The sequence below is a fragment of the Haemorhous mexicanus genome, chromosome 4 (assembly GCF_027477595.1).
Source record: "Haemorhous mexicanus isolate bHaeMex1 chromosome 4, bHaeMex1.pri, whole genome shotgun sequence".
NCBI lineage: Eukaryota > Metazoa > Chordata > Aves > Passeriformes > Fringillidae > Haemorhous > Haemorhous mexicanus.
In genome coordinates this window covers 1003878-1248853 of record NC_082344.1, presented here as the reverse complement: position 1 = coordinate 1248853, position 244976 = coordinate 1003878, and the positions used below count along the sequence as shown (strand labels likewise).

The 244976-nt window shown below is 46.1% G+C and overlaps 5 protein-coding genes and 1 long non-coding RNA gene across 22 annotated transcripts; 2 read left to right on the top strand and 4 right to left on the bottom strand.

Annotated features, from left to right (window-relative positions):
- Nucleotides 1-52640: 52640 nt before the first annotated feature.
- Nucleotides 52641-56839, bottom strand: LOC132325961 (cytochrome c oxidase assembly protein COX18, mitochondrial). Of its 5 annotated transcripts, none has more exons than XM_059843514.1 (6): nucleotides 56557-56839; nucleotides 55350-55450; nucleotides 54976-55139; nucleotides 54025-54137; nucleotides 53633-53743; nucleotides 52641-52950 (listed from the first exon to the last, which is right to left on the bottom strand). In XM_059843514.1, the coding sequence occupies exons 1-6, from the start codon at nucleotides 56830-56832 to the stop codon at nucleotides 52768-52770; spliced, it is 948 nt and encodes a 315-aa protein (XP_059699497.1). In that variant the 5' UTR covers nucleotides 56833-56839; the 3' UTR covers nucleotides 52641-52767. The 5 variants fall into 5 exon arrangements, with proteins under 5 accessions (XP_059699497.1, XP_059699501.1, XP_059699499.1 ...); XM_059843518.1 differs by having other exon boundaries at nucleotides 55350-55454; nucleotides 56729-56744; XM_059843516.1 differs by having other exon boundaries at nucleotides 54976-55185; nucleotides 56557-56695.
- A 1694-nt stretch (nucleotides 56840-58533) lies between these two features.
- ANKRD17 (ankyrin repeat domain 17) lies at nucleotides 58534-127458 on the bottom strand. 8 transcript variants are annotated; one of them, XM_059843502.1, is made up of 35 exons: nucleotides 126956-127458; nucleotides 92688-92841; nucleotides 91994-92150; nucleotides 90565-90712; nucleotides 90142-90289; nucleotides 88817-89050; nucleotides 87902-87996; nucleotides 84719-84956; nucleotides 84370-84561; nucleotides 83902-84011; nucleotides 83108-83195; nucleotides 82467-82594; nucleotides 81900-82043; nucleotides 81238-81340; nucleotides 78958-79713; nucleotides 73567-73715; nucleotides 72368-72479; nucleotides 72092-72237; nucleotides 70958-71100; nucleotides 70307-70520; nucleotides 69778-69953; nucleotides 69372-69534; nucleotides 68545-68640; nucleotides 68239-68355; nucleotides 67591-67762; nucleotides 66909-67356; nucleotides 66668-66823; nucleotides 66305-66454; nucleotides 64170-65821; nucleotides 63067-63264; nucleotides 62223-62471; nucleotides 60670-60795; nucleotides 60307-60482; nucleotides 60030-60194; nucleotides 58534-59130 (listed from the first exon to the last, which is right to left on the bottom strand). In XM_059843502.1, exons 1-35 carry the CDS (start codon nucleotides 127322-127324, stop codon nucleotides 59071-59073), a joined length of 7932 nt encoding a protein of 2643 aa, XP_059699485.1. In that variant the 5' UTR covers nucleotides 127325-127458; the 3' UTR covers nucleotides 58534-59070. The 8 variants fall into 8 exon arrangements, with proteins under 8 accessions (XP_059699485.1, XP_059699486.1, XP_059699489.1 ...); XM_059843503.1 differs by having other exon boundaries at nucleotides 73567-73712; XM_059843506.1 differs by lacking the exon at nucleotides 126956-127458 and adding an exon at nucleotides 110916-110993.
- Nucleotides 127459-132142: 4684 nt separating this feature from the next.
- On the bottom strand, nucleotides 132143-140778 carry LOC132325960 (uncharacterized). The gene is made up of 2 exons (XR_009486095.1): nucleotides 140084-140778; nucleotides 132143-132576 (listed from the first exon to the last, which is right to left on the bottom strand). It is a non-coding gene; the product is annotated as an uncharacterized LOC132325960 (long non-coding RNA).
- Nucleotides 140779-142792: 2014 nt separating this feature from the next.
- Nucleotides 142793-152843, top strand: ALB (albumin). The gene is made up of 15 exons (XM_059843510.1): nucleotides 142793-142945; nucleotides 143674-143734; nucleotides 144536-144668; nucleotides 145504-145718; nucleotides 146325-146457; nucleotides 146630-146727; nucleotides 147482-147611; nucleotides 148421-148635; nucleotides 148760-148892; nucleotides 149692-149789; nucleotides 149906-150044; nucleotides 150694-150917; nucleotides 151376-151508; nucleotides 152397-152453; nucleotides 152667-152843. Exons 1-14 carry the CDS (start codon nucleotides 142861-142863, stop codon nucleotides 152445-152447), a joined length of 1848 nt encoding a protein of 615 aa, XP_059699493.1. The 5' UTR covers nucleotides 142793-142860; the 3' UTR covers nucleotides 152448-152453; nucleotides 152667-152843.
- A 4975-nt stretch (nucleotides 152844-157818) lies between these two features.
- Nucleotides 157819-180292, bottom strand: G3BP2 (G3BP stress granule assembly factor 2). 3 transcript variants are annotated; one of them, XM_059843511.1, is made up of 12 exons: nucleotides 180138-180292; nucleotides 172642-172760; nucleotides 170400-170481; nucleotides 169191-169364; nucleotides 168159-168249; nucleotides 167133-167235; nucleotides 165436-165616; nucleotides 164380-164478; nucleotides 160519-160621; nucleotides 160130-160258; nucleotides 159826-159944; nucleotides 157819-159154 (listed from the first exon to the last, which is right to left on the bottom strand). In XM_059843511.1, the coding sequence occupies exons 2-12, from the start codon at nucleotides 172734-172736 to the stop codon at nucleotides 158882-158884; spliced, it is 1449 nt and encodes a 482-aa protein (XP_059699494.1). In that variant the 5' UTR covers nucleotides 172737-172760; nucleotides 180138-180292; the 3' UTR covers nucleotides 157819-158881. The 3 variants fall into 3 exon arrangements, with proteins under 3 accessions (XP_059699494.1, XP_059699495.1, XP_059699496.1); XM_059843512.1 differs by lacking the exon at nucleotides 164380-164478; XM_059843513.1 differs by lacking the exon at nucleotides 169191-169364.
- Nucleotides 180293-182395: 2103 nt separating this feature from the next.
- On the top strand, nucleotides 182396-206292 carry USO1 (USO1 vesicle transport factor). 4 transcript variants are annotated; one of them, XM_059843498.1, is made up of 25 exons: nucleotides 182396-182540; nucleotides 182776-182862; nucleotides 182983-183047; nucleotides 187048-187127; nucleotides 190247-190347; nucleotides 191249-191351; nucleotides 191506-191561; nucleotides 191789-191909; nucleotides 193176-193354; nucleotides 193792-193932; nucleotides 194718-194806; nucleotides 195314-195468; nucleotides 195700-195905; nucleotides 196740-196760; nucleotides 198430-198540; nucleotides 199181-199299; nucleotides 199484-199665; nucleotides 200362-200483; nucleotides 201423-201561; nucleotides 202064-202227; nucleotides 202447-202536; nucleotides 203261-203347; nucleotides 204702-204800; nucleotides 205249-205464; nucleotides 205847-206292. In XM_059843498.1, the coding sequence occupies exons 1-25, from the start codon at nucleotides 182475-182477 to the stop codon at nucleotides 205952-205954; spliced, it is 2907 nt and encodes a 968-aa protein (XP_059699481.1). In that variant the 5' UTR covers nucleotides 182396-182474; the 3' UTR covers nucleotides 205955-206292. The 4 variants fall into 4 exon arrangements, with proteins under 4 accessions (XP_059699481.1, XP_059699480.1, XP_059699483.1 ...); XM_059843497.1 differs by having other exon boundaries at nucleotides 195694-195905; XM_059843500.1 differs by lacking the exon at nucleotides 196740-196760.
- The last annotated feature ends 38684 nt before the right edge of the window (nucleotides 206293-244976 follow it).

Here is a 244976-nt window from a genome sequence, read left to right as displayed (position 1 = left end):
GTTACCTGATCTGGTACATAGTCTCCATGAAGTCCACATCCTCTCACAGCAGAGGTGTCTGCAACAAAACAGTTTCAGAGTCAGGCTTAATTGGAGCAAGAATTGAAACTGAGAAAATGTAAAGGATATTGCCTCTGTGGAACCATGAGAAGTTATTGATCAGGAGTTCTTGCCATGCTTTTTAATCCAAGCTTCAAATATTCATTTTTTGAGACAAGCCCCTTGTAAAGCCCCTCAACTAAAACATCTAGCAGGAACATGTATAGTGTAACTTAACTACAACACCTAGGAATAATAGCTATCATCCAGACCAATCCCAGTCTTCCCTGGTCCTGTCCACACATGGCATGCTTTAATGCCCAGTTTTGCACTGACATTTCCTGATACTGAGCAATCATTACACTTTATTGAGTTCCTGATCCACATATGCATTTGATGACCTTTTTAATAGGAGCCAGTTTGGAAAGCACCAGTTCTGTTCTTTCTGCTGAAATATGGCAGATCTGACGCCCTCGAATGACTGAGATCTCGTGCCTCAGGCTCTGCTCCTCCGTGGAGCCTGCCTGGATGGAAACTGAACACAAGGATGGAATCCCCTGTGAGGGAGGTGACTGGAGACCCAGATCCTGCTCTGGGACACACCAGAAACACGTGACCATGACCTTCTCAGGTTTCCAGCCTCACTGGCAGGGAGAATTTACGAGATCCAAACTTTATGTTCTGAAGCATTGTGGCTGCAATGCAGAAACCCACCTCCTCCAGCTGCCCCAGCCACAGCTCCAGCCGTGCATCCCAAAGGTCCCAGAGCCTTTCTGGCTGCCATAGCAACGCTCAGATTTGAGCCTTGCTTGCCACCCAGTGACTTGGCATTTGATTTCCAAACCTGCACTGAAAGCTTTTCTTGGCATGACCTGTGTAAGCAGAAGATCCAGTACCAAGGTGTCAAAGATTGCCAGACTGTGAGTGAAACCCAAGCACTCCATAAAAGACAATGCCTCTCGTTTCTCCTTCACGGTGCATTAAAACTGGGAATATTAAACTGCACAACCATATTTAATTGTTTTAAAGCCACTATTAATCTAGCAGTTTGTTAAATGAAGAAATATAGCACACCTATTATTTTTAACAAGGCAGAGCAAGATTTATGGCCAAGATTTAACCACAAGAGACAGGAAACTGGAGAGAATAATGTGAGATGTGAAAATTATAGTTGAAAAACACATGGTGAAAAATCAAAATTAAAAGAAGCAGTGTTTGTGAATTTTGTATAACTAGCACATGCCATAAAATTGTTCCTGCTCCGAGGTGAGGAGCTTTAAAACAATGTGTGCCAAATAAAATGCAATTAAACCCACTCTGAATCTTCAATAAAATGATAACCCTGTTCCATGTCAAGGTTAACGGTTGGATCAAAGGTCTTTTGCAACCCCAACAATTCTGGGATTCTATGTTAATTTCCAGCTGGCTTCACCAGCTCAACACTATTCCTTTGTAACTTAAAAAGTGCTTTGGTTTTATTCAGATTCTTAGAGAAGTTTTTGGGGAGGGGGATGACTGCAGAGAAAGAAAGGGAATATATTTTCAGTGGTTGCTTTTCTGTCACTGATTCACACAAAACACATTTCCATACGGAGGGAGGGAGGGAGGGAGGGAGGGAAGGAGGTTGCACACTTCAGCACTCCCTTACCTCTCAAATGCAATGAAAATCAACTTGCTTGGCATGATTCCCTACACCCAGAAAAGGCAAGAGCTGCACCACAGAAATGAAAAATGAAAAGTAAAAATCAGTAATATCCTGTTGAAAATCACTTCCCTAAGCAAGTCAATGGGAATGGCTGATTCAGCTCCAACTCACAGCTCCTTACTCTAAGGAGCTCCGATGTTACCTGATTACCCCACAAAACACTCCAAATCCATCCTGTCAGTAGCTTTTGTCACTTGTATTTCCTTGAATTTCTTCCAGCAGGTCATTCCACGACACAAGAACAAGCACAGCAGTGGACGGCTGCCAGCAGCGCCTTTGGCCAGCACTTGAATAAGCACTGCAGCTGGATCCCAAGGGATAACACTGCTCCTGGAAGCTGCCAGCTGCTCCCAGGGCACACTGAGCAGGACAGGGCAAGGGGCAGACTGCATCCAGCCTAACCATAACCCTAGACATCAGCCTGGCATTTTATTGTATCGGTGTCTATGAAGAGAAGACACAAACGGTTGATGCCACTGTCCTTCCACTAAATGCTTCTTGGCATTATAGCTGCACCCCTGCAAAGGATGCCAGGACAGAGACCCCTGGCTCTCTTAGCCCTCCTGAAAATCCTGGCCAGGAGCTGTGCACACACATCCTTCCAATTCACACGCTTCCTGAGAAAGTGTACAGGCAGTCAGGAATTACACTTTGCCTTCAATTTGCTGGGACATTTCCAAATCACTTCCATTTCCAGAAGGAATTAAAACAGGTGCTTTGTCTCTGCAAAGCAGCTTAGGCTGAAGTCCTGATACCACTTGCTGCTCTCACATGGGGTCACGGTCATTAAATATTTGAGCCAAAACAACAGTAAGTTGAGAGGAGAGAGTGGCAAGTTTAGCAGACAAACTCCTGCCTCCCCTGAGTCCCCTTCTCAGCTCCCTCCCGAGGGGGCTCCAGCTGCTTTAAGGGCTCAGCAGAACCACGAGGCACAATCCCAAACACTGTTTAAAAACCAGGAGCTTAAATGAAAATGAGAACTGAGCTTCTGACCTTACCTAGGGTCATCTCAGCACGTCACGGCCGGGGTTATTTCCAGGGCAGCATGAGAGAGCTTTCACTGCAGCAGCTTCAATAGGACTTGGCCTGTGGATTAATGGATGACTTTGGCTTCTCTTTCTTACCAGCCTTTACAATTCAGGAGAACACACAGAGGATTTCTTCTGCAGCAGCTGAGTAAAAAGACAAAAGTGAGCTAACCTCCTGACCTGCAAAATAACCTCATGGAGGAATCCATTCAACAGAGCAGCTCACTGTTCCTGGGAAAAGGAAAAGCAGAGGAAACAATACCTTGGATGCTGCTTAAGAGGGGAAACAACCACAGTAATATTTTTGCTCAACTTCTAGGCAACTTTTAAGAAAAGCAGAAGCAGCAGGGACTGCCAGTGCTATGCATCAAAGAAGGAGGAGAAGGGAGACCTTGTGCAGATGGAACATGCACGTGTTTGGCTTCAAGTGTATAAATGCACCTAGAAATGCCAGGGCAGTTAAAGGAGGCTGCTCTGAGAGCTCCAGTTCCAAGGTGTGACAGCACCTTGGCATTAGCCAGGGCTGAGCTACAGCACAGGGGCTGCAGCTCCAGAAACCACTGGGACAGTGCAGGATGGCCAAACCTCCCGATCTGCATTTAAAAAAGGACTACAACACTACATATGGTAGTGTTTTAGGATTTCATTTACACTCCAACCTGTTTGCAACAAATTGCAGGATAATACCTGAAATTCACCTCAAGTTCGTGGTGTAGTTACACACAGGTAAGCATGCACATGAAACCATGAGGGGAAATACGTATAAAGATATTTTTCTTTGTTGTTTCCTGCTTCTTTTCTGTGGGTTAGTCAAGGTCATCAGGGTTTATGACCTCAAACATAGCAGACAAGCATACATGCATACCATGTTGCTATAAAGAGGCGTGATTAAAATCCATTTTAAAAGTTAAGCACTGAATTTCAAAGCTGAAGACAGCTTCTCTTGAAATTCCTCACTTTAATGGGGGTGATTTATGTCCTAGCTCCCCCCTCTTTTGGTGGTTTAACACTGCACTTTCGCTTTTGTATGATAACTATATGGAGAAATACTTAAAAAATACAGTTATTTATCAATTTATGTGGTTTGCATACCTTTATCCAGATTGGAATATTCAGTATTAATGGCCCCTGGCTCGAGGAGGTGCCATACAGCTGTCCCAGCAACACAACATTTCACTTTAAAAAACAAATAAAAACTGCCAAGCATCTGATAACTAAGAAACACTCAGGTTTTCTTCTGTCCAATATAGTTTCTGATAGGACACACACTGTCAAGATCAGCATAACGAAGGCATTTCAATCTCTCCTCTTTCCATTTCAGTTCCCAAATGAAATCATGGCACATTTTGCAAAGTCTAACCAGTAATACCATTCTTCCCTTGATGCCAAAGCCTTGTACCTCAGGGTTATGACTTCCTAGGCTTGACCTGCATTTCTGCCCAGCAGCTTCATTTAAGCTCAGTTTTAATTCAGAGAGCTGCCACAACAGGTAGAAGCAAGACACAGCAGTTTTAAATTGTCTGGTCTCAGCAGCCTCTTCTCTTCTCACATTCTTATTTCTCCACCCAGCAGGGAAAAGCAGGAGAGAAGAATGGGAAGAAAGGCAAGTGCCCAAGCAGTAATGGAGCCTGATCCTCACAGGTTGCTATTGCATGCTTGTGAGCCCTTGCTGGGACTTCTCCTTGTACAAGGGCTTCTCCTTGGGCCTCAACTTGTGTGCCAAGTCACACATTGGTAGGGGCTCTGACCCCTGTGAGAATGGAACTGATGGGGCAGAGTTCAGCCAATGAACTCAGCAGCTATGCAGGAACAAATATGAGCCCAGGGGCCCAAGCATTCTGCTGCTTTCAGGGACTTGGAGTAATCATCACCCAAGTATAATTAAAGCATAGTCCTCACCCAAGTATAATTAAAGCATTGTCCTTACCTGCATTTTTAACTGTTCCAGCTTTAATTTGGAATCTTTGCTCTCCCATGGTCTTTCTGCACCTTCCCCTCTGCCTCTCACTCTGTACAGCTGGTTTTGACTTCAGGCCAAGGTACAAAACTCAAGTGTAGAACTTCCCATTTGAGGCTGAATGCATTATCTGAGGCAATTCAAGCCAAATTTAAAATATCAGTAACTGCTATCACCTCTTTGCTTCACTCCCTGCCAGCATCCTTTACCTGGTTATCCCATGTCAGAGCCTGAGGAAGAGTCCCATGTCCTTCAGTGAAATACCCAAATAATTGGAATTTGTAACCTTGGATTCTTATTAGCAAAGAACTGCATAATAAAGAAAAAAATATCTACTTGAATTTCAAATGAAGAAAGGACTTGGCCTATCACTATTCAGTGTAAAGTAAAATAGCTCTCATTTAATGATTCTCCTAGAGTGCCAGGTAGCATGAAACTTTTTCTAGTCTCTTAATTTACTACTTGCTGCCTTGCTGCTTTGTGGAAGAGACACTTGATACCAGAGTCTTTTCACAGGCTTCATTTTACACACAACTGAAACTTGAATTCAGCACAGGAGAAAGAGGGAATTCAGACCCTGGGCAAAGTGAGTGGCAGCTTACAGCTTGTGGGTTCCACATTCAAACCAGAAACACTCTGTAATTCAGCTCTGGGACATGGGCTGATCCTTTTTCCCTTCCTGCTTACACTTAGCTCTTTTTTCTCCAGTGTAACAGCAGCAGAGTGGACTTTGCTGAAGGGAATTGTCCAGCCTCAGCTGCTGGAGCAGGTGCAGGTGAGCCAACCAGGGTGGTGCAAAAAAACCCAGAGGTGGTGGAGAAAAGGAGCAAGAAGATAAGGACTATCAGCCAGCCAGCTAAGGGGAGCAGAGAGCAGAACACAGGTGTGTCACTTCACCTGGCAGGAGGTGAGGCTAGGTGCTCACTCCACCAGGAAAGGAACAGAAGTTGCCACTTCTGAGTGCTAGACACTGCTCCCTGATGTGTCCTTCCAATCCACAGAAGAGCAGAGATCTTAGCTGGAAACACCACAGGAGCAGGTGATGGAAAACTTCCTTGTGGGTACCAAATAGCAAATCAAGTGCCTTTCAGTCATCCTCAGACCCAGAGCAAACTAGGAAGTTCCCTGTGAAGGATGAAGCCATCCTTCAGTCCCATGGGACATGGTGTTTGTAATTGCCCTACAAGAAATACAGGAGCAGACTTTCCATTTTCCTTAATAAAAGCAAATTACTTCCCAAACTTTAATTTGGGAATTGAAATTCCTCACAATTGCTCGCACATCACAACCTGATCATTTAAATCTTCTTCAAACCTTCTAGGGAAAGCTGAAAAAACAACCACACAGAATACTAAAACTTGACTGAAATCTCAGCACCTTTTGGTCATTCTCAGGAATTTTTAGCTTGCTTTGGGCTGGCAACAGGCAAATGTTCTAGTGACACCACTTTTATCTTCTGCAGTAGATTAACTTCTTGTCCTTTGCAGGTTTTGCTGAATCTAACAGCTGACAGACAAATCAATAAAAAGTGCAGAATTGTATCTATTTTTCTTTACAGCCCCTAAAAGGTCTGTATTACACTTGATTTAAGCAGCAAAACCACTCATCAGCTCAGGTCATTTAAAAGGTTTTTAAGTGCTGGACCAAGTTTATAGGAAAGCTTTCCTATGCTGCAATCTGGCTGTAACTCCTGAGTTCAGGAATGGCATGTGGGGATGATTTAGGGTTACCTTTCTCCATTGCCTGTGCCAGCAGCGAGCCGTCCCCTCTGATAAGGGGCAGAGTGGAAAGAAATTGGTAACTCCTTAAAATCACCCCAGTGGGAGCTGCCAGAGGTCAGGAATCCCAGCCCTGCTGCTACTGAAGCCCTTCATTTACTGTCCAGTGTTATATGTGTGAAGTGATTGAGTGGTTGCTCTGTTCTGCCTGCTAGGTCACCTTTCTATATTTATCACATCACCGTATAAAACACCACAGTGAACCTCAAGGATGGGAGGCTCCACATAAAATTAAACCCTACCTTAAATCTTCCTGAAAAAGCAGCCCACTCCCCAGTTCTGAAAAGAGAACTGCTTTGCCTCTCTCTGCTCAAAAATTCCAGTAGGAAAAGACATCTCAAAGGCTCAAAGAGAGCTCTGAGGACACGAAAGAAAGGGAAACCAGCATTGAAAATATCCTGAAACATTCTGGGCTGACAATCACATTTGTACAATAAAATATCTGTCCTTTTTTTGCCCAAAATATCCTCTGGAATAGCTGGAGGATAAGAGGTGCCTTTATACTGAGTCACTGGAAGGAAAAGTGAGTCCCCTTGGTGGGTCCAGCCCAAGGGCCATTGCAGGCGACGGAGGCTGTGAACTGCCTGGGCTTTGACTTGACTTGTTCCTCTGATGCTCCTAAGTGCTGACAGCACAGGATGCTTTATTCCCACTTTTATTTATGCTATAATATCACTCCCAGCCTTTCTTCTTTGCATTTCTTTCATCCCAGCTTCCACTGATGTGCCCCATCTGTGCTGGGACTGCCCATCCTGCCTGAGTCAACAGCACGACACTGCTCTTCTCCAGGCTCCTTTTCCAAACAGAAGCATGTTTAGATTCATCCCACTCTATCTATTCCAAAGCACTCCCATTTTTACACAGTGATCCAGAAAAAAGGAGAGATCCTTAGAAGAAACTGGTGTAGCTCCTTAGAGGCCATGGGGTCACTACCAGGCACCAAGGGGTTGGTACATGCAAGAGAGAAGGGAGTTTTAGCCTAAAATACAGACTAAAATAAAGGATATTGCTGCAGCAAGAAGAAACAGAAGGAAGAGGCACTGAGTGAAAAGTAGGAAAGAAGAGTCTTCAGACAGTTAAAAACCACAGAGCCCAAGCTACTGCCTCTGGAAAATGTTCTACTGGTCTGTGAAAATCCTTATCAAAGGACCCTTGGTCTTCTTGGTCTGACTGATAAGCTAAGCAACCTTTCACTTCTTGTTTAAAAGAATCTCAATTTAAAGTAAGCTCCTTTCCTGCCAAGGAACCTACTTTCAGGTTCCTTGCCAGGAAAGACTGCCCACTTTTACACAATACCACTGACACTTGGTTATTTTGCACGGGGGAAGCCTTTTTTCCCTTTAAGACATTCCAATTAACCTCTTTCCAACTGCTGCCAACATTAAATCAAAAGTTAGGGGGGAAAGGTCATTCAAGATTTATCTAAGAATCAAGGGAGTGAAGATCTGTCACTACAGGCTGTATCCTGAGGCTCTTCCTCTTTACAAATGTTACCATTTATTAGAAAACAACATACAGTCTACTAAGATCTCCTGAAAATTTATTAAATTGACTCTAAATGATGGAAAATTGCAAATAATTGCATTTTTTCTTGCTAATTTACTATGGAGAGAAGACTTTTTAAATTACTTTTTGTGTGTGTGTACATATGTGCTTCCTTAATGTGTTTTTGCTGTCCAATTCTAATAAAATTTGGCAAATAGGTAGAGATCTTCAAGATGCAGTTTCCTTGTTAAGAAGACTTTGTTCCTGCAAATTCTGCAGTCTAAGCAGTAGGTTAAAGAGAAGACTCCAAGTGGCCTAAAAGAAAAGTTGCAATATCAGCCTCACAGGGAATAAAAAATCCTTCAAAATACATCAAGGAAATACCCAAATTACTTCTTCCCTTCTAAAATTTAAGTCCTTACATTTTACTGAAGCAATGTCATCACATGTGCAGGAATAGTTCCTAAGAGAAAAATACAAAGATTTGGTTTTGATTGCACAGGTAGATGTTGAGTAATGATTCTGAATTAAATGCCAGAAGTGCTCAGTGTGATGTAGCTAGACCAGATTATCCCTGACATACTTGTCAGAACATTTCCTTAAGTCCTGTGCTACAGTAGAACACTGAAGCACACGAAGAACCTGAAATGTCTATACTCCCATGTAAGTGCTCCTATTTTTTTAGCTTCTCAGGTGCTTCACAGGGAGATTTGTGTGCAAATAAATTGAATTCAAAATGTAAATAAGCAGAAAATGGGAAAAATTAATGATTTAACTGTTAACCATTTTTAAAGACACTGCCTTAAAGATACAAAGGGTTTGATATCAAACAAAACAAACAGAATTCAAGGTTTGTGTCCAGCATCTGACACCTGCCAGATCTGAAAGCAGAGAGCTAGACCTGCAAACAACACTGATAAACCCAGGATCCACGAGGTTGCACAGGTGCTTCAGGACTGAACTACCTGCGCTGAAGAGAAAAATGCCCATCAAAGTCTTACTGATTTTATACCCTGTCCTAGAGATTTCCTAATTAATCTGGGGCTCCAAACTGATCAGATCCTTTTTAATAATGCCTTGGACATTTCTTCAGCTCCTTTTCTGAGTTTTAACACTGGTTAAAATTATTTCATATAATTGAAATCAAGTTTAGGGTTACAATCAAGCAAGAAGAAGCAGAAAGAAAAACTAAATCTAAGCCTGCGTGTCCAGAAGTGGCACATTTTAATATTCTACTGCCTAAAGTTCTGAGAAAATGTACAGCTACCTTCCCAGAAAATGAGTTTACATCATGTAAGAGCAAAGCTGGCTTGCTCTTTCTGCACCAGTACAATATGCTCTGCCCTTTCAAACAGGATACTCAGTGTATAATCCCAGTGTTGGGTGAAGTCCGAGCCTTGAAAAAGGTTTTACCACAAGAAATTTGGTGCTAAGACTGTGACTGGAAAATCCTGAGTTGAAAACACTGGTTCTTGTGCAGTGGCTAATGGCTGTGACTGAAGGAGTCTTGGTAGGCCTGATTTTGGAAGATGAAACTTTACAGTTTCCCATTTAAATGGACACAGAAAGATACTGGGCCGGTACTGTCTTTAAAATAAATACACAGAAATCAGAATCTGACTTTATTATCCAATAGTCTCTACTTCTCACCAAACTAAAGGTTATTTGAAGTACATGATTTCAAATGGGGAGGTGATGCAGCTGTTTCTGCCCTTTGGAGCCATACAGGCACTCAATTATCAGGGCACATGGAGCCACAGACAGGCTGGAACAGTGCCAATACAGCAGTGGTGGTGGCTGGAATTAGTTTGGAATTAGATAGGGAGAGTTCTCTAAAGCTGGAAGAAGCAAACAGAAAAAAAAAGCAGTATCTTGTCAAAGTGTTAAGAATCCTGTAGCTCAGGTTACTTATTTCACTGAAGGAGGCAAAACCCTTGCAGTCAGAGGCCTGGCTCCCTCCTCAGTGCTGCAGTCCCAAATCAGTAACTCCCTCTCTCCCTGCTCCTCTCTCATCTTCCTTCTAGTTAGCTCAGCAGCCCAGGGGTTCCAAGGATGACCTGCAGACATGCTTCCCACACCCCAGACTGGGAAACCACCAAGTGTCTGGATGCTTGAGTGAGACACTGAGATTCTTACCTGCTGCCTTGTTCCTGTCTCTCCAGCCACCACAGAGCCATTCCTTTGGAATTCACCAGCCCAGGAGTCCTTCCTGCCATGGTGGGAGTCGATGCCTGGCAGCACTTCTGTGCCTCTTGACTCACACAATGATTTTGGCTCATTTTCCATCATCTCCTTCAGCTACAGAGGAAAGAAGCAAATTGTTAAAGAGCAAGAACAGCTGTAAAAAAACGCCACTCAATGATCTAAGCTGTGAAATCTGTGTTCTAGGAAGAGGAAACATGCATGTTTCCAGACACATAAAAGCTCCAGCACATGCAGCACGAGAGAGAAAATTAACTCATGCTCATCAGAAATCTTCTTTGACAGCTCAAAGGTACTTGGATGACATTTAACCATATGTGAAGAAGGTGATTCTTCATCCCGCAAGCCCAGCTGATGACTCTGTGCAAGGTTCTCTATGAAAAGACAAGAGACAGCCCTGCAAAATTTACAGGGAAAAGACACAAAAAGAAAGAAAATGTAAGTGGAAGTGCACAGAATTTAAGTTTCATCCAATGCTGGGCCATTTGCATAACAGCCCAAATCTCACTTCACATCTGTTTGGTTTTCCAGTTCCTGCTCCTTTTTTTTTTTTTTTTTTTTTAAGAGAACAGTCATTGGAAGTTTAATCAGCACAGGCTGCTGAATAAAAGCAAATGACATCCAGGTCAAGTTACACTTCCAGAAAAACACAGGCAGCTCATTGCTCTGCAGCCACTTCCAGTGGCTTGGCAGGGTGGGTCTGGGAAGAACAGAGCTGTCACCAGCACAAGCAGCACTGGGTGACACCTCACATTTATGTAGCTGACTCCCCAAGTGATCTAATAAACTCCAGAGTGAGAGGACTTCTGATGCATCCTGCTCTTTCTGACATCAGAGCTCCAGCTGCCAGCAGGGATGAGGAGAACAATGACATAGGGGACATCACTGCTCAGCTCTGCAGAGGAAAACAGCTTCTTCCCAACTGAAAAGGCTGGTGACAAATCTCTCAAACCTTGCACATACTTCAGAAGAATCATTTGTTTGAGAAAGTGGCCTTCAAATAACACATGGATTTACACAAACTGAAATCATCCAGCATTCCAGGCAGCTGCCTCGGGCCATCTTCAAGGTGCTGGGGATGACCTGGACTTGCATTTGCCAAGGCCCTTTGTAATCCCTCGCCAGGTTTCATCTGTTATCATCCCACCCTGCTCTCCTGGCCATCCTGTGGTCACCTGGCCATCTGTTTTCACAGTGAACAGGATGAAGCCCCTTTCCAGGGTGACCAAAGAGCTCCACACACAGAAAACACTACTCCTAAGCCCTCCAGAGTGCTCTGCCTGCTCGCCCTCACAAATCCAGATGTGGCTCTCGGAGTTGAGCCTCGCTGTGCACAGCAGCTCTCTGTTACTGTTTTAGCTGTGGTTCACTGTTTGGAACTGGGAAGGGATCACTCTGAGGAATGCAGTTTAAACGAAGCCTCTGCATTTTAAGTGGATGTTTCTGTTTGGAAAGCAAAGCTTCAGGAAACAAGGCAAGGCAGAGAATGGAGAAGAACTTCTCAGAGGGCTGCATCGCTTAGGCTGCAGGAAGGAGCAGCACATCTGAGATCAGCCAAACCAGAGTCAATAGGAAACCTCTCTGAGCTGACCAGACATTGTGGTCTGGTCCTGGAGCCAGGGGATAACCCCGAGGGCTGGGAATGCATCATCCAAACTCTGACCCCAGCAAGATATAATGATTTGAACAATGCAAATTGGAAGATTTCATCTTCCAATTAGATAGTTTTGCGTGGATGGGGATTCATAGTTCATTACATATTCATAATGAGAGGCTTGGCTTCTCAAAGGCACAATAATTATCAGCCTCAGGCAGCTTTTGTGTTGAGAAATGCTATTTAACTCACTTGACAGCTGCTGCAGTCATTCACAAACAGACATTATTACATTCCTCTGCACCTTCGCTCCTCCCTGTACATCCCTTCATTCAATCCCTTCCAGAGACACCCATTTTTAGGACAGCATTTCCAGCATGACATAGAATTGAAGAAATTTCTCCATTAACTCCTTATGGTTTAATAAACAAATAACTTCTGTATAAAACAGCCTTGACAGAAAACGCAACAAACTTATTTTTCTAGAAATGTCAGACCCAGAGGAAAAAAAAGAATTACTATCATTATTAAAGCTACTGGGCATGAACAATATTGTTTATTAGTAAAAACTGCACAGCAAAAGGAATGTAACTGCATAAAAGGTCTTCTACCTGATCCCAGAGTCAGACACAACACCTGGCTAATGCACAGAAAGCTTTCTGTAGCTACCAGTGCTGTTTTCTTCAGCAAGGACTGAGTACCCAGATACCCTCAGCTGGCATGGGTGGAATTCAAGGGAAAACCTGGATTCATTTATGCCTTAGGAAGAGTTGGATGCTCCCTGAAGACTCCAGCAACTAAGAGGTGAAAATGACTTCTGAGATGAGTGCTTTGCAAGCGGCCACCCAGGAGAAAAAACAAAGCAGCAGCAAGAAGGAATGCTATTCTGCACAGAATGAGCAAATCAAGAAGTAAAACACACCTTCCTAATTTTGGAAATAGGAAATGAGGTCTCCATGTTAAATCCAGAGTTGAAAAATGGCTCTATGCAGCAATCCTACATGGAAAGTCATTTGAACTTGCAAGAGGGTGCCTGGTTTCAAAGGCATTAGTTACCTTTGCAGCTCTTTATGGGGCTCAGGATCACAGTAACTCACCAGCTGGATGCCATCAGCACCTGCAGTACGTCAAGCAGCACAAAGCAGAGGGGCAAAAACCCACTGCATTTTGTAAGGAAGGAGGTGCCAGAAGACTTGCACACATGGCCAGGGTTCTGGTGCATGGGGAATCAGCTCCAGGGCACCACTCCAGCCCAGAGGAGCCCTGCCAGTAACACATCACCATTCCAAACTGCTTATCAGTGTCAGAAAATGGAAAAAGAACTGGAGATGAAGCTTATGTACCACACTGTAACAACACCTTCTCATTTTGAGGGGAACCAACAGCAAGGAGCACCTGAGAACAGCAGCTTTCAGCAAGATGAAGAAAGGGACTGGTTTGATTTACAGCTGTATCACTTATGGCCACATCTGGCAGCACAAGGCCAGGAATTTCATGGGGAAGGAAATGCCACTTGATGCTTTCACAACTAAAGCAGACAATGCAGAGATGGTTTACACAAAGTGACTATTTTTTGTTGGGAACATTCACCTAAAACCTTGGGCCAGGAACAGCGGGGAGAACATGTTCAAAATGACAGTTCTGATTGCTTTGGACCTTCATTTCCTTGCTCTGCATCCTCCTGAATGGCTCACAGCAGAGACTAAGGTATCAACTTGAATTCCCATTGCTCACCTGTAGGAAATTATTACAGGAAGAAAAGCAAGTCTTTTCTGTCAGAAATAAGAATGAGAATTTTTATCTATCTAAAAATATCTTACACATGCTAAGCAAAGCCAAAACAGTTTCTGCTGTTAGTTAAGCATTTTGTCTAAATTATATTCTGAACACACAGCTGGCAGAGACAGCACTTGGCTGCTCTCTGTCCTGGTTACAAGGCAAGGGAAGCCAGACAGACACGGGTCCTTAAATTCTGGCAGGTTCTGGGAGAATTCCAGATCCACTGAAGCAGTTTGAGCTGCTAGGACAGAATTCATGCTTCTCATTAGGGTAATTCACTCTAATAGGCCTCCGAAGGCTTTCCATTTCTGGCAACGTTCTTTTAATGAGGCTCAAGCTGGATCTGTATATCTTACATGGTAAAATATTTTAAATAAACACCCCATAGAGAAATCCTGGTGATCTTCAGAAAAAATGAGCTAAAACAACCAGCTGAAAAAGCTGAACTAATACTAATAAAAAAAGGGAACCACTTCAGATGAAGGAGAAATGTTGTGCTAAGGAAAGTTCCTTTGGCATCCTGGCAAAGTATTATCTATTTCAGCTGGATGTTCCTCCTGGGACGACACAGAGCTGTGCTGAAATGATATAACTGTGGATTTTACTCTGGATGGATCAAGGATAATTGCTCACTCTGAGATCTACACAGACAATTGGGCCACTGCTCTCACACAGAAGATCTCACCAGCTTGAGGAAAGCAAAGCTGCAAGTTTCAAAGCTGAAACTACAGCACTAAAAATCATTCCAGTATTAACACCTCAATTTTCCTACTTCCCTAGGAAGGGAGTGTAAAAGCAAAGAATGGCAAGGGAAACAGAAATAGCAAAGCAGAGACTGAAATATGAAAAAGGCAGAGATACTCACTTAGAAGTTAAGAGCCTGGATACAAAATGAAAAAAAAGTCCATACAAAAATAAAATAAGGAGAGGCAGCTGGTATTTCCCAAAGTTCTCCCACTGAAATTACTTAAAAGGGAATATATTCAAATGTCTGAACAGCCCCTAGAGCTGGGATTTCCTTAACTCTGGCTTCATTTCCCTTAAGCAAAGGTATTATCTCAGCAACTCCACACCAAAATAAAATAGAGATGGCAGAAACAATTTAAGTGCTCCTGTACCACAATGAAGACTCTGAAACATGAGCTACTTCTCTCAGAGTCTACTTGGGACTATATCAGACTACTGCAAGGTTGGACTGTAAATGGCCATAGTGGGCTTTCCTCACTCTCCTTACATTGGAAAAGGCCTGCTTGCTCTTAGAGATACATTAAGTTGTGTTTAGCTGCCACTTACCCAGTGTAAATGGACTATTTAATGCAAAATTCATACCTCACACAGACACACAGATAGATCAACCTGATGGTTTCAGTGCAGCAAACTCCACTAAGTTCTGGATACCTCTGGATGTTTTTCAAATCCCCTGACCTTCTCCACATGCACTGAGCTCAATTTTACCACCCCTGCATTGGCAAATGAGTGTTCCAAAGGCAGAGAGCAGCAACAACACCCGCTTCACTAGAGACTGAGGTGGGGCAGGGCTGCTGAGGCAGCTTCTCTGCTCCTGCCTCTTCCCTGACACCAGACACAGCCATTGATTTGCTCTCCTCTCTGGTGCCAGCTGTGACTTTTTCTCTTAGCTCAAAAGAGAAGTTGTCCTTCCCCATCCTAGTCCTGTCCCCCCAGCATCAGGTCAGAACAAAGGGAAGAAGTAGTGCCAGTCTCAAAAATCTGTTCTCCTCCCAAGGAAGGCACAAAGAGAAAATGGATGTTTTCTGCTGGGGAAGGACACAAGACAGGCCAGAGTGGACTGTCTTGGGAAGGACTGAGGATGGAAAGGGGTGAAGACTGAAGTGCTCTTACTGTCCCACAGGACATGAACACTCTGCAATGTAGCATGGAAAGGGGTTTCTGCCCCAGGGTAACTCATCCCTGTGCCTCTCCCACAAACACCCCATGTCCCACCCCCAGCTCCCATCCCACTAATAACACAAAGTCACTTGTATTCTAAACTTTGCAGCCTTGATTAACACTGACTCTGGCTCCCAGAACTGATTTTGCCAGTCCTCTGCTCATGCTGGCTGCCAGGGAAATGGAGCAGTACATCCTCCAGCCAAGGAATGCACCACCCTCATCCACACACCACACAAGTAACCAAGGCATTCCCTGCAGAGGAGTCTGAGCTGACCCCCACATCACAGTGGTGCAGACAGGGCCAGTAACCACCCCAAAATCCCACGAGAAACCCTAACCTCAGCATTTCCTTTCATTACACCATGCTGAAGTCAGCTCCTCAACATCCCACAGATGTTGAGTCAGCATCTGTTCAAAGCCCCTTGTAGGTTCTCAGGTATGCCTTTATTCTCATCACCTGTGAAAGGATCAAAGAACCAGAAAGGAAGCATTTGATCACTCTATACCTTATCACTTGCAGGCCATTTCTTTATCTTTCCCAGACTAGGCAGGTAAACTCAAGGTAATCCTTTCCTTCACTCCTCTCCCCAGGTGTTTGAATCCTGCAGCCCAGGAACACAGAACAGCAGTAGCCTCTTCAGGTCTCACTAGTTTTTTTTTTCATTTTCTAACTCATTTTGTCACTCTTGGGCCCCTTGGTGATGCCCTAGGGCTGAATTTGGACTTCAGCTGCAGCAATCACCAGAGCCTGCATAGGGACAGAGACAGGGAAATATTATTTCTCTATTAGTATGGTAATGACTCTGTCCTGATTGCTGTGAGCACCAAATGATTTCCCTCCCAGTCTGAGAGATGGAAGAGAACTGACACATTATTTTTCTGCACAATAATGCTGTCATCAGCCTTAAATTTGGGCTGCTTCTGAAAGGAGTTCTTACTCTGCAAAAATGAAGCACAGAGCTGCTGCTGCTTCTCTCTGTTAATTAGCATCAACTGGTTTCTGAAAAAATACCATGCCATAAATAGAGCTAAGATGGTGCTTTGCTGAGGCTTCCCTTCAGAATCCATCTGTTTAATCAAGGCACAGGCAGGAAGGCTGAAGGGCCTGTGGGGAGCTGATCACCTGAGACAGTGCCAAAAATCTCCATCAGTTGCAGCAGTTTAAGGGAAGGCTTTACAATACTCTGAGATGTAGTGCTCCTTAATGGAATTCCATTCCCCAAGAGGCTCAAGGCTGCCTGGTACTCTTTTTTCATACCACTGCTGGCTTTTAGCAGGTTTAATCCTGCTTCTGTGAAGGACAAGACTCTGAGGGATTTCTAACACTAAAGACAGAGATAAATTAAGAAATTACAATGAACAATTACTATGCTGAGCATTTTAAGAAAAAAAACAGATTACTCACTCTGGCTTATTCTGAGGTAAGAGATGAAACTTGCCATAGATTTGTAAGGTCACTCACTACCAGCATCACCTGAACCAAGAAATACCCTTTATCCTTTAGGGACTTAGTTAAAGTAATTATACTGATTGATTTTTAATCCATTTTTCTAATCAGTGGATTAATTCTGCTAGAATGTATTTCAGCTTTTATTATGATTCTGCAAAATGCTTTCATTTGCGATTTGGGAAGAATTTAGAATAGGTAATGAATTTAAGTACAGTAAAAAGAAAAAAAAAATATTACAAGAAAGAGCAAAGCAGGCCACAGGGACACATAGAGCAGTTTCCCTGCTGACTTTTGTAGGGAAATGCTATTAAAATTGATAACTGATCACACACTGTGTGTGTGTGCTGCCTTTGAACAAATTTGAGCACATTTTAACAGAAATGCTATGATCTGCAGTGACCTGCTGGGATACAAATCAAACCTATGGCTGCTGGCTCTGGGCCAAGTAAATTCAAACCATGTGACAAGGCCTCTTCTACATTTTATTCCTTTTTTTTTTTTTAAATCCCAGGTTTCTTTAAGAGAAAAATCCTTTGCACATCTCCCAGGTACAGCTTGCCTTAGGGTAAGAAATGTGCTGTGACACTTAGCTGGTGTAAATCAAGGCAAATTCATTGATTAATGTAGTGATGCTGTTTAATATTATTTATCTTTTCACTATGATTTGAGAAGAAATCATTTGGGTTCTTGCTTTAGGTCTGTTACAGCCTCATTTTTACAATAATAGAAGAACCCAGTATTTCCAACATTTCCAGCATTTTCCACTTAGCCTGTTACAAGGCCATGACTGAACTAACACCACAGCAGAGAGCCCAAGAATCATTGCTGAAATACACTGTGACTTCAGCACAGGCTAGGATTCTGCATGGGTGCTTGGAGTAAATCCCTCCTGGCAGCTCCTGCAGTACTTGGTGCTGTTCCCAACATCTCCATTCCTGGGCTGATGTAATTAGAGGGCACACAACTGGCTTAAGCTCCTACAAGTGAGTGCAAATGCTTCAGTTAAAGATCAGCCTTGGACTCTTAAAAAAAACAATAAATCAATTAGCAAAACGTTTTACCTTTTCACCTGGACTCACAGGTGACAGTCTCAATCTGGAATTACCATTCCTAGTTGGATCTCACTTCTTCTTTGTGTACTTACATCCAACAGTTTCCCTCAGCTATAGGAGGAACAACAAGGAGTCCAATCCCTGGGATCCTGTTAGGGTCAGTCAGCTGTCACTTCCTCAGAAGCTTTTCCAAGGAATGAGGGCACAGAAAGCTGGCCCTCCAGGAGAATTCTCTGCAAAGAGAAACCTGCTTCAGCTGCTCCCAAGACCCCGCAGAAATCTCAGGAGAGCTGGAATAAACTTGGAGGTCCCCAAGATTTCTAGGGGCTGCTTCTGCGACAGGAGGAATACAGTATGTCAGGAGTTTTATCCCACAAAATGGGAGCCAGAACTGCCTGACTCATCACAAAACAGGCTTTACCAGTGAAAAGCCATGAGTAAGTGGGGAGAGTTTTTCTGGAAGTCTGCATTTCTTCCCATCCAGCCAGACAGCTGAGCTAGGACTTTCAGAATAATACTGAAGTTAACTTCACCACACAAAGAGAAGATAATAATTACCTGATTATTACAGTAATGCATGCAAGGGTGGTTATTACATCTTTTAAATCCAAGTCCTCAAACCTTGACTAGCTCCAGGTGGAAATTTGAGAAGCAGCAACTTTTCATCTCATCCCAGTCAGACCCTTATTCTGATCCCAATCCCAGTCTCTACCTTATGCTTATAAACACTGTTTCTTAAGGCAGCAGAGAAGTCATCTTCCTCTGCAAAGTTTGTGGTTTTCATCTTCTCACCCATTCTGCAGCTTTCTTGCAGCGACTTCTGGATCTGCATTTGATTTGAAATGAATTAGAAAATGTACAATAATTAAGTTGCATTATTAAAAAATGCTGTTTCACAGCTTGTACGAGATCTCCTTGTTTCTGAGTTAGCATCAGGAGAACACGAAAAAAACCTCCTAAGAAAACCCCAAACCTTAATTTTAACAGCTACTGGCTTGTCATAGCTCTTCTCAAAACAGCCTTGGATTGATTGGCCACCATTAAAATATCTGCCCTTAAGGTTTGTTCCTGTAACTGACAAAGCTGAAGAGGGGGTGAGAAGATGCTTCAAAAGTCTTACTGAAAATTAAAGAAAATCTTCAACAGTTCCTAACACCCATCTTAGCACACGACATATCATCTTCCTCTTGTACTGACAAGTAATATATGTTAAAACTCAGAATGAAGTAAAGGTATTCAAGGTCTATCCAGGGAAAATGTTTTTTAAGAAATGAACAAAAACTAAAGTTATTTAAGAAATGAAAAAAAAACTAAGTGTCTGAGCAAGAAGCAGATTTCCAGGGTGTCCAGAGTCAGCCTAGCACTGATCCTGCTGACTCCAAGCACAGAAATATGAGGCTGAGGGGGAATGCTTTGGAAATCCCACCACAGCATGCAAATGTTGCGGGAGAAACATGTAACGGATGTCTGTCAAAAGCAGAATGAAGGAATGCATTCTGCATTTCAAGGCTTGAAGGAAAGAGCTTTTATGGGCTGAAAATAAAAGAACAGAAAGTAAATTTGGCTAACCAAATTGGAGAGAGGGGTGGATTTTTGTTTGTTTGTAACTGGCATGGTTTTTCAAGGAAGGAATCTGGAGAATATTAACAGTTATGCCTAAATCTATTCTGGAAGCATTTTTGTCATTTTAGAGCCAAAACCAGCCTCTTGCCAAAACCTGTAAACTGCTTTTTAAAAAAGTAAAAGAACAAGAAAAAAAAGAAAAAAACACCTTTGAAAAGGAATTTGCAATTCTCATGGCAGGCAATCATCAGCTCCAATTAGTCCCTGGCAGGGGAATGTGAGCAAGAGCGATAGACTCGGTGCATCCAAAAATGTTTAGTCTAGACTAAACCTCGCTGGAATTCTCTGCAGAGCAGACCTCAGCCCCCTGGATCCCTGACAGCCATCTCCACTGGCCACAAACAACAACACAGCAGGGATCCTGTTCCAGGCTTCCCTCCCACCACTCCTTATCTACTCCCAGAGCTGCTCCCCTCGCAGATCCACAGGCACTCAGGTAAAAAGCTGTTGATGGCTGCAAGTATTTGAAGCCTGGTTAATGAACATAGGTAATGCTTCCCCCATACCCCTAATCATCAGTACAGTGAGCATGTGAGCCAAACCCAAAATAATAAACCCAGAAAAACATGTTCCTCTGCCTGACAGCAGCCAGAAGCCACTCTTGCCAAAGAGAAAAGAGTCTGGAGCTGCTCTTTCTAAAATGTTGTCAGCACTATTAATTCTGAAATATGCTCTGACAACGTGGAACGTGGCCCATCTGCCACAGCTCCTCGTGTGTATGTAATGATTAGTGAGAGGCAGGAGTACAAACTCAGTGTTTCATCTCCAAACCCAGATTCCCTGTGCAGAGGATTCAGCCAGGAGTTCTGAATTTCATCCTTCCCCAAACTCAATCCTAAGTGGCATCTTCAGCAGAAAAAAAGTCACCAACTAACTCCTTTGTCACCAGCCCCATCACAACGAAGTGAGGCTGGAGTATTACTTGTCTTTCTTTGCACTGGAAATTGGTCACTGGTGTCAGCAGAGATAATCTGGTACTTCCCTGGAATCCATTCCTTCAGCAAAGCAAAAAAAGGGATGCTATGTCAAGTGTGAACGCCTGGCAGCCTTTTTTAACATGTACTGCTTGAATGGCAATTCAGAGCCAGCTCCAAGTTTTCCACCACTTCTTCTCATCATTCTAAGTCCAATTTAATGATCACCAAACACTGGAGAAGTTCAGTTGACTCAGGTCCAGACTTGAAACCCAAGAATACACATTCAGATCAATCTACAGATTGAGCCACAGGAACTGAGGGGTCTGAGACTCTGCCTGTCCATCCAGAGACAAGCTGTTACATCCAGCTCTCATTTATAATTGCCCAGGACTTAGAATATTATTTTTCCTTTCACTTCCACTAGCAGCTTGGTCTGATATATGAAGCCAGGCTGCCGTTTTACACATCAGCAGGCCTGTGCACTTAACCAAATGGCCAGAACCTTTTTGCAAAAGACATAAGGAAGAAATATTACACAGGGACACACAGGTTTACAAGAACTGCCCTCTCAAACCTGTAGCAACTTTGGTAAGAGCATTATTAGATCAGTATGGAGTTTTGGGATTTTTATCCTTCAGGAGGTAAAATAATTATCCCTGGATAATCATTGCACATAAATTATTGTACTTTTACTCTCACCAAACCATGACCTTAACCTGTGGTAAATTCCCAAGATTTCACACTAAAGAGCTTTAATAATTACATGTATAAAATGTAAGCAATATATAACTAAAACAAGCCCTGAATTCCATTTCAGCCTTTTGACAGATGCAGTTCTTTCACTTACGGGATGCACTTCCCTGCTCCCATTCAAAGGTGTCACCAGGTGGACACAAGAATCCCAGTTAAGCAAGGAGCCACATCTAATTACAGTATCACAGCAGCCACCCATCCCCATCTCTAGAGAAGCCAGAACAGATGGAGTCTCCTTGGATTTAAGAGTCCTTGAAGGGAAAAAAAAAGTGCATCTTGAAGCAATCAGGCAAGAGATTGTAAATTCTGATTTCAAGATAACCACTGGCAAATTAAGTCTATTAGTTACACAAACCTTCCTGAGGAAACAATACCTCATTTGCTTAGGCTTTCCATGCTTATCCACTTGGTCTGAGCCAGGACAACTTCCACAGGCAGCTGCTCTCATGGTTTTGGGATAGACTCTACCTTCTTTTTTGTTCTGGTGCTGTGCCCCAGCCTCTGCTCACATCTACCCCCACACATGTGACCCTCAGAGAAATCTTGTTCTAGAAGTAATGCAGGTTCAGAGAGACCTTTGCAGCCTGCCACATAAACACTGAATTCAGCATTATTCAGCATTCTTCTTACAGCAGCTTAAAAGGAGGGATAAAAGAGATGCCACCTCAATCCAAGTCCTCCAAGCTTTTTCCAACAGAACAGACTCTGAGGATGCACGCAAAGTTCAAATGAATTAAGAACTGGAGTTTGTATTCTCCTGAAAAGCCAAACCCAAATGACAAAAAGCTCCTTTGAAGACTGAAGGAATGCAGAAAACCAGGAAGGTTACTCCTCTTATGCTTCCAAGGTTGTCAAAACCAAGAGTTGTTAGAAATCTTGCTCACCAGCAATTTCCAGCATAATTTCTCACTGAATAAATCTAATTCAGAGTCAATTCCTAAATTATAGCTTGATAAAATACCTGTAACAAATATAAAATAGCTTCAAGTCTGCCATAAGCCTTAGAATTACCTTTTCCATGGAGCAGTTAGCATGTCCAGCCCAACATGAATTTACTTTCCTGCGGAGTGTCTGTAAATTGGACTGAAGATAAACTGAAACTGGCCACACATCCTTCAAACAGGTTCTGGGACTTGCTGTATCTCTGCAGCACAATCCAGAGCACTGCAGAGGGGATGGGCCTTAGCAGGTTCTCTTTGAATCCCTGCAAATAACAGTTATCTTTCCATGTGGAACACCGTGCTTTAAAAATGGAAGAGGAGAAAACAGGTTTTTCCTACAGTCCTGGCACAGGTGGGGTCCTGCTCAACATCAGACCTCCCACATTCCCATCTTATCTCTATTCAGATGTCAGCAGGGAAAACTTACTAGCATATTCCAGTAATACTTCCCAAAGTAGACAGAGAGTCTGACTCACTCCCCTCTTCACCCAGTACAGGAACATTCTTGCTGTAAGGTTTGGTTAAAGGCCAGTGTTTATAGACTTTAAAACAACAACAAAGCCATTATCTGACATTATAGGAACATCCTGAATGGTAAACACGGTGAAAAGGGCCATCCTGTATTAATTTAGTAATAACATCTGCTCTTTATGAAGTGACATTTTGGTGCCAGCAACGCACACCATGAGTGAAATGCAACGGCAATGCCACAAGTTTCATGTTGATTATGGAGAAGCTCCCCAAGTCCCAAAAGCCCAGCAAACCCATGCTTTAAGCTCTTTACTTCTGACTTGGAGCATCGTGGTCTCGTGGAAGGAACAGTGCATCACAAGCTGTAGGGAGGAATGATTGCCCCTGACCATGCCCCATTTCCTTTCAACAGGCTCTGGAGAGATTTTCCTGCCAAAATGAAGATTCCAACCAACACAGATAATCCCACATCTGCCACACCTATGGAAACCAGGGACATGGATCATCCAAAAACCAGCACCACTCTCCAGACTGGGAATAAACATCCCCAGATGCAGAGGCCTTAATAATATTTTTAATACAAAAGTATATCTTTGTTTCCTCTGTGCTACTTAATTCTGTTCTGTGTTTCCAGGGCTCCTCAGCAGGGCAGAGGTCAAAGAAAATGAGAATTCATTCAGGGAATCGTTTCATTCTCACAGAGTGTTTTACTGAATGGGATGGAAAAAGATGGAAATGGATATTCCCAGAGGACAGCGATGTAATATTCTCGCATGCACTGATGAGTATCTCAAGAATACAATCCTTAGCAGGAAATATTAATTTTCCTCTGGCTAAACTGAAGTGGTTACTCTTTTGAGGACTATGAGATGAATAATTCAGATTGAGATTTCTTTCATGCTCATTTTTTTTCTTTTTTTAAAGTAAAGAATGCAAAATAAACACTGCATATCTGTTGGATGCAATAACCTCAGTATTAACAGGATTTCCCATGTTCAGCAGCACATTTCTGAATCTATCTCTTCTTCAATTGCCATGCCCTGCCTTTGAGGTAGCTCAGGGTGCTCACAGACCTCCACTGCAGCTTTGAAGACTGTCTGGCCCCTCAGTGAAGAGGACAAGAATTAAAAAAACATGCTTTATTTCATAAGAAAAGTGTTTTTCACACAGGGGGAACTTAAGAGGGTAGACTCCCTATAGAAAGCAGACTTAATTTACAGCACACCAGTTCAGGTGAAATAATCAGGGTTCTCTATATTCCTTTGTGGCAAGGAGTGAGAAAAATAGTTAACCAAATTTAGAGTCAAAAACGGAACTCTTAAAGTTCTGATACATTTTCCCAAAAATTAGCATAAAAATATGACACTATTAAATCAGTAATTTCTTAGATTTACATGGGCATAACAAACTGTAATTTCTCCTTGTTCCTGTGACTATGAACTTCAGAAGGAATCTAGCGAGCAAGGTGCTCAGAGCAGGACCTGCCCTGCCAGGTGAGGTTTTGCAGGGATTCCCCAAGCAGCAGCACTACCCAAACCCTGAGTGCCAAAGCTCCTTGGTTTGTCTGGATGCAGCTCTTCAAGGGAAATTTCAGGGAATGTCTTCTGATCTCAAAGCAAGAGAAGAACCAGGTGTAAATTGGTTTGATTTGCTATCATGGCTGCTGGCATAGAAAAAAAACTGCTAGCACACCTGCAGAAGCACTCAGCTCCCCAAAAGTGGGACATTCCCAGTCACGGTAGCCATTCAGAGGATATTCTGACTGCTCCCCTCAAAACCCAAAAGACAGGTCAATATAATCATAACATGCTTCACTGTACAGTTGGACTAAGGGAGATTGGAGAAGTTCACAAATCCTACCAATCTTCCCCAGGTTTGCTAGCCATGCCTCCACCATGCTACCCCTTCCCAGAAACTCCAGCGTGTTGTCATGGAAAGAGAGGAAGGAAGAACCCAGATGAATGAAAACTCCAACCAACCAAACCAAAAAACACCACCCAACACACTAGAAGAAGAGCCCTCCTTCTGCATTCCCTGATAATTCCATAAGGAAGCAGCCAACACATCATACCCTATTCCTGGAGGACTTTCCTCTCTCCAGCTGTGAGATCCATGACCACTCTTACCTCTGCCAATGAAACAGCAGATCCAAAAGGAATATCATAATGTTGCCTTTCAAAATCTTCTCCTAAAAATGCAAGGAAAATGGACACTTTGTGGGAATGTCAGTCACTTCTGAGAAAAAGGAATTCCTCCCTGATAATGTGCACTCGGTCCCTGATACAACTGAAGGGATTCCACGTTCACAGCTCCTCAGTGCCCCTGGAAAATGGACAGGTCTGTACTTTCTGTGAGAAGTCTTTCCCTTATAGTTTGGTAGGAGTAGACTCAAATCTAGGAAAAAAATGACCATTTTATATAGTTCCAGAAATTCTGAAATCTCTAAAATTATTACATTTTTTGTGGTTTCTAAAACAAAAACCCCTTAATTTATGATAGTTAAGTTAATGTACAGATACTACTGAAAAAAACAAAACTCCTCCATTCAAAAAATAGGGGAAAAAATGGACATTCCTATATGAAAAAATCTAAATATTTAAAACCAGATGAATTGCTTTAAACAACTTTGAGAACCGTGGTTTTTGTCTCTACAAGCCTCCAGCATGGGAGGTTTGCCTGTGGTGTGAGTCCCTGCAAGTCAGATTTAGCTGCAAGAAATCTGTGGAGTTTAGCTGCTCATCTTAGATTGTCCAGACTCTAATGGCCTGGAAACACACAGAGCAGTTTTGCAAGATCAGATTTTTCAAAGGAAAATTCCAGTACTGATTGTGTTTCAAGCTGGCTGAAAATCTCTCCAGCACAGATTCTTTCATACTGGTTTAATGGTTTGAGTTTCAGCTGAAATCTGGAATTTCAAAAGGGTATTGCAGAACTGAAAATTCTGCTTGAAAATCAGAAAGCCCTCAGATTTGGGTGTGACCTGAGCGGTGACAGGAAACATACAAATCTCATCTACTTCCCAGTATTTTTTCCTGTCATTTCTCTTCCAAGCTCTGCTTCAGGATGGACAAATTCACACTGTGATGCCATTTTGCACCATAAATATGGAAAATACTTACGACCTTGACCCCAAGAGCTGTCAGCAGAATGACAATCTTCTAAAGGCAGGTCTGAGAAAAACTGGCAGTCCCTAATGCAAAACCTCAGTAAGTATCCTTACCAGTACTTTTTCCCCATACAACAGGATTCTACTGGATTGGAAGACATTCTTTGGAAATTATACACATATCCACAAACAAAATGCCAGATCATGGGGGTTTTTCCATCATTCATGAAAAAGAGGTCAAAATGAAAAGGTATTTTTGACTTAGATGCCTCAAAAATCCAGCAGCCAACCAAAGGTGTCCAGCAACAAAGAACCCAAGCATTCTCTTTGCTACAAAAATATGAATTCATAGGCTTTACTGAGCAGGCAAAGCTGCATTTCAACAGCTAAAATTTTACTGTACCTTTGGAAAAAGGGTTTCAGTTGCACAGGGTTACAGCCAGCTCCTTTCATCTCTGACCCAGAAGGCACAACTCCATAATGGGGCAGCTGCCAGAAAAAAACTGCAGAGGCAAGGAATCAGTCCATTGGGATTCCAGGAAAACACATTTTATTCAGTAAATAGCACCCTTTGCAAACCTCCTTTCAAATGATGCTCTGCTCTGAGGATATGTACAGGTCACACGTGCACCTATGCCGTAACTGTTGAAGGAATTTGCCAAGCTGTGTCAGAAGATTTGGCTGAGATAATTATGGAGCAATCCCACCTTGAAACCACCTCTGCAGCACAGAACACATCCCGTGCCTTCCCTATGCATAATCCCTCCAGCTGCTTCTCATCTCTCAGGGGCTCCAGAGTGTGTGACAACACAGAGAGCGAGCAGGAGGGATGGCAGGGCTTGTGCTCAGGCATCCTGCAATGCCAATACAACCCAAGCCCTGGAGACATGTTCCTTGGGACAATTTCAGGACCACCATTCACCTGAGAAGGCAGGCTGTGCAACAATTGCAGGAGCCGTCTGAAAAATCCTTTCCTGCACGCATGAACACCAAAGAGGCAAAAAAGAAAAAATAGAATGCTACTTAAAGTTAATAGTTTAGAATATCTAAACTCAGTATTTTAGAATATCAACCAATTTTTCCAGACTTTTTCCTACTGACATTTACAACTACTTATCAGCCAATTTTGATATGTTTTGCTGGAGACAGAAGTTCAGGCTGCTTGGGAAAAAAGGGGAAGAAGAAGAACAAGGCTTGTGCTCCTAAAAAGGAAGAGTTTGTGAGATTTTAAGTCTTCCCTAAGTATTCCATGAGGCTGGATTTTATTGTGTTTGAAACAATACTACCCCATTAGCATCTCTGGTTTGGCAATACAGACTGGAGCTGGCCATCAGACAAAGGGCCAAGGACTGGAAGGGCACAGTTTTCCACAGGAAATTAGGTACTGCTGCTCAGGCAGTGAAAGGAGCCTGGCCCACACCTTCCATGGTGCCTGGCAGCTGCTGGAAAGCACCCAAATATCACCTCTCACTGATGCAAATGGACAGAAAACACAGCAGCAACATAAACAAACCATCCTTGAAAAGCTGCCCACTATGCAGCAAAAAAATTATGGTTTTTTAATGCACAAGCTGATACCAATCCACAAGAGTTTCCCTTTCAGCAGCTGCCAGGATAAATTTCCCCTTTAGGCAGACGGTCCAAAACCTGAGCCCACTGTCCCTGAGAAATTGCAGCTTGACTTGAGCACACAGCAAGAAAAAAACCCAGAGAATTCTGCCCAGGGAAATCAATCATCCTCAGCACCTCTGCAGAGGCAGTCTGTCCCTCCAGCCCTGACCTACATACTGCACACAGAGCGCTTCAAAACAACCTGACATTTCAAGCAAAGCTCCTCAGCCTCCTGCTCCTTCCCTGCACTCCCAGTAGATGAACAGCCCACTGACCAGCTGCCCTTCAGACAAGGATATTTAATGGTGCCCCAGGACACGGGCTGTCTCCTCTGGATGTTTTGCAACCTGGAGTAGTCCTGAAGACTGGAGATGTCACTCAGTGTGGTTTGTTACACACCAACGGTGTTTGAAAGCGTGTAAGAAAGGTAATGGGCAATGGACAGGGAATGTTTAAAAACAATCACAGAGTCCTGGAATGGTTTGAGTTGGAAGGAACCTAAAAGCTCATCCGTGCCATGGGCAGGGACACCTTCCACTAGACTAGGTTGTTCCAAGGCCATCCAATGCCACTGTGTCACACCCACCTGTTTTCCTGGAGTTCCCTTCAGAAGAGGGGTTGCCCAGACAAGAACTTCACCAGATAGCACAGAACCCCTGTAAACTGAAACAAATTTTCCAAACAAATTTTAAGGTAAAGCAAAGCTGATTAGGGAAACCTTTCCTGATGAGTAAGTCAAAGATAATGGGCACAGGGCAAGGGGAATTAAGTTAAAGAAACAAGTTTCTTTACTTCAAATAATGGCAAGAGTCAAAATGTTGTGATTTAAATTTGGCTTTTAGTTTTGCACACTAACACAGAAAAGTTACTCATTGAAAACCCATGCCTTGAGCACTTTTGACCAGTAACAGGAAGACACATCTCCCTGAGCAACTGGTCTTCCAAACTACCAAGTCACAGCACTTCCAGCCCTGGTTCTGCCCACAGAGGGATACGTGAAATACATCAGGACACCTGCAGAGGCTTTTTTTGGGAAGGGAGGGGGACTGGGGTGTGTCTCTTATGAATGATGAGACAGCAAAACTTCACACATTTACATTTCCAATGGTGCCCACTGCAACATGAAACAAATATTGCCCCAGTGTTAGTGGGGAGAAAGGTCCACTCCTGGGAAATCACTTTTGCCTCCCTTCAAACAGTTAACTGCAAAATCCCTATGCACCAGGAGAGAGGAGAGAATCCACTATGGAGTGTCTGTCCAATGCTCTGCTCACTCACCATCTCCCTCTTGGTTATCATTTCATTCTTACACTGCTGCTTTGGGATTTATTACAGGATAATTCCCACTGCTTTACCTTTTTAACTCGCAGAGTTAAGGGGTAAAGGGGGCAAAACTTACTGTACCTTCAGAGGTACAGGGTCTTCTCTCCTGTGCCACACCCCTCTCCCACAAAAGGAAGGTGTTACTTGAAGCACCAGCAGTCAGAGCAAGAGCAATGTTTTCCAGAACTGTTTCATTCCCTTTGGTTCACCACTATTAAAAAATGAGTGGCACAGTCCATCTGCAGCCCTCGTGTTTCTCACCTTCCCCCAGGTTCTGTGCTGTGAGGAACATCAGTGTGAGAGCCCAGTTTTCCTGATGTGGGGAGGGGAGAACACATCATCCCTCAGACCAGCTGCCTACCCCCTCCTGAGTGCCCAGGCAATGTTCCAGTGGGAAGCACTGCTGCTCCATGGCAGTGGGATCTGCTGTGAAATTGCTGCATTCGCACCAACAGTGACCTTGCAGATAAAGCCTGGGAAGTGTACAACATCCTGTGTGCAACATTAAATACCTCAGGATGCAATAAAATGAAAGCTCTATAAAGAGTTCTGATTTTAATAGCTTCAGTTACTAAGTTCAGTTTTCTGGAGATTTGGCAGGCTTTCCTGGAGTGTACTGGGATATCTGAAACCTCTTTTGTTCTCTTTTTCTATTTTTTTCAACTTAGCTATTTGCAGCCGTCAATGAATAGACAAACATGACATTTAGAATTAACCCTGAAATCTTGGAACTATCTGTTGACTGAAAAAACCAACGCAGAATGTTTCAGCCTTCAAGCAGAGAATCTTTAATCCTCTTTTAATAACTAGGTTTCACTGTGTCAACATATTATATTGTATCATATCAATCCCTTGATGGCTGACATGCTCCAAGAGCACGAGGGAAAGGGTTTTTACTTCAGTTTTTCCCAAGAATTTGATATGTGTTCATTTTACTGGAATTTGCATTAATGCCTTTCATTAATTACAAGGTATCTGCTCATTGCAGGGAGTAGAAATGGTTTGGAGGCCACAGACCCAGAGCATTGTGATTTCAATAAAAATTGCACAGTGCCCCTACTTTTTCCCTGCCATCAGATGTCTGGATGGACTGCACATTCCAACACTGTGGAAAGGAGATCCTGCCTCATGTAATAGCTAAAGGAACGTTCCAGTGTCACTGCTGGGGAGAGTGCAGAGGGACAAATGCTTTTAGAAAACAACCTGAAGAACTCATCTGTCTTTGTTTTCATAAAGTCACCTAAAACCTTGAGTCTCCTGGGCGTGTTTTCATGTTCAGGCAGCAAAGCTCTGCTCTGCCTAAGGTGGAACCCCAAGTACTCCAACCCACATCATGCAGCTCAGGCAGCCAAAAAGCAGGGAAAAGGTCCAAAGCCAGTTTCAATCCACATGATTTTAAGTGAGCCCATCACCAAAACAGGTAAATAAAAACTCTGCCCTCACTCACCTGACATTAGATATTCCTGCTTTATCTAGTAGAGCTATTTTTAAACAACTTTTTATTGAAACAGACTTCTTATCAATAGCAAAATGTAGCAATGGTGCTAAAAATCTGAAAATGTGTTCCTTAAACTGCCAAATAACAATATTTTTGTCAAATTCTGGTCTAATTTGTCTAATTCTGTCATAGTCTGCTGCCTTGAAATCTTGAAGGTCTCTTCCAACCTAGTGATTCTGTGATTTTATCCTTATGCACAATAGGACCTTTTCAACAGACCGATCTAGTCTAGGAAGAATGAAAGCAAGATGTTGCTCACGGGATTTAAAAAGGCTCTGTAGAAATTATAAAACCTTGACAAATCAAACAACTAATTGGACTGAACACCATCCCACAAAATCTTTTCCTAAGGATCTAGTTTCCTGCTAGATTTGCTCCAGCAATGACACAGAAAAGATTATCCATTTCTCTTTATGCTAAAAGCCTTCTCAAATGAAAATCCATGAGGAAACACTATCTAAACTGAGGGAAAGCCACTTTTGTAAACCTCACCAAGTGCACCATACAGGATGTGTGACAGTGGTGTTTCACCTTTGCAAATATCCTACAGCCATGAGGAGGTGGTGGGTCTGGGAACGCACTCCTGAGGGGTAGACAAAGCTTTGTCCGTCTCTGATCTCCCATGCCAGCTCCTGCTTCTCCAGGACCAGCAGGAAGAATGCCTGAGAAAAGCAGGACTGCAGCCAGCTGGCGTGGTTGCAGTAGTTTTGATAACAAACCTGCAGTCTAAATAAAATCTCTCTCAAGCACAGCAAAAACCCCAAAGGCTTGGGGTATCAGGAGAAGAGATGCTGGTCCCACCTCTGCTGGGACCTTTTCCTGTGTAAAGAACACGAAGAGTCCCCAAACGTTGCTCTGGGGCTTTATGGCAAATTATTAATTGGTTTGGTGCTCGATTTCTAATGCAGCAGAGAAAGAAGGTATTGGTATGAACTCACACCTGACCTCCATGTCCTGTAATGGGTGATGGTTAGGCATTGTTAAAGGTCCTCACCAGCTCACAGCTCTGTCCTGGCTCCATCACTGATACCCCAGAAGGCACTGACTGGTGTGTTTGGACACACCACGGGCACAGCAGTGGAGCAGGAATTCGCTCTGCCCCAGACTCCTCACACTCCCAGCAGCCAGATGCAGCTCCACACAATCTGGCACTGCGGGCGACTGGGCACCGTGCACGGCTCGTGGTGCCACCTGGGCTGGCCTGGTTTGCACTGGGCTTGGAAAATACAATGATCACATTTTCCAGCTTTACTCGAGCAGATCCCAGAGTAGCAAAGTTTCCACATAAAGCAAGCAGTACTACTGTGTATCCTGCCAGTCCTTGCAAACAGTACAGCTGAGAGCAGCAGTATTTAAGTGATGAGAGTCATTCTGAGGAGGAATAATTTGCTACAAACCTTTTCATGTTTTACCTCAGGGTGGTGTCAGTCTCAGGATAAACAGATGCATCAATCGCCCTAAATATAAAAGTAATTTGCATGAAACAAGTGTATTTCTGATAGTTGAAAGCTGACAAAGAATTTACTATTTATAAAATTTTAAAAAAATTTTCTTGTATAACCAAGAGAAATGAATAGGAAGAAATAAAGACCAGTCTAGTAGTACCTACTGTTAACAGGATGTTTTATTTCTTTACTCTCTAAAGGTCACACTCCCAACAAACCTTGAACTTCCAGCTGACTGGACTTTGTGGAGGTTCATGAAACTCAAGGACTTTGATTTTAAGCAGCGCTTAAACCAGCTGTACACCCTATGGAAGAGTGGGGGAGATAACACTGGTTCTCATCACATTTAATTGCCAAAAACCATCTTGCACTTATCATACAGAGAGGGGAAGGAGAGGTCACTCCTGGCCTCTCCACTCTGCTTTTCCATAAGATTCCTACTTCCTCTTCCAAAGCACTGCACTGTGTTGCTTTGCTGCTGGGTTCCATCATCCCATGAGGCCTCCGTGCTGCACTTACAGTCAGGAACAGTTCCACTGGGAGATTTTGGGGTGATCCCTGCTACACAAATGCACACTACTATGGCCAGTGTTTAATTTCAAACGGAACATGTTTTTCTAAGAAGTAACTGAGGCACTGGGGAATGCTGGAATTAAGTCAGAACATGAGACATGAGATTCATGGAAAGTTTGCCAACCCTAGTAGCAAGCCGAGCGAGGGCCAGGTTTGGCATCTGTCAGGATTGTTTTTCACTCTGATAATAGCAGTGAAAATAAGAATTGGTCCATCAAGTCCAAACCTGGCAGAGGTTCTCATGGCTCTGGTGGAACACAGGCATTCTCATGGTCTATGAATGCAACACATGCTGAAAAAGGCAAACAACTGACATTTGATCCCATCTCCGGGTCTGACACGGAAAATTAAAAGCCTCCCACGTGGGTCTTGTTTGAAAAGATAGAGAGGAAGGCAGGGAAGAACTATGTACAAACAATGGTGGGCCCCATTTTGACTTAGAGACATCTCCATATAGCCGTGGCACAAATCCACATGGGATTTCCAGTTCCTGTTGAACACTGGCTGCACCCGGAGTAGAGAAGAACACAGTAAGGGCCTGGGCCCTGCTGGAATCCTGCTATGGGTTGGATCACGCTCCCTAGGATTGACTTTGCAATATAGGAAAGCAAAGCATAGAAAATAAAAGCCAGGTGTGAGAATGGTACATGTTTTCTGCCAGAAAGCCAACCAATGCCTGTCACCAGAGTTTGTCAGCATTCCAAGGAATTAACATCAGGCCTGTTTGCAACTATTTACAAGAAAGAAACAAACACCCAACTCAGAATCAGATATATAAGGTTCTTAGATACAGGTTCAGTGGGATTAATGCACAGTTACAGGGGATTTCATGAGGACATCCCAAGAAGCTCTTGTCCACAGGAGAGACATGGTAACTGTCAATATGGACATTCCCCTTTTATTTCACCAGTTAAAAACCCCTGAATACTTACCCCAAAGGGCACGTGGCTGGCTCACGGACAGCGCAGCCACATCAGCTCAGCTGCAGTGACTTTCCAGGATGGAGGCAGCCAGATTTCTCTCCTCCATCTCTGATCCCCTTCGGGCAGCTGGAGGCTGCCTGTGAAGTGCCATGACATGAGCGATATGGTTGTCACTGACAGCTCTCTCTTTTGATCTTGGTGACGCAAGGCAAGACTGAAGTGGGTGCTGCCAATGCTACAAAGCCACATTTGGAACCTGTTTTTCTCTTACAAAGCCAAGGCAGTGCTAGATTCCAGTGGCATGGGGCCTTGTCCAACACTACATTCCCTGGGAGATAAGGAAGGCATTGACTGGGCTTTCAAAACATATACAGGGAGCTGCCCAGATGCTTCAGCCAAGAGCTAAAATGAGACAGAATCAAGTTCTGTTGGTCCATTTACGTGCCATCACAGAAAAACTCCCTACTGCCTATTAATCTAGAACAGACAACTGTGATCCAAATGTCATTTCAGCAGTCAAACAGGGATACAGCACAAATGATTTACAAAATGAGCTTAATGAAGAAACACATTTGGTCACAGCTGCTGTTCAGACTAGACTGGAAGCAATCCAAAAACCAGAAGGAAGTGAGAGCATTAATAAATTAGAAGGAGAGGATCAAGAGCTCGCTCCTGTAAAGAAATCACAGCTTTGAAATCCAAAATATTTAATCCCAACTACCAATATTTCTTCCAGACCAATGGGAGGCCTCTACAAAGAAGACCTGGCGTCTTTGTAGACCAGCAAAAGCCCACCACAACTTTTGGGCGTCCTTGAAAAGGGCCAGCAAATAACAAAACCACAACCTCATGGCTGCTCAAACTACCCCCAAAATCAGAGACTTCTTAGAGTGAAGAGGAATATTAGTGCCTGAAATTTGTACAGATGGAGCACTGCCTGTCCTATGAGGGAGGATTGGGGTCAATCTTGTTAGACATAATAGGACTTTATTCCTTATGGATGAAAAGATTCAGCTCCTACTGTTATGAGAGCGGGTGAGTGCAGCTGCGGTTTAACCAAATTCACAGGAGGTTGAACGAGGCTACTGAGACAAACTACACAGCAAACTTCCAAAGGCTGCTGGAATAGTTAAGATTCCACCTCGCCTGGTGGATGCCTGCAAAACATAAATGCAATTTCCATTATGAAAAGGATTAAATTTGAAAGTGTTGCTGGCTTATATAAGAATTATTGGGGCTATCAGTCCATATCATCAAGGCAGAAGCTGATCACCAGCTGGGATCAGGAAGAAATCCCCTCTGCTCCAAGCCCAACACAGCTATAGTGTGGATAATTAACAGGATACTGTTAATTATCCACACTATAAACAAGATTAACACCTTGCTTTAAAGTACCCAGAAGTGGGATATTAGGCCAGATGGACAGTTATCTGCTCAACTAATGCAACTTTTCTGCTCTTACAAAAACACACCATTGCTCAACAGAAATTCCCAATTATTCCTGGGTTTGGTGCCATATGAATCACTAACCACTTGAACCACTGACCTTTCAGTGGTTTTACTACAATCTGTGGCTCCTGGGACGTCCCAAAGTCAGGATCTCTCTCGCCACCCTCACTAATCACGACTGCAAACCTGGGAACGACCGTCTCTGATTGCTGTGGCAAAGCCATAAGCAGATTCTGGAGTCCCAGGATGCACAGCCTTGGCCTGAGGCATTCCCAAAACCATCTGCATTATTGTACACTACAGCTGCTGCTCCTCTGCTCCAAAGAGCCAGCCTGAGCTGTCTAACAGAGAGAAGCTGCCTTTTTTTGAGATGCTGGTGTCAAAGAACTTGGAGAGAATAAGACACAGCGAGTATTCAGCCCACATTAAATCATTCTGGCAACAAAACTGATGAAGAAAAACACAATAAAAACGCTGCAAAGAACTTTTCCAAATGTTTCTTTGAAAGAATTTGTGCACAGCCAAGAGCTGCTGGTTCCACACCAAACTCCTAGGCCAATCTGTTATTTCTTTCTTTTCATTTTCTAAAGATTTTATTGGTACCTCTAAATTTTCAAGCTCTTTATAAAGCAAAGAGCATGTCTCGCCAATGACTCTTATACTACAACTCGGCAAGTTTTGTTTCCAGTGTTTTACCATTATCTTGAAATATTTAAGATTGCAACATCTTCAGATATTGCACTGTTTAACTGTGGCAAGTCACTGCTAAATGCCTGATACGGCAGTGAAACAGTTATCAGCCTAAGTATTCACACAAACACTGTAAGGGAAGAGTCCCCAAGTCGAAATGAAAACCACCTACCAGAATCCCAGGGCTGCTCCCCTGCACTCAACACCACGGAAAGCAACTGCAGCTCCTGTTTCTTAAAAGAGAAATGTGCTAAAGATTTCAATTGCACCTTTTCAAGATGGAAGAGGTTCCAGTGATGTTCATTCTTTCCAGAATCATCTCACTGATATGACAGCTAATTGTGACCTATGTCCTTCATGTGCACTTTAGGCAATTGAAAGAGTAATTCTCTGTTTTTGAAAGGATAAAACTGAAGCCAAACGCTAAAACTTTCAGCTGCTTAAATCTGTCTTGGCTGTTCAGCTCCAATGAGAATTTCCTATATCTGGGTTTCGAGTGCTAATAAAACCATCAAGAGTCCATCAGAAACCTGGTTCAATTTTGTCCCAATAACGTTTGCCTTTAATTGTGTATGAAACAGGACAGAGGTTTTCAAGCTACATTGCTTCTAGGAAAACTATTTTCCTTTCCTTAGCACAAAATAAATATCTGCTTACTGCTATTTTATCTGAACAAGATGTTTTCAGAAAAATGCTTGGGAAATATTCAAGTAATGTCATGTAACGTACAACTTTTCCAGGGTATCCTGGAAGTTTTAGAAAGCTCCAAGCTGCTCTGGGTCACCCAGCCTCCAGCAGGCTGTGAAATGAATACAGGGAAAGGCATCGTGCATGCAGTGCTGGGAAAGGTTAGCCTTAAACCACGGCGCCGATGAGTACAGGACAAGCAAAATTCATTTCAGAAGCTGAAGAGATGAAGTCACGTCACACATGAGCTGCCCTCAACTTCCTCAGCACTTGTGGGAGCTGTCCTGACCAGTCCCTAAGCCATGTGTGCCTTCCCTGAAGCAGTTCAGAAGTTCTTCACAGGACCAAGGACATGCTCATACATTCCCTTGAGACCAGGCTCAAAGAAATGGAATTCTCCTCCCTCCCCATAAATCCCTGATGTACAACAAATGACATCTTGCAGGGTTGGGGAAAAAATCTTTTTTTACCAAACAAATCCTATTGTTTGTTTGATTCTTGTGGTTTCCTGGTGCTGGCTGGAGTTTGGGGACAGCAGTAATTCCACTGGCTCTAAATCAGCCAGTTGCCTGGCTTGGAGGCTGCTCTTGCAAGGGCACCAAGGAGCCTCTAACCACATTCTAAAGCAGCAACTCCTCTGCACAAAAAATACTTCAAACATCAAGAATGCTTTCATTAACACCCTGTGTGCTAGTCTGAATTCAGGCTCTCTCAAGGATTAGGAATACTTGCACAATTCCACAACAAATGCTGGAAACCAGCCAAGAAAAACTCTGTGCTGCAAGTTGATACAGTAAATCTGTAAACTCAACACATGTAAACACAAACTTTTAGTCATGCAACAATATAAGCTGCAGAAACACCTTTCCTGGAAGTGTCCAAGGCCAGCTGGAACAGGGCTTGGAGCAACCTAGTCTAGTGGAAGGTGTCCCAGCCCATGGCAGGGAGGTGGATTGGGATGATCCTTCAAGGCCCCTTCCAACTCAAACCATTCCGTGGTTCCATGATAGAACCTACTGCTTCCGTTTCCTTGGAACTTGCTAAAAACCAGAAGAAGCTGGTATACATTTATAATTGGGTCAGCACAATCAATACTAATTAAATTAATAATGGTCCTGTTGAGCAAACACGACACTAACAAAGAATTTGAGTCCACTACTCCCCAGACCACGGTTGTTTCTCTAAAGAATTGTTAGTTTTGGAAGCACTTAATGACGCCCGTCGTATTTTTCAGAAACAGAACAACATTTCTTCCATCCTTTATTGGAGGAGACAAAAAAATAACAATCCTAAAGAGGTGTGGCCATTAAAAATCATCTGCTATCTTTGGCTAGAGCGTGAGGAGGCAGCTCCAGCAATCAAGCCAGGTCCCCAGAGTGGAAAGAAGAATTCTGTCTCTTATCCACTTTCCAGGTTATTCCAAATCCTGAGTTCTGGCAGATCTAGTAAAGAACTGCACTTGATGACACCTGTAGTTTTGAAGCCAAGTCTCCTCTCTCTGCTACATCATAACTCTCCAGAGCAGTGAGAAATTGCTGACTCTTCACTGACACCTGGCAATTCCTTGTCACCCACGGGCACACACATTGGTACTAAATCATCTCTAAGGTCCCTTCCAATATAAATCAGCCTATGATATTAAGAATTAGATAGTTTTCTACAAAAATTTACTGCTATTAAAATTAAAAAAAAACAGGAAAAAAACCCAACAAAATCTCTCACTGAAATCCTCATTTGACTACGGGCTTACACCAGCTACTGGCCTACAAAACAAACATTGCTGAACTACTTCTTATTTTAAGTTTTGAACTGTATTCTGAACCATTTTAAAACATGGAAATGATTAAGCTTGACACCATAATGCATATAAAGAAATACAGAGCACCTTGTACCTGCCTTCTCCCCTTTCAATGTACATCAAACTGTTCTTCATTTCTAACTTTTATTATCTCCTCTCCTTTTCCTTACAATCTGCAAATCTACCTCTCGGGCAGGTTCTTTGTCCTGAAGTCAGGAGAAATATACTGACTAGAAGGTCCTTTCCAAGTTTCTCATTCCCTGTCAGCTGCCACAGCCTTCCCCCAGGATACTAATTTATTTACAGAGACATGTGAATTACAGCACTTCACAGTGCTTTAAATAATTGTTACTGCAGAGACATCAGCCAGACAAAGAGGCAGAACCTTGGCTGGGATAGTTCTGCCTCGTCAGGACAAGATTTAGTTGCTGTGTTCTTTCTGGACAGTGGTAAAAGCTCAGGGCGGGGGAAGGATGTAAATATCTTGTCTGGCTGGCCTAAGAACTGATGTAGAATAGATTTGCTAAATGTTCTAGCAGAGGTTAGAAAATTGCTTGGAATGGCTTAGAAACCGCTCTGAATTAGAGAAACAGCTTCATGATAATCAGGAAAGTGTTTACATCCTTAATACACGGAAATACACGGAGCATGACTTGTTGAGAAATGAAGCCTGCAATTCCAAATTGATTTTTTGACCTGTCTTGTAAGAGACTATTTTTTATTGCAGCATTCACAGCCAGGTGACACATAAAACAAGAGCATGTGTCAGCACTTCCCCTCCAGATGTTTTCTGTCCCTGCTCACCTCTTGCCTGGCTCCCTGCCTATCTCCTCACTCCCTCCCACCTCAGACAGCCTCTCCATGGCTTTCTCCTCCTCCTGCTGCACCTTCTAGCCCACCCCTTTGCCACCTGAACAAACACAGTTTGCTTCCATTCTGAAAACTGGCAGAATATCTCCTGATTTCTCTTACTTGTCTGGAGCGACTCAGGCAGGAAGCTGATCTTGGATACCCCAGATCTGTCCAAAGAAAGGCTCAATCATGGTGCTGCTTCCACAGATACAGAGCAGCCAGCACCGAGGCCCCGTGGGCTGAGCCTGTTCTCACTCAGCAGGAGGGCTTAAGAAACCTGGGTTACAGTTGGGATAACTGGGGAGGGTCCTGAAAAACCCACCTGAAGCATCAAGTGGGGTTTTCTGGAGGATCTTTTCTTTCATAAAGATTATACACACCTGCTCCTGCAGAGGACACTCATGTAATCAAAAAACTAGGACATGCCTAGCAATTGTAAAATTGCTGTGATTATCCAGGGACCCGCAGCAATTCAGCAGTTGGATTTTCTTCACAACGTGGCAGCAAACACAGACTACTCAAACATCATGTTGCAGGGACTTCCCTCTCCCCTGATGGATTCACCACCAGGACCATCACTTGGACCAACCAACTTCTGAAATACAACAATGATGTGTCATTGCTGGATCCACAGGCGGGGGGATATGTTTCTACTCTTATCCTTTCTTTCTCTTCATTACATATTTCATTGGATTATATTCTTAGGCTTTATATTGCTACATTTCTACAAATAACCAAAATGGCTATACACCTCCTTCCCACTGCAATCAGACTGTTCTAAAATAACCCCCCCATATTTATATTTATAGGTATATTTATTTATAATTATAGTTACACTTAACACCAGTCATTTCACTCAAATCCACCCCAAGGGATCTATGAACAACCTGAGTTAACCCCACCTTCAGGGGCAGGTCATAACATTAATATTGGCTTCACAGACAGGATTACTCCAAGAGGCGATGTGGAGGTTTTTTTGTGTGGATAACAGGGCTGGACAAAGAAGAACTGATTTATGGTCAAAGCTGGAATCTTGAGCAGAAGCTGAGCAGAATATTGGTATTAACTGGACTTACAGTTTTGATTACAGGAATAGCACCTGTCCACTGTAGGTCAATCCTTTCCTTTTTTTCCGTCTTTCTCCTCTCTTTTTTCTCCGTCTCCTAGGTTAGGACCAGCATTACAAATAAAAAGGCCCAATCATTCGGGTCCTGGTCACTGCTGAGAACCATGGACAACCAGAGGAGTGGCTGACTGGCTCAAAAAACCCAGGTGGGAAGTGGGGCAGGAGGGCACAGGCCGAGCTCTCTGTACATAAGGCAGGCCTGGCTCCACCCCGCACCTCTGAGGGACTGTCAGCCCCTTGTCCACACCAAAATGGCTGAGGCTGACTGCATGGCCTGCCCCAAAAAGGCAGAGTCATTTGTGACCTGCCCCTAAATGGCAGTGACACCCACAGCCTGCCGAGAGCCACAAAATGGCGGTGGCTGACCCACAAGGCCCTGAAAAGCCACAAAATGGTGGGATCTGACCCAGAGAGACTGCTGAGAGCCACAAAACGATCATGGCTGACACACAGCCTGCCCCCACATGGCAGGAACTGACCCAAAAATACTGCTGAGAGCCCCAAAATGGCAGGAACTGAGCTGTGTCCTTACAGAAAATGCCCGCGACTGACCCACAGCCTGCTGAGGGCCGCAAAATGGTGGCTGCTGGCCCACAGCCCCCTGAAAGCCACAAAATGGCAGCAACTGACCCACAGAGACTGCTTAGAGCCCCAAAACTCTGGGAACAGACTCACAGACTGTTGAGGGTCCCTAAATGGCTGTAAATGACCCACAGAGCACCACAAAATGGTGGTGACGGACCCATGGGCTACCGAGAGCCACAAAATGGCTGTGAATGACCCACAGAGTGCCCCAAAATGGCAATGACGCACCCACATCCCGCAGAGAGCCACAAAAAGGCTGTGACTCGATCACAGCTTGCAGAGTCCCCCAAAATTGCAGGAACTGACCCACAGCCTAACCCCAAAATGGCAGCAACTGACCCACAGACTGCTGAGAGCCACAAAATGGAGGGAACTGACCCACAGAGACTGCTGAGAGACCCAAAATGGCAGTGACTGACCCACAGCTTATAGATCCCCAAAATGGTGGGAAGTGACCTGTGTGCCTATACAAAATGGCGGTGACTGGCCCACAGCCCGCTGAGGGCCCCAAAATGGCGGTGGCTGACCTACAGCCCGCTGAGGGCCACAAAATGGCGGTGGCTGACCCACAGCCTGCTGAGGGCCACAAAATGGCCATGGCTGACCCACAGAGACTGCTGAGAGACCCAAAATGGCAGTGACTGACCCACAGGTTGTAGATGCCCAAAATGGCAGGAACTGACCTGTGTGCCTATACAAAATGGCGGCGCCTGGCCCACAGCCTGCTGAGGGCCACAAAATGGCGCTGGCTGACCCACAGCCTGCTGAGGGCCACAAAATGGCCATGGCTGACCCACAGAGACTGCTGAGAGACCCAAAATGGCAGTGACTGACCCACAGCTTGTAGATCCCCAAAATGGTGGGAACTGACCTGTGTGCCTATACAAAATGGCGGTGGCTGACCCACAGCCTGCTGAGGGCCACAAAATGGCCATGGCTGACCCACAGAGACTGCTGAGAGACCCAAAATGGCAGTGACTGACCCACAGCTTGTAGATGCCCAAAATGGCAGGAACTGACCTGTGTGCCTGTACCAAATGACAGTGACTGATCCACAGCCTGCTGAGGGCCCCAAAATGGCGGTGGCTGACCCACAGCCTGCTGAGGGCCACAAAATGGTGGCGACTGACCTGTGTGCCTGTACCAAATGACAGTGACCGATCCACAGCCTGCTGAGAACCCTAAAATGGTGGTGGCTGACCCAGAGCCTAACCCAAATGGCGGGAACTTACCCACAAGGAGAGCTGAGAGCCCATGGCAGGAGCTGTCATTGCCGAGAGCCCATGGCAGGACGGACCTGAAAATGGCAGTGGCTGACCCACGGCCTGCTGAGAGCCCCAGAATGGCCGTGGCTGACTGCGTGGGCCCCGCAGTGAAGGTTAAAGTGCATCCATGCCTGGCGGAGCCCCAGGAGAGCAGAGCAGATAAAAGGAAGGGACACATGGGTTAAGGTGCTCCACTTCCCTGGATTTAGAAGCAGCTGAGAACACATGGCATCCTGGGGTGATTGATATATATATTTTCTCTCTCGTTTCTCTTTTTCTTTCTTTCCCTCTTTCTTCTCCTACCTTCTTCTTCTCAAAATAAACTATAATAAAATATAATGTAAGCCAGACAAAAAAAATCCAGTCCTTACCTTAGCAAGTGCCTTGCAGTGTCTGGATAAGTTAAAGTTGGCTGAGTTTAAGGTTGCTAAGTTAAAGCTTGTAAAGCATCTTACTTTGTCTGAATGTTTTAAAATTTGCCTAGTACCTTCTTTTACCTTTGCAAGCTTGCAAATAAAAGTTTGTTACTGAACCTGTTGAGAACTTGGTTTTTTTCTCTGTACACTGCCCAGAGTAAATCAAACTACTTTCCCCTAAACACACTGACCAGGTTAGGGCACAATAATCTTAAACTCCAAATTAGCTCCTTAAAAAAACAACCAACCAAACCAAACTCAGATCCCACCGAAAGGAGACCTCATCTTTTAAATGGCTCCTGATAAAGAACTGCCTTTTACCCCACTCCCAGGTGCCTTACTCCTGGCTCACTGGTGGCACGAGGCACTCACGGGATGGGTTAGCAGAGTGTCCTTCTCAGTGCTGGGGGAACAGGGGGGCTTAGACCTTGGAGGGCTTTTCCCACCTCAAAACTCTCTGAGTCCATGACAGGAAAAAAGCCTATTTCCCATATGCTCCTTGGGAACCCACCTGAAGGCTCCTTTGGGCAGGGTGACCCTCTCCTGAGCACTGACTTTGGACTCCAGCTGGAGTTCTCCTCCACTTCAAAACTTCCCCAAACGGCGCTGCAGGAAGAAAGAAAAGGCAAATCACCTGCAGCTGGCTCAGAGAATTCTATGAAGCAGCAAAAGGCACTTCAGACTATCAGCTTTGGGAGAAAAAAAAATAGTGCTGCTGAGAAAAAGAGCAGTTAGAAAACATGGATACAAAAAAATTAAGTGTTTTGAGGTACCACAAAATATTTGGAAAGCTGCTTGCTTCAGTGTGAAAACTCCTGGAAGTGACACAGAGTCCAACAGATGTGCACATCTGGCAATGTGTGAGCTCTACCTGCTGACACGCCTGTGCCAGCACAGCTCACTTCCAGTGGGTAAAAACAGTGCAGAAATGAGGCAGCAGCATCTTAACATCATCAGCCAGGAGCATCACCAACTTTCACCCACTCTAACAAGGTGTAGGTTGTTTTGGGGTTTTTTTAAAGAACCCAAATTCCTTCCCCAGAGAGAAAACCAGACACCGTGATTGCTTCAGCAATAATTTCTCTGCCTCATTAATAATCTTAGGAGGCCAGCTAATCACCACCCAAGGAAGAAGCTGTAAGCACAATGAGTACTTTCCTCCTTCCCTTCACTTACCACAACACTTTGCTGCCTAGGTTTAGCTCAATTTCAGCAAAGAAGTGTCTGAAATTTGGAGGTCAAGCACATAAAAGTCTAAGCTAGAAATGAAGTTTTTTATTTTAGCTTTATATTAGGGCCTCAAGTCAAAAAGGTCCATGAGAACTGCATGAGAACTGCAGTTTTTCCAATACATTAGCAGTATGGAAAATTTTTTAAAAATTCAGGAATGCTTACTGAAAATCTGGATTTGCTTTTTCTAGGTAGTAAAATACTTGGATCAAGTGTGGCTTACAAGACAAACATATTGAAAACAAATCTGAGAAAGCACTTCAAAGTCATTACAAAAAAGCACTTAGAAAAGGCTTGAGAGCAATTATCAAAATTATAAAAATTTTAGAACGAACAAAAGGATAAATGTATGAAGTATTTTGAAGCTGCAATTTACCTTTCTTTACAATAGTAGCTTTCCCTTGCAGTTCTGGATAGAGACATGAGTTTCCACACCTATACAGTTAAAAATCACATTTTTTTTCCTGTTACAGACAGAAAATCACCTACTAGATCAGGAGCAAAATTGCAGATTTTCTTAAGGCTCACACATGTAAGAGAAAGACAGAGACAGACCTTCATTTAAAGCCCAGCCGAGCCCCTCTCAGCAGTGAGCAGCTTTAGCCACCCTCCCAGGCTGTGCTATTAAAAATGGTGACATCTCTTTGCACACAAGCAACGCTGGGATGCTCACCCAGCTGAGGGATCCATTTTCCTGAGCACTCAGACGTGGCTAACAAAGAGATTAATTCACCACAGGTATAACTGCAAGGACTGCAGTACGACAAAAAAGGCTGAGCACGTTTCAAGGTCAAAATAGTTTTGTTCAGGACTATACAAAACAACTTTTTTCCATCACCTGGGGTTTCTCTCACATGAAATTATCACATCCACTGCCTATTTTTGTTTTTCCCCAAAAAACCTGCAAAATACAGCAGCTTTAGCAGGTAACTCTCCTGGGATAAGGGACAGAACTGGCTATTTTCTGGCCATATCAAACATGCATCACTGCTTCTCAGTTTGGAGCAGTGGCAATGTTCTGATGCCACTGAGGTACCCAACAAATGGATCCTAATTTCTCTAAATCATAAAAATCTGTGTGAGTAAAAAGTCCTAGTCCTGAGAAAGAAGCAGTGGAGTGACAGAGCTGCCACACTGTCATTTCAAATATGACTCCAGAACTGCTCTCTTCAATGCAGGCATTTCACCAATTCATTTTTTAAAACTTGTCATTATTCAAATTCCCTTCCTCGTGTCATTTGCCTCGCTTGCCCAGGTGATGTCTCCAGGAGGAGGAGAGCCCACACTCTGGCACATAGCTGTTCACCCTGGTTCTTGCCATGTCAGCTACCCCTCTAGAGAATCATGTCCCAGCATGATTCAGGAAACCTCTCCTAACCAGACAGCTCTGACCCAACTCCACTGTTCCTCAATAAAACACACTTTTGTTGTTAAACCAGGGTTCACATTTGCAGGGCACAGGATCTGTCAATAAAACAGGGTGATGGAACAATCAGTATCATTCTGTCCCAAAGGAAATGGCAAGGAGGAGGCAAATGAAGTTAAAGGTAGCCTTCCTTCAAGTGTTTCCACGATAGCTGAAATCACAGGAGTCAGCCAGGGATCTCCCCTGTGTCTCAGCAGTGTCCCCGATTTTCCTCCTCCTTCAGCTTTACATAATCCCAACATGAATTTCGTGCCCACACAATCAAATAATTGCATATGAAAGGGCAAGAAAGAGCATTTAATGAAAAAAAAAAAAAAAACCAAAAAAAACCAAATCACCTCTCTGGAGAGATATTTCACTTTCCTATTGTGAGAACTGACATGAGGCACCTCAGGAAAATGAGCCTCCAACCTACCTTGCTGTACCTGGCAGGAGTCTGTCTGCCTTCTCAGAGAAAGAAATCAGTACAAAAGTTTCCTAACCCGATGCTTTTAATGTGGAATTTACCAAAAAGTGAGGGGGTTTTTATGGATTTGAGAGAAGATACATGCTTTTGAGAATTTATTCGCCTAGCAAGTGTGAGATAGAAAACACCAAATTACTGTGGAATTTTCAGTGAAGGGAAGCAGCTACACACAAAGAGCACAGAGCCTTCCCTCACATCTGCCATCTCCACCACGTTTGGATGCCTGAAAAATCCAAACTGCAGAAAGGAGGAGTATGGAAGTTCAGCCAAACCTTACCTCTGTCTACCTGACAACCTAGTGTGCTGGGGTTTGGGACAGCCCTCATTAACAGGGAGACAGGGCCATCAATGGGAATTAATCCATACTGCCTGTCTCTACCCTTACATGATGCTGTATCCAGACTTTTAAAGCAGCTTTACTCTTTGGAAATCAAGAGGATCCATGCAGAAAAATTAATACTCCAAAGAGGAGAAAAAATTGGTGCTGTGCTTTTTCAACTTGCCAAGTGAAAGGAATGTTATTGAGGACTCTCTTACATAAATGTTCCTCGACCTCTGAATGAACCAACAGGTCTTAAAAACTGCATTAGCCAAAGCAAATTCCCACAGCAAATGAAACATTCAGCCCAGAGTGCACTGGACTTTTCTACGAGCAGCACAAAGAAAACTCCAAATGGCAAGTTAGGGTTTCCTGCTTGGGTCTAAATGAGCCCAACAAGCTCGTGAGGAGCAGCTGCCAGCACCCAGACAGTAAAACCACACCACTCTGATTCCTCCTAGACGATGAAGCTAAAGCTGATGGGAGCAGTTTAGGGCAAAGAATGTCATGCTTGAAGGCCAGATGGCTGCTAAACAACCTACGGCTCCTCAAGGACAGCAGAGAGCTTTAGGACAGCCACCCTAGGACCCCAGCAGGGGGGTCTCATTCCAGCTTCATCTCCCACAGCACATTCAAGAGCCTCAGGCAGTCCACAAGCCCCTGAACAGCCATGAGCCCGTGCACTGAGGCAGAGCTGCCAGCACTGAAACTGTCTGTGGCCATTTCACAGGGCTCTGTGACACACAGCCACAGGCGTGAGGAAAGAAATGGCAAATCAATGCACACCCTTGGGCCACGTACCCTCTTGGTGTCTGGATACAGACACACATGCAGTCTTCAAATTTAAAAAAAGGATAACTCGACAGAAACTAAGCTGGAGCTTGTTATCAAAGAATCTTGCTACCATCCAGATGCACTGATGCAGGGCGATGGTTACACGTCTCTGGAGGTGAATTCATGCCACATGTAACACTAATGTAACACTAATGAGGCTCCCTGAGTAAACTCCTTAGAGCAAAAATGTCTTCTGCACTCAAGAAAACAGCTCTTAGGAGTCAGGTCCTGTTGTTTCCAGGGCTCAGTGAACTCCTGTGACATGCAAGAGAAAAACCTGCCTTACGGGTGTCCTCAGGGTGTGAAGATGCACAAAACCCAAACAGAAAACCTGCATTTCAAAATTCCTTAATTAGTTTTGTTTATACTTCCCTACACAAAGCCTTTATGGCTTGAGAATCAAGCCTTTGGGGCGGCATATCCTTGGGTTTACAAAGATATTCAGCATCCCAGCATCAAATTTTAGTACTAAAAGGCAACAGAGGCTGCAAGCTTGGAATAGCAATTAGGCTTGTTCCCAAAAAAAAGCAAGAAGTCTACATAAAATAAGCTGAGGGGGTTTAATCAGTGATAAACTTCAGACAGAGTTCACCTCTCTGAGCTTTTCTTTTGCAGTTTGAAGGATATTCTAAACTTGGAGAGACCTATGATGAGGAGCAGTTTATTTGCTCAGCTTCCTTCCAAAAACCAGAAATACTTCGATGGAAACAGTCAGAGAGGATCCTACCATAACCCAGACACTGTGGAGAGAAACAAGTGGTGGTTGCTAAATCATTCCAGTATTTTTGGCAGTCATTTACAGATAAAGCAGGAGACATCTTCCTTGTCCATGTACACATCCAAATGGTGGCATAAGCAAAGGGGTAAAAAAGAAACAATCTTGGTATCATTCTACTCTCAGGAGGAAGGAAATGGAGAAAAGAATGAAATCTTCATTCCTCTGAAATCAGTCACAGAACTCCTGCTGGCAGCAGCAGGTTTGAGACTTCAGAGACACTCTGAAAGGGTGGATTTAGATGGATTCACTCAAATGAAGCATAAAAATAACACACTTGGCCCAAATTTGGAAAAAAATTTGGCCCACAACAAGTCCCAGTGATGCTCATCCAAAGAGCAATGAGGAAAGACAGAAACCAACCCAAACCCACAGATGCTGACAGCACAGGAACACGACAGCTCCTCAGCTCAGCCCTGAACCACAGATCTGTGCTTTGCATTATTTAACAGCCTGAGAACATCCTCTCACCTCACAGAACCTGCAGGGAGAAATATTATGAAAGGCTAAAGCACCAGACAGATTTCATTTGGCCAGGGTAATGGAGTTACTTTTCCCTATATTCAGTATTTCCTATCTTAAGGGTTTTTAGAACCTGCTTAGCAGTCAAGGCCTCACTTCTGCAGTGCAGCACCTCCCAGATTTCAGTCTGATTTTCCACCAGCATCTTCAATCCAAATTCTGCGCTGCCACAAGAGCAAACAGCTCGTGGCAGCAACCACCATGATCCAGACCCAGAGGCCAGCCAGACTATTCTTATCTTGGAGGCAGTCCTGGGGGAGCTGGCAGCCCTGGAGAAGCACACTCTGCAGCTCTGAGCCCTCGTGGCCTGTCAGCTGCACTCTGCTCCACTCTGGCACGCCACGGAACACTGCCACACCAAAAGCTGGGAGCAACCCAACACAGCTCGGGGAACTGCAGCCACCTGCAGGGCCAGCTCTCAGGTACAGCTATGCTGCATGCAAGCAGTTCACACCAGCTCTGCTCCTCCTTCCCCTCAACTTCTACAGTCACTTCACTCGAAACAATGGGCATCTGAGGGGGGAAAGGTCACCATATATTTTTTTAAAGATTGCTGTCATGGACACAGTCAGTCTCTGGGGACTTATTGCTGAATTCATGACTTTACATATCTCCAAACAAAGCTTATCTCGCAGCCTTCCAGAGAGAGCATTTAAAGTGGAAAAATGCAAGACTAGCAAAGGTTTTATTAGCAAATTAATCTGAGCTTGTTTACTTTGTAAAATACAACAGAATTATTAGTTGCACTCTGGAGCAAGCACTTAGGCAGTAATGAAATAAAAGCCATGAACTGCACAGTGATTACAGAGGAAAATCAGGGACTCCTGGCAAATGGCCCCACTTGGGAATCCATGGACCCACTTCCAGTCCCTCCCCATTTCTCTTCTGACAAAGCTGCACCTTCTCCACTTACAAAAATTAATAAGGATCTAGTGCTCAACTGTCTCTCTGGCGATGCATTAAAGGAAGTCCTAAAAGTAAGAAACAGAAATATTTCCAAACAGCTGAGTGAGTATCAAGTACCCTTTCACAGACCCTTCGAAAAAAACCAAAACACCCAAAAAAACTTTTTTCATTGTGTGGCCAGCTGGACTTTAACAAAACGCACCAAGAACTCGAGTTCTAAACTACATCTAAACTAAAATCCCTTTAGCTGTACCCACAAGGTTTAGGCTACATTGATATGAAACCTCCAAAAAGTTGCTGTCTGCCAACTTTCCATCTCCAGCACTTCCTCAAAGCAGAAATAACGTGCCTAGAGAGTACAGCCACTATTTCTATTTTATTAGCTACATTTCTAAGCAACTGATTTCCCCCAGTAGAAGATTTTATCATTTATTTTCTAGACAGAGAGGGCTCAAGGTCAGGCATTCGTCCAGAAGAACGTGTTCTCTGCCTGCAGCAGCTCCCACTGAGGTATGCCTGATAAACCTGTCAGCAGGACAGAGGTCAGTTTTCTGTTCAATCACAGGTGCTGAAAGAAAATCACAGCACTTGAGTGTTCTGGTACCTCCACTAGACCTCTCAAATCAAATCCAGCCTTACAAAACTTTCAGGAAATCCATATTTTAAATGCTATCCTGTCAGATAAGGTTCACAGTGCACCATTTTCCTACACACATTCCCAAAGTGAAAAACACATACAAGGACAAATGGGAATCCATCACAGCCCTAAAGCCAAGCAGATGATCTCCCCTGCTCGAGTTTAAGTATTTCAAAACTTACCCTGTCCCTGTCTGAAGATTCCTGGCCCATCTCAGGTCATCTTAAAACACCTGAGGAGAAGCACTTCCTGGCTTGCTTTACTGGCCTGCCATGATCACACTCTAACTACAATCCACAGACCTTCTTGCCCTGTTACGCTTCCAAGGATCCATCACTCACCACGGGCTGGCATTCCACCCTCTCTGGAACAACTGCTCACCACTGACCAACAGCTCCCCAGCACACTCCAGATAAACACACTCAGCCCCAGACTCCTGAATCTACAGGGCCCTTTTTCTCAGGAGTGGAGGATGCTGAAGGCTGGCGTTTGTTTCCAATTAACACTCTTCCTGCTACAGCCTGTGTGGTAGCCATTGGCATTCCACGTGGCTTTTCAACCTCTCTGTCCCCTCCATTTCACACGTCTGAGCCTTGGACTCCTAAAGCCAAAGTTAAGCTTGTGACAGCATCCCAAATTCTCTGCTGCTCTCAGCAGCAAGTACCAAAACCACCTTTCTACTGCCCGAGTGTGACCTCCCTGCAGGAAGGAAGGCAGGGTACTTGGCACAGGGAAATGCTTTCCCTACCTCTCTCCAGGCCTGAAAAGCCAGGTAATATTAAACCTCAGAGCACACACCACCAAACCCCTTATTTTCATTAGGGATTTGAGTACCAGGGATTCTGGGAGCTGGAAGATTTCCTCCAGAAGCCCAGTCCCTACAAATAAGGCAGTAATGGTCTCTTCCACTTTCAAACAAAAGTAGGCGATTATATTAAGTAAAACAGGCTAAAAAAAGTTATTTACTATTACTCCAACTGCAAAGGTAATTAAGGCAATCAGATTATGAATAGGTACCTTGACAAATGAATCCACAAAGCTCAACTTCTTAAATAAAGGAACTCACCTTAATGATGAACCTAATTTACACAGGCTTCTTCAAACATCCCTACCCAAACCCAAAGCCCATAACACCACAGTTTTGTGCAGCAAAAATGGATCAAAATCATCAAGGTGCCATTGATGTGAAGCACTAATCCTTCATTCTGAATTTTTCTGTGATCCCTGAAACTCAGAAAATAGAACAGAACACCTCACTCAGGACTGCAGCAGCTGCTGTTGCTTTTAGCACCATGCTGAGCTTCAAAGGAATGAAGAATACCTTATTTACCATTAGCAATCAGTCAGATTAATTAAATATAGGTAGGTTAATAATACCAAGTGAAAAAGGGATCCTGCTGGCAGCTGGCCACACGGCTGCACAAACTTTGGAGGGCTTTGCAAAGACAACCAGGGATTGTTCTGACGCCTGCCCGCTTCCCTCGGGCATCCTCAGCCACAAAGAGGGAGCAGCAAGGCACTCAGTTCTTCCCATTATTTTCAACTCAGCACGGTTGAACACTGGGTTACTTCAAAGGGGCACGGCAGCGAGGTGGAAAAGCAGTGTACACTGTGAAGGACAGCCTGATTAAGCTCTGAAACAGCACCAAGATGAAAGCAGAGGAGGAAAAATGTTTTAGTCCAGGGCTTGCCTGCCTGTCCTGGATTTCAGAACCCGGCAGCCCTGCAGCTGACAGGAGCTGGAGCACCCCCGTGTGTACGGCAGTGCACCCAACAGGACTCTGACACTTTTTACTTTCCAGAAACCATGGAACCGTGCCAAAAATGACACTCAGTCCGGGAAAAAATTCTTGCACTTCAAGGAATCCACCCTAGTAACTGAGCTTCGGATGAGGAGTTTGAATTCCCCACTAAAACCACCCCAAAGAACAACCAGGTGCACTGGCAAGGTGTAAAGGCATAAAAAGGCAAACAGCAAAGCTCCAATCCTCTTTCCTAGGAACAGCATCTAACACTGAGACAAGGATTTCAGGCCAGACAATGCACTGGAACAGTCGTTACTATGGCTGGGAACAGAGCTAAGCTTTTGTGTAAACCACATCTTTTTGCAGGGCACAATCACCAAAGATAACAAGCATCACAGCCCTGCTCTCCAAGTGCACACTGCATCTTCAAGACAGAGGATGAAACACGTATAACCCAGCCAGGATATTTCAGCACTTCTGAACAGAACCCATTCAGGGAACTTGGACTTGCCTGACTTCAGCTCCTTAAGCTTAGGCTCCCTCCTAAGTCCATGCAGTATCCCAACAAGCCTCTCCCAGACCCAAAACAATGCTGTGACAAATCCACCACCAAATACACTCACCTAATTCTCTTTTAACTCACACTGGCAGGTCTTAGGTGTAACTTTATAAGGTAAAAAGGGTTTAAAATAAAGATAAATAAATGGAGAACTGCAAATCTAACAAAGCCAGTTTCCTGCATCGAACATATGGCGTCCTGACAGAGCTGTGAGGCATTTTTTTCAGTGACCAGTTTCACAGCCCTCTTTATGCTTCCCAAGAAATATAATTTTTTTTACTGCACACAAGACATAGCTGCTGTCAGCCTGCCCTTTCCCAGGCTGGGAACGTGAGCCCCTCTCAGGTGAGATTGCTGAGGAAGGAGAGCTGACTTTGCTCAGCACTGCATGGAGCACCAGCTCCCTCTACCACCAGCTTCCCAGACAAAACTTCACTGCCCTTTGCACAGTCTTTTCCCAACACCTTCAGAGGAGGCAAAATGACAATATTCATCCAGAGAAACCTCTGAGACCTTTTAAAAATCTAGAACATTATCGTACCTGTAATGCAGACCTGGAAAGGGCTTAATCACATACCTTCTCATCTCCTTACCTGCGGGTTTTGAACTGTTAGACACCATTAGATGAGATGCTTTTGGCCGCTTTGCCTTCAGTTTCACACCTGTTTTGGAGTTTTTTGGGTATAAAACATCCTGGCAGCATCCAGACAAAACTATCACTGATGTTCTGAGACTCCTAACAGTGAAAAGAGTGGAAGACCTCAGTGAAACATCCCCACAGGTAAAGTGCAGTGTTATTAGTCCAATGACATCTGCACTTTTTCTTCTGAACTGCTGGTTTTAGTCAGCCCTATCTGTAAAGTTCCACTGGGTCATCACAACAACTCAAATAAATGCTTACAAGTCAGCATTAAAAATTTCTGCTTCTGAATTTTTGTTATTTACATCACAGTAGTAGCTTGAAGTCTTTTAAAAAGTTAAAGTAAATAACTAATTCCTGATCATTTTACCAAAAAAACCCCAAACCTTTTCACCTTTAGGACTTAAAGAGAGGCATTGTATACAGGTCACAGCTTTATTTAACACTCACCTGCCCAACTTCTTATGATAATTCAGGAGACAAACCTGGATTTCTGGACTACTGCAACTGCAAAAGGCCCACCCTTGAAACAAAGCTTCCCAGTAAAGACACATTTCTGCTGACCAATCCTTCCTCATGGACAGCCAGCGTTTTATTTGGAAAATAAATATACAGCAAGTAAGTACATCTCTCTAGAAGAGCACGGCTTCACTCCTGAGGCAGCTCCTGCTGGAGCTCAGCGGTGCTGTCCCCTGGAGCCGTACTTGGAGGCCAGGGCAGCCAGCATGTCCCGGTAGGGCGTGTCCGAGTGGGACGAGGTCCTGGGGATGCGGCACAGGCGGCGGAAGGCGGGCGAGCGCAGCAGCAGGTTGTGGGCCAGCCCCACCAGGCTCGAGGACAGCCAGTACAGCGCCATGCACTGCAACAACACAAGCACGGGTCAGCTCCCTGGAGGCAGGGGAAGCACCAGCTTCAGGCAGCTGCTCCTGAGCCACGGCTGTGGGCTGCTCCCAGGGATTGATAAAAACAACTCACCTAAACCACTGCTCCTGCTCTCATCTGCAGTAATGGCTTCCATGTGAAATGTAACTGTCTGTCTCTGAACTCTTCTGGGGAAAAGTGCCATCTACACTGAGGCTTGACAGCTCTTAAATTAATTCATATTAAACTTGCTTCTACTTCTGTATTTGAAACTACAACTGAGCCTAACAAGCAGACACTTTATTTTTGCTAAGAACACTCTGCAGTAGAAAACCTGGTAAAGATGAGAAGTGTTTGAAGAAAGAAAGATGTGGAAAGTTTCCTAATTTAAGAACTACGCTGGTTTCCAGTGAACAAACATTCACCTACGTGTCTTGACACAAAGCTTTCCTCTCCTTTTTCAGGCTACATGAAGGTCATTAATACCTTTCAGGTTTGCAAAGTCTTCCTCCTTGAACAAAAACATCCCAAAGGCAACAGACTTAAACATACATAGAACATCTGACTTTTCTTAAGCACGCAGCAGTGGAGACACGAAACACGTGAGGCCTTCAGCTGTCCTTGAAGCACCAGAACAGACCAGGCACAGGTGACATCCCAGAGGTCACCTGGGTACTTACAGAGGGCACAGTGGCAGCAATAGGGACCATCACCACGGACACTGCACGGAAGAAGTTGGTGGCAAACTTCTGGATCCGTGAAACTGGCATTTTTGCCTGGGAAGCAAAGATCTGAAAGGGGAGAAACTCACAGTTATAAACACGCTCTTTTTGAAGCGGCCGTACTGAGGATTAACACCCACACATCTCATCGGAGCAGCATCCTAAAACAAACTGCACTCCAGACTAAATATTACTGAAGCTCAAGTAGATCTGAGATATGTCCTATCTGACCTGCTTTAAATGGCCTGGGCAGGAGTGAAACACAATCTCTTTGCTCTGTGTATTTTAATGTTTAGGTGTCCTTTGTTCAGAGATCTCCAGGTCAGATCTGTAAGTTTATCCCAACATACCTCCACCACCAGCAAATTCACCAGCCCCAGGGACACTGGCAAAATCCAAGTGGAATCAGGTGCTGTGAGGTCTGTGAACCACAGTGTTCCTCCTGAAGAAAACTGCTCTTGCACTACAGGAAAAAATTGAAGAAAATACAGAATTCAGTATCATTTGCTGTCTCAAGTGAGCCAGAACTGTACCAGTGGTAAATCAGAGAGCCGAGTTTCTAGGAATGTTTTATCCACATGGTAAGAACAATTAAAGCAGAGATCCTTGGTTTAACCCTCTGCTACCAATATAAGAAAAGTGAGGGATACAAGCTGAGACCCGGCTCAGCTCATGACAGCCACAGACAGATAAATCTGCGATAAAAATTACTTCAATCTCAAATATTTTACAAGCCAACGAGGAAAATAGGAATGCAGTAACCTACAGTGTTTATTTCCTGATTTTAAGAAAATTATATTTTTCTTAGTAGCTGTAGAACTAGCCACATCTTTGCTTAAAAGAACAAAGTATAAACTCCTGTCTAAAGTCAGTTTAATTTTTTTTTTTTAAATGTAAAAGGCCATCACGTATTTACCTTGTCTACAGTATTTCACATGGAAGGAGAAAAAATACAGATTGACAGTGAGTGTGGTGTGGCACGTGTAATATGACTTGCTAAACAGGACCGTCAGACTACATTAAGTTTAAAACTGATTTCAAATATTTATTACTCATTTTTTATATTAATTAATTAAGTTTAAACTAGATTAGATTTGAAACCTGAGTAGCTGACTGGCTTTTTATATCGGCTTGTACACCAAGCTCGGGACACTGTGCCCTTTAACCAAGAAGGTGCCTGTGAAGGCAGGAAGTGGATAAGAGGCGACAGTGAGAGAAGATTTGTGCCCAGGTGCAGCACCTGTTGGTGGGACACCACCTTTTCCCGTCCCCAAAACTCCCCAGAGCTGCATTTCCCCCACCTGCAGAGCCCAGGGCACCGACGCTGCAGTTGCGCAGAGCCAGGGACACGCACACCCACATGGGGACCTGCACCCACAGCAGCAGGGTGGCCTTGAAGGGGTGGCAGTTGTCCCGCACGTAGAGCTCCGTGACAATCCTCCGCATGTTCCGGGCAAAGTGGGACCTTTCGGAGAGGAAAGCACAGGTCTGAGCTTTGAAATGGACAACGTCTGAAAGGGAACAGAACAAATAAATAAATCACAGGCGGGGAAAGAAAATCTAAGGTGTGGGCCGTGGCAGAACCTTGCTGCAAAAGGGCTGCCTGTGGGATCTTCCTTCCTGCCACGCCTGACTCCAGAATGGATTCGGGAGGCGTGCACAATCCCCCTCCTACCTGGCCACCTTTTCAGACCAGCCCAGCTGCTTTCCACGCACTGAAACTTCATAGCGAAGGCGCTGGGCAAGCTCCTTAATCTCGGGCTGCAGGTTTTCCAGCTAGCTAAAGAAAAGGAGAACTGGTTGGGCACAGTGGCAGGTAACACTCGCTCCCTCTCCTCACCTCTGTCATTAGTTATCCCTGGTAACCCAACACTGAACAAGTATTAGACTTATCACTGTAAAACATAATACTTGTACAGGAATTAATACATATTAATGATGTACAGTAATTAATACACATTGCTACTGTGTAATTTAATACCTCTATGGGTATTACACATATTAATTACTCTTCTATGATTTAATACCAACACAGGCATCAAAGATATTAATTACTACTGTAATTTAACACCTGTAGGGACAGGAAATGCCTGTGAGGGACGAGGCAGCTTGTTAATGTCATGTTCAACATCAGCGAATACCTTTCATCTTTAAACAAAATTACCACGTGAAGGTAACAGTGACAGGTAATTACGGTAACAATCAAAGATACTCTCTTCCTACTGCATGAAATGAAGACAGAATTTTTATCTTTTTAGATTTTATACTTTTTTTTAAGAATAAAGGGATTTCTATCACAGCTGAAATCAGGGCAATTCTTAACAAGCATCTTTCTGCCTGCATTCAGGACTTGTAATCAGCTACTCCACTTACAAAGACCAGCTATAACGGCATCTCAATGATAAAAAAATAAACAGACAATTATAAAAACTAATGATAACATATAAATATAAATATATAATAATAGAAAATGCATATATGTTTAAGAAAAATTTAAATGCACAAAGCAAAACCACTGCAATATAACAGAACGTATTATTTACAATATACTGTACATAATATACAAATATATTGTGTTACACATGATAAAATATATAAATTGTATATATAGATAAATAAAATGAAGAGTAATAAATTAAAGGCCATGAGGACACAACTTGGCAGTGAACAAAGCCACCAGCCACAGCACAGCAGACCCCACTACGCGAGGGCGCGACAGACGCTCACTTCTACAACCACAAAAAGCACAAAACGTAACGAAATCCTCTAAAAAAAACCCCAAACGCGCCCAACCCCGCGGCCAAAAAGGAATCGCGATGTTCATTCGGCGGCTCCCTCAGCCCTCCAGCGGCCCTTCCCTCAGAGCCCCTCAGCGCTCCCACCTTGGCCAGCAGCCGCCCCTGCTGCGCGGCCAGCGGCAGGGTCACGGCGGTGCGCAGCAAGGCGGCCCCGCCGGCGATGGCGGCCCAGCAGGGCAGCCCGGTGGCCTCCTGCAGCGCCGCCAGCCCGCCCTCGGCCCAGTGCACGGGCGGGGACCGCGCCGCCCACTCGTACCAGCCCTCGGTGCCGCCGTGCCCGCCCGGCCCCGCTCCCGCCGCCGCCGCCGCCGCCGCCAGGGCCGGCGGGACCCGCGCGCCCGCCCGCGCGAGCCGCCACATGCCGACGGGCTCCCGCCGCCGCAGCGCATGCGCGGCCCGCGCGCCCCCGCCGCTGCGCGCCGCCCCGCGGCCGCCATGGCGGCTGAGGGCACGGGAGGGCGGGAAGGGCGGCGCCTCACGGCGTGCCCTGCGTGGGTGGGAACATGGTGCCCCGGGCCGGGACGCCTCCCGCCACATCGCACCCCGTGCTGACTCGGAAAGGAACCACCGAGTCCAACACTAGGCCCTGCGCCGGCCGGCCGCAGGAATCACACCGAAGGACTGGGAGCGTTTTTCAAACCGGCTTTGAGCCCTGCCGGGGTCGGGCCCTGTCTCATTCCTCTTCCAGTAAATATTTCCTGCCACTAGCTCGCCTAAATTTCCCGTTTTGCCATTTGTACCCATTATTTGTGGTCGTAGCACTGCAATCCCTGACAAGGAGTCCCCTCTTAGGCCACCTCCCAGACGGGAAGGCTGCTGCGAGGAGCCCACACAGCCTTCCCTTCTGCAGGGCCAACAGCCCCAACTCTCTCAGCCTGAAGATTATATTCTACAGTAATTCATCATTGCCAAGCACTTCATCATTCCACAGGAGGAATGTTCTCCTGCCCAGCCAGGTTCTGACCTGTCTCCTTACCCTTTTCTGTGCAAGGAGAGGTCAAAACATCTTTTAGGCTATACACTGCACTGTGCTCTCTTCCTCTTCCTAACCCTAGTTCTGCTCCCTTTTCCCAAATAAACAGCACCTGCCTGCTCCCAAAAGAGTGCATTCCTTGGTTTACTGGATGAATAAAATAATTTTATTGGGGGGGGAACTAAAACTATCTGGCAATAAAAATGGTCCAATTCCCCCCCACTCAGGATCTCCCATGCCCAGCACACTGCCCAGTGGTGGCACCAGGCCTGTTACTGCCCCAGGCACGGATTTAACTGCCAGCTCAACAAAACTCTGGAATTCATGGTGCTAATAAATACTGAGCACTATTTCCCAGTAGGATTAACAATCAGTAACCCTAACCAGCACTGAAGCCTGCAGCACATGACTGTAGCAGCAGAGGGGAAGGGCACCCACCCACACCATGGTAAGGTGTGAGATGGAGTTTCAAACCTTTTTCCGAGCAGCTCCTCGCTCTGGGATCCATTTTGCTACCACCAGATCTTCACAGGATGTATTTCAGGAGATCAGACTGCCGGAAAAAGGAACTTGCTTTTATTCAGAGCAGCACCTAAGGACAGGTATACGGCCTTGGGTATGCAAAAGGTTTGGGGACACCTCAAATACTAGAATAGTTAAAAGGCAGTAGCTTCAGCAGCCAGCTGAGGTGTTTGCTTAGTTTTCTAAGGAGGAACCATAATAAAACCAAATAATACTTCTTAAATCCGACTTGTAGATCTCCTTTAAGTGCTCTCTAAGGGAGCTGCACAGGGATCCTGACTGGATCTGTGTCACTGCTCACCCAGCCCGGCCTCACAGGACCCACCCTCCTTCATCTCCTGCTACCTCTACATGGGAATTCCCACTCAGACTCTTCCATAGAAACCTTCATGGGCCTGATTCTGGAAGAGACCTGCCCCTGGAGCCTTCAGCAGGGAAGCTCTCCTCAGAAGTCAAATAGAGAATCTATGTCTTCTCAAAAAAATCCAATACGCATTTGGAAAATGGCCTCTGATAATGCCTGGGGTGTTTTTCTTTTTATCACTTAAATTACACAAGTAGAAAAGTTATGCTTATTAATAGTTTAATGTATGAAGGAAACATCCAGATTTCTGAATATGAAGGTACATATCTCACATTAATTTAAGTCTACATAAAGTAGAGCCTCTATAACTGACATATTGAAATTTACTTTCTGCTTAGCCATTTGTTATGTAAACAATTGTACATTTATTTGCCATTCTAAAACTTCAGGATCAAGTTTACATAATTTTGCTAAATTTCTGTGTTTGCTCAGAAGCAGTTTACAGTACTAAAACCAACCAGCCAAAGAACAGCTTCAACAGAAAGTTATGTCAAAAAAAAAAAAAAAAAAGAGGAGGAAAGGAAAGAAGAAAGTCTAACTAAGTTGAAACATATGATGGTGGGGAATGGGCGGTCACAATGTTCACAGAAAAAGGTCAGTTAGTAAGTTCTTCTGCAAAAAGCCTACACACTTCAGTCAAGCACATCAGTAGAATGATCTGGGAGCACATAAACTGTTTCTGCCAATTGTGGTTTCCTCTGCAAAATAAGGAATCTCAAGGCCAGCACGTTGATCCCACTCAGCCCAGTTGGTTCATATGCACACTGTTCATGTGAGGTGTCCAGGTTCCAGTCCACACCTGCAAGAGAAACCTGCGTTAGCGCCGTGCTTCGGGCTGCTCCAAGAGGGCACGGCCCACAGGAGGCTGCAGGGCTCACTCTTCTCCTGCCCAGGACCATGAACAGGGCTCTGGGGGTGCAGCAAATGACTTCCCAGCCCAGCTCCCAAATCCCTCCATTCCCAGAGCAAGGGACGTGATCTCTTCTTGACCTTAAGTTCAGACAAACAAGAACGTGATTCCTGCCACCTCATCTTCCCCTAACACCTCCAGCTCTGGGGAATCCCAGGTCTAACCCAGTACAGCTTTCTTTGGGGAACAAAGTTTCCTCATTAACGGGCAATCACCTTGCAGGGATGAGAAGCCACCCCAGAGCAATACCTGAAGTGTGGCCAAACCCCTTCTCCCTCACACCGATGGTCTAGCAGAGCTGGGAGTGCTCCCCACAGCTTGGATCATTCCCAAGCCAATTCAGCCCAGAAACACCTTTATTTTGTAGCAGTCTAACAGGGATCACTGTCCAATTAAACACAATCACAGGATATAATCTAACCAGAGCTACTGATGTTCCATTAGAGTATTAGTTCCCGAGGAAGAACAGGAGGTTTAGGGGAATTAATCCCTCTGCCTAAATTATATTTAGTGGACAAGCCAGGCGAGATCAGAGCAGCAAAGAGGTACTTACTGCCTTCCTCAGGGTGCCCCTAACACAGTCACAACATCCTCAACTACAGAGCCCAGCAGCAGCCCTGTGGCTGTGCTCCCTTCTCGGGAAGGGAAAGCTCAACTAACAGCACATGAACTGGCTTTTCCTATGACACTTTGCCCCAAGATTTCTTTTCCCAAATGCCTAACTGCACAGACAGGAATCACGATACATTTTGAGTGAAATACACAGTGCAAAAAACCGGAGCAATTACCGTCTGAGGCCCGTTGTTTTCTGTGGAATTTGAAACCATCTTTATCAGCGAGTTCCAAGATGGGTCAGCAGCATGAGGCCCGTTAAAGATGGGGCCTCCAGTACCATCTGTGATGGGGGCTACAGGAGGAATTATGGCATTCCCATACACAGAAAAAGGCATTCCCTGAGGGGAAGGAAAGGAACAGTCAGGGTGCTTCCAGGAACGCCACTGCCACTGCAGGGCCGGCAGGACAAAAGGGGATTCCCGCCGCACAGGGGGCCAAGGAGGTCATTACCCCGACTTTTGGGAAGTCCATGTATCCTGCAGGGACGGGCTGATGGAATGTACCGGAAGGCGCTACGATTCCCGCGCTGTCTCTCTCCATGGCTTGGTGCGAGAAGACGCCTGGGTCGGACATGGGCCGGTGGATCATGTGGCTGCCCATGCCGCTGTGACACCAGTCCACTTTGTCTGCCAGCAGCACAGAGACACGGCACGTGTTAGCCACGGCGCCCCCGGCCAGCCCGCAGCGCTCAGGGCCCACCCGCACCACGGCGCAGGAGCACGCGGCCTGCGTGCACGGATGGACGGATGGACAGCAGCAGGAGAGCCACCTGCAGGGCCACGAGCCCCGCTGCCAGGAGGTTGGGACAGTTACCTGCAACCAGAGCGCTGCCCCTGCAACTTTCCTCCATTTCAACAGCAAAGCTGGAATTTGGGCTAACTCTCCCTCCTCCAAAAACCTCAGATCCTCCAAAAACCTCAATTCCTCGTGCCTTTGGTGCTGTGGAGAGGGTATGTACACTATGAAGACTATTTGCTCTACTTCACTACCATTCTTCCATTAATTACTTCGTATTCTAAGGGACACAGAAGTATCTGTGCAAACCAAAACCAGAAAATGATGAGCTGTAGACATGGGCTCATGTCCTAATTCTGTGAATTCATCAGAGGCAGATTGGTATTGGTGCTACAGTTCAAACCCCAGACATCTAAAAATTCAATTTTCAGAACAAAACATTAAAAAAAAAAATCGGAGAAGGGGTACAGCAACATTTCTGAGGCACTCCAATACTCAAGTAGAGAAGAGCCAATCCCAATGTGAACTGAAAATCAAAATGTTGAACTCACTGACCAAAGCAGAAAGAAAGCTGCATCCCAAAAGCCGAGAAATGCACAATGGACAACTTATAGAGCCACACAAGGCCAATAAATAGGGAATTTCTAAAGCTTTATCTGGGAAAAGACCACCAGGGAAGTAAAAAAAGGGTTTCTATTTGGGGATAAACTCCAGCACAGTCAGTCAATTAAAACCTTCAGCTGTCTGGACTCAATCAAGGGGCAGAATTGATTGCTCTCAACGGTGGAGCAGTTCCAACCCTTGCAGGTTTTCCAGAGCAGACTGGATAAAGCCTTGAGCAATACAGGCAGAACTCATGGCAAACTCCATTTTGTGCAGGAGGCTGACAGGACATCCACAGGTCACATCCAACACAGTCTCAACAGTCATACCCCCCATCCCAAGCAGAAAAACCTGAAGAAATTAAAAATAAAATTCCCCACAAAAAACACAATCAATAAGAAAAAAGTTCATCAGTCTCTCAGAAATTGCATCCAAGGCTCCTGACAGGTTTGGTAAGAAAAGCTGTAGGATCACTAACTGAAATTATTAATAAAATCCAAAATACTAGACTCTACGTGACTCAGGAGAGCCAAGAGCCTTGTGTTAGTAGAAGGTGAATGGCTGAAAAGAATAAAAGAAACCCAAATGAGGAATTTTATCACTTTATAAAAGCACCTTCCTCAGCACAAAAAGTTCTACCTTAGCTACAAATTAAATATTAACTCCTACTGTACAAACAACCTCTTTATCAACCAGAAACTCCAGACAGTTATCTTGTGACACCTCAATTTCCCCTCTCCCTCAATTCAATGATCCTCACTGTGTTCATGCCTGTTTTTGTTTCTCCTGCTCCGACCTGGGAGTACCAAATCTCCACAGCCAAGACATTTCAGAACCCCTGAGGGCTTCAGAAACCCTGTTAAAACAATTCAGTGGACAGGAAGGCCAAGAGAAGTCCTTGCTCCAAAGCCTTTGCAAAGAACATTTCTGTGTCTTCAGGCACTCACTCTGCATGCTCCCGTGCTGAAGCCAACTTTGGCAAACACAATGGTGTGATCAACTCAAGTGCATCTATCAACAGCACATACCTTGACTGCCACCTATACCTTCGAAGGACCAGATCCCACTGTGTCCCACCGGAGCAGCCAAGTTGCTCCCAATTACAGAAGGAGTAGACGTTCCAGTTTGTCTAATGCGTGCAGACCGTTCAGTCCCAATGGGAACAGGAACTTTTCTGTCCTGAGAAACGTTACTGGGCTTTTCTGATCCCAAGGACACTGCTGAAGGGGTGGGAGAGGGTGCTCGTACTCCAGAGGACACGGACTGAGCAGGAGATTCTGCAAGGAGAGCAACAGCAGCACTTAGAGATGGCAGCCAGATCCCACAAACCTGGCCCCCAGTGTCCAACAACTGTCAAGGGGAGCTGGTTAATGCCACATTCATCCACCTCAGGATCACTTTAGTTCCAGATCACAGAGTTATTCACCAGTATTTAGCCCCTTATATAAAATGCTTGTCATGCCCTGGTAGCTCAGCCACTGGAGGACACACACCACAAAACCTTAACTAAGCATCACTGCCTATCAGCAACAGAGGATTTGAGGATTATATCCTGAACCAGAGCTGAAATAAACACGTAAACTTGTGTCTTTGTTTGGTTTGGTTTTTTCTTCCTCTTTTTGATTTGTTCCCTGGGGTTTTTTTGTCATGGTTTTTGCCAATATAAGAGATTAACACATTCCCTAAATAAGCCAGCACTCCACAGCTTATTTGTTTTCTGTCCAAAAAAACCTCCTAAGTGCAGGGGCCAAAGGTAGAGGAGGAACCAGAACCTGCCCTAAGGATTTGATCCTGGAATTCCTTACGCAGTTCTGCCAGACCATTTCATTTATACAGCAGCTTCTCAGCAGCTCCCCGCTGACCAGAACTCACCATTTGATGCTGATGAACATGGAGGCAATAAACTAAGAGGGGAAAAATGCTGTCTGTTGAAATTAGCAGCTGCAGGCGCTCCGCCCAGCGGCGTCCCGGGCGCGTAGATCTGCCCTCCCGACAGGTTCGAGGCAAAGGTCCCCAGGTGTGTAGAAGAAGGTGTTACAGAAGCATAGGGAGAATCCATACTGACAATACCTACGAGAGGAAAAGGGCACAAGTGACTCCCACAGCTCCAGCACTCCGACAGCATGGAAATAGAAAGGAAAACTTTTATCCGATCTGTCCTTGGGGGCGTGTGTTACAACTTTCCAAAGGCAACTGGAGCATTAAGCTTCACACTCTGCAAGTCTGTTCAGTATGTGGCAGTTGTGCTGTACACCTAAACCAAGAATGAAATCCCAAACACAAGAATCACTGCTCCCTTCATGTCCTCTTCAATGAAAAAGAGGAAAAATAAAAATCTCAGGGATCTAAGACTTATCCATCTGTATATCTAGGGCACACAGGGCCCTAGTCAAAATGCTGACTAGTATATCAAGATGAAAAAAATCAACACCATCATATTCACAAAATAGGAAAGAAAGTGCTGTTTTTTCTCTCCATCAATTAGCATCTCAGTGCTCCTACAAAATCAGGCAGAAATGGTCCAAACCATCTCTGTACTTTTCTCAAAGCTACAGAACAGGCTCTGTGACAACCCCTTGGCCTCCGTTTTGGGCAGAAAACAAAACATCTCACTAAAAAATGCAAGCAGTCAAGGAAATTACATTTTTTGGACCAAATTTAGTAGTTAAGAGAACACACCTCCTCTAAGTTCCACGTTCATATTAAACACCACTTTTTTACCACCCTAGCCCTTGGAAGATGCTGCACATTTTTCTGCAGCCTCAGGACAAGGTATCACAAACTGGAACAGTCACTATCTGGTAGGGAAGGGGTTGAAAATAAGAGTGTTTTATCCTCTCAGCCTATTTTATCAAGCCCATCAGCTGCCTAACAGTTACTAGATTTGACAGGGCACTTCAAATGAACTCCACTTGGCTTAAAGAACACAAGAATGAACTGTATTGCTATGGAATGGACACAAGCCAGAGGCTTACCTGAGGGACTTGGAGCTGGCCTCTGTAACGGTGGCCTAAAACCTGGGGCTTTGGAAGTATCAGACTGATGTAACGGATCTGAATTTGGCAAAAATGAGGACTTAGCTGAGAGCATGGACTCGGGTGTTGTCTGAGAGGAAACAACGGAGCCGCCCCAGAAGGCGTGAGCAGACGTGGGGCTGTTCTCGAACAACGTACTAAAGGGCCCAAAAGGCAGGGTAGCACTGAAGTTGTTCCCCATGGGCTTGTTCGCCGCGTGGGCCGAATTCTGAGAAGCACTTTGTGTACTTAAGGTAGAAGGAAGCTGCACTGAAGAAGGAACGCTGTGGGGCCGTTTGATGTGGTTAACGTTGAGGACTGCGACGGAGGAGTTCTGCACGGGAGCCGGATTCTTGGGGACGCTGCCGGTCCCGTGGACAGGCGGTCTGATGGCTGGGGTTTCCATCTTGGCCGCGGGCTGAGCGGAGCCCACGGCCGGCTGGGACACGGGGTAGGTCACGGGAGCGCTGCTGGCGCCTACCGCCGGAGCGGATGAGCTCGTCGCCGCTAAACTCGGAGGCACAACCATGCGAGGATCTGGTGCGGGAACCTGAGGTTGCTGGAGAGGGGGCCTGGCCTCCGGCAGAGGAGCTCCCGGGGGCTGCTGATGAGCAGGATGCACGGAGGAGCCGCCGGTCCCGGGATTGGGCTGCCTGCCGCCGGTCGAGCCGGCCGCATCCACGGCGGGCGGGCTGCCCGCGTCCGGCTCGGAGGGCGGCGCGCCTTTGTTGGGAGAGGCCGCCGCGCAGTCGGGAGGACTGCTCCTGGAGACGCCCGCCGGCTGCGCGGGAGGAGAGGGAGACGAGGGGGAGGACGCGGGGTAGTGTTCTTTGGCAGTAGGAGTCGGATACGTGGTGTTGGTGGGCGCCGTGCTCGTGTTGCTCGCCGTGGTCGTCACGGTGGTGGTGGTGGCGTTGGACGTCTTCACCACGGTGACGAACAGCTGCCTCCTGACCGAGGGGGAGCTCGGGTTGCCGCTCGCCGAAGATCCAGGCACAGTGGAAGCCACCGAAGTCGTCGTCGCCGTGGGGCTCGTCGTCAAGGAGCCGGCCGCGTTCACCTGAGCGCCGCCGCCGCTGTTCTGGCTGTTGTGGCGAGGCACCATGTGAGGTTTCGGCGAGTTCGTCGCTCGGGCGGGGCTCAGCGGCCTGACGGGAAACGGGCCCCACGTGGACTGGGCCGGCGGGAAGGTGCCTCCGAAGTGCGTCATGGGCAGCCGCGGCGGACGGATCTGCTGGAAGGTCTGAGCGGCGAGGAGCGCGTGTGCAAACTGCGGAGGAGGATACGCCAGCGGGAGGGAAACCTGGAAACCGGGCCGCACGTTGTTCACGGGGTTCTTGATGCTCTTGTGAGAGGATGCTGAGGAGATGGCAGGCACGGTGAGCGCGGAGGCCGTCTGAGATGTCGACGAAGCAGCCACGGTGGTCACTTTGATGCCCACGAGAGAACTGTTAGCAGCTGTAGTGGTGGCAGGAGTCGAGGACCCTATCTTGGAATTTACAGTTGAACTTTTCAAACGGTTCTTTGGAATAAGTTCATCGATTTCTTTGTCTGGATCCTTAATCAAAGCATTGATCAACTGCGTGGCCTGTCTGGTTGATTCTGTGCCACCCCTACAAAAAGGAAGGACAGGGAAAGTGCATCCAAAGCATTTACACATGTTATAGTCAAAGACCTCCCACACAGTATCCAGCCTCTCTTTTATCACCCTAACACAAACAGGAAAATAACTCTCTATTAAAAAACTGAGCTTGGCACAGTCCTGCTGCAGACAGTTACTCAAGAAGTTCAAGTTGAATGCTCCAAATCCCAAAAAACTCAAATGGAAAAAATATCTGCTTCCCTAAATATTCCTTCACATTTCACCATGCATTAACAAGCCCAAACACAGAATCCCAACACTAATTTTCTCACAAGCCATCTTTTGTACCTGCTGGTGCTTGTACTCTGTTTCCCCACCCCATTCATCTTCCCAGCTTTCAAGGGATCTTCCAAGGAACAACCAGATCAAGCCTTTAATTTTCCTATGCAGACAAACATTCTACAAGGAGAAAATACCCCCAGGACGGAGCCAATGCAGGATCCTGCTCACCCACCTTATGGTGATGATTCGGTCTCCAGTTTTATCCTTCTGTTTGTCAATGTCTATGTGAGCTCCCGTGCACTCCCGGATCGCGTTGATGTTACATCCTCCTCTGCCAATAACTCTGGAAATCACAGTTGATGGGACAGAAACCTTCTTGGATCTACACAAAAAAGAAACAATATAAAGTGGGAAACACTTCCATGGCAAGAAGCTGTGGGCAGGCTGGTCAAAAGAATCACTCTATTTTCTGATTCAACCTATGCAGCAGCAGCTTTGTGAGACCTCAAACCCACTAAGAAGGTCATTCAGTAACTCCAAGGAAGGCTACACAAAGGGCAGCATCAACGGCAATTAGGGGAATTATTTTGCTTACCTTCTCACAACTTCCTTCCAACCTTCTTCCCTTTTCTGACCACGTTTAGGACTAGCAATGGTTAGCTTCCCGTTTGGAGAAGAAAGGGGAGAAGGAGCGGATTTTGTGCAAGTAGACAAGGAATTACTCGTCACTTCATTAATAACTTCGGACAACCTGCAAAAGGAATTAAAAGCTGTCATTACGTGGGGGAGAAAAAAAGGATGACTTGCACTTTGCATTCGTGGTCACAGGAACTCACTTGATGGATGACTTGCCAGGCACTGCTTTCCTCTCATCCTTTGGACAAGTGACGAGCACCGACGGTTGCTTTTTGTTGCTCTGTGTGTTGGTGACAGCTGTGGAGGAATGATTGTCACTCTTGTGGCTGCTGTTGCTGTTGCTGCTCTCATCGCTGCAGCTGGAGATCCTCATGTTGTCACTGTCACCGCTCTCGCTAGTGCTGCTGCTCTTGGATTCCCCGTTCACCTTCTCAGGCTGGCTATAGGAAATGGGAAGCTGATCATCAAATATAATCTGAACGTTATCAGGGGTTACTTTGTTTTTCCTGTTTTTCCTCTTGGAGCTCGTTGTGGTGATGGTGTTATTCCTCTTCCCATGAGAGCCTGCTAACGTTGTCCAGGTTGCAGATATACCTATGGTGGTGGTGGTGGTAGCACTGGGAGGCTCCATTGGGACCTCGGGATCATCTGATAGAAGAGGAAAGAAAAAGCACGAGTAACTTAGCTGGTCTGAGGAAACCTGAGTGTTTAGCTTTCCAAATCACACCTGTCCTATCAAAAAAAACTTTAGGACTAACTTCTTGGCAAAGCTCCAAGAAACACATAAAGAACTTGCCTATGAGACATCCACAAATCTATTACAGATATCATACCAGCTCATACTGAATTTCATTCTTTTCTCAGAATAATTGCAGTAATCACCTTCAGCTTTTAACTTCTCCTTCTCCTGAGCAGCTTGAAGTTCAAAATTCTCTTTATTTTTCGCTTCTATTTCTTCTAGTTTTCGCCTTTGTTCTTCTTTTTTCTTCCTCCTCTTCTCTTTTCTCTTCTCTCTTTTGGCAGCCAGAGCCAGTCTCCTGCTTTCTTCCCTTAGCTACAAGTCAAGCACATGGAATAGCATTACAAGATGTCCCATGCATTTCAAAAAATCCAAATGCTTTTTATTTCCTTTGATTTTTCCATTTTATTTCTACTACAGTATCATGGTTTTCAGTAAATTAGTTAATTTTTTTTAATATTTAGGACACAAAATTGGGTTTAGACCTTAAATCCATATGAGTATGACTAGAAAATGCCACACTCGTTTTTTTGACAAATCACATTCAGAAATCCTTCTTTTGGTACAGAGGAAATAGTTATATTGGAATTTCCTGATCCAATGTCTCTGAATAACAGCAAGACCAAAGATTACCTGAACAGCAAGATGCTGAGCTCTGAACACTCCAATTAAGGTCATTACACACACTCCTGTACCCCAATAACTACTTTTATCAACCTTATCATCTTGAAGGAACGTGAAATAGCAATTTTAAGAGAGAAATATTCCCAGCTGCAACTCCTTGCACTTGCCTTCTCCAAGTCCAGTTCCTCTAGCAGAATGCTTGCATTTTTGTTGGCTTCTGCAGCCTGTCTATCTTTGGCTTGAACGATTGACTCCATGCACAGGTGGCACTTCTTCAGCATCTCCTGAAATGACAGAGTGCATTGAGAACAAAGTGCCACGTGCTCTCATTTCCTGCTGGTTTTCCTCAAAAATTCCAGCGGGACTCATGCTCAGGCTGAAAGCTGGCCAGTGAGCTGAAGAGAGGCCAGATCACTGCCTCTGAGGCTGAGACACAACACTGCTCCTCCTCAAGTGTTTCCTTGCCCCCTTACCTTATCAGTGATGGTTGCAATGTATCTCATGCACTCCGAGTCCGAGGGGAACTGGTTCACCTCTTTCACCAGGTAACGCACCACTTTCACGTGGCCCTGCAGAACACGTTTCAAGGACAACACTTGCTGTCACACCAGCTGCCTCTGGCTTACTGAGAAACACTTCAGCCCCAGCACTCCTTGCAAAATATTTATTTCCAACTCCTCACCACATGAAGCTCTCAACGCTTGTTTTGAGATCTTTCTCACCTTCTGAACTAGCGAGGCACATATCTGCCACCAGAAAAGGCAACTAATTACCTCTCATCAGGCTGCCCTTACTCCAGAAGTACTTGAAAAACCTCTGCCTTTTTTGAGCAGTTTTCAGATGCCCATTTCTATCAGCTTAACAGCTTCAGGCTTCTACAGTCATCTGCAATGCTTTCAGTATTGCAACATCTCAACTACACTCCCTTACTAACAGAAATCATTTGTAGACTCAAATCAGGCAAAACTGCACTTTTGTTGACCCAAGTCCTCACCCTCTCTTGCATAAATCCTATTTCCCCCCAGTTCTATCAAACAGAAACACGCTGCAATTTTCACCCCTCACACACACCAGAACCAGACTCACTACACTGCCTATAAAGCAAACTGCAATTAGAATTGAACACAGATATTACACAGGTGACACATGTGTCTGTTTCTGGAGATTCAAGGCCAAGTATTCAAAGTAACTGAGATATTATGAAATATGTAGCTTCTGTCAGTATGTTCTACTTCTAACGTCTACGTAGGGATGAGCAAGACAATCCTAGCTAAGAGCCAAGCTCAACTCCACCATTTACCTTTCGGAAGGCTGCCATGAGAGGAGTTATCTTCCTGTTATCAGCTGCATCCACATCAGCTCCAGCCTGGACCAGCAGCTGGACCACATCAAGATGGCCCCCATTTGCTGCCAGCCACAGTGGAGTATTGCCCTTCTTGTTCCGCACATCGATGTGAGCTCCCCTACAACACCAAACACATGCCATCAAAACCCTGCCTTTAGGTGGCAGGAAGCACTCTGACCCCAAGGAGAACTTCATGTGAGTCCTTGGCATAAACTGAATTATGTGATAGAACTCAGACACACAGAACCTCTCCCATCTCCTGACCCTCTCTGGGTATTTGGAAATGTGACTGCATTTTGGGAAAACGAAGCCTAAACACAGCCAGGTTTTCCTTCAAGCTGCTCACCTGCCAACACCGTACCTGCTAATGAGGAGCTCACAGAACTTGTAGTGCCCCTTGTCAGCTGCAATGGTTAAAGCTGTGTCTCTGGATGAAGGGACTGGGGGAGCGTTGACATCTGCACCTTTGTCCAGCAGGACCCTGCCCACCTCTGCGTATCCCCCAGAGGCTGCTTCCATCAACGGAGTGAGACCAGTCTGGGACAAGCAGACAGAAGCCATTAGTGGGGGGAGTGGCTTACCTGAGACCCAGTGTTTATCTGACTCACAAACACAATGGGTCACTGTCCTTATGCTTCTAAGCACCTCAAGATGAATCAACACCTTTTTGAAGAAACACACGTTTTGATGAGCTTTGCAACCACCAAAACCTTAGCCCTTCAATGCAGCCATTTTTTTCTCTATGGTATCTGATTCAGTTCAGTTAACTGGGCTAGAGAACTGAACTAGAGAAGTTGACTTGCACAAAGGCAAGAAAATCAGGTACCAACACAGACACCATGACTTACAAGCACCTCCCTCTGCAGCCCCTCCAGCTGTTTGCTCTTTACCTTGGCTCTGTGCTCCACGTTAGCTTTTCTATCAAGCAGCAGGCTGACCACCTCAGTTCTTCCTTGGAAACAGGCCAGAGTCAGAGCTGTATTCCTGTTGGTCTCGATCTGGGCATTTATATCAGAGCCCATGTCCAGTAACAGCTTGACAGCAGCAGTGTGCCCATTCATGGCTGCCAGCATCAAGGGAGAAATGCCCAATTTGCTACCAGTTCTGAAAGAGAAGAAAGAAAGAACCACAACTGCTTTAAAGGTCATTTCAGAAATGTGACTGCAATAAACTAATGGAGGCAGGGTATTCACACACTGAAAAATCAGCAGCATACCAACTTCTACTGAACCTAGAAAAGGTTCTCCACAGCAGTATGGCTTAGGACAAGTGTTTCTACTTTAGAGACTTCACTTTTAATTTTTGATGGCTTCAAATTGAAGGGCATCTCTTTTGAGGTGTGCTTATAACTCATAGCCTGTGCTTGGCCCTTTGCTTGTACCCGTGCAGCTCTCACCTGAGCTGTTTTCTACCTCCCAGTGGATGAAAAAGCATGCCATAAACGCACACACACAGAGCAAACTAGGCAGGGAAAACACACACACTTTCCTCCCATAACTCACACCCGAGCACACGAGATAAGGGCTGTGAAGGGAACTTGCCTGGAATTGATTTCTGCCCCAGCATTCAGCAGAATCTTGATAATGTTCACGTAGCCACCTGAGGCGGCGAGGCTCAGAGGTGTGTAATCAGACACATTCCTGTGCTCCTTGTTTGCCCCTCGAGCTAGCAGCAACTCCACCACCTGCAGTGTTTCAACACATAACATCTGGTTTGCTCCCAAACTTGCAAATCTAGCCAAGACAAATCCTTTTTAGACCCAAATCTTCTGTTGGAAGATGTCAATGGTAAGAAAGCCACTTTAATCAGTTGCTTTGCTATACTCCTTGCCCTCATGACTGGATGAGGCCACACCTGTGTCCCCAAAGCCACCATAAAACTTCCCTTAAAAAAAAAAACTTCCCTGCTCATGAGTGTACCAAATTCAACAGCAGAATAACAAAAAGCAGATCTCCTCACAATTATTTCAGCCAGACCCAAACAATCAGTTTCAGTACGGTGTACGAAGTACTCCTGCTCTTTGTCCTCTCCTGCAGAGGACTTGACCAGAAACTGAACTGTCTAGCAACTTAAAATCACAGCGTACACTGAGGTGAAAACCCGTGGTGTCACGGCCAGTGCAATGTTAAATTTGCTTCCCTTCCAGGTTTTAAGCATTACAAAAGTTTAGATCAGATCTGCACAATTCTCTATCAGAGTGTTTTCCCATGAATTCACAGAACAAATACACTGTCAAACCCAAAATTTGGGCAGGAGGGTGTTCTGACATCATCTCTGCTGCCCAAAGCCCAGCTTTTTCCCACTTTTTCCCCCCAAAAACTATGATAAGGCTCATATATGGAACCCATTTGTGTCTAACTCCTGATTCTCAGCACAAATACTCATGATAGCATTCACTTTCATATCTACATTTAATTATGCTCATTAAGGTCCCACAATGGGGCACTAATGACTGCATTCACAAGGACACCTGCACAGCACCAGTCCAGTTATCAAAAGAGAAAAAGCAGTCTAGATGAGACACGTGGTAATGTGTAAACTGGAAAACGTGAAGGTCTTTGCATCTTTTTTAAACACACATCCTGTGTGACTCCATCTTTTCTGGAAGATTCTTGTAGTGTGCTGACACAGTATGCCATCACACACTGCTTCTCAAGATTTAAGGTTTACTTCACCTCTTGCCTCCCTCCTGAACAAGCCAAAGACAAGGGAGTGTCCTTGGTTCTCTCAGACTGGGCTTCAATATCAGCTCCATTATCCAGCAAGATTTCCACAACCCCCACATGGCCGGCTGTGGCAGCCAAAATAAGCGGAGTAAACCCTGAAACAGAACACAAGACACGAGTTACAGCACCAGAAGAGCAAGCCTACAGGTTTCACACGAAGTCTAGGCCTACTGGGGATTTACTTAGAAGCAGACAGGGTTCATGCTGCCATGGTGAGAGACCCACCTTTCTTGTCCCTGTGCTCAATGTTAGCTCCTCTCTCCAGCAGGGTTTGTACCAGTTCTTCATGGCCACCAGCACAAGCCAGCGTCAAGGCTGTGTCATGGTTACTCTCAGTCTAGACCAAACAGACATACACACAAGATAAAGACTTGCTCTTTCAAGCACAGCCCCTGTTATAGCCAAAACAGAACTGTACCCATGCCCAAGGAAAAAGCTTCCATAAGCTAAGGGCATGTTTATGGATGCCCCCCTCAACAGCTGCGTGCAGGTTCATGACAGGATTCTACCTCACAAGGCAGCTCTGCGGGGAGGTTTAAGAAGAAATCCTGGCAAGAACTGAGATTCTCCAAGAACTGAGCTCTCATCTGTGCTCTGCTAACCAGATTAACTTCTTTACCACTGCCTGACTGTGACCTTTAGATGGTATAATGAAGGTAAGAATTCTGTCTTTAATGCTCAGCACTCTGATTCTGCCAAAGGCTTCATCAGGGCAGAATCCAAGCCAAACGCCACAAGCAACTAAGTAGCAAGGGCTGATTTTTCCAGAGGTTTCTCTCCTTTTCTCCCTAATCATCTCATGCCTTGGCTCTGCTCCATGCTGCCCAATCTTAGTCATGTTATGTTTAGCCCAGAGCTGTGCATAGATATATGCCAGTATGCTTTCTGCTGATGGCCAGCTAGCTGCAAGTCAACACAAAGCTGCCCTTTGAACAATTATTTTCATACAGAAAAGCCTTTCCCTCAGTGAAAATGAGAGCTTGACTTATTTCCTCTTGCTAAAAAAAAAAAATCACAGCAATTATTAGTTTCAGAGATCACATTGGCCGTGATCTCTGGCCAACAAGAAGGAAGCACAACCGAAAACTCTGTGTGCAATGCTTCAAGGCTTATTTTTGTTTTAGGATACCAGGCCAGAAAACACTTCACTTCTGTCAGCAGGCAACTCTGCTGTTTCTCATAATCCCACTGACAACAAAGGAATAAGAAATGCAAGTGTTCAGTCATCCAGAGACCCTTTTCTGTTCGGTGAGAGCACAGAGCAAAGTGGGTTTCCTCTCAGGGGCGTTGCTCTGGCTTTCTAAAAGCAGCAAACCCAGTCCCCAGACCCCAATCCATTGTACAGCAGAGCTCTTTGCCACCACTCAGTTATTGAGGATGCAGGAAAAAGCAGCTTGGTGCATCTGTGAGAGCGACAGGCTCACCTGGGCATCGATGTCAATAGCAGGGTAGATGGGCAGCATGGCTGAAGGAGAAATGATGGGACTCGGAGTCGGCGTCTGAGGTTGGGACACTGAGGTGGCAATGCTGTGGGTAGGAGTGTTTGACATTGCAGATGCTCTTCCACTCACTGCTGTTGGACAGAAGAACCACACTTAGTCAAAGCAAAACACTTCCCAACCTAACGTGACAATAAAGGGACAGCGGGATGCATTCCCACCGACAGATGGAACTCCTTAAAAACTGTTGTTTTCCACAAATATACGTATTCCACACACTGAGCCCAACCTTTGATCCTTTAACTCTTAGAATTTCATCTATGAAAAAGGTTTACTGCATTCAATCAAAGAAAGAGTTAAGTATCAGACTGACATGTTTTCTAAAAGCCCACCAGAAATTGTTTGCTTTTTTCTTTTTTTAACCCAAAGACTTTCCTACAACAAATCAGCCATAGTTTGGACCTGGAGCTCCATACCTTTGGAAGCAGGGCTGCAGAACAAGTCCAACCAACGGGTACCTATGCAATTTTTCTTAAAACAGTTTTAATGTTTTCATGTAGAAGTACCTATGGAATTTTTCTTAAAACAGTTTAAATGTTTTCACGTAGAAGTCTGTCCAGCCTTCACCCCCGCCCCCCCATAAACATAAAAAAGCAACAGGGCAGGATGCTCACATGGCACAATTTGCTGAAACCAGAGAAGTGGAAGCTTTGTAGCAGCAGGTTGCAGAGAGTTTGGTCGAGGTGTTAGGTAAGCAAAGGTAACACCACTGACAGGGATAACAGTGTATGGACACGACACAGATAGCACCGACTGCCACGCTCCCTGAGGTTCCTTCTGCTCATGGGAGGTTCAGGAGCACACAGCAAACCTCAGCCTAAAGCAGCTCTTGGGAAAAACACCCTTTTCCCTACTTTTCTGCAGAAGAACTCCCTGGTTTTTTCCCTGTCCCTTCTCCAGTGTTTCTCTGGCTGTTTCTGAGGTGCAACAGCAAAGGAGAAGGTGAAGCACCACACATTCTGTCCAGCTGACAAAAGCACTTTAAACTGCAAAATGGAACAGTTTTTCCCAAGTGATGCCACAAGACCTGTATCCTAACAGGCCCAGTCGTGTGCTCCCACCTCTGCAAGGCAGCTGTATTTTACACCCATAACTAATTGAATTTCTGCACTTCCTACACAAAATCCCAGCAAAGAAGCAAATGAATGGCACCAGGAGAAGCAAAGAACCCTCAGCTTCTAACACAAACTATCATTAAGCTTATATTTAAGACTAAGTCAGAATTCACAATTCCAACCCCCTTGATCTAGATCTTTGAGTGCCTTTGAAAACTTATCTCCAAATCACACTAGGTATGGATGAAAATTAACATACTGAAGATGGGCCAAAATATTTTGACATAAGGTCAAAAATTGCATGTGTTTTAAACAGTTTCTAAGAATTCCTGCTCAAGTCCCAAAAAGGAGACTGGGAAGCATCTTCTCTATGACAGGAGACATTAGTAAATTCTCTGGCTAAAAAAAAAAATAAGTTAGTTAAGAAGGTCTCAGTTCAGGTAAAGTCTACTTTTTACATTTGTAGTGAGGGGAGAAAAAACAACAAAAACCCTCAATTACTCCCCCCCCCCAAAAAAAAAAATACAAAACAAACAAACCAAAAAAGAAAGACAGGTGCTTCAGCAATAACTCACAAATTTAGCTCATATACCTACAGCACAATTCACTGGGACACAATATCCATTTTAATGGGTAATCACTTTGGTTATATTTATTTCAACATCACCTGCGTGGAGTTCAAAAATCTAATGAACATGCCAAGGGTGATGAACAGAATTTTTGTGGCACCCAAACTAAAATATCCAAAGTTTTGAATAACCCAAATTATTTTCAGAGCAGTCTGGAGCACTGAGAGGAGTGACCAACTTGACTCTACATGCTAAGCACACTGACAGTCAAATATTTATCTCTGCACTCTGCTCCTTGCCCCACTCTAATGGCCCAGGGGCAAAGTGAACTCAAGTCTGTACTTCATCATGGAAACATCATTATTTCATGCCTGGGATAACCAAGTCTTCCAAGTTGGGCCACTCTTGGAATATTTCAGTATATACAAGACTTGGTACAGAAGTCCCTACACCTTAATCAAGGTTCTTGGTCAGAAGACATCACCAAGCACTGTCTGACTACTCTACTTCCAGTCCTGCACATTTGCTGGGCTAGCAGACAATCAGTTTTGTGCTTACTGATATCTGCAACAGACCTGCTCTTTATCTTCTTTTCTTCTGTCCATACCTCAACTCTCTCTTAGCCTGAGTGAAGAGAGGACACCCTCAGAGCAGCTACCTCCTCCCCCATGCCCACTGGCCTCACCAGAGTGACAAGCCCATGTAATCCCCCTGCTCCACATGTGGCCATCACATGTCCCACACGTGCTGTCTTGCTGTGGGCACAGCACTGGCCTTATGCACTGATGGTCTCCTGCAATGTCAACAGCAGACAGATAAAAACTGTCCCACACTACACAGCAATGAGGCAAGGGGAGGGATGGAATAAAAAAATACCTTACAAGAAATGTATGAGACATCTCAGCTTTTTCCAGCTGGTTTTGAGCCAGCTCTACAGGCTTGTTCCACATCAGCTCCTTCTCTGCCCCCAATTTCTCTGTAGCAGCCTCAGTTATTACAAACCATGTTGGTGCCACACAGGATTAAAATCCCTCTAGAGCACTGGAGATGCAGAACAGGCCTCGGACTGTAACACTGCATGTTCTGAATTCCAACACAAACACTGGGCTGCTGCTGTGCAAGAAGGGCTCCATGGATGGAGCCTGAGGACCGGTGCACACCTGCAGTCTTGCTGGTTATCAGTGAAGAGTGTGCAAGGCAGCCTAAGGCAGGTCAGCCCCCAGCTCCTGCTCAGGTCACAAGTGGGATACAACCTGATTTTCCTGGGATGCTGGCACTCTACTGTTATTTTTTTCAGTATTGAGTCTCTGTGAAAAGCTTACAGCTTGCTTTCTGACGTGTTAATTTAGACAGCTGCATTTCCAACTGACTCAACCCACAAGGTAGCTTCCAGGAATGCATTTTATCAAGTGCTTCAAGATTCCTGAAGTTCTCTGCGAAGCTCTGTGACTGGACACAATCCTTGGAACAGTTCCTACTTTGTAAAAAGCCTGCTATTAAAAACAGGGTGGTTTTTCTCCTTAGATCCTTACCACACCACTTAACAGATGCAATGTTTCCATACAAGCCTTACATAACTAATCCTAAAAAAATCCTTCTTTTTACGAGCCTCACAGCAAGCAAAAAACTTGTCTGACATCTGAAGCTCAAGAGCAAACCTTTCACTTGTCCTCAATTCCAGCAGGATCATAAAGGAGCCCAGAGGAAAAAAATTAAGTATTATTTACTACTTAGCCATTGTTTTCAATTAATTAAGCACAGAGATGCACACTAAATCAAGTTTGCACAGTCAAGGTGAAGCTTTGTTTCTGCAACTGGTGCTGTAAACACAGCTCTGCCATGGAACTAAACTCAAGGCATCTCTGAAACAAGAATTTACATCTGTAAGAATATTCTAGAAGCTGCTCTTTAAGCAGTACACAGAGTTAGTGGCTACTTTAATGTTCTGTGTTACACTGAGTCCATTTCAGCTCCACATTAAACTGTGACTTGGGGACTCACTACAGGCTAGCACTGAAGTTCTATACTCAATCCTGTGTCTGATCTTGCTTCAAAAAACACCCCATTACCAGGCACTTGACAGAAAAGGTATTCAGACTTCCTTCCCAACTGCATGTGTGCACTGCTAACAAGTGGGGCTGAGCAGAACCAGAATATCCCCTCAAATTCCCACTGGTAATACCTGACTGCCCAACAAGGCACACACAGGCACTCAGGTATGTGGCAGGTGACCTGGAATCACACCTTCTCAAGATGTGACATGCAACTAAACAGAGGTCTCAAATGTCCTAACTCCTGGTTCAACTCAAGTGCATTGCACAGATTCTTTACAAGTTACCAACAACTGCAACCATCCCAGCTTTTAAATTCATGGTGTCCTGCACCCCAGCAGATCCATGAGAGAAACTGTTACTGTCAGTGCATGCTATATGTAATTTTATCTACTTTTTCATGCACACATTTGTGTTTTCATCCACTTCCAATCTTGACGTCTGTGCTTCAATTCTAACACGAGACTTCCAGCAAAAAAGTTTCTGTCACCTTTAATGAAGCTTTGCCTGGACACAAGGGCACTCATCAGGAGTCTCTCTCACCTCAAAAGTGGTGTTCCAAGTGCTTGAAAAAACCACCACTGGTAGTTTCAATCGGTTACCCTACCTTCCACTGACTCTGTACTACTACTGTGCTCCAACTCGGGCAGTACACACAGGACCAGCCCTGGGCTAACACCTTCTTGGAGACCTGCCTTCCTCTGGCACACATCCCTCATGCTAACAGCTTTGCAAAGCAGACTTGTTCAGACAGACAGCACTAGTAAAAATGACACTGCATTAGCTTAAGAGCATCTTCACACTTCTGCATCAAGGAACACTTTTTAAAGACTGTGTCCTACCAGCTCATGTGTGTTCAGCTAAGGGGTATTTCAATGACTGCTGTAGCACGGAAAGGGTTCAGATGAAGCACAACTGAGTGAGGTGTAAATAAAACAGGGACAATTTGCATTTACAACCTGCTTCATTCTCCTCTTTTACTGCTTAAGGCCTTAGAGCATTCATGTCACTGGGCAGAGAATTCTCCAAAGCAATGACAAGAGTTTGGTAAGGCTAATAAACATGCTTTCTGCTGGCAGCCATTTTTATGAGGAGACGTTTCAGAGAGTTACAGGATTAGCACCTTTTTTTCTCCCAAGTAGAAATAAAAAGTTTCCAATAAGTAGACTATATAAGGCCAAGTGGAGCAGCCCTTATTCTGAAGATAAACCTGCAGGTCCCTCACGTTTTACAGGCTAGCTGTGGTGCTACAGCTGCTCAGCCTACTGCCAGTCAGCTCTCAGCTAGTCCAGAGCACTACCCACACCATCATGGTGCTCCTCCTGAGCTACAATCAGGCCAAAACAGAACTGCCACATGAACTCTAATACACCCCTCCCCAAACCATGACGAGTCAGAAATGCCACTCCACCATACCAACCTGACCACCAGGCACCGCTCAGCTCACCCTGCCAACTGAAAAGTTAAAGCTAGTTTTCCCAACTCCTCAAGACAGGGATCAGAGGGCGAGTGGTGCTTGCCATAGAGCTCGTGGGAATACACAAACACACACACACACACACACACACACATAAAAAGAAGTGGACATACCCTCGACTGGTCAAGCAAATATTATACCTGCTCATAACAATGTAAACCCACCTGCCATGATGTCATCCAGCGTGTCATTGAGCGTCTGAGCAGGGCTGGCTACCATTAACCCTTGCTGTGTTTCTGTCAGTATTCCTTGCCCCAGCCCTGCTAGTTGTGCTTGGCCCAGCACTGGCTGTCCAACTATAACACCTTGCAGTTCTGTAAGATTTGCGATGGACCCTGGAGGTAAGGAACCTGCTGCCAGAGGCAAAGCTTGTGGCATGGCCAGAGGCTGAACTGGTGCAAAACCCGTCTGCGCAGCAGCTTGCTGAGGGTCATCTTTGAGCAAGATGGGGTCCACTTGCTGCAATCGTGCATAGTCTCCCTCTGAGAGTTGTTCTCCTACCCCAACGGGAGTCAGTAGTCCCAGATGCTGGCAAGACTGTTGCTGCTGCTGCTGCTGGAGCTGAATTCTTTGCGCTTTTACCTCTAGATATTGCTTTTTTAGCTGCTGCTGAGTTTTCAGCTGTAACTCTCGCTCCACTTTCTGCAGTTCCTCCAAAATCTTTTGTTTCTTCTGGATTTGCTCCTCTCTCGTTTTGTTCAGCTCCTCAATCTTCTCTTTGGTGAGCTGGTCGGCGTGTGCCAATTCCAGGGACTGCAGCTGAGCGTTCTTCTCTATGGCTTCTTTTATCCTCTGCTCCAGCTCTGTCAACTTGCCCTGAGCCTCTTCTACAATGCTCTCTGGAGACTGATTGGTGATGTAACCCTGTACATCCTGGTTGTTTGCTGGCAAATGACTGCTGGACTTTTGTTTAGAAGCAGCTGTGTGAAAAAGAAACCCCCTCAGAACCAATGGAAGTGCATACGAACGGCATCCTCATTACAGAGCTACTGCTGGGCCGCTGCGTGGCCGGCCGCGCCCGGGCCACAGCCCCCGCGGGAGGCGAGCGTGTCCCCAAGGCCCTCCGAGGACACCTGCCAGCTGGCACCCAGCAGTCAGACTGCAATTTACCAGGCCACACCAGTGCACATGCATCCCACATAGCCCTGTGCTACGGTGACAGGTCTGCTCCAGCAATCGGCACGCTTTTGCCAAAGGAAGCGATTGTCTCGAGCCGCTGCTACCGAGTGCTGCTACACGGAAACTGGGAACAAAAAGCAAGGATATGCTGTCTCTTTACTTGGTGTTCTGCGTCTGGTATGGTGCTGGGACATAAACAAATGCTTACAGCCCTGAAAGCGCAGCCCCAGGGACACAAAAACATCTCTAGGACTGGGACTAGGCCGCCGGCTTTGCAACCGACTTGGTACGCTTTAAGAAGTGCTGGGCTCTCTACAACTAGGCATCCTTGCGCTCCAGGTATCCAGCTTTGCTCAGGTGACAAAGAGTGCCAGAACCCAGGACTGTCACTTAGATCTAGCAGGACCTAACAGGGTGTCTTTAGCCACTAGGTTTTATCCACAGCAGACACGATTTGGCCTGTGTCAAAGCTCAGCTCTCTGTCCAGGCAAGGCAACTATTTCAGCCTTCCTGCAGGAACAAGCGATGGACTAATCCAACTGGTCTTTTATGCAGAAGTCCCCAGTAACACAGCTGACATGCTCTGCCATACCAGGTGGAGAAGCAACAATCGGTTAATTTTGAAGGGCGAAAGGCAAATCAAAACTCAGGATCTGAGGCAGTGGAGGTGCCCAGTTTCTTCCAGCCATCCTCGCTGTATCTCCAGAACAATACAAGTGTACACACAGGATTAATTTTAGGACATGCACGCCTGTATTTGCTACTGCTGATGCTTGATAAAAATTGGGTTTTGACGAGAATTCTTAAGTACAGAAAGCATTAAGTGTCAAAATGGCGAGAGCAAAATAGATGCAAATTTAGTCCTAGGAGGACCTGAGCCACATCAGACTAAGGATTTTACTGCACAAGAAATTCCGCCTTCAATCCAATTAGTCAAACCCACTCCCAGACTACTACCCTAAGGAAACACAAGTTATCAAATCAACTATGATATGGAGATTAACATGGGTTTTGCAACTTCCATGATCCAATTTCTATAGACTTCTGGGTAACATTTTGCATTGGTTCAGTGTGTCAGACTAGAGATTTTAACCTATTTACTTAGGCAGATTTCTTGACGTTTTACGATTACAGGCTTAGATGACTGATACTCGGAGGATAAGCAAATCCTTATAAAAATAATTTAAAAAAAAAAAATCAAAATTGCAGTTTCCTTGACTGAATCCATAAACACTCTTCATAGGAGCTACTCTGCTACAAGTGCAAGCCTCTATCTTCTACCTAGGAAGGATATTTAGAAAATAAGCTGCAGAACTAGGACTGACCTTTGTTTCTGATGGGAAGGGTTGTGGCGACATTAGCAGGGGGTTTGTCAGGCTCCTGGGGTGGGACGACCATGGGCAGCGCCTGCACTGGTACTCGAGGAGCCTAAAACGTCGGATACTAACAGATTACTTTTCTCATACTCCGTGCTAGTTACAATTCAACAGAAGGTAAGCAAAATCTGTTAGGAAAATAGGCTTTAATGGTGACTAAGAACATTCAATACGGTTTTTAATATGCTGAATTCGATAATTAACACCTGGAGATCATGTGACCTCCACGTACTTTGCATTTTTAACCTAAAAAATTACTTGCTGAACTATACTCAGCTTGGTACAGTGCTGCACTGTAGTACAGCAAACACAAGCCACAATGGGCCATAAATTCAATTCTGTAGAGTTTCATTTAAGCACATCTTTGCACTTGCTGGTTTTGCCCACCCTCGGTGGTTTTTTCCCAGCAATACTTAGAGAACAGTAAGAATGATGAGAGCACTACATCATAATGACCAAAAGTCTTTGCCATTTCCTTTACAGCTCTAAGTAATTTTGAGTGTGCTCACCCACAGTTTATGACAGGACATGACTGACTCTTCTCTCACCTTTAAACTCTCGAGTAAGCAAGTGCAAAAAAGCCCTGCAGACCACGAGCCCTGAACTCTTACCCTGTTGAGGTCATGGGATGGTGGGGTCAGCTGAGTGGCATCAGGTGGAGGAGCAGAAAGCAAGTTGTTTGGGTAATCTAGAAGGTAACAAACCACGCTGGTGTGACCGCCTTTGGCTGCCTCGATCAGCATGGTCGATCCATCCTGAGAGGGAAAGAGCACACAGTTAGAAAAGAGCATCATGGGAACAACACTGCAGCACTTTGGGACACACAACACACTACCCATGTGACTGCTTTCTGCTCTAGTAAATACCCCATCTCCACAAGTTCACATCTAAACTTAAAGACTTGACAAAGTACTTAGCAAAACAAATTAAATTAATAGTACTTCAAAAATCTTTCCTCTTCCACAATCAGCACTTGACAACTGGAGGGCAGCCTTTATACTCATGATGATCAGGAGACCTGCACTAACTCCAACAACACGAACGCGAGCAGAACATCTGCTTGTGCAAAATTCCATTTACATCCTCACAGGCTGGGTGAGTTGTAGAGAACACAAAAGGAGAAAATCCATCTGGGTATCCTTAGTTTTAGAGGAAAAGGAGGCAGCGGAGGGACAAACCTTGAGTCTGTGAGTGGGATCAGCACCATGAGCGAGCAGTAACTCCACCACTGCCAAGTGACCTCCGGCACAGGCCAGCGACAGCACTGTGTGATCGTTGTTCGCTGTGGTCCTGTTCACATTTGCTCCTGCACAAACACAAGGGCAAACATCAGCTGGTGCACCTCTATCAAATGGAACAGAATGAACTGCTCTGCAATCTACACAGGGAAAACTCCATCCTGCCAGATGTCCTACTCCATGCAAGGCAGGGACAAGAAAAACTCATGAGAATCAGCCTGAGAGAGGGACAATGGAAATTCCCAGTTTGTATTGAAACATTAAGCAAGCTACAGTCCAACTCTGGAAACCAAGGGGCACTTGTAGCTCAACTGCCAAAGACAGGGCTCCAAAGCTGCACCATGGGGCATGGAGACCCCAGGGATCCCTACTACTGCTGCTTTACTAGGAATTACAGACTCAAATACACTATTTTTACAACTGCACGCAGTTCCACTAATCTCAGCAGAAATCACAGGTAACCATTACACGCCTAGTTGGGATATTTAAAACAAATCCCAGGAAGTTACACTAGCTCTGACATGTTCTTAACTTGAAGTATTTCTTATGTCAGGAAAACCCAAACCATTCCACGCTCTTACCTTTGCTAATCAAGAACTGAACAGTGCAAACATGACCTGCCCTGGCAGCTTTCATGAGAGGGGTTCTTCCACCTTCCGATTCATGCTCCTAGAGCAGATAAAGAAAGGCTTCAAAATCCAAAGTGCCACGTAAAAGAAGGCAAGCCAGCCTCCTGGGTTTTTGAATGGAAAGATGCTAGACATGAACATCCTTCTCTAGTGTTTCACAAACTTAGTCATAAATATTCAGCTAATGTTTGAACTGAGGGTATCTTGAATGCAGGTGAACCCCTCACCACCTGTCTCTGCACAGGTGTGACTCCTGGACCAAAAGCATTCAGGGCACACAAGGGGGATTTTAATTCAACAGGACATCTTCTGACATGCTTAACATCACTTTTTGATAGCACACTGGTGGTAAAAGCCTACTGAAAAGTAAAAATCAGTTGACCTCCATCACCTCAATTCCATTACAGCACACCAAATAGACTGTCAACTATCTGATGCACAAGGAATAGAACAGATTTGCAGGTACAAGAAGAAAGCCAGAATCAGCTCAACAATTTGAAGCTGAATACCATGTCAAAACAATAAAATCCCCTACTTTCCTATCCAGGCAACCTTGAATGGGTTGGAAATGCTTTAGACCTCAAACACCAGAGGACTGTGACCTCTGCACTTTAGGGTAATCTAACAGCCCAAAATACATTCAAGAATGTGTAAATTTTCAGCAATGACCACAGAAACAGAAAGAATATCAGATGCTGATTCTTTAAGATCCTGCTTAGATTTTTTAAGGAAGGTAAATGACTTACCAGATCTGCACCTGCCTGAAGTAAGACATCTGCTACATCGGTGTGGCCATTCTCACAGGCGTACGTCAGTGCCGTGTCACCTGTGGCTGTTGTTGCGTGCACATTAGCCCCTGAAACACAAAGGACAAAACCTTGTAAGCTTTATGACGGGCATTACAGAAAACTTACAAGCCTCCACAATTTTTACAGGATCAAACAGCAAAACCCCTTCCAGTCCAGTATCTATTAAACTGATAACCTGATCATACTCTAGAGGAATTAAAACAAACTGCAAGTTAGCTCTAAACAAGTTTACATGAACTCAAACTTCAAAAGCTAAATTGGAGTCCAACCAGTAAATAATTTTGGGCTTCAAAGACCTTCACTTCAACTTCAAGAAGCTGCTAAAGAAAATGTAATGACTATCGTACAAAGTATTTTTCTCCTAGATTAAGCCTTTACAGAAGTGTTAACAAAAGGCCTCCATACCTGCAGCTAATAGATATTTAACCAGCTCCAAATGTCCCTCTTGAGCAGCCTCCATCAAAGGTGTGGAACAGCCGAGTTCTATGTCAGCTCCTGCTTTAATGAGAAAATCGGCCACCTCCAAGAACCCTCCGCAGCAAGCCAGAGTTAACGCTGTTTCCTGCGTCTCCTCTGTCTGAGCGTTGATGTTTGCTCCTTCAAACAACACAAAACACCAGTTACACAAGGCAGCATCAGCACACAAACCACCTCCATATGCACAAGGCACCTTGTTACCAAAGAAAACAAAAACCACAGCAGCTCAGAGCTTCTTCCCCGAGCTGCAGCCCGCACAAGGCCCCACAGCAGTTACCTTGCCCAAGTAACAGTGCCACCATCTCCTCGTGGCCTTCCCGAGCTGCCTCCATCAGTGGTGTGTATCCCTCATCATTGACCTCTTCCAAGTTAGCCCCACGTTCAATCAGCAGGGCTGCCAGCTCCACATGCCCGCCACAGGCCGCCAGAGTCAGCGGGGACTCGAAGGAGTCCGCAGGCATGTTCACCTGAGCTCCGCTGTCCAGAAGTAACCTTGCCACTTCCACGTGACCATCCTGGAAATGCAAAAAAAAAACAACATCAGAAGACTGACCATATGGAAAAACTGCTTTTCTCCACAGCTTCACAGCTTTGTCACAGATTCAAATTCCCTCAAAATACACAAAAAGCAATGAGGGAGTAAAGTGAGTCCAAAAATACAATGAAACTTGCTGAACAGTTTTTCTAAATATTTGGATGAAGATGTCCTATATTGAACAGGCACCTGTAGAAACGTTGAGCATGTTTTACTCAATAGGTGCTGTGAACCACCTATCAGACCACTCTGCCAATGGTGTAAGCAACAAGCCGGACAACTTTGTATCAGACTCCAGTTCAGGTGTTTGGGATCAACTTACTTGGGGCAGGGGGGGGAACTCCAAAATAAAGCCCAGAAAGTCAAGAGGGAGCTTGCCACTATTTTAGAAGCTTGTCTCCTCCACAAGAACAACAGTGACATTCTTTTGCTTCCTCCCTTTCTTAAGAAGCAGCCATGCACACTGACCTGGCTTGCCTCGTGGACCCTGCACAGCTATTTCACTGCTCAATTTAACAGCAGAGTCAAGACTTACTTTCTCCTTCCAAGTGACAAGCCTAAACGAGACCACTTGTCAGGGGTTCCTTACACATCCCAGAAGCCACCCACCTGAGCAACCACGCTCCCTTGGCAGGATTCTGGCAGGGCTTTCCAGACACCGGGATCATGCTCCACTGTGATCAAACCCCTTCTACCAAAGGGCAGCTCCTAAATTTGCTTTCTTCCTTGCAAAATACTTCAGCATAGGATCTCTGTCACATTTTCAGTATTCCATGAAGTCAGGAACTATTTGAAGTGGCTTTTCAGCTCCATGTTTACACTGGAGGCCTGACAGTGACACATCCAATTGCCATTCCATGCTGCTTTGCTCAGACAGAAGCAGAGCCTGGCTGGGTTGCTGCGCTCCAACAACAGCAAGAACTCTCCAAGCTGGTTTTCTCCATGAGGAGATGGCTACCACTCCAACTTGGAGGAACCAAAATCTGACAAACAAAACACCAGAGGGCTGCAGCAAATAAACAGCCACTCACCAGGAACACAAGGCATTCCCAAGGTTGTCACTGAATGAGCTAAGTACACCTTGGTCTCAGATTAATTCCTAAGAGGCAGCAAATCTCATCCACAGCTATCCTTGCCAAGCTGGAAACCACAACTCCAAAAAGCTCTTTTCCAGACAAAATACCAAACTGCATCTGACGTTTTTCCGCTTCATTTTCTCAAGTGTTTCATACCTTATTCTGATATCCAGGGAGCAAAGCACGGCTTCCTCTCGGAAAAATATCTAGGACATTAACTAGGACATATTCACCTTTTACATGAAATGACAGTACTATTTTAGGGAAAAACTCCAAGCCTCCATAAAGAATCTTTCCTCAGGGAAATGCAGAGACGGTGTCTCATCCATCAGGCTCTGGCAAGACAGCTACCTGCTCAGCCCTGCTCCACGCTGAGGACGGCACGACGCAGCACCGAGGCTCGCTTCAAAGCTTCCTATGTGGGCCAAGCAGCCTGCAGGAGAACTGCTGGAGCTGCACCACACAAGGGAACTGGATCCATGTTTTAGTAACATGGGGTGAGGTGGGGCTGCTGAGCTCTCCTACAACAGCCAGGAAAAGCCTTCCAGCTGCCAAGGGATCAGGAAAAGTCACCTGAGCAACCTTCACGAGAGCACCAGCTGTATTTTAAAGCTGAAGCTCTGTGGGCAGCAGTCCTTCAGCGAGAGGAAACACCAACTAGATCACCCTGCTTTTTGCTCCCACAAGGCAAGTGCCATTGTCCAACAGCTCAGGTGCCTTAATTCAGCATTAACTGCTGTCTGAAAAAACTCTCAGGCACAAGTCTTCCAGAACACACAAGGCTGCAGAAAGGTTTAAACCTGCGCTGCCTATGCCACAGACAGACAATTCTGTGAGGACACATTCAAGCTCAAAGCTGCTCCAGAGAAGGAAGTTTTCTCGTGCCACTGCAGAGCAGTAACTGTTTCTGCACAAAGAACAAGCTGAGATGGAAGTCCTTGCTCTGCTTCATTTCACACTGCAAGGTTTTTAAATACTGCAAGAGAAAGCTGCTCCTTCTCTTGTCAGCAGAGCTGAAGGTATGAGACTCTCAACTATCTGCCAGCTCTGAGCACCAGCGTGGAACTGCCTCCCTAAGAACAGCTTCCTGCAGAAATAAGGGAGAATTTTTTCCTACTGCTTAGTAATTTTTAACAAAAATTAGGTCTTAACATCTCTGTGGGTCTGATGGAATTTTTTTTGTCTATTAGAAGAGTTAAAAGGGCAGAAGAGAATGACAAGGAAAGGAAGGCTTGATCCCTAACTCCACCACAAAACCATCCTGATGAGATGGCAACTGCAACATCAAACAAGGTCCTTTTACCATCAACTGCCAGGAACTGGTTGCAAGGCCATGGCCAAGGATATTCATGTGGCTGCTCTAGTAAGATTTCAGGGTGAGATAAAGGACAGCTCAAGTTCTGTTTACCTACGTGACTTTCTTTGGAACAACTTTCAAGAATTAGAATGGTTTCTGTTAATCATTCCCCCATCTGAAACCATTAACTTCCTTCAACAGACACAACTGGCCGATTTTAGAACCATTGCAGTTGTTCTAGGGAAGGGCAGACTAAGCAGGGATTTACTGCCCTCCTCTACAGCCACGGGTTCACAGTGTGACATTACACAAGGCTAATGCCATGAAAATCTCAACACATGAGCAATCTATTTGGAGAGAAGGATAAAAAGAAAATTTAAGACATGAATTCTCAGTTTAACAATCAAGTTAACTTCCCATCAAGCAGACAAAGGAACCAAAGCATCACAGTTAGATTCTGTACCAGGAGGATACTCAAAGGAATCACTTTCTCCATCTTCAGCAAGAAGAGAGAGCCCACAGACCTCACTGCTCAAGCCTTACATCTCTTACCATGCACGCCTCCATGAGAGCAGTGTGCATCTCATCTGTCTTGTGCTCCTGGTCTGCACCAGCTTCCAGCAGAAACCTCACCATTTCCAGGTGGCCTGTGTGGAAAAATAGTTAACAGAGGGAAACAGCTTGAGAAAGTGCATTTCAACACTCATAGTGTTCTGAAGTATGTAATGAAGGTCACGGATGTCCACATTGCAACATTAAAAATCCACTTTGGAAACGTGTGTTTGTATCTCTGCCATCTACGTGCACAGCAGCTTATCAGTGTAGCTGGTAAAAAATATAAATGAAAGACAAAGACCAACTTCTACACAGGTGCCACACAAGTACCTCTGCTAACAACATCAATGACTTCATGATGGCAAGGGCCTAATAAAACATGTGCTAAGTGACTGTAACAGCAGCTGCTGGGCTGTAGGAACATATTTTGCCTCTTAATCAAACATCTTCATCCCTTTCTGGGGTGCTGCAATTTTGCTGCCTAATGCTCTAAGAGAGGAAACAAAGGCCTGCTGTCCTCAGCACTGACACCTAAAAGGCAAAGTCCTAAGCCTTCCACGATTTGCAAGTGCCAAGTCCTCTAAAATGAAATATTTACTGTAACTAAGCAGAGGTACCTGACATAAAACAGCTGTAATAAAGAAAGCTTAGCTTACTTATTCTGTAATATAACACACTGGTTCCTTGTCTCTTCATTTGTTGAACACAGGTCTTCTAAATAATCGTACCTCAGACCTGAGTTTTAGATCTGGATACTCAGACTCCTCACAGATGATACTGCACAAGGCACAGGCGTGCTGTGTGCTACCTCAGCCAGGATGAGAGCAGCACAGGGTCTGCTCCCACCTCTCAGTGCCCCAGCTGGTGGGCAGCAAGGCCGTCCCCGAGCCCTGCGCGCGCTGGGTGCGGTACCTTTGTAGCAGGCCAGCGTCAGCGCGCTCTCCTTGAACTCGTTGGAGTGCGTGTTGATGCCCGCCCCGTTCTCCAGCAGCACCCTGGCCACCTCCACGTGCCCGGCGCTGCCGGCCTCCATCAGCGGCGTGTGCCCGTTCTCGTTGTGGTCCTCGATGCTGGCGCCCGACTCCAGCAGCACCTTCACCACATCCACGTAGCCCCCGGCGCAGGCGTACGTCAGGGCTGTGTTGCCTTAAGCCAGAGAGAACGCGGGTTGGGAGCAGAACCTGATGGCCTTCCTTCACCCAGAACCTCACCTGATGCTCCAATCCACCCCTTTTACCTGGATACCTGATGGAACAGGGCTTTTCAGGCTACAGATGAAGAACTACAGGGAGGGGGAAATCAGTAATGGCACCAAGCAGCTCGGTGCTGACAGACTGAGGACCTCCTAGTGCCTGTACTGATGCACCTCTCTTCCCACTTCTAGCCCAGACTATGCCACAAAGCCCCATGCATTTTCCTGTTAATCAGCAGGGGCACATGATTCTGTAAGAATGAAAGCTCAAAACCAGGAGCAGAATGAACTGCTGCTTCTAAATCAAGTCTTAAACACCTGCAAGGGGCTGGTTCCAAAATGTTCCCGGTCCTTACAAGGAAAGGAAAACAACTTCAGGGCAAAAAATACAAAAACATAGATCTGCACACAACAGTCAAAGAATGTGCCTCTGTGAAAGACATCTTGAAAAAGGTTAAAGGTCAAGGCCATATTGCCACTGAGAAAACCGCTTCACTGAAAAAAAATAATTAAGAAATAAATAAGGGGTCTTCTGGTATCCCCCCCTCCCCCTCACTCAGGGTCAGTTCAACATTCTTCAGTTACTGCTGACTACACACCAGCTCTGCACTTCCAGGCTACAAAAACTTACAAGATTTCCCAATCTGGCCACTTGAACACAAATGCCTAGCAAATTACCACAGAAAGAGTGCAAGGGGAGGCCCTCTTCTCACTTTTCCCCTTGTGTTGCCTGACCTGCCACCAAAAAACTTTTCCACGTACATGCAAATTTACCAAACCGTGCTTAAAATGTGACAACAAACCCTAGGTACTCAAATACATTCCAGTTACTAACTGACCTTATCCACCTTTCTGTGTCTTCATAACACTCAATCTGCACCCAACAATATTTCAGAGTTCCACTTAGAAAAGAGAATTTAAATGGCAAAACCACAAGGAAGCATTCTGCCTTGCTGGGCTGAGGGCCACTGCTCCCCAGTTTCCACGCCAAGCTCCCTGCACAGAGCAAATCCCAGCTCTGCAGTGGTTCCCAAGAGCCCTTTACCTGTGGATGACTGTGCGTTCACATCAGCACCGTGAGCTAGCAGCAGCTTGACAATTTTGACATGCCCACCATTGGCAGCAGCCATCAGAGGTGTGATGTCTCCCTTGATTCCCCGGTCCTCCACATTGGCATGCATCGCCAGGAGAACCTGCCGAGAGACACTGATCAACAACAGCGAGTGACAAACCCTGCCCGGGCACCACGAACCCCCACCTCCACCCCAGTGCTGGGTGAGCAATCCTCACAGAAAGCAGGCACCCAGAGTGCGTTAGCAACATTTAGTGTGTGTGTGAGACTCGTCTGCCAGTGAGCTGCCATTTCTCACTAACTTAACACCCCCTTCCAGGTGCACAAGATGCTAATAGATTGATTTAACATCTCCTTACGTACAACACACACGGTACAAAGAGCCAGGAAACCAACCTGTGCAAGCTCATAATATCCTGCTGAGCAGGCCAAGCAAAGGAGGCTTTCCCCTTCCTCTGTGTGCTCGTTCACACTGCGGCCTTCAATGAGCAGCTTCCGCACAGCATTCACGTCTCCTTCGGAACAAGCCTCGGCCAAGCTGCGGCTAACAAGGGGAAAGCATTCAGAGGGGAAAGGGACTCTGCCTCAGCTCCATGAGGACACAGTCAGCAAAAAAGGAAACACCAGCTAAAAACGTGCCAACTGCTAATTAAAGAAGTGCCAGTTTTACACTTGAGGTTTCCCAGCTAACTTGGCTGAAAATTGAGTTGTGTCCATATCCACTCCTGCTATTAATTTTTCACAAAAGTTTACAAGAGAAATAGATGCAGGATATCCCAGGACTAGAGGACATGGAAATCACCTGCCAATCTTGAGAAAACTTTTTTTGTTCAGCACTGTAACTATTAATATACTAAAACAAATCACCCACAACAGTCTTCTCCTGTAGGAAACTTAACACTTCCCTTCTCTCCTGTGCTGAAAATACCAGGGTCTTGTAACCAGACATAATTTTAATACATGGAGAATCAGTTCTGAAATATGCCTCTTCACTACATGTTGACCTGTTTTTTTTAATTTCCAAGAACCTCTGTTTTTACAACAACTTCGGCAACTACCACCATTCCCAAGAAAAAGGTGCAAAGGAGAAGAGGGGATGCAGACAGAACAGAAGCAAACACAACCCAAAATTATACTGCTCTTCATGCTGCTCCTACAGCAAGAAATCTTTCTTTGGAGTTATTCCGTATAGAAGGAACAAACTTCTGACTAGCACAGGGACTTGGTTGTCCCTACTATCACTGTTTCCACTGCACTGAAGCCTTACAGCAGCCTGGAAGGAAACCTCCTTCTTCTTTCCCTCCTGAATACCCCAGTGGACAAAACTGCACATCTAAAGCCGCCGAGTCCAGTACAAGAGCAGCAACTCCCTGGCTGAGGCAACACTGACCACTATGGAGCTCCAGCCCCTCAAGGCTGTTTCCCTTCCTCAACTAAAAAGGCACCCTGAAATTCCCTAAAAGATTTTTTTCATCTCAAATCTTGTTTCATGGTATCACTGAATGACCCATGTGGGGATTTGCAACTCTCTGGAACAGTTCTAAGGCCCATACCATTGAGGAGCTTAGAAATGTTTCTACAGCTGGTCACGATACACTCCTTGAAGTGTCAATCCTTAATTCTAAGCAGCATGAATTGCTTCACTCTCTGCTGCAAGACCTGCCAGTCCACAAATATTTAAGCGGGAGAGGCAAAGGTGATAACTTGGCACCAATTCCACTTGAGTAAGAGTTTCATCATGCCCTCAGCGCCAGTGCTAGAACAAGAAAAACCGCTTCTAGAAGGAGCAAAGGGCTGAGAGGCTCCAGGACAAAAGCTGCCTTACTTGTCCGTCTGCCCTGCACTGGCCGTGCTCTCGGCTCTCATCCGGGTCAGCGCGGCGGCAGCTTCATCCAACGCGCAGCTGACCGACGAGGTCAGCCTGCGGAGCACCTCGGGGTCTGCAAAGGCCTTCCCATCCGCCGTCGACAGCTTCCCTATTCCTGCCGTGCCCATCCACAGCCCACGGGGACGCGTGCCAGCAAAGGAGAGAACACACAAGGTGAAATTGAGCCTGTGAGAGCTGTCGGCAGGAACATTCCAAGCACAATCAACTACAGCTTCCAAAACGACGGGTTTAACTGTTCACAACCCCCATTGAAAGCTGCACCTGACTGAAACCCTCCAACCCACAGCAGGAATCAGTTTTCAGCTACTGAAACTACGTACTATCAACTATTACAAATAAAACCTATTGAGCCATTCAGGGTTTGACATAACGGCACACGCCAAAGTCAGGCATCGATTTTGACTCAGGCTTTTAGAACGCCAACATTGGAGAAGTCTGACTGGAAACATCTTCACGTGAAATTCTCACTTTCCAGACCTTGGAACACTCCAAAATGAACTTGTTTCTCTTCCATGACACCCTTGCCAAATCCACCCCGCCGTGCATGTTGCAGCAGTATCGTGCTCCCATAGATTATGTGGACTCTTGTAAGGGCTTTGGGGTTAAACCTCCACGGGACACGAGGACTTACCCGCAGCCTCCAGTAAAGCTTCTAATCTCGCCTGGGTTTCGGGATCTACTGTTCTCAGGTCAGCACCATCAGCAGTACTTGACAGCAGCAATTTAGAAGCTGTTTCCAACATGGGGTTTTCGAGATCATCCTGATCCAAGATGAATGATTCCACCTGAAAAGTAACAGACCTGGTTGAAGTATGATATAACTGACCAAAATGGACTTAAAATCAGAAAAAACCCCACATCTGCAGTTATGATTTAAGCATTTTATTTTTAAGTACTTGGTTAGCTTTCAGTACCTCACTTTGGGTCTGATGTCTCCTAATCCAACACCCAAAGAAAACAACCAAAAGGACAAGCAACACCTTCCACATAATACCAACACCACTACAAAATTACTTTATGTCACAGCATCTTTCTTAAGAAAACATTTTCTTAAACTTGATCTATAGAATATGCAACTGTTTATCTGCCGTTTTTAGAAAGCAGATGCTGAGCTGTCCAAATTCTTCTGTAGACCCTACTTTTCTGTGCTGCCCATCTGTTTTTGCTGTGAAATAGGTAGAAATTAGGAATGAGAGGAGTGTTTTAGAGAAGAAAGCCCTAATACTCATTTGTGTTATCCTGCCTGCTAGAGGACAAGTAGTGCAGAGAAGACACTTCTCTGAGAGTTCCATGAGCTCACTCCAGAGCCTGTGAACTACTCACCCAAACGATTATCAAATTAGAAAGCCCAAGTTAAACATTCCCCTGCAAAGCTCAACAGCTTCCAAAATTCCCCATTTCGAAACCCAAACCCCAATCCCAAAGCAGAATCAATTTAAATGCCAGTCTGCCCAACAGAGAAATCACATGTGCCCCCCCTATAACAATTAAAAACTGCAGTCACCTCTGGATAAAAGCAGCCACTGTCTGCATGTGTTTCCACATGGACATACCTCGTTGAAACAGAAAATTATTTTATTCTTAAGCTTCATTTGTGTCTCCAAACTTTCAAAGCAGTCCCATGAGCATCACAAGTTCAGATTCCTGCAGATAAATTCCCCAAGAACCCATCTCTGCGGGCAGATAAACCAGAAGAGCAAGCAGGTCATCTAAGGACTCGTGGAAGGTCCCTCCAGCCTCTATCCATTCTCTGGTCACAAGCGGGGAGCTCACACAACTTTTGCCTTCTGTCTCCCACTCCACACTTCCAGGACACACTCAGCTTCAACCTAAATCCCTTGCTTGCTAAGGAAGGCAGGCTGAGCACTACTTCCCCATTTTCTTCATTTTATCCCTTCAACACCACCGTTGAGAAACAAAGCCTCTGGTCAGCTCTTGGCAATACACAAACACACATCTCAAGGGCACCTCTAAAGGCTCCCTCTGCTCTTTTGCAGCCACTCTTCCCCTCCTCCTCCAAATCTGGGAACACCAAGCTCAAAGGGAGGACTTCCAGCTTCAGACCAACGTGGCTCTGATGCCAAGAGCGGGACAGCCCAGCAGCACTGCCTGTGGCTCCTCAGCAGTGCTTTCTCCAGCCATACTCACACAGGCTGCTCTCTCCAGTATGGCCAGCTGGAGAAGGTAGCTCCAGGTTTCCTCCCCAGTCCCCAGGAACCCTGCCTTGCCAAGGTCCTCTGCCCACCACCGCCCTCTGCACCTACACGGGTATTTTAGGCCTGTTGTGGTTCATCTGAGGACTTGCCATTTGTCCTCTTGCGGAGGACAGGCAGCCCGCTGCGGCAAGACGGGGGAACCGCTGCGCTGCTCGGGAGCCAAGCGACAGCTTTCACCCCTGGAAAGGCAAACTCGGCAGCCGTGGAAGGATTCTTGGCTCACCCAACTCATGCAAAATCCCAACTGCTCAGACTAACTGAAAAAAATCTCCTCCAAGTGAAATAATGAACAGCTGGTCGTGGTTCCTCCTAACACTATGAAATATTTGCTAAGAAGAAAGTCAAAATAGGAAAACTACTCTCCCCCACACATCTCCTCTCCCCAAAATTAGGTCTTTCGTGCAGTCTAAGTTTCAAATGGAAAAATCCTCCCATCTTCCTTCCAGCTAAGAATATGTGCATGGTGTGATTAAATAAACAACCCAAGGAGAACAGGGAGAAGCAGAAATCCACCCACAAACAACAAAACAACACAGCACCGAGACTCCCGTGAGGTACCAGGAGAAAACATCCTTACACTACAGTTTAGGGGGAACTTTTACCTTATGTGCTGTCACTGAAAACATTTCAGAACAGTAACAAGAAATTAACTAATGGGAAAAATACTTGACACTATTTTCTAATATTACATACAGAGTAAAAATCTTTTCTATTGCAAGGTAGAAGAGATCCACCTTCAGCCTGCAGAACTTCTCATCTCCTCTGCAGTTTCAAAATTGTTATTTATCTACAGGGTTTCATTACAGTCTTGTATTTTCAGTTTTTCTACCCAACAGCAAGTACCATACAGGGACAGCGATAAAGACATGGTGTACCAAAGCAGGGAACAAAACCCTACTTTGGCAGAAGGGAAAACGCTACTTCTGCTTCTCAGAAAATCCTGCCTTCTCCACAGAAGCTACAAATGAAGACAAATCACTTCCATGTACCAGGTCAAGTAAACAGACATTTCCTTTAAAGGGCTTCAGACCTATTTTATTTCCCTTGTCTAAAAAAAGTATAGAATAGCATACAAATGCTCCACCTTACATATCAGAATATTTCATCTGCATGCTCCATCAGCATTCCTCCAATCCAACAACACTCTGACATAACCCAGTTGTTCAGGGCCCCAGCATCAGCCCTTTTACAAGATTTCTCCTACCCTCTCATCCTGCAGCAACAATCTCATGTTCTGTCCTGGCCTAGGTTTACTTTGCTCAAACAAATTTTTAATATATTTGACAGTTCTACTTCCAAAAAGGTGCCAGGAGAACAAAACTCCCCAGTTCTGGCTGCTCTCAAACAGGACTCATGCCTGTACACCCTGAAGACAGCCCTGCAAGATGCCAGCAAATTTGTTCTGACTGACAAACACCAAATTCTGAACATGCACTTGAACAAATGCCAGGTTAGGACAGGAAAACAAAGCACCCCTGAGCTGCCCCAACTGGCGTGGCTCTGCCACCACATGGCCCTCAGTCAGAGACAGAATTCAGCTCTTGATGCTAACTCTGACTTCACCCATCTCTCTCCATCAAGCCACCCACACACAAAACTGCCATCAGCACAGACCCCACTGTGCACCCAAGCCTCCACATCATTTCACACAGATGTCAACTAAAGGCAAAGAATCAACTTCCTCTCTGAGTGTCCCTCACAGTAAGAAGAAACAACAACACCCCAAGTAATTATATACACATAAAAACCCCAAACAAACAAACAACAACTCTCTAACATTAAAGACTTGAAGAAAAGCTTTGGGTTAGCTACTGATTTCAAATTTGCTGCTTTTAAGGATAAACATGGATTAGAATCTTCCTAATTTTACTCCAGGCCAGGGAGGGAGGGAGAAGGGAAAATACATCCCACCCACAAACAACTGTCTCTTCATACAATCTCCTCACAGGAGGAAGAAATGCAGTACCCAATACCAAGCAGCTCCTCTAGAACCCCAGCATCAACTAAGGTACCAAGCTAGGCAAAGGACCCAAATGAGTATACAGTGCCCAAATTAACATCACAGGTTTAAATGACAGCAACTCCAACCTTACTTCCAGCAGAAGAACCTGCCACCAGAGAGCTTTAAAATGAGCTGAGCTCTATCTGAATAAAACCACCTCTCAAACACTCACTTGAGGAACAAGGCAGAAAAGACTTGGTTTCCAGCAGCCACCACCCTCACTGCAAATGCCACAAGCTCCATTTTTTACCCATCTAATCAGTGCATGGCTCTGCTCATTTACAGAGCATCTCTAGCATTTAGTTATCACTGAGTTATGGTTCTCCTAAATGACATCTCTGCTGTAAGGACAACCCCAAAGCACCGAGAAAAGGCTGTAAAAAGCCATTTTCTCCTTCCCATCTCAGGTTCCCTGTCTGATTCCAAGACTGTATTTTGCTGATCCCATTCCCTGCTCCTTCTCCTTCAGGCCATCCTGCATGCCATAGTGTTGATGTGCTCCTGCCTTCCAGCATTTAGCCAGGGCAAGCAGTCTGTCTAAACTACAAAAGCTAAAATCACATCTGTAGTGTGCCACGTGGAGGCAGAGCAGCAGCAAGTGTCCCAAATGGGTCACTCAGTGTCATCAGCAAGCCCAAACCCTTGCTCAGAAGAACCTGAACGGCACCTTGGGACAAACACCCAGTGCCATGTCCCTGGCAGCTGCCTTTAGCCATCTGTGAGACAGGAGGGTCTCTGGGTGACAGGCTCAGAGCACTAGTGCAGAGCTCCTGAAGCAGCACCAAGGAAGCAGAGCCCTGCAGTGAAGTGCCTGGCAGCCAGGCTGCACACAGCAGCTCTGCACGGCTGGCAAACAGCAAGTCGGGCTCATCACCCTACCAGGATTTACTTTCTAAGCTTCAGTGCTTTTAAGCACTGTAATATAAAACAGCAGCACCTGAAACTGCATTTGGATGAGCCACACCAGCTCAGACAAGTATTAGCAAACAAAAAAATCCCACCTCTCTGGAAAAAAATCTTTTTGCTTATTTTTGGGGCTGGCCCCTATTTTCCAGTCTTAGAATCCAACACAACTTCATATCTCAGCTGTTCTGAGTGAGGACTTTTGCCTTCTATTAGTCAAGGGACACAATTTAGAACTTGCTAGATTTTTACCTTGGCCTTTGGGCCTTTGGTGTTTGACACCCAGAGGGTACCAAAGATGCTAAGAGGACCAGAGCAAAGCCCTTCAGAAGAGCCTTAAGGACAAGGAACAGCCAGGGGCCATTGCCAGGCAGGAAACTGTACCCCCTAAAATAAACCTTACCTGACACTCCTTTTGGATCAGTTCTTTGTGAGGCACTTACTGCCAATTAGCAAGCACATAAACAGTTGATTTGTCCCAGCTCCAAAACTTCTGGAGAGCGGCAGAAGGTTTTTAAAGACAACAATAAATTTAGTAAGAACTGTCAACTCTGGTGTTGCAAAGCCACCCTCACACCAAAACCACAACTACGACCAGGTCAGTTAATAACCCATGGTCCTACTGTGCTGACTTCAGCCCCACTTCCCTGCTTGAAGAGCAAGGAAGTTGCAGATTCTTTCCTTACTCAGCTAAAAATGACTCCCTTACAGTGAGCAGTTTTAATCCTCATTTCCAGGAGGAACTCCTCATGCCTGACCTACAGCCACACTGCTTTCCCTGGTGCTCCAGCAACTCCCATCCGAGATAATCTCAGCTTTCCCTCCAGAGCAATTTCAGCTCTCACACCTCCAAGACACTGCACTGACAATCAATCCATCTATCCATCCTTCATACATTACTGAGCAGTTCTTGACAGTCTGTTTTCTGCTGTTCACGTCAGGACTACACTTGAAGTCTGTTTCACACAGAAATAGCAATGTTTATACTATTACCTTGCAAGGGGAACACACAGAGGAAATAAACCCCCACTCCCAGTGCAAGAACAAAGTCCAGCTCTGACTAGTAACAGGCTAAGCTCACTCTGCAAGACACTGCTAGGGCTTTTTCATGCCTTATATCTAACCACTTGAAGCACATCAAGGGATTCATGAGGCAGGAGTGAATCAAAACAAAGCAAGGATCATTTGAAATATGACAAACTGGGCCAAGTATTTGAAGCACCCATTTTTCACTCAGGGATCCAAAACACAACATTTAAATTGGCAACCCAAAACCTCTGCAAATTACAAGGTACAACACCCCATACTACAGCAAGAACTTCATGTTTGCCCTCCCTCACCCTGCTACCTTTTAGCCTTCAGAACATCATCTCTGATGCTTTCAAAACACATGAGCCCATCTCAGCTTCAGGACAGCTTACTGGAAAAAATACTCGGATTTGAAACATCAAGACAGAGAAATTAACTTACACATGTCTTCAAACACAACAGTGAGAATGGATTTTGACTTTCACAAACCAGCTATTGAGGGAAAGTATAGGGCTCTGCCTTTTCACCTAGGTGTTTTCAGGTGAAACTACCACTTAGTAACACAGGTTTCAAGGCCCTGTGCAGATCTTCACAGCATTAATAATGCATTATAGTATAAATTCCATCCAAGGCTTTACTGAAGCCAAGGCTCTGGCAGTGCCTGGCATTTCTATGGGTCAAACCCTCAGCACCACCCCATTAGGATGACATATCCCTGCAGTATAAGTGATGGTTTGCTGGCTCCTTACACAAGACACCATTTTCTTTAGATAGAGATCTGCTCCCTGGTCACTGCAAGGGAAAGCAGACATGGAGGCCAAGTGCAGCAGATGACCAAGTGCCCACTCCACCTCAGCTCTGCAGATTTTGTGGGCTTTCCTCAAACCCATTTCCTAAGAGGAGAAAGCTGTGTGATTCTCACTTGCCCTACCCTGCTACTAGAGCAGCACAGACACCACAGACACCGTCTGACAGCACCACCTCTTCCCTGCACTCCCTGGTGAGGACTGCTCCCACTGATCTGGGATACACAATCAGATCCCTTGTCTTCTCAACATGCACCGACCCTCCCCAAACCAAAATGCCTTGTTCAGCACAAATCCCAAGTCTGGCAGATCTGGACCATCTCAACAGTATCTTCTTTCATTTTATTCCTTTGACTGTACACTCCATTTCTCTCGCTGCTGCTACAAAAATGGAAAGGGGGAGAGGAGAGGGAGGTGAGAGGAGCAGCATGCTGCTGAAATGGCATAACACAGTCCCTGGGACTGGCACCAGCCGAGTCTCTGCTGCAGGGACACCTGCATTAGGACTGCAGTGTGCTTCTGATGACGAGACAGGTGCTGAGGTATTCACAGGAAAATTCCCTCCTCTCCTCCGCACGCTGCATTCCCAGCAGCATACACAGCAAAAAAAACAGAGGGGCAGGCGTGCTGAAAGCCGGAGCTATGAGAAGGCTGTGAATCTGCAAGGAATAATATTCTTTTTCCATTCCAAACCCTCATTCCAAGCACTTGGCATGCTTCCACAGGAAGCAAATTCATGCATTAACTGGTATTCAGCTGCAACCGTTCATGCGAGAAAAAAATTCATGCCAGTGTAAAAATAGCAACACCTCATCTCACCATCATTTTAACTTCCCTGCCCAAATTTCACATTTATGTGGGGAGAAAAAACACACATTTTAGTCTCTGACATGAATAACAAGATATAAACATCACTATAAAAAAAGCCACTGAAACACATACTCATGCCTCTGAAAGCTGAGCTTCAGACAACACTGCTCCATCAACAATATAAAGCTGCCACATTTTCAATCCAAGCCCTCAACACAAGTCTGCACCTTCACCCTCCTCCCAACCCTCCCTCAACCTGAACTTCTGACAGAAACCCCTTCCTTTGGAGAAGCTTTGCCAGAACCGACCTCAGAAGCAAAGCTTTGACAGTGTATGAATAACTCCCACGTATCACTGGGGATGTGGTGGTCTGCATCAGAGCCACAGACAAACAGCAGCACCTGTAATAAAGCTTCTTCCCATGCCCTTGCAGAACCAAAATGGAAACCAGGCCCTGAAACAGACCCAGCAACTGAGGGATACTAAAGGGACGGCTTGAGCCTATGCAGGCATTTTTTGTCACCCTGAACAAGTCACCTGTCAAGTCTTCCTTACTGTTATATCTATTTAGCAGAGACAAAATAAAGGGATCACATAACCATCAAGAAGGAGATGGTACCACTGAGCTTCCCAGAATCACCCTCTTCCCTCGTTGCCAAAATCCCCAAATGTCACACCTGAACAACTGCAGCCCCCTAAGACTTTCCCTCAAGTACCTGAGGTAAGCACCACCTAAGCTACTTAACAAATTACTTACAGGGCCACTCAAACCAGAGCTGCCTCACCACAGCCCTGAAAAGCTTAGAGGGGTTACGTTCCCTCTGACCCCCCAGACTGTGCCACCGGCTCAGTAGTAAGAGCTACAGAAATAGCATTTTGGAGTTTTCCTGAAGGACAGCTCAAGGACTCTAAGCTTCCTTGGATAAGCACACCCTGAGGATCATCACCACAGACTCAGAAAGATCCTTAAACACGACACAGCCAGCTCTGACGGATTCAGCAGCGAGAACTACGGAAGGCAAAGAACTCGAGCAGTACAGGACAATGCAGTCCTGCAATAGTTGCTGTATCAAGTTGTTTCACCTTGGTCAATTCAGTAAATAAAAAGTGGGAAGTACATGAAGCATGACTCTGCTCTGAACAGAAGATTTCAGCCCTCTAGCTGAAACACAGCTCACTGGCAGCAGCACCAGCATCTGCAGACAACGTGTGTGCCGCTGAGAAAGGACTGGAGTGCTGCTGTGCACTGTTACATCCTACTCCTCACTGCCCTACTTCCAAGGGACTAATTATTCTCTTAAGCCTTGTTTAAGGAAGGTGAGCTCCCAAGAAAGAGAAAATCCTTCTCTAACAGTTAATCACGTTCCTTTTCCACCGGACTCACCTTTTGCCTTGACTGTCCAGGGATACATCTGACTAATTCTCAATACAAGACACTCCTAAGCACACCATGAAGCACCTTGTTACACTGACTGACACACTGCAACTGACTCGGATTCTTGAAGCATCTTCCTTTAAAATGACACCTAAGGAAAAGGTGAAGACCTAAAAGAAACCCCAAAACCCTCAGCTGTTAAAAACACAAATGCGTTGTTTCAGTCCTATCTCTGCAAGAGTGAAGGCTGAAATCCCAATGATAATTTACTATCTTTATCACTGATTAACTTTTCACTGGGGGCTTTTCCACACGTTAGTTGCCTGCAGAGTCTTCAGGGAGAAGTACCTTGAGCTCTCTTTCTCACAGCTCAATAAGCAGCCATTTCTATGTCACACTCAGACTTGGCTGCAACAGACCATGAACCTTCACTCATCCTTTGAAAAGGGAGTTCAGCTTTGCACAACTAAAGGTGGAACAACTTCTCACAAATACTTTTTCTGGACTATTTCCCCCATTCCATTTGCCCGGCCTCATGCACTGTGTCCAAGTTTCAGCTCAGAACTGTGCACACCCATCCATTTCCAGCTGAAACGAGTTGTTTTTCTAAGGATTGTAGCTCAGCACAGCTGAACAATGGAAACACGACATCCCAACTCCTAAGTGGACAAAGCCAGCAGCAACAAAGCTCTGGGCTGAGCTGTGGGGCCTTGCCTTCAGCCACATTTCCTAACAGCACAGCCCAAGAGTGTCCATGCAAAAGCAGCTCTCTCCCATCGAAGCACACGATCCTTTCTTGCAGTGCAGCCAGCCCTCAGATCAAAGCAGCTCCTCTAGAGCCCATGCCAAGGAGGCTGCTGAACTTAGCAACCATGCAGATCCAGAGGAAAAAGAGGACAGGCATTTACAGCTCATCGTGTCAGTCACAGGCAAAACCGGGTCCTACCCCTCAATCAGAATCATTTATAGCCATCCAGAATCCATTTCCCAAAAGGAAGCCTCTGCATGGTGAGTCTTCCCTGACAGAGCACGCTGCATTCTTAAGGTTAAGAAGAGACAAACCACAGACTTTTCCAGTCTTCAACAATAAATGCTCTAAATTTTTACACTGAATGTGCCAGAAAGCATTTCTCAGCCAGCACAGACCTCCAGCAACCAGCCTAGTCAGCTTGGCTGCATTCCTCCTGCATCCACAAGTGACTACAGCAGTAGTACAGCAGCTACAATTCCCTTAAGGAGCTTACTCCTGGTTCCTAACTGTTGTCAGATGACTTATTTCTGTCAGTTTCCCAATTCTGATCCTAAAGTCAAACTCACAGTCAAAACAGAGGACAGCTCACATGCTCATTTCCACCACAAAGCTTCCAAACAGAAGACAGACCTCCATTCCACAGAAATTTGACATGCAGACAAGCTACCAAGTCAACAGCATTTTGCTTCAACAGTATCAGAAGACAAGTAAGTAATCCATGTTTGTCCATGCATCTTCATCCCCACACACAGATATTGAGATAAACAGACTGGTCAGACCACAGGACGAGACAAACAAGGGGAGCAGAAACAAAGGATCTGGTATCTTGCATGATGAAGTTATTCCAATTCCTAATGCCCTCTCTTACAGACTCAAACACTTCATCTTCCCAGCTCTAAGGAACTCCTTGTCCTCCCCACACCTTCCAAGGCAACAGCTCTATTTTCTCCTGGGATGAGGCCCTCCCAATAGCATTTGCAGAAACTCACCAAGAGCACCCAGAGGCACCCACCTGGGCAGGACTAATTTACTACTCAAACTGGATCTGGGGTGCACACAAACCTGATGCTTCAGGGAATTCCCCTTCCCAACCACAAAGCCATTCGGTTACCAGCAAAACTAAGAAAAAATACCTTCCCTGCTTCATGGACAAGTAAATTTTACTTATGTAGTAGTTCTGTGAACATTTTCTCATGCCCAAAAACCACCTGGAGAGCTTTCTCTACACCAGCTGCCACCCAACTGTGATGTCTCAAAGCTTTAACAACTCCTGTACAACATCAGGTTAACATCAAGCAAGAAGCAAACACACACCCACTTTTTTTTAGTCACTGAAAGGATGATCTACCTACCCCAGGACAACAAAATGGTATTTTGCAGTAGGAGCACAGTGGGTTGATGAAGTGCTGGAAATGAACTGTGGCAAAAAATACTGTCACCCAACACACACACAAGCCCTGTCTGTCCCCTCCGTGGCAGCAGACTGCCTCCTTGCCTGTGCTCAGGCAAACTAAAATCTATTGGGAGGAAAAGACCTGTCAGTGGCAGACATCCATCTCTCCCAGCAGTGCAAGGAAGAAAAGCTGTTCTCCTCCCACTCCAGTCTGCCTGCTTTGCCCACTATGTATAACCCACACTCCCCCTAGAACTGTGTTTCTCCCCCACAAGACAACAGTGCGGATTAAAAGCCTTCACAAACAATACTGAAAGCACACCCAGGCAGCGTTTCTTCCTCCTTGTTGCTGCAAAAAGGAAATCCTCTCAGAACCTCAATTCTGATCACTCCTGCACACACCCTGCCATGTGCATTTCAGGCACCAGGTCCACAGCCACCCGCAGGACACACACATTTATTCAATCATTCACGGTGGCCACGGAGCACAAAACACAGCGAGCAAGTGGCCTCAACTGCACAGCACCAGTTGGGTTTCAAACAGAAATAGTTTTTAGCTGCCCACATGTTTTCTTACACAAATTTGGCAGGCAGTCTTTCCCTTCTGTAAGTGGTTTTGCTCGGCTGCTCCTCACAACAGCAAGCAAGCGCTCTGCTCTGAAGGATGAGGCAGCAGAAGGGAAGGAGGACATGTGGAGGAGGGACAGGATGAACACACAAACAGCTACTCTGTTCCAGTCCAGCTCCGAACTCCCTTTGGCATGAATGAAACACTGATGTGTGCAAGGGCCTCTTCACAGCAATACAGCATCTACTGGTGAGATGATAGATTTAAAAAAAAAAAAAAAAAAAGGCAGGAATGCAAGAACAAATTTTTTTCATCAAGCAATGCCACGTGTAGCTTGGCTTAGTCAGAGCTTTCCTGTCCCATCATCAAAGCAATGAGGAGCACCAGTTCACTGAAAGGTCACCCTAGGAGAGGACTCTATCCCTCTCCTCACAGTCTTAATGCCAAACACAATTCCAAGGTCTGAAAAAGCCAAAGCAATGTGGTTTCTTTGCCCCACAACTCATCTTTCTTGCCACCAGGCTCCTTGTCTCAAAGCATGCTACACTAGGCGACTGATGGACTCTAATGCACATTAGAAACAAGAAATACAACACAACACAGCTGAAATTATTGCTACCAGAAGGACTCTGTTTTCAAATATCTAACAATAAGAAAAGACATTGTAGATGTTGCAGACACGTGCATTTTGATTGCAGCTGCCCCAAAGCTGAAGTGCAACTGTGAAAGCTCCCAGTGAATGAAGGTTTAGCTACCATTTCCATCACCTTTACTTCCCAAGCCAGGAAACAGCAAAGACACCAGCCCAGCTGCTGCTGCCTGAAATTCACCAGCACAGCAGAACCTGGAGATCAAACCCTACTTAAGATTCAGTTTATGGCAAAAAGCCCTACAGAAACCCCTTTTTTCTTCCTGTGCAGATGACTTCTATCAGAACCTGCTTTTATCCTGCCTCCACGAGTTCTGCAGCCCACATCCAATTTAACCTATCAGGATTGGGAGGGGATAGGAGAAACCAGAGGTCCTTAGAGGACATCTACATTTCTTCATGCAATTATCTTGCTGAAATAATTATTGATATTAAAAAGTGCTGATATCCCTCATCATGCAGCATAACCAAGTTCACATATTAAGTAGAGACATTAATAATGTTAACCAAATACAGTTTGGGAAGATATGACTAGTTAGGTCCTGACTAGCTTTGAAATTACTTCAAGTTATTCCAGTTCAACTCATCTGTATTTATTCCTGTCCTATAAAGCCAAATGAAGACATGGCCGTGCCGCTGTCCCAAACCACCAACCACACTCACACACACAAAAAATGAACCCAACAAAGGAGTGAAATGAACCAGCTCAATCGTAATGCAGATTTCCTTCCCTTTTTTGGCATTTACGAGGCAAGTATTTTTTTCAATGAAGGAACCAGTATGGCCTAGTTCACCAATCTTCTCCTACGAGGAGAAGTGAAAGGATAAAGTTACAGCAGGAGACAGCTGGATTCAGTATCTGATTAGAATTCCTATTGTTACTGCCTGGGGAACTGAGCACAGAAGGAATTATTTCTAATAATTTCAACTCATTTGGTTAAAATTCTGACAAGCTTGACAGCCCCTGAATTCTTCCTTCAATACAAACTACTGTTAGGCATATCTAATAAATGAGTTAAATTTTTTTTTGCTCTATTTGGCACACCCAACTGAAAGCTGCAGCATATTGAAAGGGTTTGAACAGTTTTTAACATATGGTCAATGAGCAGACTTGTGAAGGTAGTTAAAGCAAGACACAAGTATGATTAAGTCCAAATATATCTATTTTTCCCATCTTATCAAAAAGAGGTTTTATTTAAAAAAAAAGTAAATCAATGCTTAAGGGCAAAGACAACAAGCTTAAGTGGAGTCTTTGCTTTTCAGTGTTTGCTTCCCATGTTAGATATAAACATCACGTGCCAATTTCCTTGCAGTCAACAGACAATTTTCATTTCTACTCTCTCCTTAATGCTTCCCATCACATCTGCTCCGTGAAGATATTTAATCTTATTTATTCCATATTTACATGGCCATTAAGTGACAGAGGACCACTATTTACACCAGCCAGTTCCCTGGATTTCCTTCTTGCAGGATTCTGATGCCAAGGCAGTGCAATGGGTAGTTTGGAGGGTGGGTTTCAGCTTTAGAGCATGTGACTTCCTATCAGTCAACACAGCCAGCAAATTCCAGGGAGGCAAAGATCTGAAGAGATTTCAGGCACATGCAGAAAAAAAGTAACAAGTACCTTGGCTGTGGAAACAACCTCTTTAAACATTTCTATGAACATTTAAAGACAAGGTGTACGAAGAGGTGGGAAAAAACCAAAAAAAATCTAAATAAATCCACCTGTCTGAAATATCCCTCTCAATTCTCTCACTGTTTTTTGATTAAGGATTTCATTTGAACCAAGAGCTTAAAAGATGAAGAGCCTGGGTCCAAAGAGACCTTTGCTGATCAACTGATCCCACCTGCTGGTCAAGTCCTTGGCTAAGACGTCCCACCTAGTAAGACTCTCACTGGCAGACACAACCCCTGAATGATACTGACCTTTTAAACAGTTACCCAGTATGAAGTCAGTTGCTTACAGGTTTCTCACACAATAATTGCATTTTCATATTACTGTTACTGAAAGAGATACAGCAATACAGCATAAACAACAAGAATGGCTTCAAATTATACCATTAAGTCTGTAACTCTCTCTCCCTGCAAGTCAAGCAGACACAGGTTAAGACTCAGAGGAATTCTATCCATGTGATTTCCTGTCCTGTTTGGGGCTGGAACTAGATGTGGCCCAGACTTAGTAATGGTGCCTCAAAGACAGGGTTACTACAGCAGGGCTCCAACTTACTTGGAAATAAGGCATAGAGAGGCTGTCCTGACAGCCCATGAAAACTGCAACAACTCAGCTGGATTTCCAACTGGACTTCAGAGGAGAGTGAGACCTCCATGGACCCCTCTGAGTCCCTTCCAACTCAGGAGAGTCTATGATTGAAATCACCAGGAAATACTGGAGCACACAGTAGCCAACACCAACTTCGTATCGGCAAACTCTTTTCAAAGACAAGAAAACAGGTAAAAAGTAAACCAGACAAGATTACTAAGAGAAACTGTGAGAAAGAAAACAGGGAAAGGACTAGCCTGTTGAAGAGCTGGAAGGTGAGAAAGCTACCAATGCCCCAACACCATAATATAACGCTGATTTTAATCTTCAGACCAAGAGACGACAATGTTTATAAATATTAAAAGAGTTGGCCTGTTAAAGAAAAGAAAAATGGCCTCGCAGAGGCCCTCCCTGACCTCTGAACGAGCACTGCAGACACGACTCTGCTCCTCAGTGTTTGCTCTCCCTTCCAGCAGTGTTCCATGGAGCACCTGTGCGCTCACACCGAGCAGTCTCCGCTCTCTGTAGATCTTGTGGTCACCACCTGAACTGTGCTCTGCTGTCCTCACTGTGCTTCAGCTACACAATCCCAAGTGCAGCACCTGATCCTTTCATGTTACCCCACTCCCACCTGCACCATTGGCAGCCACACACAAAGCAGGATCTTGGGCATTATGAAATTATCCCCATGACTCCAGTATGAAATCAAATAAACCCTTCTGCAGTCAGGAAATACTCCCAATATCACAGTAGCAAGCAAGTTTTTCTCATAGTGATTTGGAGTTCCAGGTCAAAATAGGTAGAAGATATCCATCTTAAGCTAGAAAGCTGAAGGACTGAGTCAGGACATGAAGCAAGCCCGTGCTAGAGCCCAGCCTGCCTCCCTAAAGCCAAGCACAAATGAGATTTCAGAGAACCTGAAGGTCAGAGCACATGGCTGCTGCTCTTGGAAAGTCTCAAATCAACACAGGGAACATAAATTTACCTCTCCACTGTCATAAGCTTCCCAAGTGGATTTCTGAGCTATGAGCCTGAGTTCAGCTCACAACACGGGCCACATCCTCATCTGTCAGCACCCAATTTAGCTCCTATTCTCCCACCCAAGTACTGATCTTGACTAATTCAAGCACCAAAACCACAACTACAGGTCTACACCACACCAAGGTCTCCTCTAATGTCACTACTCCTTCCCTGGCACGCGCAAGCCAAAACCTGAAAGCTGAAACCCACACAAAAAGCCTTGTGTCAGTGAAGCCCCACACCAACAAACAGGTATGGTCAGGACACAGGAGCCAAAGAACCAAGTGAACAGCAGCTAACCACAGGGTAACCCCACAGTGCTGCCATTTGGCTCACCTGCATCCCCACACGAAGCTTTCCATGCCAGATACAAGTGACAGAGCTGAGACAATGCTGTCCTCAGCCGAGAGCAGGAAAGCCAGCTCCACTTCTGCACCACCCGCACCTTCTTCGAAGGTGGCCTGAGCACAGGGCAGCCAGGACGCCGTGTGAAATCCTCTGGGCTGACAGCCATGGCTGCCTGCAGCTGCATTACATTTGCTGAAGACTTACTTTTGCTTTAGCATTCCCAAGTGATTTTGGCCCCAGAGGCAGCCCTTGCAGTAAGGACCTCTAGCACCATCTGAACCGCGGTCTCTTTGGCAAGTGAACATAACCAGCACACTACAGAAAACACCCTTTTTTCTGGCTTGAAATTATAAGCAGCTTAGAGGGAGAACGTTCTTGAAGATTTTATGAAGAGGCAAGGCCTGATGATGACTCCAAACTGAGCCAAACACTAAGCAGCACCCCTTCTATTCAGAACAGCAGAGATGACAGATCTGCTGCCCAAGCAAGAGCAGTTCTCTCCATCTCCACACTGCTGCCTTTGAATGAGCACCAGAAACTGCTCCATGGGAGGAGAAAAAGCCCTGAAATGGGAAAATAAGACACTCACTCTAAACAGACTGTTGGAAGTCACAAGAGAAACAAGTTTGGAGGGAACTATGGATTGTACTTCAGGACATGGCTTCCAGTGATGTGCTAAGAAACCACGAACAGACTGCACTGCTACCAGAGTACCTGGGAGATTCATGAACTGACCCAGCCATACTTCACACACATCTAAAGCCAGGCAAGCCAGGCCTGACTCCTCAGGATGGTTTTTACCTGGATCCAGCTGGTGTTGAGAACAGGAAGTGAAAGTGTGACAAAATTATCAAAAGAATAGCCGCCCCATCCCACTGAGAAGCAAGATGTAATTGCTCATTTCACACAAGTCCAAATTCTGTTATACTGACAAAATTAACTTCCAAACTGGACTATTGATAAGCACCATGCACCTTATTAATTTGACATACCATGAAGTTGCATATGGCAACTGTGGTTAAAATAAAGGAAAAAAAAAAAAAAAGGAAAAGCTTTCAGTATGCAATGAGGCAAGTGAAGTACTGAAATATTTATTTGATGGCACAAAGCCCAGTTCACAATTGCTCTTCCTCCCTGCCCACACAAACCCAGCCACACACACAGACATTGGTGAAAATGTCTTGCTCATACACCTGTGCCAGTTTATTCAGCACAAAGTGAACAGCTGAGTTAATATTCTGGATGTAATTATGTTAAACAGTTCCAAAGTCCACACAGAGGTTAACAGCAAGTATTCCTATTGATTAAAAATTTTAGGGTAACCTAAGTGTGGCTACCACAGGAAAAAGCCTACAGGACAAGCACTGGTGGAAGCACTATTTTGTCAGAATTCTGACAGCAGCTTATAAGGCTGCAGCTTCTCGTGACAATAAAGAATGCATGCAAATATTCTGACAAGTCATCTGGCACTGTTTTTGCTTGCAAAACCTGAAAAACCACAGGAACAAGAAAAAGGTATTTCATAAAATGGTTCAGAAGATCATCTCACTCCAGCCCCCTGCTGTGGGCAGGGACATCTTCCACTATGCCAGGTTGCTCCAGGCCCTGTTCAACCCTGCCTTGGACACTTTCAGGGATGGGGCAGCCACAGCTTCTCTGGGCAACCTGGGCCAAGGAAAATTTCCTTGAACTATTACAGCAAATATAACCTGTAATAGAGACCTGCTTCACTCCATGACTTCCTGGCTGGCCTCTCCATTTGGCTGAAAGGTTAATTCCAGCCTACCCTCACAGGAAGAGATAATGCCATTTATTTCATAATAAATTACTGCTGCAGAGAGAGATCTACTTCTGTAGAGGAAGCAAGAACAGGCTACATTTAGACAAGTGGAAATGCAGTAAGAGGAATTACAGACTGCAACAAATGTGCCTCTGCTCTGCTGAGACCCCAGCTCGAGTTCTGCCTCCAGCTCCGGGGTCCCCAGCACAGGAAGGACATGGAGCTGCTGGAGAGACTCCAGAGGAGGCCACCAAGGTGATCAGAGGGATGGAGCCCCTTGGCTATGAAGAAAGGCTGAGAGAACTGGGATTGTTCAGCTTGGAAGAAAAAAAAGCTTCAGGGTGACCCAATTGCAGCCTTCCAGCACCTGAAGGGAACTTGCAGGAAAAAGGAGGAGACACTACCTACAAGAGTGTGTAGTGACAGCACAAGGGGGAATGGGTTCGAGTTGACTGAGAGTAGATTTAGGTATCAGGAAGAAATCCTTCCTGTGAGGGTGGTGAGGCCCTGGCACAGACTGCCCAGAGAAGCACTGGCTGCCCCTGGATCCCTGGAAGTGTCCAAGGCCAGGCTGGACAGGGCCTGGAGCAACCTGGGATAGTGGGAGGCGTCCCCGTCCACGGCACAGGGCTGGAATAAGATGATCCTCAGGGTCCCTTCCAACCCAAGCCATTCTGTGATTCCACGATTCCATGAAACGGAAACACTGGCAACAAAGATTAAGAGAGAGAGTTATGGCAGGCAGTGGCTGAAATCCCCGCGAATGTGACCGCAATGTCACCCCCAGGGCTGTGCGTCCCGCACCCCTCCCGCCGGGGGGGAGCGCCGCTGCCCGGCCCCGTCCGTCCGGGCCCCACCGAGCGCCGCAGCCCCAACGGCCGGGCCCGGGGGGCCGGCCCCGCGGCCCCCCGCCATCCCCGGGCCCCCTTTGTTCGCGCCCCGGCCGTACCTCCAGGATGTCCTCCAGCACGTACGCCTCCATCGCGGCCGCCCGCGCCCCGCCTCACCGCGCCGCCGCCATGCCCCGCCGCCCCCTCCCTCACGGCCGGGCCCCCCCCGCCGGCGGCACGGGAACAGGAAATGGACCGTTCCACCCCGTGCGCGCCCGGCGCCTACCACCGCGTGCGGAGGGGGGCTGCGCGCCGCTGCCCAACGCCCGCCCGGCGTCCCGCTCAGCGCCGCGGGGACGGACACGGAGAAGGACTGAACGGAAAAAGCCCGAGCAGAACCAGCTCGTTTCTACGTGCCCCGTGGATCATTTCACCTCCTTCCCCGCCGCGAACTCGCAGAAGCCCCAGCCCTTGGGCTAGGCAGATCCGTGCCATGCCACATTTGTTTCTGCGCTGTGACCTGTCTTCCCACTAGACCAGAACCTCCCGAAGCTCTTCCAAGTGCTGCTCCACCAGCTGCCCGCATCCCTCCCTCCTCCGCCCAGCTCCCGGCTGGCAGGAATTCCAGAAACAGGCTGTGACAGCAGCAGAAAAAGGTGCTGACCGCATGGAGCAAGGTCTCCGCAAGGCAGCTTGGAGAAACATCATCATCTCCCCACCCAGATGAGCGCCCACCTCTTACCTACACACTCATCTGCTTAACCCAAAACAACAAATGGGCCAAAAGATGCTATCTCACATAATCCATAACGCTAGGTGACAGTGATACCAATTCTGTACGCAGCAGGTCAAAATCACTGAGCAACCATACCTGCAGCTCTCCAAATAACTCATTTTCCAGTTCAAAACATCCAGCATAATAAGTCTCGTCAACCCCCCAAAAATCTCCTCTCTCGTGATGTCATTTCAGCAGAGCACAAAGGAGTCCAAGGGCCAAAAGAATGAAATTCACATTTTTACTTGAAGAAACACTCATAGTAATCACTTACTTTAACTATCTTTTCCCAAAAAATACTAATTGTTAAAAACACTCACTTAACAGCAAGAATATTCTCACCTGGATTTAAAAAGCTGGCCAGACTGGCTAGTAACATCACAAAGAGACATTCCAGTTGATCATTATAAATTTTCGGCATAGCTGCATTCTTCCATTTTAAAATGTTTTTTTAACCACCAAAAATGGGAATTACATCCTACTCACTTATTACAAAGCCCCTCATTTCACACAAACCCAACACCTGCCCATTTCCCCACTCTTTTTCCACTTTAGAGAACCCAGATTTTACAGTTTTACAAGAACTAATTCAAGGAAGACCCACAGAACAATATTCCACTCTTCCTCTGGAGTCAGGATTTTAGGGTGGCATTTCCAACATCCCCAGCAGCCCCTTGCAACTGTTCCCATGTACATGAAATCCATCAATAATGCACAAACATTAGCCCAAGTACAAAGCTGTCCCTGACAGCTTGAAGGATTTCTTTGTATATATATATATATAAAAAGGGAAAAAACCAGCCACCACCTCCCACATAACACTCATGTCTCAAAAGACAAGTTATTCAGTCTTCTGAGCCTCAAAGAATTAACAGATACCTTATATCACACCAAAAAAAAAAAAAAAAAAAAGCTTAAAGCACACAACTCAGCACTGCGCTAGAGATACTTCACACATGACACCACTGAAAACATTTTCAAATGCAAAGGCAGCATTACACAGGAACAAAAGCAGCTGTCTGCTCCACACAGGGCAAACTGCACAGCATGGGCTCCCCCGGATCCACAAATCAAGCCCCAGATTTTCAGGAGAAGAAGGAACACAATCACCTTCAGAGCTGAACCATTGCCCCTTCTCCTGGGGAAACTGCAGAGCCCTGCCTGCAACAGCATCACTTCAGCTACAAACCCTAACCCAAAGCACAACTCAGAGCTTCTCTTACACCACGAGAGATGTGAGGACTCGGGTTCTGTGTGTGAGCCGCGTGAAAAACCTTCCTGGCACTGAAAGCAAGTCACCCTCAGCGTTTGTTCCAGGGCAGCAAACAAAACATTGCAAATTTCACACTCAGAACCTAAGTACCCAATCTGTCCTTCTCCCCCCTGGCCCTCCTTAATCTGCAGCTCTCTGGTGCTGGCTTGGAAAGAAGCACTTGCTTGCAAAATTAGATCTCAGACTTTGTTTCATACTTCAAAAATATTTACAGTATGGAATACCAAATTCTAAAAAGCCCATCCCCAGTTCTTGATGTTTTACAGAAGATCTCATAGTGGTGTAAAGTCAAGGCTTTAACACATGCTTCTGTTCTGTTCCTGAAAGAAAGAAATTTAAAAAAAAAAAACTTTCTATGGAAAAACCAAAAAAATATTTAGGCCCTTATGATTAATTTCTTTTGTATTTCTACTGTGTGATTTTGGGTTTCACACACAGGTCAGGAAATACATCTTTAATTCTGCACAGGTAAACACAAACCCATTTCATCCTCACCTTCAAGTCCAGCTCTAGGAATTACTTGGAGCAGCTGATTAGCAAAGATAAAACACATTATCTCTTCAAAACATCTCAGCTCCTCCTTGAAAGCTAGCAATCTTTATTTAGCCTTATGCTGAAGGGCACGATCCACTCAGTGCCCTCATCTGTCACCATGCACTACTAAAAGTCAGCCTGCTCTCCTGATCAAGAGGCACCCTGAAACCACACAGCTCTCTGAGCTCTGTCCACCCATCACATCCCTTACCCCCTGGGAGCCTAAAACACACAAACCCCTCCTGTTCCCCACAGAAGGTGGCAGGGAAAACATCTGAAGCTTGAGGAGACAGAGTTAAAAGCAGGGAACCAAGTCCTGTTTGCAGCCCCTTGAAGCACATTGAGCCAAGGGGAATGCTGAGAGTGTTCTGAGAAAAGCAAAGCCAGGGATGGGTACAAACCGAGGCTGGCTTGCTTAGCACTGTGCTCCCCACACAGCACTGCTAACTCAAGGGGAGAATCACACCCTCCACAGGAGCCAGCTGCTCATGCAGAGCAGAGCTGGGCAGGCCCTAGAGCTCACAGGCAGTTTTTAGGAACACCTTCCATCCCAACCTTCGGGTAGCACGCAAGCCGCCCGCAATTCCGACCTGGATCACGTCACCCTGAGGCAGAAGCATTTCAACCATTGATCCGAGACAGATTCTGGCACCCAGAAATGTGAGCACTGAACAACTGATCAGACAATTCCCACTCTCCTATCACAAAAGCACATTGTTATCTAGTTACAGCTGATGGAGCAGTACTGGTCACCAACTGTCCCAAAGCATATAAACACACTTTTTTGTGTGTGCTTTCAGAGCACAGTGTCAAGGTTGGGCTGTTTAAACCCTGTCCCATGCAGCTACCAACACCTTATTCAGCAAGATCACGAGGTGCATTAATTACTAAAAAACCCAAATCATTCTGAGAAGAAAAAAAGGAGAGTTGCAGACAAATCCTCAATACAGAACCCATTATCAGTTACACCCTTCAGCAGGCATTCCCAAGTACTTCCCTTCCCAGAAGTAGGTACACAGTCAGACAGAATCCTAAAGCTCCTGAGACAATTAAGACCAAAAACCAGAGTAGGTTTCCAGCCCACATTTTGTGACATGCTGATTACCTGCTAGAGTGCCAGGAGGAAAACCCCACCCCTGTCACACAGAATACCTTGGAAACTGAGGTACCTATCACACTGAAAAATATAAACAAGATACACACATAAGATGGGCATTTCACACTAATTAGAAATACCCTTGAAATCAGAAGACTCAGTTAATTCACCAAGGCAAAAATTCCATCATTAAAACCTTCAAATGACCAAGTTTGCTCTTCTAACATGAAACAAAAAACCATGGCAAGATACAGGAGCAATTGATGGCATACAAGAAAAATACTCAGTGCAAGGAATGTCCACACTGATGTTTCAAAGGCTGCCTCAAACTTGTGTTGGGCCCAAGTCTTCCATTTTTAGAGTGATGATAATCCCACCTACGTTCATTTTGCTGGACTGAACCCAGTTCTTCATAGCTGCTCTTTGAATAAAAACAATTTTTCAAACCCCTTTACAACTAAGCCAGAACTGAATGTTTCCCCAAACAGCTACCCCTAAGGGTACTCACTGCTCCAGATAAATGCACTAGGATTTATCAACCTTCATTAGCAACTATAGCCTACAACTTTCAGCTCTCCATCATATCAGCATAACCACCAAGACACTAAACACATTATTCTTTGCTACTTCTTTTCAAAACACAAACACCTTGTTATACCCCAAAAGCACCATCTCTGCTTTGGGGCAGTTTGCATCAGCCACCACTTGGTGCAATTTTTAAGGTCCCTTAGTTCTAAGTCACTACAAAACAAAATGAGTTTTAAACCCACTGTTTCAGGTTCTCCCTCCAGAGAGATTGATCCAGCTCTAGATCCTCAGTGGTCACATAAAAGCAAGTCAGCCCAAACCCAAACCTCAGGCACTGCCTGAAGTCATGACCCCCATCTGTTTTTTCTATTTTCACATTGTATATTGGTTCCTTTTACTTCACTTCTTGCAGCAATCACCACTCTGCAGTCGTCAGCCTGACTAAACTTCCAGCATCCTGCATGCAGATGCTTCAGTGAATTCCAAATAAAAGAAATCTACTTTCTTCCTTTCATTTTCATTATTGTGGTGAGGATGTGCAAGGATGATGGGCTTCAACCAGACAAACACTGAAGACATACTTTTATTCTGATTTTTTTATTCCCTCAGCCTAACAGTTCAATGTCTCTCTGAGCATTTCAGACGTGGCTGCCAAAAGCTGCAGCAGAGCTTTCACAAGAGTTTTACAGTCACAAGATGATCCTTGCTGCCCATTGTCATTACCACACCCCCCTGGATTCAGCTCCGTTATCTCCCACAGACAAGGAAACTCTGATAACCAAGCCACATATTTTTCTTCTCTAACAACCATGTAACAACTTTTTTTGACCATCCAAGACGGTTTCCCACTCAAAAACCAGTTTTCCTGCCAAGACAGATCTTTCATTTCTCTCCAGCCTATTCTTCCCTTGGCCTAGGGCAGCAGCAAGGCATTCCAGACCCTTCTGACACATTCAGTGTTTGCTCTTCAGTTAGTGCTACTCCTTTGGGTCAAGGGACAAGGCTGCAAAGGGTGGAATTCTATTCCTTATGCTATCCATGAGATCTAGGTTTTCCACAGCTCCAGGTTTTCCACTATAATCTGGAAAAGGTGACTTTACCACCTTTGAAAGCACCACAATTAGCACATCCCAAGGTTTTTTATGCCCATTTAAAAGACTGCATACACAGAAAAGGTCTCAAGCCTGAGTGGTGAGAGACTAGGATAGTTATGACCTGTCTGATGGAGTAACTTCCACAATTCCCTTCATAAAGGCCTCCTCCACTCTGCTCTCCCTGAACAGAAGCACTCTGCTGGGAAAGCTGACTTGGCAGCTTGCATGAATGCCAGGATGTGGTGGGATCAGGGGATATAAGGACTCCATGCCCAGAGCAGCCTTCTCAAAGAGGTGGAGCCTTCCTCCCACTTATAGCTGGGGAAATAGGAATTCCAGCATTCCAGCTGCACTACCATTTCATAGAGGATTTCTCATTCAAGGGTCGATAGAAAAAGGTGATTAATTCCACAAGTGAATTAAGAGTAAGCACCATCAGGCCAGGAAGTTAACAGAAACACAAAGATTCACCACCAGATCATACAAGCTCAGCCAAAAAGCACTCACTTTATAGCACTTTTCCCAGGAACCTGAAGACAGGGAATGTCAAAAGCAAGCTCTGTCTGGAGGGAGACTGCAACGCCCTGAGTTGTGAGCTCATCATCCTCACTTTATCAGCAGCCTCTTGTTGTTGCACCATCCATCTTGAGCCAGGAGCCAGAGGCACAATATAAAAACATTTCTGAATAAAGTCCTTATTTATCTCTGTCTAAATGCATCTGACACCTGGGCAGAGTTTTACAGCCCAGCAAGCAAGCAGCACCCAGGCACAGAGTGACAAACCCCTCTCATCAGCCAGGAGCCTTCCCCCCTGCTCAGTGCTTACATCAGCCCAGTTCTTCTGGATTTCAACTCCCTAAGGCAAACCTAAGCACGGAAAAGGAGCAAAGAAAGTATCTGTACTCATCCACAGCACTGCCCTGAAGATGAACTGAACTACAACATTACTAAAAAACAACCATGACATGATAGCTCCTATGATTTTGCTATGGAGGAAGTGCCCAGGGCAAATCCAAATGCACCTGACAAGAGGTGAAAAGGGGAGACAACATCACACAAGCATTTAGAAAGGGTTTTTGGGCAGAAATGCAAGCTTACTGGTGGACATTTGTGTCTAAGGGGAGCTTCCTATTAGAGATCTTCCTTTAAGTTATCTGTAAGTAAAGGCAGTAAGTTTTCAGTGGGTAATACAATGCTCCAAATCCTGAGGCCAAGGACTATGAACAGCCCTGGATTGGGGAAGAACACAAGCAAAATGAGGGACATGTTCAGAAAACACAGCTTGGGACATGGAAGATCCTTCTTCAAACAAATGAACTTCTATTCCTCTCTCATTCCACATGTGAAAGACTGGTGACAAAAAAGCTGTGTGGCACCAAGCAGCACGTACAGTCCAACAATATTCATACCAACACCCCTCAAATCCTAAGGCAGGTACTAACCCAAGCTATCTCCACATGAGAACGTGAAAATTTGAGTGCAAGTTCTTAAAAAGTTTTCAAGAGCAGACACGTTCCCTGCCACAAATTAGGAAACCTCAAACCAGCAAAAGCCAGTATTCAGGACAAAGTCTCCTACTCCTTTTTTAGGTGGCCTCATGTAGCATTTACTTCCACACATAAATTCTAATGGAGTGGATATTATATCAAGTATTCTGAGTGAGTATTTTATCAAGTATTCTCACATCAAATTCTAATCCAGCACCTGTGGGATCAGGATGTCCCAGTCTTCCTTCTCCTGGCTGTGAACTGATGGTTGCTTCAACAGCTCTACAGCCAGGCTGCTCATCATGAACTTGGACTAGGTTAATGCTAAATTTTGAAACCTATTCCAAAAGCAGGAACCATAACAATGTACTTGATGTTTCTTTCTTTAACAAAACTCTCAATAATCAGAGTTACTCAGCTGGCATCTTCAAATTCACAGATGAAGATGGCTGGAAAACCTACTCCATTCATTGACAGCAATATCAAGCCTGGAGTTTAACAGAACAAGCTGGATAAGGCTGAAGAAGGAAAAACACATAAACTGAATAAAAAAATGAGAGACTAATGTGATCCCTGGTTTTGTCCAATATGGTTGTTCATTTCCTTTTTCATCTGAGGTTACCTGGAAGATCAGGACAGACTGGGGAGCACGCAGCACAACTCCCAGCATTTACTAGCAGTGCAGCTGGACCAGCTGCCAGACACAAACACTTCTAGCTGAACACTGGAGCTCAGGACCTCCTGTTCCCCATCTCCTCTCTGCTGGGCCTCCAGAAATAAGATCACAAGTTCAGTTTGTCGCACATTACCAGAAGATACCACATTTAACTGCAAACACCTGCCCTTAATTCAAGGGTGCTCACAGTTAGAGCCTGACTTTAGCCCAAGACTAACCCTAAGGGTATCCAAGAGTCCAAACCACAACTACTTAAACCCTCCCCAACCCCTCATGGCTAAACCCCTCACTGCCCTAGCAGGCAAGCTGAGGTCCCCTGTCAACCCAGCACTCCCCTCCCACACAAGAACCTGCTTCCCCCTCCACCACATTTAAATTACATCATACACACAGAGCCTGACAGAATTATTTTACTATGACCAAGTTTACTAAATGCTGTGGGAGTTGACAAAAAGTTTTTTAAAAAACTAAATATCTTCTGGACAATAGTTTTGCTATAAAAACAATTGCTTGAGTTATTTCTATTAACAAGTATTCTAATGGTTTTTGGAAAGGCTGTGTGCTCTGTGACAGCCAATTCTGGATTACAATGAAAGCCACCATCGAGGACATCTGCCTTTCTTGAGAGCACTTTGGCAATTTTTAAAAATATAATTTAAAAAATAAATAAAGTTCTTTCAGTTCTACTGGTAACCTTACTTCAAATGCAGTTCACTCAGGCAAGTGCTTATTGGGTGTCCCTACTTCACCCACTTCCTCAAAACCAGTAAATTATTATTTTTGTAAGATTTTTCTAGGTCTAGCTCAGGTTTTGGCCACACTCTGATGTAACTGACCAGCGCTGGGCCACAACAGCTCCAAAGCACAGGGCAATCAGCCTCCCTATCAACTCTGATACCAGACAAGGCCCCTGGCACAGCTGTGCCACCAGAGCTCAGCTCCAGCAGGCACAGGGAGAGACATTCCCTGCTCTGGGCAGAGGGAAGCTCCAAAGCCAACCCATCACACTGGGCCTTTCTCTAACCCAAGTATTTCTGCAGAAGCCAGCTGTGGTGCAGGCACTAGCACGTTTCTAAAACCCACCTCAACTTAAACACACTAGTAAATTTTCACACCTTGAAGAGACAAGTGCATTTAGAGACTGACTGCACACAGAACTGCAGACATTTCCCCCCTGATACAAGCTCCAGAAAAGGCCTTTTCTGAAGTTCTGCACAGAAAGTTGCCCACTATATTTATCCCCAGGGAGCTCTTTGATCAAGCTGATTCTCCACAAAAATACCAGCATGCTGTTATGCCAGCTTTCACTTCTGCTAGTGACAGGGATGGACAGAAGGCATATGTTCATCCCTGGAGCAGACTGCAACACTCAAAGTGCTTTTTGCTTTAAGCCAGCTTGGTTTTTGTGTTATGATTATGATCACAATTGTGACTTTTTTAGTCAGTCTCCAAAGTGACTCCTTTGCTGCACTGCACTAAGTGACACAAAAGTGATGGTGATAAACCAAAAGGCTGCAGTATTTTAATGAAATCCTGCTTAATTCCTCTCTTTCTCCCAATCCTTAATACACTGCTTTCAAGAACTTGAACAAATACCAGAGACAAAAGACAGCACTGATTTTATCTGAAGAAGCTCTAAATTGTTTCACACCCCCCCCCAAAAAAAAAGAAAAACATTTTCTGTGTTATTTATCTGTTCCAGTCACTTCCAAACAGAAGATCCAGAGGAAGTGTCAAGAGGACTAACTTGCCCTTGAGGACAAAAACTCTCACTGAGCTGTACCATTCTTACCAACTGGAGTCCTCAGAAACAATGCAAACATTTTCCATGACAGGGGTTCCAGTGAATTATCCCACCAAAAGAGGCAGTGCTCACCCTCCCACCCTCCTCCCTGCCTGAGTTCCTGCTCTTCGCTGTGTCAGCACAAGCTCCTGTGCCTGACAAACTGGATCCAGGAACTGATCAACTGGAAATGCCTTTTTTCCCTTACTGAGGTTTTTTTTCATCAACATCATTTCCCCAGTGGCTGGGAGGAGCACCAAATGCCTTTTTTGTTGCCTTCCTCCAAGCCCAACTCCCCCAGCTTCAGTGGGATTCGTACCCACGCTGGTGCAGGGGCTGAACAGCACCGAGCACTTGAGGAAAAAAAAACTAAGTCACATCATGACTTGAACATTTCAACTTCATTAAAGCATTGTTCCCCATTCTGTGGAGGAGAACAATTCGCACCTGCAGAACAGCATCAAGAGGAAAATTCCACTGGCAAAGCATTTCAGGACAAGACTGAACAAAAGGCAAGAATACCTGAAGTCTGGAGATGGGAAGGCTCCAGGACAGGAAAACACGTGAGTCACCTGCCAGACAGAGATGCACAAGGGAGCTCCAGCCTCTCCTTCAAGTGTTTGGTTTTTTTTCTTGTGTGTGGGAAGGACTGGGAGGTACAGCTGGGAGGATAAGAGCGACCTTCCTCCTCTTATCTCTGAATCATTCCCTGCCTGAGGGGGGGGGGGGGGGGGTTCAGATACTCCCTTTCTGCTGGACTGCAGTCCCCAAAACTGCTCCTGCACAGCTGGACAGATGGACAGACTCTGAAAGAAGCATTCCTTGTACAACAGCACAAGGCAAAGCAAACCCTAGACCAAATATGAGGCAGCCCCCTCAGCAGCAGTTTGCACAATGTCTTCGTTTCATAGACACTTTCTGATTGTTTCAGGTTAAACTTGAGGAGAATGGAAGCCAAAACCCCAAAGTGATATTCTAAATAGCAATATTTCATCCTATTTCTTAATGTTCCAACATCTTTCTAGCTCTGTTTTCTAGCTCTGAGAAGCTGCTTATTTGGACACATTATCCACTCTTGATGATTAATACCACGTAAGATATAGGGGTGGGGCAGGGAAAACCATAAAATCAAGGTTTGCTTCAGCTCATTTCCTAAAATATACCATTATGCTCCAGGAATTTGAGGATGCAGGTAAAATACAGAAGAGGAATGACTCCTACACATCAAACACCAGTAATCTGAATTTGTCAAAAACTGCTTTGGGTAACGCCAGCAGAATCACCCTAATGACAACATGCAGCCCAAAAGAAAATACTGCAAGCTCAAACAAGGATGCATTAAAGACATGCTTGGCTTTGTGACTGATTTTTAGCCTGGTGTACGACTATTACCTCATGTGAAAACAAGGTGACACAACAGTTAAGTAATACCTCCATGTGGCTTTAGCTCTTTGCACAGTCATGAGCTTAGGACAGCCTAAGGGGGATAACCCAGCTGAAAAACATCTGGAATACTGAGATAACCTCTCCCAGTACCCACTAAGACAAAGCACTGCTCAGTGCAAACACAGAGGAAATGCTGCCCTTCATTGGCCAACAATGGATTTTTTTCCTCCAGAATTCCTGTGGACTCTGCACAATGCCTGGATGGAGGTCACCACAATTCCCACACTAACACCAAGGCACGCTGATATTCACTGCCAATTTGACATGAAGACTTTTCCCCCAAGTGCACAGGTTAGCTCAGTGACCTTACCCAAACCATTTGCCAGCACTAGTCCTCCCTCACCAGCAGCTTTCTTACTCAACACATCCAAAGTTATGGACCTGACAAAGGAAGTCCCACACAGGTGTAGGAGCTCTACAGACACAGCACATCCTCAGGATGTCATCTCAGCTGAGTCACCTACAAAGCCACCATCAAGAAACCAGAAGCACAGCATTTCAGGAAAAAACACACCATGTCTCCCCAGGCAGCCATGGATTCTGCTCAGATGGCCCAACTACACTAACAGCAAATTTAGGCAATTTTTATTTCACACCATGTTAGAAGGGCTTGCTCCCTTAACCTCCAAAACAAAGGCTTCTTACTTATCCTGGATCTGCAGCATTGATTTTTCAATTCCTAAACCCAACTGCAAATCAGCTATACCCTAAATAAACACCAATAGTTTTGGCTTTAAAACACAGATAAATGGGGAAAAAAACATACACACATGATCCCATTTGCCTTCAACCTAGACAGATGAGGAAATTCTCTCAGCTAAACCCCTTCCAGAGAAACCACTCTCTTTACAGAACTGAATTACTGGCTTAAAATGTGAGGTGCTTGGCTCCAGCCTGCACATGGGAATTATGTTTATAAAGGACATTTCCTGAAGAAATATCTAAGGAAGTAAACAAATTCACATGGTGCCACCAATATTGAACTCCACCTTCTGCAGGGGTCACTTTCTGCTGGGGGGTTTCTTTTTCAACACAGATATTCACTGACTGCTTGAATTAAACAAAGCACACAAAAATAGAATAATATTTAACAATTAAAAAAAAAAGCATCAGGGCTAACCAACCTGATTTTGCTGGAAGCTAGTCCAGGAAGAGTAAGGAAGGGATGTTAAGCAGTTTTGACTAGTGCTTCCTGGGGTCACCTACAGCAGGCTTCACTACTGTGAAACCTGGTTGTAGGATTCCCCTACCAACAGCCCCTGGAATAAGCCCTGAGATTCCAGGGATTTTTGAGAACCATCCTACAGCATTTCTTTCCTATTTCCTCTTTTGAGTGGAAGAAACTAAGTGGTACAAGCAAAACACAGCTGAAACAGACAGGAAAAAAAAAAAGAATTAGAGGATAACCAATGCAGCAGAATGTGAGACTGCAGTGCACCTCGGGATGTCACACACTCAGGAGGGCAGGGCCCATCAGCTGCATGCTCAGTCACATCCGTGAGGACCCAAGGACATGAAAGCCATGGCAGTGAAGGGAACACATCACACTGTGTCAAGCCAGGCATGGTGGCCCTGCAGAATCCAAAGGCCTTACTCCAGGACTCTGATGAAGACTGTTAGGGTTAAAAAAAAAGGAAACAGATTTCTAAAATAAATTCTGTGCTTCATATCAGCTCATTTGAACACTTAAGCTCTTCAGGTCTTTTCCAATTTAAATATTACAACCATGTGCCCAGGATGCTCTTGAAAGCACACCAGGACGCCCAAGTTTTCAGATTAACTTTGCCTTAAATCTGAATCCAAGGAATTCAGAGTAGCTTCTTCTGCATGAAGAAATTTTATAGGACTTGTGTTGTTCCACTTACTTCATCTTAGTAGCTCAGCTCAATTACTATTTCAATAGCAGCCGAAAAAACAAAACAGAGCTTTTACTTCCAGGAGGCCCAAGTGAACCAAGAACGCTTCAAAAAGAGCCCAAGTATCTCAGAAAGCATCCTTTGCACAGGGCAGTGCTTCCAGGTACAGCTAACTGAGGATTGCGTTATGGAAGGCTAATTTGCACAGCATGTAAGAATCCAGCAACAGAGAAGGTAATAAATACACACAAATCCAAGGTGGATCTACACCTTGGATCATCACAAGATTCATGGACAAGACCTAACTTACAAATTGCTAAGATGGATATAAAGGGCAATTATAAATTTCACTGCCAGCAGCAAACATCCTTCACGTTCAAAGACTTGAAATAAGCTTGTAAACAATTTTTATTACACAACTAAACCTTTCAGTGTCAAATTAGAGAAGCCCTAATGCACTCTGGACACTGAGCTTCTCAGCAGCACCTTGCTACAAGGACCTGCTCCTTTTTTACACTATTTCACTGGGAATGGAAGTGTTGAACACAATCTGCACATGCAGGAACATGTGGAAGGAACCTGCAAGCTGACATTCCCTGCTCTTTAACTCCTACTGTCATTCTCGTCATACCTCGAGATTCCTCTTCCTGTATACCTAGAAAAGTTGCCATTTTTTAACAACTGGTTTTTAGGGAAAAGCAATTTACCTTTTGCAGACAACACTGGACCCCAGTATCTACCATTTTGGAGTTTTGCTGATTTGCTGCAATTTAAAAGATCAGCCTTGGAGGTTGCCATGAACAGCGTCACAGAAACTCATTAGGTTGTTGGTATGAAATTCCCATTCAACTTCTCCCAAAGCTCTCCACAGTGCCTGTGTTGCCAGGCTGAGATCTGATGGAGTTTAGGCATGGATGAAAGAAATCAGCTGATCCTAATTCCATTCCCTCAGCTCAGCAACACCTGAGCTGAACCATGTCTTTCTGCTCCTGGGGTTTCTGTGACTCAGGTTGCACCAGGTTTCCCTTCAGAACTCCTTGGACTTGTTGCTACAGTACTCCTGATTTTTAGAAGCAGCCTCATTAGCAGTCCAATCTAGAAGCACTCTGCTTCAGAGATTAGAGAAGTCTTATTGTATTAAGCACGGGAAGGGCAAAAAATAGCCTAAGACAAACTATCTTAAGTTTACAGAGATAATGAAGGGAACGGTTGGGAGGGAACACCAGCTTCTGCAGCATTCCCACAGTAGTTTCCATTCACAGCAAAACCAGCAACTTGCACTTCTTGGTGTTTTTCACTTTATGTGCCTTCCACACTGTCCGTGGTCAGAGGACCAGAATCAAACTGCAGAGCTGGGCACAACTCAAGAATATGTGAAATAAAATTAAATATTAATTCCCAAACAACTAAAAAGCCCTTTGTTCCTACAGTGGGATTTTTCTTAAAGCTTCTAAAAGCCAAAACCAACCATCAGGTTCCTTTCAGACAAGGAAAACTCTCTTTCACTGAGAACACCCAAAACACTTTTCCTCCCCAGGAGCTGCTGGGAACAACGTTCAAATTGGATGCTCTGCTGGACTAATCAGGCCATCCTCATGTTCACATTCCTAAAAACTGTGACTTCAGCTGTGCATATTCTACAAGCTGCACTCTTTTATCCTGAAGTCACTAGGAGAAAGACTAGAACAGATTTTTGCAAGCAACCTGCATGATCAAGAACAATTATAAATGAAGCATGTGGCATATATTTTGTTGTGAATCCTGAATTTCATCCTCTCAGTATTAATCACTTGCTCACTTAGCCCTGCTTAATATTTAATCCCAGACCACCCAGCCCTCACTTAGGCTAAGATGAAACCATCAGGGAAGCCTGCAGATGCCCACACTGCCTTCACAAATTGCCTACATCAGTATCTATAGCACATGTCACTCTGTCAAAGAAAAAACGTGAACTGTTCTGCTGCCTCATGATATTTAATGATCACTGCCATTCCTTCCTCTCTGCAGGCCCCAAGTAATGTGAAATAGGTGCCTATGGCTCTGAGGGCACAGCAAGCAGGCAGAGGCTCACCTCACCTCACCCACTACCTGTACTCCTCAGCTGTTTCTGCCCTTCTCTGCCCCACACACAATTCCACCTGGAAGCTCCCAGTGCAAGGAGACCTTGGGAAGAATGGCTGTGGACCACCAAATAAAACCTGCCTGTGACTTCACCAGCAGGCCTCGCTTGACACAAATTCTGTTGAATGTTTCCACCACACGCAACTGATCTCAGGGCTTGTCAGCCGATACACTGAAGTCACTGCAGGGCCTCCATCCCTTCAGCACACAGCACCGCAGCAAATCCCAGCGGCCTGCGCTCAACAGAGCTCTCCAAGCACCTGTGGGACTGCTGGACAACATAGTTCAGCAGCAAAGCAGTCATCCTACAAGTCTTACACCATAAAAACTTCTACCTACACAATGCCAGAAGCCAGCACCACATAAAAGGAGAGTACCGACTCTCTGAGACACGCTCACTACGGGCAATTTATCTCCAACAGCTGGGTAAAATGCTCCTTGTATCAACTTCAGCAGGAATGAAATGCAGAGTGCTGCTTAACTGTGGAAAAAGCTATCACCATCCCAGCCCAGCCCTTCCTTGAACCTATCAGACTCTTCCTTCCTGCCCAATTTCTAACAGAACTGTAGATATATCGCTCGAAAGCCAAACCGCTTAGAAACCCAGCTCAAAGAAAAGCTAAAAAACTTCAAGAGAACTTTACTGCAGACACTACTCAAAGAAAAAAAAAAACAAAGCAGAAGTGAATGCTCAGCTGGGGAGGTTACAAAATTAAAACCATTCAACAAAGCAACCCTGTGTGACTACATATGCAAATAAGGGGCTCCCAGCCTTATCAGCGTTTTCCAACGATACCTACCTGAAAATCCTAACACCAGACAAAACCGAGTTATTAATGCTTCCTGTTTCTGCATTGCATGGAACCAGGGCGACTTTCAGGCTCGGAGAAAACGCCACTCAACAGTTCAACACCCTGGGTTCTCCAGCAGCCTTCGCCTGGCTGCACCTTCACCTGCTTCAGCTGCACCTTCACCTGCTTTACCTGCGCACTCTCTCCAAGAGGACCTATTCCCACCGCTGGGCGCGCCAACACCTTCCCGGCCTCGCAGCCAGCGCTCCGGCCTGCCTCCGGAGCCTCATGCCGGCCTTGCCAGCCAGCAGCATTCCCACCGCCCGGCTCTCCCTCTCCCGGCTCCCGTGCCCATCGCGATACAGCACATGGCACACAGCACCTGCAGCAGTCCCCGGGCCTTTCCCTTCGGGAGGAAGCCACACCAGAGAGGAAGGCGGCGGCTGGCTGCGGCTCGCAGGGAGCCCCCGACCCCTGAGGAAAGCCGGGGGGCGCTGGCCCCGCATCCCGGCTCGCAGGGGGGCCCGGGGCTGCTCCCCGCGGCGGGGGCGAGCGGAGGCCGGGATCGGCCGTGCCCCTCCACGAGGTGCTGCCCCTTCCCGGCTCTGCCGCAGGGCCGAGGGCGGGGGAGCCGGGAGCGAGCTGGAATTATGAAACCGGATCAGCGGGGAAACCCCCGGGGCCTCCCCCGCGCCGTACCTCGGAGACCTCCTCTTCCTCCTCCTCCTCCTCCTCGTCTTCCTCCTCCTCCTCCTCCTCTTCCTCGTCGTCGCTGCCGTTGTTGCTGCTCTCGCTGCCGCCGCCGCCGCTCTCGCTGCTGCTGGCCGGCCGGGCCGCCCGCCCGCCGCGCTTCGCCTTGCCCGGGACCGCCTTCTTCTTCAGCAGGAGGTCGCACACCCGCACCAGCCCGGCCGCCCCGGGGCCGCACGGCGACGGGGGCGCGGCGGGGCCGCTCGGCCCCTCCGGGGGACCGGGCCCCGCTGTGGCGCTGCCGGCCTCGCCGCCGCCGCCCTCACCGCCTCCCTCCTCCGCCGTCACCGCTACTGCCGCGCCGACCGCCTTCTCCATGGCCGGAGAGGAAGGAAAAGGAGGAGGAGGAGGAGGAGGAGGAGGAGGAAAAAGAGGAGGAGGCGCCCGCGGCCGCCGCTGCCTCGGTCACCTCTAGCGCCGGCGCCGCCGCCGCGCCAACTCTCGCGATACTTGCGGCGGCCGCCGCTCGCGCCGCTCTCGCTCCCCTCACGCGGCGCGCGCTCGCGCTCTCCCCTCACGCCGCCCGCTCCTGCTCCCCTCGCGGCCCTGTCCCGTTCCCGGCAATGGAACCGCGGCGGCGGCGGCGCCCAGACACCCCTTATCCCCCCCCCCCCCCGCCTCCTTCCCTTCCTTCCGCCCGCGCCGCCGCCTCGGTCACCGCCCCGGCGCCGGAACCGCCGCTTGCGTCATCACCCTCAGCCTTCGGCCCGCTGCGCCTCGGTAAGGGCAAGGGGTACCTCGGCCTGGCCTCCGTCGGGAGCCTTCCCCGAGAGCCCCCCGGTGGGCACGGAGGTGCCGAGTTACCCCGTCAGGGCCCGGCGGGGCCCCGCGGTCTGTGGGGGAGTGCTGCCCTCAGAGCGTGAGGGAGCGCGCCTCGGGCGGGAAAACCCCGTGAGGGAAGGCCCGTGTTGAAACCCCGCAACGCTCAGAATTCCGCTGAAAAGTGATGGTCTCTCACACCGTGCGGACTATATGCATTAAAAAGCAACCTCCAAACGCCTCTGATAATAGAAATTGCCGGGGGTCGTCGCTAAATGGGTCAGAAAATAAATTGGTGGTCGTCAGTGAAGCCGCAGAGCACAAAATTCCAGTTAAAAGCCATGTCCGAGGATCGACTGGACATGGCAGTCAGTGGTGATCTGTCAAAGGCTGAAGTCGGTGGTCTTTTCCAGCCTAAGTGTTTCTGGGATTCTACGTTGCACACATTCCATTCCCACCAGCCACTCTGCATTTAAGAGTAACCTCCGAATCCCTGTTTTACAACAATTTTCATACAATTTCACTAAAAATGACCAACATGAAGATGCCCATGTCAACTTGACCATATTTCTCTAATGAAACCCTTTGAATATGTCATCATGCCCTGGTTCAGCCCTCAGGCCCCCCAGCCCAGATTTTCATCCCCAAAGTGTACTTGGGATATTAAGGCTGTTACCTCCATTAGGGCAGACCAAGTCCTGCAGTGGGCAAAGTCAAACGCATGTTAAACTTCAGTTAAATAAGTTAAATATTTAAATTGTGGCTTCCTCATTGAAGAAATGGGCTTTTCCCATTTTACTTTTTAGACCTGTTGGAAATAAAAAGGATTTTCACCACAGAAACACACGATTGTAAAGACCAGTAATGGCTCTATGCACTGGTACGATACGGAGGTGTTGGAATTGGTGTTTCAAACCAGCAATGCCTGTTCTGGTTGTATTTTACAGAAATGAAAAGAGATTGTTGTTATTTGAGTACTGAGGTGTTTTATTTGGCTGATGTTGGAGAGCACCGGTGAGGTGTGCAGCTCCTCTGAAATCACACATTCCTTTTTAAATAAATCCTCAACTGGTGCTTGTCATGGGGTCTGCACAGCTCCCCCCAAATCCTCGTGTTGCTGAAACCCCACCAAAATCCCATCCTGATACGTGCCTCTGTATGTTCTTAGTAAAAGGACTGCCTTGAGAGCAGAGCCCCACTGTTAAATTACATTATTTCCAAGCCAGCTGGAAATAACTGACACAGACTCTTAACCCTCCAACTCAGAAGATAAACCTCTAATCTTCAGGTACAGCTCCTATATATTATTATATATCTATAGATGATTATTTATTCTTTCATAAATATCTCGGCAGATTACAGTTTGATGTAATCCAGGAGGAATAAACCGAATACTCTAAGCCACCTACTTCCAGCTTCCTGATGTGACTGTGCAGAAATCTCAAACCATACCAGCATGAGATGTGTGATGGCAGATCAGTGACAATAACACTTTTGTCCTCTTTTTTTTTTTTTTTTTTTTTTTTTTTGCATTAAAAGTAATGGAAATGCATTGATTGTTACTGGTTTCTGTCGGGGTGTAAGCAGACATGAAACCTTTGTTATTTGTTACAATTACATGTATGTTATTTAGCATTGATGTTAGGTATTATTTGTTGTCATTGCAAGAGGCAGAAAAGAGGCCTGGGAGTGAAGACAGGTGATCTCAGCCCCACCACCTGAGATTCGTGCTGCGGTGTGACAAGGACGTCACTTCATTGTTTGATCCGAGAGGTGGGTGACTTTAAACAAAACACACCTGAGATGGCTCTGGCTGTACGAGGTCCAAATGCAGCACATTCACCCACCCGGGTCCGGGAAGGGTGGCTGCAGGGCTGGGCTTTACCCTCGGAGCTGTTCGCTGCCCTCTCTCTGCCCCTTCCCAGGACGGTGAGAGGCAGGGAATGGCCTCCCGGGAACGGCTCTGCCGCGGAGCTCGGGCTGCGGTTACTCTCAGCTACACTGTATCACAAATCTGCCTTTGATACTGCCTGCCTTTGCACCTTATTCCAAGTATCTGTTCGGGGGGTTAGGTTTGGAAAGGCTCCAGCTCCTTGCCAGCGAAGGCAGCCATAGTATTTTATCTGTGGGTCGTGCTCCCCGGCCCGGGGTCAGATGGAGCAGTTAGCAGCGCCGCTTGTGTGGGCACAGGCAGAGCAGCCTGTGGGAGGCTGTTTGTGCCGTTTCTTTTATGGCGGTGACCTCTGTTCTCATCCAAGAGTGGCGCCTCCTCGTTCGGCGCTGCAGGGCAAGTCCTTTTCCTCCACGTCACAGCACTCCGCTTATCCCCCCTCTCCCTGCCACCCTAGCTTGAGCCTTTTGTGCTGGAGTGCAGCAGGGGAAGGGTCTAGCGAGGAAATCATGAGTAGCGGCTGAGGGATCTAGGGGGCTCCGCCTGGAGAAAAGGAGGCTCAGGGAACTCTAGACCTCCTCCAGGACAGGAGGGTGCAGCCAGGTAGAGGTCAGGCTCTGCTCCCACTTCACAAGCAATAGAACAAGAAGGAACAAGGCTCAGGTTGTGCCGGGGAGGTTCAGGTTGGAAATGAGGAAGAATTTATTCGCAGAAAGGGTTGTCAAGCCCTGTGACTGCTCAGGGAAGGGGTGGAGTTACCATCCCTGGAGGTGTTCAGGAGACAGCTGGACGGGGCACTCAGTGCTCTGGGCTGGCTGACAGGCTGCAGATTGGGCACAGGTGGGACTCGGTGGTCCTGGAGGCGTTTTCATACCTAACTGGCTCTGAGATTCTGCGAGTGCAACAGCAAGCAAAGCCCTTGACTTTAGAGATGCTCAATTTTAGAACCATGGGGCTTATAAGATTTGATTTTGTTGAGGGCAAAAGCTGCTAACACAGGTCTGCTCCTAATCTTGGCATGGTTTGAATGCCTTGGGAAGGTGTGACACTTCTCCAGCACTTTATATTTTAGAAACCCAAATGAAATCATTGTAAATACTGTGATAATCATCGAGACATAATGAAGGAATAAATAATCCAGATTTTTTATTAGTTTTTTATTTGGTTTTTTTTTGTGTCCCGGTTTCCACAAGGGTGTATGACCCATAGCTGTGTTCCCTGTTCACCAGGCTCTTAGGGAATGGATTGCCTATCACTGAAAAGTCAGTGTAGGCTCTAAATGGGGCAGTAATACCTAAAAACCCACATTTCCTTCCCTGGTGAGTCTGTGAGGTTGGTTAACTTTGGACACTTGGGTTTATTGGTAGCATAGAGCTGCAGGAAATCATGGAATTATAGGACCACAAACTAGTTTGGGTTGGAAGGAATGTTAAAGATCACCCACTTCCAGTTTCCTGCCATGGACAAGGACATCCTTCACTATGCCAGATTACTCTGAGCCCTCTCCAACCTGGCCTTGGACACTTCCAGGCATGGGGCATCCACAGCTGCTCTGGGGAACCTGTGCCAGGGCCTGCCCACCCTCCTAAATATTGAGGAAAATTACAACCCTTTGTTATCTCTTTCATCTGTGATTTCTCCTTCTGTATTTATCCAAATTCCTCCAGGTTATTGATCATTCCACTGAGCACTCCATAGGAGTTGTGGGAAAGTTTGGGGTCTGGATTCAGTGAATACTTTCAGGCACTGTCTCCCGTGTGCCAGATTCCTTAAAAAGTTCTACAGGACAAACAATGTGTTGAAACCTCTGCTGTGGTATAACTGTCCTCATGGATCTGCTTTCAGTTTCATTTACAGCTGCTGGAAGCAGTGTCATTGTCAAGGTCAGGGAGCAGGGAGTGAGGGAGCATGAGTTTTGTTTGCAATTAATACAGGGACTGAGAAAAGCTGATAACTTTTTGAATTTTTGGTACAACTTCCACAAGGCTAGCAAGTTGATCATCCAAATAACCTTCAATCCAAACCCCAAATCCTGCCAGTCTGACTGGTGACTGCCTTTGTAGTCTCTGATATGTACAGTTTTGCCATCGCTGCAGCTTCTGCACGTGCTGGAATGTTTTTACGTGTATCATTCAGGGAACTGTGAACCCCAGACTGTATTGTTTCAACACACATACTAAGGGACTGGCTCACTGGAGCTCCTTGGTGCCTAGATAGAAGATCCATCTGAAATGGGAGGGAGGAAGAACTACAAATGGACCACCATGACTGATTTTAAATAAAAGGAACAGAACTGAAGTTCTTCAGCGAGCATGCAATGCCTGCTGCCCAAGGCAAAGGGAGAAAGGAGGAGAAGAACACAAATGCAGAGAAGTGCAGTTTTCTGTGATATACATTTTTAGCCTTGTCTAAACCACTCGGTTTTAATCCCAGTAAATTGCACATGGAAAAGAATGATTTAGAACAGACTTTACGTAGCCATATCATTTGCTTTAAATTACATTTATTAACTATCTGCATTTCTTCATTACAGCGAGTTTCCTGTGAGCATCTCAGGTGGTGTGGCCTTGTGAGTAAAGAAAACAAAGACAATCGAGACAGATGGAGAATCGAAGAGGAGCAGAGCTAGCCCAGGAGAAGTGCATAGAGTTACAGCAGAAGGTAAATTTACAGTACTGTTAACACTCAGACTGCATTTACATTACTGCTGACACTCAGACCCCTCCAGCATTAACTTCTGCCTCTTTGGTGCAGTAAGGCAGGTGATTTGCCCTTGGCTGTCCTTATCCATGATCCATGTCACTGGAAACACACAGGCATGTCCCACTCGAGTGCCCTGCGAACCACTCGTGTTCCAGCCCAGGTACTGATGGTGCGGGTGCTCCGAGTTGTCAGCTGTGACCACCTCCTCACAGGGAGACTGTGAAAGGAAAAACAACTACAGAAAGCAAAACCTTTCAACAATTGAAGAAATCTGCAAGTGCTCTGGTGAAAAACAAAACATTTGTTCTGTCATATATTTGGTACTTTGAGAGCCTTAGTTAAGAAATGGCCTAAGCACTTGAAATCCTAAAATGCGTTAGTACTTTGTGAGCCTTGCATTTTAACATGCATAAATTATTCCAAAGGTCTGCTTTAAGATCCTAATTTGCTTGATAAGCTTTCAAAATTATTGTCCTTTGTGAGTACAAAACTGAAAAACAACATGGCAAAGAGAGGCAAAGGGCATCTGGACAAGATTCTGGATTCTTTCTCATTCTCTTCAGGTGTGGTCACGGGTAACATAAACCAAAGACAAGACAAATCATAAGATGAAGTGATTTTTTTTTGTGTATTTCCTGTATAAGGGATCTCTAATCCAAAACTCTAAATGAGACCTCTCAAGCCAAAGCTGCATCGCTGTTTTGCTGGTTGGTTGGTTGTTTGTTTGTTTTTTAATTTTTTGATCGCTGACATTTAAGGCAGCATCAGCTGTGGGCTGCACAGGAGTCAGCTAGAAGGTTAAACATTTCTTACACTTTGTGTTTTGCCTGGGTTCAGCCAATCCATAATGATAATTTCTATAGTAACCAGTTTTTTAAGTCAACAATTGATTAGTTCTGAAATTAGTCCTTGAAACAGCTTCTCCTGGAGCAGCTTGGAAGACCTCAATGCCAGTAGCTTTCTACTGGCATGCAGGACAACACGGCTCAGGCTGTTTTTTCTCTCCTCATATAGAGTGTGCCTTGAAAATATTTATTCTCCCAGGGAAGTTTTATCTCTGGATAAGGAAGGGAGTGGGAATCTCTACGCAAAACTCTGTAAGACCTTGGATTCAGTGAAGGCAGTGTCAGAAATGCCTTTGGTATCTCAGAAAGGCACTTAAAGTGGAAAAAGAACATTTTTACAGAGTTCTAATTAGAACTAGAAAAACTGCCTACAAGTTTTTGATGGTCTAAAATTCCCTAATCCCAAGGTCCCGTGGAGCCTCTGTTGTCAAAGAGAACCTGCCCTCACTTGTTCACTGAGTGCTGTTTCACTTACTTGCTACATGTGGTGGGTGCCTGCTCTGCTTTAGGGGCCCTTGGGACAGGGCTTTCAAACACAGAGGAGAGCTCAACCTTTCTGTTATTTCAGCTCGACTCAGCAGGTGGAGCTAAAAGCCGGCAGCACACCTGCACCTAAAACCAGTCTGATTTCAATTCTTTCCAACGCTTTGGAAATTAATTTTTACTAAAGCATTTGATGCTAAAATATGTATGTCCTGAATTTTTTTTATCCAACAGTAAATATGAAGTGATTTTTTTTGTGTCTAATTTATTTCCAGCAGGGTAAACAAGCATTTCTGTCTGCGCATGGCATTTACAATGGCACTGACTTTATTGCTAGCTAGTTACAACGTTGGGAGCTGCCTTCAATAGCTCTGTATTCCTCAATAAGGGACCTTTTCAATAAAGACAAAAAGTGCTGGTGTGGTGAATTCTCTTTCTGTCACTTGCCATTCTCTTACTTTCTTCTTTTTGACTCTGAGTTAACTTATACTTTTTTAATGAGAAAATATCTCAAATGTCAAACTTACAACTGTCCAGCGAGCGAGCCTAGGAGTATCTTGAAAGGTAAATCCGGATCTTTTATTTTCATTCATGAATTTTGATGCAAAGCCTCAGCTCAGTGTTCTCAAGTGTGTAATTTTCAATTATGGGCAATATATTAATTTCCAATACTGAACTGTTCAGAACTCAGAACTCAGTTTGAATACAAAGTCCCAAGCCTACCTTCAGACATGACTACAGCCTCTCCAGGTAGACCAAAGCTCTTAAATGCTGCTTAATTTCAGTGAGTTTTAAACTTGGATTCAGAAAAGCACTTTACATGTAACATTTACGTACCTTAATTCCAAATCCTGCGCACCTCTTGGTCAGATGGTGGCTGTCACAAGCCAGAAAAGCAGTCCAGAATTTTTGGAGTGCTTTATCAGCAGTACCTCATATCTTAAGGAACTTCTCACAACCTGTATTTCTGATGTGTTTCTTTAATTTAAAAGGACAATGCAAACACTCTCCAAAAAATTGCCTCCATAAGCATTACACAAATAATTTGCAATAAGAGCACCAAATAAATCACACATCATTACTATTCAACCAGCCGATTTTCTCTCCATTATTAATCCAACCCTCAGTGAGGGCTGATCTCTTTTTTAGACACATCATTGTGGTAATTCTCTACGATTGTCACTTTCTTTGCCCACAGGAACATGAAATTTTTCTCAGTTTTGAGGTCTACAGCCTCTTTGTGCAAATCGTTTTGTTAACAGTAGGTGGCAGATTTCTCCTGCCTGAGAGCTTGGAAAATGCTTCATTGGGCTAGTTCTTATGGAATGCTGATACCTGTTTATTCGGGACACACCACAGCTTTCCCTGTCAGAGCTCTCGTTTAGGAAAAGATTAGGCTTGAATGTCGTTTTAAGAGTAATCTCGGTATTACCTGAGCTAGACCTGCTTTTGCAGGTACATGTCCTCCTCATCCACTAACCAATCTAAAAACATTTCTGTGATTTGGTGTGAAATAACTTCCTTAAAATATTGTAGGGAGGGTTGAAAATCCGCTTGGAAAGATCCAAGATATCATCTCCCTTTTATCTAGCTCGTTTTCCAGAGAAATCAGGCACGTTTTGGCACTGACTTTGACGTGACCAGAATTAGGTCAATGCTGAATATATTTCAAAATCCTGCACAGAGGACCTGGTAAACTTAGTGAGTTGCCAGGAAGCTCCTTAAGCAATATCAGTGCCCAAGAGACCGCAGTCTCTGCCTAAAGTGCAGTTATATACTAAAAGCAGCAAGGGAAAACCTGATTTTTCTTTCTGAAGAGGAAGGAGATAGGTTGCCTAGCTGATAACAAAGAACCAAATAAAATCATCTTGCTTTTCTGTGGAAACTAACTAACATAACACAAACAAGTTCCTTGGCAAGCCTAGCCTCAGTTTCAGTTTCCCCACACAATTTTCAATTCCAAGTTATGTTGTTTTGGATTGAATTTTTTGACCAGCTTGAGCGTGAAGTTTTGTACTTGTGGGTGGACAGGCAAAATAACCTAAGCCCATGTCAGTGGAGTTTTTGTTTTGTGACAGTGGGATAGTGGGAATGACATGGAACATTCCAGAGCCACAAGTCTCTGATGGCACACATCCCAAGGTCCTGGGGGAACTGGATGATGTGGTCTCCAAGCCACTCTCCATCATCTTGGAACAGTCACAGCCATCAGGTGAAGTCCCCAGTGACTGGGAAAAGGGAAACTTTTTATAAGAGGGGTAGAAAGCAAGACCCACGGAACTACAGGCCGGTGAGCCTCACCTCTGTACCGGGGAAGACCTTGGAGCAGATCTTAATGGAATCAATGCTGAGGCACATGCAAGACAGAGAAGTGATCCAGGACAGCTTCACTAAAGGCAAATTGTAACTGACCCAACTAGCTCCTTCATGATCATCAAATCCCACCAATAACCTAGCACAGGCAAGAGCACCAATAAAGCACCTAAATTCTCTGAATCCAAAATGTTTCACTGGAAACATCAGAGTACTGATAAACTTCCATAAAATCCGGTTATATTTCCATATTGGCTCTGACAAACCTGCAGGGCGGGCAGGCTCTGTACTTGAGAGAGTTCTGTCAAGTGAGGCAAGAACATTTGTACTCTGGGATGTCAGAGGATCCATCCCAAAACTCCTCCGTGCTGACAGCAAAGAGGCTGCGGTGGTGCAGCAGGACCTCAGAAACCATGAGACTTGTGTTCATAACACTCTCAGCATTTTGAGGCTTCCTGGACTCACCAGGAACAGTGTTCTCTGTCTTGACTCAGCACTAGGCTGTCCCTCTCTGCCAGCAGGAACTGGGAGAAATTAGGTTGAACACATAATTTGCCCAGCTTCCGATCTGCCAGTCCAGGGAGCCAGGCATCTGCCTAGATCTGCACTGACTTTAGGGGAAGCCTTAAGCCTCTTTGCACTGGGAACAGCTCCAGTGCCTAGACACCCACTGTTTTCCAGCACTCAGAGTCAAGGAGGAAAATCAGAATCCCACCTTCACACTAAACTGAAGGTACCAGAGAAGGGCACTACTACATCAACTGTTATAATTAAATTTCCTGAGTTATTTTTGAGACCTGTGGATAGGCTCTGGATATGCCTGACTGGCAACACTGAAGCGCTGTTGGTTTGAGCAAAAAAGGCCTTTGGGCAGAAAGCAAATGTCAAGGACTGTCAGCATGGGGTTGGAGAGCACCACAGAGGAATGCCCTTGGGAGTGTAGCCTCTGCCTAATTGATCCAAAAGACAACACCAAAAGCTTCATGTGCAAAGAGTTTGTTAATATTTCTTTGCATGGCTTAAGAAGGGTTCAGTTTAGTGTTGAAATTTAAAAAAAAAACCAAACCAAACATCACAGCTATTTGGGCTTTGCACAGCCACAGTTCCACCTGATAGATTTCTTTAGTTCCTCTGATGTATGGACCAATCTTTTAATAACTTATTTAAGAGAACCACATGAACTACACAGATCATGTGTAAGCTTCATCACGTTTTTTGGTCTCTGATGAAATTTTTCTGACTCTGGGAATGTACTGAGGAACCTTTCTTCTAAAATCAGGTCTTCCTGAAGGCCCTCAAAGTCAGAGAGACTGAATTTCAAATCCCAATTATTCACTCCTTCAAAAATCAGAGTTTATAAGCACTACTCGAAAGAAAAACAAACAAAAACCCCAAGCAATATTTCCTCAGTTTTGTACTATTTGTAGTCACTTCCTTAACTCTGGGAATGCCAGGTTTCCAGAATTCCACGTCATAGTGCAACAAATCCAGTTAAAGGAGAACACGGGAAGGAAAACAGCAACCTGAAGAAAGACAATGTTTTGTTGCTGCTGCTGCAAATCCAGCTGTCTTCTAAGAGATCATTACATCCTGGTAATACCATTGCCAATCTGGTTGACATGGAAGGAAGTACTGAACCTGGAACTACAAGCCAGAGCTCACCTAATAAATGTGGTCTGGTTGAATGCTGCTTGAAAAACAATTGATTTTTAGAACAGAAAAGTACAGGTACTTGGATTTGACTAACTGAACTTGGCTTCACAGGCTAAGGCAGAATAGGGGAAATATTTCACCCTGTCTTTGAATTTCACCTGTGGGATAAGATTCACATTTCCTTTCTGGAGCCTCAGAATTTGTAATTGCACCATAATGTGCAGGTGTGGACTACCCTCTTCTGTCAGCAAGTAAATATCAGGGCCAAATTTTAAAATGTCTTGTCCTGCCTGCTCCAGTAACAGGGACCTGAAAATGGCTCTATAAACTTGTCTTCTCCTGCTGAGGTGCCACCTGAGGCCCTGACACGCAGCTAAAGAAATTCCAAAGACAGTAGGGGATATGTGAGGTGGGAAATGCTATTCTTGTTCCAGGACCTGATTTAAAATGACTGTATTTTAATTTTTCAAAGGTGTGAGGGCTTTATCTTAAGAAATTGTTTGCTCAGGAACAGAGGAAAGGCTGAGAAAAGAATCACTCCCTATATGTCCCTAATGCTTGAACATTTACACGTTGTCTTAAAGAGATGAACTAGAATCTTCCCAAGAACGAAACCAACCAAAAACCCCAAGGGCCTAAGAGAAAAAAACAGCACAAGAGAACAATTATAGCAGTAACACAGATCCTGTTTCTATGGAGGTGGACATGAAGGAGAAAATATTTACCAGCTTGGCAGTTTTTAGGCCAGAATGGGAAAACCCTAAGTTTACAATGAAAGTGAATGGAAAATAAGGGAAGTAAGAGTGTCAGCACTGCTAGGTGTTGCAGTAACATTTTGGGGGGCACCTGCACAATGGCAAAAATTGTACACAAGTCCTACAGCTCCTGTAGACATAGAGGATTTTTTCCAAGTCCTAAAGTGCCTCAAGTTGAGAGCAAACCCAGTGGCTCCCAAAATAAGTAGTTGATTTTACACATGCTTTGTTTCCAATTTTAGCAAATACACCTACTTACACTTGCAAAAACAGTTTGTAGCCATATTTTTTTAAAAAATTGAAAGTTACAGATCAATGGCCTAAAGAAATTCAAAACAAAAAGATGCTCCAAACATTTCCTGCTGTTCCTCAAAAGTTTTCATTTTATCTTTTATTGCTAAAGCACATCAAACCTGGGAAAGAAATATTAACAAGCTCTTGCCAAAGAGAAGCTTTCACCTTTAGCCCTTGACTGTACCACATTAAATGGCTCCTCTCTCCTGCCAAAGGCCATCAGGTAGCATACCAGAGCAGCACAGAAATTGGAAACTGAGTGCCAAAGAGCTTCTAGGGCACAAGTGATTGCACTGGATTCCAAAGGTCTCTGGGACTTAGGTAAGTGGAAGAATATAGATCTCCACTGATAATCCTATCATGAGCCAAACATCAATCACAGCACTGCAACCATGTCAGTTCCAGAGACAATTATCAAAGGCATTATAAGACATACTGAAGAAAAATGTTTCCCTGAGAAGGACTTCCTGAACAGAGCAATGCTGCACCTCGAGTATTTCTTGCCCTCATCTATTTTGTGTTTAGATACGAAATTTAGATACACCCATACCAAGATATAACACTGATTTTTGTTGAGTTCCTTAGAAATGGATAAGAGATGATGGCAATACTCAGCTATCTGGTGGAATACCTACTTGAACAGGCAGAGCAAGAAGTGCTAGGGACACGGAAAGTAGAGACAAGTCCTGAGAAGTCTAAGAATTGACACCCTCAGAAAGTACTGAAGGCCGTATATTTGGATATATTCAGGCAATCGAATGGCTAACAGGCAAAGCAAAGCTGTCCTTGTTCCTGCTGCCAAAGAATGATGTTGGCAAATGGTCATCAATAAGGAAAACAGCTACATCCCCACACTGTGGACTTGTGGGACAAAGGGGTAGGGATGCTAGAATGGCCTAGGGATCGGGTGCACAGGATCAGCAAGAACAGTCCTTCCTGTGGATTCAGAAATCCTCATCGGAATGAACAAGAACTCACTCACACTGCAGCTGGGTGGCTGATGCCAGAAGAGGAGCAGCTGAGTATCAGAACTCACTGATGATATGCTCACGAGATACACCTGACAGGGAATGCTATTAGCTACACCTGAGCGGGTCTCTGCCTGTTCTGCCACAGTGCTCAAACCCCTTGTGTCTTTATGTTTGTTCTGTATCCATGAGTCCACCTCTGTTCAAACAAAAGCCATATATCTGAGAGGTTTGACTCGCTTTGCACAGGAGTCAGACTTCAGTGATAAGAATGGCAAACATCCTGCACCAGAGCAGGAAAAAAAGTCATGCCTGATCACTGTCCATATGTCCAGAGCTACTGACATATAGAGCTAGAGACATTTATTTAGAAATATACTCATCGTTACAGTTATTAAAAAATAGCTACTCACTGCAGCTACTGAAGGTCTTGAATGTCACAGGAATGTTTTGTCTCTAGGTTTGGTGTGTGCCTCATAGTCCAGTCCCACAAACAGAACTACAGGTCTTGAATAAAGGAACAAAGCAGTAAATACAATGGAAGGCCATAAAAGTAAAGGGTTTCTTCATGTCCTTTGGGTTCTCAGAGATGACTTGGAAAAGTACTTCCTTCCCAAAAGGGCTCTGACAGCTGTTCTCACAATTCATCACATTTGTTTCTCAAGAGCCTCATTCTGTATCAGTACATCTCAGTCCACTTTGTTTCTACTCTTCCACTTTGCACAGGCCGGTATGATGAAATATTTAAAAAGTATGCATCCTTTTTCTTTCCAGATCAATTACTCTTGGAATTATTGTCTTTTGGTTCCCCACAACTGGAATAAAAGTATTTATCACCTGTAAGTTTAGACATAAATGTGTGTGAAAAATGGATCATCCTAGAATGCCATTGATAAATTCCTTTTTCTAATACCAGGACAAGTTTGTTGGAGTGAAATCAATGCAGTGTGAAAGCACTGAGTGACAAGAAAGTCAGTATACTATTTAATACTGTTAAACAAACATGAGCATTGGAGCTCAGCTCTCAGCAGTTATATGAACCATTGGCATGAAGTAAAGGACAGACAACAGAAGATATCTAGAAATAAACATGGACCCTGTATTCCAAACTTACATATTAACTCCAGGGGACCAGGAGTGTTCTTGCTAACACTGCACAATGCTGCAAGGGAAAATTCCAGAGAGCTTTCAAAATGCAACAATTGCAACCGTGGTGTTGAATTTTGGCTTTGCCCTCCCAGCCCTTAGCTGTAGTTTTCTGGAGACTTCTTTGGTACAGCCTGAGAGCATCTCAAGAGCTGTTCCAAAATATCATTCACCAGTACCACAGCTTTTTACTGCCTTATAGTTCTCCACAAAATAATTAGTCTGTTTCTGTCCCACTGAATGCTCTCTTAAGATTCGAAAGGAGATGGCTCTTCTCTGACAGAGGGATATGGTCAGTAAAATAATTACAGACTGAATTAACAAGCTCTTTCCCCAGATTTTGTTAGGCTAATGCAGCCCAGGTCTGAAAGGTCCAGATTGTTCATTGATTCCCAGAATTCTCCAGAAATGTGGGATTTTGCTACAACCACCTGAAAACAATCCCAATGTCTAACATTATGACATTTCTAACATTGCTTTTCTGCCAACCCGGCTTTCCTGCACCATCCTTCCTCTAAGAGTTATCCAAATAACCTTTTAATTCTCAAAACAGAGCCTTGTTCATTTAAATCACTACCAGAATCCTGCCTTTCACCTACAAAAATATCAGGAGCAGACTCAGGAAAATGCAGAATTTTTTTGCAACAGCAGCAGACTGTAGAAATTTCATTGTATCCAACTATTCTGTGAACTCATCTCAGTTTTATGTGGTTATTCCTGGAGAAAAGAACAGCCTTCCTGGAACACAAGACACACTGCCTAGGCATTTTCCTGAATGAAAACTGCCTGCAGATGTTTTGAGCTTAGACATATCATTTGCTTTATCTCAAATGTCTTTAGAAACTCACACTCAGAAACAAAAGGAAGTATTATGCATGTACTTACTTAGTCAAATTTCCAGAAAACTGACCATGGAATTCTTCTTACTATTTCCATTAGGAATAATACAGAGTCATGGCAAAACTGCCCACCTGAGGAAGAAGAACAGAGTAGAAAAGGGAACCTTAAAGACTAAGGAAGGGTTTGGAGACCACAGGCTTGGCTCTACCCCATGGGTGCTCACAAAGCAGAGTTGCAAGCCAGCACACAACCTCCAGTTGTGTGGGCTGATATCCACACACTGGGGACATGAATTAATTAAAATAAATCCTACTATCTCCTGCTGGGAAGCTACATCACTTGGCACTCAGCTAGCATCCAGCCTTGTACTTGTTTGGGAATTTCTGAAGCATCTCACTGGGTGTCCTGAAAAGTAATTTTGATTTATTCCATGTCCTGGGGCTCTGTGCAAACTGCACATTTTTCCTGTATCTGATCTCCTAAGTTACTGACCAATCAATGGGAAATTTTTCAGAGATGAGAGCAATGTTTAATTAGGAGATGACTCTTGGGAGGATGTCAGTACAAGTGAGAAACTGCAAAAGCCTGAAACGGCAGCCCTGGCACATGCTTACCCGTGGGTTTGGCTGTTTTCTGGCTAGCAGTGAACAGCGGTACCCACGGAAAACCAGAGCAGGACCTAACCAATTCAGGAGTGCAAATCAGCCACACGTGTCTAGAATAGCCATGCCATCTCAATCAAGTGATTTACAACCAAAATCCTCTAATTTCAAGCGGACCGAGTCCTCTCTGGGGGAGCTGTTGCTATACAATACCAACATGCTTTGCTTTTGAACAAACAGTAGCAAAAAAAAGCTATAGGATTAGCCCTGATGACTTTTTTGTCTGATGCCTTGAACTCCTTGTTTGTCATTTGATAAGGAAATTTACGCAAAACTTTATCTTTTTTGGGTGCTGGGAGGTTCAACCTCTTCAGAACAAAAAGGCCCAGAGTAACAACACAGAATAAATAACTAATATAAAAATTTTTGTCAAGGGCAGCTGAAGTTTTGTAATCTTCCTCAGGCCAAATGGCAATCCACAAATGCCAGCTTGAGGGTTAATATTTTACAAACACAGGTAGTGAAGGGTATATAAGCAACTGCTCTTCTTTCAATCTTCCTAGCATTTTTGAGCAATTTTGCTCACATCAACATCTGCAACCATGAAGTGGCTGACATTAATTTCATTCATTTTTCTCCTGAGTTCTGCCAGATCCAGGAATCTGCAAAGAACTGCACGAGATGCAGGTAAGAAAGGACTAATTAGTTCTCTTGGAACTCTTTTTCTATCAATTTAATGTCTTGAATATCATTTCACAAACAATTAGTGGGAGCCTGATCCATATTGAACAGAAAAATGTGATTGACTTGAAAAGAAAATCAGGAGTCAGTGGGGAGATGGGTAGGACAGTCAGGACAAGTAAACTGAGCAAGTGTGGTGCCACACCTCCACAACACCTGTGTGGTGCACAACCAGAGGTCAATGAGTCAGGATCTGCTCCTCTCCACCATGTTAAAAGCAGCTGCACTGTGCTTTTGGAAGTTCTGTCTTTTGACACCTTAATAACTCAGTGTTCAGAAGAAGGAGGTTTGCTCTAATCAAGCTGCAGCTGCCCTGCTTTATTTGCAGTGCTTGGGGGTGGTGGTTACCCAAAGGACACCTTTGCTGAGCCTCAACACTAAGTCCATACAGTCATTTAGAGCATCTGAACTAAGTAGCTGCTTACAGAGGTAAATATTCTACTAGGATCATGACAATCACAGGCTTGGGTTCCCTCAGAAAGACAAGCAAACCTAAGAGTTCGGTATCTGTAGACAAACGAATGAGTTCAAGTTGGTAAGTTCTTAGGTGTAAGAAGTCAGGTGAATGCTGAACATGGAGAGAATGTGGCCCAGGGTGCCCAGAATGCATCAGTCAGGGTCCAGCAGAGCCAGTGTGACAGTGACATCGCTGCTCCCGTTGTTTTCCTCCCTAGACCACAAGAGCCCGATTGCCCACCGCTTCAACGACCTGAAGGAAGAGACGTTTAAGGCAGTGTAAGTGAACCTGCAGCTTCCACCTTCTAACTGGTTTTTGTCTCTCTTGATATTGTACCAAAAGGGGAAAGGAAGATGCACTGTATGAGCTCACAGGGAGTGGGTATGCCTCTCTGAAACACTGACTTAGCCCCTTACTGTTACTGCAAAACCTAGAAATATTTTAAGACCTGCAAATGTCACAATGACTTTCTTACTCTCTGGGAAAAGAGCTCCTTGCAAACCTTGTGAAAAAGCCTCTCTTCCTTCTCTGAAAATAAAGTAGGCATGAGGAATACAGGATTGATATCCCTAGAATGAAGAGAAATTATGCTGCATTGGCAACATGGCCAGAAAAAAACCACCAACTACCAACCTCAAAAAACAAACCTGTGACAGGTTTTCTGAGACACATCAGTCATCTTCATTTGAAACTGGTTTTGGGAAAGACAGATGGCCCTGACAGACACCTAAGGGCTGACAAAAGGCAGCCTGAAGATCATCATTTGTAACAGCGGCCAAATCCAGCTTAGGTCATGGCATTTATGAGTGTGCTGGTAAAAGCGACAGAAAATTCCAATCACAGTCTTTTCTGGTTTGTTTATAATTTAATATTGAAAACTTTTTTACTGGGAAGGTTAAAAACCTGTTCAGAGAGGAAGAGAGAACAAGACAGATGTGGGATCTGTCCCTGTGCTCTGCATGGTATTCTGGTTAACCTTTGTGCACGTCATTTGAACAAACCAGTTGAATTCAGAGACCTTTGAAAGTATTGCCTGATGTTTCTCAGTGTCATATTCCAAACTGTGCTTTGTGTTTCAGTGCCATGATCACCTTTGCCCAGTACCTCCAGAGATGTTCCTACGAAGGGCTGTCTAAGCTGGTGAAGGATGTGGTTGATTTGGCACACAAGTGTGTGGCCAACGAGGATGCTCCCGAGTGCTCCAAACCACTGGTAGGCAGTGAATCCTTCACTATGGCATTTCATCTCACTCTGTGCAGCTGCCAGGATCACCCTCCTTGAGGACTTACACCTGAACCTTTCAGCTGTGGCTGTTGTCACAGGCCAATGCTCAGATTTCAGTGCTTAAACAAAGACCTTGGTTTTGTCAGGTTCTAAACCTCTGCCTTTAGGGAGTGCCTAAAGGATCCATGGAGCCCTGTGTTGGAGACCAAATACCACACTTGGGCACATGGAGCTTAGCACTGCCTGAAGATAAACGTTAGCACTTGGTACCAAACCCCAGCTGTGAAGTACAGGCCTACTTCTAGGTATTAAAGTGACCCAAGTGTGTGGAGTTCCACACTGGGGTGACTTGAAAAGGTGCGTGTGCTACTTGAAGGCACTTCATTTATGAGGGTTTAAAAAAATTCCTCTAAAATCTGGTAACAAAAGAAGTCTGCAGGTATTCAGGATCCCTGGACATCTAACAGTTTCAGTTAGACATTAGTTATCCCTAAAGGTTTCCATCAAATCCTGCTTCAATTCACCTGAAAACTCGGTTCAGTCAGATCACAAGTAAAAGGAGATCCCTGTATTGCACAGAGTATTTTAAATTATAATTAACTTTTTTCTATAAAGCACTGGAACCGTTTTGATATCAGACTTCAGAAAATAAAACTTTATAAAATTATTGAAAAACAGTAGATTTATTTGATTTATGGTCTAAATCTTATTCAGTAAAAATGTGTTTACTGTTCGGCCAGGCTTTTCTTTTGCAGATAAGCAGACAATACAGTGCAGTGTCTATATTTAACACTAGTTCTGACCCTCACCTCTCCCTGTACAGCCCTCCATTTTCCTGGATGAAATCTGCCAAGTCGACAAGCTCCGCGACTCATACGGCAACATGGCTGACTGCTGTGGTAAGGCTGATCCCGAGAGAAACCAGTGCTTCCTGTCCTTCAAAGTGCAGCACCCAGACTTCATCCAGCCCTACCAGAGACCAGCTGCTGATGTCATCTGCAACGAGTACAAGGACCACCGGGTGCAGCTCCTGGGAAAGTAAGGGAAATGGCCACTTGTACTGCCCTAGCCTGCTCACATGTTCTCACCTCATGCGAGAGCAGGCTTCTGCATTCCAAACGGGGGTTAAGGATCACATTTTACACACCTTGGATGACCTTTCTTCCCCAAACCTGCTGAAAACTCACAGGGTTTCCAATATCGATTTAACAACTTAGTCACTCCAGCTTCCCACTACGCTCTGTGTAGGTGGCAAGAAGGAAGAAAGGTAACAGTGAAAAGAATAAAAATTGGCAATAAAATCTTGGCGAAAGGGCCAGAGATGAACTTTTTACACTGAAAATCAGAATTTTCAAATATTTGACCACACATTTTAAAAAGCACATGGACACCAAACCAGATGGCTGACAACATCAGGAGTTCACCCTTCACCCACAGTTACTGAGCCCTGCCTTGGGAAAAGAGAGATTTAGCCGAGCATTTCCCATCAGCAGGCATTACGTCTCAAAAGCAGATAACTAAACTAAACTAGATTTCTGAGGTACATTCCTAAAGCAGACAAAAAGGTAGAGAAGCTGCAAGAGGTTTAAGGCCACTCGCTGCTGTCACTGGAACACAGAAGTAATGCTCTCCTTTCCCTTCTAGTTTCGTCTACACTGTTGCAAGAAGGAACCCCTTCCTGCACGCCCCAGCGATCCTGGGCCTGGCTGCTGAGTATGAAAACGCACTTAAAAGCTGCTGTTCAGAGAGTGATGTTGGTGCTTGCTTGGATGCAAAGGTACAGCAGCTCTGTCTCTGTGGATAAACACTAAGCAACTGAGTGAGAAACAGGCAGAATTTTCCAGTTCGTGCAAAGCTTTACATGAACAACTTGGAGAGGCAGGCCAGGATTAATCCTATCCATCGGACATAACCAGTGTAATGTGACAGTGTGTGTCCTGTTACCACAGGCAGCTGTTATCAAGGAAAGAGCCAAGAAGATAGATGTGAAGCAGCAGCACGGATGTAGAATCCTCGACAAGTATGGTGAGAGGACTTTCCAAGCAAGGTAAGTTCCAATCACTTTTCTGGATAAAATGTAGGCTTGTCAGCCTGTGAGAGACCTAGGAAAAGCTCAGCTGTGAGAGTTGAGAGCAATTAAACCGTCTCTGGAACCAGCACAGAGGATGGAGAATTAACTGTTGGAGTGTCCCTCAGAACCAGAGGTCACAGTGTGCTTAACCCACTCTTTTGCCAAAGCTGTTCCCCGTTGCAGTGCCTACAGCTTTCAGCAATGGACACATCACTAACCAGCACAGCAAGGTGCTAGTTTGAACCTTAAGCCAACCAAAAAGTCAGATGGGCAGAATCACAGTTGTTAAAACATTTGATTGTAAGATAAAGACAAATTATTGCAATTTAGTAACTGGATCACCCGTCTGGGCACAGAGAAGCGCTCTCATTCTGTGGCCAGTCTAACATTGACCAGGATTATCTTATAGACATAGTCAGCTTTCATTTAAAGGTGTAATCAGGACTTGATCTACCTGTGCCAAGTAATCTAGAGCACTTTCCAGCTGCTCAGGAGGGATGGGGATTCTTCCACTTCAGGCAGAACAGGAAAACCACTGACTTGTTCCTTTTTGGCTTTACTGGGGCAGATGTTGATGCCCTTTTTTTTCTTGGCCACCAGGAATTAGATGAGAAGAATGAGAACTTTCTGCCAACACTCCTGACCTACCTTATCGTGTGCTAGTGACTTGCAAGGTTTCTGCTCCCTACAGTGCTTTAAAACAAGGGTTTTTTTCTCCTGTTCTACCCAGCAAACTCGTTCGTATGAGCCAGAAATACCCCAAGGCTCCCTTTGCCGAACTTGTGAAGATGGTGCACGACGTGAAGGATGTCTACAGAGAGTGCTGCGAGGGGGACATGGTGGAGTGCGTGGATGACTGGGTGAGCTCACTACTCTAGAACAAAGTTGACATATTTGAAAGATATTTAGAAAGGCAGTAATTTGTGCAGCTACACGTTCACAGTCCAGGGAACTTAAACTGCTACTCAGCACTGCTGGAAGGCTCAAGCACTGAAAAGCTCAGGATGGGCACATTTGACTCTTACTGGAAGTAGGTTTCAGCCCAGCTCTGGATCTAGCCCTGTCTAATCACTTAGACTTACACTTTATCCAGAGTGTTTGGCCAAAATCAGAACGTTTATCAGGAAGGTTGTTTGATGGTATTTATCCACTTCAACTCAATCATAAATATAGGGAAAAAAAAGTGGCAAAAAGGCTGCAATTTTTTCTCCTGTCCTGTCGAGCATACTGCCACTAATCCAGCTTTCCTGTAGTGCCAATGAATGCTAGAGAACAGATGAACAAACCCCTGCAATAGTGAGATGACTGACTCCAACTTGGACACACTTGTTGACCCAGCTCGTTCCAGGGCTCTGGGGTTTGTCCTCTATCAGAGCTGGGCATCTTGTCAGGACTGCCAAGATCCATCAGGCATCCTTGTGACAGAGCACTCAGTGATGTGCCCTGGCTCTCTAGAGTCTGGGTTCTCAGTGTCTAGGATCAGGGAGGGAACCATTCACCCTGCACATGCCCCAGTTATTTCTCTGTGTGAACACAGCATTTTTTAGCAAAGTGCTAAGTAAAGAGGTGACCTGAGTGAAAAGAGTCTGAAGCCGAGAGAGCAGATTAATTAACCTGTCTTTAAATTATTATTTCATAGCTTGTCTGATCCCACGCATTCATTTTACAGTCAGAGCTCGTGGCCTCTCTGTGCTCTAAACAAGATGTTTTCTCAAGCAAACTCAAGCCCTGCTGCGAGCTGCCAGCTGTGGAAAGGACCAAGTGCATCATGGAGGCAGAGTTCGACGACAAACCTGACAATCTTCCTTCACTAGTTGAAAAATACATTCAGGATAAGGAAGTGTGTAAAACCTACGAGGCAAACCACGATGCATTCCTGTCAGAGTAAGTAGTGGCAAGAGCCTTGCACGCTCATTGTCCCCCTGAGGAAATGTCCCTGTTATTACTGCACTGTGCTGAGGAAAGCAGCACGGTATTGAGGAGCTCTGTCTGCTCCTGTGCCTTTCAGGTTTGTTTATGAATATGCACGAAGACACCCCGAGTACTCCACGCAGCTGGTCATGAGGATCACTAAGGGATATGAATCACTCCTGGATAAGTGCTGCAAGACAGACAACCCTGCTGAGTGCTACGGCAACGCTGTAGGTGCAAAGCCTTCTTTGCAGAGGGCTAGAATGCCTGGCTGGTACCTGTCATCAGAGAACTGTGTGGAGAAGCTCCTCCAGCAGAGCAGACAGCAAACTTTTGGAGAGACTGATTCCAGGAGAGGTTAAGGTCCTGGTGGGAGATGAAGCAGTCCATGGCCTATGGCAGGGATACAGGGTTATCTCAGATGACAGAGTCATTTCATGGGTCACATCCCATTATTTCAGACTAGTCTCACTCAACTGTCTGACGCCTCTGTATCTCAGCTGTGATTGTGACAAGCAATAGCTCAGTTATTCTCTGAGCTATTGATTCTATTCTCCACGGCCTACACTGAGTATGGCTGCTCATGGAGTGTGCCTGGCCAGCACACAGAGACACCTCAACTTGGGTCTGATCCACAACTCAGGCACACACAGGACACAGCATAAGTTGAGTTCCTGAAAGCTTTGGCCAAGACATGTTCCCTTTGTGGCTGATAATAATTTGAAATATTTACTTGATTTAAACAAATAAACATAAACCCCCACTGCTTAGAAAATAAGTCCAACAGGAAATTAATTTAAATTAAATTTTTAAAATGTGGCTGCCTTTCTCAAGGAAATTTCTGTTAGAACTTAAGACCCACTAGGGAATCAAATCCTGCCTACACCGTCCTGGCTATAGAGAAGTGATCAATCTTGCAAAAGGAGTATTTCGTAGACAAGGTTTTGAAGAGGTCAGAAGTTACATTTGTTCGACTGTTAGCAGCAGGTCCTGCTCTAATATCACTAATAAATTTCTACTTGTTGGCAGCAAGAGGAAGTGAACAAGCATGTCAAGGAAACCGAGGATGTGGTGAAGACCAACTGTGAGCTGTTCACTACCCACGGCGAGGCAGACTTCCTGAAAGGGTGAGCAATTCCTGATAAACATTCTGGTCTTGGCTTCCCTTTTCCCTTCAGTGGGCTGGATGTGCTTGTATTTGAAGAATGCTCTACTAACTGTCATGTTGATTTGACTCTGTCAGAATTCTGGTCCGCTACACCAAGAAAATGCCTCAGGTATCAACTGAGACCATGCTTGAAATCGGCAAGAAAATGACAGGGGTTGGCAAAAAGTGCTGCAGTCTTCCTGAGGACAAACGCATGTCTTGTTCTGAGCACTACGTGAGTACAGGGGTTTATTCTTTTCCCTTCTCCTCTTGGACATTTGTCCTGTTCACAAAAACACTGAATTCTGGTGAGACAGCAAACACAGTGTTTTTTCATAAACACCATGCTACGCATGTACCTAACAGAATTCCAAGTCTGTTCATTTTTTAATGGATGTGAGAGCCTAAATAGCTAGCTGATGGTACCTTGTGAGAATTTTAGTTAAACTTGGCTTTCTCTCAGCAAGCAAGAGTGAGTTCATTAAATTGGCAATCATAGAACCATAGAATGGCCTGGGTTGGAGGGAACCTTCAAGATGATCCAGTTCCAACACCCTGCCACGAGCAGGGACACCTTCCACTGGACCAGGTTGCCCAGAGCTCCATACCTGAGACCGTGGCAGTTTGCATTTGGGAAATGTCCTAAAACAGTGTCCTAAAACCCTCCAACCTCCTGATTGTAGCCCAATGCCCTCACTGTTTGCAGATGAAGAAATGCCTTACTCCAGGAATGCCTATATAATTTAAATTCTAAACACGCACCATTTCCCAGCAGGTGTTACATTCACTAGCTTCCACCTCCAGCTAAGCTGTTGTGACAAAAACATCACTTAGTTGCTGTGGTTTTGGGAAGATGTAACTAACGTTTGCCCTGACCTTTTCAGCTGAGCATCATCATTGAAGACATGTGCAAGCGACAGGAGAGCACCCCGATCAACGAGCAGGTCTCCCAGTGCTGCAACGAGCTCTACTCGTACAGGAGGCCGTGCTTCACTGCCATGGGCGTAGACACCAAATACGTGCCGCCAGCATTCGACCCCATGATGTTCAACTTCGATGAGAAACTGTGCACGGCTCCTCCGGCGGAGCGCGAAGCAGGGCAGCTGAAGTAAGCTCAGACAATGCCTTGCAGGGGAGCTCCTGAAGGGCAGCACGGAGGGAAGCTACACCCTGGCTTGTCATCTGACTGGGGCTTCACTAGTGACACAGAAAACCAGAGGGAACTACATCTTTGCTCTGAGCTGGTCAGCAAATAACATCACATAGTTTGGAAGAGGCAAAAGAGAAATTTTTCTTCACTTAAAATCCCTCTCTTAACTGACCAGTTCCACGTAGGCCCACTGCCAGTGCAGCTCCTGAGACGTACTTAATTAAAGCAACATACAGATCATTTCCCTAAGTTTTTACCCAGCTGCAACTGTTAGACTGGGAATTTGGAGTTACCAACAGGCACAGGCTCATCTAGGCGTGACAAAACACCCCTAAAATGAGCTGTGCCTGGGGGAATGGCATCCTCTCAAGTGGGAATCCTACAGCAGGCACGAGTAATTGTGGCTTTCTTTTCAGAATGCTCGTCAACCTCGTCAAGCGCAAGCCCCAGATGACAGAAGAACAAATCAAGACAATTGGTCAGAGTTTCACTGCCATGGTGGATAAGTGCTGCAAGCAGGCAGATATCGAGGGGTGTCTTGGAGAAGAGGTACTTTCTATCTCCTTTCTTTAAAAAAAACAAAAACCAAAACAAAAATACACACACACAAAAAAACCCACCAAAGCAACAAAAACCCCCAAACCCCATAAAGAGAAATCTGGAAACTGAGCACTGGAAAGTTGTTCTGCAAACTTGGCTGCACAGATTAGAGTCGCTGAACAGTTTCACATGGAAAAGTTGTCTGGAGGTAATTTAATCAAAGCACCTGCTCAAAGCACATCTCACTCCTAGATTTGATTAAGTTCTCTCAGGCCTTGTCAGAAGAGCCAAACATCTACCAGCCACAGTTGACAAATATCCCTGTGTAGAATTTAACTTTATCTCTAGCATACACAAACATTCTTTTGTGCTACAGATCCTTACATAACTCTGGGATTACCAGTAAAAAGTGCATCTGGATCAGTTCTCAGAACTGCCCAGCAAATACAGATCTACAGGGAATTGGGCTGATCATGTCACAGAAAAGGTTTATCTGGAGCCATGTGGCATTGCCAGCAAGGATAAATGACAATAAGTTTGCAGTAGCAACTTCATATACTGCAGGGCACAGAACTATTACTAATATCTTAAAGTGCTTATTAATTGAATTCTTTTTTAATTTATATCCAAAGTGTTACATAGTTACATATATTCGGAAGACTTAGGAAAGAATTATTTTGTCTCTAATCAGTTCCAAAAGTTTCTTTCCTACTTTGACAAAACTGGAAGACACACAACATCCAGGGGCAGACGGGTCCTAGGGTCAGCAAGTACCGTTAGAATTATCCTCTGAACCATAATTCAGGCATGAGTTTAAATTCCTAACAGCTCCTTCTCAAGCACAAGCTGCTTTTGTCCTTGCTTCTCTCTGATAACTGTTTGTGTTCCTTTTCCCAGGGTGCTTCCCTAATAGTCCAGAGCAGAGCCATATTAGGAATTGGTGCCTAACCTAAGGTAGGTAGCAGCATCGATACACAAGTATCTTTGGCCGTCAGTCTGTCTGCCCCTTCCTGCCCACCCTTCCACCCACTTCACTTCCTTATCCCCAGAAAGCATCCAGCTTCCCTTTAACCACCACCTGCCACTGCACAGGGCTCAAGTCACTGAAGTACTGCCAGTATGCTGCCAGTATTTTACTAAATACTCCCTTCTGTCTCTCCAATCTAGGTTGCCAGTGAGAAAAACATGAAGAAAAAACTTCCTGTGTAACGTCTCCCACCCCTTACCCTTTTTCATTTGGTACTGAATGACCACTTCATGGATCTTCTGTGTTTTGTCACACTATGTGCTTTTAAATTCCTTCACTAAAAAGAAACTAAAAAATAAAAGCTTGATAAAACCGCACTTGTCCCTGTCTGCTGGTGACCACCATAAGGCAAAGCTCAGCCCCAAATGGCTGTTCTACGTAGAATATATGGACAGTGAATGTGTATTTCAATTTTTTTTTCTTGCTTCTTGCTCTTACAAAGTTTTTATGAAAGAATATGAAAATTTAGCCAGGCTTTAATACCCTGATTCAATAGCATGCCGATTTTAGGCTTTACTTCAGCCATTATAATTACATATTAAGAGAGGTTTCAAAGGTACTGCTCAAGCTAAAGAAAATGATCAGCAAGTACCTTTCTAAAAAAAAAAAAATCATTTTTGCACCGACCACAAATCAAGCATCTCTTCATTTGCAAAGAGTTGCAACCAGCCCTGCTTTTAAGACGCTTTTCATCTCTTAACTCGATTTTTAGGAAGTGTTTTAAATTTTCTCTTGAAAAGCTCACCACCTAAAACATGCCCTTTACTATAGCAAACTACCCGGAGAGACATTTCCTGCTCCTACACCAACAAAACCGTGTGATTTGCCACGATTTGCTGACCGGCGCGGGGAGGCTCAGGCCACGGATTGCCCCTGCCCAGCTCCCCACCCCGCCGCGGCCGCTCTCTGCGCTCACAGCGCGGAACCCAAGGAGAAGAGGAGCCGCTGCTCTTGTACCGCGCACAGGCACCGCCTCGCTGCCAGTCCCGCCCCGCCCCCGACATACCTGTGCGGCTGTCCCGGCTTCGCCGCTCCAGGCTCTGTACGGGAATCCGAGCCCGGTGCTGCCCCGGGAGAGAGGCGGGGACCGCGCTCCCGCCGCTCGCATTCCCGGCGCCTCGGAGGCAAAGGCGGCAGCTGCCGTGAGCGGCCCGGTGTGTAACGTGAGGCGGCAGCTGCTTTCCCGTGCAGTGCCCGGGCCAGGCCGGCTCGCTGCCTTCGGCCGAGCTCTACTCGGTTCGGCCGAACTCGGAGCCGCTGGCTGCCTTCGGCCGTTCTCGGCTCCGTTCGACCGAACTCCGCGATCGGCTCCGAGTTCAGTCGAACCGAGCGCGGCTCTGCCGAACCTAGACGAGGTGGGCCGAACAGAGGAGACTCTTACGATCTGCGCTGAACCGAATCGAGCCCGGCCGAACGCAGCGTGTGATGGACTTTTAGACCAAGGCATTTACCCTGCTGATTTCCCTGCCTCTGTTTCCCTCTGTCCTTCCCTGTGCCGTCTCAGCCCGCTGAACTTCTTACCCCAAAACTGCCCTGGCTCCTCTTTACCCTCCAGTAAATCCCACCTTCCCTCCTTCTCTCATGTCCCTCCCTGTCTCTATTGTTTGTATTCCTTAACCTAACAAACCATCCCTGCCCCGTAAGCTGTTTTCGGTTAGATTGGGCTCGGCTCGGCTGAACTCGGTGCCGCCCCATCAGCGCCCCCCGGGCGCACCGTGCCGCACCGAGCCGCTGCTGCGGCCCCCCGGCGGCGCTTCCCGAGCTCCAGCGGGGCCGGCTCGCTCTGGCGCTCGCTGCTCGGCTCACACGCCGGGCACAGCCGGGCCCGAGCCCCGCTGCCGCGGCTCCTTCCTGCTCGCTGCCCGCTCCCGGAACGGGACCCGTGTCACCCACAGTGGCGGCCAGGTCTGGTCCCTCATCATTCCCGGTGAGAAGCGATCCCAGCTCTTCCCCGTTCCCGAACGGCCGCTGCTGTCAGAGGCCCGGGGGCAGCCGAACCGCATTTCACACGAGCCCAGTTCCTGCCCGGAACGAGGCAGCCAAGAGGAACAGTGTGTCATCTGCAAGAGCTGCTCTCAGCTTCAATTCCTACACACAGACACTGCACTTCCCACAGTTCCTTCTGAGGGAGCGGCAAGTGCTGCAGCACCCTTACCAAGATGTCTCCTTTCAGCTCAGGCCCAGGGAACACCGGGCAGAGCACAATGGCTTCTCCTATTCTGCTCCTCTTCCCCTTGCAAAAAGCCAAGCTTTAAGCAGACATCAATGGCTTTCCCCCAAGGATTATCAGGCAGCCTGCTATCTTCTCTACCATGTCCAAGAAATCACCATTCCAAGCTGGAGTTCTCCACATCACATGCAAAAGCCCAGCAGTCACAGGACTGCAAAGGCTTCTGTACAAGCACTGGGCTTTGTAAAGGTACAGGAGCGTGGCCACTGCCAGGGAACGGGCAAGGCCTCTGCAGCACCCAGCAGGTGGCTGCTGTGTGACAGAGGGGGTGGCTGCTGTGTGACAGAGGGGGTGGCTGCTGTGTGACAGAGGGCTCTGCAGCACCCAGCAGGTCACTGCTGTGTGACAGAGGGGGTGGCTGCTGTGTGACAGAGGGGGTGGCTGCTGTGTGACAGAGGGCTCTGCAGCACCCAGCAGGTCACTGCTGTGTGACAGCCCTCAGCTGGCCTGGCGTTTCCCCTCTTACCTGCACTGCAGGCTGTCATGTCAGCTCCGATGCTGATGGAAGGTGCTCCTGAACAATCTGAAATATGCAAGACCTTCGTGGCACAAGTGAAACCAGGTCCTGGCTGACCCTGTGGAGTTTGAGACACCATTATCTCCTGCCCTTGCCCTCAGCCCCAGATAACGTGAACCAGCACAATTTACCTCACAACTCAAGGCACCAAGGTCTGAATGCTGCAGGCCCTCATCGCTGGCACAGGGGATCATGTTTCTCTGGAGATCAGCACATCTTGTAGCTGTGGAGGATGCTCCTCTGAGGAGTTTTTGGCGACTCTGGCTTTGGCACTTCTACAGGATCCAGTTTTTTCATTCCAGTATTCCAGCTCAACTACAGTAATACAACTGTATTACTTTTCAGTCACTTCCTAACTGCCTTTTATCAGGAAATATTACAGGCAAGACGTGGCCTCAACAAGATAGAGCCAATGGCAGCTAACAAGAACTTCAGAGATCCCATGATTTGGCCACACCTTGTCTATGAGCAGTGCAAGAATAACCCTTTTACCAACCTTTCTGGGTAACTGCCAACAAACACAAGTAGAAAACCAGGAAACTGGGGGCAATCACTTCTGCACCATCCCAGCTCAAGGACACTGCAGTGGAGAGTAAGCAACTCCAGTCTGTTTTTTTCAAAGACAGCTCAGCTGACATTCCTCCCAGCACCACTGTGATAACCATTTAAGCTGTATCCCGCAGCCAGATGCTGCAGCCTGGCAGGGTGTGGAGGAATCCCAGCCGGGACACATCCGAGAGGAGTCCCGGAGGAGCCCACATCCTCCCTGGGCCACACACACCCAGCCCAAGGTGAGAGAAGCCACCAAAGTCAAACCCTTCAAAGCACATGGTGCTGTGCTGCTGCAGCTTGCCACTGTCACCAGCCAGGTCAGCAACGATGTTCTTACAATCTTTTCTGTGAGCGAGGGCTGCCAGGGCTCTACAGCCACCTGCATGCAAGAGAATTAGGGACATGGATAAATGCTGCAGACATCAGTAGTTTATTGGCATGTTTAGTCAAAACACATTCAGAATGGAAACTTAAAAGTAAAAATACTTTCCACCTGCAACAATTAAACTAGAATCTACTAGCATATAATGCTCGACAAGTTACAGCAATGAAGATGGTAATCCACTGTCTCGAATACCTACTAAAGTCAAGATGGTCAGCCAAGTTTGTTGAAGTAGAACCGTAATGACAAAATACTCCCACCATTCACAAATCAGCGACTAACAGTAATGGTCAGTGAATCCCTTCCTTTGCTCTAAGAGGTACATTTACTATTAAGAGGGTCAAGAACACGTACGAGTCCACAGTACAGCAGGTGAGCTATCACCATGTAAACTTGTCTGGATGATGTTCCAAGGGTTCATGTCATTTAAACAAGAAGCAAGCCAAAAAGCAGAATGGCTCAGGAGCTCTTTTTACTCCTCCGTTTCTGTTGTCATTTATTTCCAGTGCCATTTGCCATACAAACGAATTAGGTGGCAGCAGAACACCACAGCACTACAGAAGGAAAAAAGAACCTCCGGGCTACACAAACCACACTGGTGGCAAACTGCTTACTGATGACAGCAATTTGTCTGAGGGCTTCGAACCTAAGGAGTGGAGTTGTGTGGCGAGCAATTCAAGTACTACAGATTTCCAGGTAACAGCTGAAATGGCAAGACCTTCAACAAAAAAACTGAAATATGAAAATGCCAATTGCTAGAAATGTGTCCCAGAAAAGAAAGTGTATGAAAATAGTGCAAGACTTACCATGGAACACAGAAGACCTCAAGTCTGGGAGAAAACAGACACAGATGCCACTTCCCCTTGCCTAGCGTATCAGAAAAGATGAGCAAAATCTTCCACATTACTCGAAACCAGCAAATGATTGCACAATCCAGAGCCAGACTGCCAGGATGCCCTCCCTGCTTCTGCTTGCAATTGCCTTTCTTCTTTAACGTGAAGTCTTCCGTGTTGAGCAGCAGCTGCTGGCGGTCCCACCTGTGCCCGGCCGCACGCACCAACACCCCCTAGGCAGTGAGCCCGGAGCCAGCGCTCGGCGCAGGGCCCGCCCGCACTGCCGCTGCAGCGGCGCTTTGTGGGCGGGCGCTCCGGGACACCGCCACAAACGCGCCTCTCCAGGGAGAGCCCGCCGCTCCGACTGCACAAGAGCGTGCCTCCTTTCCAGCCGTCGGGCCACAGCCACGTCAGTGTCAACATCGGCTGAGAGTCATGTGCAAAGTGAGTACAAGTCTTTTAAAAAGTGCATCTGGAAAATGCAAGAACTTAAGAGCTGCTGTTTAGTTCTCTGAAAATTGCAGTATCCCCGTTCGATAAGCTCACCCTCACCAAGGATGCTTAGGTCTACCCATTACGAGCTGGCCAGAAGCGCCCGCCATTCTGGACTGACTTCTGAAATTCAGGTCCAAGAGAGATGAGAATTCCACTTTCTTTAACTCTGACACTGATTAAAGAAAAGAGACAACCTGGAGACAACTTGGATGCCTTCATCCTCCCTTCCCCCCCACTGCAAAAAAACCAGGCAAACTTGTTAATTGAAGAGCAAGGTGGAAGATCATTTTAGCAACGTTTACTCATTGAAAGATACTGCAATTTTTTTTAATACAATTTTCCAATTATTCAAATGCTTTGCAGCCGCTTGGCTTTGCAGCACAGTACTTCATACACTATACTGTACAAAATCACCAGCAAGACTGGAATGATGTATTCATAGAAGGCACCATCATGCTTATTACATTACCAGAGAACTCAAATACAGTCAAGACAAGTTTCACTGTACAACGCTTCTCGAAGGGGGAAGGGGAAGGAGGAGTGTGTTGAGCAGCCATCCCTGCACTGAAGAGGGGCAGATAGAAAAATCTGACGTGAGCTATCAAACTTGTTGCATACTCAGGGCTACGACTTGGAAACTCTGGGTTCTGGTTACAGCTAACTGGATTCCTTCTGGAACAAAGGTGTAGTCTTATTAAGGTTTGTGTGTGTACAGAGGTTGGTCACAGCAAGCAGAGCAGATGCCCGCATCGTTCCCCAAGCTATTCTGTCTGAGTAAGAGGATGAAGGTTTTCCCTCCGATGCCTCCTGCAGCTGTCAGTATAAATGAGTTCAGAGGACCCATTAGTGCATTTTGATGAGTGCGTAAACACGAGTTTGTTTGGAGCCGAGTGTTCTAAGAAGGAAAAAAAAAAGGCAAGCTTCTCCAATTGCACAAATTGCACTATTTGTGTTTCCAACGGTAGTAGGCAGAAACGGTAACACACAAAATGTGCAGCAGAGGGTTTTTGACCGAAAGGACCTGAATTCTACTGGGCATGTCCTTTAGTTCAACTTCCGTTGCAGATAGTTAACCAGTCTTTTCTTTTGTTTCTTTTTCTTTTTTCTTTATTTTTTAGTCTTCAATTCTCCACGTATACATTTATAAATTAAGAGTGTGACTCCTGTTGTGAAACTGGGGAAAAAACGTCCACCTCAATTTAAACTGGAAACCAAAGGATGTTTTCACATCAAAGAAACGATCAGAAGGGCTGTGTCACATTCCAAAGCTAAAAAAAAAATTAACAAGAATGCAAACACGATGGATAATGTACCACTGCCAAGACTGTCTGCCCACAGTGGAGATTTCAGCGACGCTGTCCAGTGAAACGGCCTTCCATCTGCCCGGTTCCTCGTCCAGAGCCAAGTTTTTGTGCCATGCCACCCCGCGGAGGAGGTCCTCTTCCGTCCCGGTCCCGCATCATGCCACCGCCCACAATTCCGCGGGGCCCGCCCGGGCCTCTCTCATTGCGGCGGATATCCCTGCGCTCGTCGCCGCCGCCGCGCGTCTCCCGCTCACGAGCGGCTCTGGTTTTCTTCTCCTCCACGTTCAGGCGCACCTCCCCGCGGAACATTATGGGCTTATGGGGAAAAGCGGTCAAGGCACACGTTAGTCACCGCGGCACCAAGCCCTTCCCACGCAAGGCACACGAGCGCTCTGCACTGGCTGCGGGCCCCAGCCTTCCTTCACGTGCATGCCCAACGCAAACGTGACCCGTTAAGGGATCCCTGCAGCATGCAACCTTACATTCACTCGGGCAGGCAAGGAATTAAAGTGCTTGTCTCAAGCAGAAGCAGCGTTGTCTTTAGCCTCTTCACTGCCAGCCTTAGTCTTTTCACTTCAGGGTCCAAGTTCCTGAAGAATTGCTCTACTAGATCTCACTCCCACACCAAGAAATTAAAACTGCTGCTTTCTCCCCTGCAGCTCCTCAAAGCCAAACTGCAAGTAACCCTGCTTCCTCCTCTTGACCCCAGGGTGCAGAATTCAGAGATCCATGTGATGCTCTTTGAAAGGTTACCTGTTCCACTTTCTGCTAAAGGATGTCTAAAAATAAGTTCTGAGCTCTGTGTGGAGCACTTGTGTAGAGGCAAAACACCCAAATGGCTATGCCCAACCTGTTTTTCTTTGAGCTGTTTTTTTGAATGCCAGAGCAAATGGCAATGCAAACTAGGATAGCCCACGATACTTGTGGTTTAGGGCTTTTGGTCCCTCTCTGCAAGGGGATACTCGGTACCCAATGCCAATACTTACTTTTGCAACTAAAATTCGCTGGACCGGCTCAGAATCATCAAACACCACGAAACCAAAATTAGGCAGTTTTCCTCCCACTCCCTTCGTATTTATGCGAAGTTCTACCACATTTCCAAAGCCTGGAGAAACACAAGGGAAGAGACATTTTACAAAACCCTGCAGTGCCAGCTCTACCCTCTGCTCGTTCCAGACCTCTGTAGTGCGGCACTACGTCAAAGCTTACCCATGTGAGTCCAAATCAGTATTACCTGACTTTTTAACACAGTTTTCCATCTTAGTCCCTGCAGCTGGAATCACTACTTACTCATGAAGAACTCTTTCAGTTCACTCTCATCAATGTCATGTGGCAAGTTCCCAACAAAGAGCTGGTGGCTGTCTGGATAGCGAATTATCCGACGATTATCCGACTCGTTCTGCTCCATGTCTCCCCTTCCTACCGCCAACACAAAGAGGAAGGTAGAACCACTGAGGTTAAAAGATGTGTGTGAAGCTGCATGAACACATCTAGGGGCAGCAACAAGCATGTTCCCTCCAGCCAGCCTGCACTCCAAATCATACTCCCTCATTTCTGGTCGAAGGCAGCAGGCACAGGCAGCTGATGATCAGCCAAGCACGACACAGGTCCAGACAAGGCCTCAGCAGACACCTCTCATTAACCCTTCCCAAGCAGTCACACAAGCTCATCCACGTTACCTGGCCGAGGTCCTCGTGGTGGAAAACCCGGTCTTTCCCTGGGACGCTGCTCACGAACGCGAGGAGGCTGAGACTGAGCTTCAGGTTTAGTTTCCACTCTTGGCTAGAAGAGGAGAATGTGCATTATTTAACACTGGCCTGGTAAAAAAAACCAAAAACAAACAGAAACCCCCCAAACTCACCAAAACAAAAACCCCCTCAACACAAGACACGGGTAAGTGGCATGCACAAAACAAATTCTGGAAGATAGACATCAGTGTCAATGTGTTTGGGAGTGGTTTTTTCACCTGTCTAAATTCCTCTGTACCAATCCAGGACTGCAGTGTTCATTTATCACTGTTAAAACTTGCAAAGCAAATGTCTCTCAATCAGAGCATCTCCCCAAAACACAGCTAAGGTGAATTTTCCATGTTTGACCAGGCATTGAGACCCCAACGCTCCGTTATTCACAAATCCCTCAGCCTGACTTAAATCATAAAGGGCATAAAGCTTCCTCAAGTGAAGCTCAAACTTCATGGATTAGGAGGCAGTCCAAGATGAACACAAAGAGATAGACAAATCAAAGTTCTGTCCAAGTCCCCAAGGAATTATTTTCCTCCAGTGCAGAACAACTGCACGAAAACTAACAAGAAGAAAGAGGAGAACAAAAGCCCCCAGAAGTGTAGTAAGTATTTCCTGAAATGAGTTTCTACAGACTACCTCCTAGGATATGCTTCAGCTTTCCTGATGTCAGCACCATGATGCTTAAAGTACACCCTTCATAACCAGGTACTAGAACACCCATTCAAATTTTTTGCAAGCTAAAAATTTGCTTTATGAGAAACACACAGAACAATAAAAATGTTTCTATGCAGACTGCTGGTCACTGAAGCAATTCCCAACATTTTTTATATTCCATTTTCTGTACAACAGTTAAGCAGCTGCTGGTTTGCTGGGTTCTTATCTTAGAAAAACAAAATTATCCTTAGGAGCACAAAAATACACAAGTAGCCTGCACGTAAGATTAAACACAAGGTGAACAGCTATAGGCCCAGACAGCTGGGGAGAAGTAGTTTATATTAAGCATCTCCCTTATTTTCCTTTAAAGACTCAGGACAACTGGTGGTTCCAGACAGACCACTTCCCAGGGAAAAAAACCTGCATTTTACATGCAACACGCAAGTGTTACACACCCAACAAGTGTCTTAGCCCTTCTGTCACTTGTGCTCCATGCAGCTAGGCATTAGTTTTTAAGATCAGTCTTCCTGTTAAATCTTGTTCCCTTCTATTTTGTGAGTCACTGGAGCTCCTCTGCCATCTTTCACTCGCACATCTTGAGCACATAACAAATTACACCTCAAGAGCAAAACTTGATACCTTCAGACCCCCATTTCTTAGATACTCGTGGCTATCAGGCTTAAGCCCCCTCCTTCCATCAGGCCCAGCCAAGACCTGCTAAGTCACTGATGTCCTGCTGTTAAATCCCAAGTGTAACAGCAGCCTCGTGCCCGCTTGCTTTGTGTGTCACTGATCTTCTCACCCAGCACACAAAGAGCTGATCTCTCTGGCTGTTTTCTAAGGAGTCCCATCCTTTCCATAGAAAAAGGCTGCCTCAGTGCCTCAAGAGGAAAGCCCCTGTACAGAACTCTGCTCCCCAAAACACTGCCACAACTGGCAGCACCACAAGACTCCAGATCAGAGCTGCCATTTGCAGCCCAAGCAGCAGCTCATTGCAAATCACATCATCCAGCATGTCCCAGCAAGCACAGAGTGGATGGAAGGACACTGAGTAAGGAATTCAAGAAACCCAAATTACCACAGGAGCCAAGAATGCCTCCGCCTGGCACACCTTCAACAGCCATTAAGGAAAAGGTGGCACTGTCTCTTCTCTTCAGGAGTTCACGTGGGGAGGGAAAGGGACTCAGCCCAAAAGACAAGAATCAGGCCCTGCCTACCCCTGCCCCTCTGCAGCCCTATGACAAACAATGCAGTACTAAAAAAGGGAAATAATAGTAACTAAAAATGCTATAAGGAAAAGTCCTAGTTTATCAATGTAGGCAGGCTGATTTCTAATCATCTACAATTAGAAAAAGAGCAAGAAGTGCTGACCTGTTTCATTCCACAGCTGTAAGGAAACAGCCCTGAACCAGTTTGTATCCAGAAGAGCACGTGTGCAGTCCTTTGAGGAGTTAACACTACAGGGGCTGCATTTCTAACTTGGGGGGGGTGGAATTGGAGTGATGCAGTGAAAAGAGTGGGCAGGGCAGTTATTTTTCTATAACATCACTGACACCAGCTAGAACAGCACTCAAAGAGCCACCCACCTGGGCATCTTCTGTCCTTGTTTACATGGACGGTGTCTGGCACTAATGGATCCATGGACACAGGAAAAAGCTGCTACTGATTTGCAGCTCCTTGTTCAGGTGCCTTTTCTACCCGACTTCTACACACTCTGTCTAAAATACTTGCAAGAAAAGGAGCTCAGAACTGACTAATTCCAGCTACAGAAGAGCTGAGGGTTGAAATTCCTGTCATGTCAGTATTGTTCAGAAACTTCCACACACCATTACTTAAAACACAAAGTCAAAGCAAAAGAAATCAAAGGGCACAAAGCACAACAAGCAACGGAGGCAACACAGAGGAGTTTAAGGGGACACTATAAGCTATCTCCTGCTCTCTTGGACAGATCATTTGAAATTATTTTTGCAGCCACATTACAAACATCCACTTTTTTTGTGGCAAATAAATTAAAACCAATTTTGGCTTTGCATAAGGAAAATCTATCCTGCACTAGAAAACCCAGTTGTCACAGGTTAAATACCACCTAGGTGTTCAAAGCCCTGTTTAAGCTGATGAAGACAGACAGACTTCCCAACTCATTACATAGCCTTTATCTGATGTCCATGATAGCCCCAGCAGACCAGAAGCAACAGCAGGTAGGGTGTTGGGGTTTGCTTGATTAGTTTTCTTTCATTTTTCTCTTTTTCTTCCCTGTTTCCTTTTTAGCATGCATTTGGCTGACGGCTAGTCCTAGACAGAGATCTCTCTGTGACCACAAAATTGAGAAGAAACCAGTGCAAGAACAACTGCAGCAATGCAGCTATTCTACTGAAAATTGCAGCCTCACACAAAGGCTGGACAGGAGCAAGGCAAGATAGAGCACTCCAGCACACCCTGTCAATGCACAGGGTAAAGGACACATTTTCTGGTTTGAGCACTTTCATACAGATGGAGGAAGCTGAATTGAGTCTCAGAAGGTCTCACACCACCTTGGCATGAGCAGGACATGAGCTGTCACCAGGTCAAACTTGCTCTCCTCTTTTCCCTCCTCACCCAGTCACCCTAGGAATGGGAAGATAGCATTGTCCAGGCAAGGAAATGTGAATCCTTCCATTCCCCACACAGTCATAAGTTGGTACAGGGTTCTGTGGTAAGCTGATTATCCATGGATAATGAAATCCAGCATAGTCCTGTGGATGTTAGCCTTACAAGGCAATCTTGCACCTCAGAAATGGTGCACTCTCTTTTTACTGCTGGGCCACTTCCACCAATGCCCTTTTCAAACACACTTCAGAAAAGTAATATTTTGTGGGGAATTGGTGTTTCCCCTGTAAACCAAACCATATGTCATTAAGTTAGCTAAAAAAACCACCCATGAGTGATTTCCTGTTTCCACAAGACCAGATTTTAACATTACCATCACCCAAAGTTTCACCAGTTACACATTCGTGCCTTTACTTGCAACAAGGAGGTGAGTGCATTAACATTTAAGACACAATTAATTTGTGCAATTTAAGTCACACAAGTCGATCTGTTAATTTAAAAAACTGAAGCAGTTTGCAGAAGTAATGAGACAATCCAAGGTGTTCACAGATGGGTTACCTGTGAGACTGGTGCTTTAACATGGGGTGGAATTCCAGAGGAAGAAACAGTACCACTAGGAGGCAGGTTTTTACTGGTCACTGAAGCCCAAGAGAAAGCCTGCAGGAAATGCAACAAACCTAGGCTACTAATCACGGCAAACCACTGACATTCCTACAGGGAAACTCGTCTGCTAAAAATATTTGGTTCGTATCTGACTATTAAATAATGGTTGTGCAAGCATTACAATGGAGGTACAGAAGGGTCTGCAGTTCCAGCTGTCTGTGGATTCCAACGGCATGGAACAAGCGTGTACCGTGCCCACTACCGCTACTCGAGTGAGCCCAGTGCCCTCAGCATTCCCACATAACTGCTTTCCATGATGTAACCAAAGCTAGGACTGAAAACTCTGCAGTGCTCAGTGTCTTTTGCAGGAAGAAAGGAAGCGGATTCCTGAAGTTACAATCAAAAATGGAGAAGAGAAAAAAGACTGGGGAAAAAATACGGGAGACACACTGGAGCTAGAAAATGACCTTGCTCCAGCTCTCCCTGGCTGCTCCCAGCACTTTGCAAGCCCGCAGGTGTCACCACACCAGAGGAAGCACTGTGCACACTCTGGTTTCTAAGATTAGGCATCCTGCCTCCAGGAGACACTCAGTGCCCCCACACTGGTTTTGAACCTAGGCTGCAGCAATTCTACAAGCATCAGTGTGTTCCATTTCTTTGCAAGGAAAGAGCAGCGGTTCCCATTGTATGAGATTTTTGGCAGTGGTAGCCACAGGTGTTTTCTTAACATGTTAACTGCACAATTAAAAATGTCTACGCATGCATATACCCACACGCACACTTTACAAGAAGAGCTTATAATCTACCCTAGGTGATGAGCAGCACTTAAAAATACATTCTTTTCTATTTTAGCGAAACTTCGCATTTTTACAAGTTCAAAGGTCAAGCCTAGTTGTTCATACAGCATGACTCTAAAGAGAGGTTCCAGTTTAGCCACCCAAAAAGGCGAAGTTTAAAGGCCAATCCAGTTTCCATCTGCACTTAGCAGCACAGATGTGACTTGTAACTAACCTTTGGTGGTTCTTGCGGTAGCGAAACAGGTTCTACAGGAGGTGGAGATGGAGATTTCTCTTCTAGCTCCTCAAGGGTCTTTTCTTCCACTTCAGCTTTCAGCTCCTCAGCTTTTGTTTCAGATTCCAATTCTGGCTCAGGTTCATGAGAAGATTCTTCCAGTGCCTCCTCTATCCCATTGCTACAATAGTCAAATGCATTTGATGAGCTAATCAATTGCTTTGCATTTTATCACATGTTGTAAGCTGTGCTATGGCAACAGCCCTGCTATGGAAAAGATCCCTGTGTCTCCACTTGCTACAATGGGGTCTGTACGTATACAGCACAGTGAGAAGTGAAGCTGTACTCCCCTGCTGGGTACAAAACCAGATTTTACTTCTGCTGAAGCAAAGACATCTCCACAGTTCTCTGCAGAGAATCACACAGCCTGTTAACCCTGAAGAAGAGGTGCTCAACTCAGGAACTGCTGCTTCAAAAAGAACACGAACACAGAGAGGACCAACAGACAATTAAACCACACAAATAACCAAAGCCAATTCTGGAATGAAACCTACTGTTCCTTTACCAAAATGCTACACAGCTTCCTCACCAAAGCAGCTGTGAGTCCCATTTACAGCAAATCACATGCAACTTCTTCTCTGCTCTGTGTGGTTGAAAGGTAGGGGATCTGAACATCTCCTCTCTCCAGCCACCCCAGAATCCTACCTTAGCTCCAGCCACCTCTGTCTATACAGCTCCTGCTGCAGGCCACCACACGCCCAAGAGACTCTATGATGAACAATGCCTTTACAGCCTCTTTCCAAATGACACAGTAACCTCAAAAACATGACCTGACTTCGTGCTCTCAGGCATCCAAAACTTCCTGCATTATCTCGAGCAAGCCCCTGCCAGAATTCCACCACTTTTCCATCAGATTTCTCACGAGAAGCATTAAGTGACTTGTGTTTAGCATTACCACAGAGGCACTCAGCAGGTATTGTCTAGTGATGTCCTACATGTTTTTTTAACAGGGGAACCAGAAAGTTGGTTATGGCTCTCATTACATCATTCCTATGTTTCAAAAAAAAGCACAGGGTTTGGTGTTGTTTCTTTCTTTGTATTTGTGGAGGGTTATTTGGTTGTTTTTTGTATTTTTCTTACAAAATCATAAATATATTTTTTTTCTTTAATCTTGCTTAGATTTGCAGATACTCAGGACAGAGTCTGAGCATACATCTTTCTCTCAGTTCCAAGTGAACCCAAACCTGAGTAACATATCAAGATGTTCCTGCTCAGTGCAGGGGGCTGGACTAGATGACCTTTAAAAGGTCCCTTCCAACTCAAACTGGTCTGTGATCAACCATCCTTTTGTTAATATACCTGTGACTAAGTTACATGGTACCAAACGTACTGCTCCAAGTCTGGATGGCAACGATTCCATTAAGTATGCACGCACACGGGGGTCGCTCCCTTCTCATCTCACTTCTGAGACCAGAAGTGAAAATAACTAGCCAACATTAAAAAATACCCCATTTCTTCTGGTCAATAAAAAAGAAATGTCTCAAAATAATCTAATGTTAACTTAACACAGATCCCTATCAAGCTAAGTGTATTTTCCTGAACTACCTGTTAGATCACACACAGAACCTAAAGCCAAAGCAATTCTGTCTGTGGTTTTTGTTAAGAAAGCAACTTATATAATAAAAAGGACTTCTTACGTTACAGGGTGGTTTTCATAATAAGTACTGCTTGCATTCTCTTGCACAGGTTCAGGTGAAGGTTGTCTTTCCTCCTGCTCTTCTTCCACCTCTTCCTCAGATTCTGACACAAAAAAAACCCTTTGTCATCTTTTATGAATCTCCACAAGCGTACACAAGCCACAGTTAAAATAAAAGCAAATTACCTTAGTAGCAATCAAAATAAAGCTTCACCAACAAAACATGGTAAAATGAGCTGCAAAAGATGGAAGAGGCTGCCTCTCAGTCAAGAGGCTGGGCTGTTTATGATTTTCACAAAAGAGGAAGCCAGAGACATATTACTGCTAGGAAGTTCTGGGAGGATGTTTTGAGGCTCTTTTAAAGCAGCAGGTGCTTTTCATGTGGTGGCAGTGAAAGAGAAAGATTGCACTATTACCTCATAAATCTCAGTGCCTCAGACTAAGAGGATGAACCTCAAATACAGGGATGATTGCCTAAAATGCTCTGTTCCACCAAACTGAGACGAACAAATTCCAGAAACCACCTAGTGAATACATGTACATATGTTCTGGCTACACTGTGATTTGCTCTGCCTCACTGAACAGGGGCAGAAAAAGCCCAACTCAGGTCCATTTCAGCCCTCGAGTAGCAATGAATTTCTGAGTGGCATGATGATGTGAAAGTGAGCTATGTGTCATATCTCAAAACCAGTAAAGACTTTTCTTCAAATTGCATACAAATTTGACTGATCACAGAACACAAGTGTGCCTGCTGCAGCTATGGCAGCAGAAGTCCTGTTGCTCACTTCTTCCATTCTCTGTCAAGCCTCACCCTCTGTGAGCCAGTTCAGCCCTTCAGGGAACACAGCACTGCTACAGGACCTTCATTTTCCAGAACATTTTGGACCAGCAAAGCTTCAGTTACAACACCTCTGTGCCCCACAGAAGGCAACACAGTTTGCATTCCAACATCTCCACAAACACTTCTGGCAGCTCTGCACACAGCAGAGAGGAACAGGAATGACCCTACGCAGGCAGTCCTTCTCACCTTCATCGAGCTCTCCTTCTGAATCCCCAAATACTTCATCTTCGTACCTGAAGATATCATTATGGACATAGAACTTGTTTGGAACAGATCCCTGTAAAGGAGGAACATGCAGTGTTTAGCATATATAAAGCATCAGCAGACAACCCAAGGATGGACTACAGACCTAGGTTTCGGGGTACACACTGACATTTTACAATAGGACTACGTCACTGAAGCTACTTTCTGAGTTAATTTCTTTTTCTCTAAGCAAACAATTGACCAATAGCTTCTGCCCAACTGCAAAAGGAAGTTTCAAGCAGAATAAAATCTGCTAATTTTGCTAAGTCACAGCAATCATAGTTTTAACTAAGCGTCCAGCCCCTGAATTTCATTGAGGAATTTCAATTTTCTCTGCTACAAAAACTTTACAATGAAAACCCTGAACTTCCACGGGGTGGCCGTATGCTTACAGCACTGTGCAGGGAAACAATGAAGAAATTCTACACGAACTGAAAACATTAATCTCCAACCACACATGAGTTTGTGATGCAGCGGGGAAAAGAAGCAGAAAGAACACAAGACACCTTCTACCTGTACACAGCTTTGCTCTCACCAAGAGCTACATTTGAGCAGTAACTTGTGCATCCCATATTCCCCTTTGCCATTAGACTTGAAACTACACATCTACAGCAGAGATTTCATCTACAGAGCTGAACCTTGCTTTTCAAAAAAATTATTTGTGCCAAAGGCAGCTCCCAAATGCAAGCTTCAATTTTCTTTGTATTACTGCTCTGACACTTCAAGTCCAAGGAAATAAAACAGCTCAGGATGGGTCCAACACAATAGTTTCTCTGCACTCACACACTGAGACACATTTAATGGTACCCTCCAGACCAAGTTTTAAAGCCAGATCCTATTTTTTTTTAGATCCAGATCCTATTTATTTTTAAAGCCTATCCTATTTTTTGTCCCAGTATGACAAATTGCAGCCAGAGGTGAGGTCAGTTTTTTCCATGGTTATTTGAAGTGTGACACAGTCTCACATACACTTACTTCTGGAGCAAGCACAAAAGTCTGCATGAACTTCCTCATAGGCTGCCCGTTGTTGGACAGCTCTCCCATGACCTGCACGACCACCCCATCGCTCAGAGTGGCGTGGGCATCCACGTGGCGGATCTTGGTGTGGCACTCACTGAACTGCAGAGACATCACCTTCTTGTGGATCTCCTGCAGACAGACAGGTACTTTTCAGCTGCAGTGAATTCTGCACAGAGCTTTACACCTCTCACCTACCTGAGACTCCACTAACCAAGCCCAAAAGGCCACTCCCCTGAGGCTCAAAGGACAAATACAGGAACCAAGTGTCTTTCACTGAGGACAGTCTTCCTCAGCTCACTTAACTTCTAATCTGACCTTTTTCACTAGGATTCAAGTATTTCTCACAGTAGTCAAACAGCTTACAACTGCTACCCAAGTTTTCCAGCTGCTTTAAAATCTATGACCTATTTTAAGGCTTTAATTTTTTTAAGAGCTTGTGAAAGGGACAGGATTTAGCTTGTGTTATAAAAATAAAGAAAATCTCCAAAAATACCCAAAAAAACCAAAAAACACCAGCCCCAAAAGAAAAAAAAAAACCAAAAAACCCAAACCAACCCTTTACAGACTGTCGAAGTACCAAACATCACAGGAGTGAGGAATATCTGCACTGCCAAGATTTGTGTGCTACCAGTGAAGGGAGAAGAAACCAAGCCTGCCCTGGACAAAAAGCCACACTGCTCAAAGATGTGGCTGCCACATGAAGGGATGTCCTGGTGACAGACAATTCTGATAATGCAGTACAACCAAAGCAATCCTCAATTCATTCATTTCTTCAGATAGTTGTGTTCCACTTCAACAAAACTCTGCTCACACAAGAATTTCATCAAACTCACAAGGATCAATCCTTTCCTGAGGAACTACTTCTAACTGAAGCAAGACACATTTGTAGCCCAAATCTATCAGGACCTCTCCATTTTGTTTCCCATCCTAAAGGGATTTTCTGCAGGCCAGATGCAAAGCTGAAGAATGAAACACAACTGCCAATGAAAGCAGAAATAAGCAAACAAAACCCCTCAAGCTAACAAATTCCTATCTGTCTCTGAACAGGAAGTAGTATCACAATCCATTACTTCCCAGGTAAGAAAGTCAAAGTCACTGGTAAAGAAAAAACCTTGTTCTATGCTGAACATTAACAAGGATTACAGGACAGATTTTAATACTCACAGCTTGACCATACACTGCTTCTTGTGGTTTCCCACTGGCATCCAGTCCTCCATGAACATAAGAAGAATTCCTGCCATAAAACCTGCAAGCAAAGAGATGTAAAAGTCACAGAAGTGAAAAATTAGAATCAAATCCAAAAAGAATTTTAGCCAAAAGTTGTAGAGCTTAGTGCTTCACAAATTTTACAGATTCCAGAGGCTCCCAGAATACCAGAGCAAACAAACTTAATATTCAGCAGTGCAGTTTGCCCGAGGTGTTGCAGCAAACTCCTAAACCAACCTCAACCTTTGGCTCACTTCCTTTAAGGAAGGTGGCCACTTTGGCTGGAAGGTTCCTCACCCTCAGAATCCCCTGCCTCTGACAGAGGCATCAGCCCAGCGAGGTACAACCCTCCTGCCACCCCTCTGAACGTTGTTCTCCTCACAGCCTTGGCCAGCACTGAGCGTGTGGTTCTGATATTGAACTACGCACATTCGCTTCCAGTGTTCTTCTTACATTGCAGAAATCCTTCAGCACTTTGATTCCATTTCCCCATTTTGAGCCCAGAATAGTCTGATTTGATTTGGATTGCTACTGTCAGCTTATAAAGCATGGGACAAATGTTTTATATTTTTATTTATACATTTATATTAATAGAAAGAAACACAGTATCGCCCTATGATTTTATTTAGGAGCATGCTTTGCCTTGGGGATGACAGCCATGAGGTACAGATGCTAATATGTACCTTTATTATCCACCCTTGTCTGGTATATATGAAATTAGGTTGTCATGAAGGACTCCTATGAACTCAGTGTCACACAAGAGTGGCAAGAATACTGAATATTCCTCCTTAATTGAACAAGCCAGTGCAGAGGGTCAGCATACAGAATTAAGCACTAGAACTTCCACATTTGCCATTTCTTGGTTTATTCTACTGAACTTAGAAATTCTTTTTAGTTCTACTTTTTTGGAAATACAAGCCCAAGACTTTTACTCCCTTGACTATGTCCAGAAAAAAGTCTGGGAGATATTAATTGTTTTCTTAGGTACCAACCACATAATCACAATTTTGAGCGAGGTAAAGCACTTCCTAACAGCAAGGAAATACAGAAACTTAGCTGAAAGCAGAGCACAAGCAGATAGGAAAACATCTTCCCTCTAAAACATTTCCCTCTAAATTCCAAAGCAATCTCTCTGAAAGTCAGCAGTTCTTACCAAGGGCCTTCACAGGGGACCACGAGTTTTAACTTGCTTTTAAGGAACTGCTCACAGTCTCTGGGTGCTAGAGCCCCCAGTTAAATGCAGTTAAAGACTTTTGGTTAAGGGGCCAGCAAAGCCTTACAAATTCAACTGAAATGCAACAGGCCTTCAACCATATTGAGTAACACCCATTTAAGGGCAAACTGATCTCTGCTGCTCCTAAGGCCCGGGCAAGCTTTAGCTAATGACCAGCGACAGAATCCTCTGTGCTCTTCTCGAGCTTTTAGTAGGATGAAACAATAACTCTTGTTGTCCTAACTCCCTCACTGCTGCAAAGAGCACAGCAAGCACCAGGAAACAAGGGAAACCCAATCTTTCTGTGGCAGAGAGCAAGCTGCTGTTGAGACTAACAGCAAGATAAAGAGGAGGCGTAAGATGCCCTCCCAGGACAATATCACTCAGAAGAAAGGTGCAGCCAAAGAACACAAAGGCAAATGTGCTCCATATCTGAGCCTGACCAGAAGAAAGGGGCAGCGGTGGCAGAGACTGCAAGGGGCTAGAAAACATTTCATGCAAGCAGCTCCAGAATTGGGTAAGATTAAACCAAACCAAATCAAAACCTCTTGGACTCTTCTCAGCAGAGGTAGTTAGGAAAAATTCCACAGATGCTGTGGTAGTGACACTTGTGCCACCTCTCAAGTGGACAGAGAACGTTCCTGAGCAGAGAGTAACACCTGCATCAGGGCAGATGCTCAAGAGTGTCTATCCAGCCTCTCCAGCCTCAGCAGGTATTTCTGCAATCTGTCCACGTTACCATTTTATCACCTTAGAAGCAGCACACTTTTCCACAAAAGAAATATCTTGATAACATGCCATACATCCACAGGATCTGACTTGGTTCTAGGGCCTAGCGAGCTAGCAGTAAGATGAAACAGTTTTTCCAACAGCCCAGAAGTTAGCCAGGTCCATTTTCTGCCACACTCAGAAACAAGTGTCTGATTCACAACACACAGGACACGCTTTTGTTCCCAAACATTATCACTTGGTGAGTGCAAGTGTTACCTGTGCAAGAAGTCAGGAGCTTTGTTCAGCAGGGTGTAGTACTGTCTCACAAACTCCCGCCCTACGAGCAGGGGACTTGGCTTCTCCATCACCATTTCTTTGGTACTCAGGGTCAAACGCTGTAAGGGAAAATATTCATGTTACTTGGAAGGCACCCCTATGAATCACAACTTCCCCATAAAAGGATAAACACTGTGATATTAGGATTGAAACAATTATGCATACAGGGCCTTAATTCACTAGAAAATACTCAACCAATTCAGGACACCCTCTTTTGGGTAAATAAGAGAATTTCAGTCTATTCATGTATTACTATGATGAAAAGGCAACAATAGATACCAAGTCCCTTACAGAACAGGTGCTCTGAAAAACATAAAAAACCACCCTGAAATGAACAAACGAAAGCCCTGTTAAAAACCTCCAGCACCATTTCCTTATCCCTTTGGCTGATGCATATTTTAAAAGCCCAGTTCAACAGCCCTGCAAAGCAAACAGGAATACACTTGGTTAAGGCAGCTGGTACCTCTGTTTCAAAAGGTTACTGTCACATCTGTAAGATGAAGAGGGAAGTACCAATATGAAGTAACCATGTGGGCTGGAAGAGAAACCTCAGTGCCTCAGAGATGACCAAAGTCTTAGGTACTGGTTGTCCAACCTAACTGCATTTCACTTTTGTCATAGCATCACCTAAGCTGGAAAGGACTTTCAGGGGGTCACCTGCTTCCACCTGCTATGCTCCTACCTATCCATCCTCTCCTGCAGATCATCCATGTCATAAAATAATCCTCAGTACTCTAAAACACTCTTTGATGGCTTGCCAGTACCCAACATGCTGCTTTTGCCAGCTCACTTAAGACTACCACTGTCTGTGATCATGAAATTCTCTCCAGTTCTCACACAGATGCTTCATCTCCTGTCTCTCTCCAAAAATTAATGTGTATGCAAGGAAACAGGCAAAGAAGACCGAGTCAAAAATCCAAGTTTCCAACTTGGGAGATAATCCTAGAGTAAGGTATTTGGATTTCTACCAAAATAACCTTGACCCATCAATCTAAGCCAAGGGCCAAACAAAAGACTGTTTGCAGACAGCACATAAAGCACATGAAGTGCAACTAGGAGATTAACCTCAGCCTAAGAAGGGCCTCTAATAAAAGCGGAACACACACAGGAGCAATGCCATGAACGTGTCAGATCCTGCATGTGACTGAGCTCTGAAGAAAAGAGCCCACATACTTGGCTCAAATAGTTTACACCTCATGGACAACCAGCATTACCTCAAGCCAGCAATCCAAGCCACAAGACAATAGCAAGAAATGCCCCCAAATGCAGTTAGTCAGGAATCACACCTGAAACAACAGTCTCAAGAACACGCAGGTAAGGCAGAAGGCAAGGCCTGAAACACAAGTCTTGAACCTGCAGGTAACAAATCAGCAAACTTATGACAGGGTTATCCAAAATCCTATCACAATATATGGGTTTTAAATAAACCCTTGGATATAACTCACCAAGACTCTGGAACACAGTACTCGTTTTGCCTCACAGGAAGCCCCAGAGGAAGTAATTATGCTAATGAGACACAAAACCAAATGTCAAAATACTACGGGACATCAAAGATTTGAGCCCTGTGCGTGGATACAAAGTCCCTTACAGAACAGGTGCTTTGAAAAACATAAAAAAACACCCTGATATGAACTAACAAAAACCCTGCATTTTTTTTTTCAAAGCAGGAGTAAAGGAAAGAAAACAAAATATGAGCAATTTGAGGATGTTCCCAACACAACTCACACTACAGCAATGGCACACACTAGGAATTCTACTTAGAAACCAGCCTTAAAAGAACAAGGACATCTCCATTCTACAGGGGAGACTATCCTTTTTCTTGTTCCCCTGCCTCACAAGCAGATGATGAACACAAAACTGGTGACAGGACCTACACCATGAGCACCTGGGAGAATACACAAAGATGGAGCCTCATCAGGATATTCTGAAGAACCTGTTAAGAAGCAGATGATGGCCACCACAGGTTCTTATGAATACAGCAAGAGGCAAAGCATACTTGTTAACAAATTTCTGGCATTCCTCAATGAAGACTGAAAATGTCTCTGGGTACAAAACACAGTAATGTGTGCCAAGTCATTACACTACAGGAGCTCTGTATCCCACTACATCCTTGCCTCACTGGAGGCTGTCCTGTTTGCTCACCGGACACCTCTTCTGCATTTCACATGACAGCACCCTGGTGCTTGACACACATGACACCATCACATCATTTTAGAGGATGTCTCAGTGCAATTCTTCACCTGTCTCAGTAGTATTTCCTTTCAGTATTCCTCAACCATCTCAATAGGGATAGCAGAGCCTTAATGAACTGCTCAGGACCCCCAGGTCATTAAAAGGCAGTGAAATAAAATCAGAGGTACTCCTTGCTAACAACATGGGTGCCACAAAACCAGGTTTTCAAAAGGCTAAAATCTCCACGCGTCCCAATTAGTAGAGCACCTCCCTAAGGTCAAGGACCCGAGCCTCAGCAGGCCCAAGGGGTTTGGAGGTAAAGACACCAGTGAAATTTAAGGCAAAAGTCAGGGCATGAGCATCAGCAATTTAAACAGGCCAGATTTACAAAGAACAGTATGTCCATGGATTAGCAGGCCCCAAGGGAAGCCCCATCGATACCAGCACTCTATAAAAGCTCTACTTCCAGCTTCCACCAGCACACACTCAGGAGTCAGTGAACAACAAACTAAGAAAGAAGGATCTGAGTGCTCTTGTTAGCTGAATGTGATGAGCCACACTCTTAGATCAGCCTGAGCAGCCACTGAGAAACGAGAGCTTATGGCTCAAGGCACTCAGGTACACACTAGCCAGAAACAAAATAGGGCTGTTAGTGTGAGATCCCAGCACTGAGGTGGCAACCACCAGAGATCAAACACACTCATCTGCTGGCTCCTTGATGGTACAGCTGTACTGTTAAAATAATCCCTGCACCACACACAATGGCCAAAACACATGAGCCACATGGACAGGGCACTCCTACCTACATCCAGCTGACAGAACTCAGGGACAAGATTTCACTTCCACCTCATGCACTACTTCTGATTCCTCTGTTACCAGGAAGGCACACTGGATTTCCAGTGCTTTCCTCAACCAAGGACAATCAGGAGCCACACAAAATATTTTGCAGTACACTCACAAGCTGAAAGGCACAATGCAACGTGGAATCTCTTTCTTCCCAAGGCTCAGAGGTGAGGAACCCGATTCCAAAACTAAAGAACACAAACACATGCCAGTGAAATACTCCTTGCAACTTCAACTGGCGTGACTCAAGTTTATAACAATAACTTCAGCCTACAGGCAGGATTTCTTTCAAGAGAACAAAAACAATGAGAGAACTGGCACACAAAGGAATTATTTGCTATGTGCAGGCAAAAATAAGCAAACAAACAAAAGCAGAAAAGATAATTTCCTCCAAAGAGCAACTGCATAGTACTGAAATTCACCTAACACCTTCCAATGGCCATGACAAATCAAGCAAGGAATCAGCCTTTGCAACAAGGTGAAACTGCTGAGGGCTACCAGGATGAGGTACAGCCCACACGGAGACAACTGAGTCGAAGTACATGAGGATCAGCTACAATCATTTCTCACGTCCACACTCCAGGAAGAGCATGCAAAATCATTCAACCTACAATCATCTTTATACACAAGACTTTATTAAGCTGCATTTTTCTCTTGTTTAACTGAATTAAAAAAAACCAACGAGAAACTAAACCCAAATCATCATCCATCAGTTTGCACAAGAAGGCAGCAGTAATTTGTCTCTGAACAAGTACTGAAGGCTGCTAGATGTGGAGTAGTGAAATGTTCCTTGGCATGCATTTTGCTCAATAACCAGCTCTGATATTATTAAAAAAAACAAAAAACCAAAACAAAAAAACCACAAAAAAACCAAAACAAAAAAAACTTTCCCCATTACTATTATTATTATTATTATTATTATTTCCCTTGCCCTGTAGAATGCAGAAATATGACTCCTCATCTGTGGCAAAGCACTGTTACTCAAGGCCATGACTGAGCTACAGAATGGTGGCCTACATGCTCAGATTTATGTATCCAAAGAATAAACTTTGGCACAAAGTCTTTGGTTGTGCCCAAAGAAGTATTTCAAAACCACTTTCATCCTGTTTCAAGACAGACCAACAGTAATGAAGTTGCCTGGATGTTTCATCAATTCTCCTTGGGAAAAAAGAAACAAAAAACAAACAAACCAGAACAAAGCTCAACTGAATTTTGACAGCAGCTGAAGGAAGCATCACCTCAACTTGAATATAACCTCCATCAAGAGAAACTTCTAAGCTTTGCAAGACAGCTGTGGGCCTCACCAGTTGTTTTAATGAAAAACTATAAGCAAATAAAATTTTATTCTACTGGCAAGCAAATTTCATCCTCTGGTCATCCAGAGAACAGTTTGTCCATAACTACGGGCACACAGACATCAAGCTATCACTTTATATAAATCTGCAACAGCGTGGCTTGTTTGTACATCCACGAGTTTGCAACTCTTGTCCAAGCCATTAATCAGATTTGAATACACCACTTAAAACAAAAATAAATCTGAGAAAAATGTTCTTGAAAATCAGGAAGATGTTCCCCACACAGCGGGCACACTAAACAAAGCCACAAAGGACTCGGCGCCACCTCGCACACCTCTGGAGCTGAAGGACAACAGAAGGGAAGGGGAGAGCAGCTTTCACAGTCTGGGACATGTTTGTCCTGAACCCAGATTATCAATTTTAATCTGTGTTTCTTACAAGTAGACAAGCAAATCTACTTCTTACAAGTAGACAAAGGAAAAATGATGCCTTGCAGGGCACGCTTGCTGCTGCAATCCATAAGCACACCTCTGAGAAGCCATCGGTGCCACACCTGGAATAAAGCTGAAATTCCAAACTGATGGCCCGGCAGGCCCAAGGCAGGGCATCCCCCACACAGCCCTGAGGAGCCTGGCGGGTACCCACGGACAGGCAAAGCAGCACAAACTGCAAGGAAAAAGTCCTGCAAGGGCAATCAGAAGTGCCAGACAACACCCCAGTACCGCCAGCACCATCCCCCTGGCGTGCTCTGCAAGGTCAGCCCTCCGAGCACCTCCATCTGCAGCAAGGAGCAGGAACCCGGTGCCATCTACCAGAATGCCTTCACTTCATGATCTCCTTTCTCTGTGTGCTACATTCTGAACTGGCTGAGCTCGAAGGCACAGCACACAGCTCGTTCAAAGCAAGCTCTCCTCAGAGGCTGCTTTAGTTTTGGATGGTGGTTGGGCTTTTTTGGGAGGAGTTTAACAGCCCCCTGTATCTAAGGCACACAGCTGCCACAGGGGACCATCCTCTGGGCAATTCAGCTGTGCAAAATTGACCTAAAAGGGCCAACACCCACCCAAAGAGCAATAACAGTGAGGTGCTCTGGGGGAGCCTTTCCAGCTCTGTGTCATCACCCAAGACCAGGTTCAGTGCCTTTCTCCTAGTGTCCCACCAGATACATCTATTAGTCTGACATATCCATCTTTTCATGGTATTTGAGTTGCAACCCATTCTTTACTTGTTAAATGCTCTCAAAAGCAGGGGCATCCAGCACCACAACTACTACAGCAGAAGACTGAAATCCAACAGTGTGCCTTAAGGTGTGTTGGTTCCTCACTGTATTTTCAGTGCTGTGAAATAATCTTAAACCTGAGAGTAGATGCTTAATTTGCATCCTCAGTTCCACAAAGGAAAACACTCATATTGACATCAGCAGTTACATGGATGATGGATATTTGGTTTTCTCCTCAGTTAAAGCTAGTTTTCAGAGAAAAGATTCTCCACTCCTAATGAAGAAATGATCAAATACAGATCATAATCTCACACAGCAACCCCACATCTGCCAAGCAGATGATTGTAAGAACATTTCCAATGGCAAACCAAGATGATGTTTCTGACATCCAAGCAAGCAGGGTTCCTAAGAAGGAGGAATCCTTAGAATGACAAGCTTTCCTAGGGGAGGCATGGCCCTGTACGCACACCACAATCGCAGCGGACACAGAATGCCTCCTGCATGAGGAGTCAAGGCTGGAAACAAAGCAACCCCGGTTTGTCAGCAACCACTTCTCAGCTCAGAATCCAAGCTGACAAACCCGATACTCACTTGCAGTGCTATGACCCATGCTACATTCAGAAACTTGGGTAGGGATTGATATAACTTCCCCTACTTCTCAACTCTTCCAAAGTACCTAGGGCATCCTTACACTGCTTTCTGCAGGAAAGCAGATCATTTGCACACTGAACTGAAGAACATACAGAGGGCTTCCGAGCAGCAAAACCAGCACAGAAGGCTACACCAGCAATATCCATATGACTGACTAAGACTTTCTGGTTGAAATTAAACAATAACATCCTATTGTCGTGTTCCCTCCTGTGATAGACCTTTTATGCAGTGGTACCTGGAACCAAGATCAAGATCCAGCTTCACCCAGCTAGCCAAGGGATTTAAAATTTGTGGAGATGCTCCTGGGCACCCACACTGCAACTGCAGTGACCTCCGAGGTGAAGGGTGGCAGAAGCCTGAGAACCCAATGAGCTCAACTCAGGTGACAAACAAGAGCAGCTCAGAAAAGATCTACTGAAGGTATCCAGCTCTGCAGAAGAAAAGGAGCTCACAACAACTTCTGCAATATCACTCCGTGTGCAAACAGAGCAGCCTAGGTTACGACTGAGGAAAGGGGAAGCGCAGAAAGGTGAGATCTGTAGAGCTGGAGCAGCCCTCACAGCCAGCTTGCCACGGCTGTACTAACTTGCAGGAGAGCAGAGGGGCTCGCTGCATCGATGGGGAGCTAAGGGAGCTTCAGTAGCACGACCGAGGCCGGCGCAGCAGCACCCTGCCCATGCCAAATCCCGCGTACCTCTGGAGGCCCCTGCACAGGGATCGATCCATGGAGTGAGACAGGAAGCGGCGACCGCAGGGCCCAACATCACAGCCAGCATCGAGTAACGCGGGGCTTGGGGGCGCTTTTCCCCAGCCTCCCCGCGCCGCCCGGGGCGAGGCGGAAGAGCCGCCAAGGTGACGGCGAACAAAAGCCGCCGCCCCCCCCGCCGTTCCGAGCCGAGAACCAGCGGCCGGGGCGAGCAGCGAAGGGCACAGCCGGGCCCCAGGGCGCTGCCCCGCTCAGCGCCTCAGCGCCGTTCCCGCCGCTGCCCTCAGCCCCTCACGCGCCGCTCCCCCAGCCCCGCGCGCGCCGTTCCCGCCGCTGCCCTCAGCCCCTCACGCGCCGCTCCCCTCAGCCCCTCACGCGCCGCTCCCTCAGCCCCTCACGCGCCGCTCCCTCAGCCCCTCACGCGCCGCTCCCTCAGCCCCGCGCGCGCCGCTCCCGCCGCTGCCCTCAGGGCCGTCGAACGGCCGCTCCCCCCCGCACACAAACACAGCCCGCGCCGGGGCCTACCCTGCCCCCCGCCCCCCACGCCGCTCACCTAAGGGACAAAAGTCTCAGTGCGCGGGGCCGGAGCGCGTTTTCGCCCACGCCGCCGGGAGCTGCGCGGAGCCGGGCGCGGCGAGCGTGTCCCTCGGGCGGCGCGTCCCGCGGCGCGGGCAGCACAGGGCGAGCGGGGGCGCGGCGGCGGCGGCGGCGGTGTCACAGCCGGGCGGGCGGGCGGGCGGGCGGGGGAGGGCGGGCGACCGCGGCTCCCGTGCGTGCCTGCGTGCGTGCGCGCGCGCGCCTGCGCAGAGCCGAGGGGCGGGCGGGGCATCCAGGGGAAGGGCGGGGCGTCCTCCGGCGCTCTCCGCCAATCACTAGCGGGCTGGCGCGATGACGTCAGGGGCGAGCGCGTATTTACCACGGGCCGAGATGGCGAAGGGGGTGGGAATTGTTCGAGCGGCGGTGGCTGGGTAGTGGGCTGGGCTTGTTCCGCTCTTTCCTCTTGCCTGTCCTGTTCTTTTTCTCATCCCGTGTCCGGTTCTTACCGTGGCCTCAAAGTGCCGGGGTCCGTCGTGGCGCGTGGCCCGGCGCGGTTGGTTCCGTTCGGCGCTGCCCAGCGGGGTACGGAGGTCGCTAGCCTGGAGAGCCATGGGGCGGTCGGTGCTGGGGTATCACGGACAGGGGTCTGCGGAGGGATGTGGCCCCGTCCATTGCTCACTTAGAAGTTTACAGGTTCTCATTGGAATAGAAACAGCATTTTTGAGTTATGCTGAAATAGAAAGCTATCCAAGGTTGTAAGTTGAATACTAGCTAATTCCTTTACTGGGTGGCAGAATTTGCCCCTTGGAGTATATTACTTCCAAAAGGCCAGTTTGGGGGTGTGTGAGACATCGTTTTTGGAAGCAGATCACTTTTTATTTTGGGGTTGTGTATGTGAGGCTGGAAATACTGAAATAAATTCTGTGGAAGAACCTGGTGTTGGTTGTTTTCTGTTTTCTTGCCTAGGACAGGGATCTCATTATGCCACCTTGAACATGTCAGGTGAGTTCTGGTGTGTGTCTGCCCAGAATGGGCCTTGAATCATCACTGTGGGGAGGGCGGGAACCTTTCCTAACCTTTGAATATCTCAACACCTTTGGTTTAGGAGAAGGGGTGTTCTCTATTCCCGGCTTTGTTTTGCCGCTGGTGGGCAATGAGGTGTAAGAGGATCTGGGTCTTTACAAGGACTGTTGTGAGTCAGCTCCAGCTGGGTTTTGTAGCACTGGTGTGCCGCTGGGCAGGCGAGCGGTCAGGGATGCGCAGCCTGCCAAGTGCATGACTGTGCTCAGCAAACCTGGGGCTGCGTGCTTGCTGCAGGCTGGAGTTGCCCTCCTGTGCATCAGGAAAATGCTGCCAGGGCTATGGTTGCTATAAGCACCTCTGTATTGGGTGACCAAACCCGACTGAAAGGCTCTTTGTTGCCCAACATAGTGAAAACTCTCTGGGTCACGTGCTGGGTGGTTAATTTCACTCTATAGTTGATAAGAAAAATAAAGTTCTCCAAACTCTTGATTTAAACTGTCATATGAGAGGGCTTGTCTCCCTGGAATAAAATGAACTAATTTTTGGAACTGATAGTATTGGCCCTTTCTGTGCCTATGTGCTTTGGCTGCAATTAAAATTGCTTTGATTGGATATGTAGAAGAAGCCAAACACTGCCAAACCCTACCAGAAACCGTCAGGCATGCAGCATCAGGCTGGGGGCTCATGTGTGGGTGCAGCGCCTGAAGGGTTTGAGGTTCTGGTCTTTGGCCGTCGCTCCTCAGCAGGAATCCCGAACGTGCCGCAGTAGCGTCCAATGGGGGCATTCAGCCTCTGGAAGTAATTGAAGAACTTCGTGGTGCTCTTGGACTTGAACCATCAGTCATATCTAGGTCAGCTTCTGGTTCTCACTGAGATGACTGAGTTTCAAAAGTGGTTGGACACTTTCTTCTTGTAGTTAAGGGTAGCAATCACCTTGCTCGTTTTCATTAGAAGTGAAGGCGATTTCTGCGTTCCAAGCCTGAGCGTTTGCCTCGGGGTTGTTTTGGACGCGCAGACCCCGAGACGCGAGGGGAACTGTGTTTAACTTGGGTGCTTTTTTACTTCTCGGACAGGTTAACGCCCCCAGCCCGTGCGTGCCTGCTGTTCACTGCGAGCTGCCCGCCCTTCGGGCCCGCGGAGGAAGGCGGGCGGCGCCGCGGGAGCCGACGCTCGCCGGGCAGAGCGGGGCAGCCGAGCAGCCCGGGCTTGCCGGGCCGCGCTGCCCCGGAGCCCGGCCCCGCCCCGGCCGCGGCCGTGCCACGTGGCAGCGCAGGCGCGGCGGCCGCTTCCTTCCGCGGGGGGAGCGGCAGCGCCGGCCGGCCGAGCCGCCATGAACTTCTTGCGGGGCGTCATGGGCGGCCCCAGCGCCGGCCCGCAGCCCTCGGGAGCGGACACGGTGAGCGGGGGACGCGGCCGGGCTGGGGCAGGGCCGGGCGGCCGGGACAGCCCCGGCCGGGGCCGCCCTGTGGCCGGCGGCTGCGGCGCTGCCGCTGACAGGCCCGGGTGGTGCCCGGCCGGGCTCGGGGCAGGAGCCGCTCTGCCGTGCGGGCCCGGACCGCAGGCGTGTGCCGGGAGACTCCCCTGCAGCCGCGGCGGCTTATCCCGTGTGTGTGTTGTTCGTACCCTTCCAGATCCAGAAGCTGTGTGACCGAGTCGCCTCGTCCACGTTGCTGGATGACCGGAGGGATGCCGTACGTGCTCTCAAGTCGTTATCCAAGGTACGTGGCCAACTTCCTGAGTAGCGGCGTGGACTTGAAGTAGCTTTGTCAAGTACTGCTAAAAAAGCTTTGTTTGGTGTTTGGGCTCGACGATTAACGCTTGGTCTGTTCTCCAAACAGAAATACCGCTTGGAGGTGGGCATCCAGGCCATGGAACACCTCATCCACGTTCTCCAGACTGACCGGTAAGCATCCTGCCGCTGCTCCGGGCGGCTGGCCTGACCCTGCTCTGCTGCTGACACAGCACATGCCGACCTGCTGCCCTGTACTGACAAAGCTGGGAGGGAGCTGGGTTTCTGAGAACTCCTCTGCCGCCTTGGCTTTTCATGCTGGTAAACGTCCTCAGAGATTGTTTGGAGGTAAAAAGAACAGAATTCCAGGAACCGGGATGAGGGACAGAAAGACAAGCTCTAGACTGAAGTTACTACCAAAGTATGTCTTTATGCTTCTCAGGGCTATCTTGGCACTACTCCAGAGAGGTGAGTCCAAACAGATCCTGGTAACTAAATACACGCTTGGAATAACCCAGATCAAGCTGTTTTAGGGCAAAAGGTGAGCTAGTCAGAATTAAGAGGAAAAGATTAAAGTCAGCAGGGGTGTGTTTTTGCTCATGTGTTTTAAAAACAAGCTGGGTTTAGACAAACAGGAGAGCAGGCCTCTGAGGCTGCTGCTAAGACAGATGACACATGGCATGAGTCTGAGTGCTCTGTGTGGACTGGAATTTAATACTTATGCAATCCGGTGCTTGGAATGTCTGTGTCATCCATCCTTGCAATCACTGCTGTACCTGACAGTGCCCACTTGTTGTACTGTGGAACCTGTTTGCAGTCCTTGGATTCAAGCTTCCCATGCTGCTGCACGTTTTTGGGTAGGCAGATGTATGGGGTAGTCATTCAGCGTGGATTTGAACATCAGGCTGGTCAGTTTGTAGGAGCCAGTTGTGAGCCTGTGGATAGCTGGCTGTGCATCCACTGGAAGGAGGAGCATGTCCTTTGGTGGCAGTGCTGAGGAGAGTTAGGAAAGCTGCAGTTCAGTGCCTGCCAGGAGGCCTCCTGCCCTAGTTACGGATGTAGGATGTGGAATTCTGCTGCTGGAGCCTTTCTTGCCTGGCCAGTTATGCCAGCTGGGAAGAAGGCCTGCAGCTGCTGTCTTGGCAAGTCCCTGATATTCCTATTCTGTGGGCTGGCTAGTTAAATTGCATGTCTGACCTGGTGCAAACAGTGAAAGGGAAGGTTCTGGAGTAGCTGTCACAGATGTGGAGGGGAAGCCCTTAAAAAAAAAACTAGGTTAAGGAGCCTACTTTCATCCACTTATCTGCTCTGAGGGCAGATTTGAACTTTGAGAAGGGAGGCGGGGCTCTGCTGATCCAGTTGAGAAGGCAACCTGAACTCTTGAAGGCAGGAGCTTGAGGCCTTTCAGTGCTTTTGGGGCTCCAGTTGATCCTTTGGAGATTGTGTGCTGGGATTCTGCACACATGTTTTGTGTGGCTCAGGCTGAATTGAAAGGAAATAATAAATACTTGGGGTTTTTTTGAGTTTTTAGCTGAAGGAATGCTGGCTTTGAGCTCTTGCTGGAGTCATTTGCTATTGCATGTCTGGTGGGGCAGCACATGAGCTGGGCCAGTTGTTGGGTGCTGTGGCTTCTTGGAGACAGAGTTGTGGTCTCTGTGTGTGATCAGTGCAGGTGCTACCTGTTGGGAGTTCCTGGTACTGCTTGCTGTCAGTAATGGTAGAGCTGAGGTTTCCTGGACTCTTTCAGTGGAAATCCAGACCAGTTGAACAGATTCAGTGGTTAATCAGTGAGTCACAGGCTCAGCTGTCCCTCAGCTGTCACCTAGTGTGGTGGCAGGCTGCTGTTTTGGTGTGTGTGCCCACAGGTCTGATCTTTGGACCTTTCTAGTGTCCACCTGAAGTGCCCAGTTGGTTGTTCTGTGGTTTTTTTTTTTTTGCCCTTCAGCTGCTTAAGAAGAGAGGTGAGTGACTGACTGAAGTTGTCTTCTCACATGTCCCTTTATTGATGTAAATCATGGGCACGTGCTGGCTTGTGGCCCATTGGATGTGTTGCTGTGAAGTTGAAGATGACAGCAAGTTTAGTTTTTTTAGAAAAATACAGGTGCTGCCTGTGTCCTGTCCTCAGTTCCTGGGATCCTGGGGTCTTCCTGTGAAGTAGTTACAGCCTTTACCCTAAAACAGCAGCCTACCACTGCTGAAGTGGGGGACATCATTCCCCTTGTTACACAGCTCACTTGTGGGCTGTCTGAAGCTCTGTCTCCTGCTCAAGTGCTTAAAACTTGTTCTATAGCAAAGTGATTTCTTTAAGTTTTCCAGTTCTGTGAATTGGGCATCCAGGAGCCTGAGTCAGCTTTTACATATGCCAGATTTACTCAGGCTAGAATTATCATGCCATGTGTTTATTTAGTAATATGAAGTGGTGATCTGGTAGAGGACTTCTGCTGACTTGTTGAGATGTTGCTACATCCCACCAGGGATTACTTTGAATAAAACTTGGCATGTGACTGTAGAATGGAGCAATACCACTCAGCTGTTGGTGTGAGAGAAAGCTCTGGAGTGAGGAGTCAAAGGGATCCTTAACTGCTTTGTTTGTACATATATTAAAAGATTTTTGAGTTTCAGTGTGACAATTGAAGGAGTTGAAAGAATTTGGAGTTTTATATGTGAACCTGAGAGATGTTCTGCATTTCCCTGAGGCACAGGCCTGGGTTCTCCATGTGCAGGACAGTCTGTGCACAGGTGCCCTCAGTTCCACATGGTTCTGCTCTGCTGCTCTTGGTGGACCTGGGGGCCTTGACTCCCCGTTGGAGTGCTGTGGGAAATCAGCACAGGCAGAGGCAGGTTGGCTGAGGTGCCTTGAGCTGGAATGCTGCCTTGCACAAAGGCTGCCTCTCATGGATGCCTGACAAGTCTTGTTTCTTGAATGGTTTTTACTGTACAGTAAAAGCTGGGCAGTTCAGCATGAACAGAATAACCAATGACATGTGGGATGTGCTGAACAGCAGATGGTGGCAAGGCAGTGAACAGCAGAGGTGGGATGCTGCTGTCCTCATTTTGTGATGTCTTGTCTTTCAAGCAGAGAAACAAGGCCTGCTTTTAATCATGTGTATGTTAAACGTGCTTTTCTTTTGGAGCTGCTGTCATTTCCCTATCCAGGAATGTTAAAGAACCCACCAAGCTGCAGCCTTGCTTTTAGAGCTCCCAAGGAAGGTGTTCTGTGTGTTTTTAGGTGTAGATCTGTTTCATTTCTATGAAAAAGGAAGTGTAGACTCTGTGGTAGTGTGTTGCAGAACCAAAATGAGAGTAAAGGGAAAGCAGGAGCAGGCTGGAGGTGTGGTCATACCTGCTAGATGAGGCTGCTTCCATGGAGTACAAGGTTAGGTGGTGGTTCAGGCCTCTGCTCTAAACTGGCCTAGCAGCCTCATGCTCATTTATCTCTGGTGTGGAGGCCTTACTTGGAATGCCTTGCAGATCAGTGAGAGTCAGTACTTAGAAGCTGGAGTGAGAGACTTTTTTTGACAGTCTTCTTTTCACATGGTTGATAGAGTCAAGAAAATGCTGTGAGGTGTGTCCTTCTGCACTTGGATGCACCTTTCACTGTGGTTTTAGGCTTGATTTTCCCTCTTTATTTTTTTTTTTTTTTGGCCAACTGCTTTCATTCTGAGCCCTCTAATAACTAGGTTTGGTGACACAGAGGCCCCCTGTTTGTCAGAATCCAGAACTGCTGCTGCATTCCCCTGGAGCTCTGAGGTCTGGCTCTGCTTCTGTCTGACAGTGTAGCAGGGAGGGTCTCACCTGGGAAATGCTGAGGCTTGTCCACATCTTCACTGGATCATCCTCTGGCAAGTTTGAAGTATTCCTAGGGATTTCTGCTGGAATAGGAGCAGGCTGGAGGGAGTGACTTGGAAAATTAAAGATGCACCTACAGTAAAGAGTCCCATCAGTGGTCATCTGGTTTCACCAGACTTCCTGAGGCTCACCTGAGGGAATGGAACTGGGAGAAGGAGCTTGTCCCTGTTCAGGGAGCAGATAGATCATGGTTATGTGGTGCTGCAATAAATCTGTGCTTCTTACTTGGCCTAGTGCTGCAAGGGGAACTGCCTGGGCAGAAGAGCAGTGTTGTAAGAGCAGATGGAAATAAGTCATTAAAGACAAGTGGTTCTTTCATTTGCAGTTCAGATTCTGAAATAATTGGCTATGCTTTGGACACACTCTACAATGTTATATCCAATGACCTAGAAGAGGAGGAGCAAGGTAAGCCCTTGTAGTAATAGTTGTATTAACTGTGGCGTCGCTTTCCTTGGTGCTTTGTTCAAGTTACCAGCTGTAAAACTGTGATTTACTAATGCTCTCCTAGACCTGCTCTGTTGTTGTGTATAGCTCCTAGGATAATGCTAAAGATCTTGTATGCAGCTTGCATTAAAGTAACCCTGGATCTCTTGCTTATTAGTTAAAAAAAACTTTGTTCTCTGAACTGGAGCCAGGTTGGAGTGGGATAACTTTTTTCTAGTTTGTAAGTCAAGAATCAAGTCCTCCTTTGCTGTTGGCAGAGGATAGTTCTGGCTGATACTGTCAAATGAGACATTACCATCTCCTGATTTAACAAGGATTTTGAGATGTGAAATCTCAGGTACCTGGGTGCAAAAGGTGCCACATATAAATATGAAAGCCTTTTACAACCCTGCTGTGGCAGTGGATGAAGAGACTTAGAAAGATACTACTTGTGAAAATCCATACTCCTACCTGTTTGATTTTTGGAGGCCATTAAACTGGTCTCCAAGGCCAATGAATGTTATTCTAAACCATGTTTGAAATTGTGCTTGGCTTCCTTGGCATTCTTTTCCATGTTCCTCCAGTTCCCCATCTCGATTAAAAAGGTTTAGAACAAGATCAGGGTTTCATAGTGCTGATGAATTCATGTTTGTGGTAGAGGCCTTGATCATGGAGTGGATAAAAGCACTGGCAAGTTTTTCCCAAGAGCCAAGAATTGTCCAGCTGGAGCTGTGTGTGAGTGATGACCAGGGTTGTGAGGGTTATGGGGTGCTCAGTTTGACCCCTTCCATAAGAACTTCCCGCAGGAGTCCAGCTGCTGCAGGAAGCTGGGATGGCTGCTTTGCAAAGCTGAGCTTCTGCTGTAATTGGTTGTGCTGTGTGGAAAGCTGTTCAACTGGTAAACCTGTCTCTTGTTTCTTTTTATTTTATCTGCACTGACAGATGACTCTGAAGGTAAAAGAACCTTTACTTATATAAATATGGCACTTTGCTTTAGCCCTAGTCACTACTCCTGCTGGTAACACTCGTTGCTGTTTAAAAAGGACACTGTAGGAACTTGCCCTGGAGCTCAGGGAAGGCATTTTGCCTTCTGCTCCATCCTTACTCTTTGGAGCTCAAGTGTGTTTCCAATTTCACTTCTCCTGTGATTTGGCATGTTGGATGCCAGCAGATCCCCAGAGACTGCAGTGATGGTGAATTCCTGGTAAAGATGTGGAAGGGGTGCAGCCCCAAACTGCTAGGATTCTAAGGGACCCAAGTCTGTGAACAGAGCTTCTGTTTGCCCTGAAGCTGGACACCAGTGCATCAGCTGCATGGGAGCATCCTTCACAGTGTCTCTTTTAAGCAATGCATGTTAAAATATTCACAATATCCACTTCTACCCTAGGTTACCACTAATGCTTTGCATGTTCTCTTTTTGAAACTGATTTTATTTTTTTAAACTAAATTCTAGTCTGCTGTGCTGCTTGGTAGTGAATTGATCTGATCTTACTAGATGGAAGCTGCTGGCTTGATTTGGGATGGCCCTGGGAATGTGTAGATTTAAGGAACAGTTATGGGTAGAAGGCTGGTTGCAAGATCTCTGGTGTAAGTGGAAAATAGTTTCCCTTTGCTGTTTAGTTTTTGATTAGACCTACTAGAAGAAATACTTGAACAGAAGACATGTGATTTGGCCCTTTCATAGAAGAATCCTGAGCTAGAGTAAGAGAAACCAACCACAGCCTGAGAGGGGCTGTGCAGGTTGTGTGTGCTGCTCAGGTGTTGCCTTGGCACTTGGAGCTTGTGCAAGGGCAGTGGTTGGCAGCAAGAGTTCAAATTCTTGCTGTTTGCAGCTGAGGGTGGCACAAGGATGTTCAGCTCGTGGAAAAGTCCAAGTCAAGTGTTTTGACTAAATTTTGGCAGTCAATGTTTCAGTTTTTTGGGCTCTCTGCTTGGCCTGCAGCCAGCTACAGGATGTGCAATCCTTGTGTGATTGATTGCCAGCTGAGTTGCCTTTTATTTACAGCAGCAAGTACAGGAGCTGAACATGTGTGGAGTTGTTAATCTTCATTTCTGTAAATGAATATGTGTCAATTCAGGAAGGGCCTAGTCTTAGGACCCTCAGCTTCAGAGAGGTCACAATAGGACTTAGGTCCTGTTAGGTGCAGGGTGCCTGGGCTAGAGCTGTTTTTGCACATGGGCAGCCTTCCCTTTGAACAGTTTTTTGTCATATATTGTAATTTCTACAGCTAGAAATCTAGAGCAGAGTGGTTCTTGGAGGAGAAAATCCCAAGTCAGAAATTGAATTGCTTTACTGTTTTTCTGTTTCTATTAAAACAAACACTTTCCCTTTGAATTAGAATTGCTCCTGCTCAGTTTTTCAGCTGACATTCCTTAATTATGTCAACCAGTAGTACCCACATGCCCCTGTTTTGTGCAACTGTGATGTAAATGGTCACTCAGCCTAGAAAAATAGCAGTGGTGCAGACATGTTGCTTGCATGGGGTTTGTTGTTTTTGTGGCATACTTTAGCCTTTGTTTTTTGTTCATGCAAGTGGTGCATGAAGGAACTCTATAAGCCAGCTCAGGTGCTAGCCCAATTCTGTGTAACTGTAGAGTGAAGAATGGGATGGCACTCAGTTCTGGCACACTGGAAATCAATTCAGATTCCTAGACTGAGAGGTTGTGAGGCTTACTTGTGTGACTCTTCCCTTTCTGATGTCCAGGTCTTTTTCCATTGCTAAACCCAATAGAGTAATTAAGATATTTGGGCCAGTTAGCTTCAGATGATTTATATTCCTTACCCTTCAAGGCTCTTGGTGTGACATGGACTTTGCTTTTGCCCATCATTGTAGGGTACTCACGAGGGGCTGCTCTCTTGGCTTAGTGGAGCTATATGGGGATGTAACTGCTGAGATTCAAAAGTTACACTTAAAATAATGCCGAGGTTTTATTTTGTGAAAAGCTTATTTTGGTGTTTGCTTTGAGAATAATTCAATTAACATTTATAACAGTGACTCAAAATGTTATGGTCACCCATGGCCTTATTTTAGTAGGAATAAAAATCACAGTAGCTGAAGTTGCTCCAGTTGTGTTGTAATATGTTGTTTTTGCTGTTACAGAAGAAAACTCAGCAAAACAAGTGGATGATTTGGGGAGTCAGTTCACAGAGATTTTCATTAAACAGCAAGAAAATGTCACACTGCTGTTGACGCTGGTGGAGGTGAGTAACTGTGTCATGTTGAGGCTGCCAATGGAGAGAGCCATGGTTTTGTCCTGGTGAAGCTGCTGTCAGGGGTGAGGTGTGCCAGCATCCAGTGGAGGTGGGGCTGGAGGGGAGTCAGGACTGACCTGGATGAACACCCCTGGTGTAGCTTTTCAAGCAGGGGAACATGGAGGAGAATCCACAGAACCATTTAGGTTGGAAATTGCCTCCAGGATCATAGAGTCCAAGTGCTAACCCAGCACCACCATGTTCACTGCTAAGCCATGTCCCAGAGTGCTGCATCCATGATTCCTGAACACTGCCAGGGATGACTGCACCTCTGCTCTGGGCAGTCGTTGGAATGCCCAACCACCTTTTGAAGTTTCCCTGAACAGCTAATCCAGACTTCCCTTGGTGCACCTTGTGGCCATGTTCTCTCATCCTGTTACTTGAGAAAGGGGTTTAGTTACTTAAATAGAAGGAATAAAAGTTGTTGCTCCCCAAACAGCAGTGGATGTCCCTTGCACAAGGATTACTTTTCAGATGATGATTAAATCATCAGGACACAGTTATGTCTCAATGCAGTTCAAGTGGAAAGGATAACTGCTTTCCAGCAGCATGATATTTGGCTCATTTTCTAGTGGGTTTGTCCTCATGGACTGCCTTTTTACTTGGAGCTGATAAAATTTTTATTCCCGAACTAGGAATATGTTTGTGCTTCAGAGAGAGAACAATACAATACAATACTCTCTTCTTGTTTTCCTTTGCTTTGTAGTCCACCTTCAGTAAAAAAGGGGATATTCTACTTTTCCTACGTGGAACCTGTGTCATGCTTTGAGCAGTATTAAGGAACTGCCAGTGTTTGTGAATTCAATACTGAGGAGTTGGTTACCTAACGTGCTCCTTTGCACCCTTTCAGGAATTTGATTTCCACGTTCGCTGGCCTGGAGTGAAGCTGCTGACATCTCTGTTAAAGCAGCAAGGGCCTCAAGTGCAGCAGATCATTCTGGTCAGCCCCATGGGTGAGTGCTTGAATCCACTGCTGATTCACTTGGAGCTTGATGCTCAGCAGACGTGGCAGAGGCCTGGAGGGGTCTCAGGCAAGATGTCCTAAGGACCTGCAGCATGTAGAAGCTGCACCCTTGGCTGTGTACATTTAGAAGTGGTTCCTTGCAGGTGTTTCCCGCCTGATGGATTTGCTGGCAGACTCCAGGGAGGTGATCCGCAATGATGTGAGTGCAGGGCTGCTGGGGGCCCCTGGCATCCTCTGGGTCAGTGCCTGAGGAGCCTGCTGGCCATGGGGGGTGTGCAGTGCTGAGCTGCAGGCTGGGGCTGTGCCTGGGATCCTGCCTCAGGGTGGTGCTGCTGCTTCAGCATCCTCCCAGGAGCTGGGACTTGTGAAAAACAATGGAGTTCTACTGAACCCAGGTTTGATTTCTTTTCTCCTCCACCTGTCAAGGGAGTCCTGTTGTTACAGCAATTGACCAAAAGCAACGCAGCCATACAGAAGATTGTTGCCTTTGAAAATGCCTTTGAGAGGCTTCTGGATATCATAACAGAGGAAGGAAACAGCGATGGAGGTACAGTGGAGTCTAAGACTTTGCCTTGTGCTTCTGCAGCTGTGAGCTGATGTTGCCAGGCTTACCTTAGTGGGTGGTTGGAGCTCGGTCAGTGGGTAAAAGGATCACAATTTACAGACTGGCTGTAACAAAATAAACAAAACCAGATTGACCAAGTAGCTGTGTTTGAATGTCTTTTGAAAAGCTGGTGTACTTAGTTAAAACATCAGGTCACTCCTCTGAGGCTGTGTGCAGGACTCAGTGGTTCTTGCTTGACCTAGGCCAGTGCATGTGTGTGCCTGGAATGGCAGTGTCAGATGTGTGTGCTGCATTTGTCACTTACCCAGTTAAGTGTCTGCATTCTTCCCACGAGATCCTTGGATGCTTGGAGGGGCTGGAACAGCTTGCTGAGTTCCTTCAGCTGCACCAACAGCTTCAGTTCTCTGCTCAGCTTCTTGAGGAGTCAGTCACCTGCTGGGAGGAGAAAAGAATTTTAAAAAGGAGCAAAAACCAATGCAGTACTTGAGGGCTTGTTTTTTTACTAGCAATATGTGATGAGTTTACTACAGTATTTCAGTAGCATGACAGGCTGCTGTTCCATGACCTTTTTGTGGGCTGCAGGAGCAGTTACTGCTTCTCTCCCAGCTGTATTATCCCAGGTCTGCTGGCATGGGAGTATTCAGCAAGCCTTTGATTTGAAGCTGCTATTTTTAGGCAGCTAATATTTTTAGGAGACTTGTTATGTAAATTCCTATGTGCTAAGGCTTCTCTGCTTTCCCCCCTGCTAGTTATCTGTTCCTCTGATGGGAGCAGCCTTTATCTGAGTGTAATTTGAAAACTAAAAAGTAGATTAGAAATAAGTTGAAGATGGTAGCCAGTAATTGTAGAGAATGACTCTGTGAGCCTGGAGGAGGTGCTGCCTTGGAATCACAGTGGAGTTCAGGAGGAACTCTGAGTACATTTCATAGGGGCAGTGCAGTCTGATTCTGGAGCAGGTGAACTTCGGGACACACAGTGGTGGGGAGGTTTTGTTGGCAGTTTTTCCCATTTACCCACTTAACTGATATGAGCTGTACATGCTTTGGGAATTTGCTTTGGACTTGTGGAAGAAAAACAGCTATGGTTTCACAAGGTTCCTAGTTATTGATCCAAGCCTGTTGTGTGTTAAGAGTAAAGAGCTGAGAAATGCGTGCTCTGTTCTGTCTGGAACATCCTCAGTGTATGGACTAGCTAATTTGTTTCCATGTGGTGTGTTTTGATTCCCCATGTGATACTTTGTCTCCTCAGGCATTGTTGTAGAAGACTGTCTCCTCCTGTTGCAAAACTTGTTGAAGAACAATAATTCCAATCAGAATTTCTTCAAGGAAGGTTCCTACATTCAGCGTATGAAGCCTTGGTTTGAGGTTGGAGATGACAACTGTGGGTGGTCTGCACAGAAAGTGACTAATCTTCACCTGATGCTGCAGGTGAGGTGCTGTTAGAGCTCCTGATTACCCATGTCAGCTCTTGTGCTGTGCAAAGTGTCATGTCACAACTGTGAAATCCAGGTCTTCAGCTCAGAATTAGCTACCAGTGCTCTGGAGCTGTGCTGCTTTCAGCACAAGCCCTGTCACAGGTGAGTCTGTGATGGCTGGCACGTTGCATATCTTGATGTCAACTGAGATGTAGCAGAGATTTAAACTAAGAGCATGATTAGGGGTGTTCTGTGTAAAGAATGCCCCAGTATAAAACTGAAAACCAAGCAGCCATAGGTAGCAATGAGATAAACATTCTGTTCATTGTCTCCAGTGTCCATTTTAAGAAGCAGTTCTGTTTGACAGTGGAACCTCAAATGAGTTTGGTTTTACGTTCAGGAGGTGCCAGGCTCTGTTCTCATGGCCCTCACGTGTCCCCTCCTCTGTAGCTGGTGCGGGTCCTGGTGTCCCCCACGAACCCTCCTGGTGCCACCAGCAGCTGTCAGAAGGCCATGTTCCACTGTGGGCTCCTGCAGCAGCTCTGCACCATCCTCATGGCCACCGGCGTTCCTGCTGACATCCTCACAGAAGTAAGGGGGGCAGTGCTGGAGGGCGGGAGGGACCAGGTGGGTGCTGCCAGCAGGCTGCAGGGATCAGCAGCTGCTGCAGGGACTGACTCACGATTTGCTAAGCACCTCTTTCACAGGCCAGAGGTGTCAGCTTCCTCTGTGGGCAGCCTCAATGCAAGAGTCATTTACGTTGGTGAATTTCTGGAGTTCTGCAACCAGAAAGGATTTGCTTTTGCCTCTTTTTCCCTTTAGATTTCAGCATATCCCAGAGCAGCTGAATTGATGAAAGACTTTTTCTGGTTTGGGGGTGGGTTTATTGCTGGTTTTATTTGTTGGGGGAGTCTGCAGATATTCTGATAGGTTTCCAGTGATGAGGGATTTTAACTACTACCAAACCCTGCCAGCAATGTAGGACGAGGCATTTTTCTCTTGATAAAACCATGTGCTTGGATTGAGTGTGGATACTCCAGTTGTTAATTTCTTAAAAGGTTTCACCTCCTCACTTTTCAAAGATGTGCAGTTTAGCTGTTACTTTGCTGTCATGGAAAAACCAATTTGGCTTACTATATGAAGCTGTAGGTGACTGAGCTTTGTGTCCCTTAAGCTTTGCTCAGCATCTTCTACAGCTATTAAATGCCTTGATTTCGTGCACTCTGGCTTTACTTAAGTCTCTGAGCTGAGACTTTGAATGTGCTTTTCAGTACTGGACTGTCAGGGTAAACTGGAATAGTTTTGAAAGCTCTAGGTGCTAGACCATGGCTCAGATTTAAACATGGATTTAACTTTCTTCTCTGCCCTTTCCCTAGACCATTAATACTGTGTCGGAGGTCATCCGAGGATGCCAGACAAATCAAGACTACTTTGCCTCTGTAAATGCACCTTCTAATCCACCAAGGTAAAGCAAGAAAAGTGCTTGAACTCTGTTAGGTGATAAGGTAGAGGTGTGGGCAAGCCAAAAGATATAATTCCACACTTGGGATTCTAATCTGGAGTAACAGCTTCAAGTTCATGTAGGGTGTGTTGGCTACAGCATTAAGGTGTCAGGTGTGTTTGCAGAGAGACGAGGCCTAGAACTGGTGTTGTGTGGCACCTGAAAACAAATGAACAATGACTGAAAAATTCCTTCATCAGGATGAGCTGCTGTGGCTGTCAGCCAGAGGATAGTCCAAAGAGGGCTTAGAGGCAATCCATGTCTTATTTTGTGTATAAGTAACTGAAAAACTTCTAATGCCTTGGGTTTTAATACCCCTGTTGAAATAGTAATAGGTGCAGTGGTAGGCCACAGGAGCTTTCCTTACCTGTGAAATAGATTGGTATTATGTACCTGCAGCTGTTTTCATTCTCAGTGCAGTTCTCTGGTTTTCCTTGCCTAGTTCTCAGCTTTTCCTTGCTTTCCCAACAGGCCTGCCATCGTAGTGCTGCTGATGTCCATGGTGAACGAGAGGCAGCCGTTCGTGCTGCGCTGTGCTGTTCTCTACTGCTTCCAGTGCTTTCTGTACAAAAACCAAAAAGGACAAGGAGAAATCGTATCCACGCTCCTCCCGTCCACGATTGACGGTAGGCCAGGGCACCATCTCTGCACTGGGTTCTGGGTTAGCACCTGTGCCGTGCCCCACCTGAGGGATTATTTACCTGCTGTTCAGTGGCTGGGCAGGGCAGGGTGACTTGCCTTAGGTTTGTCTAAGATGTCTCTAGTTTGGTTTTTCTGTTTTAGCTGTGTTGTCTGAAATATTTTCTGTGGCTTGCGCTAACCCCCCTCGTCCCTCTTGGCCTCTCTGGTAGCTACAGGTAACTCGGTCTCGGCGGGCCAGCTGCTCTGCGGGGGCCTCTTCTCCACGGACTCGCTGTCCAACTGGTGCGCTGCCGTGGCGCTGGCGCACGCCCTGCAGGAGAACGGCACGCTCAAGGAGCAGCTGCTGCGCGTGCAGCTGGCCACCAGCATCGGCAACCCGCCCGTGTCGCTGCTGCAGCAGTGCACCAACATCCTGTCGCAGGTACGGCCCCACCGCACCGCGCCGCTGGCCGGGCCAGGGACACAGCTCTGGCTGTCAGCGACAGCGGCGCTCCTGGGCAGGGCATGGTGGGGACGGGAGTGTTGGCTTGGGAACGGGGAGGATTCTCGTTTGCAGGCTGCTTTTTAAGCTTTGTTTAAAGCTCCCTTGAGGGGAGAAGAATGGCAGCACATCTTATTTTTCAATGAGATGGCTCCTTGATGCTGCCTGTTCTCAGGTGGCTCCAAAGCATCCAGGTCTTAGCCTTGTCCTTTAAACCAAGGCTAACTGGCAGAATCTCCTCTTACGTTGGGTTCTTCTGCTGAAAAGTGCCCATTTGGTGTTTAACCTGAACCTGCCAATTGGAAACATCATGAAAAAAAATGGGCTGTCATGTATTGATGGTTGGCTTTGCTATGCAAAGATAAAACTTTTCTGGGCTTGTTCAATATGTTAATACCTGGCTTGGCAAATGTCAAGTGAGTCAAGTTCACCTCCTGGCCCGTGCCTCCTTGTGACATTAAACTGTTTTAGAACCTCTCAGGGAAAAAGCCTGCTAGCAGGGAGTTGATTAACTCTGGTAACCATTAGACTTTGTTGCAAGTGAAAATAACAGTGGAATTTTGGACTTGGTCCTTGACTTTTCTCCTGCTTTAGCTGAAAATAGCCAGTGTTCATTATTATCCTGTTCCTGGAATTTCTGTGTAAGGTGAATTTGAGTCAGTAAAAATGCTTGTGGTTCTTCAGCACTGCATGACAAAAGGGACTCAGATATGGGGAGATGTGTCTGAAATGTTGCACTTGAAGGTTCTCAAGTAATCTGTGTGTAACTTGCAGGGTGATAAGATCGACAGACGGGTATGTATTTTTTGGCACAGCTTGTGCATTTTCCTGCCCAAAGCAGGCCTTTCCCTCTTGTCTGGGGTCTGCTGGGGAGAATTTCTTTAACTGCTTTTTGATGTGTTTCCACTTACAGCTTTGTGTTGCAGTGGTTTGGGTTTTCCCTGGCATAACAAACTCTTGGTGCCTCCAGGGGAATCTCTGGGGGTGCTCCCATAACTATGGGATGTGTATCTTGGGCAGCACGGGTGCTTTCTTTGCTGGGGGGCAGACTAAAGGACCATCTGCTCACATAATAGGTGGGGTTCCTTCTAAGAAAAACTAAAACTGTTAGAAAGAGTGGTTTCTGAAGGGCCTGTAGCAAACACTGGTACCATCACAAGAGGGGATATGCTGCTGATGTCCTGACTGCTAGAGGAAAAACCATTTAGTCTGCCTAACTGTGAATAGCAGGGATCTCTTTATGAGCAGGTGATCCCTGCAGAGTCTTTTGGTTTCTGGGCTGTTAATTAAAACACAGCTGAGTTGGTTATTGATGACACCAAAAAAAGTATTTCTGCTGTGGAATTCTTATTTTACCCTGTTGATCTCAGCTCAGCTTTGTTACCATTTCTGAACTGTGGAACAGCATGGGGAGCTGTCATCTGTCAGAGTAGGTGTTACTATCATGGTATATCTAGAACACAGCTGGTTTTTAGAGCAGATGTTTTGGGCTGTGTGAAAATCCTTAGGCAGAGCACATCAGTTTGACCCCTGAACAGCAGGCAGTGCTGGAGAATGAATGTACTTGTACTTTGCAGCTGCTTCCAGCGTCTGCGTGTGCTCAAGTGTTGGGCTGCACAAGCAGAAGTAACTCCCTGTTTCTCAGGAGGGAAGGGCCACAGGTAGCAAGGCTGGAGAAGGCTGAGGTACAGCCATGTGCCATAGGGCCACTGCCACTTCCAGGGGTTATTCCCAGTGTGCATGGGCTGGCAAATGCTGCTGGGACGGCTGGAGCCACTGTTTGTGAGTGGGGGTGGGAACACTTTGCTTGGTTGCCATTGGAATGTTGACTGTTGGAAGAGATGGGTGCTTGTCTTAGCTCAGCTGGGCCCCAAGACCTGCAGCTGAGACACAATTGGTAACAGCTGATTTGGAGATGAAAACTAATTTTGTCTGTCTAGGATAAATAAAGGGCTGCAGTTAGCATTTGCTGTGCTGGCTTAATGTACATATTGTCTTGTCTTTGGACTCAAAACAATACTGGGAACACCTGGCAGTTTTAAGTCAGCAGGCTAGGTCTTGGTGATGCATCTTTTCCAGGGAATCCTTATGTGACTAAATGTACACGTTGTTCCTTCTTTTAAAGGGGTTTTGTGTATGTTCCTTCATGTCACCCTTGCATTAAAAGTGCAGAACTAACAGGTTATGGTTCTATATTGGTGCTGATTTGCATTGAGTAATATTTCACACCTGTGTGGCTTGCTGGTTTGCTCTGAGAGCAGTTCAATGTGACTGGTGTGATCCTTGTTTTATCCCAGCATTAAGGCTGTTCAGTATAACTAACAAACGGGTGTTTGGGAAGACATGACTTGCAGTTTATGAAAAAATAAGGTGGAAGTAGGTGAGTTCTGATCCAGTACAGCTCGGGTTTGTATTTTAGTCCTCTCTGTGGAAAGGTAATGATGGGGGTGTTTATTCTTCACAGGGCAGCAAAGTACAGACCAGAGTTGGACTGCTGATGTTGCTTTGCACGTGGCTGAGCAACTGCTCCATTGCTGTCACCCACTTCCTTCACAACCCAGCCAATGTGCCTTTTGTATCCTTTGGCCTGCTTGCACAGTGGAGCCCCTCCTTAGCCAGAGCTGGCTTATTCATGTTCAGCTTCAAGGTTTGTCTAGATCACTTTGTGGGGATTCTGCAAAACAGAAAATGCACTGGGCCCAGAGATCAGATCAGCCTTTAGTTGCCAGTGCTCTGTGAACACTGACTTGTGTGTAAGATGCACATGCCAAAGTAGTGTGGAGAACTGTCTCAGTCTGCCAGCCAAGTGAGTTCTCAGTGCAACAAGCCTGTTGGTGTTGTTAGTGTGAATTAAACTTGCACTCCAGAGGCAAGGAGAATGCTTTGTACTTCCATTAACTTCTCTGCTTGCTTTTCAGGGAAAAACTAGTCGAGTGCATGAGCACATAAAGCTTAACTGGCACCTTTATCTACACTGCAGGTGTGCTCTGGAGCAAGTAAATCTCTCAAGTTAAACAGACAGAGAAATGTATGGGAAACCACTGGTCACCTGAGTCCTTCAAACAGGAGTTGACTTTGCAAAGGTTTTGTCAGCTCTTTTGTCTTGCTTCCTAACCAAGCTTGGGTTGGTGTGTAAGTAAAAGGGAATGTGTACAGGGAGAAGTGTTACATGTGTTATTATGAAATATCTCAGATATCCTTATCAAGAGTTCTAGCTCACAGGGCAGATAGCTGAAAACCTTGGAGAAGAGGAGCAGCTTGTCCAAGGCCTGTGTGCACTTTTGCTTGGCATTTCCATCTACTACAATGACAATTCCCTTGAGAATTACAGGAAGTAAGTATGATGGAGAAGGAACAGCACTGCAGGGAAAGGTTCTGTGAAAGGGGCTTTGAAGGGGGGCAGCAGTGGGATTAATGCTAAAAACAGATAATGAGTTCTTTGCAGAACCCACCTTGATGCAATGATGGGTTCTCTTCTCGTCTTGTTGCACTGCCATTGAGTTGTCTCTTCCTTGTAGAGAGAAACTGAAGCAGCTGATTGAGAAGAGGATTGGCAGGGAGAACTTCATTGAGAAGCTTGGCTTCATTAGCAAACATGAACTTTATTCCAGAGCTGCTCAGAAACCACAGCCTAGTTTTTCTAGTCCAGACCACATGATGTTTGACCACGAATTTACAAAGCTGGTGAAGGAATTGGAAGGTGAGATGTTATCCTCATTTCTCTAGTTTTTGTCATGAACTGATGGATGAGCTACCCCACATGTTGTGTTACTCTTGCAAGTAGTGTGGTAATGCTAGAGGTTATGGTAATAGCTGTAAGTAATCAGATAGCCACGTTGCAGTTCAAGTGTTCAGTACAAATTCTCTAACTGGATTACCTGGTATTCTTAGGTGAATTGCTGATCAATAGGTTTTGGGAGTTAGCACACTGGCCAGGAGGTGTTTACCTGTGCTCACACAAACTCAAGTACTGAGCACATACGATGGTCATAGAAGCTTCATTTGCTGAAGTACATAATTCAGGTAGTTGCTGTTTCTAATTGATAAGTTCAAAAGATGGATTTGCCCAAGCAGTATGATCTGCATGTTGCTCTTGCAGTCCTAAGTCTTGAACTTATTTGCAGAATGATTTGGGCTGCAGCTGTAGTGGAGCCATAGTGCAAGCAGAACACAGCTTTTTTCATAGGAACTACTCAAAACACCCATTTACCTCTCTGGGACAGAGAAAAGCTGGCAACGTGCACACTGCAGTCAGGTCACCCTTTCTGTTAAGCCTTTGTGACAATCCTTGTTTTAATGTGCAGGTTGAGTTTGTAATGCACTGAACTCAAACTGTGAGACTGTTTTGAGGACAAAGATGTGAACTGGGCTCTAGCTGACCAACTGTTTTTGACAGGTGTCATAAGTAAAGCAATTTACAAGTCCAGTGAGGAAGATAAAAAGGAAGAGGAAGTCAAGAAGACATTGGAACAGCATGACAACATTGTGACTCACTACAAAAAAGTCATTAGAGAGCAGGTGAGAGGGAGCACATACACGTGCCTCTAAAAGCAGTCAGTTTTGTCTTTTGGAAGCACTGCAGTGCACTTCAATCCCCCTTGATCCAAAACAAGTAACAGGGAATCTGGCAGTGCAGAAGTGCTTCTACCAACACTCATGTCAAGGTTCAGCTGAGATGTCAGTGTTTGGAACACTGGTTGAGCCTTTTTTTCCCCTCAGGCCACATGCTCTTACAGATGCTCTGCGTTGGAGCGTTTTGGTTTCAGATGAGGAACTGGAGAACTCGCAGCCCTTCAGAGATAGAATTCTTAGGTCTGGGCTCTCACTTGGACAGATGAAATGGGGGATGGATGAAGGAAAAAATGGTTTGTTGGTGAAGTTTGGCTATACCTGCTGGGATTGGACTCTCAGAACTTTTTTCCAGGGGTAGTTAACTTGTATGGTTGCTGCAGCTTAGATGGAGAAGTAGAGGAACAAAGCTAATGAAATTAAACTGCTAATGGGAAACTGGAGCAGGTGCTCTGTGTTCAGAGATCACAGCATGGGGTACATGAGGCATTAGGGATGCTTTGGAACTACCAGAGGCTTTACTGAACATGTCATGTGTGTAGTTACCATGATTTCTTTCAAGACTCCTGAAGTAGTAGGCAAAACAAATGCAGGCTTTAGTATGCTAGAAAAAAATTACCATTGGCCAACTTCCTACCTTTCCATTTTTCCTCCTGTGATTGGTGTGACAGGCTGCTGCTATCTTTCCCAGGTGTTTTTCCTAGCACAGGTAGCTAGGTTTGCAGGGGGCTTTCCTGCTCATCTGTCCTGGGCAGCACTGAGTGGTGGAGCTCAGGTTTTGGTGCTTTCCTTCACCTTCCTGACAGAGTTGTATTCAAGAGTTACTAGTAGAACTGTCTATATGACTACTGGATGTATCCAGTATGGTGCTTTTTATTTCTTTCACAGGACCAGGAGCTTGAAGAACTAAAGCAGCGAATCAGCACTTTAACATCTCAAAATGAACAGCTCCAGGCTACAGTCACACAGCAAGTGTCTCAGATCCAGCAGCATAAGGACCAGTACAATCTCCTGAAAGTACAGCTAGGTGGGCTGCATGGGTGACAACACCACATCATGCTTGTGCAGAGATGTTGTGGCTTCTGGGGAGCTGCAGCAGAGCTCCAGCAGAGACAGCCTTGCATTTAGTGTGCAAGTCAGGGCAGTATGTTCTCCTTATCCCAGGGTCAAAATGCCTGACAAAGGTGTACATGACATGATTAAAAATAGCCAAACTGCCTTCATGATTACTTAGGATTAAAAACATGTAAGGAATCAATTACCTTCAGAATTTGTCCATGCCATGATTTTTGATGAACAGAATGGCTGAAGCAGCAGGCAGCACACATACCTGGCAAATGAGAACTCCTCATTGTTTATTCTCTTTTATATGTAGAGAGTTCTTAAGTACTGTGCTTTGCTCCTTTGGTTAGAATGAGAAGGGCTTGTGGGGCAGGAGCAGGATGAGTAACAAGTACTTTGATGGGTCTGCTGGAAACCAAGTTGTGGAACTGCTTGTTTGACCTTGGTTGTAACCTCTTGCTGTTTAGGAAAGGACAGCCAGCATCATAATTCCCATGGTGACACATTGCAGATGAATGGCATTCAGACAGAAGAAGTGAGCAAATTGAAAGAGGAACTGGAAGAGTGGAAAAACAAGCATGAGCTGCTGCAAGGGCAGTTAAAGGAAAAGGATTCTGTGATAGAAAAATTGGTAAGTGCTGCATTTGCACTGGTGAGAGGTCCTTCTGCACTCACCTCAGAGGACACAACCAGCTGCTCTCATTAGAGAGCTTTGATGTGCATTGCTCAGCCTGCTTGTGGCTTCTTTGCTGGGAATTTGGTAGTACAAGGACAGCTATGACCTTTTTGACAACATGACTACGTTTAGAGTTCTAGTACTAAAGCTGATTTTTTCCCAATTTTCTTTCAGAATTCTTCCCAGCTGGAAATGGGAGCTACAGAGCAGTCTTTACAGACCAGCAGATTTGGTGGCTTGGAGCACAGTAATGAGCTACAGAAGGTGAACCTGTGGTATTTCCGTGCAGCTGAACAGGGGTAGACAGCTTTACTCTTCAGGGAGGAGCACTGATTCCTGAATGTGTTGCTGTTTTCCATCAGGCCTCTTTGTGATGATGGTCCTATCTTGGAGCATCAAGTTTATGCATCTCAAAATGAACTGGTTGTTTTCACTAAGCAGGTCTGAGCCAGCAGAAGGCACTTGCACTGACTTGCAAAATCTGTTTGTCCAGTGCAGCATGTATGTTTAAATGTTGATATGGAAGTTTGCAGGTATTAGATGTTTAGCACAGAATAGAGAACTGGATGTTCAGTTCTTTAAGGTAGCTGTTGCTCAAGAAATACCTGTTGGAGTTCCTCTGTTTGGAGAACTAATGGTGCCTGGATTAATAAGTCCCCGTGGGTTTCTGCACCCAGAGGGGCAGTGCAGAGGACACCAGTGGCAGTGCAAGTGCTGTGAAATCCTTTTAGAGGTGACTGAGGCTCAGACAGGTGCCTTGGCTGGCCATTCCACACAAGAGGGGCTGGAAGAGCAGGGTGGACAGTGCTGTGTGTTGCTGTCCAGCCTTGTTCAAGGAGAGAGCTGTTGTGGTCTCACTGAGGCACCTTTCCTGTTACATTGGCTTGTATGAAGCAGTTAGTCTGGCAGCATTTAGCCTCAGAAACATTTCATGTGAATATGTTGTTTTATCACATTAACTGAGAAGCTTTGTCTCTGTTTCCCAAAGGAGTTAGAAGTGCTCAGGAGTCAGATACAACTACAGGCTGCAGAGATCTCTAAGCTTCAGATGGAGAATCAAAAGCTACAAGTGATGGTACTGGTGAATTAGTTATTTCTTCTGTCTATGGGAACTAAATCTTCAAGTCTTTCTTCCTGCTACTGTCTGCAGCTACTTTCCTAAACCAAGCTCTTCTTAAGAGCACGAATCCGCAAGTGATTCCAACAGGGTTTCAAATTAAGTCATGAATTACCCAGACAAATCCTTCATGAGCATAGAGGGGACTTTTAGTCAAATACTTCTCTGATGGCAGTGGTCCTTGGCATTTTTAAACAATTATAAACTGCTGGCTGTTCCAAGCTCGAGCTCTAATTAAAGTCAATAGCCTTTGTGTAACACAGCTGTGATATCATACGCGTGAGAGAGATCATTGTTCTAAAAGGAGCTGAGGATAGTAACAGGAAGGTTGGTGTCTAGTTGAAGGACAAATGATAGAGGCCTCTGTCTGTGCAGGCCTCCACATGCTGCAGGGTTTTTTGGCTATGTACTGAACTGATGAGGCAGTAAAGCCTTGTGGCTATATCAATGTGACTGTCTTCAAAACTAATAAACTGCTTTAGAAAGGGAATGCTGGGCTGCAGAACCTGAACAAGTTGGCTGAAAATGTTCCAGACACTTCCACAGCAGAGCTAACAGATAAATGCTGCTGCAGAAAGAGGAGCCCAGAAGCAGCTACCAACACGTGTTCAATGTACACACGGTCTGGGAGAGGCAGACTCAGCTGCTGGGAGGGAAGATGCCGTTGCACACATTGCCATGTGTGCTTGGGATGATGCCTTGGGAGGCAGAGGTGTGTCCTGGTGTCCCTCCAGCTGTCAGGCTGCCTCACGGCCATCCTACATCCTAGTGCCTCCCTTCCTTGGAGGACTGGCGTAAGTGTGCTCCAGCTGGAGAGGCATTGGTCTCAAATTTGTGCCATGTGGCAGTTGTAGCTGACAGGCAGCTGCTGCATTTTGGAAATAACCGCGTAGGGCTGACTGAGATGAAACTGTTGCTGGTTTTAGTAGCCTTATGCAAAGAATTGGAACTTCAGCCCAATAAATTGGCTCTTTAGCCTAATAAAAAGACTTCTATGGCACTTGAAAACCATCAGAGCAAAGGTGGATTGCCTGTAATAGGATCTGCCTAGGAAAAAAACCCAAGTCTTTCAAGTGCAGCTGCTATGAAATAAAGGTTTTGCTTTGCCTCCTTGTTGGTGTGTCTGTGTGTGTGAGTCTGAGACCTGAGGAAGCACAGATCTGTTTGCTGATGCCTTGCAGCATAGGGTCTGTCATCACCATACCTTGGCTATGCTGTAAAAAGAGAATATGCTTCTAAACAACTGACTCTGTAATGTCTCAGCTTGCTGTCTTAGTATGTGCAACACTGAGGGGGAATTCCTTGTCCACAGAACACAGCTGCAGATCCCATGTTAGGAGACAGTGGTGCAACAGCAGCAACGAGCTCGGAACTGGAGGCACGACTGGAGCAAGAAATCAAAGAGCTGAAGGTGAGTAGTGGGTGAGCACCAAACCCAGCCATTGGATACTCAGCCTTCAATGAGGAGGCCTCTGCAGTGGCCAGGGCTGGGGGAAGTGGTTTGTTTCCTCAGCATCCTCAGTGTTTCAGGCTCTGGAAGGGAAGCTGGATGCCTCCTTCATTTTTCACCAGGGAAATCCAAGTTTGTCTGACTTTAAGGCCTTGGTAAGGACAGTCTAGGGGGTAGCTTTACTGTGACACAGACAGTCCAGTAACCACTGTGAATATCTGTTCCTGCTTTATCCAAGCTGTAATAGTTTGTGTAAGGATGTGTCAGTATGTGTAGGAACAAGGTCACAGGAACCAGTGGTGGGCTGGAGCTGCTCAAGGCTGTGTACAGGATGTGTTTGAGGCATACAGGGCTTCAGCTTTACCTGTGCTTGTATTGTAATTTGATGTGGGATTTTCTCTGTTGCCAGAGCCAAATCAAGGTCCTTTCTGATGAGAAGGAATCACTGAAGCAGCAGCTGGACTCATCCACCAGCACGGTTGCTATATTGCAAGATAAGAACAGTAGGCTGGAGCGAGAAGTTGCAGAATCCAAGAAGGAACAGGATGATCTCCTGGTGCTGTTGGCTGACCAGGATCAGAAAATATCTGCACAGAAGATGAAATTGAAGGACTTTGGTGTAGCGGTAAGCAAGGAATGGATCCAGGGAGTTCTTGGGTCTGATACAGGCCTGGGCATGGTAATCCTCCATCCAAAAAGTCTGCTGAGACCCCTTTCTATAGAGGGAAGTTAAATCCATGAGTTACTTTTTCAACAACTTCTGGCAGCCATCAGAGAAAGCTGACCACTGCCTGTTGTCTCCAGTGGTCAGCCCCTTCTCTCTTCAGCAGAGAAGTCAAGAACTATGGGCATGGCAAGATGCCAGTTGAATTTCATAAGCATTAATTGCTGTGGCATAGTTGTTTTAACTTCTCTTTAAGCTTATTTGCACTCAGCATTTGTCTTGCCTTCAATAGGTTGGGTCAGAATAAGGGGTATTACTGCTCACAACAGATCTTGTATTTCAGGTTGAAGATGAAGATGATACTGAATCTGGAGATCAGGGGGATGAAGATGAGGATGGAGATGAAGAGGAACAAGATGAGAATGCTGCTGTGTGTTACCAAGAAAACTAGATTGCGTTGTTTTTGGGGAAAAAGCTATTCCTGGTGTACAAAGGAAAACATCTGCTTATGAGAAGCAGACGGGGAAATGACAACGATGGGCCTAGTTCTAAGTTACTCAAGTGTTGGAAAATCCTTTGTACTAGGGAAAGCAAACAAAAATCACAGTTTCAGTTCTACATGAATATCCCAGGTTGTACTTGTTTAGAAGTTACTTCAGACACTGTTTCAAGCAGGGAATGACAATGTTGCTGCCTTGGTTCATTGTCATGGACGGTTCTGTGCATTTGTCTATGGTTTTAAGTTCCTTGAGCTCTTAACATAATTAAATACAAAAGTATTTGGTTTAACATCTCTGACATGGAGTCATTCCCCCTGCCTTCAGCATGGAGCTCCAGTGTAGTTTGTGGCTTCCTCTCAAGAGCAGGGGGAGGCAGGAGGGTTGGAGGGTTGGGGTGGTCTCTGCCAGCCCAGGCTCTGGCTCTGGGGGGGCCAGGGGCCCTGCACACAGGTGTGTGCCTGGACACTGCCCTGGCTGCCCTGGGACCCTCCTGGGCAGCCACAGTGCTCTGCTGACACCGTGGCAGAGTTTGCATTGGAAGCTGTGCAAGAGATGTAGCCTTGGGGTGAGGAATTGCTGTGGAAAACCAAGACCAGTACACTCAAAGAGCTAAAGTGCTACTGAGTCAGCATAAATCCAAGTTAAAATCTTATTGACTACTTCAGTAAGGAAATGAAAACTATGATTTATATAACTTATTGGCTCTTTATGAGTAAATAAAAGATGAAATTTTAAAAGAAAACAGCATGGTAAATGCATCAAATTCTTTTTCTTTTGGTAATAAAGAGAATGTGTCTACTTTGTCCTCATTGAATTCTCCTGTCCTAACTTAAAAGCATACATTTTAATATGCATAACAGCATCTACACTCAGTCTACTCTGGTGGATTAAGGTAATAATACAGCACATTGTGTTTACAGAAGCAAAAGGCATGTGAGTGCTGCTCTGGCCTTACCTGAAGGGTCCTGGCTCATCTTGCACCCAGACCTGGACTCTGGTGCTCCTCCCAAAAGATGGCACTCTGCAACCAAGTTTTTGTTGCCATCCTCTGTGATGTTATGCATAGGGAATTCTCCTTTTGGATGCAACTTCAAAATGTTTAAAATTGCAAGAAAGGAAGGAAGAGATAAGGAGGTGGGGGGTAGGGAGTTCAGGAGACAGACAAACTGGTTTGAAACAGGTTGTAAAAAAGCCTGTTCTAAGTGCCTTTCCCAATTAGAAAACCTGTTTTGTGCATTATTTTATTGCACCATCCTAGTGGTCTGTCTTCCTGCTGGTGGTAGACGTGTCTGGTGCTAACTGTCTTACTGTCAAAGGGAGATAGTCACCTGTCTGCATTCTTGGCTGTCATGCAAACCAGATTTATTTTTAGTTCTTTGGAGTCTTTTCTTGTCCCGTTGGGACTGGGCTGGCAGGAGCACAGGGGCCTTTTCCACACTCTGTGCAGGGTCTCTGTCCAAGCAAGCAGCTGCTGCCAGCAGGAAGGGAAATCCATCCCAGATTTCCCCTCTGCTTGGTGCATGTGCTCACATACAGAGAAACAGGAGCTGCTGAGCTGCAGAGAGCACCAGGAGAGAAAAGCAGGAGCAAGGAACTCTGATGAGGGTGTGCCAACAGCAGAGCTGGGGCTTACACAGCGTATCCAGGCAGTGCAGCCCCTTCACATCCACCCTTTCCCTGCTGGGTTTCCAGGAGCAGTCCTGTGCTGCTCGGTCTGAACATGGGAGGGCTTTGCCATTTCTTTAAGACAGGTGCTACACTGTTTTCTGGAGCAGTTGTTTGCAAAATAGGGATTTCAGGGAAGCAAAAGCAGCACGACCTGTGTTACCTGACCTGTGTTACTAGCTTCTGCCAGCTGCTGGTCTCCTTCAAGCTCAAAAACTGCCAAACCCTCTTCATCCGTGTGAAGTTTTTCCTAGAATTTATTTTCAACAAAGGGTTCAGCAGTGCATACAAGCCTAAGAGATAGTTCTTTTTGTGAATACTTTACTAGAAGGATTGTCTCCCCTTCTTTAAACTACAGGAATGAGGAGAAGGTTGAATGGGGAGAGACTGGGGACTAATTGAGGGGGAAACTGGTTGCCAAGCAATCAGCCCTGGCCTGTGTGGCACTGGGGTGAGGCAGGTGTGGGGGTCTGTGGAACACAGCTACCCACAACAGCCCTTGGGACAGCTGTCAGTGTTGTGAGGGGTGGGTGAGGGGGATTTAATGCTGGCAAACACCTCTTGGGATAGGTGAGGGGCCCCTGTACCACCTGCAGTGTCATTTGCCATTGTCCCATCACAGGGTTCCTCCCTTAGCCCCCAAGAGACCTGGAGGAGTATCAGGACCTTTCCTGCTGATCCTGCTGAGTGCCCAAGTGTTCAGCAAGCAGCATCTCCTTTAAATAGCATGCTGGCTGGTTACCCCAGCTTTGTGCACTAATGTGGAGATGGACAGCAGCAGAAGGACAGCTGCCATCAAACCAGAGCAGAGCCCCTGTGAGGGGCCAGGTTTGCACTTTGCTTCTAAAGCCAAACTCTGCTGTGGAAAGAGAAGAGCAATAGATTGCTCATTAGCTGCCTGCCCCTCTCAGCTGCTCCTGAAGGTGTGGCTGCCATGCCACTGGGCCCATTTGTACCTCACACCTGTGTGACAGCACTAGAACACAGCATGGAACAGCCTCAAAGCGTGCCTTTGCAGAAATGGCTGTGGGGAAGTGGTTCCTACAGCCTGAGTCCCCGTGCTCACCTGGTATGCTGAGCCAGCTGAAATGACTTCTGAAAACCCACAGGCCCTCTCTGTGGAGGCAGGTGGTGACTCTGTCACTGGACATGTAGCTGTGGTACTTCCAAACTGCTCTTTGCTGATTTTATAGCTCCGCTGTGCAGGCTCTGGATTTTACTGTACATATCCATCTCCTAGAACATGATATTTATTTGAAATGGCATTTCAGAAACAAGAACTGGGTCTGAACAAGCTTGTGATCATGTCTTATCACTTGTACAAGAAACCAATAACCTTATGACACTGTTCTTGATAAAGGACATCCTGCTGGGAGCAGATAGTGATGCAATGGCTTTGCAATGGCATCAGCTGAGGCCAATGTGAAGGTCAGGCCAAGGCTGAAAACACCATGGGTGCAGTGTTGTGCCTTGAGGCTCCAAGTGTCACTGCTGGCCAAGGAGGGGCCAGTCAGGGGTCATTAACACTGCTGGCAGGCAGCACTGCTGTAGCAGACCCCAGGGCAGCCAGCCCTCCTGCCTGCAGGGAAATACTGCAATCAGTAGTGCCAATCAAGAAGGGATGTGGCTCTTTGGGCTGCTGCCTCTACACACTGGAAGGTCCTTGAGAAAAAACGTGCTCCGGGGTCAGGGTTACAGAGTGGCCTCACAGCAACCCTGGGACAGCAGTGACAGATGAGCTCAGCACCAAGAGACATGAGTGAGCCCTGCTCCCTGGTGAGACCTGAGGCACAGCAGAGTGGGACCCCAGCCGTGTCAGCAGGTGCAGCCCCTGCAGCCAGATCCTATCTGTGCTACGTGACAGATGGACCAGAGACAGACGTGCTTCCCAGCAGCCAGGGCTGGCACTGAGCACACAGCTCACAGCAGCAGCCCCACGCTGCAGGAATGAGCCAGTGCTCACTCCTCTCTTGCTGTGCCTCCATTTAGACAAGGGCAGGACAGCCTGGCTTTTATGAGAGTCCCTGGCTGCACCTCGAAATGTGAAAATGAGTGGAGCAGCACGGGTATGTGCCTGGCTCTGCACTCCCTGCAACTCAGGGATGCTTGAGGGCATCCAAGACAACACAAGAGGACTACACAGAGTGAGAAGGCTCTCATCTGAGTTTCACCACCAAAAAGGGACTCCCAGAGCTTCCCTGGCAGCTCCTGAGATGTCAGGTGCAGCAGTGCTATAGGCAAGGTAGGAAATTCTAAACACCCTGTCTTACACCAGGGAGCCATGTGGTGAGCCCAAGGAAGGCCAGTTCAGCATCCACATCAGGAAACCAGCTTGCTCTTGGGCTTCTTGGCTCTGCACTGGAGCCATGCTGGGGCCAAAGACAGAGCTGGTGCTTCTGCCCTTCTCAATCATGCTGACCCCAGACTTCCTAAACTGAGACCAGGCCAGCAGGTTTACCCCAGGCTGCGTTCTTCTCCCAGTGGCTCAGGGACATGTGTGCAGCTGGGAGGGAGGAAGCTGCCAAGGTAATTATTTAGGCCCTGTTTATCCCCTGGCATGGTTCTGTGTCCATCACCACCTGCCACACTGATCCTGGGAACAGTCTCCTACCAGGGGTCCTAGCTTGCCAAGCTCAAGCGTGGCCACCAGATGTCAGGCTTTACTCAGGGATGGACCAAACCCAGGCGGCTGCAGGCAGGAACGAAAGCCTTGGGATGCAGAGGTTACGTGAGTGGAATGGTTTCCAAGCGAACTAGAGGGCTGCTTTTAGTTTTAAACAGGATGTCAACAAACAGCTATAATTCAACTTACTCTCTTGCTATCTAATCCTGGTAATCCTCCTCCTAAAATAGTTCTAGCAGCTGGCTCAGTGTCAGGACATAAGTTTATTTAAAACAAAGGAAAACCATTCCCCGAGGTGGCTAAAGCAAAGAAGACCTATTAGGATGGCTGGTGATGAGCAAAAGGGCAAAGGGCTCGTGTGGCCTGTCACAGCCACAGATGAGCACAGGAATATGAAGGGTTTCCAAGGGTCTGACTTACTGGATCTGCTTGTGGTAGGAGACAGTTTTGGCCCAAAGCAGTAAGTGAAGACAGCAGGCAGGGCATGCCAAGGTGACAGCAGCAAGATGCTCTCCATGGAGGTTAGTTCTTCCCTGCTCCCTCCCACTGAGCTGCCCCAGAGCGGGCACAAGACTGCTGCAGCAGAGGCAGGGACAGAGCAGGCTCTAACACAGTACTTTTAAGGGCAACTGCTCCTTTCTCACTAGAAATGAATGAGGTTGTGTCAGCCTGCCAGATGTTCAGGCATATGCCAAAGGTAGAGTGGAAACATGCCAGGCTCACTCATCGCTCCAGGAAATCCGCTTGGATAAGAACAAACTTTCTGTTGTTTTCTTTAAAACCTCTTAGACACCTACACTCACCTTGTCATCAGCTGTCTGCAGCTGATGTTATCTCCCACGCTATGTGCTCCGCTGGGAACCACGGGGGCAATTGTTGGGCAAGTGATGCAAGGCTTCTACTCTGAGCACCCTCAGCTGCAGGCACCCCATTGCCCCCTGCCCTTTCTCGCTGGCAGCACCCAGCAAGATGTTCCCCTTCCTGTGAGAGGGAAACAGGCAGCCACGGGGGCTGCCACTTGCCCTCGTTTATCGTGAGCTCTGCAAGTCCACAGCAGTGTCTGGACTTAGTGCAGCTCTGTCAGGTGCCCTTTAGCCGGAGCTGAGTACTGGTTGTGCACTCTGAGGCTGGTTGCATCACCCCTACAATCCTGACCTGGCCACCCAAAGTCGAGTGCCCCTGCCCTGCACACAGAGCGTGTGAGGGAGGGCCTGAGCAGGCCCGGTGCTCAGGGTGAAGTGCTCTGATGTCACTGCTGTGGGACTTGAGACAATTTCCCGGCAAAGTTTCCTGTACACTTGAGTCACTCTGCCCTTTGCTCCAGAAATCTCCTGCTTTGACCTCAACAGAGGGCAGAAAAGAACGAGGGAGAAATTTCCCCCTCACTTCTGCTTTTACCCTTTACAATGGGGTGCTATGCGGAAATTTTCTTCAACCTTCAACTCCTGTTTGAATGTTCCTGGTGGTGCTCCCAGCTCCTCATCAGAGGAGCAGACTTCTGATTCAGCAGATAACGTGACTGTCATATTCCTTCTTCCCTGTTGCTTGGGAATGCAACAGGACATTAGCCAAAATATTTGCTTCTCAGGTACATGCTGTTTAACCTGTCTACAAATACTTGTTACTTGCAGATTTTTATATTTCTTTTGGCTGTATTTCCCTGAAGAATGTCCCAAATGAAGTGTCAGGATAACAGGATGGATGATGTAGCACATCTGTCCACTTCTGAGAAGATGATGGATTGACAGCAGCTGTTTCCCAAAGCCCCTCCTAACGTGCAGTCCCCTCTGCCAGCCGTGGAAAGCAGTAGGGCTTTCCTTGGAGGATGCTGGCAAAGACGTGCCTCCAGGTGCCTGCTGTGCCCGAGCTTCAGCAATGTGTGTGAGCTGGCTGGAGCCCTGCAGCTGCCCCAGCTGTCTGCTCACATCTGGTGCCTGTAACCCCGGCCTGTGAGAGGAGCCCACGCTCAGGTTCTCCCTGCATCTGTGGTTTTCCAAGCAGATTTCCAGGCATGCATGTCCTCTCTAGGACCCCAAAGGATCTCCCAAGTCCCAGACTCCTCAGGAAAGAAAGAAAGCGATGAAAATCCCCATTTCAGATGGCTTCTCTCTCAAAAAGGTGTCAGACCAAGAGCCCAAGTGGCAAAGAAGACTCAAGAGGAAAGCACGGCTCTGTGTGGCCTGCTGGCAGCTGAACAGAGAAAACTTGGAAGCTGTGCTTCCGTGTTGCTCCCTGTCTTTCTATTTGGTTTCCCCTTCTATATTCTCAAGGTAATTTTTGGCAAAACAAAACTGAGCAAACCCTCTGGCTTCACAGCAGGCAGAGGAAGGCACGGACAGACTCAGCTGCCAGGATAGATTCTGCCAGTCACAGAAGGCAGGCCTCACTGCCCCAGCCATAAAATTAGAAATGAGTTAAACATGCAGCAGGTGTTAATGGGAGGCACCAAGCAGCTGGCAAACCGCAGGCCTTGGAAAAGGTACAAACCAAACGCAGGCAGGAAATCCCCCACCCAGCCAGGACCTGGAAGTTGTCTACACCTGCAGGAAAAGTAACTGGATGATTTACTCTAGATTGATTATTTGCAAATGACTGGATGCGAATGACGTTCATTCTTAGCTCTACAGTGGCATTATCAAATGAGTGAAAACCAGCCCTTGCTATCTCCTGCCACCGGTTTCCTCTGAGGAGTAGGTTCTCTGCAGACCTGCTCCTGACCCCCTGAGTCACTTCAGCATGATGCAAGTGTCAAAGGAGCACTGCTGCCAGCCAGCCTCTCTCTACAGCTGGGTCACAGTCTGACACAGGGCACTCAGGGCTGGCTGAGGGATGTGCAAAGGGAATTAAGTCCATGAGCTGCAAGGAAGGCTAAATTTATTGCTAGAACCAGACTGGGATGCCTCAAGGATTGCTGCTTACATAAAACGTGTTTGCTCCCACCTTTACTATTCCTCCACAGTGATCCAAAAGCTGGAAAGATTACAGGGCAACACCTAGAGGTGGGTATTTTACAGATAAGGCAAATATGGACAAGGCTCACAAGGAGGAAGCTGGCTGGGACAACAGGCCCATACTTTTCTCCCTGACATGCCATTTCACTAGGCCTGAATCTCTGCTCGAGCAGCACACCTTTTCTGAACCCCCACTCATCACTTTGAGTAGTCAATTTTTGATTTCCCTATTCCCACCCCTCCCCTGCCCCAGCATGCCCCCATTAGGTCACACTGGCTCCAGCCAACTCTACACATATTTATCTCACAGAAACAATCCATCACTTGGATTTTGTGGTTTATTGGCCTTCTCCCATCTGGCACACGGCTCCGTTAGGGTTTGTTGTGCTACGTGACCTCTGTGTCCTCTGCCATGGCTCCCAGCTCCAGAGCAGCACCAACTCCCTCGGCTGGGCCCTCCAATACAGTGGGGAAGGACCTTGTGTCCCCACTGGCCAGCAACTCCTTTGGATCCACAGGGATGCTTTCGTTGGGAAATGGGAACTCAGTTTAACTGTCTGCTGGCAAATGCAGACTGTGCTGGGTGAACTGTGGAGTTCTTTGGTGCTGCAGGTGGGACACTAAACTGGTCAGAGAGACACCCAGCATACACACTTCCATGTGGCATTATTTCAGCTCAGAAACCACTCACTGTGAAAGAAGGGAAAAGGATAACCCAAGGCCTCCAAGGGAGGCTCTGGCAGTGACAAGCTGTGCTCCTAAAAGAGCTATGAGTTTGTTATCTAATTCTTAGTGTACCAAGGGAGCATATTTACATTGCAAAGTGTTCCTCAATTAGTAAGTATTTTTAAAGCTTTCCAAATAAACTTCAAAGCAGGAGCACTTCCTTTTGGTAGGGAAGGGCTGGCTACGAGTGGGAGCTCTGAATGTCACCATCTAATCACTTCCTTCCTGACATCAGGACTCTCCCCACGGGTGGGCTTCTCTTTCCTTTGTTTCCTACCTGAAAAGCCTCATGAAATACAAGAAGGGAGGGGGCTCAGAGTAGGCTGCTTATCACCTCTCTCGCAGTCAGCAGGACCCCTACAAGCTGCAGGGGGCTGGGCAGCCAGAGAAAGCTGTGCTGCTTCCCAAGGCACAGCAGCAACCACATGCAAGGAAAGTCAGGCGTTAGGGAGGACTCCCAGGGCCTCCTGGCCTGCTGTCCCTGTACCCACCACATTCCCCAGGGCCAGGCTCAGATTGCAGGGCACATCCTGCTTTAACTGGACACACAGTGTAATTCAGAAACACGTGTCTTTTGGAAATATGATTGACCCTTTGAAACTGATGCACCATGAAGCTGAACTTAAGAAAAGCAACAATGCACTGTGAGTATTTGGGCAATTTCCTCTTGGCACATAATTGCTTGTTTTGTGACCTAAACCCCAGTATTCCTTCCAGTCCTTCACAAGGGGACAGGTGACTTAAATTATTTATAGATGCTTAGATCCTTTCTGCAATCAAGGCGGATCAACCAGACGTGACAGAATTCCTGGTGCTGCCATCTTGAGCCATGCCTCGTGTGACCTACTCCTCCTAGGTGCTGTGGGCACACGTTATCAGCTCCATCTATTGCAGACATTGCAGAGGTCCCTCCCTAGCACAGAGGATGCTTGGGAAATGCAGGATACCAGGCATGCTATGCCATGCCATTGGCTGTTGAGGAGGAGGTGAGGGAAGTCCACCTCGGCAGTACTTTTCCACTTGCATTCCCACCCAGGAGCTGGTAACCAGGCTGGTGGGACAGAGGTCAGATGTAGCTTGGAATGCCTCAGAGCTCAGTGATGCCAACGCTGAGTTATGCTCAGGTATGAGAGCTCTCAGGTGTTTCTTCCTTCCAGAAAGCACCTCCCTTTATCTAGGGGATGATTTGCATCAATAGTCATTTGAGCCTCTTTTCAATCAGCAGTACTTTGTAGCTTTTTCCATGGTTGGGCAGGAGCAAGACTCCAGAGCTGTCAATCTCCAATACAACAGGAATCCTAAAGAACATGCTGTCTCAATGCAATTGCTTTGTTGCCATAACATTAGTGTGTTTCAATTTGACAATGGTGACAATCCCTTTTTTGTCAAAAGGCAGTAATGATGTATTGCATATGAGATGGCAATAAACATAATTGTGAAAGCAAATTTCCAAACAAAGAAACCAATGAAAATTACAGGTATCCTTTGGAGTTATGACAAGGGAAGGGGAGCAGTCCCTCTGTAAAGGAAACTTGAAGGCAAGAAAGAGGGAGAATGCCCTGCACAAGAGTGGCTGATGAACAGATGCACCCAGCCTGGGCACCACTGGTGCTCAGGGCTGAGGATGTCAAGGATGTCTGGAGGCCTGGGACAAGCTGCAGGCTTTTTGGACTGTGACCTCCTGGAACAAGCCTGTCAGATTTTGATCCATTGCAAAAGAAACCTGGAAAAGGCTCCTCTTGTTTAAATTCGTATCACTACTGCAACAGCAAAGCTTAACTTGGAACCTCCCACGCTGATCTTCAGCTCCTGAAATCTTGGCCTTTCAAAGTCAGCATTCCCATCTGACCCCCTTCTGTGGTACTATTATAAAGAACTTGCAGTTACACATACAGGGAAATCACTCCATCCCCTGCCTAAGAAATTATGTGACATATAAGCAAAAGAACCTCCAAGCAGAGCATCTGAAGCAAACCTCACTAAGTGGCCTGTTCCTCAAAAATTCCATTTCCCAGAAATATTTTCTCGTCTCATTTCCTGTGGGCTACTTGTTACGTTAATTGTTTAAGTCAAATCACCATGTGGCAATTGCTAAGATATGGAGGCTGACTGAAACTGCCCCAGGAGCAAGTGGAACTCTGTGCATGAGAAGGACAAGTAAGTGAAAATGGAAATCACTGATATGGCAAAGTGCAAACTGGTAAAGCAATAAAAAGTCCTGTCCGACTGGCAATGGCTCACTTGGTTCAACTGGCCTTTAAATATGGATGAGAGACTTGCTCTAGGAAGAGTGTTTTAAAGACCAGAGGGCACCAGTTTGGGCTGATGTGGCTGTCCATGACTCAGGGCCTCTGAGGTCATTCCTGCTACTGGCATGAAAAGAAAGAAAGGGTAGAAAGCTCATGTAGGACCAAGGCAGCTTCTCACTCAAAATGAGTGGGATGTCACCCACCAGACTGGAGGAAGGCAGCGGCAACCCAGCTGGCCCTGCATGTCTGCAAGCTAGTTCAGGGGACACACCATCTTTAAAGTCCCTCCTTTCTCTCTTGTCCCCAGGAGGTTAGGGGCTTCTTCTCTTGTCATGCCTGCTCCCAGTGATTTCCTTTCTCCCTTTTCCATGAAGCAGCATTCTGTCCTGAGCATCGACTCATCCTCTGCAGCCTGCACAGGCAGCATCAAAGGAACCTAGGGCAAGCTGTGGCCTGTCCCTGGGAATGCCATTCACAGGCAGAGGGAGCAGAGGGAGCAGAGGGAGCAGCGGGAGGAGCACAGGACTGACCTGGCTGCTGGAGGCAGGGAACTGCAGAAGATAAAATGCACCTGTTTTATTGAAGGCATGTTTACATCAAGGATCAGATCCTGCCTTACTCTGCTGAAACCGTAAAGTGGAGTGGCTTTTCTGGAACAGCTCCCCAATGGGCTTGTCCAAACAGCAGCAGGGAACATCAAAAGGTAGAAGCGATCACCCACAGATAAGCACCCCAACTGTCTGATCCTGAGCTACCCCCAGGCACGGCTCAGCATCTCGTCTGCCCGCAATGAGCTCTCTCCACAGCCTGCTGCTGTACCAGAGCCTCTTCCCGTGGGGACTGCTCCATACACGTGGCAGAGAGCTAACTGACTGCCAGTCAACAAGTTCTGGCCGCCAAAGAAAAGAAATCCCTGAGCGTGGAGCCCTTTGAGGAGAGAAGCAATGGGAACACAGGACTGGGTCAGCGCTGGAGCAAGGGAGCCCTCGCTGCAGTGACCCAGCCGCAGTGGGAAGTGTGTTTGCATCAACCATCGCTCAGTAATTATAGCAACAGATGACTCGAGATCAAAGCGCTTTTGCGAATGATGTGGCAAAGCAAATCGATGGAAATCTGAGCTTTTTTATCTTTGGATCTGTCTTTAATGCTGACTTTCTGTCCGGCCTTACCCTGCCCTGGGATAACATCTCTGCTCCCGGTGCGGCGGCCCCGGCCCAGGCAGAGCCCCGCGCAGCGCCCGGCTCCACGCAGGCTCCTGCCTCCTGCCGGCAGGGACGGGAGCAGCCAGGGTGGCCCTGGCGACAGCCACCGGCCCTTGGGGCCCGGTCCCCACAGCGGCTCTCAGTGCAGAAGGGCCCGTTTGCTGTCACGGTGAGTCAACAGAGCCAGGTGCCCGGGTGCTTTGTGCTGACATGCCGAGGTGCTGCTGCTGCTGCTGCTTCCAGGGGCTGCCCCTCCCTTTATGAGCACCCCAGCAGGCAGCTGCTCCTCGGCTGGATGCAGCCCAAGTGCTCCAGAGATGGCTACTGATTCAACTGCTCCTGGCCTTGCCCACCCATCAAGATAGATCCTAAAGAGGGCTGGACAGGAAAGCCTCTTTATTCAGGGTGACACATGGAAACCAGGGCTGATCAGCACATGGAAAGGGGACCATTTGCCACCCCTCTGAGTATATCCCACAATCACCCTTCACCTAGGCTCCATCTGTCTCCTCATCTGCTTTCTGTCACATAGGCTCCTATCAGCTTCTATCACGTGTTGATCCTGAATTTTGGAAAGAGTTAATTACTTTGCTAAGATGCTAAGCTCCAGCTGTTGCCACACCAAGTGTTCTCTTGGTGCCATGGATCAGTGAGTGCTCCATAGGTCCCACACACTGGTCTCTTGTGTGGTTGCACACTGGCTCCAGACATCTGTCCTACATGGTTCCTGGCTAAAGGCGCTTGAGTCACAAGGGCCAGTGTGGAGAGAAGGCCAGGGTGGCTCTGGGTTAGGTGAAGAGAACAAATCCTGACTTACAAAGTGTTCCTCAGGTGTCTCTGACACAGCCTTGATCTCTCTGGGTGATCTCTGTTGCTTTCATTTGCTGTTTTAATTCCACAGGCAGTGCCTCCTGCACAGTTTTCACGTGGCAAGGAGGCCCACGTTGGATAAAGTTTCAAGCTGCCTCCTGGGACTAGGCACCAAGGCCCTCTAAACATGGGATTTCCCAAATCACATCAATCATCTGGGTTTTTCCTGGCTTATGCTGAGAGGCTGTGCTGCTCCTACCTGCTTATTTCCCAACAGAGAAGAGAGACTTAATTATTGGGTTGCAAAGTTCCCAAGGGTCTTATGAATATTGAATTGGAAAAGTGAGGTATCATGACATACTAGACCATGATAAATTGTTATCCAAAAATGTGTTTTAATCCAGAGGAAGTCTGTCCCCCAAACCTGCTGCCCAAAGTGCATTGTTTTGGTTGCTCTCATCAAAGTCTACAAGATGAACAGGCAATTCATTATCATTTTGAGTAGTGCTTTGAAAGTTATCATTTGAGCTTCTTAAAAGGTTAATCTTCTGTCCCTGGGATCCCCACGAGGAACAATTAGAGTATCCTGTGGTGAAACACTGGATCATTATTAATGAAACTTGTGCTGCCCTGGAGTTTTAATTGACTCAAGTGTTTAAGCACACGCCTGACTTACAACATGTGGGCATTCTCATTCCTGCCACAGGAGCTCCCAATGGTTTTCACACAATGCCAAGAAATGTTAACTCTTAAAACCATGTCTGACCATTTATTAACCTTAGTTCCTCACATGTCCTATCCAAAATCCCTCAACAGGGAGGGCTGAGCATTTAATGTGCCCTTGAGACAAAGCAGGGCTTTGAGCACATTCTTCTTTCTAGTGGGACTCAAAGGAAGAAATGTCTGGATTCTGTCAGGGCAATAGGTATCCAGAACTTTTGGGTTTCTCTCAGCCACTTTCAGCTGGGATCTGTAATATCAGAAACTGTTTTTGCCAAAATTTTCAAGATGGGAGCTAAGCTTTGACATTTTCCCATGAAAATAACTATCAGGATGTCTGGCAGTGCCCACAGCAGTGACAAGCTGTATGGGGCTTCCATCTTTTGCTCACATGCAGAAGGCAAAGGGAGGTTTGCTGATCATTTAAAGGAAAGCAGGGTTTGACATCAATCTGTTCCCTCATTGTGCCCTTGCAATTCTCCTTTCCCACTGCAAGCTATAGGATGGAGACAGAGGGGTTGAGGACCAGGCCTGGTGTGCTACCTGTGTGTATGACCAGGACACAGCTGCATCTCAGCTCCTGCCTGGAGATTCCCAACCACTCCCTCACTACTGGCTGGATTTCCTGGGCTGTGTGTTGGAGCAGATGCAAACTTCTTGCACAAGAAGGCACAGACCTGGCTGGATTTGGATTTAGGGGGAGAGGGCCCACTGGATGCTGCCAATGGCTCTCAGTGAGGAGCACTCCATGCAAGCCCCATCTGTGTCCCTCTTTAATGTCACGATCTAGGAATGCAGCTACTGCTCAGGCAGTTGCCAGCTGGCCAGGGCAACGGCAGGTGTGTATTTCTTTATTTGTTTATATATGTAAATCGAGTCCAAAGTCTCAAATGATTAAGTCATGCAATGCAAGGCATGTGACAGAGTGGTTAATAGTGAGGGGTAGACAAGGATGACAGGAGGAAAGCATTGCAAAGTGGCAGTTGTGAGGTAAATCATACTGGAATTGGGTAACCTGGTTTTAGGGGAGAGGTTGGAAAGGAAGGGCGTAGCACTGGGAGAGCATTTTTTTTTCCCCTCTGGGAAGGGTGCTGATCCTGGGTCCTGATTTTTATTTCACATCTGCTACTGTAGGGCTGATGTGTGCCCACTGACCTCAGTGGAGAGGGGCCTGACTGACTCCAAGAGAAGCCTGAAGTTATTGGGGTTTGCTACAGATTTTGGGTCATGCTCACAACACAAGCAGTGGCTCTCCCCCTCTCTCCTTCTCTCCCTCTCCCTCTCCTTCTCCCAGCCTCTCTGTGGCACATGAGAAAGGGCAGAGGGGTGAATGAAATGGGCTTGCCAGCAGATGGGAGACTGTCTGCTGGACCCATGCTGGATCCCACAAGGAAGGCTTACTGTGAGTGGAAAATGCCCACTGGAGCAGCAGCTGGATGTGAACCCGTAATTACCTCAGCCAGCACGTGTCTCTGCAGCTGTGTGCACAAACAATTGCCTTGTCCGTGCGCTGCTCCTTCCTCACCAAACACCCCCTGGTCCTGGTCTTTCAGAAAAGAACAAAACACCTGGGCTGATCCCCGTGGGGGGAGTGGGGACTTCTGCAGGGACTTCCAGGAGAGCTGTACCCTGACTCACAACCAGCCCTGTGGCAGACATCAAATGCTGCTGCTCCCTAGCAGTCTGCTGATGTTATCACTGTTTCTTTGAGGAGTGAGAAACAAGATCCTACAATGACAAACCACAACGTCTCTTGTGGTACATAAAGATGGGTAAAAGAACCACCACCACCAAAAAACAGCAAAAAGAAACCTTCCCAAATAACTGCCAAAAGAAGAGCATTTCATGTCGTTTGTGTTCTCAGTACCAAGCGTCTTACAATTAGCTCATGATCTGCCACACAACGGGGACAAGGGACCATCATGAAAGACAGACATAAAACAGCTAGAAAATCAGATCTGGAGAGGAGAACAGGACTGTTCAGGGGAATCACTGCCCTTATACTCAAAACTCTAAATAAGAACCACATTTACTGAGCTTTCAGGCTCACAGTCCCAGGGGACAAGGAAAAGCTTATTTTACATTAATATGTACATACTTTGCAAGTTCTTGTTGGTGGCTGCTGTCACCCAGAGACTAAATGCTGTTTATGGCACAGCCTCATGCAAAGCACCACAACAGCCAGAAACTGTTTCACCTTCACCAACTATTGGCTTGGTAGAAATTAAGGATTTTCCTTTTTTGCTATCAATCTTTTTTAATTTCTGAAGTATGAGGTTAATACAAAAACAGACTGAAGAACTAGAATGCAATCTCTGATAAGCATGAGTATCAAATTTTACAGGCTGTTGTGGCCTGTATAGTTTTGCTTCATTTGTTTGGGTTTTTTTCTGAAGGGATTTCCAAACTCTTAAGCTCAAATCTTCTGAGGTTCCGAGTCCATAATAAACCAGCAAGCTGATGGGAAATATGTTAAGGACCAAACTTGTATCCAAACCCAGTCCAACAGAGAGTAAGAGATGTGCAGGCACTCATCAGGGATGCACACTGACATCCTGATGTGATCCTTCAGCCAGGGAAGCTGGGGCAGGAAAGGAAGTGCTGGAAACTGGAGCGTGATACGTGAATTAACCGGATTACATAAGGTGTTAGCTTGCCATGCCAGTGCCTGGACTTGATGCACTGAATTACTTTCCAGTCCTGTATTCCTACACAAACATACTTATTAAGTCCTCTATGAAAAGTGCTCCCTGATCTCCCTGGATGTTGCATGGATGTGGCACAGAGGGGAAAAATCAAACTGTATGCAAAGTTTACTCATTAGATATTTCCACTAACATCACAATTTACAGGACTGCTGTCTGTAGTACTGACCTGCATTTTGAGGTTGGATTGAAGGCATTCACTCCAATTACCCATATTAGCTTGGCCATTTCCTTGCTAGACACCCTTGGCAGGTCTGCCCTAGAAAAGGAGCCACTCCAGATCTAGAAAGATGCCAAGAGGGTTGAGCAATGTGCCCCTGGACTGCTGTGTCCTATCATCAGGAGGCCATATGATTTCATGCAATCACTAAGGCCTAACACTCTCGTGGCCCTTCGACAGTCTGCTGCCTTTTCCAGAGCTGTTAGACAGAAGGCAAAACTATTTTTTTCAACTGGTGCTGTTTGTTTTTCCACTGTGAACTCCCCCAGCTCCCTGGTGTCAAAACACCAGGCAGGGCTGCCGTGTGGGGCTGCTTGTTTGTCCTGTTACGGATGCTGCGGCGGGTGGGGATGTGGCTGGCCTGGGGACGCGAGCCACACCAAACAGCTCCGAGTCGCACGGGGATTGTGGGACTGCTCATCCCTGCTGGCATTCCGGCAGCTCGGCGCTTTGGGGGAGATCATCCTCCCAGAGGGGGCTGCTCCAATGGGAATGGTGGGAAGGATGTCCATAAGCGATATGGGGTTAATGTGGGGAGCACAGTGATGCTGGATAACAGCACCAGGGTAGGAGACATCCCAGCCCCCCGGTTCTGGCCACACATGGGGTCGTACAAGTCAGCTGGGACCTTGAGGGAAGAAATACCACATAACCTTACAGGAGTGAAGTGCTGCATCCACATCTGCATCAACAGGTTTGGTTGCCCACTTTTCAGAAGGCCCACAAACTCAGCCAGGTCAGCTGCAGCCCTTACTACTGTACAGCCTCACACAGAGAAGCACCTGCAAATCCAGTTCAGTCCCTAGAAACGTGAGCAGAGCAGTGGTACAGACCATACTTCAGGGTGGAGACTCTTCTCCCCAAACCAGCTGCAATTGTTTGTTGTGTAATGGTGCCAATGAAGTTTTGTAACTCCCTCACACACTGGGAGGACTCATTTGATCAAAAGAGCAATTTCACTTTCTGGCATCTACCATCCATCAGAAATTCCAGGCCAGAGCTTTAAAGAGCAACTAATAACTTAGGATCTTGTGACTGCTAAACATTTCAACTGAGGCACCTTGGCAGGCATGCAGAGTCCTCCTCTCCAAACCTCTTCCTCAAAACAGACATCAAAACTGTGGGTCACCCCAAAAGCCCTGAGGCTGTGATGTGGAGTTAACAGTTGTTCAAGATGAGGCACAGAAGGTGCTCCTGAACCAAAATGTCAGCTCTAACCCCCAGATGAGGATCCCTGCTCAGGATCCCTTCAGGGATGCACCCTTCCCTCAGCTACAGGACACATACAAGCTTTAGGTGCAGTGGTGCCACAGGCACAAGGGGCAGAGCCTAGGAATGCTCAAGGGCTGTGGCAGAGGCTACAAGTCCTGGCAGTGCTGATAGGCTCATGGCAACACCAAAACACAATCACTCTCAGCTTTGTGTCAGGCTCTGAAGCTCACACAACCAGCTGGCAGGATGGGAGAGGCAGGGTTGAACACTGATGGAAGCCGGTTGTGTTTTGGACATGCTTTGGACAAGACTGGGCTTTCTTTGTGGGATCCTGCAAATAGTCCCTGCCCTTCCATCCAGAGAGACTGACCCTGTTTGGGAAGTGTGATCCAGTGAAGCTTAACAACTTTCTACAGTTTAAGTCTTTTATTAAGCTATGGAAACAGCATCCTACCTCCCCAGAACCCATCCTGAACTCTGCCCTACACCAATCCCTAGCAAAATGGTACCTGCATCTGTTCTACCAAGGCATACAATCAAACAGTGACTCACTGTCACAATCCTTATTCATGCATTCATTGCCCAGATAACTCTCCATTAAGCTAATGAGTCATTCCTTTACACCCACCAAATGCATAGTTTGAATGCTGCTGATTTCTGCTATTCATAAATTGGAAGGACAAGAAGAACGGACAAGAGCCTTGATCCAGAAAATCTGCCTCTAGTGGCAAGCTCCAGGAATTCAAGGGTTTCCATGTATGTCAGCAGGAGCAAGCAAGGCTCCAGTACCTTCTCCAGACAAGCACTAGAGAGCTAATGCTGCTTGGTGAAGTGCCTCACACCAATCTGCTTCTAGAGCTGGAGGATGTTGGCCAGGGCTTTGCAAGCCTTGGGTGCCCAGGACTCGATGGCCATGTTTGAAGCAGCTTTGCTGAGATGAGCAGGCAGCTTTATTCCAGGCATCACTAAATTTGAAATGGGGCAGGAGATAAAATATTTGGCACAGCATTAACTACACGGATGCACAACCCCTGGAAGCTTTTCCAAGGTATTAAACTAAGAACTTGCAGGTGTTGCTAGCTTGACAATATTTTGAGTCATTTACCTTTTTACATGCCTGGTGTGATCCCTAACAGAAAGCTGTAGCTAAATGCTCTCCCGACCTCTTTCAGCAGTGCTTTGCAGCTGAGATGAGCTGCCTGAGCCTTGTAAATAAAAGAGGTGACCAGAAGAGTTCCAGTGGCTTTGCCTCTGGTTTGTGCAGCTGGCACAGGCTGTGTGAGAGCAGCCCTTGGTTTCACACTGACCCTCCCCCTGCTGCAGCAGGGGTGCCCTCAGACAGGGCAGTGACAGCTGCTCACGGCAACTGCCAACCGGTTCAGCTTCTCCAGCCTTATCGCACTGTTTGCATAAACACTGGGATCAGAGCAAGAATGAAGGAAGCATGGGCTGAGCTTTAGAAAGACTTTATCCTACAGTTTTCTTATCTGCTCTACTGTCTGTCTGTCCCCTCCATGCCTCTTTAAAGGACTTGCTCCCCAGGAACTCATGATCCCAGGTTTCCTCAGGATTGGTGATTAGAGTTGGAGCCTGCAGGCTCTCTGAGACGAGCTTACAGTGCTCTTGCAGTTCCATCCAACGTAGTTCCCTCTCTAGTCAGTTCAGCTTTGAATCCAAGGAGACTGTTCTGAAAGGAGCAGGGAGTAAACCAGTCTACATGCAGTCGTTAGGAAGCAGGTCTCGTGACTCCCCTTTGCCTCTGGAACTCCAGACTCCTGACTGGACTGCTGGAGCTTTTGCAAATATTCCATGTTTCTTTTTCTAAAGAACTAGGCACATATTTAAATTCTGAGCTCTTCTTGCTAGACACTGCTGCTAGTTCCCTGAACTTGCAGAGGATCCCAGGACTATCATCTCTGCTAAGCAAAACAGTTCTCCCATCTTTTCAAAAGGGGAAGGATGTAACATTGACCAGTATTGAGAAATGTATTCTCCTGGTTTCAGAGGCAGTTATTGGAATGTGCTTGGTATTCAAATGATAACTTACACCTGCAGCAACTTGCTGAGTGATGCCTTGAATCACAGTGATAAAGGGACGTGTTTGAAGTTTTTGAAGGCAGTACCTCACTATCAGTCCCTTTCAGTGCTGTCACTCAGAGCTCTGCAGCCTTGCCTGTGTCAGCAGGTAGTCAGACTAAACTTCCCATTCATCTGAATCTAAAACTCATCTGGGCATGCTCAATCATTGATTAAAACCAGGCACTGGAGAGAACAAGGAACACAATCTTTTCCTGAACCAGGTATGTTAATACAAAGAGCACTGGTGTGTGTTCCCCCAGTGAACGTGAGCTGCAGACCAAGACCCCTCAGCCACCCTGCGAGCCCAGCGCAGGGCGTGTCACGCAGATTTTGGGATGTTGGCTTCTCTCGTTTCCAGGCTCTCTCCTACAGAAATGGGTTTAATTGCTCCTGCCACCAAGCCTGACAGGGGAGCACTAACACACCCGCTGGCTGGGACTGCACATCAAAGCTGATCCCACCTCACAGCAGCAGCCAGGAGCACATTCCAGAGCAACAGGAGCCCTGCGAAAGGTAGCCAGAGAACCCTGTGGCCTCCGAACCTCCCCACCCACTGCCAACTTCCATTAATTAATTCACTCTGCAGCTTTGTTCCCTTATCATCATCCTCCCAGCAACAGCACGAGAAATTGTACTTGCAACAGATGCCTAAACGAGATGATCCCAGGTCTTTGCAACTTGAATCAAGGGTGGGAAACTCGCAGCTTTGTGGTGATCTCCAATTCATTCATTATACAATCGGATCTTAATTGCTTTAAGAGTGTGATTCTAGTAAATCTGGCCTCTAGTACCACTCCTATTAGAGACTTCTGTTGCTAAATGTCTGCTGCTAAACACAGTCAGTCCATCCCCTGAAGTCTTTTTTTATTTCAGTGGGCTCTGAAGTATTATCTGTAAAAATTAACAACATGTTCATCCACCCCATATTTACCCACTGAATGGACAGGTACCAAACCTAATTTAGTTGTTCCTAGCAGCAGTTTTCAACAGCTCCTGGGGGAGCCCCATGCTATGTTTCTCTAGGTAATATAGAGAAACACCCTTGGGTTGCTTTTGAAGGTGATTTTTCATTAAAAGAAAACACTGCATGCACTAAATCTCATCCCCAAATCCTGCTATCCCAACACAATATGTCTAAATACAAATACAGGCAAAGAGATTGATGACACTTGTGAAAACTTCAGATCCAAGGGACCCTGACTGAGATCCTCCCCTCCAGCAGTGTGCCAGCTGGGAAACCTCAGAGGCACAGCCAGATGTCCCCAGAGCTGGCTCTGGGGACTCAGTAGGTGGCAGTCTTCACCTTGGCTTTGCAGAGATCTGTCACCCTGAGAAAGATGCTGAGGCACAGAGGACACTGACCTCCTGGACAACTGAGGGGTGGGCTGGCTGCAGTTGACAGCCCAGGAGATACTGCCTCTCTGACTCCAGTGTGCTCCAAGGATCTCTATGCACAACCAATGCAATTAAAAAGACAAAATGAATGGGTTTGGCAACTTGGAAGAGGTTTGGATCAGCAGAATCACTGCTCATTCACAGGGTAAGCAAGAAGAGGGAGCAGTGTAGTCTTTAGTCTTTCCCTGTTTTTAGGGGGCAAATTTGGTACAGGGATGGAAATGGAAATCACCATTTCCAGAGATGTGTTTTGGGACAGAGACAGGTTGGGCAAAAAGCAGAACCCAGCAGAGTTTTATGTGGGATATAACTCACAAGGCCACAAAGAGGGGAACACCTTCACCATGCAAGTCAACACTCACCCTTCCAGGAAGGTGGAAGGAGAAACTAGGGGAGTGGGATCTGACCACAGAGGAGGTGAGACAGGCTCCTGACTGTGAAGGAAATTGCTGATTTCAGCCTGCCTCCTCCTAGAGCCAAGAACAGGGACCAGCCCCAAGGGAACAGTTTGGTGAGGACCAGCATCCTCCACCTGAGTAGGACAGGGCTGAGTGATGGGAGCAGAAGCCTCTTGATGTGGTACAGCTGGAATGGCCTAGCTGATCCTAGCCTCAGCCTTTGCATCCCTGCAAACCCAAGGTGTTCCTGAGCACTGTAGTTTTGAGCTATGACACTGGACTGCTTTCCCAGAGCTCTTACAGTTTCCGGCACGGTCAAGCTGAAAATGAGAGGAGGAGCCACTGCTAATAGGAGAAAGCACCCTGGTTTCCTCAGTGGATACTGACAACACCTGCCTTAGTACTCGGCATTACGCCTGCCTGCCTTTTTTCTCCCTCTGAGTGAGCCTGAAAGAAATAGTGAGCATATTTTCCCCTCTCACCCAAAGGCAGATGTATACTCACGCTCCTGCCATTCTCTCGCAGCATCTTACATAACTTACCATTGTTTTTGGAGAGATGCCAAAACAAATCTGAAGGAATGTGTACAAGATCTACCAGAACAGGGTTTCCCAGTGTTTCTGACTCTGTAATCCCCTTATTCAGAGCTAAACCAATAGGCTCAGACCTCCTAAACTGAAAGCTTTTGCCAACTCCATCCACTGCCTTTAAAAACAAACAAGGAAACCCACAAGCTCATGCCCAGTTATTACTATGAAAGAGAAAACAAGAGACACAGAGCAAAAGAATTTGCCACATGCAGCTCTGTAAGTGCTAAGTCCATGAGTGAGGAGACACTTGTCTTTGTTCCGCGCAGTCAAACAAGTCCTAATCTTTAAAACACCTTCACTCCAAAATTGCAGCTGACTGCTTAGTCACAGGGCATTTGCTGTTTAACCAAGGGCCTTTGCTCAGGCCCCAGAGCGTTGGTACTACCAGACCATACACTCAAGAAATGGGCAAGGTTTAGGGAAGAGACTTCTGTGAAGACCTGTCTGAAGTTTACAGGGAAGTTAACTTGCCTGGGATCCCTCTATTGCCACCACAGATTAAAAACTCAATGCTGCAACTCAGAATAGGCTCCTCACAGTGAGTGCCAGGTATGGAAACTGCGGGATGTCCACTAAATGCTTTGGCAATCAGCTTTGGGGAAGGTGGTGATGCAGGACAGAGTTCCTTCCATCCTTGCAGTAGTCCAGCCCTGACCCCCCTAAAGCAGAACAGTTGGTCACACCAAAAGTGACAGAATGTGGCTAACGCTGACAACACGTTTAAGAGTAACAGCAAAATATCTATCTGAAAAGACTACTATCACTGTAGGGCCTAAAGCAGGTAATTGGAGAAAGGCAGACCTGGGGGGCCATGCTTACAGCAGGGCTTTTGGAAGATATTTCTCCTAATATAAGGGGAACAGCAAGAAGCAGTGGATAGACTCAGGGAGTCTCCTCTAAGCACCACCTGCGACGGCACGATGTGGCAGACAGCCCTCCGTGAACCCTTGAGTGCCTAACGTGCTCTGGTGTTTCAAAAACTCCCCTGGCTAATCTTTCTTCATTAAATCTCTACAGACATTCCAAAAGAGCCCAGGGTCCTTGGGTGGCACAGACCAAGTTACGTGTACACAGCTAAATGTGCTTCTGCTGTCTGGCTATGGAACAGGAATGCTCAGGCTTGCAAAACATCGTGAGAACGCGTGAATGAAGTCTGCAGACTTCTTCCTTGTTCCCAGTTTACTCTGGAATAATAGTTTACCCAAGCTCTTCCTGATCCATATCCACAGATCAGCATTAGGCTCAGCACTGCAGCCTGGCATGCAGACAACGGGGCCATTTTCTCCTCAGCACCTCTCTCCAACCCCTTTGAGGATGTCGTGGCTTTTCAATGCAAGATGGCGAATCCCAGGCTGGTACTGGCTTTGAGTCACTGCCTTGCAGACTGGAGCATCCGGCCAGCTGTTGGCCCCAAAAGTGCAGTGCCATTTTCCAGAGCAAGCGTGGCTGTTCTGTGGTTTCTGCTGTTTACATGCTTGAGAACCCTGGCTTCTATTTCCTGGTCTCGTGCCTGGCCAAGAGCGTCCTGGGAATCTCCAGTGTCATCTTGCTGGTCCCAGCCACATGGCTGGCCTGGGCTGTTCAATGGGTGCCCCATGCACAGGCTGCCCCTCAGCCAGCAGGCTGCCTGCAGACAAAGGAGTGACCCACCTCTGGGTGCCACCCAGGGGAAGGCTGTGCTCAGACACCCTGTCCTGATGCTAATCACTCGCCTTTGATCCGGCTGCCTTGCAACTGCACCTACCATCTTCCCCCTGTCTTCCTCCAGGCTCCCAAGGAAGCCCTGCACAGCCACCAGGGAACACGATAGGAAGTGCCACATCCAAGCAGATCACAAATGTCAGGCCTTGGCCAGGATTTGCCATGGGTAATGGAGGGGGTTTGTGTTTTGCACCAGAAAAGTCAGTGCCAGTCTGTGTGCTAAGTCCATGGCTGCATCACTGCCTAGTCTGGACATGCACATAGTCCTTGGGGAGAGCAAGCACAGCCTCTGGAGAGACAACACAAACCTGAGACCCAAACCTCATGCCTGCCAGCCCCAGATAACTGGGGTTTACTGTGCTAGCCCAAAAACAGGTAAGAAATTCAGTCACTAGAAATCAATGCTAATTTCTTGACTTGAGTGATCTATTAGAGATGGTTAAAGCTGCACTCACAGCCCCTGGAGATCTTTTGCATTCTTCTAAGTGTATTCTCTATATACCAGTATCAGAAATACTAGTATTTAACAGTAATTTTCATTTTACTCAAAATAAGAATTTAATGAGGTTTCCATGGTAGATTATGTTCATGGCGTGGGGATGAATTTTATTTTGATTTTTAGTTAGTAGGTTTTAAATAGTTGCTTTTGTCCCCTCGATCATTGTATCAGGCTGGATATCAAACTTCAAACTTACAAGCATCTGGGAGCCATTATTCCTAACCAGAATCCAAATTTGACTCCAGAGGCAGCTTTATTTTTTACTTTTGAAATCCAGAGCTGAAGACCAGATCCCTTGTCTGGGTGTGGATCGAGGTATCCACCAGAGGACCAAAGAACACAGGGCCTCTCTGCTCCATCTAACTCCCCAAACTAATGCAAAGGAGTGCATCCCTGGGCAGGCTGTTTCTAGGAACAGTATCAGTATATGAGCCCTGCAACTCATTAATGCTAATAGCAGTTGCATAATGCACAGCTGAAATGTGGTTGTACAGTGAGCTAAGAACATATCCCAGCTACACAAGGCACAATCGCCAGGCAAAGTTTCTAATGGGCAGCTTTCTTTACTATGCCAGCTGAATTTACCTTTGACTATCAATGCTCTGGAGAGGCCAAATTTCCAGATATCAAAAAGTTGTGCTGCCAGTTCTCTGCTTAAATGCTGCATGAGCAGCCATGGTCTGGAAGGAGGTGTGAGCTCACCTTGTCATTGCTCTCTGTGCAAAACCTCAGGAGATGTCCAGAAGGGCCTTGGTCAGTCACTGCATCTAACTGAAAGGGAGCTCAAGCATCAAGGACAGCACGATGTCTTCAAACCCTCAGGGAGCCTCAAAGCACGGAGATACAATGGAAACCTCAACCTTCACAAAAACTGCTATAGCCTGGTGTGCTGCACACAGGGGCAGAGTTGACTTCTTTCATATTCTGCAGCTTTGGTCAGTTCCCATCACTCAGAGCAGCTGTCTCATCCACAGCTGGCTTGCTATGAGAATATTAATTATGCCTTCTTAAGGCCCTGCTTCTCTTCTTCTGCCATAGCCTCCCTGAAGTGCCCTTGACTGACTTTAGATAAACGAGCTTTGCACCACAGTTCAAACCCAAGGCTGGCTGTATCCCAGGGCCATCAGGTATGTGCAAGCAGGACTTAGCCCCGAGTTTCTACAGCAATCAGCTTTCTCCTGCCTGCTCCCTGCCAGCAAAGGTGCGGCTAGGACACAGAAGTGTGTCAGGAGACACTTGTCATGTCCTGACCCTTGAGCTCACCGTGCCAGCTCAACACCATGCAGCAGCTACACACAACACAGAGTGGGATGCTCCCTACCTTCCCCCTGTCCGGGGAGCTCTGATGCCATTGTGGTGCCCAGAGGGATGTGGGCTTTATCCTGCCCTCTGCTCTGGCCAGAGCCCGCCCTGACTGTGGCCCTTGCAGGGGATTCTGCCACACGTGTGCCCCTGAGATCAGGGCTCATCAGGAGGTGGCCCCCTAGCTTGCCAAGCCTTCCTGTTCTTACTCTGACCATCCTTTTGCTCTGGACGCCAGGGTTTTGCCCAGAGCCATAGCAAATGTGAACACAACCTCCAGCTGTGTTGAAGGTTGCTCCCTCCCAGTTTCTGTGTCACTTCCATTTGGGAATGTGTCCTGATAGAAACCGAGTGAAATGAATAATGAGGCTGAATTATGAAGATGTGGGGCTGTGAGAGGATGAAGAATGCTGCTCCAAATTTGAAACAACACAAAATATGAAATAAATCTCAATTCCCTGTTGGCACATATAGGCAGTATGAATAAACATTATAACTATATGAATAGCACACAGATCCTGGGAGCTGGATCACCCCCTGAAACAGCAGGCAGAGGAGTCTGCTACTCTGCAATAGAGGGATGGTGCTTGGTAAATCATGGAATTCATTTAAATTCACACTGTACAGTAACATAATTGTTGAAAACCATATTGTTTGGCCCTCCAAAGTGATTCCCAGAAGTTATTCCTGCAAGGAGCACACACCCAAGGCAGTCAGAATTTCTGGAATGACGCTCCAGTTGCTCAACACCTGGTTATGCAGATAGGAGAGAAAACAGAGCGACGCCTTAGCCAGTATAACAGATAAGGGTGTGAGAATCCAACTTGCTGGCTAGCACATGAAAGTGTGGATGACCTCGCCCCACGTCCAGGATTACTCAAGCCAGAAGAGATGTCAGTATCAATACACACATCTTCCTTCATAGTCACAGGACTCTCCTCAGTGCTTGCCGCTGCCCTCAGATCTTAACCCCAGAACAGAGGGAAAGCACCATGCCTGTTGAACAAACAGCTTGCAAAATTATTTGCTTCTGCAAACCAAATTCAGAGAAGGATTAAGGAAATTCTCTTCTATTATTTCATCTACTGGAAGAGCTTCCACCTCCTCAGATAAACTCACCTGCAATTAGAGGGCAGTCAAAGTAACGGGTTCTCCATTTTCTTCAAAATGAGACTCGTGGCTTCACTGTTTCCAGTGGTCATAGGAACTGAGCACACCCATTCTGTCCCATGGAATAACTGGGATACCCTCCCTGTACTAAATGGCAAGCAGCTCCTCTGGCTCAAAACCACTGAGTGTATCCAACTTCTTTTTTTGTTAAACCCCTAACAGTTTGAAGTAAATACCATTTTCATCTGTGGCCTCAGTGTCCATCAGGACTAGGCTGGTATCAACAGGATAGGATAGGTATCCTAGGACTAGGTATCAACACACATATTTATTGGTTTTTATCTCAATGTCCATTGTTGACTATTAACAGCCTTCCACAAGAAGGCTGTCGCACCAAGCACTCCCAATTCATAATGAACATTCCTTCTGCCTCCTTGGACATGTGCCTCATGGAAGATCTCAAAGTATAGGCTACACCTGGCCATGCCCAGAATTTTCTTTCATCAGTTTGCTTTAATTGAAGCCAGTGGCCAGACTGTTTCCCCACTCAGCAGGTCAACGTCAGTGAAATCCACAAAGGGCTTCATTTGACTTAGTGCACAAAGTCTGTACTGGTGGGTACAACTCATATTAGATAAAAAAGAGAAAAGGAGGTGAGAACAAAACATTTCTGTAACAGACAGATGTGAGACACTGACCAGCTAAGGAAACTCCCTTGGCCAGCACTAGAAAGCCCCACTGAGGTTTTTTAGTGTTCATCAGCCAGCTCTCTACCCAGAAAGCAGAGCAGGGGATTAATGATCAAGGGTGTTCCTTTTATCAAACCTCTGCCACTGAGAAGAGATACATCGCCAATTCCTTCGATTTGAAATGGAATAAAAGACACAAGGTCATTAAAAGGTCTGGGTTTACCTCAAAGCACAGCTGTGCCTGTCAGCTGAATGAGAGAGCTTCCCTCCAGTATCACTTTGGTTCTATATGCTTTCTGGGAATGGCACTGGTTTCCAGGCCTTTCAATATTTGCCTGCATGACCAATGTGTTTTCCCTCCTGCTCACGTGCACTGCTAACGTACTTTCCCCAGGAGATGGAATGTTTGCCATACCAAAATAGCAACTAAATGAATGAAAGTTCAAGCAGGGCTATAAATAGAAAGGGCACAAGCTTTTCACAGTGTACATATAAGCTACTTCACACCCACTTCCTTTTGTCTGCCATTAACTCCAAGATCTGAGGCAGAATGACCTTTCTGCACTTTGGAAGAATGAACAGCAGAACAAATAAGAGACCAATCTGCTATGAGGAAGTCACTGAAGTGCTGGATAGAAAAACTGAACAGACTATTAGATAGATAGATAGATAGATAGATAGATAGATAGATAGATAGATAGATAGATAGATAGTGCTGTGCCCCACAACCAGAATTGCCAAATAGTAAATTTTAGCAAGACTTACAGGGAAATCCGGGGATGGCTGAATGAACTGCTTTGAGTGACATTTCACCGTGCCTGTCCTTCTTTAGCCATCCTTCTCAGGCATGATGTGTAGCAGAGCCAGAGCTCAGCAAAGGCACAGGGGCCCCTCCTGATGGAAGCCAGCTTCTGAGCCTGAGGGTTGCAAAGGAGAGGGAAAAACATGTGATGAAGTGTAAAAATAGGGCACAAAAGTTAAAAAATAAATTACTTTTTATTTTTTTAAAGGACAAAATCCACTTGCTTTTCCTACCAAAGGCAGAACACACTGGCACTATTCCAGTGTTGCTTTTCCATGTAAATACATGACTTCTCATACTGCCACCAGGGTTGTTTAGGACAGCTATGGGTGGAAAAGAGGGGGTTACGAAAGCAGAAGAGATGGGGAGGTGCTCCAAGAGGTTGTGTCAGCTCAGGTCTCAAAGTTTTCCTGTGCTCACCCTGGACCTGGTTGGAAGGTGCCTTGTGGAAAGCTGTTAGCAGTCAATAATTGACATTGAGATAAAAACCAAACAGACCTGGAAGAATGTACCTGAGTCACGCAAGGTTAGATTAGGTGGCAATTTACTGTTTCTAGTTCCAGCTGTTGGACACCAAACTCAATTTCACTAAAAAGAAACACCTGCCCCACATGTAAAAATGTAACAAGTAACAACATAACAAGTTCACAGGTTGGGTTGTGGTTTCAGTGTGCAATATGAGAAGTGTATGGATAAAGGGAGCCTTTTCTCTGTTTATGGAGGTTCTTTGGAGTTTGCCATGTGGGACACTCGGCCTGTTGGGAGTTTCATGCTGTTTCCAGGTACAAAAGCAATACTGAGTAATAGAACAAAGTATCAAAACATGTTTCACTGTGTGTCTCATCTGCTGAGAACTCCAGACCATTCCTGCACAGCGTCTGAAGAGAGCTCCCAGCTGATCCTTATAATTTTGCTCCTTGCAATGGAGGTGGCTGTACTATTTTTTCCCTCTTTAAAAATGTTGAGGAAATGAGATGGAAATGCTGACAGACCAACTTCCTGCCTTTTCTTCTGAGCAACTGGACGTGCCAGATATTTGTGCAGTGTGCTGAGGCTGGCTGGAGAGGGCCTGTAGCTCTCCTGGGATCCCCTGCTGCATTGCCACTTGTTATTCCTGGGCCTACATTTACCTAGTCAGATGCACTGCCAGCCTGTTTCTCTCTGGGCCGTTCCAAAACACCCCCAAAGGGAAGGGCCTGCATGAGAAAGGAACTCTAGCTGTGTTTAGAAAAGTGCTGCAGCGCAAAGCTGCTTATGCCAGGAGTTGCACGTCTGTACACAATGTGAGCAAGGAAATAATCTGTCTGGGAAGATGCTGCTTCACATGAAAGCATCTGCCTGCAGCTAGATTCCATCAAAGAGCAGATCTGTGGATTGATTTTCCCAGTATGACATGTTCCATCTGCAGAGCACTCAAAAGTTCTTTTATTAGCTCTGCTGTTGTTCGAGATGGAAGCAACAGGACAAAACAGCTCAGGAAAAGGCACCCAGCTCCCTACGCTGCCCCAGAAGCACAGAAAGTGCCAGGATGGGGTGGTGGCAGAAGCAGAGCCATGGTGCAGGGGCAAGGGAGTACCTCAGGAAATGTCATGAGCACAGACAATGGGAGTGGTGATGTCCAGCACTGGCAACTGCATTTTCCAGTCTGTTTTTGTGGAAGCCCACCTCATCCTCTGGGGACCAGGCCCGAGGGTCACCCCGTGCCAGCACAGCTCACCTCAGCGTGGCACCAGGAGCTGCCAGCACTGAAAGCTGGCACGTTCCTTTGCCCTTTCTGTCTCTCCATTTGGGCTCTCCACATGCACAGGCTTGTTTTAATGCATTTTTATTTTATTTGCAATGATGTCAGAGGCAACCTTTTGATGACTTATGACCCACAGAAGGCTAGGTACCACTGGCTTATGAAACAATGAAGGAAGAAGAAAGACAGGAAGAAAGTTGGAATAACATTAATTAAATAAACTCAGCAACCAAGAGGCCAGAAGTGGCACATAATTTCAGTGAGCTGCCACAGATGTTTCAGGAGGAGTCAGTGAATAAGGGAGGCTTTCAGAGTACCTAAGAGATTTGGACCCAGCAGAATATGTTCCCTAGAGCTGAGCCTGTACTGCCACATCAAACATTTTTGGGCCACAGCACACAGCACATCAACTTGCCAGGGACTGGGCTCTGCCACAGGATATGTGAAGACTGCACAAGCCATCTCAATGAATCCTGGGAAGAACCACACAGATTTGTATATCCTTCCTCAGAAATTGATTTTATTAGCTGGCCTGGACAATGTATTTGGCACAAATGTGCTTTTATGTCCCCAGCCTACCAGAAAGCCCCATTAGAACATTATGCTGCTGAAATCCAGTCCCTTATGTGTCAGAGGGAAGCTCTTCCTGGGCCATTCCCTGCACTTTTAATTGACAGGAGAGGAATATGTGGCTCTCCAAAAGCATTTCCTACTGATTCACTTCTCTTTATCATCTGATTTACAGGTCTGATCTTGACTTTTCACCACACCCAGATCTCCCATTGACTTCAAGGAACAGGGCTCTGTGGGGGCAGTGTGAAAATCACCCAATAAAGGTTTTCAAGAGGAAGCTGCTGAATTCATTAACACCAGAATTTCCATAGTGCTAAAAGATGCCAGCAGCTTCTCTGTGGCAGTGACGAGCTGTGTCAATGGACGGAGCAGTAGGGCCCACGTGTTTGCAGTGACAATCCTTCCCCGTCCTGGCCAGGGTACAGCACATCCACTGCCTGCTCTGCCTGCTCCTCCTCTGCTCCCAGGAGTGAAGGAGCTCTCAGAAACATTATTTGTGCCTCATGCAAAGTGTACAAGCTCACCGCCCCCCTCCACAACGGTACCAGAAGCCATCACCTCTAAGAGAAGCTGGAACACAGCACAATGATTTCATTTTCTCCCTGAAGAATTTGCCACAGACACTTAGATAATCCTCAGATTGGAGACTTCTTCCGTGAGATGCTCCATAATCACAGGAGGCACGAGCTCCCTTTAGAGAGCAACAAAACACAGCACTTACAAAGGGCCATGAAGCACTGCAGACAACCACAGCAAGGCTGCAGCAAGGGAAAAGTTGACCCAGACCCCCTCTCCAGGCCCTGGTCTTGGAGAGGCTCTGGGACACACTGAGGCTTTGCCAGCTGCACTCACAGTACATGGTACCTCCACAGCAGAGTGGTCTTGTGCCTAGATAAACTTAATACTGCAATGATGAATTATAAACACTGCTTCTGCAACATTTGGATGGGAAGAAATCTTTTCCTTCTGCTAAGGAGAAAGAGAAATGACACCTTTGAACAGCATAATTTGTATAAATTACTGGGCTTTTTACCCACGGCTCATCTGCCAAGTTCTCTTGTTTGGGAGGAGCCTGCATGTGTTTTGATGTGCAAAGTAGGATAAAGGATTACCATTATTAAAGGGCTTACAAATTGGGCAGGCAAGCCCCGGGTGAGAGGTCACTCTGACTGTACAAAGGAAAGTTTGAGCTGAGTGAGGAAGCTCGGGTTTGACTGAGAGGACAGGGAGAAGAGTCTTGTTCTGCAAGAGGGCAGGTCTGTCTGTCTGCAGAGAAACCAGCCTCAGGCCCTTTGTTTTTTCTGAGTTTCTCACTCTGCCCATGTGCAGAGGGTGCTGAGCATGTGTGACAACAGAACACATCCCACCTCGTGCTCCTCAAAGTCCCTCTGCTACAGAGAGGAACTGGAAACAAACTCCTCATGCTGTGGGGCTGGGGAGGGGTCAGGAACAGCAGGACAGCTGTCTGAATGACCAGGGTAGCTTCAGCTGTCCTTCCCCCAGGGTGACATCTCCCTGGGATGGAGGTGGAGCCCCAGCTTCATTTGCTCCAGAGAAGGAGCCCTGGACAGACACATGCTTGCCCTGGGTATTGGGTGGAAGGGCTGTATCATAATGACAGGAATGACACTGGGTTAAAGTACATCCATGTGGCAGCCTCAAGGGATGCCCTTAGGAAAGGATCCATCCTCGTGCCAGAGAAGACAGCTAGTGAACATGCACTGGGGTGCCTGCTTACCTGCTTGGAGCCTACTGCTGCTCCCCACATCTCAGGCTGAGCCTGTCACCAGCTTCAGGGGTGGGTGGAAAACACAGGCTTCAGACACAAAAGAGAAGTGTCATGAAACAAAATGGGAAAGAGGATTGTGTTTCCCAGAAGGATGAAGAGGGGCCTAGTCCAGCACTTAGAGAAATCAGTCTGCAGGGTCACTGGCTATGGTGACAGGGTGACAGCGCTCTTAGTGCAATTCTTCCCTCTTACAGCTGCAACTCCAGCAATTATATGAGACTACCACTTCTCATTTTAAGGAAAGAAAAAAAGATAAAGGAAATACCTTGGTAGCCCACAGGGTTTCAGAAAGATACTGAACTGCTTGACCCCTGAATTCTGAAGGATGATTAGCAAATAAATGCAGTGCAAAATATTTATTCTAAGATACCATGTTATATCAAGTTTATACCAAGCCTAAGAGTTTTTTGAGGGCTCTGCTCGTGATTTCTGAGTATGAGGGTTTAGTTACACTGTGCTGTAAGACAGCTGTGCTTGTTGTCCTAGAAATTTCCTATCAAATACTCTTCATTTACAAGCAAAGAAATGCAAATGTAACTTGTGATTTGAGACTCCTGGCTCCTTACTCTTTGGCCCAAGCTGTGCTCTGGCAGCAATAGTCTAGACAGGACAATTTGGGACGGCAGCTTTTACTCAAGGCCTCTGGAGGAGCCCGAGGTACTCTTGAGCTTTGGATTCCCATTCAAGCTCTTGTGTTCAGCCCCTACCTTAGCCCAAACCAAAGAGGCTTCATTCAGTTTTTAACTCCTCCCTTTTGTGAATCTCACCCAAATGTCTTCCTAGAACAGAATTCTCTCTGCCCTTAGACACTGCTGTTCTCCAAGCTGCCAAAGCTTCCTTTACAGTTTCATCAGACTGTGGCAGTAAACCCCAAAGACCTCCCTGGAACTGTGTAGCCTGGGTGCAGCATAAGTCTCCCTCCTCCTCCACAGTGTCCTGCAGAGGCCCAAAAGGCCAGGAGGATAATAGAAGGTATTAAGAAAACCCAGTTGTGCCACAATGTACTTTGATAATGGGGTACTATCTTGAATCCACTTGCAGTCTTACCCATCCCATTGCTCTTTTTTCCCTTCAGAACTATGGAATTTTAAATGGCTGTAGCAGCAGGAGAGATGAGGCCCCTTTCACTTGAAAAGAAGCAACTGAAAGGAAACATGCTGGGGATCTGCAGTGAAGCAAAGAATGTGAAGAGGGAATGATTTTTCAGTTTGTCCTGTAATACAAGAAGTAGGCAAAAAATAACTGTACTTATGAGACTGCAGGTGTGAAATGGAAGAGCTGTTTCACCCAGTGATGTGTTCTGAGGCTGCTGCCTGAAGGAGGTCACTGGAGCCAGCATGTTTTCACCTTTTTTGCCCACCATTTTCCTGTGGAACTGATTGCCACTGTCCAAAGTGAAAGTCAAAAGTATAAACTGGTTCCAAAACTACCTGAAAGAATTCAAAGACAGATCGTCAAAGTCTAGAGGACGTAACTGATGTGAATGTAATGCTATTGTTTCTGTTTTCTCTTTTTTCCTAATTATTTTCCTTTCTCAAACCTATACACCATCTTCTGGGCCACAGAAGTTTTCTGTGTTAGTCCTGGGCTTGAGGAGATGGCTCCTTTTCTTTGCCTTTCAGCCATAGGCTGCAACTGCATTTCACTATAGTTAGGAGTTAACAATGAGGTTTTAGGAGGTGATCAGATGTTTTTCTCCAGAAAACAGGTTTCCAGGTACCAGAAAGCTTGGCAGGACCATGGATTGACAACAAATAGAGAGAATACACAGTCCCAAACAGGTGGGCTCAGCCCCAGAAAGGGGTTTCCTAAGGGTTGCAAGTTTTCCTTTGTTCCTTGGATCCTTCTTTATTTTTCACCTAATGTATCACTGAATCTTGGATTTCAAGTACTGCAGATCACTAGAAAGGCATGCGACCGTGTCATTGGAATGTGCTTGGTTCTGGATCTATAAACTAGTAAACATTTGACCACTGTGTCTGCACTGAAGAGGTCATTACCAAAAATGATCCATGGTACACAAGAGACCATGTTCAGCCCAGGGGAGAGCTGCTATCTGCTGTGTGGCAACACGGCTTCCTGTGCGGAAGAGGGCTCTCACAGACCCACCAAAACCAACAAGGATCTTTGTTAAGTTACTAATTTATCTCTGTTTCCAGCACCCCCACAGAGCGGTTTATAGTTTGTGAAATACTAAATAAACACTGAAAGACACTTTGGTTTTACGTCAGTGACATTAACTCTTCTCCATCCCTTGCTCCCTATCGCTGTCCCGTGGGTTTGCAGAGATGGGCCCGGCTTTAGGAGGTGATAAGAGAGGGAGGAAAGGGCACAGGGAGATTGCTTGCCCAGGGCAAAACTCTAAATCCTCCAGAGAGGACAAGGAACTAGCATGCCAAAACCAAGAAAACCTTCTAAGACCCTCAAGTGTTTTGTCTGAGGCGGTGCTGGAAAGCAAAGCTGTTCTTTACCACAGCAGAAAGAGAAATGGGAGAGAGGGAAGAGCTGTCTGCCAGAAATCAGACACAGGAGCTTTGTGAAGGACCTGCAATGCTTGTCCCGCTCGAACAGCTCGATGCAGCAGAGAAGCCTCATCAGCGAGAGGAGCGGACTCGATGCCGTTTCCCTCAGCTGCTGAAGGACAAAACCACGAGCACATTCACAAGGGGCTTGTGCCGTGGCCACGAGGGCAACCGCGGGCACTGCAGCCCTGCAGCACTCAGCACGGCTCAGTCACTTCACTACTGCGGCAAGGAGGTCGCGCTGGCAGGAGAGAAAACACGCGCAGAGGTTTCTCTGCGGGGATGCAGGTCCTTCAGAGCCGAGGGCAAGCAAGAAAAGCAGGGCATGCAGTACCAGGCCGGCTGTGCCGGGGCGCTGCTTCCCAGCACGAATCTAAAAGGTCCTGGCAGAAGGCAGCGATCCCTCGGAGAAGGAGCAAAGGCAGCTGAAGGGTGCAACCTTCCTGTCAGGGTCTCGTGGCTCCCAGGTGAGCATAAGCCTGCTTAGCCAGAAAGGTAGGAGGGAAATAGAGAGTGCTTTTACTTTGCATTTGCTGAACAAAACAAGCAAACCCTAAAATGATTCATTTATCCACAAAATGTGAGGTGTGCAAACAAAAGAAACTGCTTGTTTTCACTAGAAGGCAAGTAGAGACTTCTGCACAAACAAGCATACATGAAGTAATGCCAGATCTCTTTTTCTCTTAATTGCTATGTCACAGCCAAGATTATTACGGATATCTAGGAAGCTTCACTGATAACCTGGGTACTGTGCACCACAAGTTTGATGTCTAATTTATTCTACATATTCAATGCAAAACCTACACGTTGATCTGACAGGTGTTTTTGGTTACTATGTATCTCAATATATTTTGTTTATGCTCTGCCAGATTTCCCAAATGGTCACAGAGTTGTGTGGATCCTGAGATACAACACAGAGAATATGGAAACCGCTGGACAGGTCAGAGGTTTCTGACAAAGGCCACTTTGAAGCATCTTGGAGCACCAGGCACTTACTCTATCTACCTCCTTCACCATCCTAAGCTACATCAGAGGGAATAAGAGATGTTGCTAGCAGAAGTCTAAAGCACCATGGGAGATTAAAGTTCAAGGTTTTGTCTCCCCTCATGGCTATGCAGAGATCCCAAATCTCTGTTTAACCATTCCCTGGGTGCACTGTTGGAGGGCCTCTCCCTCCCTGTCAGGATGAAATAGCTGCCCTTGCTGCCCTGAGAGCGCACAGGTGCTGGGAGTTGCAACACGCTGCAGAAGCCAGCACTGAAACCCTCGCCCCTCTGATGGTATCACTGCACCAACAGAGAGCTGGAGGTCACACACAGGAAGGGCACCGCAGCCTGGGAGGTCAGCAACTCCATGACACTGAGAGGTGGCTCTGGGAGAGATGAAACACTTGAGACCCAAAACCAGCAGAACAAGACTTGGAAGCAGTGCTTTATCTCAGGCAGGTGCCCAGATCAATGGGCTGTAAACTGGGTCCTTTTCTCTCCCCTCAGACTCTTCTGCTGGAGCTGCCCTTCCCCCTAGGTGCCTAGTGATCTATTTTACCTCTCTGCCTCCAGAGTCCAACAGAGCTGCCAGGAGCAGCACAGCCAGCACAGCCCCTGCTCACTACAGGATAGGACCAACCCGCTCCTTAGGGGACTGTCTCCCAGTCTAACTGTTCCTCTCCACCAATACTGAGCTGAGCTGAGGGTAACACTTCAGATGCACGTGGCCCTGGTTTGAGGGAACATGGCACAGCTTGTTCTTACAAGTTACCCTGGGGAGTGACCCGGAGCCTCTCTCAAATCTCACACAGCAGATGACACCAAAGCAGAAGCACTCCCACAGGAGAGAAGGAGATGTGGCTCCCACTGCCTTACCAGTCTGCAGATAAACATGTTCTCAGCAGGAACAAGAGGCAGCTCAGGCCTCAGTCTGCACCTCACCAAGGACATTTTCTTGAGGGCTGACTAGCAAGCCTTGCAGCCACCACCAATCCTGTTGCCTAGAACGTGTTGTTCCCTATTGGCAGTACCAGCACACTTGGTAGTGCGTTGGAGACCCGTAACTGGAATATGAAAAAGTGGTATTGACTGAGATTAACCCAGAGGAACATCTGCTACAGCTGATATGATCCAGGCACACAGACTAGACTTAAGAACCAGTGCTTTGGAAGAAGCCTTTTCTAGGGCTGACCAAATTGATCCTGCCACATCCTTTGACTAGTGTCCAGTTCTGTTCCCCTGGGACAATTCACAGCACTGCTAGACAAAGGTGTGACTATATGAGGAATGGCTCAGCAGTCTGACACAAGCACCCTCCCCCACAGTGTTCATTCCCAAGATGTACAGACTGCCAAGCATATCCTAGACTCACCCCAGAGCTGGCTAGTTCACAAATCTGTCCAAATAGGGCCCTTAAAGAGCAAAGAGAAAGTTTCATTTATTTGGGTACCCTTTGGAAATAGCATGTCTGTACAGCCCTCATTTGGCTGTCCTGTGTGAATGTATTATGAAACAGACTCATTACACACACAGATAAAACTGTGTTTTTGCCTTCTTTCCTACACAGGACAGGGCCTGATCCAAGGATGAATCAGAGGAGAACACTATTGTCTGCAGCATCCCAGCTTCAATATCTGTTGAAATGGGACAACAGTGCGTAAGTGAAGCAGGATACTGTAGGAAGAGGAAGGATTAGGATTATTGCTGCCCTGAGGATCTGGCTGCTCTCCTGCCCCGCTGTGCAAAGGAAAGAACCAGAATTGTTGAGGGTTCCTCACTAAGAACGTGTGCACTCAGCCCTTTTCTGAATGTCCATCTGCACAGCCTTGCACTGGTCCTGCAGAAACGCAGCAAACTCGGACAATGAAAGGAAGAAACAGGTTTGGTTTTAAGCTTAGTGTGTTACCAGCCTCAGTTTAGTCTGCACTACGTGGACCAGCATCTCTGAGTTTTTCAACAAGACTTGCCAAATACACAGGTATCACAGGGGTGGAGGGCTCAGAAAAGCTCAAGAACTGTCTCATTGGTTTAGTCTGCAGGGTACCATTTGAAGAGTGGATTGCAGCAAGGCCTCAAGACACACTCACATGGAAAATGAGAGAACTTACATTGAAGGCTGGCTCAGAGCAGCCTTTTCCAGTACAGCTGTGTGTTTCTCACTGGAGAATGAGAATCACTGGAGCATCACAGGCCTACAGCCAGCCAGACCCACCTGCAATTTAGGTTGCTACAATAGCTGAGGAAGGGAGTGTTTTGTTTAACTGTAGCCAGGGTTACAGTCACCTCTGTTCCTCTAACTGCACACGTTTCCGTTTTGGAGCACTGCTGGGCTAACACAGGTTTCCTTGCTGCCACAGGCCTGTTAAAATGCAGTACAGTTATTTGGTGCATTGGTGACACAGCGCTCCCTGGCACGGCAGGCCCCATGTGGGCTAGTGTGCAAAGTGAAGTCACCGGAGGTTTATGGGAGCAAGGATTGCTGCTGGGCTCTCCTACGCAGGAAGGGCATTGGGTAAGAGGTGCTTGGCTCTCCAGTTGCCTAAGCACAAGGAGACCTACATTCCCCAGGCGTGGAAACAGCCAGCCCCGAGAGCCTCTGCAGAAAAGCCCCGCAGAGCTGAGGGCAAACCATGCAGTGCCTACAGCACTAAGCTCAGTTTCTGTTTTAAACGGGGAGTTGAATCTATTTTAGTTTGGCATCTTCAGGTGGAATTTCCTGAAGCCTTAAAAAACACAAGAAGATGACCAGGCTGGTTTGTGGCTTCTTCCTGGACTCTGTCCATGTTGAGGCTTGCTGCGGAGTTAAGGTGAGGTGAACTGCCAACGCAGAGGGGTGAAGGACACACTAAGTAGAATATAACAACTTTATTACAGCAGTGATCCATCCAGGCAATGAAATTACTGCAAGTGGTTAGTTCTTTGCAGTGTCTTTAAAGGATAACTCCTCGAGCAGGTGCAACAGAGTGGGCGTAGGCTTTGCCCCACTGATGTCAGTAGGAACGCCCAGCTTCTTTTGAACCATCTCCTGTGTGGAAATGCTCCTCTGCTCCCCTCCTGGGAGCGTGTGAATTCTCAACAATCCAAGCTGCTGTTTAGCTGCAGAGGTGACTGATTTACACAAAACCGGATAGCAAGAACTTCCTGAGATGACCCTGTTTTGTGAGGAGATTCTAATCTCATGACAAGTTTGTCTAGCCAGATAATGACAGTAATTAGCCAGGAGGCAAGAAGGTGGATCTAGGTATTCTGCTTCATGAGTAAGAAGGATGTTTTATGGCAGTGGAATTAGGAGGACGATGGAAACTGCTAATATGCTCCAAAATGGAGATGGAACAAACAGCACAGGGCAGAGGACTGCACTTAGGACTCCCCAACCTGCTCTCCTCCCAGGCTCACTAAGGGAGAGGTCCTTTTCCAGAAAAAGATAGCGCTGAGCCCATGCTGGCATTTGACACCAGAAGCATCACCTTTATCATTCCTCCTGCACAACCCAGAATATCTGAAACATGGAGAGTGGGACAAAGAGGAGCAGTGCAAGAAACAAATGCCAGCATTTCAGATATTTGAATACAAATTGTAGTGGATCAATCAGCAAAGAGAAGAGACAGTCTCTCAGTAAACACCGTACTCATTCTAGGATACAATAAGCTGAAATGTATCCCTGCAGTTCCTATTCTGCTTGCTAGGCGCTTGCCTGCTGCAGCAAGGGCAGAC

What these genes read in the sequence shown, in the direction of transcription:
- LOC132325961 (XM_059843514.1), bottom strand. Translation starts at nt 56,832, where the DNA reads ATGTGGCGGCTCGCGCGGGCGGGCGCGCGGGTCCCGCCGGCCCTGGCG. An exon ending in AGGGGCGGCTGCTGGCCAAG is followed by an intron (nt 55,451 to 56,556) that starts GTGGGAGCGCTG and finishes TTCTTTAGCTAG; the next exon opens with CTGGAAAACCTGCAGCCCGA. An exon ending in TGGTCTGAAAAGGTGGCCAG is followed by an intron (nt 55,140 to 55,349) that starts GTAGGAGGGGGA and finishes CCTCTCCGAAAG; the next exon opens with GTCCCACTTTGCCCGGAACA.
- ANKRD17 (XM_059843502.1), bottom strand. Translation starts at nt 127,324, where the DNA reads ATGGAGAAGGCGGTCGGCGCGGCAGTAGCGGTGACGGCGGAGGAGGGA. An exon ending in ATCCCACTCACAGACTCAAG is followed by an intron (nt 82,044 to 82,466) that starts GTTTGTCCCTCC and finishes TTTCCCTCTCAG; the next exon opens with GATGGATCGACCATGCTGAT. An exon ending in TGAGCACAGGGACAAGAAAG is followed by an intron (nt 72,238 to 72,367) that starts GTGGGTCTCTCA and finishes GTTCTGTTTCAG; the next exon opens with GGTTTACTCCGCTTATTTTG.
- ALB (XM_059843510.1), top strand. Translation starts at nt 142,861, where the DNA reads ATGAAGTGGCTGACATTAATTTCATTCATTTTTCTCCTGAGTTCTGCC. An exon ending in AAGAACTGCACGAGATGCAG is followed by an intron (nt 142,946 to 143,673) that starts GTAAGAAAGGAC and finishes TTTCCTCCCTAG; the next exon opens with ACCACAAGAGCCCGATTGCC. An exon ending in CACGATGCATTCCTGTCAGA is followed by an intron (nt 148,636 to 148,759) that starts GTAAGTAGTGGC and finishes TGTGCCTTTCAG; the next exon opens with GTTTGTTTATGAATATGCAC.
- G3BP2 (XM_059843511.1), bottom strand. Translation starts at nt 172,736, where the DNA reads ATGGTGATGGAGAAGCCAAGTCCCCTGCTCGTAGGGCGGGAGTTTGTG. An exon ending in TATGAAAACCACCCTGTAAC is followed by an intron (nt 165,617 to 167,132) that starts GTAAGAAGTCCT and finishes TGACTATTGTAG; the next exon opens with CAATGGGATAGAGGAGGCAC. An exon ending in ACTGAAAGAGTTCTTCATGA is followed by an intron (nt 159,945 to 160,129) that starts GTAAGTAGTGAT and finishes GTGTTTCTCCAG; the next exon opens with GCTTTGGAAATGTGGTAGAA.
- USO1 (XM_059843497.1), top strand. Translation starts at nt 182,475, where the DNA reads ATGAACTTCTTGCGGGGCGTCATGGGCGGCCCCAGCGCCGGCCCGCAG. An exon ending in ACCCAGCCAATGTGCCTTTT is followed by an intron (nt 198,541 to 199,180) that starts GTATCCTTTGGC and finishes CAAGAGTTCTAG; the next exon opens with CTCACAGGGCAGATAGCTGA. An exon ending in ACAGTAATGAGCTACAGAAG is followed by an intron (nt 202,537 to 203,260) that starts GTGAACCTGTGG and finishes TGTTTCCCAAAG; the next exon opens with GAGTTAGAAGTGCTCAGGAG.